Source organism: Rhinolophus sinicus, linkage group LG07, assembly GCF_036562045.2.
Source record: "Rhinolophus sinicus isolate RSC01 linkage group LG07, ASM3656204v1, whole genome shotgun sequence".
Taxonomy (NCBI): Eukaryota; Metazoa; Chordata; class Mammalia; order Chiroptera; family Rhinolophidae; genus Rhinolophus; species Rhinolophus sinicus.
In genome coordinates, this window is record NC_133757.1 from 95,495,215 (window position 1) to 95,705,585 (window position 210,371).

Consider the following 210,371-nt stretch of genomic DNA (forward strand, 5'->3'; position numbering starts at 1 on the left):
TAATTTTGTGATAATATATCACCACGCATTTGTAAGTGGTAGTAGTTCACAGTAAAATTTAAATGCTCCATGGTCGATATTTTTAGTGGGTACTTCCTTAATTTCACATGATAAATTAAAAATCCTATAGCAGAGAAAGAAAAGTAGTATCCTGGTCTCACCTGGCTGCAACTGAACAGTTTGACAAACAATTCATGAGATTAATGTCTTGGCTGAAACAGTGAGGAGCTCAAGTCTGATTACTTGTTAAGCCTAAAACGAGAATTAGGGCATTTTAGGACACTCATGAGAACATTTTACATATTACAGTGTAACAAAATAGCCTCAATCAAGTATAGATTTCTGCTTGTTACAAAACAACCTCATAGACCCTAATGATGATAGGAATGGTAATTGAGGAGGAAAGTGGGGAGAAGCATGTATTAAGGGGTGAAATAAAGGGACTAGTTGTCACTTCACACACCTTAATCTAAACAGCAGTAGGGGAAAAGGGTTAGCGATTATACCAGGTCAGAAGCAGCAACAAATAGGTCATACGTAGGTGAGGTTACATTGGGACCTTCAACATCTAGTTTGTCAGATAAGTGTTCAAGCACCCACAGTAATATAAACACAGTGTTACCAATCTACTTAAATAACAAACAAAATATCTCCCTAAAAATTAACGTTTTCATGTAAATGTTTGTGCACTTCCTGCTTTGAAATATTGGACTTCTTGTTCTAAAAAATAAAATGATAGATCAAAGCCTTTCACTGTACAGCAAACATCCCACATTTACTCGTTCTCAAGACTTATTCATCCCAAACTATGTCAACCCCCAGGAAAGTTTTGTTTCAAATTTCTTGGGGGAAAAAATATGACGGATTTGACCCGACCGTTGTCTGGATCCTCCTGATTGATGGGACTGAGTGACGTCAGCAGTCAGTGGTGTTTGTACAGAAGAGGAGGTTCCAACAGCCAAGCAGGTCACTGAGGAAATGAATTACCCAGCACAGGTGAAAGCAGCATAAACAAGAGAAAGAATCTCCAAAAGAGGGAATCCAAGTTGTTAAAGCAAGAATAACAAACACAGGTGTGTCAAGTTCAGGGGCTAAAAGTGAGATTTAAAAAAAAAAAAAAAGGGAAACGAGCCGGAAATAATGGGTAGAAACAGATGGTAAGGCAGCGTTTAAAACTAGCCAAAGTGAAGTCTTCACAATGTAGGTGGGGTGCTGGGTGCTGCATAAATGGGGTAAAGGTGCAAAACTGGACTGGATGATGTAAAACCTCATTAAACAAATTGCCTGTTAGCGTGCGTGCACTGAGTGGCTTTGGTGGGAGTTAATTTGCTGCAAACACTCCTCATCATTTTGTGTACTCCCAAAATGCCACTCAGGAATTCAAGGTCAGGTTTACATTTGCACTTGTCTTCCGTAAAGCAGATGGAAGGGCAAGATTGTCAGCAGCAGTCTGGAATGCAGCCTGTTCAGAAGTCCTGCTGTCATGCTTAAGGCAGCCCACTTTGTCAGGGGAGGCCAGCTGAGCAGGCGTTTGTCATGCAAAGAGCGGAGACAGAGCCACAGAAGGAGCATTCGCAGCACAAAATCAGGCCATGTGGCAAAAACCGTGACCCGCTGGGAAGCAATATTAGCACCTAGGAGAAAGTGAGTCATTGTAAATACAGGGGATGTGTGTCACAAGAAGAGAAAAAACAAACGAAAAAAACACATAGAACAATAGGTTTTGTGAACAGCGAGCACAGCAATCAAGCCCAGGCAATATTACAGCTGGACTCGGGAAAGGACTGCATGAAACACACACACACACACACACACACACACACACACACACACACGTTCACATATGCAAAGAGCTCAGCTCTAGACATCACAGAAAGGGAATCAAGGATAAAAAACATCTTTTAATAATTATGCTTTATAGCCACAAAGACATGATCTCCCTTTTAATGACCTTTATCTCTCTCTTCGAGAGTTCCCCAAAATTTGAATAAAAAAATTGTTAAGTATAAATCAGCTATTATCTAGAAATTAGGATAGGATTTTCAGATTATGATTCTACATTTCTAAGACTACTAACTGGACAGAGAAATAATGAACAAAAGATGCTTTCTACTTTTACATTCATTCATTCATTCATTCAACCAATATTTATCAAGAAAACCAGAATAAGCCAACACTGTTCAGGCCTCTGGAAGTACAGCGGTGAGCCATGCAGTTGTAGTTCCTGCCCTCTTGGAGCTAACATGCTGATGGAGAAGTCAGATATCAATCAAATAATCTCACGATTTCATAGCTACAAGTGGGATAACTATTAGGTTGGTGCAAAAGTAATTGCGGTTTTTGCAATTATTTTTAACCTTTTAAACTGCAATTACTTTACTTTTGCACCAGCCTAATATAAAGTAAAACTACAACATGCTATGAAAGCATTTAATGGAGCACCTGATCTAGTCTACAGACGCAGGAAAGGTTTTTTTCAAAGAAAACCATTTGAAGATACCATTTTATCTGAGTGCCAGAAGATGAGTGGGAAATTGTTTTTAGGGCTGCCAGTTTAGGTATGATTTTAATTTTTTTTTTAATAAAAGGTGATAGAAATATCAAGGCCTTAAGTGAGAGAGAACAGTGAAAAGGGTTTTGCTATCCTTTTATACCCTCTCAAACAAAAATAATATTACTCTCACTGCTTTCAGCTCTCTATCTGAAGGTGGGATACTTCCAACATTTTTAAGATTCTGGATATCACTGCAAAGTCCTGCACCTCTGCAGTGCTGGTGGATTATTGTACAAGGGGAGACATGGAAAAGGCATTTAATTCTGTTATTACCTTCTCTAATAAAAGGCAAGCTAGTATAAACTCTAAACAAAACAAAACAAGTACAGAAACAGAAGAATGTCTCTGGGCAAGACATTCTGCCAGGATTACATTTTCTCTTCTGCGGAAGGAAATCCAGATCTCAGCATATAACTTGCTGAAGAGCAATGGACAATGGACACTTTGTGTGCCATCTGTTTTTCATAAGAAGAAAACATTTTTTTGTACCATGTTTCCCCCAAAATAAGACCTAGCCAGACAATCAGCTCTAATACGTCTTTTGGAGCAAAACTTAATATAAGATCCGGTCTTATTTTACTGTAAGACCAGGTCTTTATATACTGGGACTTATATTAATTTTTGCTCCAAAAGACGCATTAGAGCTGATTGTCTGGTTAGGTCTTATTTTCGGGGAAGCAGTAGTAGAGAATGAAGGCCTTCAAGTCTGTAAAAGGGTTATTCTCAGACATTTCCCACAACAATGAGTTACTGGTGATGGAGGCTAGAATGAGGACTGGGGAACACTACCCAAGAATCAAGAAATAGACATGCAAAGGCCCTGAGGTAGAGGATTGTGGTGAATCTGAGGAGCTGAAGAAAAGTCACTGTGGCTGGAGCAGAGGGACTAAGAGGACAAGTGATAGAGATGAGCCTGGAGAAGGGCCAGATGCCAGTAGGGCTTTAACAATCATGTTAATGATTTTGATCGTGTTAATGATTTTTCCTTAAAGCAGTAGAGAGCCATTGAAGGATACTTAGTCGGAAAGTAATAACAATAAATGTGTGTTTTTAAAAGATCATTCCAACAGCTTGGCTGTTGGAACCTCCTCTTCTGTACAAACGCCACTGACTGCTGACGTCACTCAGTCCCATCAATCAGGAGGATCCAGACAACGGTCGGGTTAAATCCGTCGTATTTCTTTCCCCAAGAAATTTGAAGCAAAACTTTCCTGGGGGTTGACATAGTTTGGGATGAATAAGTTTTGAGAACGAGTAAATGTGGGATGTTTGCTGTACAGTGAAAGCCTTTGATCTATCATTTTATTTTTTCTGTAACTTGGAGAAGAGATTAGACAGGAGTAAAAGTAGATGTAGGGAAACTGTTAGGGAGCTGTCTTAATAGCTTAGAAGGGAGATCATGATAGCTTACATTTAGGACGGTGGCAGTAGAGATGGATGATAATAGACATGAAATTAACAGACTTCATCATAAATTGGGTTACAGGTGATAAAGGGGATGGAGGTGTCAAGCATGAGCTCTTCATTTTGAGCTTCTTTCTATAAATGGATGGATAGTGATGATATTCACTGAGAGGAAAAACCCAATGCCACTGGGCTTGGTGTGGCAGTAGAAGAAATGTGTTTAGCTTAGAAATGTTGAATCAGAGCCACTTTGGAGCTATCAGGTATATATATTGTTTGGGAAGTTGCATATTTATCCTATAGGTGAGAGATATGGAATAAAGATGTTGAATTGGAATATAAGTGGTGAAGACAAGAATGGATGAGATTCCCTAGGAAGATAATGTGGAGTGATGCTTTGGGGAGGAAGATAGGCAAGGGAGACAAAGAAGATAAATAAAAGGAAAATCAGAAGCGTGGCTTCCTAGAAGCCAGGTCTCACAGAGAACTAAAATATGTCTGCTGGGTTAGTGATATGAGGTTACTTTTGATGATAGTCACCTTTACAAAGTAACAGAAATTACTTCAAAGTGTGTTGATTAAGGAGTCAGGGGGTGAATAAATGGAGCATTTGTAGTCAACAAATCTTTCAAGTAGTTGTCTGTAAAGGAAAGATGAGAACTGGAGACAGAAGTGAAATTGGGTTAGGTTCATAAAAAATCTAAATGGACGAAACAAACATACCTCAGTGCTGAACATCCATTAAAGAAAGAAAGGTTGAAGATACAAAGGGGAGAATGGATTACAGAAGACATAGTCTTTTCTGAATCCGCAGAAGATGGGATCCTGACCACATATATAAGGATTGACCTTAGCAAGGAGGAAAGAGAGAAGGAAGTTGAGAATATTCCTTCTGATGGTTTCTGTTTTCTTTATAAAGTAAAGGCTAAGGTTACCCCAGAGCATGAGAAAAGAGATGGGGATTCAAGAATTGGAAGTTTGAGAAGAATACTGGTCTGAAATAGTCATTGCAAGGAGTGGATGAACAAATTAATCAGAATAGCGTTGATAGATTTCCAGATAATGTTGAAAGACCAATTGAAGTTGTCCAAACATGAATTTGTGGTGGTTAATATCTGCCCCACTGTACGATTTTCTCCAACCATTATTCAACTACCTGGGAATAAAAACAGAGAAAATGGACGTCCAGGGTTGAAGTTTTCTCTGATGAACATGACAAAGACAGAAGTATGGGGTACTTTGGAATCTTAGAAAGAGATACACTGAAATGATGGATCAGAGAATCCAAGTTAGATATGGAAGAAATTAAATATAAAATAGGGGAATGAGCAGAGAGAAGCCAGAGCTGTCAACAGAGCTGATGCCCACATGAGTTTGAAGTATAGTCATAGTACAAGTAATTGAACTAGAAATCTGGAAAGATAAGAGGCTTTAATCAAAGTGGATGTCAGATGTGTGATTCAGAAGTAGAGAACCGTTGGGTATTTTTAGCCCCAGGATGTGATCATGGAGTGGGTAGAGGTAAAGTAGAGGAGAAAGTCATTGGAGAAAGGAAGTCAAGAAAATTGGGGCCAAGGTATGAAGTGAGTCACATATTTATATATAGTAGCAAGAATTGGGGCGAGAGGATCACTTTAGACCAATGGACAATTCATTAATAAATGAGTGAAGAGTAATGGGGAGGTCACAATAATGAGAAAGAAAGGGGCTGGTAGAATCAAAAGACATGAGTTTCTATGAAATATTATTTTAAATAAGACTGTGGAAGTTATGCAAAAATAGCAATGAAAATCAAGGGAGACACCTACACTGTCTCGAATCCTCTAAAAAGGCACATGGGGTATAAAAAATAAACAACCTCCTCCTCCCCGCAAGAACCCCATCCCCAAGGCAACCCCAAAGCCTTAGCTTCTACCTCTCCAGACCACCTCCTCTAGTGCTTCTAAAAAAAAAAAAAAAAAATCTATCATTTCTCTCTGTCAAAAGCCTCTAAAATGACATAATCATGTCTTTAAAAAAATGTAAACTCAATTTACTGTTTGTTTAACTAGCTCAACTCTAAGATAGTTAAAACAGCTGTTACAGACCTAACAAGATAATCTCAGAAGCAGATTTGAACAACATTCCACTTTTTTGAAATGTCTACATCTGAGTTTAACTTTTAAAGTAAGACCTTCAAGGGAAATTCATCAGAGACTCGTATTCACAGTCTATTCAGTTGATATATTTGGATTTGATTCTTAATATGAATATGGTAGCATATATTCACACTTCCACATCTCCACAGTTACAAGGTCTTAATCGTGAATCATAATTAACTCTTCTTTGGGAAGTGGAATTAACATTCCCACATGAGCTCGAGACACTAAATTATTAATAGTCTCCTAAGGCTTTTGGTTTTTACTGTGATGCCTGCAATATTTTCATAAAATGTTTAAGATCATTAAAATAAAACATAGGCTCTAAATTTTTTTTTAAAGTTTTTAAAGCTATTCTTTCTACTGTGGTTTCAATATTCTTCAAGATAAAAAAAAAAAAAAGGCCATCATGAGCTTCTCTGGAAGTAAATATTTAGGGGATGAACTTAGTAGTATTATTTTAACGTCATTGCACCATAATGAAAAAGAATAAACTCTAAATATTTTGTTTTTTCTATGTGGCATTTATGGCTCATCAGTGTGACTTCCTTGACAGTCAGTCTGTATTAGCATTAAACATTCAGTGAAAAGCGAAAAATGGAAACAACTCTGAGATTGCCCCCAAAAGACATGTAGTTTTACTGGGGTTTGCCTATTTGTTTTCACTAGGTTCATTGGGGAAAATCGTGGAGCAAAATATTCATGAGAAACTTTGATCACAAAGAAGATATCTCTATGCAAAATGCTGAAGAATTTGTCATTAAAGAGGGAAGGGGAAAGGAAGATGGAGGGACTCAGGCATAATTATGTTACATGCAATGGTGAGAATGAAAATAAAAAGGGTCCAAGGAAAGAAGGCTCTAAGAAAGGATTTCCAGAAGATTCGTAAACTATTTACAATTATTAAATTGGACTTTAGGTAGTGAAAGGGTGAAAAGAAATAAAATAGGTAAGGATGAAGAAGCACTATATTTACCCAAGAAAAATAATCAAAACATATTTGCTTCAAAAGAAATAGCTTTGCAACTGCTAGCAGAGGAATGACATGAGGTGGAAACATTTGGAGAAGTTGTAGAGAAAAAAAGAAAAGAAGAATCCTAGGCCTGCAGTGGCTGAAACTAATCAAGAGGAGAAAGGAACGCCACAGGATGTAAATTATAAGATAGAAATAAGAATATCAGGTAAAATAAAAAGGTAGGGTCTAAGGAGTGACAGTGGGAAAGAGAAGGGGGAGTTCATAGGAAATCTAGGAGCTGTAACAATGTCATACAATCATGGAGAAAGCAAAACTTCTGCTAAGGCGACGTAAATAGAACTTAACTGTAGATAAATGGTGAGAGAAGACTACGAAGCTTAAGATACACTTTTTAAACTTTTTTTTTTTTAATTATAACACCAATTATGAAAAGATAAAGTGTGAAGTGACTGTATTAGGTTGCTTGGGCTGTCCTAACAAAGGACCACAGACCAAGTGGCTTAAACAATGGAAATGTATTGTTTCACAGTTGTGGAGGCTGGAAGTCTGAGATCCAGGTGTCAACAGGGTTGATTCCTTCTGAGGGCTGCAAGGGAAGGATGTGTTCCAGGCCTCTCTTCTTGGCTTCTCTCTGTTTCTCTTCATGTGGCGTTTTCCCTGTGTGTATGTCTATGTCCACATCTCCCCTTTTTATAAGGAAACCAGTCATATTGGATTAGGGGACCACCCTACTCCAGGATGACCAAATCCTACTTTAACCAATTTCATCTGCAATGACCCTGTTTCCAAATAAGGTCATTCTGAGGCACTGGGGGTTAGGACTTCAACATATGAATTTTAGGAGGACACAGTTCAGCCCATAAGTGTGGTCAACAGAGTTGCCACCAGAATGTAAAGCAACAATGGGATTTCTGTGTAACCCAAAAGTCATCTAGGGTCTCCTACCCCTTGAAATTTAAACATAATCATTTTGGACCCCATTCATGCCCAGCAGATATTCAATCCCTTCCCAGTACATCAGTGGTTTCCCTTGGGGCTTATGTTGTCAAGGTCAGCTCTGGTTTCTGGCTCCTGCTCTCAGGCATTGCCCATTCTGCACTGCAATGACCTAGAAGTACAATACACCCCTTACTTCCTTGATATCCACCAAAGTAATATAAAATAAATGATAGCCTCACTCATCAAGTATTTGTAAAGGCAATGGATCTAAGGGTCACTGGAAGGGAGAGAGGCGAGGCATATAGAAAGCACACAGTGAACAACTTGAAATCACATATTCTACTGTGAAGAGTTCTTCACCACCAGTTGGCCACCAGGCTTCCATGCCAACGTTGCTGCCTCCTGTTGCCTGGCAAATCTTCAAGCAAATCTTCAAACTGCTGAATCAACCTTGTATTGTCCTCCAGGAGGTGAACTGAGTTTCCTGAAGCAGAGAGAGCTCCTGCTTCCCACTAGCTTACATTTGTCACCTTGGCTCCAGAGCAGGGCCCTGGGTAGCTGTGGGTTTCAGTGGCCCTCTCGTGGTGACAGCTCTCTTAGCTTCACCCCTCTCTGTAAGATTCATCCATGGGTGGGTTCCTGTATCAAATCAAAGACACAAACCTTGCCATCCCCTTTATTCCTTTCCTCCCCTTCCAGAAGGCACAGGGCAAAATGCCTTTACCTCACTTCATGCAGATAAACTTTCTATAGACTGATCTATGGGTTCAGACTTGTCTGAATCCCAAAATACTATATTCAAGTGGGGGATTCTATTTCATTTCTTTATTAAACTTTCTGAAATGGGAGTTTCAGCAATGAAAAACAAGACAATTCCTGTCAGGACTGAAAGAAATCGAAAACATAAAAGAAATAATCTAAAGGAGTGAGGCTCTGTACTTTCAATGTGTCAGAAAACGGGGGAACCTATTAAAGTATGATATATAGAAATCTCTCAACAGAAAGCACAAAGCCAAAGATTTTAAAGAGTGAAATAAATATTCCCAATGGCTAGGATATTCATCAACTACAAGCTAGAAAAAACAAAGGTAAAATACTGGAGTAAAAAATCAAAAGATAACATCCAAGAGTTAATTCTGTCCACAGATTCAAGACTGATAAGAGAAGAAAAGAAATCAAGCAAGATTAAAGACATTTTCTGTGCACATTTTAAGTATGACAGAAGAGAATAAAGGGTGATAGTAGACTTGGGAACTAAAAATAGATTGAAATTTAGCCAGAAGAAAAGAAAAAAAAAAAGATCTTTAAAAGGAGCTCTGCATAGAATTGTTTCCAGAACAAAGTATTGAAAGAACTAATTCTCAAGGAGCTGTGGTGGATCCCATGATGCACTTCCCAGAACCCTGGCAACCAGTGAAGAAACTTTAGCTTCTGGGAGTGCTGTTGGCCTTCAGTGGACTGCTCCTTCAAGGCTGGAAAGAGAGCCTTACTCAAGGTCACACCTGTTCCCAGGACAGCCCATATCTAATGATAGTTCAATGAGGGGGTAGAAAGGCCCAACCACCTTGACATAACTCAGGACAACCCTGTAGGGCCATTCTAGTTCCAGAGCTTTTAATGGGATTGAATGAAGCTCTCATTAGGTCAGCATCACAGCTTGCTTCTCCATCTACCTGATTCTCCTTCCTCTCCTCCCTTTCTTATGGATTGATACTAAAAACATTCCTTAATTAATATCCGACCCACTAAACTCCATCTCAGAGTCTGCTTTCCTGGGATTCCAACTTGTAATGAGACCTTAAAAATGAGAGGTGTCTTAGTCTATTCAGGCTGCTGTAACAAAATACCGTGAACTGGAGCACCTCTAGAGAACAGAAACTTGTTTTTCATAGTTCTGGAGGCTGGAAAGTCCATTACCAAGGTGCCATGGATTTAGTGTCTGGTGAGGGGAACCAGCTTCCTCATAAATGGCGTCTTCTCACTGTAACCTCACATGGTGGAAGAGGCAGGGAAGCAAGCTCTCTTAGGCCTCTTTTATAAGGGCATTCATACATGCACAAGGGCTCTGCCCTCATGACCTAATTACGTACCAAAGACCCCACCTCAAAATAGCATCACATTGGAGAGTAGGTTTTCAATACATTAATTCTGGGGGAATACATTCAATATATAGCAAGTGTTATAATTAAGATGGGGAGGAACTCCTGTGTTTCTATCCTCACCGCTTTGTTCTTTGAAACTTCAAGGGTTACTTGAGAAAACTTTGGAGTTTTAATGTCCTATGCAAGAAAAGTCAATAGTTTAAAGAAACAAGTATATTATAGAGTGTTAAAGAGAGAGACGAAAGGCAATTAGCCCTTCAGACCACTAACACTGTTGATGAATCTCTTATATAAATCATATTATAAAGCCTGGTGTGTGTGGTAAAAAGATGATGCACAAAATGCAATGTTTTGCCCTTGAGAGATGAAGCTTAACTGCCTACTGACTTAAGAGAAATGCAGAAGCCATATAGGGAAGGGTTTGTGTTATATGCCAGGAGGATCTGTCAAACTTTACCTTGAGTTGTGAGCAGCCATGTTCCATCATGAGGAGCAAAGATGAGAGAAGAAGGGAAAGTCCTGGTGAAATTTAGATCCTTAGTTTAAGCCCGACAAAGAGGAAGGCTCTCCTGTGTTGGCCTGGGAGAAATAGGTTTTATAGAACAGCCTTGGTTTGAACACACTCTTAAAGAAGGGTAGATAATCTATAATTATTAGGTTGGTGCAAAAGTAATTGCGGTTTTTGCAATTATGCTTAACCTTTTAAACTGCAATTACTTTTGCACCAATCTAGTAGAAAATAGTTTTAAACTGAAGAAGCAATTTCTGGGGCTAACTTTCCCTTCCATGGTTGGCTCTGACTATCATTTAAAAAGTGTGTTGTATCAATCAATGGCAAGTTAAATTCAGGCATGAAAAGCATGCTCTAGTTATAGATATGAATATATAGTAACATGAAAACAAATATATGAATATATATCAACATGAAAAACAATGACGTAATGAAAGATTTCAAAACTGTAGTTAATGACCTTATTAACATAAAATACTATATCTCCATATATGGATTTATGTACCCAGATATCGTTGGATAATAGGATTTTGAAGGATATTTTATATATTTTTATACTGATTGAATTTTCTATGACATCATACATAACCCATATAATGGTTAATATTAAGTAAAAATGAAATCAAAGAAGAGCACAAAAAGGAATCAGTCTTGAGGTGAAGACTTTCCTGTATAATAGAAATATGAAAGCCTAGAAATGTAAAGAGAAGAATTTGTCCAAAATGATAAAACATAAAAAAATAGAAGTTAAGAAAAAGGCAACTTTTCTAAAAAGGTAAAAATTAAATTGAAGAGATTGAAACTGTTGGGAGATAATTCCCCATGGATTTCTTGCATTCTTGCATGACCTGAGCCTTTTGACTGAAGGACAAGTTCAAACAACGAAAAGCCTGGAAGCTATAGGTAGTGTAATCATTTGGAGAGATTTAGAGATGGATCTCACTAGAGACATCAGTTTTTCCACCCAGAGAGGGGGAATGAGATGTCCCAGCAGCTCCATTTAGAGTCTCCTAATTTGGGGATTCCTCTCCTGTAATATAGTCTCAGTGCAGGCACAAATAACATCTCACCCTCATCACATCACCATGTGGAAACTGACGTGTGGGAACCAATAGGTAATGCTGCTCTGGCTGCGTTTCTGCTGTAACGAATGGTCTTTTTCTCTGACCCAGGAGTCTTGTATCCTTCTGTCAGTATATACATATGTATACAAACCTGGGGCAGGTTAACTTGTTGTCTTTCAAGAAGAGTAAAGCTTAGACCCTTCACAGGTTGGGACTTAGCAAAAACAAGGTATAAATTGTGTTGTTTCACTTGGTGTTGGGAAAAGAAATGTAAACATTTTGAATCTAACAACCCTATGGTAATCAAATGTAAGTCCTTCAAGTTCAAAATCCTATGCAGGTAGAAGGAGACAGGCTTAGGAGGGCACAGTTGTCATCTTAAACTCAAATATGATGGACATTGGCAGCATCACATCCTTCAGATGTGACACTCCTTACTGATGTTTACGTGCAGAAATAGAAATTGCATATGCATGCGTCTATATTCATATTCATGAGCATTGTGTCTTTCTTCAGCCAGCCTGTCTTCTTTCCTCAGACATGCTTTATTTTATTTTGTCCCCACCCTTCCTACCCAGTGCTTGCTTACTCTCTTTACTGTGTTGTGATTGTTGCCTGAATATTTTTGGCACGTTCCCTAGCACTGAGTTTTGAGATGCTCTGTAGGCTTTATTTTTCTATGAGGTGTATTTTTTAGCCCCTGCAGTTTATTAGTTTTGTCCTGTTTCTCAGAAGAGCAAACAAATAGCAGCCAGTAGCCACCACTGACTAATAGGAGGGGCTGGCTGCCCTGGCTATCATCCAGTGACCAGTTTTCACTCTTCTTTAGTGACCTTATTCTAAAGACTATCTGGACTTTCAAGGCTTCTCTTAAGTAGCCCAAAAGATAGGGGCACATGTTCAGAACTTGAATTAAAAGTCAAGAATAGCTCTCCTGACAATGCTATTAAAATGTTCCAGATACTCTGGCAGTGACAGCAAACAATTGGAATTCTCTTTACCTTCTTCATATTTGGTCAAGCTGCTCCCTTTCAGTTGCTAGTGTCTTCAAGTTGCAGTCTGATTGTTCATTATCAGAACAAACATTTTTGATTGCTTTCTTGAAAAGGTCCACATCAAAATATGCTATGGAAATGTTTCCTGCAAAATTGACTATTGTTGCTTAAATGCACATTTATGAGGGAGCTCTAAAGAACTCCTAGTGAGTTTCTACATTTACATAAGATTAATTTACATCACCACTATTGAACTTTCAAAGGCTTTATTTTTTCTTTTTAAGTGTTATTTCTTAACCTTTTATTTTCACTGCAGTCTATAAAACCTCAGCACTCTCCCCTTGACAGCGATTACACTTGGGTGAAGTCTTCAGCAGATAATATTGCATTGTTTCTAGAACTAGGGTGGGTGCCCTTGTCTATCTAGGATGTCTTCCATTACTGAGTCTCATCCCACCCATACTAAATGTTCTATATAAAAAAGAGGTCCCCTCCCTTGTTCTGTTAGCCCTTTGCTGCATGGGAGAGAGGAGGAAGGCAGATGGGTGCAGAGTGGAGGTGAGTCACGAGATGCAGCAAAGAAACCTGGCTCGGAGTACAGTTGACCCTTGAACAACATGATTCTGAACCACACAGGTCCACTTATACGCAGATTTTTTTCAGTAAATGTATTTTCTCTTCCTTATGATTTTCTTAATAACATTTTCTTTTGTCTAGTTTCCTTTATTGTAAGAATACAGTACACAACATATGTAACATACAAAATATGTGCTAATAGATTGTATATGTTATCAGTAAGTCTTTTGGTCAACAGTAGGCTGTTAGAAAAGTTTCCGTGGAGTCAAAATTATACACGGATTTTCAACTGCATGGGGGGTCAGTGCCATTAACCCCCACATTGTTCAATGGTCAATTGGACAAGTGTTTGAAAATTATATTATCCATATCAGAATAATCCAGGGAACTTACTTTGAAATATCTACTCAAATTAGGCTAAGACAGGTTTTTCTGTGGTATACCTTGAGTTGCCCAATCACAATAATTCCTTCTTCTCTGATGTACCACAGAGAGAAAAGAAGTAGAGGGGAACAAGCATCTTAGGGGGGATATTCCAGGAATTGGCAAAGTACTGGAAACCTGAAATGAGATGTCAGTGCATCAGATCCTGGCTAAGAGTTAAATAGGACCTTCAAATTCATCTGGACTTTGTTTAAGGACCTGCAAAAGACAAGAAATAGTGAAGGGTGATGATGAAAGTGAAAGCCCTTTTTTGAGCCCTGGGTTGGGATAAGATCAAGTTGGATCCTGAAGTGGGAAGGGTGTGGCAAATAACACAAGTGCAGGGATGTGGGAATAACCAAAATGGTAAGGAGAAGAGATGCTGGTAGGCAGGAATCTTTATCCTGATTGGTGGCTATTACCATTCCTCTAATTTGTTTCTTTCCCTTTAACTTTTCTTCTCATATTTATTCCTTCAGTAAACAATCACAGAGCACGTAGGATGCACAGGACATTGTACCAGCAACATGCAGATTAGATAAAACAGTGTTTATACCTTAGTAATTACCCTATTACAGGAGATTATAGTCTATGCCTAATCTATGCATAAAAAATCATTACTGTTCACACAAACTGTGTTTTCTGACATTTTGTTTCTATAGTCAAGAGTTTGGAAAATTCCTCTCATACATCACTGTTGGATAATCCTTATATTTATCGACATAGGAAAAGTACTGACATATCCTGCAATACGGAAATTTTAAAACTCACTTTATCAATTTATTTGACATATTTTGTTTCTCATAATAATTTGTGATATCCTAAATGAAGGATATTCTTTGAACATACTTATAACGAGTGATTTAAGGTATTTGTATAGGAAGACCAACATCTGGACTTCCTCAGGGACAGTTTCTATTGAGTGCTTTTTAGCCTGTGAGCCATAGTTGCCTTGTGGGTAGGATTTGTCGTACAGAGAGAGCCCTGAGTCAGATCAAATAAAAACAAGCCTTGAGAATGGAGCTCTTTGTTGAGCTGCCAGACAAGCCAAGTAGTGACAATTCTTTGAGGATGGGGCCTTGGGGGAGCTCCGAAGCTGTTCTCTCCCTTCCAGTGGTTGCTAGGTTGCGGTTTTCACAGCTACCATAGTTGTGAAGCTGTTGGTTTTCAAGTCTATGTCAGATCTTGGAGATAGAGATGGGGTTAGGGCAAGTTAAGATGTCACAAACCTTGTTTTTGTTTTTTTTTTAAGATTCTGTCATTTTTTCTTGAATAAACACTCCTTGGATTATTACAAACTTTTAGTTAATTTCAAGAGTCCCGAAAAAGTTGATGGCAGTTTTTTATCAATGTTCTTACTACTTTTATGGACAAGCCGATTTTCAAAAGTCCTTACTCCACTATTACCTCCAGGCATTTTTGGGGGAGATGCCACTGTGCCTTTATTCTTGCTATTCCCTGCGCTAGTACTGTCCTTGTCCTCCGTTTGTCTGGTATCTGAATCCCAGATAAATGTCTCATCCCCAGAGTAGCCTTCACTGACCTCCTTTTCTTCTTCCCTTCCCAGGCAGAATTAATTATGCCCCACATGACTTGTTCCTACATTTCATAGCAGTAATCACGTAGCCTAACGTTTAGCTGTTTGAGCGCTCCACATATGGTTATGAATGGTGTGTGTTACATACCCCAGGGAGCTCTGTTCATAGTCATCGTGAATGAGCCTGTAGGAGTTACATGTTGAACAGTCTGCACGGCCATACCTGGGTGCTTTGTGTCTATCTCCACCAGTTAACATGAAATGTTCAAGATAGAAATACAGTCTAATTCAAATTTGTTTGCCCAGGATTCAGTCCAGAACTTCCCCAACATACATATTCAATCATTTCAAAGCTGAATGAATGGAATATGTTCTCCCTATCCTTGTGAGAGGTCACAGACAGGCTCTTCCTCAGAAAATCTTATAATGTAGAATATGAACGAGAAATCAAAATAACTGAACTAAACAGAGACCTATAACTGCCACGGGTTGAGAATAAAATTCCCATTATTTCCACAGCAAGGGAGGATGCTTAGCAAATTCATGAATTAACTTTGTGTTTATTATGGGATTTCTACTTAATTCATGCTTTAGGCCTTAATTATACGTGTTTCCATATGTCTTGTTAAGAAATCCTTAGGTTGCAAGAAACAGAAGCTGCCTAGAGATAGCTGAAGTAAAGAGGAATTTTTATAACAAATCAGAGGTATTTCATGGAATCCAATGCAAAGCTTGAGGAGGGCCTCTCAAGTGACTGAAAAGCAAAACTAGAAAGTCCATAGCCCAGGCGGCCCCTTCTATCTCTCTGAGACCACTCTCTCAGATCCTCATTTCTTCTCTCTGCACATCTGCCTATCTGCCTTATTCTTTTCTTTCTCCCAAGAAACCTAGATTCTCTAGGTCAGTATGCGCAAGGTCACCACAACCCAGGCCTTGAATACTTTCTCTGTTAAGGCATCTTGTCGAAATTAGTAAGAGTTTCTGAGTCCCTGTTTCAAATTCCAACAAGAGGGAATCTGTTGGACAAGCTTGGATCAAGCGAGAACAGCTGGGGTATGGCTGTGCTCAGTGGGCAGCGTTCCATGGCTCGCATGCTACCAGCTTACTCAGGATCTCATTTGCTAGAAGGAAAAGGGCCATGACGACAGGCTGTAGGTGATGGGGAGTTTAACTGGATGGACATCTGTATTAGTCTGTTAAGGGCTACCATAACAGAATATCACAGACTGGGTGGCTTAAACAACAAAATTTTATTTTCTCATAGTTCCAGAGCCTACAAGTCCAAGATCAAGGTGCAAGCAGGGTGGTTTCAAGTGAGACCTCTCTTCCTGGTTTGCAGACAAACACCTTCTTGCTAGGTCCTCACATGGCCTTTCCTCTGAGTGCCTTTGGAGAGAAATCTGTTGCCTCTTCCTCTTCTTATAAGGACACCAGTAGTATTGGATTAAGGCCCCACCCTGATGACCTCAGTTAACCTTAATTATTTCCTTAAAGGCCCTTTCTCCAAATATGGGGATTAGGGCTTCAACATATGAATTTTAGAGGGACACAATCCAGTCCATAACATCCCAAAACGTATGTAGTATGCTATATAAAATATCTGAGTATAAATTATGTACACTGTTTCACTTATTAATGGTCATTAATGGTCTAGAGTTGTTAAAGCCTTTAACAAGAATAATTAATGAATTAGTTTTTCTTCTTCACGACCAATATTCTCACGTGTGTGTGTATATATATGTGTGTGTGTGTGTGTGTGTGTGTGTGTGTGTGTGTGTGTGTGTGTAGAATCTTTGGTCACGTGTATTCAATTCTAACTTATCCGTACACTTGAAAATGTACAGTGGATATTCATATTACCTGGAAATAGAAAAGTATTGTTGCAACTGCTGTATTCTAGTAATCATGTATCCTACAGGAAGAAACAGTACAATTTAGAGGACCCAGAACATAACTTTGCCATGCCCTTCTGTATAGACACACATACTTTTAATTGAGTAGGAAGAGATGCTCTATTGGAGTCATGCAGATATCTGCATCCTATTTTATTTAGTAAGGGAGAGGATTGTGCAGCAAAATCATGAAAGGAAACAGGCCTTAAGGTAACAGAAGTGAGTAGACCAGGAAGAAAACTAAGGGGACTCTTTATAGTATGCAGAGGTCAATTTAAATACATCAAATTTAGCATACTACTCAGAGGATTATAACTAAGCTTTAATAGGGACCAAAAGCAATCTATCTCTAAACAAATGCAGCTCAACTCTGTTACTGAAATCCATTCACCCAGAGCCAATGATTTATTCAAATATTATTTGGGTGCCACTCTGAAAGCAAAAATTCTAATGTCATCTCAGGAGCTTAGGGATATTTTTCTGCTCCCAGCAAATACTTCTGAGCATTTTTGGTCCTCAGAAAGCTAATAATATGGAAACATAGTTAAATCTTGAATCATTCAAAGACTACCCTCTGGAATGCTACCTTAATTCTGCTGTGTCCATCTTGGCTACCAATACAAGGGAAGGAAACCAACACAGACAAAGCTGTACAAACATTATTGCACCTACTCAGAACAGTTTAATTTGATGTCAGGTTACTAATAGACAACTCCTTTAAATACAGAAAATAAGAAATAGACTAAAATCTACTATATTTGTCAATAAATTACTAACTATAATTTTTATGTTATAAAGCTACAGAGTATATGCAATGTAGAATGATGGTTAAGAATAAGGACACTGGAATTAGAATGTCAAAGTTCAAACTCCAGCTCTACCACTTACTAGCTGTGTAACCTTAGGCAAATCACTTAACCATTCTGTGCTTCAGTGTCCTCATTAAGAAAACAAGGGTAATAATAACTTCTACTTCATAAGATCGTTGGGAGAATTAATGAATAGCAAACGTAAATGCTTAGAGAAGTGTATGAAACATAGTGCTATGTGAATTTTTGCTATAATTATAATTTCTATTATTTCCATGTTAGCTACTATGGTAGGCCGACTCCAAGATGGTCTCCAAGGATCCCTACTTCCTGATATTCACAACTTGTGCAATCTTTTCCCCTTGAGTATAGCTGGGACCTGTGAGTTGCTTCTAACCCATAAAGTACAACAAAGGTGATAGATGTCAGTCCTATGACTAGGTTATATAAAACTGAGACTTCTGTCTTGCTAGCAGACTTTCTCTACTGCCTTGTTGGTTTGCATCTGTTCACAAAGCAAGCTGCTATATGGGAGAGGCCCAGGTGGCAAGGAATTGAAGGTAGTCCCAGCCAACAGCCACTGGGAACTGAGGTTCCCAGTCCAAAGACCCACAAGAAATTGAATTCTTCCACCATGTGAGCTTGGGGGTAAATCCTTCCCTAGTTGAGACTTCAGATGAAACCCCAGCCCAGGCCTACACCTTGATGGCAGCCTGTAAGAGACCCTGAAGCAGAGGATCCACCTAAGCTGTCCCAGATTCCTAGCCCATAGAAACTGTGAGGTGATAAGTGTGTTTTAAGCCACTGAGGTTTGTGGTACTTTGTTTTGCAGCAGTAGAGAGCAAATATACTTAGATAGTGCTTAACACAAAGTGATTGCTCAAATAAATATTCATCCTCTCTCCCTCCTCAATTATATTTATAAAGTGATTTTTGCCTAAAAATCATTCTTTAGAGCATTGTCTATTATAACACGCATACGGGATCAGCCCAGACTTGGCTTATACTCCTTTTGTGATCATTATTCTCCTGTTTTGATTCAGTTTCTTCAATAATACTGAACATTTTTTTATGAAGTACCTACATGTGGTATGCACGAGTGTGTGCTAAGCATCATACCTATATTATCTCAGACTTCACAAAAACCTGGAAAGGTATCATTGCCTTCACTTCACAGGTCAGGACACTGTGTTCTGAGAGATTGAACTCCTTTTCTAGGGCCACAGCTAAATGCTCTAAATTCTCCAAAGAAAACAACCCATCATTGTTTATGCTCACATCTGTTCTCAAGATAAATACTATTTTTATACAAATAGTTCACAAAGATCTCCAAGATGTTATTCCTTTTCTTTCTTTATTTCTTTCACCTAGGAAATTCTCATGCAGCAATGACCATGCAATCTGTCTTTCTCTGTATGTAGACTGCAGTAAGACAATGTTTATGCTGAAGGGCAGGTACATCTAGTTGGTGTCCTATGTCAGCGGACATTGTCATACACAGCTAACTGAAAAAAATTGCATGGCTCAGAGTCAGGCCAAATGTTGTCATTACAATATGCAAAGAAGCCTCCCAAACATTTTTTCTGTTTAACTTATGGCGGAAACAGAGCTGAGATTTAGGCTCACAAATATCAAGTTCAAAATTATGGTTCTTATGACAGTTACAACTTACCCCCAACTGCACAGGTAGTATTTTTAGTTTTTAGGTTACAGTAGGAAGTTTGCAGCCTTAAATATATGTGTGATATGTTCAGGTGACAGCTCATACAAGATTGGTTAATTTAGATTTCCTTTACTCTAAAGTTGTTTATATTTATATGTAAGCTGATTCACTTCAGTTTGATTGTTGCACTTAAAGAAATATGCATTTCAAATTGGAGGAGGTAATAATTACTTGCAGATTTAAATTAAAATAGAGCTTAAAATAGGCAGTGTTTGAGCTCAGCACTCAGTGACAGGTAGTGAGAATAAGATAACCTCAGAATATATTCAATATTTAAGTTAAGGAGACTCAGAGGAAGGAAGGCTGTCTTGCTCACAAGGTAAGAGAGAAGCCTCAAGGTTAAAATAAAGTTAATAGTGTGTTATATTTTTTTGTCCTAATGATCGAGATACATGCATACAAGTAATTCATCAAAATACATTCAAGCATTTAAAGTCATTCTCTAAAATCATAGTATGAAGTGGATATGAGCATTTAATATTGAAAACTAGCATGTACTCATGTCCCTGGGCCTGAAAATAAATTCCAAACAAGAAAGAAGAAACAGGATATGAGATGAAAGGAAGCAATATGTATTTAGCCTCCCACATCTGTTTGGGTTTCTCAGATACCGGTGGCTACTATGGGAAAACTGACTGGTTTGGCTTCAGACGATGATTCAGTCTCAGGCAATGAGGTAGAATGTGACGGATACACAGCATTTGGGGCCCTTTTACTCTTGTAGAAACATAGATTGCTAAAACGATGTTTAGCTATCCAAATTCTTCTGTATGTAAATACTACATATTTATATACACTAAGGTACCAAACTAGGCATCCCACCATCAGGGTGCATCCGGGTTGTCTTTCTTCACTCAAAATTTGAAGTATGTGAAAACTGCTTTGGAAGGCAACCAGGGGTATAAGATTACTCAAGAGTGACAGAAAGATTTGGAATAATTTTAAATGGATAGGAAGCATGGAGAGGGTTATTTAAAACTTTTTTGAAGCAGGACTGGGTCCCAGGTGGTTACCGATGGGAAAGATAAGTGGCCCACACCAAGGATATGTGGCTGCCTCTCTCCAGCAACATTTCACCTCTCCCCAGCAATCATTATTGACAAAAACAGCGTAATCTCTACAGGTAGGCAAACAGGGATTCAAACAATAATGGTAATCACTTGAAGAAAACTAACACCATGAGAGGAGCACCAAACGCAATAAGCAGAGAAACTAATAAAACTAATAAAAATAAGCTAATACAGCAATCAGAAGAATTGCTAATACTTTGGAAAGACCAATAAAAATAAGCGAACTTTTGACAAGAAAATAAAAGACACAAAATAAACAGCATTAGAAATCAGAATGTAGCATGCCTCGGATATAGACAAGATTTATTTTTTAATTATAAGAGAAGCTAACGTATAATATTACTCCAATAAATCTGAAAATCTAGATCACATATGATTTCTAAGGAGAGAAAAAACTAACTCAAAACCAGATAAAAACCTTAACATAGCAAAAACAATACGAGAATGTAGAAGATAAAACCAAAACATCCCTAAAAGTATACCAGGGCTGGGATATTTCTAAGGCAAGTCTACCAAATAAAGAACAGATCATTTCTTCACCACATTAAACCTAGAGTGTAGAAAAATATGAACCCCTTGGCAGTTAATTCTGAGACAAAAGCTAGAAAAACATAACACAAATAAAAATGTAGGCCAATATCTCTTGTAAATATCATAAATAAAAATCATAAATGAAATATTAGCATATAAAATCCATCCTTCTGTGCATACATACATGGGGTTTACGCAAAGAATGCAAGGATGATTTACTACCCTAAAGGGGAATTTGAGAGAAAAGAATCATTCAACTAGGAGCCAGAAGACCTGTGTTCTAATCCTAGATCATGCAGACCACTTAGCCTGTCAGTGCTGTGGTAATGTTAATTTTTTAAATCCTTTCCAACTTAAAAAAAAAATGATGAAAAATGACATTTTAGAGAACGGAGACAGCTATTTTTTTTTATAATGCTTTCATCAAGAATCATACAATTAAATGTTTTAAATATACATTGATATAAAGATGAAAATGTCTCCTAGTCTCCTGAGTCATACGTGTTGGACCATTCCTAACAATTGAATGAAACACCAAAATTTCTGAAGTAGAGAGAAAATAAGAATCAAACAGTACTTACAACATGATGATACTCATGAAGTATAGAAAGTAAGTAATTAGGGTGAACCTATCAGTTAGTAAGAGCTACTTAAGTACATCATTCTCCAGAGTGAATCTACAAAAGGCCAGATGAATCAGCGAACCATTTCAGTCAAACACTCTATTTTCTAGGCACAGAAAGTAATATCTTTTTTCTGACACCTTCTACTGTTCTAATACTTCCAAACTATTCCTCTGTAGTTGACCTCTATGAAATGTTGGGAATATGTAGTATTCTCGTGCGACTTTACAAAGCATCATGATATCTTGTGACATCCACCAGATGAAATATCATGCAACCAATAAAAGGAAAGTTTATAAAGGATAAAAATATATCTTTAGAGAGAATGCCTCTAAAATCATGTTAAGTTTTTAGGAAGTAGAATATAAAATTGTAAATATATCACGATACCACTTTATTAAAAATAAACACATGTATTTTATATATTGATAAGATACATGATATATATAAACTTTGGGTCTTCAATGTTCACAGTCATCAGGATTCACTCTTTCCTTCAAAGTAAAAATAATGTCTTCTTCAATTTCTCGAAATGTTGCACACTTTTCTTGATCATCCACTTTTGAATATATGCGTAGCTCCCTTCTTATTGGCACCACCTTCTTTAAAGATGGGCACCTTGAATCTCAAAATTCCTGAGAGAATCACATTTAAAGGCTGTTAATTGTGATGATTTTTATTGAAAGTTAAGACTTACAAAGGGGAATTATTATAGCACCTCTAAGATATTACCTACAACTAGCTAGAATAAGGGAAGATTTTCCTATTATGTATTGTCTATTGTAAAGCTACAAAAATTCAAAGCATTGGGGTACTGCATCCAGAGTAGATGGATGCAATAACTACTACATACAAAAATTAAATCCAATTTAATATTAAAACTGATATGAGAATTTAGTATGTAATTTTAAAAGTACTCTAAGACAATAGGAAGACAAAATTCTTTATTATTTTTAATTTTTTTTTATTTTTCAATTACAGTTGACATTCAATATGACATTAGTTTCAGCTGTTCCACATAGTGATTAGGCATTTATATAACTTATAAAGTAATCCTCCTCCATAAGTCTACCTGATACCATACATAATTATTATAATATTATTGATTATATTCCTATGCTGTACTTTACATCCTGTGACTGTTTTATAATTGGCAATTTGTACACCTTAATCTCTTTATCTTTTTCACCCAACCACCCAACCCCCCTCATATCTGTCAACCATCAGTTTGTTCTCTGATCTATGAGTTTGTTTCTGTTTTCTTTGTTTATTTATTTTGTTCTTTAGATGCCACATACAAGTGAAATCATATGGTATTTGCCTTTCTCTGTCTTGACTTATTTCACTCAGCATAATACCCTCTAGGTTCATACATCTTGTCAGAAATGGTAAGATTTCATTCTTTTTTATGGCCAAATAATATTCCATTTTATATATATACCACCTTTTCTTGATCCATTCGTCTATCAATGGCCTCTTAGGTTGCTTTCATATCTTGGCTATTGCAAATAATGCTGCAATGAACATAGGGCTGCGTATATCTTTTTGAATTAGTGTTTTGGACTTCTTTGGATAAATACCCAGAAGTGGAATTGCTGGGTCATGTAGTAATTCTATTTTTAATTTTTTATAAATCTCCATATTTTTCCCCACCAATTTGCAATCCCACCAACAGTGCACGAGGGTTCCCTTTTCTCCACATCCTCACCAACACTTGTTTGTTAATTTATTGATGTACCATTCTGACAGGTGTGAGGTGATATCTCATTGTGGTTTTAATTTGCATTTCTCTAATGATTCATGATGTTGAGCATCTTTTCATATATCTATTGGTCATTTGTATGTTCTCTTTGATGTCAATGCAGGTCCTCTGCCCATTTTTTAATTGGATTGTTTGTCTTTTTGGTGTTAAGTTGTATGAGTTACTTACATATTTTGTATGTTAACCCCTTATCAAAAGTATCATTGGTGAATATCTTCTCCCATTCAGTAGGTTGTTTTTTTGTTTTGTTGATGGTTTCCTTTGCTCTGCAAAGTTTTTCAGTTTGATCCAATCTCATTTGTTTACTTTTTGTTTTGTTTCCCTTGCCCAAGGAGACATATCCAAAAAAAAATTTTACTGAGAGCAATGTCAGAGAGTTTACTGCCTATGTTGTCTTCTAGGAGTTTTAAGATTTAAGTCTTTAATCCACTTTAAGTTTATTCTTGTATATGGTGTAAGAAAGTGGTCTAGTTTCATTTTTTGCATGTTATCTGCCCAGTTTTTCCAACACCATTTATTGAAGAGACTGTCTTTACCTCATAGTCTATTTATGCCTCCTTGGTCATAGATCATTGACCATGTAAGCATGGGTTTATTTCTGGGCTCTCTGTTCTGTTCCATTGATCTATGTGTCCATTTTTATGCCAGTACTGTACTGTTTTGATTAATATAGGCTTGCAGAATAATTTGATATCAGGTAGTATGATACCTCTGATTTTGTTCTTTTTTCTCAAGATGGCTTTGGCTATTTGGGGTCTTTTGTGATCCGTAAATTTTAGGATTATTTTTTCTAGTTCTATTAAAAATGCCATTGGAATTTTGATAGGAATGACATAGAATCTATAAATTGTTTTGGGTAGCATGGACATTTTAACAATGTTAATTCTTCTATCCACGAGCACAGTATATGTATCTTCTTCAATTTCCTTCTTCAATGTCTTATTATTTTCTGAGTATAGGTCTTTTACCTCCTTGGTTAAATTATTCCTAAGTATTTTTTTGATGTAATTCTAAATGGTATTGTTTTCTTAATTTCTCTTTCTGATAGTTCATTATTGGTGTATAAAAACACAACCAATTTCTGAATGTTCATTTTGTATCCTGCTCCTTTACTGAATTCATTTATCAGTTATAATGATTTTTTGGAAGAACAAATTTTCTAATAATCAGCAAGATAACTGGAAAACTATTTTTTAATTAAGTTAGATTCCCCACACATGTTGTGTTCCAAAATAAATTTAATATGATTTGAAGATTTATACAGATAAAATTAAAATATCCAACATTAAACATTAATAAAAAGGAACATTATTAAAATGTTGGAGTAGGGGAAGAAATTTCTGAAACATAAAAGAAAAACTAGAAACCTTATAAAGGAACTGGCAAAAAGCACAGTTCCAAAAAGGAGTGCAAAAGAAATAATTAGACCAGAAAACAAAGGTGTATTTAAAATGGTGCTTGTGGTAGTGTTATGTATAAATCTAAATATTTGAACTAATTTAAACATCCATCAATAGGATTTAGTTAAATAAATCATGGTTCTAAAACACATATTACAATTTAAAACAATATTTATTTCTATTTATTGATATGAAAAAGATGCTCACAAAATGTTAATACGTGGGGGAGGAGGAATTATTACAAACCAGTATATAATTTTTTTTAAATGGTCAAACATGTAAGTAAAATCGCATCACTTCCTTCATCACAAAGCTTCATATGGCCTCCTAATACTTACAGAACAACCAAGCTTTTTAGTTTAACAGTCAAAGCTCTTTACATCAAACACTCCTTTCCTCATTCAAGAGAATGAATGTGCTTCCTTCACACAAATCTATTATCCTGTCCCAAAAGGACTGAGTGCTATCTCATTTTCATGGAGTTCATGCTGTTCTCGCTTCCATGTTTGCTTCTCGAGGAAATTCTCCTTAGGCTTCAAGTATTTACTCCAATGTCACCTTTTGTGTGACACCATCACTAAGTCCATTGCCACTCCTTCCCTACATACATTCTTACATAGCACATTCCTACATTCTTCCCTACATAGCACAATATTTATGCCTCTTTGATGCATCACAATTTTTGACAGCTCCCCTTCACACACTATACTGAGTTTATGCTCATAATACATGCTCAAATGAGTGTTTGTTAAACACAATGCTTATAAGCTTTTAATTACTTTTAAAATGTCTCAAGCAAAATTAAAAATTAGATAAAGCTATCATTTTCTGGCATTTTATCATTTTACTAATTAAAAAAAGAATTCATAAAAATTAAACATAATAAACAAATGTGCTAATTCTACTCCCCAAGACAACCTCTATTAAGAATTTTACAATTTTACTCTGTCTTTAATTTTTCTATAAAAATGGCATCAAAACAGGAAATTTTTCATCAGAATAACAAGACTCCTCTCCCAAATTTCTCATCAGAAAAATTTAGAACATTGACTTTTTTTCAAAATTCTTCCTGCTTCTTTCCCAGATTATACCAGGCATTTGTTTTTAAATTTTATTCGACCACACCCTTAAGTCCTTGATTTGTCAGGTGCTTTCCTCATGAGAAGGAAATAATTCATGGTGACTCAGCTGGTCTGTCTGGGCCTGTCTGCCAGTCTGACTCAGGCCTCTCATCCTATGGGCTTTCTCATTACTGGGCTTAAGTGGTCTTAATTACATATTAAAGAGGTGCACCCAGAAATTGCCCAGTAACTATCTTTAAGGAGTATCTTAAGATTTACAGAAAGAGAACTTGGCTGGTGACCACATCCAGGGTCTTCTTGAGTGAGCTCTGTTTCCCACATTCTTTGTCAGTGATCTCTGGGTCTGTTTCTTGATCAGTGACTGATTGAGTGGACGACTTCAGGGATTTTCAACTGTGCTCCAAATACCATATTTCCCCAAAAATAAAACGTAGCCAGACAATCAGCTCTAATGCGCCTTTCAGAGCAAAAATTAATGTAAGACCCGTATTATATTATGTTATGTTATGATATGATATGATATGATATGATATTATATAGACCTGGTCTTATAGTATAGTAAAATGAGACCGGGTCTTATATTAATTTTTGCTCCAAAAGATGCATTAGAGCTGATTGTCAGCTAGGTCTTATTTTCGGGGAAACAGGGTAGTGTTAGTACCCCGAGAACGTGCATCAGAGGCTTTCATTAGAAGGGGAGAGAAAAATAATTAGTTAATAGATAATTAATAGAACATCACAGTTAATCAAATATCTCATCTTGGGAATTACTGAAAATGATGAGAAAATTAAAAGCAATATAATTATCTCTAATATCTAGCATATAAGAGAAACCAGGTATTTATTTCTCAAGAGATGAAACTTAGGTACCATCAAGCCTAGTCTCTAAACTGGAATCTTCATAGTTTAAAATACATCCTTTGGTTGTGGCTTTTTTTTTCACTTTATCTCTATTACCTGCTCCTCCAACCCCCGTAACCCCCATTCTATCCCCCACCTCCAATGTCTTTCAGAATAAGCTGTCACCCTAGCTCAGCCTCATGTGAGTATTCAGTTTCTAAGCTCAATACAAATAATGAAACAGAAAAGAGTACTGGATTCTACCAGGCAGGGAATCTAAATCTGGGTCTTAGATCCGCCCCTAATTTTTACCTTGACCAAGTCACGTACTTCTCTGGAACTGTTCCTTCGTGAAATCATTTATCAGTCAATTTTGGGCACCTGATACTAAACCAAATGTTGGGAATACAACAATTAATATGTCACAGCCGACTCTCCAGGAGCTCATATGGAGACAGTGAAAGGCAGAAAGAGAAATAACCACAGATATGTAAAAGTTAGTGGTAATGAAAGAAAAAAGACAGCCTTGAGAGAGTATGACCACAGGATTCCACAAGATTGCCAAATCCCTTTCAAACCTCCAAAGCATGCAGGTCCATGGAAAGAAAGTAGCTGATTCCTTCATGATCCTAAACACTGTATAAGTGTTCTCCTCAAACTACTGGAAAACTGTGATAAACTTACAAATATGTAGTGAGGGTTGACCAGTACCTTCTCTAATATCCCTTCTAAGCTGGTCTGAAACTACGCCAACAATCAGACAACAGAGGTGGGATCTCATCACCAGTGTCTGACACATGGGAGGGGTTCAATAAATATTTGTTGAATTAACTAATTAATTCCTACCTGCCAGAATAAGAAAGAGCAGAGGGAACCTATCTTTTTGCTATTGGTATGAATTTGGCAAAAGTTAAGACCATAGAAAATGCAACTCTGGGGATGAGAGTGGAGCGTGAAAGGCTTTCCTTGGGACATGAACCTGGGAAGTTGCTCATCCTGCTGTGTTTCCAAAGCTGATTTTCCAGCCAAATGAAAATAATGATGATGATGATGATGACACTGCAAGATAATTACCGATCCTCATAGATTTAGAAAGGAATGTTTTGGCCTATCACAAAGAAAAAATTTTCCAAACATGAATATGTCTTTACATGAAGCAGGCATATCTTATACCTCTGACTCAACAGAGACGTTCATATTTCAGCAAATCATTTACAGATGTCTGTGAGTTTCAGGTATGCATAGAAAAGAGCGATGACAGGCTCTTCTGCGGTATGCACCCCCTAGTTTGGCTCAGTCCAGTGACATTCTGGGCTTCCAGGTGTGGCAGTGAAACAGAACAGTGTTCGGCCAGGGCTGCTGCAGCACATAGCAGATGCCTGCTGAGCAGATTCAAAGCACAGCTGTTTGCCTCAGAGAGCAGCAGATCGGAAGAACACTTCTGCCTGCCACAGAAGTCAGCTGGGATATCAGCTATTCTTGCAAATTAGTCTATATTAAATACGTAATTCACAGGCTAAAATTAAAACTAAAATGAACTCACAATTTCTGGAACAGCCTTCAAACATTCCAGTGCTTCTTTTAATACAGCCAGCCATCTTCTGAGGCTCAGAAACAATTTCCTCCAAACAGAAAACTCAGAAGAGAGTTCTTCAAAAATCCTTGAGGAAAACTTATTCTGATAGCCGGAAAGGAAAGTTCAGGATGCCTCAGAGACAACATGTATGGAAAATACTTCAGACTGTCAAGGGGCGAGGAGGTCATCTTAGATGATACATGACAAAACAGTAATCGAGTTAGAAATCCTGCTCAAAACTAAAAGAGCGAAAGTACTAATAATGACATAACCTTATAAAGCAAGGACCCCAAGACACAAATACCTATACAGAATATACTACATGTGTGTGCATATATAGTAATGTAGGGGTGACGTCCAAAATATTTAACAACTTTTGTAGCAGCATAGGGTAACCACCTGTCCCAGTTTGTTTGGAACTAAAGGATTTCCTGGAATATAGGACATATAGTGCTGAAAGTGAGACAGTCCTGGGCAACTGGAATGTTTGATCACCCTATACAAGGGTACTAACGAACCAGAACAGATGTCAGCTGTACACAACCCATGTGGCCTGACTGACGCTATATCTGATCCCTCATACTTGGTGTCTGAGGATGTTTGAACTTCATAAACCCTGGGAATCATGCAGTCCTGCGTTCAGTTCCTCAAATTTCTTATGCTTTTTCCTGCCTCTGTGCCTTTGCACAAACTGTTCCGTCCACCTAGAATTCTCAGGCTAATACCTGTAACTTCCTTCAAGAAGACCTACTGATCCGCCAAAAACTGAATGAGGTATATCTCCGAAGGTCTTCCCTAGGACTCTATATTTACTCTTATATTCAGAATTTGGGGGACGGGGAGGGAGGTGAAGCAGAAAGACATTTCCAAAGAAGCACAATTGCTTATCTCAATTTACTGATGAATGAGGAAGAACTGGTGAGCATCTCTCTATATCCCCATCTCCAAACACTGAATCAAAATAATTCTATCACAGTTGGTAGCATTCTCCAGGGAGCCACTAAAAGCTCTTATAGGCTTCTGTTCGTGCTTCTGTTCTCAGCCCCAAGCAGAGTAGAAAAGAATCTGAATTTGATGATTTTAGGCATAAGAATGAAGACCCACTGTTTCTGCAGGTCTGGATCACAGTCCTGATAATAAGAGAACTATTTTTCTTCAGATTAGGTTAAGCCATGTTGTCTCTAAGAAAATAATTACTGTATGTCCTTGAAAGGTGTAATTAGTTAATAAGGCACCAGCAGGCCCCGAGCCTTCCCCGGTGGTGAGACTAAACTGGAACTGGAGCACCGTGTGGAGGACCAAGGCCCACTGCCCTCCCAAAGCCTACTCGTTGACACTGCAGGATTCAGGAAAGAGCCAGAGTTGAACATTCTCCTTCTGTGGAAGGGAGTTGAGTTTACCCAAGGGCCACGTGAGGTGGAGTGGGAACTGAAGGTAGAACCAGGTCAGGCATGGGGGAACGCCTAGAGGGACTGGATCGGTTAGGGTCTTAGCAGGAAACAAGTGACATACTCATAACAGGGAAATTCAGAGAGAGTTTTATAAAGGATCTATTTGCAAAGGTGTGGGCAGGGTGTAGAGAAACCACAAGGGATTAGTGCTGGTGCTGGTACAGCAGGTGTTACCACCCCTAAGTGAAAGGAAGGAATGGTTACCAGACCCCAGAGACAGAGAGTGCTGAGTGGAGAGAGCCGTTTGACAGGAGTAGTGGGACTGAGCCAGTGAGCGGTGATAAGGCAGAAGGGAGCTGACCACTGTCCCCTTTGTCCCTCCAATCCCCTGCTAATGCTCCCCTGGGGGCCAAAGGATAAGAGAGCCATTGAGAGCCAAGGTAAATTTCTGGATACCCAAAGCAGAGTGAAGAAACAGAGAGAAGGTCTAGAGGACAAACAGAAACTGTCTAGCAAGTGGATACTCACGTTGTGAAAGCCTCCTTCATATGGTCATTTCCCTCAAAGGTACAAAGAAAATTCCAAACTCCTTAGAACTTGAATCTTGGCAGTGGTTAAAAGCATTGCAGAGACTGCCTAGGTTAAAATCCTAGCTCTACCATTAACTAACTGTGTCACCTCTGGCAAGCGGCTTCACCTCTTAAAAACTTGTTTACTCACCTATAAAACAGGCACAATATTAGTACGTATTCACAGAGTTGTTGAGATTCAGTAAAGCACCCAGCATAGTGAATGATGACTAGCAAAGTGTTCAATAAATGTTAATATTAATTTTTCAGTTATTGCTATTACTGTGTTTTGATAAATATTAACTATGCCATGTCATGTGATGTTTTCCTATGGAGAAGATGAAAGGTCAAAGGAACAAGAAGAAAAGTAAAGGAGCCTTCCCATTCTCTCTGGCACTGGAAAAAAGAAGCATCGGGTCACTGGATGTGCTCAGGCATAGAGGCCATCATGGCAGAAACCCAGAATGTCAGAGAACTCAGAGAGGATATTTGCAAGAGAGGTAGTAAGGCCAAACTGCATAATTGACTCTTGTAGGTTAAAACATCCACCCTCCAGGAAAGGGTTGGGAAACTCACAATTCTTGTTATACTTAAAAGAGGAAACAGAGCAGAAAAAATGAAATTACATTTCTATAGAACAATCTCTGCATTACACAGAGAAATGAAAACGCTTCAGCAATGCATTGTGGTCTTAGCATATGTCTCAGAGTGCCAAGGAAACAAGATACCTCTGACAACAACAAAAGGTCACGGTCTGCAAAACTTTCTTTTATATAACTAACTGTTCGGCCACAACTTAAGTGCATTAGCAGAAATGGATGCCATTCAAGTGTGTCCTATAGTTGCCAAACTATAACTGTTTATAGTAAAACTTCCTGTTTTGACAACTTGACACAGCTAAGTTAAAAATGGAGAATTAGTATTGGCAAGTTAATAGCATTCTATGGATCCATGAGTCACTAAGTTCAGCATCAGATAAGAAGGCAGATGCAGAGAAGCAGAACACAATTTCTGCCAGGGGAATAAGAATGAATTGGGAGCAAACAAAGGACTAACACCAAAGACACACATAACACAATCCTAGGCTTAACATTTAGTCTTTGATTATCTTACCTGGTTTGATTCAAGAAAGTTGAAAAGGCAGACATTGGTAGGCTGTGGACTCCTCTTTTTTGGATGGTTGGTTTTGGAGGGTTTTTTTTGTTTGTTTGTTGTTGTTGTTTTAATAACAGCTTTATTGAAATAGAATCCATACACTGTACATCTCATCCATTTAAAGTATACAATTCAATGGGGTTTTTTTAGTATATTTACATTTATGTGCAACCATCACCATAGTCAATTGTAGAAATTTTTTTTTTTTTGGAATATTTTTATCACCTCAACAAGACACACCATACCCTTTACCTATCATTCCTTTGTCCCCTATCTTTCCCCTTTCCCAGCCCTACACAACCACCAACCTATTTTCTGTCTATATGGATTTAGCTATTCAGGCCATTCTATATAGATGGAATGATATAACATGAGATCTATCGTGACTGTCTTCTCTCACTTGGCATAATGTTTTCAAGGTTTATCTATGCTGTTGCATATATCAGAGCTTCACCCCTTCCATGGCAGAAAAATATTCTGTTGAAAGGATATACCACATTTTGTTTACCCATTCATCAGCTGATAGGCATTTGGGTTGTTTCCACATTTTGGCCAAGACGAATAATACTTCTCTAAACATTCATGTACGAGTTTTGTATTGACATATGTTGTCATTGCTCTTGGGTATATACCTGGGTCATATGGTAAAATCTATGCTTAACTATTTGAGAAACTACCAGTCTGTTTTCCAAAGTGGCTGCACCATTTTACATTCCCATGACTGCTTCATTTTTTCTACCACCCTTATAATTATGGTAATCAACTTACTATCTAAGTGAAAGTACAAAACACTGGGTTGGTCTCTATGCCAGTCACATCCACAAATAATTCTTCTCCAGAATAAAGATCCTGATCTCACTTCTCTACCCATTCCTAAATGCATACTGACCATCTATATAGCAAGTAACAGTGAATATTATAAGGATTCAAATAAGAACTCTCCTTTGTAGGATCTCTATGCGATGAATTCATCTTATTTATTTTATTCTCAAAAAACAAGTGAGATAGGCAGGGAGGGCATGACTATCTCCATTAAACTGATTAGGGAACAACCACAGGAAAATGTATAACTTACCTGAAGACACAACTAAGCGGTGATGCCAAAGATAGTATCATATATTCAATCTCTTTCCTCCAGTAGGAATGATAAGATATTAACAACATAAGCAATAACAATGTAAGATGTATGTGCTATGAATCAGATGGGTGATAAGAGCCAAATGTAATAAGAGCGTGTAAAAGATGAGAGCAGATAAGGATAGGGATATATTGGGGACCAATGAGGAAGATAGAAGGAAGACTTCTTAGAGAGGAAGGGAAGGGGGCACTGGAAGTAGGCCTTACAGGGTGCATAGGAGTTCAGTTTGACAGGTTGAGTTGAGAGATGACACTGATGGCATACAAAGCAGCAGAACCAACAGCTTGGTAAATATAAACAAAGCCAGGGAAGAATAGGTAGTTTAGTTCGAGTGGAGAACATTACCTTATGTTTAGCTGAGTAGAAATAGGTTATGGGTTTTAATGTAGATGTCAGATTAAGAATCTGGTCATTATTTAGTAGGCAGTAAAGAAAAACTGGCAGAAATTTTATTAAAGGATTTTTATAATTAATATGGTGCTTTAATAATACTATTGTGACAATACTATATGGAAACAAAAGTAAAAGGATAGATAATGGGAGTAGAAACACTAGTTAAAAGACTATCACAATAGTCCAAGTGTAATATAACTAATGTCTAAATCAAAAATTCTCAACCATAGGATATTTTGTCCCCCAGGAGACATTTGCAATGTCTACAGACATTTTTGGTTCTTACACATAGTGAGTGCTTCTGGGATCCATTGGGTAGAGACCAGGGATGCAGTAAATATATTACAATGTGCAGAAGAACACAGTACAACAAGAATCATCCAGCCCACATTGTCAATATGCCTCAGTTGAGAAAATCTGGTCTAAATAAGGTACTGGCAGTGAAAATAAAAGCAAATGACAGATAATAGAATTATTTTCAAGGAAGAAGTGATAGAATTTGATGATTGATTGGGTCTGGAGGCAAGAGATAAGAAGCAAGTGGTTTATAACTTTCATGATTATAATAGCAAAATTATAATAGCAAAACCAAAAATTGTTAAAGAAACTGGTAGTAGGAGAAAGGTAGAGTATAGTGAATGTATGTTTTTATCTTGTCAGTATCCCTATCTTTGGAAACACCTCCTCCTCTAACTGTAATGTGATTTGGGAAGGGAAGATCATACCCTCAACCCCACTCCAAGTGGTACTTTCTGACCTAGGTCTGGCCAATCAGAATCCACCATAGACTTAGCCTTAGTGAATGGTTTTCTAGGTGGGCATGTGATCCAAGCAGACCAATCAGAGTTCTTCCTGGAACTCTATGCATGTCACACATGAAGGATGTTAGAGGGAGAGAGAGAGAGAGAGATTGAGAAAGAGAGAGAGACAGACAAAATTTAAGTGATATCATTTAAACTCCTGGATCCAGCTGAAATACAAGATTTAGGTTTCCCAATTATATTAATCCAATACATTTCTTACTTTGCTTAAGCTAGTTTGAGTTGGATTCCCATTACTTTCAAATGAAAACGTGTCTGCTGCTAAGAAAAGAATGAGATTAGTTTTCGGTATGTGAACAGATGGAAAATGTATTAAATATATGTAAGTGGGAGAGCAGCTAGCATTTAGAGGACTAGGTTAAGCTAGGAGATACATTTTAGAATTTACTTTTCCAGAGGTGACAGATGCCAGAATAGTTGAAATCCTTTTAAAGCAGGCCAAAGTTCAAAAGAAGACTTGGCATTTATTTCATAATTTATAATAAAATCAAAGGAATTATAAATTATTATGTAAGAAGTCTAAAATATTAGGTTGGTGCAAAAGTAATTGCAGTTTAAAAGGTTAAAATAATTGCAAAAACCGCAATTACTTTTACACCAACCTAATGGTAAATTGTGATCATTCAGAAATTGTAGTCTTAGGAAAGATTTTGGAAACAAGTTACCTGTGAGCTATTTTGAGCTGTTTGTAGTTTCACCACACCAACAGCTTTAAATTTGATCAGTTGTGACTTATCAATGTATTACCATTGCCTGTTTGCTCTTAGATCTCTTTGATCTGCTTGCCCGCTCTGTTTTATACCACAGTGGGTTGGTTTCTGCAGGACACCTTGCCCAGGCTTTTTGCCAATTGGCTTCTGGTTCGTTTGGCCAGTAAGAGACACTGGAAGGAGTTTGCAGCGTGCGAGATGGGGAGAAGCCAGAGTATGCCCCTCGTTCTTTTCTTACTTTGGTCAGTATTTCTGGCAGTGGTCATGTCTCCTCCAGGGTCCCACGTTCCCCAGGGCAGCCCTACCCTTGGTGGCCCCAGCTCCTAAACGCTAGTGAAACCACCTTCTCCTTTTGTCCCTTCAGCCCCAGAGGTGCTGGCAACTTCTTGCTATTACTAATGTCTGACTTCACCATTTGCTATTTGCCCTTTTCACTCTTCCAACACCTTTGTAAACAGTTCCCCATTTGTAAACAGTTAAATCATTTCTATTAAACCGCCTGCTTTTGGTTCTCTGACTGTACTCTGATTCATTTGCTTAGTATCTTAGTCAGTTTGAGCTGTTATAACAAAAATACCGTGGATGGGATGGCTTAAACAACAGATATTTATTTCTCATACATCTGGAGGCGGGAAGTCTGAGGTCAGAGTGCCAGTGTGGTCAGGCTTCTGGTGGGAGGCCTCTTCCTGATTTATAGACAGCCGTCTTCGTGCTGTATCCTCTCCTGGTGGAGAGAAACATCATCTCTCTTGTATTTTTCACAAGAGCACTAATCCCATTCATGAGGGCTCCACCCTCATGACCCATTTACCTTCCATTTGAAGGTCCCACGTTCAAATACCGTCAACATTGGGGACTGAGGCTTCAACATGTGAATTTGAGGGCAGGCGGAGACAAACATTCAGTCCATAGCCCTTAGTCTCCGATTCAAATCACCAGAACTGGGGTGATAGACAGAGGAACAAAAGGAGTCCATTGACAATGTTTAACCCTTCAATTAAATAAGGGTCAAAATAAGGGTCAAACATTGACCCTTATTTAATTGAAGGGTCAAACATTGGGTGTGTGCTGCTGGTGGTGGATATAAAAGTATAAAATATGGTTCATAAGGAGCATGTAATGTAAAATCATGTACAAACAAATTAAAATATAAAATAGTATAGATATAAGTTTCAGAGTTCAGAGGAGTGAGCCATTGATGCTAGGTGAACTCTCAAGGAAGGAAAGCTGCAAGTGGGAAGCAGAATTTCAGACCCCTTTATGTGGTGCAAAGGGTGGAACCTAAGCAAAGACGCAGGAATAAGCACAGCATGCCATAGAAAGTTTGATGGAAGCAGAGGCATTTATGAGTAAATCAGTTCAAATAAGTGAGAAAAGGTCATATTGCAAAGGGCCTTCCATAGTAAGCAGAGAACTGTGAAGTCTGTCAGATCCATCCCAAAAAAGCTGAATGGAGAGACCATGTCTGTTAGAAGATAAAGGCTATCCCCCCTTTTGCATCTGGTTAATGAAGCACAGAACAAAGAGTCTGAAAGCTGGCTTTTATTCCCATTTCCTGATCCATTTTATAACCTTAAAATCTTCTCAGATTTTAGGTCTGAGTTGCCTAATTACAGAGGAGTTAGTAATAAATAAGATTCATCTAAGTAGACTTTTGTTGTTTTTCAGATGGCCAAGGATTTTTTTAGATATTTACTCTACACCTAATCTTGTGTTAAGCCTAAAATTATGAGGTCAGTTTTATTTTTTCTAATGACTAATGTACTCCTTCATAATAAAGAAAATGACTTGATATTGCATCAGAGTAACCAGAAAGAAGGGTATTTTTCCCAGCACTTGGATGTAAAACATACGGAATTGAGTGGTAACTCTGACCTTAAAAAACTAGACTGGGAGAAATGAAGCAATACTTTCACATAGCCTATTAATTGCTTTTTTTAAAGTGAAGGTTTACGGAAACCCAAGAAAGAGTGTGTCTTTTGAAATTTGATATGTTTTTTGAGAATGAAAATGGAAAGAAACAATGCAAAGATTAAAAATTATTTTAGTATTTATGAGTGGATTAGTTTGACAGGTGGCTGATGAAATAAAATTCTACGTCCTATTTTATATTAAGGTGAATTTGTTTTATCGTGTATATTATAATTCACATTAGAAAAGCTAGTAATCATTCTACTGTTACTTTCATTTTTATTATGGGACGAACCAGCAGAAGCAATATCTTAGCTCTTATCCAGTGCCAGGAATGAATTGCAATCGGAACAAACAAAAGACGTAATTATAACCTTTAAATGAAAGCAGGAATAGTACACGTGGAACTGAAATCATATCCAAGACAAACGTTTTAAGAGGTGGCAAGGAGAGAATAGAAGTGAACTGGAATTTTAGCTTTTGGAAGTAGTAGTAAAATTTAACTTCTCTTCCAAAAATTGGTATCGGTAAAAATTAGTTTGGCATCTTGAGTCTTTGAAAGAATTTTCAAATTAATTTTGAGTCTGTTTTGTTAATTTCTCCCAAAATAGTATTTCAGTGCTGAGGATTAAAAAGATTCCAGTAGATACAGTCAACATAAATAACTTCAACTATGTGATTTGAGCGTAGTTTACAAAAACGTGTAAATGCATTGATGCCTTAATCTGGGAACAAAGGGCGTTTAATAGAAAATAAAAGTAAACCTCTTAACAGAAGGCAAGTCAAAACTTACCAGAGTCACATAACCATGTCATTTGGTAAAATGAGCAGGCTGGGAATGAGGAGACATGAATTCAAAGGGTGTTTTCAGTTCTGGGCAAGGAGCTTAGTTGTTGCACTTTTGCATGGTGGTGATGCTGAGCAGTCTCCTGAGTTCAACAAGATGCTCAGCTAACCCTTAATTGTTAAGTCATTATAACAACTACTGATGTGTCATCCCTGCTCTAATTGCTTTAGGCTTTTTTTCAGCACCTGTTTTGCATTTATTGTTAGTATTAAAAGAGACTTAACACAAATGTAAAATGAGACTATTACTTCTGTCAACTGCATGTATACATTTGTTGCAAAACATTTTAAACACACACACAAACACACACACACCTCACAACGGGAATAATCTCTTAGTGCTGAACAGATGAGCCCAGCTCTGAGCTTTAAAGGTCAAAAATTGTAAAAACAAAACAAAAACAACAACAAAGAAACTCCTGCAGTCAATCCACAAGCAATTTCATTAAAGCCTTGAAAAGAGAAGAAAGCAACATTTTTCACATGTGCAATTTTCTGCTAGGGAAGAGGATTTGCCTCAGTAGCCACGACACCCTTTATGCCACCTAAAAAGCTGCTCCCCAACATTACTTATGTGCCCAAACCTGCTTCCAGCTCAAACCTCATGGCCCATGAAAAGACTGGAACATAAAGGCTGAGAAATCTTGGAAAATGGGGCCATGGCCCCAGAAACAAGCCACTTTCCTGCCCATGTCTGCTCATCTCATCCCACCCTCTATACCTGGCAGGCAGCTTATAAAAAGAAAGCCCTTGATAATCACTTTTTACATTCTGGTGCTTTCTTTGAAAATAACAGAGGTCCTTATCTGGACAGATTTAAACTGAACCTATGCAGAGAATTTGCAGAAACATTTTGATCTCTACTGATTGAAGTGGAGGTTCATGGGATCTAACCAGAGAGCCTCCGTTGTCAAAAGCCAAAATAGTCTTTGTCAGTAGCCCAGAGTAACTCATTCCCATCAGAGTATTAAATATATATATATACATATATATATATATATATATATATATATATATATATATATATATATATATATATATATATATATATATATGTCAGGATATATATATATATATATCAGGATGCAGCTGGGAGATCAGCATACACTCAACTTTTAGTTCTCTTCTCTTGTCTGCCTCTGGAGGAATAAAAGCAAGCCTCACTGACCACTGGGTCAATGTAAAGCCACAGACCTATGGGGCTTGTGACAGCCTTCCTGTGAGAACAAGTTATACTTTAGCCAGACTGATCCATAGGACCTGCAGAGTTGTATCAATCCCACGCTGATTATCACCTCACGTTGCTGTGCCAGCGTGGGCATATAACTGGTCATCCACAGAGGGAAGGTTTTGATGTCCTTCTGATATCAAAACTACACAGCGGCTGGCTGGGTTTCTCAGCCCTGGAGCTGAAGTGATCTTTTAGAGCTGTTTGAATTCTTTCTTTAACACGAAAGCACAGTGGATCAATAAGTATTTTGAAAATCTGTACGTAGGAAGATTTATCAACTCTAGTCCATTTTATCATCACTGGAGGAGATTTTAGAAAGTATGCTTTCCAATGTGAACAATTTAAAAAAGAAATTAAAATCAACTGTTTAAGAGAGATATTACATTAAAGGAAAACATAAAGACCTTCAGTGGCTCTTCAGGAACTATTCTTTTTTTTAATATGGTGACAAAAAATACTATGGAAAGATGTCAGTAACTGAAATCATGGATATGCAGGGACTGAAAAATGAAGCCACGACACAGCTGATATCTGAAAGTAAATAAACTTGTGATCTGATCCTTAAAAAAAAAGTTCTCATACAAAGAAACACTATGCTGATAAGTCTCAAAGATTTTCTTTTTCTATTCTTACTGTAATAGATAAAAGGTAGTGTATATTTTATAGAAAGAGAGATCAACTCATAGGACATCAAGAGAATAAGATAATTGTTAAAGATTACACAGCAAGACCTTCTTGATTTTCAGACTCCAAACACACCACTCTAACCACATTACTGTATAGTTGTTTTAGAGGTCATTTTACATGAAAGCATGTTTCTTTCATTGCCAAAGAAAAAGAAATAAAAGATTCTACTAGAAATACAGGAGTAGGTTTAGGTCTTAGAGGAAAAAGAATCACTTACTGTTTGTTATAGCTGACTTAATGCCAGAAGGTCTTACTTTCTTCATGCTGCAAGCTAGTAAAATGTATTCATTTGCACCGTCTTCGAAGCCAATTGAAAGTCAGCAGATGGTTTCTTTCACAACAGCCCTGATAGGCACTTTTTCTGATCTCTAACACTGTGATGGATGAGGTATAATTTTTAACACAAAAATTGTATGGCCAACTGTGAGGATAGAAGAAAAAAACAGGTGTTAGGTACTATAAAGACACATAAGATCAAGTTAGACGTGAAACACCATTTCCATTTTTTTTCTTACCTGAACACCAAGAAAGGGGCTTACTACCTACAAAGAGATTCTGAAGATGAAAATGCAAAGTTGGGTATTTTAGACTAAAACGTTCTCTCCATCATAGAAAAATGCATGTGTTTTATGGCTTTTGGAGAAGTTTAAGGGCGAGATGTGTCTTTGAGAAAGGCCTGTTAAGCATATGAATTGTTCCGATAGAATAGTGCAAGTGTGGCAAATTCTTCTACTCTCTGTGAACAGCATGGAAAGAAATATATAATTGTATCTGTGGACTTAAAAGGCACTTGAAAGATTTGTGACTTAAAATGAATGTAAAATATGCGTCTAGCAATGTCTGCCTTTTTGCTGCTACTGCAGGGTTTGATTTGCAAATGCGTTTGATTTGGAGAAATGGCACTTTGCAATTTATCCACTGGCATAATAGAGGATCCAACACTGATTTAGTCCTGTTCCCCATACTGCTAACAAAAAGTATTATGATTTAGGAAAATTACCTGATATTTGGAGCAGGGGACTATGAAGATGAGAGGCAAGAAAAGGTTATATTGCTGAATGATGTCTTGTGGGAAATAATATTGCCTGGGGGTGATACGAAATGAGCAACTGGTGAAGGCAGTTACAGAATATCTTATATTTGTTTTTTTCAGCTGAGTCCAGTAATACTTGATGGTTGGCATTATCAGTACACATACATAACTATATTGTATATCCCTTGGTTTTGTTCTTATCCTATTTAATATTCCTTTATAACTTTTCACTTAAAACACAGAATGGAGATGTAGGAAGAAAATCATATGGATCCATAAATAATGCATATGCACCTGAAGGCATAAAAATCATGCTAGACAAAAACAAGTAGCAAGGAAGTTGAACAAGAAGTTAAATTTAAACATTGTTTAAAAAAAAAAAAGAAAGAAAGAAAACACCCCCATAGAAATCTAACTGAGGAGTCTGAAAACTAATAAAAAATGATATCGCTCTCTCGATGAGAACATATATACCCTTGCTCTTCAGCCCACATCATGCTAATTGAGCTAATTCATCAGGGACTGTCTTGAACTTGAATAACTTTAGTGTGTGGAAGACTGTTAGTGTTAAGGTACTGAACCGTCAGCTCAATACAAAGAGATTTCCAACTCTATTTACATGGTGTTCTTCTTTACCTTCTAGGATAATATTCTGATCTCTGCCCAAGCTTCTTAGAAGCACTTGTCAACCATTTACAAACTTCAATGGCTTCATGTCTCCAGACTTCAGAACAGAGGTTCTAGTACTGAATAAAAGATAGTGACTGCACTTTCTAAAAATTACTTTAAGGGAGAAAAAAATTTAATAGTCTTCAACTTGATGATATTTTGCAAAGCATTGAACCATTTTGTATGTATTTCTGTACAGTTATAGTATTCATAATTCATTTTCCTATAAATATTGAAGCATATACAAATATAAAAAATAAGATATAGTCATCTAAAAATCTCAAAAAACAAACAAACCGTTTAGTTCAGAGATGGAAAAGGCAACCAAATTACCTTTATATTTATTAGTGTTATACTTCCCTGTGTATATATTTCCTTTTGTTTTATAGACTGATATATTAATGGCAATAATAATGGTTAATATTCATTTAATACTTACTATGTGTCAGGCACTATGCTAAGTGCTTTGCAAGATTTATCCCATTTAATCCTCCCAATAGTCCTATGAGTTATCCCCATTTGAAAGATGAGGGAAACTAGATTAAAAAAACTTGTTCAATGTGATAAAGCTGGTAAGTGATGGAACTGGAATCCAGCAGTCTGAATTCCGAATATATGTCCTTAAACATCATGTTATTTTCTGTGCTCATCAGAGAAGAAATTATCACTGGCCCTATTGCTATGAAGCAAAATTAAGTATATGTTGAGTCTGTCTTAGGTCTTTACCAATGGATCTACTTAACTGAAAGGATGTCAGTTTTAAGATGGTTTCACCTACCAAGCAGTTGTCTCAAAATGTGGATATCAAAGATTATGAAATTATAATGATCTGTACCATCATTGTCTCACAATCATACTATATCATTTTTTTCATTCAACAAGCCTTTATTGATCATCTATGTATCTGGCTTTTAAAAAATATTAGGAAGGATAGGACGGGAGATAAATTATGTAAATATTTTATCCAGGTAGACATCTTTCCACAATTTTTTTTTTATATTTATGTGCTCACCTTCGTTTAACAAATAATTAATGCTATTAATGACAAAATTACCTGGACTCCAGATCCACTAGACTGTCCTTCTGCCTTCAATCACTCTGCCTTCCTTATAATGAAAGGTACCTTTAGCCATGAAAAAGGGGGATCATTTGCAAGTGATAAAAAGATCACATCCCTATCTAGAATTTCCTTCCCTTGGATGGTTTAGGTTTATCTCTGAATCACCTTTGGTTTGGGTAAGGAAGAATAAAGGAGATAAGAGCTACAGTTCCAGAATTATCTCAGACTCCTCATAAAACTGGAGGTTCAATGGGGCATCAACTGCCCTTGCTGAAAGGAAGTGAAGAGTAGAAAGATAAGGGTCAGAGGCCAAGCGAATAATGGTGACATACAGCAGCAGGAATACTGCCTAGCTCTACAATTTCTCTATACTGCTCAGTGGCAAATGCTTTACTTTAGTGCTCATGTGCTCTCTCAAGGACAAAAATATTCTTGGGGAATGCTTGATTTATATGAGTAGTTGCTCATTCTAAAGCAGAAAAGGCAAGTGTGTTTATGAAAGAAATGGTGGGAAAATAAAAGGGATCTCATTCCCCCTAAAAAAAGCAGTAAACCAGAGGAAAAAATCTGAAAATAACTAGTGTTTTCTCTTACACATGCATACACCAACGAGATCACATTAAGAAATACTTAAGCCATTCCTCAAAGTAGGACAATATTGGATTCAAAGATTTCTTGTTAATTGATGTCCATTCACTTCTTTGGAAAGGATTAAGGAAAGTAATAAATCCTCTTTGTTCTGTTCCAGTCCTGCTGATGGTGGATGTTTGAGACTGTATTTTGATTTTTCAGAATGAACGTATTTCTGACCAGATCCTGAAAGCTCCAAAATAACAGGGCAATCTTCTAAGAAAGGCATTTGTAAACTCTTTGGAGAACTATTAAGCCTTCTCTCTTGGAAATGGGCTCTTCATCCACATGTAGTTAGTATAAAATACAAATCCCTTCTGAAAAATTTGTGTAAGGGAAACAGTATTTCTAACAGACTCTTCTCATGTTTTTTATATACCTTAACATCATCCTCTTGAAGTTGGAAGTAAACAGAGATCATTTGCGCAGGAGCCTCCTCTAAAATTCTCCAAGGAGTAATCACTTGCTAAGTACCATCTGGGGTAGGAAATTCTGCCTTCGTGAGATAATCATTTCTTCCTTATTCAAAAATAAAGTCTGTCTTCCTTCACAATTCCACTTATAGGTACTAGGCTGACCTCTTGGAGCATCAGAAATTTCCACTCTGTCTACCACATAAGGGTCCTTTAACATTTGAAGATATTTATACCAGTATACACATATGCCCTTCTTGTCTTCCTGTTCACAGAGAAAAGAACAAGGGATTTGGGCTCAGTTCTAGATTCAAAACCTGGCTCTGCCATACCACTTACATGGACCCAGATATAACATTAAATGTCTCTAAGCCCCAGTTTCCTTAATGAAAAAGTAGAAGAAATAACACCCATGCCATGTGGTTGGTTGTTAAATGGATTAAATTAGTTCAATATATGCAAAGTACCTGACATTGGAGGTCCTAAATTAATTGTGAGTAGGATAATTATTAATACTGTGGCTTTCAGTCCCCTCTTTCCATCCCAGTTGTTTTTCTCCTGACACAACAGAGCTTTGCAAACAGTTTGTTATAAGTGTGTCAAATTATTATCATTTTCTGTGGGTGTCATGGCCTTGGTGTGTATGTGAGAGAAAGCACCGCATTTGGTTTTATATTCTCTCCTGTGTACTGCAGCCGTCTTTTAGAGTTAAAAAACGTCTCTCTCCGTTGTTTCTTATTTCATGTTAGAAATAAAGGATTCTCTAAGAGAAACATTTTAGTTCTTGACAGCATTTTAGTCCCTCAGCCATAAGAGTGGCCCAGCAAGGCTTTTTTTTTTTTTTTTTTTTACCCACTTGTGTCCTACAAATATTATTTTCTGAGGTCACCATGGTGTAAAAAAGAGTTAGAGAAACACTGCAATAGAATTTATTACTGTCTGTCTTGCTATGTGGTACTATAATTAAATTAACATTACACTCCAGTAGGCTAAGAAGAGTAGAATGAATTATATTCTTCGTGTCCTAGATCTGATACTTCAATTGTTACAGTCTAAAATGCTATTGGGGTTTTGCAAGAGCCACATGAGACTGTTAACTAACATTGACCTTGCAGTTGATGAAAAACTTCTAACAAAAATATAGATTCATTCACTCAAAAAATATTTTTGGTCTACTTTACGTACTATTCTAAGTATGGGGGACATAGCTTTAAACAAGATCAAGAAGATTCCTTTCCTCATAAAATTAAAGTAATAATAAACTTGATATAAATCAATGATATCTACAATATAATTTAAATTTTAAAAATAAATAAATAAAAGGACTCCCAATTTGCTGCCCTGGCTCATTTCTGGTCAGAAAGATATAGATCAGAGTCGCAATGTAATGAGAATAAATTATTTTTATCAAATAACCCCCTTGTATTTTTCCTATTCATTTACTATAATAAAGGGAAAAGAATGCACGATTGGTTGTCTGACATGGCTGCCATTCTTCCAGCTATTGTGTGTTATAATATGCACCATCTAGCCCCCTACTTTACCAGCCACATCTTTATCATATTTATATAAAGTGACACAATTTGGGATATCTTTCTCCTAGCAACTCCTGGTGGTTCTTTTGATAAAACGAAACCAATTTGAGGCTGAAAATCTGTCTGTATTTCATTCTTGATGACGATGTCCAAAGATCTAGTCTTGTATACTTTTGTATATGGGATTGTGACAGAATAGGCTAAATTGTAACACAGTGACAAACCCCCAAATCTCAGTGACTGAAAGCACATATTTTACTTATTTCTTGCGTATGCTATATTTCTACTGAAGGTTGGAAGTAAGGGTCTACCTTTTAATAAACCCTCAGGGGATCCTAACTGACCGAGCAACTGCCATCTTAAATACTGTCAGTCACAGAGCCAGAGGGAAAATGGATGTGGTGAAGGAGACATCGATTCTTAGAGCTTTCACTTTCTCTAGCTGGAGAAATTACTTGCCACACCTAATTCCAAGCATACAGGGAAACACAATCCTGCCATGTATTGAGAAAGAGAAATAGCCTGGAATTTGTGAACCGCCATAATGATTACCGTGGGAACCCTATTTACCAATTATATTATCCTCACCCAAAGTAATATGACATTCAGGTGTTCAGACTCTTACTTTGACATTTACACTAATATGATCAATTGGTACAACTTATAGTAGTGCATTAAATTTAGGAAGTTCTTATATTATCTGTCAGGTGTCATCATAAATCTTGAACATATTCTCTAATTAGACATTTCACTTTTTTGGTGTCAAAGAAGTAAAATATTTTATGATTTTGTAATAGAGTGATATTGATATAAAATACTTAGGCCTCTGAGAGGTATGAATAAGCCTAGAATGATGTGGGCATGGGCTGGATTTTCTCAACTGCTAAAATGACATTAATTAACTGCAATAAGTGATTATTAAGCAATCTTTAGAATTTGTCTTGTATACCTTCATCCATAATCCACCTCATCCATATTGTTTTATGGGAAAAATCTGAGGCACTCATGCTTTTTCAATAAATTAGGTTTTAGGAATTTATTGACTGTGGATGATTTGGGTTGGCCTGAATGTGACAGTGGCAGAACATTTTTGGGAACTCTTCTGCTCAGTGTTGTACGTGCTACTCTTGGAGGCCTTATAAATTTAACCACTGTCTGGAACTCAGTCTGTGAAGAAGTATCTGGTTAATAGTCCATTCAGGTATGTTTTCCTTTCAGAAAAACTCTGTTGCAAATAACACTGTATTTTCTTTATACCGTTCATCTCTAAAGAACCTGATTTTGATCTTCCTTCCCTGGCTTCCGGCAGGCTTTCTGGCTTGTGCCTGTTTTGTTTGTCTTGGTGCTCTATGGCTCCCACCTTTGATAGAAGTGAATATTTTTCTCTTACTTCTTTGTTTAGTACAGAAGGTTGCACTGTGCTTTCTCCTCTATTACTTGAATGAATTTCAAACAGTCTTTCAGAACTCCCACATGGGGACGACAATGAAAGTAGTCAGTAATTGTTGATGAAAGCTTTTGTAACTTTGGCATCGTATAACAAAATTGAATTGCGAAGAACAAAAGCTAGTTCCTCATCCTCCTTTGTATTCTGAAAAAGCTTACAGGAAGCTCAGGTGAAGTCTGAGTAAGTTATTCTTCCAACTGAGCAAATGCGATATAAGACACAATCAGATAGAAATTAATAAAATAATTTGACAAATTGAATCCTTAGATGACTAGAAAATATTATCTCTCACTGATAGATTAGCTATTCTGTCTCTTCGATTGTAGGATGTTCAGATATTCCAGCACTGAGTTAGTTGGAGAAGATTAGCCCATCGTTGCATTCATTATTGCATGAAGTCTCCATAAATTATCCATTGTTTATTATCATATTTTCATAATTTTTTGAAGTCTTGGGTTACAACTGCTTATTTGTTGGGATTATAAACTGAATCTAAGGGTTTGTTCTATTTATTTCTTTATTATTTATTTCCTACTCTATTAGTTCCGATGTAACTTACAAAGATACTACAGTACAAAAAGAAAATAATTGAGAAAATTCAGAATATAAGAAAAATATGAATTAGAAAAATAAGCCTATGACAGCCATTAAAACCAAGAACCACACATACAAAAAATTGATTTTGGAGCCACATCTGATATTGTATTTCAAAGGAATGTACCAAATTAGCAAAAATAATGAAGCTTCTTAAATCACATTGCTTTCCCCAAAAAATATTTTTAGTAATATAATATTTGAGAAAGACAGAGTTCACGATGTAGTCAAATTTTCTAGTCCTTTGTGATCGGCAATTTTTGTGTTTTGACGAAGAAATTCTTTCAGGGTCATAAAGATAATCTCTACATTTGCATCTAAAATTCTTCAAGTTTTGCCTTTCATATGTACGCCCTTGACTCATCTAGGATTTTTTTTTTTAATGCTATAAACTGGAGATCCATTTTCATTATTTTTCTACATGGAAAAAATCAATTGTCCCTAGTCATTCTAGTTGAGGGAAAATGAGTGAGTAAATGAGATTACCATTATGGCCAAGATTGAAACACTTTGGTACCGAAAGCTGGATTCCAAACTCAGTAAAGCACAGAGAACACTGGTGGTGTGATTCTGCCAGGGCCATATACTGCTTGGAATTATTGCTTTGACTCATAGTTTGGGATTTTAGCCTTTCCAGTTCCCTTATACATAATAAACCTTCATTACTTGGGGCTTCACTAATTCAGAAATTGTTAGAATTCACACAGGTACTCTATTGAAGTTTAATTTTTATACCAAGAATAATAGCAGAGATTACAAACAATCTTAATAGAAAGGAGGATGTTCATAAGAAAAAAAAAGGAACTATCTTCAAGTACTGCAAAAGAATTTGTTTGTTTATAATATTATGCTTAAATATATCTTAAAATCAGTCATTCTCTTAGGAACTTCTACTAAGCAATTATTATATTATTACACGTTACTAGAAAGAAATGATAGTTTTCAGACTAATTTGAAGTAGCTTTTTTTCCCTAAGAGTCCAATATCATGTTTTTTAATAGAAACAAATACTGTAATACTGTTTAATGAGTTTAATAAAACAGAAAATAATGCTGTGGTTACACTTTAGTTCCCAAAGCTAATTGTTATTTTTTCCAATGTCCTGTTAGTCACCACTTTTAACTTATTTTACCTTAATTCCTTTTAAAAGGAATTAATTTTGAGGAAAACAATTAAGATGAAATAGAAGTGTCAAAACCTGTCAAGCCATCTCATTTACTAATCAGTGATCCATATTGCTTTTATTTATATGCTAAGTGTTTTAATTATCTATTATGTAACAAATTACCCCAAAGCTTAGCAGAGCAGCTTAAAACAACAAACATTTATTATCTCGCATGCTTTCTGAGATTTAGGACACTCGGAATGGCATAGCTGGGTGGTTCAGGCTCAGTTGTCATTTGAACTGCAGTCATCTGAAGGCTCAGCTGTGGAAAGGTCCACTTCTAGGCTCACTCACAGGGTTGTTGGCAGCTGACTCTCAGCTGGCATCCTCTCACATGATAGCTTGCTTCCCTAGAGCGAGTGATTCAAGAAAAAGTATGAGTGCCTAAGATGGAAACCACAGCCTTATAATCTAATGACAGACATACCATTACTTCTGTTGGGTTCTACTACTCACAACCCTGGTACAAAGTGGGAGGAGACTACACAGAGTATGAACTACTAGGAGGTGGGGAATATTGGGAGCCATTTTGGAGGCTTTGCTCTCACACTATGGCATTTAAAAAAAGAATATAGAAAAAAAGGGGAATAAAACACAATATAGGGAGCAGATAGATGTTCACTCAAATAGGAGGCTCAGAAATGTATCCACATATATATAAAAACATAGTATACAAAAGAGTGATATTTATATACACTGGAATATACTCCTGAATCTACTATTTCAATCCATCAATCTGTCTATTGTGGCATTATCCCTATTCTGGTTTTGAGTACCATGGCATTGTAACAGATTGCAGTATCTGGTAGGAAAAGAATCAGAAGGAAATGTTTATTTTTAACGATAACAAAATTATAATTTTTTTAAACCTGGCTTCTTTTCCTATGCTGAAATAATTGATTCACTCTTCCTCCCCTTGCAAATTCATTAATTTCAAAGACATGGTTATCAACAATTTATGAAAAACAAAACAATTTTAACATCTTGGAAAAGGAATGCAGGATAATGAAGTCTAGATAACCAAGGGGGAAATGTTGAGTGGAAGACATGAACAATTGTTTCCCAAGGGCCAGCCAGTAGCTATAAGTTTAGGGAAAGATATGCACACCTTGTCTGAAGAAGATTTGAATGACAGCATGATACTCAACTTTGAACCTTAACATATTGGTTTGGTAACTTTTTGTTATGTCCGGCACTTACATCATTTGGTTTTGCTGTTGTCGTATTCATACCACACAGAGTAATATGGCATTAGTGACAAACTATAAAGCAAGGATATTTGCTTTCTCATTCTCCTACCCACCATTTCCTATTACCGTCTGTAATATTCATTGTGTATTAATGGCTGCTGTGATAAACAACTCCAAAACTTAGGGGTGTAATACAATATAGGACTCAAGTCACAGCCCAATGCAAGTCAGTGGGAGGAAGAGAGGGAAAAATGCCTTCAGAGTATCTCTTCTGTTCCCTAAATCTGTCTTTCCCTAATTCTGTGCATCTGATGGTTAAAGGAAAAGATAGAAACTGGAGGCTTGGGCAAAATGATATTTAGGGGCCAGGCCTGCAAGTGGTATACATAATTTCCATTGGCCAGAACTCAGTCACATGACCCCAGTAAGAGACTCTGGGAAATGTACTAAAGCTGTGTGTCCAGGAAGAAAAAACAATGGAGTTTGGTGAACACACAGTGATCTCTACATTGCACCCCCACTAGTCTCCTTGGGAAATGTGAGTGTGGGATCTGATGAAACTCCTCCCACAAAACTCTAGTATTCAGTGCTTTGATTGATAATTTTCTTGCATTTTATGCTTTGAAACAGTTATTCTTTAAATTTATGGAAGTAAGAAGAGACTTTACTGACTTTTGGTTAAAGCTACCCCATAAGCTTTGAACTGGGTGATAGACAATAGACTCCAAATGGAAGCCAAAGACTAGTCTGGAGCTGCTGTGAGTTGTGATACTGACTGAGGTTGTGATATTATTAAAACTACTCATGTTCAAACTCTGGGTGATCAATACATGCAAGATGATGGAAATTCTAAATGGTCAAGTTCCTCTTTTAACTCACTGATCCTAAGGTATGAGAGTGCATACTTAAATGATGTATAGTATTTAAGAATGCCTACTTGTATGCAGGTGTGAATTCTTATTCATAGCACTTTCTACCTGTGCAATCACCATTAAAGAAAACCTAGAAAGTAAAACAATCTGCATTTAAAATTTTACATATATAATGCAATGAATTCAATAAACTTACAGAGGCTGAAGAAGAGAGAAATGTAATGAAAAATTCTGATTTCTAATGCTGAAATTTCAAAATGAGAGAAGCAAAAAAATCTAAAACCTCAAATTCAATAGATTTGAACATTTTTTCCCTTGACTGATTTGTTTTGTTATTAAGCAGTAAATGACTCATAAAATCAGACATTACATATTCCTTTGCAATCTTTTATTTAATTGCCCTGTTTCTCAGCAAAACATAGTTCTAGTCTAGGTAGACTTAACAAGGTCAATTGGTGGCAGAGATTTTATTTAATGCTGAATTAAGGAATTGCAATGTTACTTCCTCTTGATAGCATACCCAATTTAAGATTTTCTCAATCTTTAGTTTATGTAATTGAGGATGTTCCTTAGAATGCATTGATGGATTATTAATCTTCTGTTTTCCTGATTTTGGTTAAAAATAATTCTGATTTGTTGTACAATTCTATCTATATTTCACTTTTCCTTCTTTCTGTGCTCCTAAATTGCTGCTACTAAAACTTTTTGCTTTTTTCCTTTTCTTATTATACATTATTTATAAGGAATTTCATAGGTAGCTATGCTCATTAACATTTCCTTCCCTCCGTCCTTCCTTCCTTCCTTCCTTCCTTCCTTCCTTCCTTCCTTCCTTCCTTCCTTCCTCCTTCCCTCCCTCCCTCCCTTCTTCCCTCCTTTCCTCCCTCCCTTCCTTCTTCCCTCCCTCTCTTTCTTCTTTCTTTTTTTTAAACATAAGTAATTAACTAGGGTGAACCTTGGCATTATATCTCTTTGATAAGTCACAATGTGAGCCATTATGGCATAGCACTAAATGAAAGATACTCAGAAAAAGAATGTTTTCATACAATACCAATAGGCAAATGAAAGGGATATTTGAAAATATTTATAAAATGTAACCTTAAGTTTTTTTTTGTTTTTTTTTTTAATTAAAGGTAGTAGTGAGAATGGCCAAGCAAAAGAAATATTTTCTACTATCATTAACCATTCCATTCAGATTTCCCAGGCTATAAACTCCTTAAGAGAAAGACTTCGTCTCCTCAGTCTGGCACAATTAGTCACACAGTATTTGTTGAATGAGTACATCAATGAAATCATTTTTGAATGGTAGACTTAGGATACCTTTGCATGTTTCAAATACAACCAGAAAACTTTTTATGTTGAGATATAAAAACTAGTGTATAGCATGTAACAAGAAACCTATACAAATACTTTTAAAAGTAAGTAAGTTATTTAAAGAAAAGAAAGCAAACTGGACATTCTTATAAAGTTTTCCAGGGCCTTGTCCATTAGGTTATTTTCTTTCATCTGTGCTGGTAGAAAACTGTCTAATCACACTGAATATGTCTCCTTGTAATTAAAATAATTTCATTTTTGGAGCACAATTTGCTACGTATTCCTTTTTTGACTAACAAAAGATTAGGTCCCCCAAACGGGAAATGGTTGATCACTTTTATAATTTTATTAGACATCTTGTTCTGTTTAGAAAATTTTAGAAGAAAGCAGAAATGAATTGGATTTCAACCATTTTATTTCAAATTGTGTCAGTAGAAAAAAATGCAATGTGAAAACACAAATTAAGTGGGTTTACAAAGTTGCCCACATCACTTTAACTCCTTTTCTATAGCCCATCTAACGATAATGTATTTGTTCCTATGTCTATAGCTCCCACTGGTTTGTAAGCTCCTCAGATGCTAGAAACAGTGGCCTCAGTCTGTATCCCTGGAATAATGCCCGGCATATGACATGCACTCATATTTTTGAGCAAAAAGTAATTGGGTAAGCATAAAATTAAAATTTGTTCTGATTTTTTTTTTTTTTTAAAACATAAACCAAAAATTTTCCTATCCGTGGATATAATCCTGATACCAACTTGGTTGTTTATTGAAACATTAAACAGTCTGCATAATATGTGTGTGTAGACAGGCCCAGTTGTTTCATTTTGTTTTGTCCTATCTTCCCATCAGATTACTGTAGGAGAGGTCCTACGATAACCACAACTCTAATTTAATGAGTAAGCAGACGCTCATTACATATTTACTTGCTTGTTGAATATTCAATATTTAACACCTAGTCTAAGGTGTTATATGTTATTGAATACAGCAGCTATTTAACTGGTATATATTGACATAAATTGAAGGATAGCATCAAGTAGGAGAGCACTGGCTTCTTTTTCCTCCAACCTACTTTTAGGAAAATAAATATGTGTATTGTTAACCCTATTAGATAAGATGAGGTAAGGGACTCTAAGCTGAACCATGTATGTTCTACAGTGTTTAGCTAATGCTAAGGCTCTCTCTGCCTCTCAAATCCTACCCGTGGACAGTCTGTTTTCCCCCTTTCCCACTGTCCCTAGGATTACTTCGAAAATCCTTGGTTTAGCGATTGCCCACCCTGGAACACTCACCAACCAGCCAGAAGGACTTCCTGTTTTGCTTTGTCTCCTCTCAGGCATTCCACACAGTCTCCTTCCCCTCTCCCTCCCTGATTGGATAACACCTCTTTGTCTGTCAGTCTCCTCTTAAACACCACTTCTTTCAGGAGACCTTTGTTGATCAACTGGATTAGGTATCACTGGGTGTACTCCATAGCATCACGTACTGGATCTGAAGTATCTCTTATCATCATACACATTATATAACGTAATGTCTACTTCCCCTCTGGACCAATAAGCTTTGTGAAAGCAGAGGATTTTTTCTCTCTTGTCCACCACTGTGTCTCCAGCACCCATGCTCAGTTTACAACTACTTAATTACGTCAAACAAATGAATCATGTCTTCACCTTGAAATAGTTGCTTTCATTGAATAAAGGGAAACCCTCGACTAGGACTGTGCAGAAATGGGTTCAAATCCTCTTACCAGCACGCTGTGCATGCAGGCCAGTTACTTTGTCCTGGTTCCCCTTTTCCAACAGCACAAGCAAAATAGCTTAGTTGAGTTTGCTCATATTACAGTTTGTGAAGCTATGAGTCTTGCACTCTGATAAATTGAAGAGAGACACTTCAGGACCCCTGAAAATGACTGTTATTGATGCAAGGCAGCTGCAAAGACCAGCAAGCAAACCACAGTCTTTCCCACAGAGTAGTGTGAGGACTGTCCTTGGATGTGCAGCTGGAACTGTCACCATGTTAACAGGCCGGTCTGTGCTTCTGCCTCTTGGGGATGCACAGCCCAGTGATTTCTCCAGCTTACTGACCAGCGTGAGCCAACGGGAACATCTGCCTGTTGTTTTCCCTGGCAGTCCGTGCAAGATAGAATCATTTCTGTTACTTTATTTATGAACTGTAGCCACTATTCCTCGGTGCCAAAATAACTGAAATGTACATTTGTGGGTCTCTATGACTCCCATTTAAAGTCTCACAGGTCAGTCAAAACTGAGGCCAAGTTCACCATTTATTATTTATAGTTTATATCCAACTTCTGAAACAATGAGGCAATGTAGAGTAATGCATGAAACAGGCTGTTTAAATCATATATTAAAAAAAGATCAGATACTCTTAGAGGAGAGAAAGAACAGTATACCAGGATAATTGAGCACTGAAACTACATATAATAGGAGTTAGAATTCAAGTATAGGAAACATGGGGTCCATGGGACATTTACTATGGGCCCTCAATCCGGAGTATTTCATTCCTCTGTTTTCTTGCTTTTTCCCTTGATCCTGTAGCTGTACGCATATGTCTTTTTAGCTATCAAAAGGAAAAAAAGAAAACACAAAATAATTCATAGTTCCTCCCTAGTCAGACAATGCAGAAGGATTGGTATTTCTTCTTAGGTGTCTTCCTTTCCAATTATTCATTTCTTGGTTCAATAACTAAAATCCACCCAATGGTTGAATTACGTGATGGAATGAGTATATGTAATGGAAATTCAGTCACATCTAATTTGTAATAATAACAGCTAGCTCAGCTAATGTGCTTATGGTCATCAGTATTCAGGAAAGGGCTTATTCCAAAAGCCCGTGCTCCATGAGGAATGCTGATGTTCATCATCAGCTGTTGATCCACAGGACCCTCCAGAGTCTTTGTAGGTGGGATTTCTGCTGAAGATTTTTGTTTTCTTTTAAACACAGAGAAAAAGAAAATCTTGTAGGGTTTTTTTTTTTTTTTTTTTCCTCTAACCTACCTAATGTAAGCTGGTAATTCATTCTGCTAGGCTCTGGCTCTCCATTATTATTTTGCTGACTTCACCCTGTCTTGCCTTGTTTCCACCTCTTTCTTAACATTTGGCTTTAAAAAAAAAAGTAAGAGACTTAATAATCATAACCACAAAGCCAGAAATAACCAAGGAACCACACCCCCACTTTTAGACACCACAGATCATCCCAAACAGCTCTCTATCCTAAGGAGTTCCCTGTACGTAGATTCTACAATTCCCTCTGTAGGTTTTATTTGTCATAAAACCCAAAGTTTGTCTTTTCCTTGTCATTCAAAAAGAAACCTTCACCCAAAGTATAAAAGTAATGACCAGCTTCTTTTGTTGTTGTTGTTACTTAGCATCTCTGTGACTGTGTTCTTAAGAGTAGATACCTCTCTGTTTTACTCATTTGAGCTACGTGCGAACCAAAAAATTCAGGTCTTTAAAAAAAGTTTCATGTATTAACTAACTTATTATGTTTTGCCATAGAACCATTCCATGTCATTTTAGTGGGCTTTCATTGAATGAAAATGGGTGCAACTTGGGGGAAATAGAACATTTTTTGTTTAAAAAAAAATGTTAAAAAATAAGTTAATCTAGATTAACCTATTAAATATTCACTTTTTGGTACCTACATATGAACATAAATCACAAAACTAGATCATAAATTATAAAGCTAGGTATTTTGTCAGGTAGTCATAACGTATATAGTTCACAGTCCCCAAACATATAGAAAAGCTTGAACTTAAAACATTAAATAGGTAAATATGACATTTGATAGGCCAGTTACTTCTAAAGTGTAGTAAACTTGGCATTAAAAGAGATGATTAAGTACCACACAAGTATATTTAATTTTGATAATTACAAGTAGTATGTATTTGTTTTCGTGTGTAGAAAAATGGATAGCATAGTCCTGTGATTGTACCAGTATTATTGTTTAGTACAAAACTAAACTAAAGTTCATAAAAGTATGTAATTTTAATGAAAAATATTAAAGCAATAATATGGGTACTATTCTAGGTATGACTAAAAATGGTATAAATAGTACAAAGATGAAGAAAGTTCAGGAAACACTAACACAATTTACTAGTATTGGTATCACATCTACTATAGGATTTAAGTGTTTAAAATCAAGATATCATAGAAATAAAGTGTGGTAATTTGGCTTATTTAAATAGCATCACTATGAAAAGAACAGTTTAACATTTTGTTCTTAAGACTTTTTTCATTTGATTACTCTATTCAGTCATACAGGTGTAATCAATGAATATGTATTAAGTATCTATTATGTGCAAGGTCTCTGATCAGTCATTTCAAGGAATATAGAAATCTTTTAAAGACGCCATTTTCATGTAAAATTTTTTGATAACATTTATTTTTAAAAGTGACACTTTCATTAGTTATAATTTAGATAAGACAAATATATAGAGAAGATTCCCCAAAATTTCACTATTCAGATAGAGATCAAAATGCGAATGATTTGTGTACTTTATAGCCTTTTAAAAGTGAAAATATATTATTTTTATTTTTTATTTTAATTAAAATTTATTGGGGTGACCATGGTTAGTAAAATTACATAGTTGAGTTTCAAGTGTACAATTCTGTAATACATCATCTATACATGACATTGTGTGTTCACCACCCAGAGTCAGTTCTCCTTCCATCACCATATATTTGACCCCTTTTACCCTTTTTTCCCACCCACCTCCCTCCTTACCCTATTGTAACCACTAAACTGTTGTCTGTGTTTCTGAGTTTTTGTTTCTTTGTTTGCCTTGTTCCTTTGTTGCTTTCCGTTTTATATCCCCCAGAGTACATTTACATTTGCATCATGTTTTTTTCCCATTTAAGTCTATTATTTCTATTTTCACATTTTACTATTTTCTAAAATATAATTTGAAGGACCAAATATGCCATTTAACAATTCACCTACCAATAGACTTGTGGCTGAGTTCTGGTCAATAAAATTGTGCAGAAGGGATGTTCACTGGCTCTTAAAACACCTCCTGGGGATTCTACACAGTGCTTCCCTCCCCCACCCCTAAATTGCCAGCTAGGTGCAAAGAATCCGGTGGAAGGCTTGGATTCCTCAGAGGATGGTAGATCCACTGAATGGGAAGAGCCTGCATCCCCAAAGGGCTGTGCAGGGCAGAACCCCTTCCCCACCCCTCCACCAATCCACAAAGGAAGAGACCGTGACTCGAGCCCCTGGAATTTCGGAGTTGGTTGTTATAGCAATTAGCCTACCCTAATTCATTTATGTTCTTCCTCCAAGTCTTAAATCTTCCAAACTCTTGTTCCCTTGTTGTGTAGCACCTTTGGCCTTATTTTGACTTTTTCAGTTTACTTAATGTCAGATGGAGTCATTTACCCTTGTAGTCAACCAGTGTGTGAATGTGCTTGATTTCACTTACTGCCACTTCTCAAATCCAAAGCAGGAGAATAGGTTTGCGGTTCATGATTTTGTCCTATATGACAAATTTTCTTTCAAGGACTTGTCTAGTAAGATCCTGCAGGATCTTCTTCTTCTCCACCATCTATCTAATTTTCTAATGTTCTATATTGGAAAGTCCACGACACCTACAATCTGCAGGCTGGACTCCGACCAGGTCACTGATACTATGTTTTAATGCTTCATTTGAGGGGATTATACTTTTCCAGGATGCAATGCATTACCACCTTTAAAGGTGAACCACTAAAGGTTTTGCTCCGTGAGTGATATGATGGAACTTGTATTTTAGAAAAATAATTCTAGTAGTGGTAGGAGGAATGGTTTGAAAAAAACAAGAGATCAGAAGGTTGGAACATGATAAAGAAACTGCAAGGAAATACCAATGATAGAGTGGTCCTGACTTGTTAATAACTAAATGTGGAAGAAAAAAGTGAAAGAAATCATGGAAGATGCTGTAGAAATTTCTTCTGTAAGTGTCAATGGCTAAATCGGGAGCCTAGGAAGGACAGAAGATTTGGTGGGAAAAATAAATGAATTCCACTCTGGAAATGCTGACATTAAAGGACCAATAGAACATCCAAGTAGGAAATGTCTTGTGGTTTAATGCTCATAAAACAAGTCTGCACTGAAAGTTTGTGTGGCAATTATTAACTCAAAACCTTGCAAATGGGTCAATCCAGGCAAAGATTAAAAACTAAGGAAAAGAACTAGAACTGAATTCTAAATGATACTGTCCTTTTTACCATTATCCTACTTAGATGTAACTTAGGTCATGCCACCCCTCTGCACTGGCAATGGCTTCTCATCTCACTCCAAATTAAAGCCAGTCATTACTATGCTCTAATGCCCTCCCCTCATGTTCTCAGCTATAGCTCTCCGTATGTGCTTGCTTTTCCTAAAACAAGCAGGAACTGTTCTTCCTTAAATCCTGTGTCCTTGCTACACCTTCTGCTTGGAGCCACCTCCACTCAGGAATCCATTTGACTTTTTCCTTCATCCCTTCTGGTCCTGTTCAAATATTGTCTTCCCAATAAGACTTTCTCAGATTATTTAAAATTGAAACCTTCCCTTACTTCCATCCAGCACTCCATATCTCATGTCCCTGCTTTATTTCACTCCACAGCATTTATCTTCTTTTAGACTATTTAAATAAATAAGCTGATCTCTGTAGTCTTAGAACAATGATTGGCACACAAGTGACATACCTGTTTATTTGATCACAATAATTTATATATTGTTTCCCATCTGACCCCACGAGGACAGGGATTTCTGCTTTTTTAGTTTACTGCCATACTCCGTTATACAGAACAAAAGCTAGCACATGATACATGCTCAAAAATATGTTGAATACACACAAATATCTATATACAATAAAATATCATAGAAAATGATTTATTAAAATCATTATACATACTTTGAGAAATAGAAGCCATAAGACCAGGTCCTCAAAGAGCATTCTCCCACAAGAAATGCAATTAAAATAAGAATTTCAAAGCTCTTGCACTATGCCAACAGATACATCTATCTAAATGACAGCATTTTGAGCTACTCTGAAGATCAGCACTCTTGGCTGACATCTCCCTGGTGTAACGCTCCAAAGAGTCATTTAACATAGAGCCACACATTCAAATAAAGACAAAATGTGTTTGTTCATTGTTCAGCTGTTAGAAAATAACTAAAGAAAAGAGGAAATTTCCAAGCATCAGCAAGATGTCGTATGACATAGTTGGAAAATACAAAGTTTGAAATGATCAGATATCTACTCTCTGTCTAGCCTCTAACTCCCAGATTACTTAGAATCATCTCTCTGCCTATCTCTCTGAAATATACCTCAGTTTCTTTATTTGTATACAATTCTGCTTACATCTTTTGAAATGTCTGAAAGGGCTTCTAGGTATAATCCAATTCTAAAAATAACCTAATCTTATTTATGACTAATCAAAAGATATTCCGAAGCTGTGCCAACCAATTCTTTGTTGTTCCCATCATGTGCCTTTTAGGCTGTAGAGTTTGCTTTGGACATGCAGGAGAATGTCCCTCCTCTTTGGCTCCTTTCTCTGGGTCTACACATCTTCACATCCCTCCAGAGATCCTATCTATCCAGCAATGTCCATTGTGGTCATGTCAGAGATTCAGCAAAATATATCACATAGAATCTCACATTCGTAATGTGGTAACGTGATACCGTCAATACAAACCAGCCTGTTTTTGTAATACTGATAATCTCTTAGAGCATAACTTAGATATAACAGGGGTGCAATGGAAAGAAACTCCACAGCACGAGGGACAAAGACGCCAACTTGTCATAAGTAAAATGAGAATTCTGGCTAGACTCTAATTTCCCTTCAAGTGCTAAAATTTCATGAAATTTAAGGTATGAAATTCACCGAAGATAGTCTCAAGTTCTCAGCAGAGTGTGGCTAAATGACATGATAAAGTCTTCATAAATGAAATTTGTCAAGGTATTACTAAATCCTATTATAGTTTGTGCATATAAACCTCTGCTTCAGTGAGCAGATAGGTAGTTTCAAACAGCTATCGGTTTGTTATCTGGAAATTACAGTACTCATTTGGGTCAGATCAAAACGTAGAACAGTGTACCCTTCTTTCCTAGCCCCTAAATAAGGACAAAGCCACCTACCTATACAACACTTCTACAAAACATTTAGATGTGATCACCTTTTAAGAGCTGTTAATTCAAAATTATAAAGATGGGGAAGAAACAGTATCTCCACTTGTATACACATTATCAAGTTATATAAAGACACTGAAACTCATAAAGATTGGGGAAAACTAAAGTAAAGAATTTCATAGCTGGGGTGGAGTGGGGGCAAGTGTGTATAGCAAGAATGGAGCCCCAGTTCCTAAGATTTTCATTTTTTAGTGACAGGACAACCTGACATTTTTTGAATAGCTATAAAAAAAAAGATTGAATTATTTTTAGTAATAGACCATTCCTAGAAGCCTTTTCAGACATTTTAGAAGAGAAAAGAAGAATTACATTCAAAAAAAGAAATTGAGGTACAGACTATACAGAGACATGCACAGAGATATTCCTAAATAATCTAGGAAGTAGGGGCTGGACAGGGAGTAGCTATCTGGTAATTCCAAAACTGTTCTTTTCCAACTATGTCATACTACATCTTGCTGATGCCTGGAAATTTCATCCTTTCTTTAGTTATTTTCTAACAACTGAATAATGAACAAGTACATTTTCTGTTTATGTACAGATATGCAATATATCTTCTATTACACAATGTTTCCAGCTTGTCTATGCTTAAAACATGCAGCAGACACATGAAATACACTTTCGCTCATTCACTCTCACATATCGAGCAGGCTGTTAACACCTAGGGATACAATTCCAAATGAGAAGAACATGGTCCTTGCCCTTAAGAAACTTGGTCCAATGCGGGTGGCAAACATCGAACAAGCAATTATGAAGGAGAGCTCTACAGGCCATGATGGAAAGTATACAGGGTGCTCTGCGAGTGGGAAGCAGGGGCTTTTAGATTAGCAAGGGGTGGGATCTGAAGAGAAGCAGAGGTTTCTGAGAGAACTGATGTACAAACTGAAATCTGAAGGATGATCAGGAGTTGAGTGGGGAGTTGGTGCTGAAACTAAACAGAGTGTTCCAGGGAATACAGTCATGCACCACTTACCAGAGGCGGACATGCATCGTTAGGTGATATTGTCTTGGTGTGAACACCATAGAGTGCACTCGCACAAACCCAGAGGGTACAGCCTACTACACACTCTGCCTGTGTGCATACCACCTTCATACATGCAGTCCGTCATTGACTGAGATGTTGTTCTATAGCGTAATGTAATGTAGCGTTCAGGCACTGTAATGTGTGTGAAGACCTAGAAGTGAGAGAGAACTTGGCCTGTTCCTGAAATGGAGAGAAGGTCAATGTAGCTGTAGTTCAAGTTGGAAAAGGGGAGGCACCTGACCAGCCCTGAGGCTGTCGAGGTAACAGAGGCAAGCTCACAAAGGTCTTTGTAATACGCGGAGGTGTTTGAGCTTAATTTCAAGAGCCATGGGAAGCTGCTGAAGAGGTTCCAAACGAGTGGTAAGAGAGAAAGTTTGTTTCAATCACCTTTTAAACAAATAACTAAATCAGAAAAGAACTTCTGAATTATGGGAGCCTGAAAGCAGTACGGAATTATGAAGAGGGAGTGTTATTCAGTGTTAAATCTAATAGCGCTTTTAAATAAGCATTTTTGCCTTCAAAACACTGTAGGAGACCATTTCTCTCATCAAATGGAAGCCCTATTGACAACAGTCTTTTATTCCAGATGAGCACGATTCCGGATTTATCCATCTTTTAAGCTTATGATAGAAACAGTCATCCATGTCAGAAAAAAAACAGTACAAAGGCAGAATTTGACTTTGTTGTATTCCACACAAGAGTGCAAATTTAAAAGTCCCAACCATATATTAACATCATAGGACAATCTCAGAATTTCAGTATTGGAAGGGATGTTAAAGATCATTCAGTCCAACTCTTTCATTTTACAGATGAAGATGGTATAGAGAGTATTTTTTTTTTTTTTTTTTTTTTTTGCAAGATAATCAGAAATAAGCAAGTATTTAAGATCTGGATCCTTACTGAAAGACTTCAGCATATCATAATGGTAACCGAATTACCACGAATAATAATTGTATAAAACTAGCATTCTGATCCAGATTGATTCCCGCTGCTGTTCTTAAGCCTCCAAAATAGTCTCCAAAGAGTCCTGCCTCTTGTTATGCACATCCTTATGGAGTCCCCTCCCACACTGTACCAAACTGTGGCTTCAGTCTGGAGTTTTCTCGCCCTGCCTCTCTCGCCCTTCTTCCTTCGTTCATCCCTCCTGCCTCCCTCAGATCGTCCACTGTATCCTGAGCCAGAACCACCCAGCTAACCCACTTTTGGATTCCAGACCTCCAGAAACTGTGTGAAATAATAAAAGTTTGTTTGTTAATGTGCTAAATTTTGGGGTAGTTATGCAGTAAGAGGTAAGTGACAGACACTACACAAAATCAATATATTTTTAACAAACTTAAACTACCTACACTTTTTAAAATAGCTAAATAGGAACTCTTTGTAAACAATAAACTACATCCTTCACTTAAAAATACTACCACTAGTGTTCTTCTTTGAAAAGAGGTGATTAAACGGTTTACAGAATAGATAATAGGACATTTACCAGATAATTTATAGGTCAGTGATTCTAATTTAACCAGAGTTCTAGGCAATCAGACATAGTTAAAATTCAAATTTGGTTGCAGATATTAATTGCCCATAGCTACATGTTTCCATTTCAATACAATTTAAGTTCTTTCCTTTGAAATCTCAGTAAATACAAAATCTGAATTTAAATTAAAACTATCACTTTCTTCTTAGTCCTGAGTAGCCTTAGTAGGATGCAGAGTGAGGAGGAAACAATAGTCTACTAGCTAACAATGACTGAAGACATTTAAAATAATCACTTTTCTAATCAAATAAAACCTCCAGGTAAGGAGGAAGAGTAGTTGAAACAGCCATGTCTCCTCTTCTAAATTTCATCTTCCCTCTATTTTCTCAATCCAATTATTCACTGAACTTTTTATCAAAAAAATATTAAACCCTTTCTATACTCTAGACATAGGGATTACAGTGATTAACTGGATAAACAAGGCTCCACCCACCTGAACTTTTTTACCTGGGAGTGGAAAAATAAGCAATTAAGCAATTACAATATTATGAGAATTATTAGGGAAGGAGAAGGAAAGGGAACAATGGAAGCACCTAGCAGGGTACCTATCCCAGTATATTGGTGGGGATTAGGGACATGGGAGGGAGTGTGAGAAAAGCTTTTTGTTAAGACATAATTTCAGGCAAAAAGAACTCCCTGTACAAAGGCCTGCACGCAAGAAGAGTTCAACATACATTTAGAAACTCAAGTTCAGCTTGACTGCAGTATAAAGAAAGAGGAAGCGGTGAGATCCCCAGGGAGTACATTATACTTTTACATTGCAGCCCAAGAATAGGCACAGTTTCTTCTGGTGGGGTTTCCTTTAATGGAGCAGGCACGAGGAAGAATTAAAAAACAAATCTTTAGGCCCTAACATTTTGCATACTGTCTGAGAACTCTTATTTATACTCTAGGCCCAGAAGCTAGGTACTACAGCCTGGCAAAGAGTACACACATAGTAAAGAATTCTGAGGCTAGAAAGACCTGCTTTGAATCCTAGCTTGAAAACAGTAATACCACCAACCTAATTCAGATTGTGTAAAAATCAAATGAAATAACAAATGTGAAGCATCAAGCACATACTAAGCATTCAAATACCTCTCTTCTTTTACCTTGCTTCTGAGCCCCCAGCTGGCCTCCAGCTGAAGTTACCATGTCACCATCCACCACTTGTGACCCCATCACCTGGCAGAGGACAACACTCTCTTGGCCATCTCCTATGTTTCTCCAATTCACTTCTAGTCTCTACCCTATTCCTCTGTGAACCCTGGGTTAGACAAGTCAGAAGTATTCCAACATAACAATCCCTGTCATAAACACACTGCAGCATTCATTAAAAAAAATTATACCCACACACAACTGAGACTTGCTCATTACATTATCTGTACTTTATATTTGCCTATGTATTTGACCTGCATTATACCTTTTGACAATATTGTTAAGTGACTGACCCTGACCTAAGCTTTGAATGTAGCTCCTCATTTTCTAACCAGAGTTGTGTCAACTCTGCAGAGGCTACCTCTCAGCAAATGTTAAAATGGGTATATATTTTAAGTTATACTTTTAGTTTCTTTTAAATGTTGTTAGGACTTAAAACATAGGCTTTTACAAACTTTATACCCATTCCTCAATGTCTAACGTTGTGTCCTATCACACGTTTTAAACTCTGTAAGTGCAAAACCAAAGGGGGGAGTGGTGGCAGAATCTTCTCAAAATAGTGTCTGCCCAAGAACCATTCCAACTACTTTAGTGATAAGTACCACTTTCAATTTTCATACCTGCCCAACCATGCTCATAACAGTAAAAATAAAGCTTCCTATTTTCTTAGTCATAAAAATGTGTCTCCTTTGACTGTGAAAATGAGAGCACAAATGAGAGGGTTTAATTACTTCCGGTGGAGTTCAGCTGCTAATTTCAAATAGAATTATTCCCTCATATGCTCAGAGTAAGATCTCTTGAAGGTTTCTTGTTTCAAGCCCAGTCTCTGTCTAGGGAACTGTCTACTTTGCAAAGGAGTCCTCCACATCTCTTAACAGCTCAAGTGGGGTCCAAAAACGATCCTATTCCTGCCTTCCAAAATTATCTAACTAAATCTTTCCCTAAGCACCCCTTCCTTTCAGTGTTTCTCCGAAGGTGGTGACCAGATGACCTGGATCAGAATCACTGTACACATTAACAGGTGGGTGATTCCTGGGTCCCAACATTGACCTGGATTCTCACCCAGGAGCAGGGCATTAGCTTTCTACATTACCCAGCAGGTTCAACATTTTATCAGTTAAATATTCCACGTTTTTCACCAAAAAAAGGTCTTCAGTAAAGTCTCCCTTATACTAAAAGCAACTGGTTTTAACTTAAGTGGTTGATAAAAATGCTGAATCAGACAGTGATTTGTGTTAAGACACTTGAGCCCACCTCCTTCAGGCTGTGTGTATCTTAGGCTTTTATGAAATACTATGTACAGTTATTCAGCCAACCAAGAATATAGCTAACTATAGTGTTATCCATTCTACATTTCATCACGTTGTACACAAGGATGTCACTTCAAATATGTCGTGGAAATTCTGTAATTATGGCATTTACAGAATCCCCCAATATTTAAGGTATTGTAACCCAAACAGTGAAGCACATGATGTTAGTTTGGTACTATTCTTTATCTATCTTGATGATTCAAATTCTCTATTTCATTCTGAAACTTTAAATTAGGAAATAAGGATGTTTCACCATCCTAAAACTTAGGATATTAAAAATTCTGTTTAACTTAGACAGTTTAGGATATGGTACATTGATAACGTAGTTACGTACACTTGGCATACAGTAAAGTGACTGACATCCTCTGGGAGATAGGGGCACAAAAATCATTTCCTCAGGATGCATCATTTGCCTAAATATTTGTCAATATTCTTTCCTGTATAATTTGTCTCAGGCAGACAAGGTATTTGAAAAACAGAAATCAAGCAACCTCCATCAAGTGGCAAAAATCAGGGTCTTAGAATAGAAACTTAGCAACCCATGAACAAGGTTGATATTGCTTATTGGCGTAAGATTGGCTTTCTTCTGAGTAGCTCAAGAGAAAGTGAAATACTGGTTTATTTCTAAGTGAGCTCCTGCATCCTCCAGTCCAGTGATATTTGCACATCTCACCTGGGCCTTTCGGTTACAAATCCACCTCCCTAAGGAGCGGTGTGAAAAGGCAAGAACAATCAATAAGAAAAAAATCCTCCCAGCTATAAATCAGCCACGTGGAGCTGCAGCTGCGGCAGCGGTAGCCCTGACTTCCTGGTTTGCTTCCTGCAAGCCTAGCGGCGGGGGGCTCTGGCAGTGGGTGTAAGAAAAGAAGGGGCGGCCAGAGCCTCTCCAGGTCCGCGGGAAGGAGCTGCGGGCCGGTAGATCCTGGAGGGCAAGGGTGTTAAGGACAGAGTTATGGCCCGCAATTACAATAAAAGTTTGGGAATCTGGAAGCTTTAAGAGCTGAGCTGCGGGGCAAAGGCTAAGGCTAAGGACCAGACCTGGGGAAAGTGTAAGTTAGTTACAAGGTATTGCGAAGGAGGTTGGTGTGGACAGTGGGAGACAGAAGGGGACTGCGGATCTGGAGGGGGTCAGGTAGACAGGAAGCCTAGAGGAGCGAGGCACACGGGTAGGTTAGAGCTCTGCGGAGGCCGCCGGGGGCGGTGGGGGTGGCCGCGGACGCGGCACGCAGTCCGAGCCCTCGGGCCAGGGGAGGAGGCGGAGGGAAGAGCCCGGGGGAAGGTAGAGCCTAGGGGAGTTCCGGATCTGAAGCTGGAAAGGGCAGCCAGCGGAGAGGGCGGCAGCCGAAGCGGCAGGGGTGGGGGAGGAAGGAGGAGAGCCGGAGGAGGGGGAAGGAGGGAGGGGAGAGCTGTGGCGGCGGCTGCGCCCGGCGGTGTGTCTCTCGTCGCCGGAGGAAGATGAGGCTGAAGATCGGGTTCATCTTACGCAGTTTGCTGGTGGTGGGAAGCTTTCTGGGGCTAGTGGTCCTGTGGTCTTCCCTGTCCCCGCGGCTGGACGACCCAAGCCGGCAGAACAAGATGAGGGTGAGTGACACGCCCGCCCCCTCCGGCGGCTGCGACCTGCAACTTGTTTTGTTTGCGCGCGCTAGTGGCGGGAGCCGGGGGCGGCGGGGTCGGGAGCGGCGTTGGCACCGCAGCTCCGCAGGTGGTGCTGGTGCAGCGCGGGCCGATCCGGGGCAACGAGCCCCACGCACTCTGTCCCCGCCGCCGGCCCGCCCCTTCGCCGCCCCTTCCTCCTGCGCTTCCCCGCCCCGGGCTCCGCTCCCGCTACCCGCTCTGCGGCTGCGGGTCCCGGCGACCACTCACGCCGGGACTGCCGGGCGGAGCGGGAGGAGATCAGGGTCCCTGGTTAGGTGCGGGGGGAGCGCGGCCGCCCAGCCCCGGATTCCTCGGTGCTGGGACCGCCGCGGTCGCGGCCCGGGGACGCGGGGTGGGTCCAGGCTGCGGCCTGTGGCGCGGGCAGGCCTGAAGGAGGCGAGATGCCGCCGCTGCCATCACCGGTCTGGACAAGGCCCCTCGGTCCAGCCTTTCCTCCCTTCACCGCCGGTCCGGGGGTGCCCACAGCCCGGGGCTCCCCCAGCCCGCCTGCCCTCCCGCCCGGGTGTGGGAGGGAGATGGCGCCCCGCCTCCGGCTCTTAGGAAGAGCGCCGCCTCCCCCTCAACTCCGGTGGCCGCGAGATGGGGTGCGATGTGCGGCTAAGGCCTCGCCCTAGATCGGCCCTTCCTCGTGCTTCCCTGTCGAGGAGAGCGGCGGTTGGCCCCGGGGGGAGCTTGGGGGAGATGCCGCTCTGCTCTCGGGCCCGGTCCCTACCGCTCCGGCGGAAACCCCTTTTCCCCCAGTGGCATCGCTTGCCCGCCCGCTTCGGGCCGGCGCTGTCGGGGGGCGTGGAGCCGGTTCCCCATCCTGGGCTGCCGCAGGACTGCTCGGTCGGAAAACTAACTTGTGCGGGCGACCCACCGCTCTGCTGCCTGCTCTTTCAGCCCGACGCCGAGAGGCGCAGAACCCCCGATTGCTCCGCTGGGACGCATTTGTCTGCCGCCCAAGGCACGAGTGTTAGGTTTGACACTCCCTTACTTTGGAGGGTTTAGTCAGACGCCTCGGAACTTTAGTTACCCGGAGCCACGCCACGAGGGGTCCGCGGCAACTGCAGCTTCCCTGACCCTGCAGGTGGATGGTTTGCAGGCCTCGCTCTCCAGCCTGGCCCGCTCCCTCCAAATGAACCTATGCACCCCCCTACTTCCCAATCCTGGAGACCGGGCTATCCCCCTGGGCCCGCTGCTCTTGGGGGCAAGGGAGGGAATGAAAAGTTCAGGGGCTGTGTGGCAGGAGTTGTGCTCTGTTGTAAAGTGCCTTTTGCAAATATTATCGGCATTGCATCTGTATGATCCCCTTTATTAACTTCTGAGAAGTTAGCATCAGGAAGTTGAATGAGAAGATTCCTTTCTTGACTGCTAGGAAGAGATTTCCGTATCAGTTCCAGCCTATATGATATTAGGTTTACTTTCAAGTTTTAGTATTTGAGGTCTTTACTGCAGTGGAATCTCTATAATATCTCGGGGTGGATTCCCAGCCAAGTCATCCAAGTTAAAGATAATCAAAAGTACCAAATTTTCCTTTTCAAAGTGTTTGTGGTTTTAAGCCTCTCAAAACTTTCATGCAGTGGTGATGCATGATTTTATGATTTTACTTTCAAAATGATTTATTGACAAAAGATAACTGGATATTGCAATTGTTTGAGAATATTTGTTTTAAGCCAAATGACCTTTTACGAAGAGCTAGAAATGTTAAAACCCATTTCTAGGAGAGAAGTTGAGGAAAACTAACCGTGTTCAGAATGTCCTGCCCTTCAGATGACAAGTCTTCTAAAGAGGTGGAGGAACATCAGCACCAATACCTTACTCTTTTGGCATGTTTTATTCATGCTGATGTGTAAGTACCCAGCCACCAAGCTCATTTAATAGTTGTAGGAGGTGGTGATATCTTAATTTTTGGTCCAACTTACAGTCATGAGCTGCATAATGACATTTCAGTCAACCAGGGACCTCATATACAACAGTAGTCCTGTAAGATTATAATCAAGCTGAAAAATTCCTATCACCTAGTGATGTGGTAGCCACCTTAATGTCATAGTGCAAGGCATTGCTCACGTGTGTGTGGTGACGCTGGTATAAAGCTACTACTCTGCCAGTCATAAAAGAATAGCACATACAATTATGTACAGTACATATACTTGAGAATAATAATGGACTGTTACTGGTTTATGTGTTTACTATTCTTTTTATCATTATTTTTGAGTGTGCTCTTTCTACTTGTAGAAAGTTGATTGTAGAACTGTTGTGCCAGGCTGGCAGCAGCCTCTTACATCTCGTGTTTACCATGTCTCTTGATTGCATCGTGTTTCTTGTCCTTGATTTAATCTCATGTTGTTTTGTACAGTGACATGCTGTACAGGCTTGTAGCCTAGGAGCAACAGGCTATCTCATATAACCCAGGTATGTAGTAGGCTGTACCATCTAAGTTTGTGTAAGTGCCCTCTATGATGTTTGCACAATGACAAAATCGCCTAAGGACACGTTTCTCAGAAGGCATGCTCATTCATTAAGCGATGCAGGGCTATATTCGATCAAGTTTGTCAGTGGATCCAGTGTAATTTACATCATTTGCCAAAGACAGATGCTAACTTTAAGACTTTCAAACATAATTAACATTAAAAAGAATGATTATGGATCAGGAGAGCCAAACCCTTTTATTAACTTTGCAAGCATAGTAACTAAGGTATAGATTATACATCATAAGAGCATAAATAAAAGGACTATTGCCTCCCTTTAATGAAAACTAACCTAAGAGCTTCTGACATAAAGCACTAGAGAAACATCACCTTTAGGGAAGATTCTGACCAGTACTCAGATTCTGACCGCCAAGTTTCCCTTACCCTTGTGGTTCTTTTAGGTTTTTTTTGTTTGTTTGTTTTTTGTTTTTTTAAAATTTATTGGGGTGACAATTGTTAGACTAAAATTACATAGATTTCAGGTGTACAATTCTGTATTACATCATCTATAAATCCCATTGTGTGTTCACCACCCAGAGTCTGCTTCCATCACCATGTATTTGATCCTCCTTACCCCCATCTCCCACCCCCTACCCGTTCTTTTAGTTTATGATTGCAGACACCTCCACCCACTGTGAGACACCTGACTTCTTTAATGCTGATCCACATACGGACTGTTTTGGATTTCTGTAAATGGCCTGAGATAGGCTAGAACAATTCAATTTACCAAATATAGGTTCTCCGTCTACTCCAGTAAGCTTATACTCATATTTCCACCTGGTGCCACTTTTTGTCTTGTATTTTCAATGTTCCAGGCACTAAAGTGTGTTGCAACCTGGTCCTTTTTAAACTTGGACTACTTTGTGGCTTTAGATCAGCCCAGATACTATTGCAAAATGCCTTACCTGTGGTCAAGACAAGAGAAACACATTTCTTATCTCCCTTCTATCTCTGGGCCTCTTGCTGTTTCTCTGAGGTGAATGATGTGAAAAATGATTTTATTGTTCAAATCTTACTCTGTTGTATATGATTTGAATTATTGGGCAAACAGTTTTGAGTGCCTACTATGTACCAATGATAGTTGTTGAGGAAACACTCATTGCCTCTAACCCAGGGGTGTCCAAACTTTTTTCAACGGTTTTCACCCAGGGCCATATGCGGTAAAATACACAAACAGCCGGGCCACTCACTTGAGGTGAAGTACGTATTGTCTCACCTGGTTTATTTAAGTAAACTAAATATATTTTTGGAATTTGCTGTGGGCCAATTAACAATGGATCATGGGCCGCAGTTGGCCCTGAGCCACAGTTTGGACACCCCTGCTCTAACCTTATGGATCTTGCAATCTAGTGGGGGGAAAAGACATTAATCATGACTCCACAAGTCAATCAATAAAAATTGTCCTACATGCTGTGAAAAAAACCATAGGGGGTAATAAAATGGGAGAGCTTGGTCATAACCTTACCTGGAGACAGGACTTTTGAGTTGAAATCTGAAGATTAGAAGAAGAGTAGTTGTTGAAGTGGGGATTGGTGGGGGACACCCGAGAGGGAGAAGTATGTGCAAAGGTTCTGAAGTAGGACGCACCATGGTGAACTGGGGACCTGGAAGAAGATCTATATAGTTAGAAGTTGGAGAGTAAGAGAAGAGGTAGAGTGAGGATGCAAAGGTAAGTAGGGGTCTTGTGCACCATGCTAAGGATTAGGTCTTTAGAGCAGTGGGGATTAAAGGATTTTTAAGTAGGGGAGAGATGTGGTCAAAATTGTTTTGAAAAGAACACTCTGGCTGCCTACAGAAAGTATGAATTGGTTTAGAGAAAGAGCGGATAGTAGGAGTCCTGTTGGAGGTTATAATAGTTCAGGTGGGACATGATGTTGCTTGGATTGGCAGGGTGACAGTAGACGTGAAGGAAAGTAAATTGATTCTATAGCTATTAAAGATACAGAAGCATCAGGGCTAAGTGATTGGATGTGGGAGGGAAGGAGAAGAAGGTGTCGGGAGGCCTAGGATGATAAATTGTGTGTTCCATTACTGAAAGTTCTGAAGACAAAATTCATACATTCTTATGTTGTATTTTATGATTATGGGAAAACTTAATTTTTCAGGCTTTGTCCTCCGGGTATTTTAAGGTCAGCATTTATTAAAACCATCTGTTAAGCACTTGCAAAGTACAAAAAGTTCCTTTAAGTAAATTATAGTATCTCCCAGAGCATTTATTCCCAGGTTTTACCCCTGAGTGAATATTTAAAGTTGAATCATAAGCTTCTGAAAGTAAAAGTTTGTAATGGAAATATTGAAACATCTTTCAGTGGTTTGATTATAGCAGATTCAGTACTAGTGAGAAGCTGCCTGTAAACTGAAGATTCTCTGTGTGTGCAGTTGCTACTTTCGTCAAACCATTAGGTTCAGTGCATACATATTAGGACTAATTCAGGAACCATTCCTAGGCAGAGAAGTTTTATGTGATAAGCAAGCTAAGAGCAGTTGAAAAGAATATCTGTTAAATGAGGATGAGTGACTGAATTGATTACCTTGTTACAGTCAAGTTCCACTTTACCAAAGCCATTTTATTACGGTGATGATTGGTTGCAACCTGAAAAACTCGGCCCTTGACCATGAGATTTTATTTCAAATGGAAATGCCATTTATACTATTAGGGATGGAGCTATCACTTAGCAAAAGAGTATGTATAGTATCTTACGTCTTAAGTGGTCACTGTTGTCTCAGTTCCCCAGGTGAAATGCCTGGGGTTGGTTTTTGCTCTTATTTTGCTGTCCTTCCCCAACCCCGCAGTCCCGTTACCAAGTCTAAGAATCTGGGCTTTATAGATAGATCTCTTGAAATTAATGCAATTAATGCAGACTTTTGTGTACATGTGTATTCTTCTAGGTTGAGAATCAGAAATTTTCATGTTTCTCAAAGGTGCCTGTCAACCACTGACTGAGCCCTTTGGAGACACAATTCATGTTTCCTGCTCATGGAGTGTCTCCCCAACCTCCTAAGGTACTGAACCATTCAGTTATGACTCCCCCATAAATCAGGACACCCTGAAAATGCAAACGACTCATTGTATCTCTCCATGCTGTGAAAGTGTTTTCTACTTAGTGGTCAAAGGTCAGGCATAAGATACCTGTTACCACCATACCTTTCCCCCTCTGCCCCACCAGGACCCCACGGAGAATACCAAGAATACCTGAAGTAAAAGCCCCTGCTTGCAAGGGGTCACATCATAGTTGAAGAAAAAGATGCAATACTTCCATGACCTGGGTTTCTTCCCCTCTTCTTAATCCAAGCAATACAAGGAAACAACATGAGAGCTGTCACAAGGATAGCTTTCATTAATAGCCAAACCAGTTGTTGATGTAGAAAAGCCATTCAGAGAGAGCACAATTACTAGTAAGGAAAGAAGGAAAACTGTTGAACAGTTTAATTTGGATAACTGTTTTGTGAATTAGGCTAGCTGCATGGAATGGGAGATAAGTTGTAGATAACAATTTAGGTTCAGTATAAGCTGCATTAGATCATCAGTAAATTGGAGACAGAGGGAGAGAGAAAATAATGCATCATGAATGAAAATCAGAATTCTGAGCTTGGGCCATGTGTGAACAGAATATTTGTAAATTCTAACTTCAGAGTTTTAAAAAGAGTTGTTCAACAAGACGTGGATAGCTATTGGATAAATGGGAATGATTGTTGATCATTGAATATTTCAAATATTTATTGAGGGTTTATTTTGTGCCATCCATTGCTCTCAGCATTGGAGATACTACTATACTGCATAGTGGAGGAGGTGGAAAGTTTTGACATCATAGAGATGTTACTCAGGTCTTGACCTAATAACCATACAGTAGGTGTTGTGTCTATAATAATAGCAATTTTATTTTGATGTGTAAAGTCAGGTCTTTTTTTTTTTTTTCTTTAAGATTTTGTTGGGGAAGGGGAACAGGACTTTATTGGGAAACAGTGTGTATTTCCAGGACTTTTTCCAAGGCAAGTTGTCCTTTCAATCTTCATTGTGGAGGGTGCAGCTCAGCTCCAGGTCCAGTTGCCGTTGCTAGTTGCAGGGGGCACAACCCACCATCCCTTGTGGGAGTCAAACCGGCAACCTTGCGGATGAGATCCCATGCTCAACCAACTGATCCATCCGGGAGCTCAGTGGCAGCTCAGCTCAAGGGACAGCATTCAATCTTAGTTGCAGGGGGCAGAGCCCATGATCCCGTGCCAGAGTCGAGGAGTCGAACCGGCAGCCTTGTGGTTGAAAGCCCACTGGCCCATGTGGGAATTGAACCAGTAGCCTTCGGCATTAGGAGCGCGGAGCTCCAACTGCCTGAGCCACTGGGCCGGCCCAAGTCATGTCTTTTTACAGTACCTCCCAACCGACCTCCAGTCATTTGCTCAAAATAACGTATTGGGGGCTTTCTCCCTATAAAGAACTGGGCTGGGTGCTGGAGATGGCAGGAACACAGACTCTAAGCTTCTCTCATAAGGGAGGTAACCAGTATAAATATGTAACAGTCATAAAAGGAGATTCTTACTTGGCTATAGGAGATGGATGTTCAGAGGTGAGAGTGAAAAGCATGGCATTTGGTTAGACCTGGAGTGTCAGTGGGATTTGGACAGGTAGAGATGGAGGAAAAAACATTCTAGATGAGAGGAATGTGACCAGAAAGAAGTCTGGCTTACTGGTGAAAAGTGGTGGAATTTAAGGTTGGGAAAGAAGTTTGGGCCGTGTTTTGCAGGGAATTAAGTGGTAAGCTTGGGAACTGGGTTGGAGTTTTATTTAGTGAGTAGGAGAAGCTTTTTGGAAGTTTTGAAGAGGAATTGAGGGAGTGGTGACATTCATCTATTCATCTACTTTTGATTCACTAATTCACTCAACAGATATTGAGTGTCTTATAAGTACCATCTATTGCTCTAGGCATTGGAGTTTCCATAGACTAGTAAATAATAGCAACGATAATAGGTAACATACATTGAATCCTTACTTTGTGCCAGGTAAGCATTCTACATGTTCTATGTTGTTTAATTGCGACAATAACCCTCTAATGCAAGTCTGATGTAATCCCCACTTTATAAATGAGGCCGCTGAGTTACCGAAAGTTGAGCTCTTTGCCCAAACTCATTTACTTAGGAAGTGATGGAGCCAGGATTCAACCTCAGGTGTTCTGACTTCAGAACTTTGCTCTCAGACCCTACCCTATGGATTTTAACAACATAGATGAGACCTTGTGGACTACATTGAAAGGGGGACATAGAGATCATAGGTCACTTCCAATAGCAATAAACACTGTAAGACAATATAGGATAATGTGAAAGAGAAAGGGCAAAGGGGACCACTCAGGGAAGCTCAGGAAAGGTAATGGCTGAGCTGAGGCTTAAAGAGTTTACATCTGTAATGCAGTTCTGAGGAAAAGCATTCCAAGCAGAGGGAACAGGAAATGCAAAGCCTCTGAGGTTGGAATGAGGCTGGAATGTTTGAGGAATAGAAAGAAGGCCAGTATGCCTGGAGCATGGTGAGTTTGGGGGGAGTACAGGACTTGATAAGCTCGCAGATGTAGGCATGGCTTTTGGTTTGATGATAAATTATATGGTCATCTCACTTACAATGTGAGATAGTCCTAGATAAACAAAATGAACAACTTTTTGGGCCACAGGTTTGTGGGCCAGATGCACAAATAACAACTGTGATGGGTGAGACAAAAACTCTATTAGCTAAGTCCACTGGGTCTTGTGGGATCACCAACAAAGCAGCATTGAATCTGCGGGGCTGGGTGCTGTCAGAGAGCTTGTCTTTGAAAGGGAAGGTGGGAGGAACGAGTCCATGAGAATGGAGGAACAGTGTTCTTTCACACTGCATGAAAGATTGCAATGAATCCTGGGGACTGCATAGCTGGAAGATTGGATTGGGGGGTGGAGGAATGGAGGAGAGGACCTTAGAAAAATAGATAGAACGTGAACCCTGAAAGACTGAATGGTCAAAGCTAGGCTATAAGGATTAATCTGGAAGCAAGTGAAGGCTGGATTTCAGTGAGGAGAGAAATGTCTGTGGGACGTGATGAGACCTAAACTAGGAGAGAGACCAAGAACATGAATATGAAAAGAGAGAGAGTATGAAAGTGGAATTACCCAGTATAACTGGTGGGCAGAAGAATCATGCTGGATGGACTAGGAAATGAAAGATGCTGATGCCTTTGGAAGGACTAGAACTGTCGGAAGTGTGATTCTTAAACTTCAGCAGGCATCAGAATCACCTAGAGGGTATGCTAAAACACAGGTTACTCAGCCTCATGCCCAGAATTTCTGATTCACTAGGTCTGGGTTAGGGCAGAGAATTTACATGTCGAACTAGTTCATGGGTGATACTGGTGCTTGCTGTTGGTCCAGGGATCACACTTTGAGAAGCATTAATATGGAGAATGTGTAAATTTAGGAGCTATGAAACCAAAGAATTGTTTGGTTTGGACATACAGTATTTACAGACCACAGGTCAATTCCGTGAAGGTGTTTACCAAGTAGGTGGAGTGCAGGATAGAAATCAATACTGGATGCAGAGTGCAGTTCATTGGCAGAAACCTGAGGTCTGAAGCTCGGGCAAGTGGATTGATAGATTAGGAAGTGTGTGTGGATAGTGGAGAAAAATGTGGGTAGGAAAAAAGAAACATGGAAAATGCCTTAGTTTAAGTATTGGGAAGGGGAGAGATGCACGAAGGCACAGGCAGAAGTAAAATGCTTTAGAGAATATTGCCCTGTAGAAAACATAGGCAAAGATCATTTCTTTAAGGGCAGGACCATCAACAATTTCAAATGCTACAATATTTGAGCAAGATCAGATTAGAATTAAGGATGCAGCAAGTGGCTGTGAAAGCAAGTCTACCTGCCTGCTAAACTGACCAATGGTACTTGGGCCTAGCGAGGGACAATAGTTAGTTGTATTTTCAGTGTCATCTCAATAAGATGATCCAGGAAAACCAGCTCAGATAAAAAAGAAATTCAAGTGGTAACGTAAGGGTTTTATTAGAGAACCCATAACTACCAAAGAGGAACTTAACCCATTTGGAGTTATATCTGTTCTGCTTTCACCTCCCCCTTCCCATCGCTCTGTGTGTGTGTATGTAGACACATATGTGTATGTGTATATGTATTTTTAAGTTGAACCATAATCATGTAGTTGTGATATATAATATAGACTATATATAATATAGACATTATATTATAATGCACAGTAGGCATGTTTGTACTATTTTAGTCTAAAACCCAGTAACTTGTAAAGCTGTGACTAGAACATTTTAATATTTGAATTGGAAAAGAAAATTTCACCCTGAGAATATTAAACATTTCTTAGTTTTTAATACATTAACTGGATGGTGTGTATTTAAAAGAAAAAACAATAACAAAACTCTTTGCTCAGTGTTTCAGTAATGTTAATTTTTACAAATGAGGTCTACAGTTTACTTGTAGTTCAGCCTTGTGATCTTGAAAGCAACACTGAGACAACTGGAGCTGCGATTACCCAGGGCTTAAGACTTTTTTGGAGAAGGAAGAACTAACTTTCGCTTGCTAAGAATCCTGAATATTTCAAAATGAGAAATGTTCTCATTTCTGCTCCATTATAAATTCTCTTCTGGGCTTCCCAGTCTTCATTGCATTTTTAAGTGTTGCTCCTGAGAAGCTTTTAAATGTGCCAAGAGGGAGACCTGATTGAGTTCACTGAATATAAGAACGGGTACACTAAAACTTGAGGAAAAAATTAACTTTGCATTATCTAATTAGGTTTATAGACTTGCTGCAGAGCACTCTGGTTTCCCAAACCTAGAAGGTACAATTAACTGCAGTATTATATCAATACCAACTAGTTTGCTAATAGGCTTCCAAGCAAAGCAATTGGAATTTGTTATTACCAAGGATATTTTAAACTGGATGAATTAAAATTAAATCACACACTATTGGGAGTTCTATATGAGACTAGAATAGAATAGATGACCTAATCATTTTTTTTCATCTTTAATCTTTTATTGTGTCCCTGGGCTTAAAAATACATTTGGGCCGCAAGACTTATGCTACTCTCTTCAATGGTAAACTTACATGCTTAATGATTATTTGGCTTAAACATAATTTTAGCATTTGTAGTTCTTGCCTTTATAAAATATTTTGTGATATAATTTAGTGTGTTAGTATAGAGGTACTTACTATGAAACTATGTATTCACCAGTAATGCGTACATCTTATAAAGCAAGTTGATACTAATTAAAGAGTAAGTATGTTTTAAATAGGTATTAACTGAGAAACTGCCAAAACTTTTTTTTGTCACTTTTATGATGAGAAGATGGGTATGTCAGCATTTCTGTTTATTAAACTGTCTGTAATTATCCTTTGACCCTTTAATAAAAACACACACACACAAAAAAACCCCCACAAAAAACTGTGATAAGATACTCTTTTTAATGTGAGGAAGGTTTGCAAGTAGATTTTAAAACTGTACGAATGCCATCTGGAACTCTTGTTTTAAATTTAACTCACTGAGTCTAGCTATTGAAATGGAGCAGTCGTCTCAGGTTCTTAATGTAGTATGAGACACTTTTGAACAGCTCTACAGAATTTTAAGAATGAACACTTGTTAAGAAGTGATACTGTAACATCAGTGCACTACCTTTATGCTTCTGTGAGAATTTCTTTTTTGATAAATTCTTTAGAAAGGCTCAATAGAAAAAATAGGACAATAAGGTACAATTGTACTTTTATAAAAAATGAAGTCCCTAAGCCATGATATTTGAAGTGCTCTAAAGGTCTGTTACTTGTCAGCATTTACTATTGTACTTTAAATAATTTTATTGTTAAATTTGAAGTAAATATTACATATTTTATTAACATCTATTATTGGAAAAATGGTTGCCTTATAACCCTAGCAGAAAACAAAATGATTAGTATACTTAAGTAAGTCATTCAAGTTTCATTTTGCCAGCATATATTAAAGATATCTGGCTAAAGATTGTAGACCCAAGGTCGTTGGCACCAATTCAATGCCAACAGGAATCCCCAATTTGGAGTGCGGTGAAGAAGGAAACTTTATTCAGAGCCAACAGCTCAATTATGATACGACATGGCTGTGAAGTGCCCTGGGGCAAGGCCCCTCTCCTGTTAGACAGCTCTGCTCCACTCCACCCTGCCCTGCCCTGCACACTTTGCTCTAGTGAGATGTCTTAGGTGTTTCAGTTCCAGCCCCAGCTGGGGAAACAGTCTTAGGTGGAAAGAAAAGTGTGATGCATTCACTCTGCCCAGAGGGGAACTGACTTATGATGAGAAGTCCCCATCTCTAGTCCTTGATTGGTTCATTTCATGCAAATGAGATATAGCTGCATGGCTTTGATTGGACAGGGAAAGTCTCAGTCTTATTGGTTGAAATATAGTTCCAGGAACTCATTTATAAGGACTGTCTTACATATCAGAAACACAGTGTGCGCATCTTGTCCACCCTGAGGCAGGTCAGTTGGCAAGGCAGGCAGCTTAGTGCAGGCTTCTCCCTGAAGCTCAGTTTGCATGAGAGGTCCCTGTGTAGAAATGACTACTAGGCTCTGTTTTTAAATTTGACGTCAGTTAGCCACCAGGAGACCTTCTTGGTAGCTGTCTTCCTCAGGGCCGACAAGATGTTCAGATATAGAAAACTGGAAGGGAGGAGCATAATATGTAGACTCTATTTCTATGTAGATTTATAGTTTATTAGTCATTTGTATAAACATTTCAAAAATGACTCAGGAGCAATCTAGTGGGGTAAATCAATTAAGATATTTTTATTTGCTTGATTATTTAATGCTACCATGAAATATAGATATTTGTGATGGGAAATATTTGCCTAGAAAAATGTACCATGTAATATATTATACTGGAATTCTTGTCAATATCAGCCTGCGTACCTATGAAATCAAAGGTCCACTTTATATAGTCATTTCAAAACTTGTCTTAGACATTTTCTAAAGTGTTTGACTCATTAGGTATAGGTTTTACTTATGCTTACTTGGAATGATTTAAATCCAGCCCCCTTCCCCCAATATTTCTTCTGGCAATTATGATCAGACAATCGGATCATTATGTTTCTTAAAATTTAGCTAATTCGACAAAATTAGTCTTTTAATCTCTAATACAGCAAGGTGTCCCATATAAATCTTTATATTTGTTACCTTATAATCTGTTTGCAGGGTTTTACATCTTTTCTTCTGAAAGAAAGCGTTTAAAACCCCCTGTTCAAAAGTCTAACTCTTGCCAGGGTGATTTAAAATGAATAAAAAATCCATTAGGTTTTTGGCAAATAAGCTCTCAATTATGGTACAGAAGAAATGACTACAAAGTGCTTTTTAATGTAATGGACTGGAAATGACTGAAATCGTATTACTTTACACATGCAGATTTTTCTACTATGGTGGGGTATTTCATTTTTTAAGCTAAAAGATCACTGTCAAAATCAGAAATTTTGATCACTTAGATATATAATTACATTTAACATTTAAGCAAAGAATTTATAGATTTGGGAAATAAAGGCATGCAGTTTCATTAACTATTGCTCTCTGCATGATGGCCTCAGATGAAATTTGAAGTCTAGTATTTGTAAAAGAAGGTTGGAGGAGAGTGTTTTTATTGTGGTGGTCAATTAAACAAAATTTATTACAGTCCAAGGAGATCCTAGTGGGTGATAAAGAGAAAAATACTTTTAGCAAATAGTTTTCTAAAATTCTGTATTCTAAAAATGTGCTAAAAGAAGGTGGTTTCTAAATAGCTTGGTATTTTATAGAAACACATTTCTGTATGAAATTAAGATGACTCTTACTCTTCTTTTCATAGTTAACATGTAGACTCTAAAGCCATGGCATCTATTTTAAAATAAATGTAACATAGTTGTTAACTTTGAAAATTTGGAAGAGTGATATCAAACCTGCAAGATAATAGAGCCAAAAGTACTAGGTCCTGATCTTGAGGAAAAAACCATTGGCATCATCTGAAGTATGAATCAAAATACGTATGTGCTACAGAGGTATACTCAGATTATTTTCCCCAGCATCCTTTTGGAAATCTGAGGAAGGTTTTAATGAATATGGCTTCTTTTTACTTTCCATAATTTACTACCGCAGGAAGAGTGCCAGCCTCTCACTATTGTTTGAGCATCCTATACCTGTAACTAAATTGGAGACAATCGCAGCCAAAGACTCTAATAAATAGCTTCACAATGGTGCAGTCATGTTTCATAAGAGGTAGTTACCATCCTTGACCTCTTCTCAATTAACTGGTAACACTAAGAGAAAAGTAAATGTTAAAATCTTTGTTATATGTTGGCAAAAACCACTTCCTGACGATAACATGACCAGCGTGAAATATGTATTCTGATTTGCATGTACTTCTTTATCTTAAATGCCAGGTGCTTATGTTTAAAAGCAAACATGTCTTGTATGATGATTTATGACTTAGGAGGGCAGATAAAATGCAGAAAGAGTAGCTAAAAGGAAATTGTTGTAAGTGACAAGGAATAGATTTTTAATATTACAGAAAATCAGAAATTAAGGTAAATGCAAAGATAATATATAGATATTTGTTCAGTATTTTTTTCTAATGAATTGCAATACTTTTCCTACTATTCCTTCAGTTCTTTATGAAAATAACTGCAATCTATTTAACTTTTTTCCTCCCTTGGGACAGAGGATTTCTTTTTTGGGTTATGAGACATTTGTTGAGTGGTCAGTCAGTTTCTTTAAATCCCAGTGGATGCTAAATGTGAGACTAATTCCTTCAAGGTAAAAAATGTCAGTGACATATTTTATTGACTGCAAGGTAGCTAGGTAAACCAAGCCTGCCATTTGGTCACACTGCATGTGGCCTTTGAATGATGAGGCTAGCAGCTTACTCATAATTTTCTAACACACACACAGAGGTTGCACTTTCTGGATATACCCAATTCTTTTTAATTAAAGATAACTGAAGCTTCACAGTCTTCTGTCATACCCATAACTCTTGTGATGAGTCATTCCTAATGAAAAAATGTTTCATTTTTAAAATTAGAGATAATGAACTTTTTAAAAACTTTATGCTCTTTCAGTAATCTCTATGCACCCTGTCCCCACAACTCCTTTCACATGCCTTACTTTTTAAACAAAATGCTTTAAGAAGCTATTGCATCCTGTGAAATATTGACTAGGAATGGAGGAAAGATGAGATTTGGTTTTCTTGTAGGGGAATCCTTCCATCAAAAGACTGCAGACTTTCTTTCCTTGTTAGTATGGGCTTAATTTAAAATTGCCTCATATATGCAGTGATGAAAATCAAATCAAATTTAAATTACTAAGTGGAACATTTTTCTGATAATTTTTTTAAAATGAACAACAGATTTCGAACAGTGTGGTTACTTTGAAATGTTAATATTCTAACAGTTGAAGTTTCAGTCTCCTTCTTTCCATTTTTACCACTTCTTATCAGATGACTATAAGCATTAGTTCTCTTCTCAGAGTTAAGTGGTAAAAATGATGAGAAAATATAAAGTGCCTTATTAAGTCAGGCTTCTGATTTATTTCTAGTGCCTTCCATGTAGCTATATAGTTGATTTACTTATTTCCTAAATTCACGGGCCAGTACTGATACTCATAGCCATTTTTATTTAGGATATCGCAAGTGTACATTTAAAAATATAGTTGTAATAGGTGACTTACATCAAAAAAGTAAAACAACAAACAAAACAAAAGCCAACCACGCTTTAACTGGTGTGTGGGGAAGCAAAAAGCATGAGAAATTTGCTGCATTTCAATCTGTTCATTATCATTTAGAAATCAGCTTTTCCTTGCCCAGAGAAGACTTGGATTGGCTGAATGCTCTTCCTTGCTCCGTGAAAGCATGTAGCAGTGGGCATGACCTCATGAAATACGTTTAAGGAATAAATGGTGCCCTCAGTGGCACCTGGACTTTTGAACGGACAATGTCATTTAGATGCCTAACTTATTGCTAGGAGTGAAGATCAATAAATTGCAAGAAGAAAAGTGAAAAAATTCATTTGGGGGAGGGAAAGCTAGTATAATTTAGGACTTGGATTACTACAGTTACTTCACTGGGAGAATTCTCTGATCTTCTAAGAATACAAGTACTACATTTGTATGATTTTTATAATACTGGTTAAGTGCTTTCTGTCCCAGTCAGTGTCGTGAATTAAAAGGTTTGGAATATTTAGCACAAACTACAGTTCAGGAATACTAAACTTAGCATTTCGTACTGTACTGTAGGCTAGTTACCAGTAAGTAATGGAGGTCAAATCTGTGCAGCTGGGGAAATATTTTCTTTCCTTGTGGGAGTCTTAGAGCCTACCATCTCCTGTTCTGCTGTTGTTGTGTGAACGGTAAGTTTCTGTGGTTGTGTAATAAACTGTATGCTACTAGTCAAGTAAAAGACATAAACTCTGTTTAAGTTTGAGAGATTCAGCAATCTCATGGTTTTAGACTAATCTCATATTTGGTGTTTTCTTGTCACTGTCTCATTGAGATTTTGAAAAATCCAAATAAATCCATAATTAATAAAAAACATTCCTAGGGAAGGCACATTCAAGTTGATCATAGTATTCCTTACCAGTGTGCGTGTGTGTGTGTGTGTGTGTGTGTATGTGTGTGTAGGTAGACAAGAAGGTGTGCTATTTAAAAGGAGGAGAAGCTTTGCCATAGTACAACCGTTTGTGTTGGCAGTGAGGAGTAGGAGGGATGAGGACATCTAAACTACATGATGTTTCTTTTTAAAAATAATTGGGCTGAAACCTATGAATATTAATCCCCATGAATACTAAATATCCTGGGGAAATTATATTGATGTTTAATGTAGCGTACTGTGTAATCTATAGCTCCCCAAGGACAACCTGGTGGATTGAAACTAAAAGCTGACATCCGTGCATAGTAAAAGTTCACGTGGACCCTGACATGGGTTAAAATCCTCGTGTAAACACTGTTAATAGCTTTAGTGAGATTCTCCTGTTGACTTAAGGTCTCCTAGCCTCCTTTTCCTCATCTGTAAAGTAGACATAAGTCTACTTGGTAGCAATGTTCTTGTGCTTCCATTAGGTTAAGTTTATCAGAGCTCATCGGACAGTGTTTAACTTGCAATTATACACATGTGATTTTCCCTTTGTTCCCCTCCTTCTTCTTGGATGAGTGTAATAATTCATACATCATTTTAAGAGTGGTTTAAAGTGAAAATAAGTTATGCAAATTTATTACGAATTCATTATTTTGAATTATTAAGTGAAAAAGGGTTGAGTATTATCTTTTCTCCTGGATTTTGAGACTTTTGCCTTAAAAGGTATGTCTTTCAATGCACCAATATTCTAAAATGGGGAAAGAGGAAAATGCTATCATTTATTTAATTTAAAAATATGTTCTTTTTTCCTAAATGTAAATGTATGTCCATTGTTGAAAATATAAAAAAGTGAAAGCAAGTAAGAAACTAAAAATCATCTATAATCTATCTTATTCAAAGCTAATTATCATAATCTGTTGCATTCCTCGCCCAAATTGAAGTACCCTGTTTCCCCGAAAATAAGACCTAGTCGGACCATCAGCTCCCATGCGTCTTTTGGAGCAAAAATTAATATAAGACTGGATCTTATGTTATATAAGACCGGGTCTTATGTTACATAAGACCATAAGACCGGGTCTTATAATAATTTTTGCTCCAAAAGATGCACTAGAACTGATGGTCTGACTAGGTCTTATTTTCGGGGAAAAACGGTATATGTACTTGTAAACCACATACATATTGCTTTGTGGTTTGTCTTTTTTATTTTAGTGTAAAAATATTTTAATTTATATGTTGTTTCTAGGCTATATGCTGTTTTGTAAACTAATCTTTTAATAGCTGGTAATTTTAACATTGAGGTGGTTTAAACATTAGGAAAAAGAAATACCAGGATGCCGAGAATTACAGATCCTAAATCGTTGTGTACTCCACATTGGCAAAATTGTTTTTCATGTGAAACTGCTTAAAAAAAGTATAAGTATGATTCTGAGTTTTATAAGATGGTTATAAAAGTTGCTGTTTAAACAATTTGGGGTGCTTCCTGGCTAATCCAACAATTAAGGGGAAAAACAGAAGTGATCTGAGGGAGAAACACCTGCAAAGAGCAATTATTCTTTGCAGTTACTTATTTCACTATCTCTTCCTTATTTTTCCCCTTAGCATAGTCCACAATTTGAATTGTGGTTGCTGAATACTCTAAAGCTTTTAAACTTCTGCTTTGCCAGTAAGTACTAAGAAATCTTAGTCACTGCTGGGGGGGTAATTATGAGGCTCAGTAAATGCATTGTTAATTTTATTTATTAATCTTGTTCCTATTGTCTTTGTGTTACGAAGAATAATTTTTCGTCCTATCAGTTCAACTGAGCCACTTCTGGATTTTCTCCAATATTTTTCTTCATATAATAAACAATTGAAAATGAACATTATGCCCTTTCTTTTAGTCACTGTGTGGTTGGATGACGCCTCTTTCACTGTGCAGCGATAAGGCTCCTCTTTTCTATGTCCTTGAGTCTTATTTTAAGTTCACACACACATTTTGTTTGCATATTTATTTATACTTAAATGTAGTGATATAACAGGTCAGCCTCGTCTCTTCCTACCCATGAAAGAAGCTGAATTCCAGTGTGAAAGTTGATTGGTGAGCATCAAACACTAAGAAGGAACTTGTATTGAATTCTTAATGTAATTTCTGCTAGGCATGTTTACATTCTCAATCTAATCTTCTGACATTTTACGGGTGAGGAAATTTGCAGCTTAGAGAAGTTCAACGCTGTGCCTGAGGTCACTTGGCCTTGTAGGTAAATGGAACCAGAGATCAAACCCAGGCTGACTGCAGAGCCCACCCTCTCAGGCAGGATTCTGTACCCCCACTAATGCTTCCTGAACTATATTCTGTCGATGTAAGAACATCCAAACTTGTAGAGAAGTTTTATGAATTTATTTGAGGTAAACTGACAACAATTGCTGGAAAGCAAGATCTGAACAGATTGAGAAAATGTTTCCAAGAATGGCAGTTTTGCAGCTTATTTTTTTATACATTAAAATCAAAGGAAGAGATGTAAGGAGGGCTCTATAAAATCCACTGGTGGTAGATTAAGGCAGTGGGAGAAGGGATAGTGGGGAAATCTCTGGGAGTGGATAAAAAGTAAGATAGACACATACTTCTTTTACAATGGTGAGTATAGGATAGTTAATAATGAACATTTACATGGTATTTGGGAACAAGATAACAGTGAGGGGTTCTGTAGTCCTGAGCTCTAGTGCCCTGAGGGATCTGAAAAAAAAGGGGATAATACTGACATTCCAAGGGCATGTTATCCTAGATTCAAAAAGATAACAGAAAGGCTCACTTAGGTAAAGACTGACTTTTGTCAAGGAAGCTACAGGCCTAGGATGTGACTACCCCCTATGACCTGCTTTTACTTAGGAATTTTTATGTCAGGCCATCCTATGGTTAATTACAGTCTCTGAGTTTGTAGGGCCTGTCATGCTGGCCTCCTCTGAGCTTGTCAGGTTTAGTATGTGGCCCCTTTTTTCATCCACAGTTCTGTGAATCAAGATGTATTAGCAGGAGTTACTTTAAAAAGGGTTCTTAGACCAGCAACATTGAGAAATGTTGCATGTTGTGTCAACCCCTTGAAGATGCACAGTGCACAATGGTATGTTGAAAGCTCTGAAAATTCCTACAGAAAATAAAACTTTAAGATTTTAGCTCATCTTTCACAAACAGACCTGGTTACATATTCAGGCTTAAAAGAACTCTAGCGTCCTGAGCGAAGAGTTTGCTAATAGCTGATTCAAAGTAAGGGAGTTACCTGGGTCATGTTACTGGCCAATGCCCTGGATAGATGCTTGCACCTGTCTCCAGGGCAGGACTAACTGCCCTGGCTTGCCGAATTCTGCCTTTAGGCCATTACTTGCATGCTTATGTTTGGCATGTCATCATCCAGCTGTCTCAATCTTCTCATCTTTCAAGATCCATCCATGTTCCAACTTCTCCTCTGCAGCTTTCTTTTTTATAAAACTAAATGTATTGGGGTGACAATGATTAATAACGTTACATAAGTTTGACGTGCACAGTTCTGTAAGTACACCATCTGTGTATTGCAGAAGCTTCATTTAACCACTTTAGACCACTCTGATATCTCCAGCCTCAGAAAGGTTCCTCATTATGGTGTATAATTATAAATGACGATAATACTTTTTAGCGCATGACTGCTTCCCCAGTGGACCCCTAAGCTCCTTGAGGGTAGGTCCTATTTTATACCATTCCCTTGGTCTCCTGCTGATTCGCTTCTGGTCTTACAGACCTAGAGAGGAGAGGTCCAAGTTGTTCTCGTGGCTTTTATTCAGCTCACAAATCCTCACAGTCTCCTGGTCATGACCCCAGTGAAACCTGCGCTTCATTCTTAATCCGCAGACTTGAGGAACTCATGTAATCATTTTACGAAAAGCTGACATTGGCAGTCATGCTCCCTGTATTACTTTCCAGTGGGACACAATGCATCGATCTTGCTGTATTACTTATCAAAAATGATTTCAATTCTGTTGTACATTCTCAGGGTCTGTATTTCACATTTCTAGAAAAATCCTACTGGTCAATTAAAATAGGTTTCTTAGAACAGCCCCTGCTTGGCAGTCACCTACATCTTGCTCTGTTTCCTCAGCAGCCCAATGAATTGGCTAAATATTTATATTTAGGACTTTCTCTTATAGAAGTGTTAAACAAAACACTTTCCCTGCCGAAAGGTTCTCTGAAAGAAAGAGTTTATGGAGCCAAATGGTAGCCAGAAAAGGCCCAGGTCCTGGACCATAAAGTTTAAACCACTGGCAACAGCGCCAGATGGAGAAGGCAACATGTCTGCTGTCCTGGAGTTGGTGGGTGCTTTTATACGTTTTGTTTTGGGGAAGAAAGATGTAAGTCGTTCGGAAGGATTTACATTGGCTACAGATGAGAGGGGCAGGGAAATGTGGTGGGGGACAGTTCTAGGATAAGCACACAGCCCTTAAGGAAGAAATATTTACTACTTTTGATTGGCTGTGGGCAGCAGGCCTGAAAGTTCATGCCATAAGCAGGATGCCGTGGCATCTGGTGGTTGGTTACTGCCTGGAAGTTGATTCAAAGCTCCAACATGCATGCAGGAATGTAGCCGGCTATTGTTAGCTGGCCCACAGCAATTGACTGGTTAACTACTCTCGTCTCTTTTCTCATTCTCTGGCCTGCTGTAATTTAATTTAGGACATCTCAGAATTTTTCTCTTGTCACAGGGAATCCCAATAGAAGTCAGTCCTTGACTTTAGCTGTGTGACAAGTGGTTTTAATAGCTATTAGATTGCTGTTCATATAGAAATAGATGTCCAGTGTATAAATTATGTTTCAGTATTACAAACTCGTATCATATGATGAAAATATCAAAACAAGTCCCCCGAAACCAAATAAATGCTTTTACAAACATTTTGCAGACACGTAAAACCAAATCTATATTATGTATTTTTCTGCATCGGCAAGATTGAGCAAAGCTTTTTAAAATATGAGTCTAATAAAGTTTGCACTGAAAACACCACCTTTTCTTTTGGAAACTCCCTGCAGTAATCACGGATATTCTTCCTTATCTCCAAGGAACTTCTGTGTACAAAATTAACATCATCTGTCTTGACCAGTTTCACTCCATATTCAGTGTGCACAATGCCTCTGGAAGTCTTTGAATGTTATCTGCTGGGAAACAGATGATTTTCATCACTATCCCAACCTTCCCTGGGGAAATACAGGAAGAGCAGACCGAAGGTTCAAAGTTACTTGTTGGCTCTATTGGCTCTATGTGAATGTTAAGGGGTAGTAACTAGACATTTGGGGTTTAGATCCCTTAAAATGTGGATTTGACTACTACAACAGACATCCAAAAAGGGTTGTGTGTTTTTTCCTCTTACGTAAACATCCAAACTGATCTGGCAACTCTTCACAGCCCCAAATGATATCATCAGGGATCCATGCCCCTTCTCCACTGTTGTTTTGTCATTCCTAGGTAGTTGCTCTCATCTGTGTGGTCTGAGATTTCACCACCTTGGCCACACTCTAGCAATAGGAAGGAGGGGAACAAATTTAGGGTATTTGCTTCTTCCATCTGTACATACACCACATTCCATTGACCAAAATGTAGTCACTCCGAATGAAGTTGGAAATGTATCTTTACTGTGGGTTGTCATGTGCATAGCAGAAAATCAGAGGTTAGGAGGTGGTTAATTAATGAGAGAGAAGAAGGGAAAGGATGTTGGGAAGAATACAAGGTAATAGCATGCACGTTTTTTAATGATAAAGTTGTAAAAGCAAGGACAAAAGTCACTTATAGCTCCAGTTTTAGTTCTGCCTAACTTGACCTTTAGAAAGATCAGCATGGCTTTGGTATCTCTGGTAAGTTTGGTCTTCTTACCCCAACATAAAATATGTTTACTTTTGTATTAATTGATTAACTGTTGATTCCAAGGTTCTTTTCAGACTTGTCTGCTAAGTTTACGTCAGCAGGACCAGGTTTGAAGTTTCTGTTGTGTACCTGTTATCACCAAGCAATGCTTTGAAACAAGTGTTCAGTAAATTCATAGCACATGGAATTATGATGGATTATTAAAATTCTGCCTCTTTATTTGATTGTTAATAGAGTCAGTAGTTTCTTGTCTTTTTTTTTTTTTTTTTTTCCTGCCAACTGGAACAGTCCCTACTCCCTGCATCAGATGCTTTACCCACTCTCAGAAATATAGAGGAAATACGGAATTTTCAGGATTGGTGAAGATGTGTTACCACAAAGTCACTCTCAGGCCCCTTTGCTGTTGACAGGGTCCGTGGAAAGGGTTATGGGTCATTGGAGGAGGTAGCATAAGTCTGGATTTGCTTAGCAGTGAAGGTAGGTCTTAACAGTGGGCAGGATGTATTGAAGAATTGAAAAAGCAAAATGGGAATATCGAAGAGGCAGATAGTGATGGCAAGAAGAGCTACTACCCCTAGGGTGGCAGGAGTTGGGGTGGCGGTGGAATGAATTGGTTGGGACTATCAGGATTTAGAAGCTCACAGGAGGGGCCCTGCAAGTTGGGATTCAGATCTCGGGGGGTGGGGGGGGGTGGGGGGGGGGTTAGGAGGGCCCTGGCCAGTTGTCTGTTGTTGTATCTCTAGGGTGTAAAAAGGCTGTTTGGGGGATGGGATTGAGTTGGATAAATGCTAGAAACTAGAACCAGTCCTACTGCCATGAAGTGCCTAGACTTTGACAACAAGCAAAGAACCATGATCTCTTCTGCCAGCCTTTCTGCCCCCACCCCCTAGTGTCCCCTGTTGATGAAGCCTAACAGGGAGATAGTTAGCAAAGGAGAAACGTCTGCAGAGTTCCAGACGGCAGAGCAGAATACTGAAGGGTGGGTTTGGAGTTGAGAGAGAACAGTTTAATCCCCTACATAGTACTGGATATAAGATTTTCCTTTGGAAAGTTCATGTTGGAAGATTTAGAGTCAGTTCTGTGAGAGCAAAATGGTCAGCCCAGTCTTCCATTCTGTCTTATACCTGTACCACAGCTATTTTTATGCATTCATTGTTTCATCCTCATAGGTTAAGGATGCAGCTTGGATATTCCTGTCTTTCCTTTCAAACCCGTTCTGAAACTATCCTTCATAAATTTCCTCAAGCCTTTCTTAAATTTGCTTATTTCTAGTATCTGTGACTCATTAAAAAACTACTTAGTGAGCTTTTTTAGGTGTCTTATATTGTGTGGGGCCTTAAGGATACAAAGATGACTCAGATACAGTCTCTGTCCTCAGGGAAATTACAACCTAGTTTGTGATACAAGGTGCATGTGAAGAAACTAATATGTGAAATACTAAAATAGAATGAATTGTATCTGGAAAGTGGAAAAGAGCAGGCCCGGGGAGGAGAATTAACTTCAGGGCTCATCTTCAAAGGTCGGACTTTGCCAGGCTGAGGGAGGAATGTGTGTAGGTGTGTGTTATGGGAGAGGGCAGCAAGTAGAAACTGCAAATTTCAGGGGAAAGAAGGAAATAATTATTAAGATGGTATGTGCTCTATATTTACCAGTTGCTGTATGCAGAAGTGTTTTGCAATTACTGTAAAAAATCCCTTTCGGCTTCAAGGGAGTCTCCTTGTTTCAGAATTTTGAATTTGATAGGCATCCTCTCTTCCGTCCCAGTTTAGTATGATTTTCTGTACTTCAGCCATATGCTTGCTGAGATAATTCACCTTTATACGCAAAAAAGTACCATTATTTCTTACTTTATTTTCAAATTGAAGCTGTCTCATTCCCGTTTTTATATTAGTTGTCCCTCACTGAACAATTTCTGTTTTCTACGTGTGAGGCCTTCCTGCTTATGAAAAGCTGTCTTGAGAGGCATGAGAATCACCACACAATGAAAGATGCCACGGCTGCCATACCACCAGAAGGGGACATGTAATGTCACTTTTATATGTACAGTTAGTTGAATTCTTAAATTGTCATCATTGCCAGAATTAAATTGTAGGGAAAGAATCAAAATGCACCTGCCTAAGCCTTTCTCCCTTAATGTTCCTGTTGGTGCCAGTGGTGAATGTTATCCTTTGTGTAACATTACAATTCAAGGGACCTTGTGACATCTTCAGGCACATCCTGGTCTCACTTCTCTTTCCCTGTCTGTGGTTTGGAAGGATTAACCCTGTCCCATGGATACAGCTGGTTGGTACAGGGGTGTCTAAGCTAACTTGATTATATTTTTGTTCCTGGGATTTTTGAATCATGTTGTGCATTAGAGCTGGTGCAGAGTTGGTCTGAAGACACAGCAGCAGGGTCAACTCCTTAAGCATCAAAGTCACATACAACTTTAAGTTACGGGGGAGGGAAACCGAAAAATCTTGCCGAGGAATCCAGTCATCAGAGAAGGGAATGAAGTAGGCTTACTTTTTAGAGCAAAGATGAAAGATGTTATGGGGAGGGACCGACAAACCAAGAGTCTACTTCTGCCTTGGGGCCCCTTCTAATTTCCATGAGACCTACCTGTTCTTCCTACAGATTAGGTTCTGTGACATTTGCCTGAATCCTTATAATAAATGTCAATTTATTTAAGTTATCTTAAATAGATTTCTGTAACTTATACTCAAATTGTTCGAGAGTAACATATATCCCCATAGAGAAGTAATCTGCTTTAATTCCGTGTTTCCCCGAAAATAAGACGTAGCTGGACAATCAGCTCTAATGCAAAAATTAGTATAAGACCCAGTCTTATTTTACTATAAGACCGGGTCTTTATAATATCATATCATATCATACAATATAATATAATACCCGGTCTTATTTTACTATAATATAAGACTTGGTCTTATATAACATAAGGGTCTTATATTAATTTTTATATTAATAAAATATAAGATTAATATAAGACCGGGTCTTATATTAATTTTTGCTCCAAAAGACTCATTAGAGCTGATTGTCTGGCTAGGTCTTATTTGGGGGAAAAAATGGTGTAAAGGAATTGCTATCATGGAAATTTAGTATATAATCCAGAGAGGAAGGTTTTTGAGCAGGCCCCTCAAATCACGTACTGGAATTTGCTGCCCGGCCCCTTAATCGCTGCCTCTGCTTGTGTGCCCCCTGCCCCCACTTCAGCTTCGTTTTTATAGTAATCAGGAAGATGAAGCATGTTTTGTACAAGACTAAAATGTGTTTTCCTTTAATTTTTTTTAAGATACCTGGCTTTTTGTTGATCTTTTTTGACAATAAAGAATCATTAACTGTGATGTGTGATGACTTTATATAGTATATATAATACAAAATTTGTAGAAATTTCTGTTTAAATGAATAACACAGAAGGCAACAAAATAGAAAAAAGGAATTACTGACCTGCCAAGTGATTGGCATTTTGTTAATATTGCTAATGGGCAATGCATTTGCTTTAACCAAAAACTCAAAACTTAAAAACAAATTTTCTGGTTAAGGAAAAGTATCATTTTAATTTATTTAGACTTAGTTTTCAACGTTCCTGTTTGTAAATGGATTTAAGATCTTTTTGATAGTCTAGGAACCAATTAAATATTTCTTTAAAGGTTCAACTAATTACTTCATGACTTTATTATTTATTTTACTGTATTTACTTCGGGTACAGAGTGTTAAAAGCGTTGAGATAATATTATAGAATGTTAAAAAGACTAATGACATAAACTAATTGGAGTTCTTGTTCAATTTAATATAACGTTAATATATAGTATTTATGGATTGGATTGTTTAAAGGGACAATTTAAAGTAAGCAATTTATTTATCAACTTGGAAAGTCTGTCTTATTGCTAGAGGGTTAGTATACACCATATTGCAACTTTAACAAAATGTTTGGAAAGCTGTTGGGAACGTTTTTTGCCAGCACTTTCACAATCGCAGTAATATTCTGTGGATTTGAAAATAAATTTAAGAATTCATTATTTTCAGAAGCTAGGGAGAGATGATATCTGATGATAATAAAATGAAACTAATATCAGATTTTGAATCTAAGTACTTCTTTGGAAGTGGTTTCATATGAGTCTTTGATTAAGATTTTATCTTACAAGAGATAAATGTAATCTGGCTTTTAGCCATAGGAGCATCCAGACTGAGTCTTGAAAATGCCCTCTCTATCTTTTGTTGCTATTGAAGTGAACGGTTTTGGAAGCCTGAGAACTTCTTGCTTAGGTTTCCTTAGCTAAATTTCAACCTAGAACCAGTGGTTAAGTGGCAGATATTAATTTTCAGTGCTGGGTAAATAATAAAAACTCAATTTGTTCAGAACATTTGGTTTCATACACACAAAGTATTTTATAAAGCCATTTCTTTCCTTTAATTTCAAGACCAAAATACAAAGTCTGCCTTTTGGATTTGCCTCTTCTCTAAATATTTGTGACTAAATTTAGTTATTTCTTAAAAGGTACTAAAACAATCTATAAAGCAGATAGACAGACCAATTTTCCAAAGATTGAAGGGGATCTGAGTGACTGACTCTAGTTCTAGGCTAACTTTGAAGTGAGTTCCATATTTGGAATAGTTCTCTGAATCTAATGCCTTTCCATTCCAGAAGACCTTTAAGTGCTTGAGTTGGTTTTCCATCTTCTCTGCGGTAAACTTGATAACTTCCCCAGGATCTTAGGATCATTCTGCAAAGAAATAAAAGTGGCCTAAAAACACCCCTGCACTTCCTGGTGCCTTCAATATCTGAGTGTAACTCACAAACATTTTCTTCTCTAAGAACACTAGATCCTGAAGAAATTTCTCAGTGTATGAGCAGACGTGTCCTTACCCTTACAAATCTCTGCACAATCTATAATTACCGTTAAGAATTTCTGTTCTATTCCATGCTTACTATGAATGTTGTTCCTTTTCAACAACTATTCAAATAAGTTGATGACTTGGATGAGATAGAAAAAGGAACTTATGCTCCGATGTGTAGTTTCTTATACAGTAGACACGAGATCTGGCATGGAATCCAAAGAAGCTTTCAAAAATGTCATGTGGGTTTTAGTAATGAGGAAAAAGAATACACATCACCATGTGGCTTCTACTGACATTTTAATTTAAACCCTAAAATGTGCCTCTTATTGCTGTCATACATTCAAAAGTAGCTGCCTTCAAGTTAATATGGAAATTACTAGTAACCCCAACAGCTTACTTTACTAGCTTTCAGATGTGAATGAGATTCTTACAGCTATTTGATAATTCCCTAATTAATAGAAAAAAATTAACTCTTGGACAATGCATTACATTAAATTACACAAAACTACATTACAGTTCCCCAGTTCACCTTTTAATGATGGAGAGTCTGAAGTTGGAATGTATTTGAATTGTTTAAAATGAAAGCGTTGGATGTGTTCAACAAGACCGTCTAAAAAGAACTTGGAATTTGCAACAGGGATAGCCACTATTCGTTGGTAATATGAGGATTGTTGTTTGGTTGTCATGAAAACAAATGAGTTGGGCAATTATAGTGTATAATAATGGCTTACCTTCAGCGCCCTTTCCATGTTTGGACTTTGCTTTGCTTCCTGGCGTTATCTTCATTCATTCGTGATGTTTAAATATCAGGTTGATGCATATTAAAGTTGGGTTCTTTGCCCAGACATCCAGAGGTACATTTGAGAGGTATTTGTGTTTCAGAAAAGGTGAAATTTTAGAGCCTCTTTTTTTCATTTTTTTTTTGGGGGGGAAACAGAAGGAACTATATTATTCAAGATTGTCTGAGATATAGATAGGTAGCAGGGATCTAGTTTCATGAATGCCTTTTTTTTTCTTTGCAAACTCTGGAAAGTAACACCAGAGTTTTAGACTCTTATCACTGAAATTATATTCCTGTCTTAAACAAAATATTACTGGTAGTCAGGATTTCTGAAACCTAGGCTTTAATAAATTTATATTGCATCTAGAGCCTCTATAACATGATCTCTTAGAATAGCAAAGAAGTTTCATGCGTATAAGGGAAAAAGAAAGGATAGGGATGGCTTTGATAAATCCTGGAGCAGACACTTATGATGAAAATAATTCATTTCCTAATCAACTTAATTCAGAAATGTGAAAAAGACCTTTCTCTTTCTCAAATTTTTCCTGTAAAGGGATGAAAAATGATTGTACTACTAGACATTAGAGATATTCTTATTTTATTTTGAGCTTAGATTCCACAGTACCTAATGTTCTCAAATATTTAAAAAAAACCCTCTAACCACAGTTAGTTTTTTCTTGACTGGGAATTGTACCAGCAGGCGTGTGAGCACAAGCAGGGAACGGAGAGATGTGCTGTCCTTTGCTTCTGTTCCATCTTGGCTAGCCACACCTCATTCAGGGTCATCCCAAAGCCCAGACCTAGGGATATCCTGGCTCTGGTTGGAGAGAACATGGGAGATGAAGAGTTGGCGTGTACAGTAGTGGGAGGTAGATAGGCTTTATAGCCAGAAAGTTCTGAATTTGATCCCTGATTTACCCTCTTAGTTCCTAAATGAACTGGGGGATATTGCTTAATTTTCCGAAGCCTCACCCTACTGATCTGTAAAATGGAGATCGCCCCACCCTCACAGGGCTGCCAAGAGATTAAACGTAGCTTAATGCATGGTTTATGTGTTACAATTCCTGGCCTCCCTCACCCCTGTTGCATTCTGGGGAGTGGTTAGGGGAAGGAGGAAGCAGATGTCGTTTGGTGTAGCAGAAGCCCAGGACTCTGCATGTGAGACAGGAAAGGAGGAAAGTGAGAGATGGTCTCCAGGAATATAAAACCTAAGTTAAAAAACCCTGATTTCCATAACATCACAACTGTGGAAAATAATGCAATAAAGAGAAGTGGCATATATAAGGCAGTACTTTTAGTTGAGAGTAAAATACTCTTTTCTTGCATTTGGCTATTATTATTTGTTTTCCACATTCATAAAAATATCTAATGGAAAAGCACTCCTCTCTTTGGTTGGTTTTGAGTTTTTAGACTAATAAAAATGTGAAAAAGGGGAGGAGTCTTACTTAGTTGATCAAGGGAAAGTTTATCAAGTAGGAGACATGCAAATAAGTTAACTGAGTCCTCAGCTTTGTGGCCCTGAATTCTCTTCCTAACGCTGCTGTTGACTTATTCAATGATCTTACTGAACCTGTTTCTTCAGTGAAGAAAGGGTTGGGGAGAAGGCTACTTCTTAAATGAGTGTCCACAGAATCTCTCTTAGGGTAGGTACATCTTTATATGGCCCTTCTCAGAGTATCCTGTTAGGGGCTCTATTAAAAATACCAGAAAGTCCCACGGCCCGGTAAGATTGGCAAAACTGTTTATTATACCCCACCCCCCACCTTAAAGATTCACAAGTCTGGAAAGTCTTGAAGAAATTTGTCTTTCACCCTGTTAGTTCAGTAAATAATGTTTCAGAACATGCTATGTGCCATAGAGACTGTCATAGGCTACCTGAGGGAGGGCAGGGGAGGTGGTGAAAAGACTGAAATGATCATTTCAGATAATGATGAATACTTTGAATGTCATAAATGAGTGTGAATGGTGTGGATGAGAGGTGAGACCTATTTTAATTGGATAGTCATCAAAGGCATCTTAAAAAGGTGATATCTGAACTGGAATCTAAATAACTGGAATGATGCCAGTGAACTGGACTTGGAAAAATCTTGGAGGGTAGAACCTTCTAGGCAGAAAGAAGAACAAAAGAATTTGTGTTCTCTGGAGGACACTTTGAGGAAAATACGGGCAGAGAGCATATGTATAAGAAGTATTTTCCTAATCAAAATTTAGTATATATAATATATAGTTAATCTTTATTGAGCATTATATGCTAGGTTCTATGTGCTGCAGACCAGAGACACAGTTACATTTTAAAGAATAGAGTAATACAAAGGAGAAAGATTCAACATTTCAGGGACAGGTGGTAAGCCGTGTGATGGAGGTAGCATGCTGTAGTGGTTGAGGCTGGAGCCAGACTGCCTAAGTTCAGCTCTACCACGTGTTTGCTTTATAACTGTGGGTAAATTAATTGAAGTCCTGTGACTGAATATCGGGGACTCTGAGAGTGCCTCTTTCAGTGGATTGTCAGTATATGCAAAGTTCTTAAAACAGTGCTTGGGACACAGGTGCCACTTGCTAAAATAGATGATGATGGTGTGTTATACTATTATCACAATTGTCATCATGGTCATCTTCACCGTCATCAGGAGGTAAGGTGATGTCATTGTCATCTTCATCACAGAAGACTGCCTTGTGCCATGGCACAGCCCAGATGGCTGAATATCCTTCATCCCCTCCTAATGGGGCTCAGGCTTACCCGTGAGAATCCTATATGTAATCACCTACCATGTAGGCACTCTCCTTATCCAGTAAAGGAGATTAAACTTGCTTATCTGTTTCCTACCCAAATTAACTTTTTAAATCCGTCCCCCCCTCCAAAAAATAAAGTTCTAGAGGATTTATTAGTCTTAAATCTGGTTGTCTTCTATTGACTGCAAGGAGAGAGAGGTGGTAATAGGGTTGAGGATAGGATGGACCAAATCAAAATCTGCGGTCAGCCACTTGCTGGAAGGATTCAGTTAGATGAGAATCATCATTCCGTGATAATAATGGATTATCCTAAGTGACCTTAAGGCACTAAAAGATTTGCCATGTTCCTTCTGAATCAACAAAAGTTCGAAGTAATCTGGAACAGTTTTAGTATTTTATTGATTCCTAATTGTTAGAAAATTGGCAACCCATGTGTAGAATGGGAAAATCTCTGTTGCTGCAAACATTGAAAACCCAAAGAACTCATTTCCTAACCATTTAGATAAATGAGAGATTTTTTATAAAGCTGAAGACATTATTACAATTCTATTTGTACATGGAGGAAATCATTTAGCTAACCAATTATGTATCTAACTTACGTAGCAGCCCTTTGGAATTATCTAATTGTGCTCCATTGAAAGTCACTCACCTCTTGTAACATGACTGTTTTATGCCAAGTGAACAAAAATATCAGGTCTTTGCATTACAGAGAGCCAGATTTCCCCTTGATTATTCAAAGCAGAAAGAAAGCCACTCAGATTAATTTGTTTTAAAACTATTTTCAGTTATCTTTATATGTCAGACGTGTTACTGTGTTCTAAGACCACTTTGTTCTTGGCTACTGCTTTCCAAAATCTATAGATTTCTTCTCTTTAAAAAAATGAAAAAAATTAATATCTCACTTGACATATTTTATTCTGGAAAATCCTAATTAACACACTAATATCAAAGAGCTGACAACCTCCTACATACTATTTTAGGATTCCATGTGCAAGACTGTGTTATTCTAGTTATTTGAATAGCATATATTCTCCACAGCTTGCTCATAGCAGTTTTGTTATTTTTTATTTATTTATGCCTATCTGGTCTTTAGAGTATGCTAAGGAGTGGGAGGTGAGTGTGTTCTCATTAAGGATGTTGAAGCAAATTATTTTGCAGGATGTAGTTATTTCCTTTTTTTTAGTACAAAGATTCCATAATCCTGAAATTCTGTATTGTAGAGTGTGTTGAGTGTTACCTTTTATTTCAGTGAGACTAAAGTAATGTTCTAAATGAAAAAAAGATTAGAGTAGCATTTCTCAAATATCACTTTTGAGCCTCAGCTTAAAATAGATGTATCACAGAAAAGCTTAAGAAAAAGGAAAGAAAGAACATTTATGGGACAGCTACTATGTGCTAGGGATTATACTAGGTGTTTTCATAGAGGATTTAATTCTTTTAACAAACCTTCAAGATCTGTGATATTATCTCAAATAAACTTGTTCAGATCAAGTATGTTGCCTAATGGTTTTATAAATTATTGTTTTGACTTTGTTTTAATGTTTTAAAGTTCAGAGACAAATATTTGACTTATTTTTAGCAACTGTGTAATACCTTTTAGAATGACTTTTGTGTTTCTTTTTCCCCTGATTTTCCCGCTTTCATTTATCTTTTCTGCCTGATATTTTAATTTTTTTATTTTTATAATATGTTTTTAGATAGACCACCTCCTGTCCTTTTCAGTATTAGGTAGGATTATCCAATTAATGAATTCATTACAAACTTGGCCAAAGTCACACATATAGGAAATGTAAAAGCCAGATGTTAATACAAACCCAACTGTGATTAATTGCAAAGTACCTGCTGTCCCCAAAGCACCTCGCTGCCTTATGGAATCCAGATAAAAATAAAGAAAAAAATTTAAGTGCTTTCAATGAATTCACAGCTATTTTCATGAGTAGAATACAATCTATTTTGAGCAAAGAGAACTAGGTTATATTCTGTTTCTATATTGAGCCAAACTAGAAAGTCATTTTCAGAAAGTCAAGGATTCAGTTTAGCATTGTATTAACTTAATGAAATTGACAACTCCCGTGCAACGATTTGACCAAGTAATATAAGAGAGGAAATCTTAGAAAAAGCACTCTTTTTCTAGTAATTACTGATCGTGTCCTACAATCTTCCTTGTTAATTGGCTTAGAGGGCCTAGTAATGCTTCAGCCAGGTTTTCCAGAACCCCATAGACATCTTTTTATGAATTCCCGTTAGGATGCCATTTTGCAGCCTTTCCTTAATAGGAAGGTCAAGAACTTTCAGACTTCTGTGTCTCTTAGTGGTTTTGGAAGTTTGAGAAAAGTCTTATTGTAAGTGAATGCCTGATCTTATACTTCTAAAGAGAGGAAAATCTTTCTAAAAGAAAACACAGCAGGTCCTATCTTTACGAAGTATTTACTAGGAAGTCTAATTTTCAAGTTTATAATCATTGATTTTTTCTTCTTCTTTCTGATCGTGATTATTGCTATTTCAGAGCAACCTTGATATTGTATGATAGCGGTTGTTTTTATTTTGCCAAAGGGTAACATGTCTGTATTTCTGAAAACTTGATACGCAAACATTATTTTAAGTGCTTTTCCTGGTTCGTCCCCAATGTCAGGTATGTACATTACAGAAGTCAGACCACTGCCACCAACTTCTCTCTAAGCTTGGTGGACATTGGAGGGAGGAGAGCCTCTGCATTGATTCCCAGTTGTAGGTCTGCAGTGGCTGGAGCCTGAGAAGATACTTAAAGAGGGGCTGGGTCTGTCATCCTTCTTTTGATCATGCAATTGCCTTTTCTTGGATTACGCGCTTCACTTTTCTACCTACCTTTTCAATCCTTATCTAGCTATCAAAGTCTAGTTCCAATCCTCTCAGTTGGAAAAAAACTCTGGTTCAAATCCTCGCGTTCAAATGCCTGCTCATTCCAGGTCACAATGATTTCTTCTTTTCCTGGTCATTTACAGCATTTGTTTCAACATAATCTGGCCCTTGCTTGGATACTGTCTGGTATTTCCTCATAAAAGCTCTATGTGGAACTTGTTTTTATTTCCTAGCATCCCCTTGAGGGTAGGTACTATTATTATGCCAAATTTACAGAGGAAGAGACTGAGGTTCAGAAAGGTTCTATTTCTATCTCTTGCCAGTCACAAAGCTGTGAAGTCAAATAGAGCCGAGTTTCAAACCTGGGTCACTGTGTGGGTCTGAAATCCCAAACTGGACTTTAGGTTCTTCAGGAGTTTTCTCCCTCCCTTATGTTCTAAAATGGGAAATAGAAAGGAATTTTGAAGGATAAGGGGGAATTGTCCTCCTCACATCCACACAATGGCACTATCACCCGGATTTCTGTTGCTATTGGTGTGTGTGTGTGTGTGTGTGTGTGTGTGTGTGTGTGTGAGAGAGAGAGAGAGAGAGAGAGAGAGAGAGAGAGAGAGAGAGAGAAGCAGTGAAGAGAGCGTCCTTAGCGCCCAGCCCCAGGTCTTCCTCCCACTAGAGTGGTTCTGGATTTAGAAAACTCAGCTTGCAGCCAAGATGTGATACTGCGTGATACTGCCTCCGACCGCCATTGTCTTTGGAAACTGCTGTTGTTGCTACTTGGGGCCTCCGTGAAAGAGGACGCTTTGCCTTCTATCACTGTGGCCGACAGGCGCTTCTCCATTTACATCTCCTGTCTCTACCTGCTGGGGTTTGCCATCCAATAAGTGGACTCCGCATCAGCTGTCTATCGCGTTGACTCGCACGTTGACTTGTGTCTGCAGTGTGATAATTTGTCCCTTCCTCATTTCTTTCTCTTTACTGGCCCAATTATAACCGTTTTCAGTACCTGGGACTGTGTAGTGGGCCCTAGAACTATCTCCAAAGGGGACTTGTTGTTGCCCTTGTCACTGGGGCTATTCATGTGTGTGCTACCTAAAAATGTCAGTGGTCCTGCCATGACAGTGCCCCATCATAAATATATTTTCTTTTTCAAAAAGAATAAATTTTTGAAGACAATACAAAAATAAATAAGAATTACCACCCAAAGGTAACTTGCTAAATTTTGGTATATATTATTCCCCAAATTTTCCCACATCTGTGTATATATTTTTCATATAGACTATATAAATACTTTATTTTTTAAATGGAGGGCTCATTTTACACCTATAGTTTAGCAGTCTTTTTCTCTTAAAACTGTCTTACATATCATTAAATACTTTCTACATCATTTAGTAATAACAAAATTATGAAGCAAAACCTCTATTTAGGTTGTTTCACGCCTCCACTGTTGTAAACAGTTCTGTGATGAGATATAACTAATTCTTTGTGTACATTCTCAAATACTTTATTTTCTCTCTTTCTTCCTTGTTGCTTCTTAATTTTTAAAGTAATATATGTATATGTATAACTAAGTTGCCTCTCACACCCTCATCCATAGCCTCATGATTTACTTAGGATAAGTCTCTAGAATTTTAATTGTTGGGTCAAAGGGTATGTAAAATTCTAATAAATCATTTGCCTTTTGAAAAAGATTGTATAAGTTTACTCTCTTAACCAGTAACTCAAAACGTCACCAACACTGAATATTATCATTTTATCAGATTTTACCATTTTTCCAGATTTTATCAATTTTACAACTAAAACAAATCTCATTGTTTTTCATTTGTCTTTTTAAATTATTCGTAAAGTCGAGCATCTTTTTTATTTACTTATTGACTATTTGAATATTATTTTGTAAATTGACTGTTTTATGTCCCCCCCCTTTTTTTTGTAGATGTGTTTATTTTTTCCTATTGATTTATACGAGATTTGTGGGGAGGGGCTGGGGTTTAATAATATTAGCACTTGGGTTGCCATTTACATTACAAATTTTCCCCTCAGTTTTTTGTCTTTTGTGTTATTTTAAATTAAAATATTATTCATGGTTAAAGAAGATTTAAAAAGCTAAAAATGAAAGACTGCAGTCTATGCTATAGTTAGGAAATATGCAATTCTTCCTATTGATTTAACAATAGAAAATTTCTATTTACTCCTTGATATAAAAGATACAAATTTGGCTTACCCTTTCCTGTTTGCCTCTCATTCTACTAACAGTTGAGATTTTTAAAAAGTTCTCTTGTTTACCTTTATGAAATAATGCACCTAATATTTCATTACCATTCAATAACATCTCTTGACTCCCCACTTCATAAAATAAGAATATTAACACCTCTGCCCTTTCTGTCCGTCATTCTCTCGTTTCCCCGTCTACACCTGGGGACGCTGAGCCCGGAGCTTTTCCAAAAGCTTCCCTGTCTGTAGTCTACACTGCACTGGCATCCATCTCCACTGTTGCTCTTTCATCCTGGTTCATCTCCCCACCCGCCCTCATCTGCTTCCTGTCTTCCAGAAAGCCTCCTGTCTGCCCTCTGCCTTCCTCCTCTGTTTCAGGTTTTCCTCCTTGTGCCTCTGTCTTTTAAGTGGGTTCTCAGGAAGATGAAAGGCAAGTGTGCCTAGCCTGCCATCTGAAACTAACCTCATGGTGGCTTTGGATGTATAGAATTTAAAAAGTTTTTCTGTAGTCAAACCTACAGGTGATTTCTTTGGCTCTACCTTTGATGCCATGTTTAGAAAGTCCTTCTTCAACTTAAGATTTTCTTTGAGTACCTCTGTGAATTCTTTCTTACATTTAAATCTTTATTAATTTCCAGAATTTATTTTGGTGGATGAAATAGTTTAGAGATATTTTTGTCCAATTTTTGTCCAATTGCTCCAGTATCATTTTTTAAGTAATCCAAAATCATGAAGTACCACCTTTTATTAAATACTAAGTTCTTACCTACATTTGTTTCTGAACTTTGTTTCATTAATCTGTCTCTTATCTACACTGGTAGCAAGCTTTCAATTGTTCTGATTTCAGAATTTATTTTAATAATCTGGAGGGCAAGTCTCTCCCCTACCATTCATCATTGTTCGTTTTCAAAATACTCTTAGCTGGTTTTGTGTTCTCTTTTCCCTTTGGCAGAAAGAAAAGTTTTCTGTGTTATTATACATTTTGAATGAGGTTGCAGCGGGTAGCCCATCTCTTCTTCAGTATTTTTTTCAATCTGAGCAAGAGAAGTAGAACTTTTATGTTACACTAGTCCCCTCCCTGTCCCACCTAGATTTTGTTCTCACTCACTCCCAGGACTAGGATTGAGAAGTGCAGTGCATTGCCAATAACTCTTAACCCTCTCTGATTCTGTGAACATACACCTTCACTGACATTTTTATGTAGTAACTTGGAGCCAAAAGGAAAGTGGTCACTTAGCCAGATTGCACTATCAATACTGCAGGTGTGCTTCCACTACCTGGCACCTGCCAGTACCTTCCAGCACCTACTCCGCCCTCCCTATCTCTGGCAATCTCCCCCAGTCTCCATCACTACCTCCCTCAGGAATGTGTAGGTGACCTTGAGACCATTTCAGCGGTTCCTTTCCCACCCCATCTGCCAAACCCATCTTTGACCTTCTCTCCCAAGGTGTCAGCACAGAAAGTTCCTGACCTCTGTGCTCAGGCAGAGCTGGACACCTAGCAATTCAAGAAGTACTTACTTAGTTATACTTACACAGAAACACTGCAGAATAAACATGACTCATTTCAGCCAGAAGAATGAGTACTTGTTTCCTGGTAGGAGGGATGCCAGGAAACCTATGCTGTGGTCTCCATGGGCACAGAGCCTGTGTTTGAGGTAGATAGAATTTCAGCCGTCAGAAACTCACCTTCATTGACTATTTCGTAAACATACTTACAGCAAACTGAAAAATGGTCACTTTTGCACAAATCTTTATCAGAAGCCAAGGAGAGCAGAAAATCACTTATACTATTTATTTTTCCTTTTACATTTGCTGTATTAGTCCCATCCTTCTTTTTGATTTTTCAACAAAAAATTAAAATGTTAAAAATTAATGTTTTCTGTCGAAGATACCTTATTGAAACTCTATTCCAGTGCTATCCAACAGAAAAATAAATGCAAGTCACGTATATAATTTAAAATTTCTAATAGCCACATTAAAATGTTAAAAACCCAGGTGAAATTGATTTTAACATATTTAACCCAATATATCCAAAGTAATATTATATCAGCATGTAGTCAATATAAAAAAATCTTGAAATACTTTAAATTCTTTTCTTTCTTTGAAATTGGGTGTGTACTTTACACTTAACAGCACATCCCAATTCGCACTTGTCACATTTCATGTGCTCAATAGCCACGTGTAAGATCATCTTCCTTCTAAATTTTAGATTAACTTACTTTGTCCTTGTACTGAAAATAGCCATTTGTAGTTCTTAACTCTAGAGGTGCTTGTCTAGAACCACCTGAAGACTTTTTCAAAGTATGATTTCCTGTTTGAATCCCAACTAGATCTACGGAGGTAAAAATCTTGCATGTGAGAGCCTGGGCATGTGTGTTTTAGAAAAGGTACGTAGGTAATTCTGACAAGTGCCTTTAATTAAAAACCACTGAGCTAGTCCAGTTTGTTTGTTTGTTTGTTTGTTTGTTTGTTTTACCTATGACTAAACATATCCAATAATGGAGAGTAATAGAGACCTGAATCTTCCAATAACAAATCTGGCATCCTTGTTGCTGTACCACTTTCTCATCATTTCTAACATGCTGGATAAGAAGGCGTACTAATATTGTTTGTAGATTTTCAGTAACAACAAAGGGACTGGCAACAAAAGGGATTTTCAGGTTAATCTTTAGATTACCATAATAGTATGTGTGTAAGTGCCTGCACACACACATGAAATGCTCTTGTTAATTGAAGTTTCATTCTGATGGGCATGACTATGGATTTGTACTTCTATTCTCTTGATGTCTTTTAGACATTAGCATTAGTCTATAACTTTATGGACTGCTATTTTGGAACTGCCTTTAAAAATCTATATCAAAATCTGGTCTGTTGTAATTATTTTCATGTATTTCTAGACGTCACGACCTAATATAAAAGTTCTTCAGTCTGTCAGTTTTCAAAGTGTGAAAAACACATTCAACTCTTGAGTTTTTAAGTTAAAATTTCATATCTTTAGATTAATGACAACACTGCCAGTTATCAGCAGGCAGTATGGTTCACTATGCTGTAATTTTATGGGGATTCTTTATAAGGTGAGTCACAACAGCTTTCTTCTCTTTCACATGTAGCTGACAGAGACAGCACATGCACTGCACTGAAAGATAACAGATCTCAGAGAGGTCATCCAAAGGTAATGCCAGGATTATTTTAGAAAAGTTGAAGATAATGGAGAAAAACATTTGCTTTTTAGCACTAATTTTGTATAACGTGACTAAACTTAAAAGATTATCGAACAGTTTTATTTAAGGCAATGAATTTAACAATTATTTTCATAGTTCTTTAACTGTTATGCTTGCTTGTTAAAAAATCAGCTTAGGTCTATAGAAATTGCAGGTAATTAACAAGGCGTATTAAAGAAAATAACAGTATCCATAATGCCCTACAAATAACTACAAACCTTGGTTTTTTTAAATTTTTTATTGGGGAACAGTGTGTTTTTCCAGGACCCATCAGCTCCATGTGAAGTCGTTGTTTTCAATCTAGTTGTGGGGGGCGCAGCTCACTGGCCCATGTGGGAATCAAACCGGCGACCTTGGTGTTATGAGCAATGCTCTTTAACCACAGAGCCAACCAGCCACTCACCACTACTAAGCTTTTCAAAAGCATTTTAAAGTTCTAGACTGTTTAAACAGATTTTTAACAGTAATCGGGATGGTCATATGGCTCCCAGTTGAAAGTTTTGAGTTCATTATCTAGATTCTTTTTTTCCAAGATTTTTTTCAGAGTAGTTTTAGGTTCAGAGTAAAATTGAGAGGAAGGTACAGAGATTTCCCATACACCCCCTGCCCTCACACATGCATAGTTTCCTCATTATCAACACTCCCCACCAGAGTGGTACCTTTATTAAAATTAATGAACCTATGTTGACACATCATTATCACCCAAAGTCCATAGTTTACGTTAGGATTCACTCATGGGGTTGTACCTTCCATGGGTTTGGACGAACGTCTAATGATGTGCATCTGTCATTATAGTATCATACAGAGCAGTTTGACTGCCCTAAAAATCCTCTGTGTTCATTCCCTCCATTCCTGCCTGACAGTGATCTCTCTACGGTCTCCATGGTTTTGCCTCCCATTTTTCTTTTATAAATGAAAAATTCAGACTGAGATCCAGAGAGATCAAGAGATTAACTGAGATTCCTTTCGGTCTGCCACCGTCTTCTGACTCACTTCACTGACTTTTCTTTTTTACTGGCTCTGATGACTTTTTTGTTGTTAGAATGTAATAGCATATTAAGATGTGATTTGCTATAAGAAAACGATTAAAAATATTTTGAGATCTATCTATAAAATTTATGAAGACAATAGTATGCCTTCAGTGTTTCAAAGTTTCATCTGTATTTCCTCCTGTTTGTCTACCATTGGGCATTAAATAGAGAATGATTATTTCTTCAAAAATAGGTTTCTTATGACTGAATACAATATCCAAATTTTTAAAAACACTTTATATGGAAAATACTAAAATTTGGGACCACAACTCTGTTTTTTCCTTTTAACATACTTGATCACTTCAGGGAAAATTCACATATAATGCACTGGGAAGTACGGATGGCTCTTAATTGACTTTTAATATATTATTAATACATATCTAAGAAAAATATATATATTAATAATTTTAAATTGACCAATGTTAAACAGAAGACTCCTTATTTGGTATTCAAGATCCTTAATCTAACCAAGGAAAAATACGATTTCTTTTTTTTACATTCTCTTCGTATCCAGTGGCCTTTTTCCTTGTATGCTTTGCAGTGTTTTTATTGCAGAGTTAAAACTGATAAACCTGGTCCTCAACTCTGTGTGCTATTCAGGTTTCCCTAGTGAGGAACTGCTCCCCATAAACCTGGGAGTTAGTTAGAAGCTACGGTAAGCAATTGCCATTTGAGAATGTCAAGGACGACTAGGCTGAAAGCTGGCAGGAAAAAAAAGAGCTATGATTTCTATGGCAGTTTGTAGAACTGGTCAGGCAGTGAGTAGTAGTCTCTAATAGAATTGAACTGTGATGGACAAATATGAACTAATCATACATTGCCTTAGAAGAGTTCCAGATTAATATTTCTATTATGTACTGTACTTTGAAGTCAAAGAAGCCTGTTTGCACATATCCTGAAAAGTATAATTCGATAATTATGTGGTTGGTGATTATTTCTTAGTAATTTTTGAAAGTCTGCCAACCAAAGAAATTGTAATAAAATTCAGTCTTATGAAATTAAGAGTAAATTACAAAAATACAACTGTTTCAATAAAAAAAGCACTGATAAGCATATGATACATGAAATCCAGTTGTTTTTACCAACTTTAGCTTTAAAAGCCTTTTTTCTCCTCTAATGCATTATATGAACATCCTTTCCTATTATTACTAAAAAGGATTCTTCATAATTTTTTATAGCAACTTTGATTTTAGGCTGAGGGCGTTTAGCTAAGTTGAAAAGGAGTCTTCTGCGTTGTGTTTCTGAAATGTTGACCTCTGCACTTTACTAATGTTGTATAGTTGACTTTATAAAGTTAGCATAGGGGCGTTTCTATTGCTCCAGGTAAATTTAGTAAACCTCAAACAGTCTCTGGTTTGCAAAAAAACGATCAGGATACCTCTGCAAATAACACACAACCCAGTGTTACTTAATTTTTTTGTAAGACATAGCTAACATGTTTTACAGGACTATATCCTTTAATCTTAATGTTTTAATAGAAGCTCAAGTGTTGTTTCCTTTCAACAATAAAGTTCAGTTCAAAAGACCGAATAATTACAAAGCTCTCTAAAAACTCTTAAAAGAGTCCACGTGGTGATAAGTACTTCAGGGTTGGCATTTGATAACCTAAGAAGCTTTATTTTGAGAAGTCATTAGCTTGTGGTGTGACCCAGATCACTCTGTAAGGTCATAGTAGTTTAAGCCTTATCTATCTCTCGCTAGCCTGCCCCTTGGGACACAAAGTGTGTTCCAAGAGAAAGAGCAAGATCTCAGTGTGAACAAATCAGGTCTACCGGGGCTTGAGGGCACTGAGAAAACACCTCAAACAGAGAAGGGACAGCTAGACCCAGAGGAGCCCTCCAGAAAAGTGAAATGCGTGGTACCTGTACACATTAGGTACATTCTCAAGAGAGCGGTTCCAGCCAGGAATCCAAATCAGTTCTCAAGGACTGCTAGAGAGTCAGATTACTGGCTCTTGGCAGCTGAGAGTGTAGAATGCCTTGACAGAATCAAGTAGTAACCTGTCGCCGTTGCCTTTCATTGCTCCCAAACTTACAGCTTTATGGATTTCTTTTTTCATTGCAGTTCTTCCAGCCCCAGTAGTTGGACAGCATTTTCCAAAATGTTATTCAACACCTCTGTAATACCAGAGGCAGTACCAGCACATCCTGGCACCTAGCCCACAGTCGTACTTCAGGAATACACTGGCTGCCTCGATGATGGCCAGATGCCAGTTCATGTAGTCAAGTTGTGGTTTGGACACGTGGACGCATTCCTTTCTGTAACTCTATCACACTTGCCTGCTTGCTTTCTCCCCCACCAGAATCTAAGCTCCTAGAAGGCAGATGCTAGGACTTTTACCTCTGCTACTTCCAGAGCTGAGTCCACCGGGGACAGGGTAGGTGCACAAAGAAGGTTAGTTGAAGGAGGAGCAAATCCAACTATCTAAGAGGTTCGGAATTAGTCCCCTCAAATCTCTGTTTGTTTCTTTTTAATACCCTCGAGTCCTCGGCGAACTGGATATGGTAAGGATCAGAGCTGCTAGATGGGGGAGGGCCCATTGCTGACCTGACACCTGAGAAGTCCTGGATATGGAACCTCCTTGGGCTCAAGGTCCTTTCAGGGATCATTCTGATAATCCCATGGGCACTCAACTCTCGGGCTCCTAAAGCAAGTCTAGAGTTGGTTCTAGAACTGGGATTACAGTTACATGATATTAGTATCTTTCTCTAGCTGTAAAGATAGTAATCTTATATTTAAAACAAAAAACAAGACAAACAAACGAAAAAAAAAGTGTGAATCAATTTCTCTGGACAGTGTTACAAAGGCACAAAATTAAAAGATGCCTCAGTTATGAGAAGGAGAAAATTACATGAAAATGAAATAGATACATAGATAAAAATTCAGGAAACAAGGCCATTTATAGAAAATTTAATAGTGCTTTAGGTTTAATTGTCATTGATAGGGTGCCAATCTCAATACTTCTTCACGTATGTGATATAGTAAAACTTTACCTTTCTGAATTAACTAAGAAGTTCATTTCTAGTCAATGAAATGTTAGAATTACAGAACCACATAAAAACTACAATTCTTTTTTGACAATTGTTTTGAAATTATTGTGGTAATTAGGATTGGTCTAGACAATATCAGCTGCATTTTTACAAACATTCAGTTCTTTGAGACTGGCTTTAATGATTACTGAGAATGATGTCTATATGTTGTTTCTATGTAACATGGTTCAGTATGTTAACTTGCCCCTTCTGTAATATTTTTTCGACCACTGATTTACTTTAGCAAACACTTCATAAACAGTGCAAAGGTAAACTTAAACCTTATAACTAATCAACAAGTCCCAATCAGTAGAATCTAAATAAATGAAGTGTTTTATAATTCTACTTTAATAAAAAAATACTATTTTCATTTCCTGTGGCAACAGTCCATTAATTTGTGGCAATAGTCCATTAATAGTCCATTAATTTGTCCTAATAAATATCTGATACCTACAAGAATGTAAGGTTGAGGGGAAAAGCATGTGTTAGGTTGTGCATTTTAAAACAGTTTTCTACGAAAGAAAAAGAAAAACAATCACAGTTACCTTGCATAGCCTTCTCATTGGAATTGGATTTAACGTCTACATTGCCCAAAGATTCAGTTGTTAGTCTTCTATATTTCATTGTCTAAATAATAGGAGGAGGTGGTTTTGCCATTTGTATTTTTTCTTCAACCTTCATACCCATATTTATCCATATATACTTCAAGACCCACAGTGAGGGTGAAATTTAATACACATTGAACTTCTATGCATATTTGGTGAGGCACAGATATTTCTCAGCCTGACTTCATTCTGTCATTACGGATTTTGCTGGTAAACTTGCAACCTTGCTTATAAAAGATTGTCCCTACTGTTAGATGCTCTGTCTAAAAAGGGGGTGGGGGGGGAATGCTAAGGGTGGTGACAGTTGTTTATAAAATACCATCATAAAGCCATCAAGCTCCAGAAAGTTCTCTGATTAAATTTCATAATAACCTTAAAATCTCTGACTGAATCACTTCATTAAATTTTCTTCTGGCTTTTGGAGACAGGGTAGGAAGACAAATTAAATTCCAATACCTTATGCTGTTCATTGGGCTTGGCAGAGTTTCTTAAAAAGTTTAAATGATAATAAAGATAGATTACAGACTGGATTATCCTCAAATCTTAGCATAGATGTTTTCTGTAGATGAGAAGTCATTTCATTTGTGAATAAAATATGGCTTCTGATGTTTTTTTAAAAAATGAATCTTATTCAGCTGCTCCAGGCTTAGAAAAAGATTATTGGAATTTGGGAGTTGGGTAAGTAGTTTTATTCTTACTACTTCTCTAATTGAGTGATAGTGAGAAAGGTTTTTAGAAAGCTAAAAAGCTTTATCTTAAACTAAATTTGAGAGGATTTTTTTTGTTTTTAATGGAGAACAAGATAGTGCATACTTTTGTAAAATTCACCCTGCGTATTTTGTTTCCTTTGTTACAGAAACAACATCCAGCAGTGGCCATTGAGAAGTGTGTGTGCGTGTGTGTGCGTGTGTGTGTGTGTGTGTGTGTGTGTGCTCGTGTGCACCTGCGTTTTAACGGAGGGCTATTTGAAGGAAATTCTATACATATACTCTAAAAAGAACAACTTGGGCAAGTCTCTCAGCCACTTAGATTTCCTGTTTCTTTTCAGTTTGAGTATTGCTATTCACATTGTGTTGATTGTAGGATTGATAGTATGCACTACAAATAATAATAGTAAAATAAAATTTCTGCTGAGAGTTCATTGTAAATATTAAACTATTTTAGAGTGAAAAGCATATGTATACTTTTAAATTGTGGCAGTTGTCCAGTGCTCTCATTCATTCATTCATTCATTCATTCTATTCAACAAACATTTACTGATCCCCCTGCTGTTTCTAGCGTGGTGCTAGATGCTCAGTACTCAAAGATGAATGAATCATGGTCCCTCCCTTAAGGAGCTACCAGCTTCCAAATGTTTGGTCATTTTGGTTGTTTTATTTTTAATTATTTTCATCAACATCTGTCTTCAGATCTGCTAGGTACTGAGGATATAGCAAGAAAAGGACAGGAATAGTCTTTTCCTTATGGAGTGATTCTCCAGCCCAGTAATAAAAGTCAACATGGATAAAATAAAAAAGCAACCAATATTGAGCTGAACTTTTCAAATCGAGTAGAGCTCTCAATCATATGAGTATAGAGACCTAATCCTAATTAATAAATGGAATAAAATTACAGATTTTTTTTTTTTTAAAAACAGACTTTATTTATTTATCTTTTTTTAGAGCAGGTTTAAGTTCACAGCAAAGTGGAGCGAAAGATACAGAGATTTCCCATATATCCCATGACCTCTCCCATTATGAATACCCCTCAGCAGCGTGGTAAGTTGTTATAATGGATGAACCTATAGTGACACATTATTAGTACCCCAAATCTATAGTTTATATTATGGTCACTCTTGGTGTTGCAGAGATTCTATGGATGTGGACAAATGTATAATGACACCTATCTGCCATTATAATGTCATAATAAAATATTTTTCACTGCCCTAAAAATCCGCTGTGCTCCACTGGCAACCGCTCATCTTTTCACTGGCTCTATGGTTTTGCCTTTTCCAAAATGGCATATAGTTGGAATCATACAGCATGTGGCCTTTTCCCACTGGCTTCTTTCACTTAGTAATACCCATTTAAGATGCCTCTATGTCTTTTCATGGCTTGATAGCTCATTTCTTTTTAGAACTGAATAATATTCCATTGTCATTTTGTATTCCCACCAGCGGTGAGTGACAGTTCCTGTTGCTCCACATCCTAACCAGCTTTTGGTGTTGTCAGTGATTTGGATTCTGATCATTCTAATAGGTGTGTAGTGGTATCTCATTGTTTTAATTTACATTTCCCTGATGACATATAATGTGGAGCATCTTTTCATGTGCTTACTGGCCATCTATATATCATCTTTGGTGATGTGCCTGTTAAAGTCTTTAGCCCATTTTTTTAATTGGGGAGGGTTATTTTTTTAAGAGACTAATTGAAATTATGGAACCACCAACAGAGATAACAAAACTGCATTCTAAACTAGCAGCCAGCTACTAGACTCAGACTTGGGAAGTTCTTTACTTAACATTTGAGTTATTGAGAACTTTAATATTTTAATCATAATTTAATAGTATTAACTGTTAAATTGACTATTTTAACATTGTTTGCAGAACGTATAATAAAAGGCAGATGCCAGTTTTAAAATATAGCGCTGACTCAAATGTTGGCAAGTTTTGCTGTCACATCAGGCTTTATTATGTAGGTAAGGATATTAATTAAGTGCAGTTACCTCAATGGTGTGCCATTCAGATTTATTTCACTCCACCCACTCTTTAATTACTGCTGCTGAGATTGATCTATGGAGCGATATACTTAAATTTTAGTATGAGTCCTAAAAGGACCAGACACTTTGTTTTCATCCCCATATGCTTCATACACCTCTCCTCAAACTACCTGTGTTGAAGGACCACATTTTTTTTGGTTTAGTTTTTTGCTTCTATCCAGTCACAAATCAATACTTCTATACAATACAATATGAGTCAATTAGTAGAAGAATGAAAAATTTTGAAACAGACAAAATACAATCCCTACGTAGGTTCAGAAGGCATAAAATTAAGTTATCAGGTTGCTTTAAAGTTTCCAAATGCTGCCATTTAACTTCTGTACTTACCTGCTTATGGATCCATAACACAGTTCCCACAGAGTCTCTCTATTCTGCAGCATTAACACATGCTTAGCAGCCCCTCAATCACATTTGCAAATGGAGCGATTGTTTCACAGAGAAGGTCTTAACATTATTGTAACCATCTATATCCCATCCTTATGTTTGGTATTGATTTGTTCTAAAATCAGCTATTTTTTAAGTTCTGGATATGAAACAGTCAAAATGTTTACATGCTGAACACTTCTTTAGAAATTTTAAACTACCCTTACCCCTTCTTAATCTATTACGTTTAAACAGGACTTTTATGTAAAATGTCCCAGGCATTATCTCATTTGATCCTCTTGACAGCTCTGTGAGGTTGGACACTTGCTATTTTCTGCATTTTACCAGTGAGTTAATTGCAATTTACCAGAGATTCTATAGCTAACTAGTGGAAGACATGGGCTGGAAACTGAATTCCTGACTCCAGTTTTAGAGCTGAGATCAATCCCCTTCTATCATTGACCTGTATGATGTTTTAAATAAAATTGCTACTAAGGTCAAAGCGGCAGACTGCTAGTTTCTGGCTCTGTGTCTTTTTTGGCAATAGTAATATAACTTTTCTCACAGTGAGAATCATCCTTTATTTAAAAAGTAACCCATGCTAGCCTCAGCACTTCTCTAAATCAGTTCCAGAAACCACTAAACACTCTCTTTTGACACTCAACATCCATCCAGCCCATGCTTTTCTGATGAGGAAAGGTACTCGCTTTCTGAGCATGCTCCACATCTGCCCCAGCAGCCTGTCCTCTGTACAAAGTCAGAGGCAGAAGGGCTGCCTGCTTTGTTAACCCCTGGTTCACAGAGATCCACTTCCACCTGTTTGTTTGGACCTGCGGATGCAAGGGCTGAAACATGGTGTCACTGACAGCTGCCTGCCACATACCTCTTCCCCTTGTGTGTCTTCCCTTAGGTTGGGGAGTGAGTGAGTCCTCTCAGCAAAAGAAATGCCTGATTTTTTTTCATTTGAATTAGGTCAGGCTATATATAATTAATGTACTATTTGTGATTTTCTTGCTTTGGAGGTGTATCTCTGGTCTTCATTTTTATTGGAAGATCTCAAAATACTTTCAATATGTCTGTTTTGTGTTTTTTAAAACTTAATTATTTCTCAGTGCAGTGAATTTTGGCACCCAGCAACATAATTTCTTTGCTTTACAATATTTTCTAAACTAGAAATGAAATACTTTAAAATTATGCACATGTCAAATATACTTTAACGTGTGGTTAAAAGACAGTATAATAAAAAATGACCTCAAAATGAATGCTAAAATCCAGCTATTCCTTCTTTCTAATTTATCATGTATGTCTACTGCTTTGGAGAGAAATCAAGATAAGGACTTTTAATGTGACTTCTTTCATTTTAAAACTTTAATTAAATGCTTTTCAAATTTAACTCCTTTTAAAGAAGTATCTTGAAGATGAACTGGGAAGAGGTGTGAGTAGGAGAGATTAGTAGAGAATAAAGTGCCATAAAGGATTTGTTCTTTGTTTTGAAAAGACATATGCGTCTTCACATACAGCACTGTGCAGGGCAGGACTTGGGCCTCCACCTCAGGAATGTCTCATTTTAGATGATATCATGTGACATCATTTCTCTTCTTTGCTTTTAAGTGATTGATAATTGAATTCACTGCATCCTGTTTTTTGTGCTTTTTAAATAATTTACTAAATCTTGATTTTGTTTTGTTTTAATGTTATCTGAAGTTTGGTTATGTCCTCAAATGAAAAATATTCTTAGCTGTACCTTATATGTGAACTTTCAGCTTCATCCATTGTTAGTTACAGGTGTTATTTCTCTGAGCCATCTCGCAAACGTGCTTATTATGTATTCTCTCTTTGTTTTATCATTAAGTTATGTACAGTGACGTCTTTGGCAATCAACAAACTTAGAGCTCACTGTGATGTAGAACTTTAATGGAAAAAAGTTTTTTCAGTTACTATATAAACTGTTTTTAAATGGATCAATAAATCACTTTTTAAAACAAGTTTAAGAGGAAGCTTAAAGAATTTTAAAACTATACAAACGTGCACAATATAGGAAATAAGGAAAACCATGAGATAAGAAAAATTATCTAAAATCTCAACAGCAACTACTATTTTTAACTTTTTCCTTCTAGTCATTTCTATGCCTTTTTTTATGTTTGAGATCACATGATATAACCAGTATGTATAGCCAATGTATGTAACCTATGTTTTAAAAACTAATATTATATCATAAGGATTTTCCACAAGAATTATTTTTCTTAAACATTTTTATAGTTATGTACTATTCAGTTGTGTAAATACAGCATAATTTTCTTGACTGTTCTCTCACTACAGACATTCTGTTTGTTTCTAGCATATTTGCTGGTGTATACTGCAGTGAACATTTATGAAATTTTGTAATCAGAAGGAATAAATGCTTTTAAGGATTTTGATACATACAGCCAGATGGTTCGACAAAGAACTTGACCACATTATAACGTCTGTACTTTTTTTTTTTAGAAGATCCAAGATCTTTGTCACCCTGCAAAGGTTGATGTATGTTTATAGAATGAGATTTTATGTTTCTTGAGGTCATTTTGTCTTTTAGCTTCCTAGAAGCCTAGCAATACGCATAGCCTGAAGTAGATGTGTGAGGAATTGGTTGAAAATATGACCTTAATGAGACCTACATGTGCGCCCAACTCAGGGTGCCCTTCAGGAACACCACGGTATCTCGGGGGGTGCAAATGGTACCAACTCTTTCTTAGTGTCAACTTGAAAAACCTTGCATTATTTAGTTCATATTTGTCAGTGGCAGACAAATAGATTTCTGAAAACCATTCTGTGTTTCTGTGTAATCAAAATAGCAAGCAGAGAGGCTCAGTTTAATGTTCTTATGTGCCAAGTGACTAACTGAAAATAACTTCTTTCTGGTTTTCTCTGTAGAAATCAAATCACATGAGATGAGTATACCGTTCTAAGGTACATGGCATTTTCCTACATCCTGATACTCATCTAGGCTAGTGGGCCTCATAATAAGTTGTTACTACTTTTTGAGGTACTGATTGTAAGTTTAGAAGTTTCAGAAGTTTAGCCCTTTCTGAACTATTTTATTACTAGCCCTTTCTGAGCTATTTTATTACTAATTCTGGTTAATAGCATTGGATTGGTTTGAAACTAAAGGAAATTTTCATTGAAATGAGCTTACTGAATTTACCAGTGATGATAAGGAATACATTTAGGTTTTTGCATTTTAAAAATCCCAAGGATATTTATCAATTTATATAGGGAGCTAAAAGTTATGAAAAACTTGTGGAAGCCTCCCTGTCTGGAGAGAGTAAAGTGGTTAAAAACATGGGCTCTGGAGTCAGAGACCCTGGGTTTGAATCCTGCTCAGTGTATGACTTTCAGCAAGTTAATTAACTCTGTGCCTCACTTTTGTCATCTGCAGAATGAGATAATGATGGTACCCAGCTCAAAGGGTTATTGCAAGGATGAAAAGAGATACATGTAATGCACTTTTTTTTTTATCTAATGCACTTTGAATAGTGCTTGTTACATTTGAAAAGTTCTTCTACCTCCTCCTCACCCTATCATCATCATCATCATCGTCATCATTGTCATCATCTTGGAAATCAGCATTCAATAAAACACTGTCAGTGACCATTTTATTTATCTCTGGGTTTTTGCTTTATTTCAATAGGTCGGTCGGTTGGTCGATAGATAGATAGATAGATAGATAGATAGATAGATAGATAGATAGATAGATAGATAGATAGATAGATAGATTAGATAGATTAGATTAGATAGATTAGATAGATTAGATAGATAGATAGATAGATACTATCTTCCATTTTTCTTGCCAGGTCTTTGGGGATTCTGTGCTAACTTTGCTAAGTGTGCTAACGCTTTGACCGACCCCTCGGCAGGCTGTCTTCAGTGTGTGTGCCATAGTAACAGTGTGTGCCTCCTTTTCCCTTCATTCATAGATACCAAGATAACTGTGTTACTTACCTTCGTTGTACAAGGTAAAAGAAGGAAGGAAATGTTTTTGACAGAAAAACTTGGATGGCTTAACGGTCATCAGATTATGGCAAAATAAAACTGAGGTGTTTGGCTAAGATTTGATGGTGCCAAGTACTGTGCATAATATTTGCCAGAATTTCATCTTTAGTTACTAAGGCATATCAGATTTCAGTTGTACCACTTTGGCAGCTCTTGTGTGACCAACTGAGGTTGGTTGGAATGTGTCAGAGCAGCTAAACTTAGCATATCTGATTGACTGGCTTCTCTCAGCTAATGAATAGAGTTGCTTCCTGTTGCTCACCAGCTGCTGTGGTTCTTTCTCCCAAAGGGCCAAACATTTTTCTTGAAATGATCACTCCAATTGTTTATAAGGTGTTCTAGGAAGAAGCAAAGTATTATGAATGTACTATAGTTATGATACAATTAGAATATTGCTTCTAATTTCTAATTAGAAGCAGTATGGTTAGCAAAATTAAGAAATGGCACTGGAAAGAAATGGAAAGTTAATTTTAAGTTAACTGCATCATATTTTTAATGTTCTCATCTAAGTATATTCACTTTACTACATGCTAAATCAGAGAATAAATTAGGGAAACACCCTGCATTATTCTCTATGAAAGAAGTGTCTTGATAGGCTACTCCTAATCCTCCTTTGTATTTCAGAGTGAGCATCCTCATGTATCCTGAAAAACAGACTGTAGTATTTGTGGATACATACTCTGTGAAGGTTTTTTCCTCCCCTTTCCCTAAATGATACCTCTTACATCGTGGAAGGAAAAATGCAGAGCTCTGGTCTTGTATATGGGCTGCACAGAGGAACGTAGTAAGTTCCTCTGTGATGATGTAATTATCTTCGGCTATCTTCATGAAGTCGTTATTTGATAAGATTTTGGTTAGAGTAGAATATCAGTGAAGCTATAGCCATGGATTTGATGGTGAATAATTTGGTTTTATTCCATAGCCGCAGAGATACTTTTGGTCACAAACAGGCAAGAGTATTCTTTAGTGAGGGTTCGAACAGCTCAGAATTCACTACTACTCCAGAAGAGTCAGTTTAACATAGGACAAGAAACACACTTTAGTCCTTACTTATGAGAGAAACTGATTTAATTCTCTGTGTAAAATTAGTTCAAAATGTTTTCCCCTTATTTCACATGCCGTTGGGATATCATAACCTAATACATTGAAGGAGCAAAAGAAAACCTTTGACAAGATTACATCTCATTGTGTCAGAATTGACTGTTTCTTTGGTGTAAGTAGTTGTCAAAGATAGACTTTATAATGTGCTGAAGAAGCAGAATAAAAAGCCATTAAAGTGTATATAAATTGGACATTTTTAAAGCTCCTCGAGTTATTTTCTTATAAGTTTCTAGAAAGTAGAAGTCATCATCAAGCAGGCCTAAGTCAAGCGTGTTAGCACTGTGGCTACACGCTCAGGACGAGGAGTCACAGACGGGCTCAAGTCCCAGGTCAGTCATTTACTAATTGAGTGACATTGGAAATGCTATTTCATCTCTCGAATCTTTGACTTTCTCAACTACAAAATACGAGAATAAAATTACAGGACCTATCATAGGATTGTTGTGAGGACTGAGTATGTAAAGTGCTTACGTGTCCAGTTACTTAATTTTTTAAACCAAACTTTTCGTTGCTGTCCCCACTAAGACCCATCTAAAAGTATATATAAAGTAGACCCTGTTTTAGAAATATGGAGTCCAGGAGACATCATGTTTCCTATTAGATAGATATTATTTTTTTATACATGGGGTAGGAATAAGGGAAATTGAAATGTCAGACAACTTAGGAGAAAAGAAGGTACACAATAGGAATTCTTACTGTGCAAAAGGAGTAAAAGACTATATATATATAAGACTCTCCCCAGCTAGAGCTTTTAACCTGGTGGGGGAAGAAAAAACTAACACATAGGCTGCTAGTTAACGGATTATAAGAGTATTAAGGAGCAGAAATTCTTAAGAGGGAAAAATACCACTGAAACGAGAACAGATGGCAGGGGCTGAATCTTTATAAATGGAATTGGAATTGAACTTAGAAAGAAAGAAGAGGAGGAAACCAAGGCAGTGCTGTAGGCTAGGTTGATAGCATGAGCCAAACTCTTCAGGCAGGACTGAGAATACTTTTTTATTTTGTTTTGTTTTTTAATTTTTATTAAATTTATTGGGGTGACAAAGGTTTCAAGTATACATTTCTACAATGGTCTCCTGAAGGGTCCTGACTGACTAAAGTCCTGGGAACAGTTTGAGTGAGTAAAAATGGGTGATATTAGAAGGCCAGGCAAAGGATTTTGAAGTCTTAAAAAAAGATGCTGAGCCTTTCAGTTTTTCAAAAGAAATCCCTACCAGGCACTGTGAAAGCAGAGTTGAACACAGGTAAGTCTGAGCAGTATGTGGAGTAGATTCAATGGGGGAGACTTGAAGTAATTCAGATAGCAATAGTGAGTTTGGATATCAAGGACAAGAAAAATACCTGTGTCCGCACCGGGTCCATCCTTCCAGTTACAGGAGAGGGGCTGCCCTCCTCCTGACCAGGCCATGCCCCTGTTCTTTGGCTCCCACCCATCCCACATGCTCAGGAACTTTCTGCTTTTGATTACGCCTTCTCTCACATGCATTTTAATACCTCACCCTTGCCTTTCTTTAGAAATGATCAGGACTTTCCCATTGAAAACAAAACAACCAAACCAAAACCCCTCACTGCACCTCATTTCCTCCAGCTACCTCTCCATTTCTGAGCTTCCCCTAACATGCAAACGTTTCACAAATGCTGTATATTTTTGCTGGCACCGTTTCCGCACCTCCTAACTCCACACCTCAGCCCACTCCTGTTGGGTTCTTGACCCCTCAGGGCACCAGAACAGCTCTCACTAATGTTACCAGTCGACTTCCCAGATCCAGTCTTCACCTCAGGAGGCTTCTGAACAGCATTTAACACTATTGACCATTCCCTCTGTCTTGGACACACCATCTTCATTTTTCGGTTTTCTTCCTGCATATTGGGCCAGTCCTCTATCTCCCTGGTAGTCTTGTCCTCCTCCACTAGTCTTTTAAGGGTTGAATTCCCAAAGTTGGGGTCCAAGGTCCTTTCCTCTTCTCACTGTGTCATCTCTCCATAAATAGACTCCTCCAGGTTCTTACGTCTGTTTTTATCTCTGTAAAGATGTCTGTCAAATGCCTATTCTCCAGTCCCGATCTCTTCACCAAGATACATATTCTATGTTTCTACCTTCTCTTGAATGTTTCAGAAGCACTTCAAACTCAGCATATCTAAAAAGGAATTTGTCATCTTCAATTTTGGTCTTTTTCAGTGTTTCCTCTTTCTGTGACTAGCATCCAGTTATATAAGTTGGAAATCTTAAAGCCATCCCTGACACCTCCGTCTCCTTCACCAGACATATCCAGTCCATCATTAAATTTCTCCATTTCCTAACTAGCTCTCATCCACTCTGGCCTCCTTCCAGTCTATTTTCTTACTCTTCAGCTAGTGTCCCTTCCAGGAGCATTAAAACTATGAACTGGCTTTTCACTGCTCTCATAATGAGACCAAATTCATTACCATGGACGCCAGACCCTGCTTGGTCTGGCTGCTACCTCTCTTCATCTTCACCTGGCACCAGGGCCCCTGACTATTCCCACTCCAGCCACATTTATTCCTTTGTACATACCATAGACCTTCTGGCTGTAGGGACTTTGCACAAAATGTTCTCTACCTGGAATAATCTCCCCTCCTCTCTTTACCTACTTAGCTTCTCATCCTTCAGATCGCTACTCAGTAATCCTTCGTTCTCAAGGAAGCCTTCCCTAACTTCCTAGGTTAGATCAACACTCCTGAAATGCTCTTACAGCACCGTATTTGTATGATTACTTGATTCTATGTCTCCCCCACTGGACAGAGAGCTCCACGAGAGCAAGTTTGTATTTGCTCATCCTCGTATCCGTGTAGCCTGGTACAGAGTAGGTTGTCAGTACGTACTTGTCAATCCATCAGTTGGACATTACAAAGGAATGTCTGGGATAGAACAAGAGGATCACAGAAATACCTCTAGCACTCTAGGTGATAGAAAATCATCCCTCTGCAGCTGGATAGGGGCTAATTGTGAGCAGTCCTGAAGCCCCTCTAGATCCATGCTCCTGGGGTCTCTGCCAGTGTCGTGTACCCCAGAGCTGGTGAGTGAGTCACGCTGTAGAACCGACACTAAACTACTTCCCTTGTCTATACCCTCAAGTCTTGGAATTCTTATTAACAACTTGCCTGCAGTATTTAGCCCTGTTGACTCCTCCTTTCTTGAAATTCTCTCCGACATTGCTTTTTCCAGTATTTGATTTCTGAATGTTTTTCTTATCCCCCTGAAAACATCTCAGCTTCTCTTCCATCAGAGCATTCATTCCAGAATTCAGCTCCGATCTGGCATGCTCCCCTCTCATGGCTCCCATTTCTAAGAGGATAAAGTCTGAGCCTCTTGGCATTTCTTAAGAGGCACTCTGAGGCACTGGCGGTATCTTGAGTCTCATCTCCTGCCACCTCTCCATATGTCCTCTGCACTTGTTACACCAAACCATTTGGAGTTCCCTGAATATTCCATGTTCTTCTATGCTTTTGTGCCTTTGCCTCAGTCTAGAATGGCTGCCAACATCCTCCCCCCAGGGCACTTACCTACCAACTATTCCTACCATCTATGTGCTGGGGAGTGTCTGCTGGTTTTGAAACATACAAGTAGATCGTAGATGGTAGATCGCGTCACTGACAGCCTTCTCAAGCATCCCTTCCCCCAGGCTGTGACTCCCTCAGAGGTAGGGCCTTTTTCTATAACACAGTACATTAAGAGAGTGCCTGGCAGATATTAGACCTGTAATAAATATTTGGATAACTAAAAGGACAGTTCTTTTATCTTTTACTGATGCATATAAATACTAACCTGAATGCCAAATATCACTCATGACAGACTAGAGTATCACTGGCTAAGCTTTCCCTCCTGAGATAGGCCTGTTGATTAGGTGAACAGTAAAATGTCAAGTTTATTACATAAATAACTTTGATCTACTCCGAGTGTATTTTTTCTGTCTCGCATAGTTATGTTTCCTTGTTACACCCTCCTAAAATGGATTTCTAGTCATGACATGGTAGTAAAATGTTGCTCCCTACTTTAAATTGATATAGCTGCCCCAAGAACTTTGAGGAATTTTCTTTCTTGAGGTGATTTTTTTTTCTTTTCAGATTTGCAAGAGAAGATTCTTATACTAATCAAAATGTATGTGTTGTAAAGCCCCACATTGCAATGCTTTTCTATGAGCTGTTACAAAAGCCAAGCTTCGGGGCAAAGCAAAGAAGCACTCACTGGAGGAAAAGCTGTTTTATGCATTTCCAGCCGCAAAAAGTAGTAACATTTCATGTGGGAATGATGTATTCATTCTAGAATTTCTCCCCTAGAGGGATGATAGACATTACCTTTTCAGCTTTCAAAAGGGTACTACAAACATTCTCTCCTAACACAAATACCACATTTGACCTCATTCTGCTCTCACTCAGTACAATGTTTCTTCCTTACTATCCTAAGAAGTATTGATGATTCTGTTGGTGGTGTAATTTCTGATAAACTTTCCGGGACGATTTGGGAATCATGTGCTTTCCACTGGGATTGCCAGGTGTGAAGGAAATTAGAATTAAATTGTTTGACTTTGATATTAGATTATGAAGTTCTTTGTTATTGAAAACGAGAATCAAAGGATAGAACTCAATAAGCACTTTCCTGGTTAAAAAAAAGTAACAGTGTGGACCCAAGGACTAATACTGGGATCGCTCTTTTAAAATATGTTAAAGATGATCTAGAAGAGAGTGGAAAAAGATCCTGAGCTCTTCTAGGTAAGAAAGTAGGGTTGATTGGCACAAGCTGAAAGTTCTTCAATATTATGTGAGTGGGCAGAAGAGGAGATGGGATCTCATTTTCAATTCACTCAGCTTTTAAGTAGTTCTTTTCTCCACCTGAGGAAATGCTGTGATTGTTCCTGTGAAGGCCCTTATTCGGCAGGGTTAATTTCTTATTTCTTATCCTACTAAGCTATTTGGTTTTAAAGTGTGTATTTTTCTCTCTCTGTGCATACATAATGTATATGCATACATAAATTATTCATGTGTTTAAAAATCTTAATAGATTTTATTTTATAATCTTTCTCATTGCTTTGCTTTCATTTTTTTTCCTCTTCAATCATTCCCTAATACCATTCTTGTTTTTAGACAAGTCATTTTGTAGGAATAACAGGGTAGGATATTTATTAGAACATATTGACAATGTTATTAAAATATTTTGTGTAACTCATTATGCTTTTTTTTAACCAAAGAAAATACCACTGAGGAGCTTTCTTTTCAAAATTCAGTAATTCCTTAGTTTCCAGACAGAGAGAGTTAAAATCTTTTTAACTCTCCCACTATATCCTTTTATGATATATTTTTAAATATATATTTTAATTTATTTTAAGAGGTATTATAAAGGTATTATAATCTGCCTTTTACTACCTGTGGGAGAGGGGGCTTTTAAATGACATTGGTGTATCTTATATATATAGCCTTGTCTTGACATCGGTGCCCTTACCACTGAAATAATGGCATAAATTTGACAAATACAGCTTCATCACCTTTTGAAAGATACTACAAAATGATTTATTGATCATTTGTTTCATACTCATGTTTGATTCTTAAAATTTAGCTCAAATCAGCTAAAGATTTAATATTAAATATTTGCAATAAGAAAGACTTTTTTCAACCTGTAAAGTATATATATATATAATATATATATATATATATATATATATATATATATGATTTAGTTCATGAACTGAGGCATGAATTTTTGTTAAGATCTCTGAAAAATAAAAAAATTATTTGGATTTCATAAATATGTTTAAATTTCATGTATTTCATAGACTTCTTAGTTGTCTGTGATAATACTGTAACTTTGATCTGGGCCATTACACAGGCTTACAAATAAAAGCTTTTGTAAACAGATAATCAATTTGTTGGGTTTTTTTTCCCCTCTATTATAGACATTAACCTGTATTTTGATTCTTTAATTGCCCGTTTCTTCTTTTAATTTTTGAACCCCTTGAGTATTATCTGGTATTTTTCTGACTTGACTTAGAATTGCTATCCTGTTGTTGGTTTACAACAGGAACCAAATTTAACAGGAAACGATTTGCAGGATAAATTGGCCTAGAGGACTAAGACTAACACCCACAGATTTACTTTCTCATATTTAAATAAAGTACTCATTTTCCATAAAGTACCAAATTTCACTTGCAGACATGCATGATTTATCCAAATCTGAAGAAGAGAAGAAACTAAAAAAAGGATTATTCAAATTTTAGATTTGTAGGGAAACTAATTATAGTTATTTCATTTGGAGTCCCAAAATGGTAGTTTAAACCAACCCAAGAAGTGGCATAAAAGACAGTGAATCCAAAGTTAGTTTATATTCCAGCAAGGTAATAATAGGTGACCCCCAGCTAGGTGTTCTTCATTTCCTCAGTCCGTGAAGAAACGTGCACTGAGTACTTACTGTCTACTCCAGCGTGGGACACACACATAAATTATATACTCTCAAGATCCTCAAAGAGTCCTCAGTCTGATTGGGGAGAAATATGTAAACAGATAACGAAGGCAATGCCGAAAGAGCAGTGCTGGAAGCATTCACAGGACTGTGGGAGGAGGCAGGGAGGTTCCCTGGAGCCCATTCCTGAGTTTACAACTGCTGGCTTGCACCAGTTGGACGTAAGTGGTAATTTCACATTTATAAAATAGAACATTAGAGAGTATAGTGTTAATACAGATGAATTTTGTGTGAAATCTACCTTTTTCCAGTTGTGATTTTCATTTATATGTTGAAATTTTAGAGTTTTTGTTTTTAAGGAATTTGCAGTCTACCTCGATACTTGTAAAATATGCAGTGCATTGACATAGTTGTTGTTTTTTAATTTATTTTTTAAATTTATTGGGGTGACAATTGTTAGTAAAATTACATAGATTTCAGGTGTACAATTCTGTATTACATCATCTATAAATCCCATTGTGTGTTCACCACCCAGAGTCAGTTCTCCTTCCATCACCGTATATTTGATCCTCCTTACCCTCATCTCCCACCCCCCACCCCCCTTACCCTCTGGTAACCACTAAACTATTGTCTGTGTCTATGAGTTTCTGTTTCTCATTTGTTTGTCTTGTTCTTTTGTTGTTTTTGGTTTATAGACATACATAGACATAGTTTTTAAAAAGTAAATTTTGTCATAATTTTAAGCAATTTCATCACTTATTTAGTTTGGTTGAACTAAATTTTGTTTTAATATGGACTATTACTTCTGAGGAAATGGAATGGGTTTTATTACCCATGCTTACTAATAGCACCATCAAAACCACTTTGAAACCATACCTAGTCAGTGGAATAATCTAGAATATAAAAGATCAAACTTAAAATAAGAATAGTTTTATTCTTTAGAAGTTTTTCTTTTTAGTATAGCCTCTCATCTCTGAAACTTTTTAAATATATGTATATGAGTATGTTATGCAGAAATTCATGCTTGTTCATTAAGTTTGCAGTCTAGTGAAACAAAGGTAATATTTCTTGTCAGTTGAGAAGTGATTTTCCTAAACCCTGAATGAAGAGGTGCCTTCCCACAGAGATAAAAAAGAAAAGTGTACTCACATATAATGTCCAGTGACATGAGTGATATTAAATATCAAAACTTACTGAACTATCTATGTATTTCAAATAGGATGACCATGAAAATTGGACACTCACTAGTTTATAACTTGGGATACCACCAGTGCACAATTATTACGCAAAGAAGAAACATTTGAAACTGATATTTCAATATTTTCGTAAATACTAAATTGAAATAAGTTTAACCTTTGTTGGGTTTCTTAGATGATTTTAAATGCTTAGAAGGAGTCAGAGTTTTTCACTCTAAGCATCCAGATTTCACATTTCCCTGGAGGAAAAAGCCTTGAGTGGATTAGAAACCACTGGGATTAACAGTGCATGCCTTTGTCTTCTGCTCAAAAAAGGAATTCACAACATCCAGAGAGTGGACGCAAAAGGGTGCTTGGATCAGGATTAATGAATAACTGATTCCAGGCATCCATAGGTAATTTTAGATAACCTTCAGAAGGTTTTCAAAAATTCAAATAGTTGATTGCCCAAAAGTGACTGGTATTTTTCTACCGAAAATATGTTGTTTTCACTACTTTTAGTTTTCTTATTGTTTAATTCAGGCAAATTACAAACTCATCTTGCCTCATCCTAATGATGGGAGAGAAATTATGTTTGAATTAGGGGAAAAAAGCACAAGACTTAAAATTTGCCATATGTAAATATTCTGTAGTTGACCATGATTATTCTGCAAAATGCACGGAGATCTTAAAAAAATTAATGTGTCGGTGCAGGTAGATACTGCTTTAAGAATACGGTATGATATGCATGAAAATCCAAATTTGCAAATGCTGACTAACTAGTTATACATCTATGAAATTTACTGGGAGGCTCTTTTATGATAGAAATCTCTCTCTTATTAAGATGACAGAATGTTCTGAAATGTGATATAGCCAACTTTTTAGGAAGACACCTATTTCAGTATTCACAATAGTACAGGATAGATCTGTATCATATTCTGTATTTTATATTTTGCTTATTTGGTTAAGGAGGGGGTGTCAGTTAATTGACTCAAAGTGCCCTTTTATGAACCTGGTAAAAATCTTTCCAGTAGGTGGTTAAAACTGCAGCACTAACTTAGACATTTATAAACTGTGGTTGCCATAATGTATTGTAAGTTTTGAGAGAAAATAAAAGGAGTAATCATTAGCTATTATGTAATAGCAGCTCTCCATAGTCCAGAGTCGCAGTATTTCGGTCCCTAGAGTAAGTCCAGGTCAGATTGGCTTACTGTGTAGTACTTTGGACTAGTGGTTGCCCTGCCAAAGTCTAGTATATAGTACTAGAATTGCCGACCTGATTTCTTTTGGTGGTTACCATGATGTCAGCCATGCTGTTTGCTCCATTCTGTTACCTTTTGGTTTATATCCTGGCCTGGTACTTTGAAAAACAAATTAAAAAGCTAAGAAAAGGAATTTCTCCTAAATGAGTCTATTTCTTTCAGGAGACAATTCTTCTATCAGAATGTAATACTTTTTTCTTACTGGTAAGCGGCACTCCTCCATTTTCCGTTCTGTCCCAGTTGCCAACAGAGACATTACCACTGGCCATAAATCTCTTCCTAGTTTATGGGTCTTAAAATGTACTTAGAATAGGGTCCTCTTCCATAACGGGGCATGTCCTAAATACTCAAGGACTGGTGAGGTCTCCATTTAATCTTGGGTTTAGCCATGTTAAACTCTGCTTCGGCAAAGACAAATTACTTGACCCTGCTTCTCCTCCCATGCCCAGTGGGGCCACTGACTCCAGGTGCAGTCAACTCTCAGTCCTCTGAAAGGAGCAAGACTGGATTGTCTTCAGACAAAATGTCTGTAGGGGACAAATTAGCTTAGAATCCAGCTCGAGGTAACCAGAGGAAAACAAAGGTGCTGAGGCGGGGGCACCCCACACTCCCACTCACATCCTGCTACATGCTGGTGAGAGTCTGGGGAGGCCCAGCCCACAAGCACACCCTGTATCTTCTGCACTCCAGCATCTCTTTGTTTTCACCTCCCTCCCTGCTCTCTTTGCCTGTTTCTTCTGCTCCTTTAAGGTAAGTAGAGAAAGGATGCTGATTTTTCGAATTAATGGTATTTTTTATCAAGAGGGTTTTTAAATCATTGAATTAAATTTGACTTGTTCTGTTTTTAATTTGTGTGGCTCATGCAGAATGAAAACCAAATAGTGTTCATCTTGTTAGCAGTGGCCACTCCCTAAAGCTAAATTGTAATTTCTCAAGAGGTCATGTGACTGCAGAAGCTCATCATTAACAGTTTAGTTTTCCAGGGTTCACCTATAATTTCAAGTCCAAATGAATGTTACTTTCATTTGCTGTAAAGACCATTTTAATAAATCGCTTCGTATTCATATCATTTCTGCCAAAGCATGCCATCTTGGAAAAATGTCATACATAAGTAGGATTTGGGGTTGAGGGAGGAACATTGTAAATTGTAAGGTGTAAAGTGAATAGTCTGACCCAATTTCTGATAATTTTGATAATTTCTGATATTTCCATCTGGTGATGTGATTATATTTTTCAGTACAGTTCCACCTATATGAACTTACTGATGTTAGACAATTATCTACTGATCCTCTTGCATTTCTGGTCAACTATTATTCATTGATTTTGACTGTACGGTAAATCAGCTGGTGCTCCTGAAGGTATCATAGTACCAGTGAGTCACAAAGGCATCTGCTGATTCTCATTCACTCTCAGGAAGAAGGAGTATGTAGTTTTCCTTCTCATGGGAGTTTAGTGATGACACTGCTTTATAGCCATTCTTTGAATCATATAACATTAAGATTTGACACGATTATTCTTAATTGACTTGGGACTAGACAGACAATTCTCATATTTGGTTTTGCCTTTAGATTTAATGACATACAGGGTTTGAGAAGTGAGCAAATTCAATTTTTCTGGTGAGTTTTATGTAGCATTATCAAGAGTACAATACTGTGCAGAGAATATAAAGTTATGTCCCATTCTCTTGCTGAATTTATAAAGTATTGCCAGAAATGTTTCATCTGATCCAAGCTCCTCTTTCTCATTCCATAGTCTCCGTTCTTTCTCCCTTTTCTTCTCAGAGTCTCTCTCTCATATCCAAAGCAGAAATTTTAGTATTCATTTATTTATTCACTAAATATTTATTGAGGGATTACATGCCAGAATAAGCATTAGGAATGCAGTGATAATAGACATGGCCCCTACTCTTTCACAGAACTTACAGTCCAATGCAGGGGTTGAGGTGTGGGGGGGTATCAAATCCTCCCACTGCCTGTCTTTGTAAATAAAGTGTTATTGGAATACAACCATACCCATTCATTTGCATATTGTCTGTGGCTGCTTTTGCACTATGACAGCAGACTAAAATAATTGCAACAGAGACCCTGTGGTCTGCAAAGCTAAAAATGTTTGCTACTTGACCCTTTACAGAAAAAGTTAACCCCTGCTCTAGTGGGTATGGTGGAGAAATACGTGCAGACTGGAGCCTGAAAAGTCTTATCAATCTTGTTCAGGAGGAGAAATTCTCCTGAGGGAAGTGGGCCAACAGTGAGACGTTGTAATCAGGGAAGGTAACATGTTCATATTTGAATGTTAGGAAAGTCACTATGACTGCTATGTAAAAAAAAATAATGAAGAAAAACAGTAAGTGCGTGTCTTAGAATGAGAAGCATTAAAGCGTAATAGTCAAGAGTGTGAGCTCTTGAGCCAGGCCACCTGGATTCAAATTTTGGTCCTATCACATCCTGATTCTGACATTTGGTGACTTCTTGGTCAGATTTTCTCTCCATAACATAGGCATGGTAATCATAGAACCTAACTCTTGGGATGAAATAAGTTAATATTTGTGAAGCACATAGACCATAGTGTTTTTAATCATCACTATTATTGCTGTTGTAGTAATCCTGTTAAGAGGTGAGATTGGCCTGCACTAAGGCAGAGGCAGTGAGAGTAGTGGAGAGAAGTGATCAATTTCAGAAGCTACATAGGTGATACAACTGGCAGAAATTAGTGATAGGTTGGATATCTGTAGGGTAAATAAAAGAGAACTAGAAGTTGAGGATGAAATGCAGGTTTTGGATTTGATCAGTTGAGTGGATGGTGGTTTGAGTCCCCAAAGTAGGAAAGACAGTAATGGAAACAGGTTTGTGATGTGGGGTCAAGTTCAGTATGAGGTGTCTTAAATTTAGCTACCAGATTGATATAAGTAGAAATGTTCAGGAAGCAGTTGACTGTAAGGTCCGGAGATCAGAACTGTGATGTGGGCTGAGGAAATGGATGTAGGAATGGTCAGTATAAATCTCATCACGGACGTGGGTTGGAAGAGAATGAGATACCCAGAAGAATGAGGGTGGAATGACTGGTAGACTTGTAACAGACAGAACTGTAAAAACATCAACAGTTAAATTGTACACAAAGAACCCATAAGTCAAAGAACAGATCAAAACAACTTTTGAAGGAAGATAAGCTTGAAGTTTCAATCCATTAAATATTTTCTTGTTGACGTGGCTGAATTTGAGAAATATTTAAATTTGCAATTTTTACATTAGCATAGGCCAATCTACACCATACGATGTATTTCACAATTTGGCTATCTCGATTTCATGTACTATCATATTCTACATTCTTCCAATGCATGGTTTTATCCCTGTGGAATATTAAGCAACATAGTGGATGCTATGGTTATGGATGTTGACATCTGATGACCTGTTCAATCTACTTTTCTGAATTTATTGACATTTCCTTCCCCTCATTTTTTACTTCCCCTGTTACTGATTCACTGGAGCCTTGATGTAAAGAACTGAAGTGGGGGAGAATGTGTTTCCTTTTTGTGTGTTATATTTGGTTCAACATCATCAACTTGTGTCCAATATTTTAGAGTTTTATAATGATTTCTCTATTTTAATTTGTTTACAGCGTTGCCATAAGTGAGTATAATTGTGGAAAGAGCCAGAAGAAAAGTTGAAGAAATTTATATTTTTTCCATCATCAGAATCACTTCTCAGCATCGGTGCCTACCTCTTTGTTAGAGTCATGCTTGGCTTCCTGTCCTTAACGAGTTAATTCCTCAGTACTTCATAAATACAAGATTTCTGGCAGGACCGCCTCCTACCTATTCACCTCTGACCCTAACTTAGTAAGACTCATAGGCCAGGCTCCAGCTAAGTCCCTGCTTCTCAGGTGTGTGATGATCAGAAAAACCTGATCCAGAAGCCTTATCAACCTGTAACACATGCCCGAAGAAAAGCATCATATTTATAGAATCAGGCTGAGTGTTGCATTTTATATTTAGCTTTGTATTATAGGAGGAAAATTGTGGAACAACTTTGAAATGGGCCAAAAAGATTGCTGGGCATACTATCTGACTCAGCTTTCTAGTTCTCTTGCCCTTTCATTATCTATGAGCTATTTTACAATCCAGTAAATGATAGGAAACTGATAGTAATGTGAAAGGTTCTTGTCCATTGAAAAGGAAATTGTGTACTGTGGAATGCAATTGGTTATTACCCTCTGGATGTTGACATGTTTTACCAGTTTTGCATGTATTTGTAAATCTTTGCAGTATCCTTTTTTTTCAATTTATTTTTTAGGAGTTTATTTGAGCAACAATATTCCAACCAGGCAGCACCTAACCGGAAGTGGTTATGAGCATTCCCCTTTTGCAGGCTTGATGTTTATATACTTGTTTGTTCTTTGGATTTACCTTTGAACCAGTTTAACATCTTACAGGTTCCCTTTTTAATTAATGAGTTAATTAAAACATAGAGGCTGCCAAAAAATGTATATACATTGTATTTATCTTTTGTTATAAGTATATATTGAATATTACAATTTTAATACAGTTTTTTTCTTTCTTAAAATGTGTATACATTTTTTTGGCATCCCCGGTATATATCCCATGTTCCCCAAAATTCTCTTGTTGTATATACCCGTGGATATTTGTGCATGCATATAACATCTCTAGAAAGACACACGAAATGGCTAGCTATGATGGCCTCTACAGAGGAAAAGGCAGCAAACTTGCTTTTAACTATGTACCCATATGAATACTTTGAATTTTGTATCACATGCTTATATTATCTAAACAAATAGATAAATTTTTAAAATTCTTTTCTGAACTCTCTAAAATTAATCCTTAGCTAGTCCTTACCAAAACGTCAGCATCAGCGAAATTCACATTTGAATAAACTGACTTTCTAAAAAGAGGTCTTTGTCTCTATTAAACTACCAGTAGATAGCAACCTATACATCAGCATCCTGCCTAGAGCCTTACTTTGTGCTCTTTAAAGCGAAGTTTTTAACTTTAGTTTTGAAGACGGCTCTAACACGGTAGAAACATTTTGATCAGATGGTACTAATTCTATTTTGAACCCATTAAATTCGCCTTATCAAATTGTCGCTAGTGACTCTCCTTTAAGTTAGAGGTTCTCAAGCTTGGGTGCATGGTAAAATCACCTGGGGGGAGCTTTTCAAAATTTGAATGCCCAAACCAGTTAAACCAGAGAGTCCGGGGAATGGGACACAGACATCAGTATTTTTTTAAACCACTGAGGTGATGGTCAGGTTGGGAATGCTGCTTCATGCAAAGAATGGTACTGGTTTAGCAAATACTTCACGTATAGCACCCCAGGAGCAAAAGCGCTCAGGATCTTTAACTGAAAGATCTGTGTAAGGTGGTCTAAACAGAAAGGCTGGGGGTGTGGGGCAACCCTTACCTAGTATCCTTACATGCAAAAATCTCTTTACCTCTGGAATGGGGCAAATTAGGTATTGGGTGTGATTTAAAAGTCCAAACTGACTTGGTTACAGTTATTAGGGCTTTTTTGAAAAATAGTTCTCAATTCAGCTAAGGTTTCACTGAGTAGAAAATGCCAAATTGGGACCAAGTGCATATCCCTACCTTGTTCCTCTGCCATTAGCGGCACGAAGCCAGCCCAATGATGGATGCCATCTAACACCACTGCTGCCATGTGGTTATATTACTGACACAGAGTTCGAGTTATCATACACCGGTCAGCTGGGGAAACCCCATACTGTACAACATGTCTGTTTTTGTCGAAGGTTCTAGAACCTCATTGCTCTAACCCATAACAATTTGCTTTATGAAGAGGTATTTGAGAGAGAGTTAGATTTAGAAGTAGAGAAGTAAAAAAACGCATCCATTCATTTATTTTGGAATGGTAAGGCAAGGAGATAGTTTTTCTTGGCATTTTCTTCTCCCTACCCCAAACGATATCTTATAATGGGAAGTCCTCATTAATGGCCTGCGTCTGTTTCACACTTTAACCCATTTTATTGTTGCCTCAGCTTTTTTTAAACATGAAAATTGGTATCATAAACTCTGCTGTGGTTTGCCTTCATGTACTCATTGTATATCCCCCTCCCTTTTGTATAGGAAGACAGAGATGTCAACCCCATGCCTAACCGAGGAGGCAATGGATTAGTTCCTGGGGATGACAGATTCAAACCTGTGGTACCATGGCCTCATGTTGAAGGAGTAGAAGTGGACTTAGAGTCTATTAGAAGAAAAAACAAAGCCAAAAATGAACAAGAGCGCCATGCTGGAGGAGAGAACCAGAGAGACATAATGCAGAGGCAGTATCTCACTTTTAAGCCTCAGACATTCACCTACCGTGATCCTGTGCTACGCCCAGGGATCCTTGGTAACTTTGAACCCAAAGAACCTGAGCCTCATGGAGTGGTTGGTGGCCCTGGAGAGAAAGCCAAGCCATTGGTTTTGGGACCAGAATTCAAACATGCAGTTCAAGCCAGCATTAAAGAGTTTGGATTTAACATGGTGGCAAGTGACATGATCTCACTGGACCGCAGCGTGAATGACTTACGACAAGAAGAGTAAGCACACATCCTCTTCTTTCTAAAATTGGGGCAATTATTGTTTTGATATATATTTAGTTAGATGCTAGAATGGAGAAAGTAGTTATGCCTTTATGTCAAGGAAATAAGAGGATCTTTGCTCTACAAAATGGCCAGAAGGAGGAGATCTCTCCATTTATGCCATGATATTGAGGCTATGACATATACAATTCTGGAGTTTTCTATATCAATCCTACTCAATATCTGGTCCCCAGAGTGGCACCAGTCTGTGAATTTTTTGTTACCAGTCCACAGTGAGAAAATGAGCTTGCACCAGGATGTAAATCAACTATAAATACTTTGGTTAGTTCAACTGACAGTTTTTTAATAACAAAATTTATTGCCGTGTTGCTTTTCATCCTGGATCCATCTTGTTGAGGAACAATAACAAATAATAACACTGCCCTAGATGTCTCATATAATGAACTAAATATTTATGTTTCTTCTCATTCTTTCCTCAGTCTTGAAACTGAGTATGCAAAAGGAACACTCAGATAAAACTATGGCCTAAGCTTTCAAATACTTTTCATGTAGTTTAATGTAAAATAAAGGATTTCCAACTCTCAACTTTTGCTACATGGCGATTATTGAATGAACTCAAAGCTTTTCTCTTTCAGTTTATTCAATAACCAGTACTACTCCTATAGGATCTAAATAGCTGCCGTTAATGTGGATGCATATTTAATTCACTGCTACTAGAAACCTCTGAAAATGTATTCCTAATGATGCATTATTAATGTAATCGTCATTTTAAAAGGTTAACATAGCACATGCACACACACCCACAGCAGCATTCTTTATGACCAATTAGTAAAATTCTGTACCTAATATAGTGCTACTCAGTAGAATTTGCCTTCATGTGTTCATTGGTAAGAGTGAGAGGAGATGAATGAAGCTTGCAAAGAAGATAGGCGTAGAAGCATGGAACCATGATGGTGAGAGACATAACCTCTTGTACATGGAAGAGCTAGAACATCCCGAGACTGTGAAGGAAGCATCTTGGAGCAGTTTATCCCATAGTACAGTTGTGGGGCTTGAACAAACAAAAACAGAGGGCACTCAGTTCAATTTGAATTTCAGATGACAACAGAAAACATTTAGTATAATTATGTCCCAAATAATGTATGGGACATACTTACACTTTTAAAAAAATTATTTATCTTAAATCCAGATTTAACCGGTGTCCTGTATTTTATTTGGCAACCCTTCTAGTCAGGGGTTGAGGATAGTTATAGAGCTAGAACTGCCATGCAAGTACCCTTTATGGCTCATAACAGGATTTGCAATCCCTCGTCTGGAGTGTGTCTCAGTTATTAAAATATAGCACTCAATCATAGTGCTCATCTCTATTAGAGAAGGTTCTTTGAGAATCTATTGATGGCATTCTCATCACCGTAACTGGGAAGAGGGAAGGGAGGGGGGAGTCTAACATTTATTGACTTTCCACTACATGTCAGGACTTGACTATAAGTTACTTTATTTAATTCTTACAACCAAACTGTGAGAGAGCTCTCACCTGCGTATGGAAAGTCTGAGGCTTAGCGGTGTGTCATCTTTGTTTTTGCCCAGCAAGACGGTAAAGCTGTGATTCAACCCGAGGTGGTTTGGTGTGAAAGCCCCTTTTCTTTCCACCACACCACACCTCAAGGTACGTATCCCCTGGACAATCTGCCTCAGGGCAGTTACAATCTAAGGGTGAGCTTAGTGTAGGGACTGAGGTTTTAGCACCTCAGTGGTTTTAAGAGTTGCTAAAGATGTTTTAGCAACTCTTTATAAGAGATACGTCTTTTAAAATACCAATATAAATTGATCTCATTTTTCTATATCAGAAATATGCTAAGAAATCAAGTGACACACAAGACGGAGCAGGACACAGGATTAGAATCATCGTCTGTGCCTCCCTCTCTTTCACCCCTCATATCCATTCTATCTGCAAGGTCTCTTGTTTCTAGCACCAAACTGAGTGCTGTTCTTTCATCTCCACTACAACCACCCAAGGCCAAGCCACCATCTCTCTTGGAATCCTGCAAGAGCATCCTCCCTGGATCTCCATGTCTGCTCTTGCCTCTTATTCACACAGAAGCCAGTGTGGTGTTTGAACCCAAAAATCTGTCTTATCTAAAACCATTCTTTGCCTTTCCCGGTACACTTGAAAGAAAACCCTGACTCCTAACCAGCAGCAGCGCCCATGCCTCGCCACCCTTCTCTGCGGCTATGCTTCTTGCCCACAATGCACCAGCTGTGTCTACTTCTCGGTTCCTTTGCGCGTGCTCTTCCCTCCTCCCTCCTCCGGGAATGATTTTTTCACTTCTTACGGCTGACTCCTTCCCCTCCTTTAGGTCCCAGTCATACCTCTAACCATGCTGTCTAATTTGGCAGTGCCCTGCTTTATTTTGTGGTACTGCTCTCTGCCCATTTCTTTCATGGCATGTATCAAATTTTGTAGTTAGGGGTATTGGTTTATTTAGTTCTTACTGACTGTCTTTCCTACTAGATGATAAGCTCCTGAGAGCAAGGAATATATCTGTTTTCTTCATCAGCTACTTCCAGTAACTGACAACTAGGAGCTTGGTATCCAGTTGGTAAATATCTGTTGAGAGGAAGGAAGGGAGGGAGGGAGGGAGGGAGGGAAGAAGGAGAGAGAGAGAGAGAGAGAGAGAGAGAGATCTTCCAGGTTTTAACACCTTGGCTTCATTATCAGATATGAACTCTTAGACCAGTTACCCACTGTCTCCAACTCAGTTACCTAATCCTTAAAATAGACCTCCCCATGCCTGTCTCTCAGGATTGGCATTAGAATTAAATGACTATTATAATAGACTGAAAGTTTTTTATCATAAGCCTGGTGTGGTTAGAAACTTAAGTATTATTGGCTGTTTTCATTGCTATGGCACTTTCTTCAGGTCACATATCTTCTTGTCACTCTTCAATGTTTTCAGTTACTATTTAACTTGGATGTTCTCTGTTGCTTTTTGGAAAACAAACGTATCACACACTGCCTTATCTACATCATCTTTCTCCTTCTCCTTCCTGTACCTTCCACCATGGCAAAGCTTCATCTCTTCTTTGATAATTTCATACACAAATTGGCACCTGAATTTTCTACCTCTCAGAGTCTTACTTGCTGTCCTGCAGTTTCCTTCCTTCCTTTCTCTTCCTTCTTTCCTCATTGCATCCTTTCTTCTTTTATCTTTCTTATCTCTCCCATGCCTTGCCACTTATCCCTCATGTTCTTTTCTCTTGCACAGCTGGAGCAGTGCCTAGAAATAGGATTATTGCCTGTTTCTGGGTATCGTTCTTGTAAGTATTGTGTCTCCAATCAAATAAAAGGACCCAAGGCTACCTTAGCAAATGCTCCTAAAGCCCTCTTTAAAACTCTATGCTAGTGAGAAAAGTTCATAGATATAGATATAGATATAGATATAGGTATATGTATATATAGATATATGTATATCTATATATATATTTCAAAATACTCATACTAACCCCAGAAACTTTTTAAAAACTGAATCCAGATTGTTTTTTGAACTTGAAAAAAAAATGAGATAGGCTTCATTCCTCTTTGAACACTTAAAATTCAACATAGAGTAATAATTTCTAAGTAGAGTTATTCATAAATTAGAATGTGGACAGGCTTACGAATTTCCTCTAAAATACAAAGGCCAACAACAAATAAAACACCCCTAAGTGCTAATATGTATATTAGCACTTTTCTGCTTTTGCTGGCCACACACTGGAAACAAAATATAAATCCATGTCCGACACACACACCTTCCTCACGCTCATCCCTCATGGAGAATGTACTACAAGGAGCCCAGCCTGGCTCGGTGGTGTTGACTTTCTGCAGCTTTAGAATATAGGCTTCATCAGCCTTGTTCTCTCTTGCCTGTGGAGACATAGAAAGAAACGAGCCACCTGCCAAGCTTAGAAACCAAGTTTTGGGCAGTTTGTCCAGCTGTGCCATCTGACACTGGGGTTACCGTGTTCGTTTCTGTGGCTGTTCCATCGTCTTTTCAGATGAGCGTTCTCTACCTTGGAAGCAGGACAGAACTGCCCAGCTGCCAGCATGACTCATGCTTATGTATGTTACAGCTTTGAATTACATTCTCTGGCTGAGTAATTTGCTGGCTGTTGATTACTTGTTAAAAGAGTGAGTAACAGTATTTTGAGTGAACTGGAGCCCTACTTCTTTTTTAAAGACTTGAGCCAAGAATGACTTCACCTGCCTTCACACTTATTTTCTATAAAAAAAAATACCATACACAATTTTCTTCACAGTTCAACAGATATTGAGGATCGCCAATAAACAACATAACTGTGCTAGCCCATCAGGGGATGCAACAGTGAGAAAATACCGTTCCTGCTTTAAAGGGGCTTGCCATCTGCCCCTGGGGAGAAGGGAAAGAGGACCATGATATAAGAGCCATAGGAAAGGCATGAGCAAAATGGCCTGGTTCCGAGGAGTGGGAGGCCACATCAAGTTACAGGGGAGTCAGGAAGGGATTGATGGAGGGAGGGGGCACTAGGGACGGACCCTGAAGGATGAGCATGCAAGTGTTGACGACATGAAGATACAGCATTGACTGGGAGGAAAGCAAGTGGTGTCATGTACTGGGATCAGGAAGTGTGTGTAGAGAAACAAAGCTGAGAGTAGGGTCATCTTTAGAAGACCACAATGCCATTTACAAAGCCTATGGTGAATTTGGTAATCAGGAAAGACCACCGAAGGTTTCTAAAGGGAACTGTAGGAATATGAGACTGGTAGAGGTGTCTAGAGCACATTGGGAGGTAGGGACCTGTTAGAGGGTTAGTAGCATTAGAGTAGGAACTTCAGTGAAGGTTACAGAAGCAGAAAAAGGAGACTTAATGTAAGAGAACAGAAGAGTTAGAGTCAGTAGGCCTTGAAAGCTGATTAAGTGGAAGGAAGAATTAAACATAAATCCAAGACTCTGAAGCACAGTAACACAAAGAATGGTGCCATTAACAGAAATATGGTGGATGCAATGCTCTGGAATGCACCATGAATGCTCTTAACATGGTGCTCTGCCCAAAGCTTGGTTACCTAAATCAGTTTGATCCCTGGCTTTATGTGAATTTACACACAGCCAGTCAAGATGAGAGCCTATTTGTGGGCAGAGGTGGAAAGTTCTATTTGTGAATATATTAGATTTTCTTCCAAAACAGTTTGGGATTTTATTTTCTTTACTGTGAACTGTGAACTAACTGCTGATGCAAATACTACATGGAAATCACTCTTGCCCCTTTTCAGCCCAAGGCAGACAATCAGAGGTATACATTCCAAGTGATTTTGTTTCAAACAAATGAATTACATATTTTGACTTGTTGAACAAATTCATCTGCTTCTAATAGTTAACCTTTCCTCCTACCTACACACCTACTGCACTTCTATTTTGTAGAAAGCTCTCTTAGATGTGTTTACAAAGTGAATTAATAGATATTAAGGTGCTTCAAAAATTCTAAGAGCTATGCAGATATGAATATGATTGTTATAACTTTCTTAAGCTTGTCTGTGGGAAACTGAGCGTTTTTCTTAAATATATTTTACTTTTATAGTCATTTACACCAGATAATTCTCTTGTTACCTGATTCCAAAATGCTGATTTTTATACTCGAATTTTAAGATGAATTGTGATCATGAGCTTTTTTCTTTCTCTATCCGTGTTAAAGGCTTTCTTTGATACCTCTGTTTAGAATGTAGTGCTATAATTTATAGAATAGATGCTATTTTCAAAATGTTGATTTAATTGAAATGCTATAGATTCTTTTTTAATTTCAGTTTCTGCATATCATGTCCCATGGGTTTCAGTTAGAGCTAACTGAAGCTCTAAGGAGCTGCCCAAAGAGATTAAAACAAATTGTTAGAATAATCTATAAATCATATACACACATATATGTGAATTGCATGTATGCATATGGATTTCAGTACTTTGTCCCCGTTTCTGTGAGCAGTATATGTGGTGGTTCTATATGACCCGATCCAAACTATACTGGTCACAGTTACTAACATGTGATCCTTTTCTCTCTTAGGTTGCCCAAAACATGTCTCGTTTTTCAGACTACGACTTGGCAGCCTTGGATCTAATCTGTAGGAAGCACATTTGAAATTGATTTTAGATGACCCGTGATGAGCAGGTTGCTTCTTTAGGTCCAAAAATTATTATGTTCTAACTGGCCTGAACATTTTTACTCTTGGAAGCTACTTTCTGTGAGTTCAGAGGTTTCCCAGATTAACTTTAAAGGAAAATTATGTTCTGAGGCCTAGTTTTTTCTTTTTTCTAAACACATACACACTGCACTTTGGAGCTTTCTCAGTTATGAAGGCAGAGCTGATTTTTGTTTAAGGTTCTGGCTGACAACGGGAGATGTACTTAGCCAAGTTGGAATTATTATAGCAATCGGGGTAATTTATGTCACCTCAATTACCACAGCAGTTTAGAGGTGTACCACATTCATAGAGTGAGCCTACTGGAACTAGAGGTCATTTGTTGCTCTAAGCCACCATTAGCAGACTCGCGGCAATCTTGAATCCCCTTCTCTCCTTGATAGCATTCTGGGTGGCTCACTTCCCTTGGTGGAAACATTCTTCTACTGCCAAGACCTCGTGTGGTTCATAAGGTTCTACCCGCTCTCTAGTCATTTTCCAAGTTGTTCATTAAAAGGGACTTAGCATCATTTCCTCTCCCCTCATCCTGCCCCCACCCCAAACCCTCACCACCAGTATGTCAAAAGTATAAGGTAGGCCTGATAAAAAAAAAAAAAAACTACAAATTCAGGTTGCTTATTTTTGTTTTTTCACAGTCCTCCGCCCCCGACCAGGAATTGAGAATATGTTCCCTGGAGGCTAGTTAGAAAAATATTATGGAAGCACCACTAGATATTCCATAACATCCCACACCAATGGCAGGTAATTTCAGAAAGACCTTGACTTACTTTTTCTTTTCAGGCTGTTTGCCACCCATCAGGAGCAGTGACACAGGAGGTTAAGAGGTATTTTTCTACCCTCTCCTGTTGGAGTATCTCAGTTTGGGAGCTGACAGTCATTTCAAGGTGTCTAGTCATTATCCTCTGCTGAAAGGTTATTAATTCCTTCCCAGCAAGAGCCTCTGCCGGTAGACCCAGACATGCCACAGTGCAATGTGGAGGCCAGAACACAAGCCCCTCCCTCAGCCGGTTGGCATGACCTCCTCTGGTAACTTAGCAACTCAGACTAGTAGATGCAGGCAGTGCCATTAGATACAGCCTGTTGCTCTGATGTGTGTTTCCTTGATGCACGTTGGCTCTCCTGTGTTTGGTAAACAGGGAAATAGTATCGATTCAGTGTAGAAGTCCTCATGGTGCCTAGATTTCCTCCTGCAATATAATGTTTGGAAGTGATCAGGGCAAGGGTCTTACAGTTAGAGTGACCTCCATAACAAGATATTTGTTAAGACTAAGAATAAAGCTGACAATCCTGCAGAAGTATTTCTCTTTAGTGCAAGAGATGCGGGGGGGAGGGAGCAGGGGTGTCTAGTGACTTCAGGATGCATTACACTTGCTACTATGCTAAGCTGTCTGGGGAGCAGCCAGTGCATCCAACGAAGCCGAGAGGAAATTGATTGATGAAAAAGGCTCTCTCTGGATCATAGTCTTAATTTTGGTCAAGTTGCTTTGTATTAGGAATGAATTCCTCCAAGGACCTACGAAAAGGAAAGCACAAGCCCCTGGGTTTAAAGGCTGCAAAGAGTGGATGGTGATGTAAAATGCAAATGTCAGTGGTGATTTTTAACTGTGCTGATTGATTTCCCTTAGGGCTCTGGTCCCAAAGTTCCCTAAGTTTTGAGTGGTCTGGTCCTAGTCCTGTTTTTCCTTTAAGTCCTATTTCTTTCTTTCTTTTTTTTAAAAAAGCATGATTTTGCAAATCAGAAGGTTTACCAGGAACAAAAATATGTATGGCGTTGTAGCAGACGTGTCTGTATTGTACATAAAGGGTAGTCAAAGCCAAACTGCTGGGCATTGGACCACATACAGTGTGACTACAAAATCATACTGTGAGGTGTTTCCACATTTAAGTAAGTTCCATGAAACTGATTAGCTGCTTAGCTGTTAAGCCAGGCATAAATCAACATTTAAGAAAACCCCAACCTTGCCATTTATTCTAGAAGCACAGCAACCATTCTAAAAGATAGACAGAACTTAGTGAGGGAGGACTTAGTTACACTGAGCCATACATTTGGGAGAAACTGACCAATGTAGAGCCCCGTCTTGCTACTGTCACGATGGGCTGTAAAAACCCAAGGTGACAGCTTCACCCCTTTTACAAATAGACACATAGATCTTTACCTCTGGAATATCTGGTAAAAGGACCCGTTTTGGAGAGAAACAAAAAGTAGGATGGTGCAGGAGGCAGGGGAAAGAAGACTGTCTTTAAAAGTTGTCGAACCAGGTCAAAGCCTGCCTTCCTCTTAGACTGAGTTTCAAACCGATGTCCACTCCTCCATCTATGGGGCAATTGTGACAGCTCCCCTAAGGTAATGGCAAATCCTTGGAGAGAGCTGTAAAGCAGGGCCGTCAATACCAAGTTTTTTTTTGTTATGCACAGATTGTGGAAGTAGCGATATGCAAAATTTGTTGTGCAACTCCTTGAATTCACTTATAAGTTAGTTATCTTTGCTCATTTTAAGCCAAATATGTAAAAAAAAAATGCACTTAGTATATTATAAATAGAATTACTCTTTCATCATTCTTGCGACATAGAAGGTGAACCTGCTAAAAAGTAAAAAAGGCCAAGCTAATTATAGGAGTTAAAATTACATGAGAATACCGTTTAATTCAGTAATTCTTGTATTATCACTGGGAAGTGGCCCATAGTTTCGCTTTCCTCTTCACTGAATCTTGAGGGAGATTCCACTCTTCAAAACATAGTTCATGTGTAGGAGGAAAATCGTATTTTAAATAACTTAGTAACTTATTTTAGAATGAGCACTGCCATTGTAATGAAAAGAAAAATAACCACACATTCTCCGGAATAGCAAGTCCCAGCGAGCAAATCAAAAACCAGAATCAAGGACTCTGGAGAAAGATTTGAGAATCTAAACTACACGCCCCTAAGGGCCTGGAGACGCACAACTGTCACTTGAAAGGCAAGTTGTGAAGTGTTCAGGAAGAGAATGTGAACAAAGCAGCTGCGGTGTTTCATCCTTTGTGAGGCAGGGGCTCCCTCCAGAGCCGAACATGCTCAGTGCAGGCCTGCTGGCGTGGGTCCCATCTTAGCAAGGGTTTGAACACTGGTTTCTTCTCTGACAGAGAGAGTGGGAAAGAAACCCTTTCCTTTAAAAGCTTTTGTTGAAGTCTGTGTGAACCACACCTTATTAAGAAGGCAGCATCTGGTATTCTTATTTAAATCAAAGAAGAGTCTATTTTCTCAGCAGACAACGAAACAACCTAGATTAGGGTTTAACTGGTTCTTGACCTCATATTCTGTCATTATGGCACCAGTCTCTGTCTCCACTGGGGAGAGGAAGGGCTGGAATTAAGAGTGTGCTAGGGAACATACGTGCGCCATAAAAAGGCAGGTTCCGGCCCTTGGGCATTTTTTTACACTTGATTATATAGTTTTGGGGAACTATTTCTCACTCACTTTAGATGAGGTATAAGCTATGTCTTCCACTTCCATGTAATTAACTCTGTCACTGTCATGGCGCTTTGTTCCCTTAATACAGAGTCCTCAGTAAATGGTCATAAGGCTCAACGGCATCACTGTCCGTTTACTGAGCACCTACTGTATGTCTGACAGAGTGCTGCATCCTGTAATGCATTGTCTCCAATCCTTGTAACCATGCTGAAGCCATATGTATACTGTATGTACTGTATAATGTATATAAACTGTATAATGTATGTAACCATATTTTTAGATGGTGGAACTGAAGTTCAGAGAAGTAGGTAACGTGAAGGTCATATAACAAGAAGCTGGTGGCACTGGGGTTCAAATGAAGCTTCCGACCTCACTGCCTTAGTGATGCTAAACTAATGGCCAAGGGGGTACATAACAGTACAGTACAGCATGTTTAACTTTTTTAAAAAGAAAAAACAAGTTAGGAAAAGATAAAAGGCAAAAAGGCTTTATGTCTCATTATTGCAGAACGTTTTCCTGCCTCTGAGACTGGTTTGCTCAATCTCAACATTATTGACATTCTTTGTCCTGGGGACTTTCCTGTGGACTGTAGATGCCAATAGCGCACACACACACGCTCACACACCCTCCCAGGCCCTGGATGTGACAATGAAAATGTCTCCAGACTTTGCCACATGACCCCTGTAGGGCAAACTCGCCCCTGATGAAGAGTCACTGCTCTCAGTGGTCAATCAAGGTAATATTGGGGGTGGGCTTGTAACACAATATAAATAACAGAGGTGGGATTTATAGCATCGTGGGGGATAAAAGAGGGAGTTGTCCGTGTTTTTAACTTGTTTTAGCCACAGAATCCCCAGAATTCTTCAGATGACTCCTAGGCAACTCTACGCTTTGGTTCTTTCTACTTCCTTGAAACCCATGGGCTCCTCAGCCAGTTTGGAAACCACTAGACTAGATGTCTTCTAAGGTCTCTTCCATTTTCAAATTAGTTTTTACTGTGTTTCTACAGTCTCCCCCTGGGTTTTCCACCAGGTTTCTCTAGATACAAAAGCTGACTGGAACCAACCAGCAAGCAGCTGGTGTGTAGCTGTTATCCGTCCAGCTTAGCGGAGTGCTTTCTGTTTTGGTTTGGCCTTGTTCTGCTTCCTGGAAGGGCTGAGGGGTCTAAGCCAGGTGGGACAGCCCTACTTAGAAAGTAGCAGTAGATAAGGTGTCTGTTAAATTTGGCTGTGTAGTGCCCGCGTAGAGGCATGCAGGCCCTGCTTTGCTTCCCGCACTTGAGCAATATGCACTTTGGCAAAAGTTGGGCTTGGTGTTCAGTCCCTTAATCCTGGTCAGTGCCCGACCTGGCAGAGAGAAGCTCAGGCTGGCTGCCAGGATACCAAGCTCACCCTTCTTTGGTTTCTCCGAAGCAGGAAAGGGACCAGGATGAATTAGCTAGAAGACAGTGAGACTTTTTATATTGCCAAGCTCAACCCTGCTAACATCTCCAGGATATAATCCAGTTATGAGAATGTCTCCTCCCATTGACCTTTGTATGTGTCACCTTCGGGGGGTTGGAGGAAACCCATTTGGCTACGTTGCCCAAGGAGTGAAAGGCCCCTTTCTCCGTTTCCAGGGGCAGCTACTCTTTGGTGAATATTGGTCATGTGCTTTCCCCAAACATTTGTGCATATATATATATATATATATATATATAATATGCATGGTTTTTAGAACATAAAAATGTGTCTTATGTTCTGAAAGCTCTGTAAGGCTTGTGCCATGGTTAGCACTCTGCTGGCGCCCAGCAGGCACCCAGCACTCGCCACTACCCAGCTGTTGGTAGTGATGGTGCAGCCAGTTCTCTCATCTTTCCTTTCTCCTCCCGCTCCGCTCCCGCTTCCTCCCTCAAGCATTCCAAGATTGTCTTGAATTCCTTCCATACTCCCATTCCTAGTTTTTGCCTCTTCCATTGCTATCCTCTGAGTCCAGCTTTTTGCTTTTAAATGGTCAGAATAGATGGGAGCCGGGGGCATAAGATTGCACTTTTGGAGTTGCATGGCAGCTTTTAGTGAGAGTGGCTTAGACACCTCAAACCTTGCTCATAATATATTAAATAGTTCATAGACTCATTGAAGTTTAGAGCTAAAAGAAGCCAGAGAGGTCACTTGGTGTACTTATTCCTTTATTCTGCAGATTAGAGACCTGGAGTCCAAAGAGTAGTGACTATCCAGGATGATATATGACTGCCTCGAGTCAATCCATGTCTCTGGGGCCTTCCACCGTACCAGATAAAAGATCAGGAAAGTCTGTTTACCAGAGCAGTTGTTTTCAGTGTAATATTCACGGTACACATTCATGAAACAGTTTTATAGTAATAGAAATTTTACTTAGGAGCAAAAGAAGTATGTTTATCCATCCCAAAGTGACTCCTTTAAATGTGACCATTTATAATTCCAGCTAAGCAGTAGCGAGAGCCAGTGCTTAAATCTAAGTTGGAAGGAGTCATCCTAAGAAGAGAGCAAAAAGGCACCTAGGTGTGGCCCCAGAGCAGAGGATCAGTGTTCAGGGAATGGGCCCATTTTACCATTGTACAACGCCTGTCACTCAGGTCATAGTCCAGCCTGTCCCCGGAAGCTCTTTCCTAAATGCTAAGGAGAGGCTATGAAAGAGCTTTTCACTCAAATGTCTGTGGAACTCTGAGATAACAATTTTCCACACTTGAGGGTGTGTTAAAGCTTGGAGCAGATCACCATATCCAGTGGGTTCTGCGGCAACAGGTAACCTTGTCTTGGCACAGACTGGCAAGCATCTTTGGCAGTGACCTTGCCTTTCGCGTAGGCACAGCAGGAGGACCAGCTTCACAGGCTCTTTGCAGCAGGGTACCTCAGGATGCTAGCGGAAAAGGGGGGCACTGCAGAATACCTGAGGGTACCAAGTTTGTGAGTGCCATGAGTGTACCTTGGAGATCCCAAACAGAGTTGAAGAGAGAAGAATGATAACATTTAAAGAGCTGTCTTGCACTTTCTGGCAAATGTGGGTAAGAATATTTGGCTCATAAAGTTATTCTGAAGGTTAAATGTGACAAAGAGCATAAGAGGCATATAACACAGTAGGGAACTCGGGAGATCACAGTGGTTGGAAGCCCCCCTCATCCCAGGTGAGGCATAGAGAACCCTACAGAGGCTCTTTCTCCTACATACAGGGTCTGTCCTCATGCCAGGTGTGTGGCATTCAGCCTCATCTTTAGAGTATGTTACCTTCATCACAGCCTTTCATCCTGCCATCCTGCTGCATAACAGGAAAAGTAGTCAGTCCTAAAGACAGGGAGAAAACACAAAGCCATCCATCCTTAATGCCCACATATGCTAAAGAACTAACTTGCATGAAAATACTGGGTGATAGAGTCTATAATTGGTATCATTAAGACAAGTGAAGAAAAAATTAAGATACATCAGGGCTGTAGGGTTTAGTATGTAAATAAATACTTCATAATAATAAACATCTTTGTCATTTCTAAAAATGTTTTCCAATTTAACCCTATATTTCTTCTAACTGAGCATCTTTGTAGCCTAAACTGTTATCTAAGCAAGAGGCCACATGTCCTTTAAAGGGCAGATTTGTCGGTGAAACAGTCTCATTTCTCTGTGGCTGGCTCTTGGTTTCTACCGCTGCTCAGTGGCGAAGACTGATCTCTCTCTCTCTCTCTCTCTCTCTCTCATTCTTTTTTTTTTTTTTTTTTTGACAACTTTCTGTGGTTTTTCTGACACTTTTTTTTTAATGAAAGTTTATTGGGGTGACAATTGTTAGTAATGTTACATAGGTTTCAGGTGTACAATTGTGTAATACATTATCTATATATCACATTGTGTGTTTACCACCCAGGGTCAGTTTTTTTTCCATCACCATATATTAGACCCTGTACATTTACCCTCTTCTAGAGGACCCCTTCCCCCTTACCTTCCTAAACTATTGTCTATGTCTATGAGTTTTTGTTCCTTCATTTGTTTGTCTTGTTCTTTTGTTGTTTTCAGTTTTATATACTACATATCAATGAAAAAGTATGGTTCTCGACTTTCTGTCTGACTTATTTCGCTTAGCATTATAATTTCAAGATCCATCCATGTTGTCATAACTGACACATTTTTATGTAAGGCATTCCTGACTGTTTTACAGAACGTTTCTGACTTACCCTGACTTTTTATGACCTTACTGACTAAAGTTCTATTTTCTGGCATAATAATTGTTGTAGTTGAGAGAATGTGATTGTCTCTATCTCTTACATCTTGCAGGTTACTTTGGCCAGAAGCATTTGCCCATAGAATAGAAATTCATCCACCTAGCATGCTTCCTCTGTATATTGGGCGGACTAAAAGGGTGACAGACTTTATAGCTGACTTTTTGTAACTGTCCTTCCATTTTGATATGCAGTCAATTCTTGTTACCGAGGTATCTATGTTCTATAGAGTCACTGCGGACACCAGATTAGGGATACAGAAGCATTGCTCCTAGGGGAAACAGAGAGGTAGGTTCCCGTGAGTCTCTGGTCACAACATTGTCATCAACTGATCATTACATAACCTTGCTTTATGTGTGTTTCTATTGAAAACACCTTATTTAACGTACATTGTTGAATCACAACGTTGAACTTTGGCCAACAGCACGAGAACTCATGCCTGAAGGAAGCCTATCTACCATACGTATTTTCTCCGTAAGGCACATCACAACCTCTCATGCTTAGGAACCCTAGACAGCTCTTCAGCACTACTCTTGGGAGCCATTTAAACAACGAAATCACCAATAGGAAGCACAAAAATGAGAAAAACATGGCACTGAGTAGACTACAGTAAGGATATAGTTTACAGTATCAGAGAAGAAACAAGAAGGCTGGGCATTGTTCTGTACCTGCATGTAAGCAACGAAATTGCGGTTCGCATTTTTCACCACTCTGTACAGGTTCTCAAGTGACCGCAGAAGTGTCCTGAGTATTGATTTTAGGGTTGCAAATAAGTTTTAGGGAGCAGGCAAATTAACAAATACAGAATCCATGAATAATAGGGGTCCACTGCATTTTTATGTATTTGAATATGGAGTGTGGATTCATCACAGAAATATTCAGTATGTAGGTAATATAGTCTGAGTCTAGGCCAATACCCCATTACAGTAAATGCAGACCTCAGTAACAATGAAAATGATAATTCTAATAGACCAAATATGTTTTACCTCTTAATGTGGGCTGAAAAGAAAATCTGATAATGGCTTTTAGAAATGTCAAGACAAAAGCATAGAATATTAAAATTTTTCCATTCAAAGAACAGAAATAAACTGGCCTAGTTATTAGGTACATTATTCAATGTACCCCCATAATTCATCTTTCTTTTCTCTCTTTCCCACTCCTCCTCCCCCACCTTACACCCTCCCCCTCACCTCCTTTACTATATCTAACTGCTAAAATGGGCTTGAGAAGGATGTTGGAATCAGGCCAAGATATGCTCAGCAGGGGCCGTGGCCGCCAGTGGCATGACCAGTGATGCAACACAGGTTCTCTGCTCTGTTGGAATATTTATTAGACTTAGTGCTGACACAGTCTCTGCTGATTAGCGGACCTAATCTGAGTGTCAAAGGTACTGATGACCACGGAAATGTGACAGTGTCTTACTCTCAGGACCCACCCAACTCTGACCTAAACGGTTAGATGCTGTATTGATCTGTTTACTTTCTAAGTAACTGGCCTAGACTTTTATCAGAAATACTTACTAATTTTAGATTGTATCTTACCCCCCTCCTCAACCAAGATGTGATTTAAGTTCTTTCCAGGGAGCACATAAACAAAAGAATATTACACCTGTTTCTTATTTCAATCTTACAACAAAATCTAACCGACCATGGCCACAAAGTCCAATTGTATAAATAACACAGGAAGAGAAAAAATGGCGTTTGAAGATAAAAAGTTGCTGGTGGTTTCACATACTTTTGGGATCCAGTAAAACTAGAGATATATCTCACCCGCCAGCTGATGGTGGAGAAGTTGTTTACAAAAGTCCTGTGAAGACAAGAGCAAGCTAATACCAACATGTGCATATTTCTAGAACCTGAAAATATAAAATGCTAGTAAAATGTGCTTTGCAGTACAACCACAATTTTAACAATTCTGCAGAGGCACAGAGCTACTGTTATTGGCAATATGTAAGGATATGGTTAATTTCATAGAGAAATCTTTAAAACTAAGGTGGGAATAATTTGGAGATAACTTTAGGCAAACTGTTTTCCATTAAACCGTAACTGTAACACTTATCTGTGCTCCCCAGGATAAAGATTAAGCAGATTGGCTTCAGCTTCAGAAAACGAGACTTTAAGTAGCCAGGGGATTCAATTAAGTTGTTCCCAGGGTCTTGGAGTTTAGCAGTTTGATTTTTTAAAAATGCCTTTTTTGGTGACGAGTTTTTTTGTGAATAAAAATTAAAATTTGAGGGGCAAAAGTAGTGTTCTCCATTCTACTCTCTCAGCTAATGAGGAAGCTGCAGAAGCAGCTTCCTTTTTCTCCCTGAAGCCTTGAGTATAAAAGATCATCTTGGAGGTGGTTGTTGTGCCGCTAATCTGGGGCAGTCAGACACACCCACAGGCGAGCTGTCAGCACATGGCAGGGGGAATGAGAGGGGCCCCAGACAGCAGAGAACTGAAAGTCAGTTTACTGCATTACAGCCATACAGTTCTTCAGATTACCGCAAAATGATGTCCACGTACTATTTAAAGGAATTTCAACTTTTTTACTCTTGAGAAACGTAATTGAATATATCTTGATGACATCAGAATGTCTAGAATTGTCAAAAACTGCTTCAAAATATCTAGGATGTCTACAGCTTTTGGTCGATTTTGAAGAGATATAATTTTTCCACCACTTGAAATACTTTATTTCTCAAATGGTGATCGTGATTATTAAACATACTTAGTAATATTTGAAACATTATACTGGAACTCAGAAGACTGGCTTTTCTATTTGGATTTATAAACTTCCAAAATTTGGCGACTGGCCCTAGTGAAAGATTTCTTCCAGCAGAGCTCTTATATCTTTGTTTGTGTTTTCCTTTCCCACTTAAGCACGTTTATCTTTGCTTCTAGCTGTTCCAGCACTCTGTGAAACAGTAGTCTTCTTGGCAACTGTTCTGTGTAGACTTCCCCTCCATCAGTATGACACAATGGCAACTAGCTGGAAGGGTTACATAATTAGAGGGAATTAGATGGAATAACGAGCTAGTATCAGGAGGAAAAAACTGGCAGGAATGAAATGCAGAGGCACCTTAAGTATAATTTGCAAATCTGTCAAATATCCTGCTTATTGAATCAAAATGAGAATGGGTATAAATAGTAATGCTGTTTTAAAAATGCGCCCTCGCTTCTTAGATGCCTTCCAGCAAAGTCATCTACAAAGTAAATGCCAAAGTTTGGTCTAATTCTGTGTAGCAAGGTGGAACTCGAGTTCCGGGGAAAGCCTTACAGTGATAATTTTTATAGGAAAAGAATTATCAGGATAGACCCCTTGCCCAGGAGTTTGCTGATTATGAAGCTGCCAGGTTATGTTTTGTTCACTTGTAGAAGACTTGAGGACCATTTTGGTTTTACAATGTTTTGAAAAGGGAGAGTTTATGTATTTAACAGACCATTTTAAAGAAGAACATAAAAATCACCTACCACTCAGGTAGGATTTTATTTTTCCTTGATTTTTATTTATTTTCTTTTTTTTACAGAGATAGTCCACTACACAGATGACCACAATCGATTTCACCAGTCTTTTATTGTGGGCCATTTGAGTTGTTTCCAGTTCCTCACTATTGTAAACAATGCTATGATGAACAACCTTGTGGTTCAGTCTTTGTGCCACCATTGATTATTTCAGTCGGTCTGATTCCTCCTGGAATCGTTAGGTCAATGTAATATTAATAACTGTTTTCTTTTACTTGGTAATATTTTTACTGCTCTGGAGCCCCTCCTCCAGTCTGTCGATATTTTATCAGCTTCCACCTCGCACAGAACAGATTTGTTTTGCCTTTTTTCTTTTATCTTGCTTTCTTTTTTTTGTGTTAGTCTCCCTTGTGTATATTCTATCTGTAGACCTATTAGAAACGCAGGGACTCTTTTCTCTGTGGAGAAAAGGTTAACAAATTGATAATATACTGTCTCAAAATGACAGTTGACTATTACCTGACTTGTTATGTTCACATGTGTTCAGTTCTTGAGATCCTTGCCAGATTTTAATGAACCAAAATGTTTTCCAAAATGTGGTTTGAGATTTCCTGGCATCTGCTGCCTTCAGGGTAAGAATGAACATACTCTTTCAGTCCTTTCCTTATAATTCCACCCCATCTTTGAGCCATAAACCATTTTTTTTTTTTTAGGGAGGGCACAGCTCACAGTGGCCCATGCGGGGATCAAACTGTCAACCTCGGTGCAGCACCATGCTCTAACCAACTGAGCAAACCAGCCACCCCTGAGCCATAAAGCTTTTGATAAGTAACTTCAATTCACTTTTAGTGACTCGTTAGTCTCAAGAAGATTTGATTTTCTGAAAAATTACAATGAAGCAAAGATGTAAGAGAGAAGTAAAGATAATTCAATTAATGCAGGAAAAGAGGTAGACTACTTTAATGATTTCTTGAAATAGTATTACCAGATTTTCTCCTCCACTGCATTAAACATCTTATATGTATCAATTATAGTACATGCTAAATGAACAACCTGGCTTCCTAATACCTTTAACAAGATAAATTACTAAACAGAGTTAATATAGTCTCATTAGCCCGAGAAATTGCTTGTTCTATGAATTCATAAATGCTAACTATTATACATTTGTACTCTTTTCCACACCTATCTTCACAGTTTTATAGTTGACAGTTTTCAAAAAAAAAATGATCTAGTGCATCTCCTCATTTTGCTGTAGAAACATTAGTATCAATCAGTTTTTAAGACTGATTATGTTATATAGCTTATGTTGATAATGCCTTCAGTATCTAACAATTCTCTGTTGAGAAATTGTTCACTAACTCCAACCTAAAATTACTATGCCACCACTATAAACTTACACCTTTTCTTCAAAAGTCAAAATTTACTTTTGGAAGTCCAAGTCCTCCATATGCTCGATATGATTTCCTAATTATAATTACAGTACATTGAGAAGCCATATCACTCACTGAGTGATGAAACATGGAATAGGAGATGACTCAATAAACATTTTAGGGAATGTTTGCAAAGTGTGATTTTCAAATCTGTGTTGAACTTAAATTCCAAACTTGGTCTCTGCAGAACTGTTTTTACTGACTTACATTTTGATATAATGCCATTGGTCTCCATTGACAGCCTTCATGAAAACCAATCCAGTGAAACTCATTACTGCATTTGCCATAAGGGAGCCCTCTAGAAAAAAATCTGATCTGGTCTTTACACCAAGAATATTTTACTTGTGTTTTTTAAACACGGCCCTGATTTGGTTTCCCTGCTAGAAAATTCAAACCAAATTGTGGCCACCCCTAATAAATCTGGGGGCAGCGGGCACTCAAGGCCACCATGTTGCCCAATTCAAGGTGGTGCCATTCATAGTATATTCTTTGTGAATGGTGCCCCCAGAATTGTGCACACAGAGCCCTTGGCCCTCTGGTATGTACTTTTAATGCCTCATTCTTTTAAATATATATGTTGGAGAATATTGGGGACCAGTGTGTTTCTCCAAGGCCCACCAGCTCCAAGTCGTTGTCTTTCAATCTAGTTGTGGAAGGTGCAGCTCTGCTACAAGTCCAGTAGCCGTTTTCAATCTTTAGTTGCAGAGGGCACAGCCCACCATCCCATGTGGGAATGAACCAGCAACCTTGTGGTTGAGAGCTCGTGCTCTAAGCAACTGAGCCATCTGGCCGCCCCTAATGCCTCATTCTTGATTCCTCCTTTTTTTCCCTCAGTCTTTCTTTATCCGTCGTTTCCCCACTCCTATTTTTAATTTTTGTAATAATTGTTGCATTTTTGTGTGTCTTTGTAAACTGCCAGAAGTCCTCTGTGGAACAAGGTGCAGCATAAATTAATAACATAGACGCAAAACTGTATTAGTTCAGGCTCCTAGTGTCATGTCTATGCCGTGGTACCAGCCTTGATACTTATGCCTGTGAGTGCTTGTTTCAGCTCAAATATATCGTTTGATAAGCTGGTACTTGTGTTAAATCAGACTATGGAATGAAAGCTCATATTTTAAATGAGAATCCCTTGTAGCTATAAACATATGGCTCATACTATGAAATGTTCTTTTTCCTTTCCCAGGGAATTTCAAAAAAATATACAAGAACATATGTCCAGTGCTAGGATTCCCTGCCAGAATTTTTTCCTAAATTGTGTTTTGACATTTCAGTTCATTAAGTGGACACATCTGTCCGAGTATGTTTTCCTTTTCAAAAAAAGAATATTTGAAGACAGTTACCCAGCGATGTAGTTGATCATTCTTAGTTTGCCCCAAGGTATTTAGTATTCTCAACCCTTAAAAGCAGGCAGAAATCCACAGAGCTGTGTGCAGTCATTTTGTTAGTGGCCATGTAGTCCCCGGGTATTGAGTAAAAATAAGGAATTCACTTTCCTGTTTTCTTTAAGCACATATTTGTGAGTAATTCTTAGTCAATCAGTGGTTTAGGGAAAAGAACCTTAGAGTCAAAGGATTCATTTTCAAATCTCGCCTCTGGTTTTGAGCAAATCTTATAACTTAATGGAGCCTCAGTCTCCTTATGTATAAAATAAATAATACTAATACCTGTTCCACCTCCCTCACAGGGTTACCGTGAAACTCAGATGTGTGTGAAAGTGCTTTGGAAACTGTAAGAGTGATTAGAACTGCATTTCCCCAGTCTGGGATAAAATGAAATCATAATAACTAACAGCAAAACACCCTTTACTTGGCTCCACGGTGCTAGAATTCTAGCTGCCTCAGATTTTTCCCAGCTAGTTCTGGGAGTTAGCTGGGCTTGTTGACCACATGCTCGGGAATGAATCGTCTTGGATTCCTCATGGTGGCGTGGGTGTTCCTTCTCTGGGGCTCACTGCAGTGGGCTTTCAGTTGCTGCTCACGCAGTCAGTGCTCACGAAATCCTGGGCCTGATGCCAGTAAAGTCCTCGCTAAAGGGACATACGCCGTTCACACGTGGTTGGCTTGGCAGGACACTACATGAGGAACGTCCACAGGATGGATGAGGTAGAGGTGTTCTCTAAAGCTGTACTCGAAGCTTTCTGCCCCAGAGTTTGTGCACATTATTTAAGGTTGCTGCAGAGACCGCAGGCTAAGTGGCCTGGTGAGGATATAAAGTTTAGGAAGCCTCTGGCTGTTTCGGAGCTGTGAATTCTAACCATTCTGTGACTGTTGTTGGAGGATCATTGACAGCTGAGCTGTCATAGCTAACGACTGGACAGCTGTCTCCCACTAACTGTGGGGGTGCCAGGAAACTGGCTACCTCAGAGAAGATTAGAGAAAGTGGAAATAAATACAGATACAAGCTTTTCGGAGAGCCCGAGGTTACAGGAGAGCACACATGGTCTGAGCAGATAATGGTGCTATTCTTTGTTACATAAGCTACATGAAGCAATGGTTTTTACCAGCTCTTTTTGTAGTTTCTTGCCTTAGCAATCAGCCATAATAAGCTGGAGAGTTTCTGGTTCTGGCCATTCTTCTCTGCTAAGAATTTTTCCCTTTGATTGTTTGGGCATGAAATAAACCTGTAGGCTTCAAATCTCTGCCTCAAAAAATGAAATCCATCCTAGGAGAACTTTAGGTGCAACTACCTGGTGGGAACTGGGGTACTTGTCTTCAAACCTCGTACACATGGCAAGCATGTGATTTGTTTTTTATTTAGATTGAGCTGATTGGGAGAGTGGACATCCTACAGTTTATGGGCATGCAAGCTAAAGCCACCCATTGTTTCTACCCTCATATTCAATCTGCTGTCCTACCTTCCAATTATTATACCATCCAGTACACACCAAAACAAGTATGGCAAACAGCTGTACCTTCTCTAGCTTTATCCTGAAATGTGGTATATCTTAAAACTTTCGTAGATGCAATCATTAAGTCTGTGTTCATCAATTTTTGGCTTTTAATCCCAATAGAGCAGAAGTTAAAGGTTTATTATTTTTTTTCATTAATATTTAATTCATTACTGAAGAAAATAGATGGTATTTGGTGATATAGTCCTAGAAAAAAATTTATTTCATTAAATCAACCAAAATGTATTGAATATTAACATAACACATGAAAATGTTGTTCTGGCTAAGAGCAGAACTTCTGATGATTAGTTGTGCTGATGTTTTCATCTTGTAGGTGGTTAAGGAAGAATGAGTTCTGGTGTTACAGACTTAATTTTGACCTTCAAGAGAGGACTGATTGATAAGAATTGATAAGAACATTAAGGAAAAGTAACGATCATCTTAGCATTCCTAATAATCAAGGAAAGGAACGCAAACGCTTCAGGGCATCAGGGTAGTTTTGAGAAAGTGGTGAAATAAAAAATAAACTATAAATTCAATTTTATTGAGCCTAGTCAAAAGAAAGAATAATTATCAAGAAGGGAAGAGTCTGCATGGGGGTAAGAATAGAGAAGCCAAAAAGATGCGATCATCGTAGCCCCAGTTACCCATGGGAGAGACGGGGCCTGAGTCAGCAATCTGAATTTAGTCTGTTCAGCAAACCCTGTTGTGGAGGAGGATGAATGGAACTTTCAAAACCAGTAAGACAATCAGATTCTATGTTCACCAAGCAATCTTCTGATTGTTAACAGAATTTGCAGACAGATTTTCTAGTGATAACTAGGCTACAGGAAAATGTGTGATTTTTTTTTCTCATTTCAAATTAATGTTTTATATACCAACCTACTATTTGAGTAGCATATGTAATTCTCTTAAGCACAATCAATTTTTGTACATTCATAAAAATTATTTTTAGGACCTACCAAGTAATATCATCTCTAGCTTATCTTTCTACAACTTCAGCAATGACCTTAGAGGGAGATATCCAATAATTTCAAATTTTAAGAAATTGATTGATTAAAAGGTAGTGAAAAACTAAGTTTAATTCTATGATGACCTATACATAATGAAGTGAACTTTATAAAAATGTTAAGAGTAGCGTGTTATACATGGATTATTTGCCAGAATCAAATCTACTCAGCTAGCTTAAGCTATATTTAAAAAAAAAAAGTGTGGGGGGAGTGGTGGAAACAAGCAGCTAATTGAAAGGATACAGAAGTATCTTACAGAACAAGGTCAGGAAGTACTCCTCCCTGAACCAGAAAATAAAAAAGTGAGAACCAAAGTCATATGCTCTTTCTCTCTGAGGGTTCATGAACTCTCATCTCTGCTTCTCTCTTTCTCTGCTTTTCTATGAAAGTAGCTGTCCAGCCCTTGCCTCACAAGATCATTCAAGAGCTTGGTACACACCAACTAGAATCTCAGAAGCCAAACGTCCAGGGAGAGGGCCACCGATTGGCTCAACCTGTACAATTATTCAGTGTTACTCCATCCTGTGGACTACGTATGGATGACAACATGTAGTCTCTTCTACCCAGTAACTGCTGTTTAAGGAGACTCTTAAAGAAGGTGGCCTGGGTGGGACAGTGAGTGATAGCCAGCTTTCAGAGAAACAGGAGACGTTCCAGACATGCATCCCAAGTGGTGTCTGCCAAAGATAACCAATAATAATAATAATAGTAATAATTTTAAAAATCTATTTGGAGTAAAATAAAGAACAAGAGAAGAAGGCAGATTATCAGGACAGAATATAATTTTGACTGAGAGAACACAGATATATGTAATACTTTTGTTTTCTTTCTTAGCTATCTGCAGAAGTGATCTCAGTATTGAAAGTTTTATGGCCAACATGTTAAGAGGGAATTAAATTCAAATATAATCAGCATAGAATAAGAAAGCACCTGAGTACTTCAAATTTGTTGAGGCCTTTAAAGCCTCTTAGAGCACTAGGTATTGAGGAATGTACCAGATGAATTTGAGAGGAAGTGTTGTCAGTAATCCAGAAGTATTGTGGAGAAGATGAGAGCTTTTAGGAAACTGGAGGTGGGTATATATCGCCTTGTATTTTCAAAGCAGGAGAGAGAGTTTACATCTGGAAGCTTGACATTGATGCACTAAGATCCTAGGAGAGAGATCACTTATACATACTTAAAAAGTCACTAGGTGCCAGCATGGGTCTTTGAAAAGGAGTCAAACCAAGCTAGTAATAGTATCTTAAAAAAAAGACATGAGTTTACACTAGTGGATCAGGAGACTGTGTGATACTTAATGCATCTTGATTTAGCAGGATATTTGAGTAAAGTCTTCAGATCCCTGTGGACAGATAAAGAACTGTAGTCTGAATGGTAGTGTAGTTAGATGAAATTGATGAATGGAGTGATATTTGACCTTCTCATATTCGTCCGCATAAACAGTAGATACAGAGATAGCAATCTTACTAATCCAATTTTCAACACAGAAAACTAGGAGGGATGGTTATATACACCAGTTGACAAAATCATCAAAGAGCAGAACCTGCTGGAGCATGTACCTAAACCAACAATATACTATTCAGTAAATGTAAACGTGGTATTTTATGTTGAGTTCAACTGCAAAAATACAGAACGAGAAACATTGGGCTTAATAGTAATTTGGTGAGACAAGTTCTAGGGACGGGTGAGCTAGCAATATGATATGGTTGCAAAAATATACATATATACTGCCAATGTAATTTTAAATTACATATTTAAATGAATTATATCCAGACTAAGGATTTTAAATATTGCCCCTTTATGTTGGCTAGTCCACATCTGAATTATTGTAACAGTCTTTTCTGAGAAATACATTGACAAAATGGAACACATCCAGCTGATCGGGAAATTTAACTTATAAATTTATTTGATGCTTAGATTATTTTGCTATGTGTAAAGAACTGTAAGGAATAAAATCTACCATAACTTGTTCTAAAAGAGCTTACTTTGTATCATTCCAGTCAAAGTGCACAGAAACTGAATACTTGAGTAAAATCCACTCCCCCTAGTCTTTTGAGCTTGAGTGAATGGGTTTAACAGGGACAATTCTCCTTTCATTAAAAATGTATATTGTATATTGGTTTCTGAATGCTAAGTTGAATTATATATTCTGTATCACTAATTTCTTAATCCATTGGCTGTCAATACTATTTAATGTAAATTGTAAACGTTTTTCCACTTTCTTTCATCATGGGAATGGGTAAGAGGTTTTAGATGGAGACAGGAAAGATTCTTAAATTTATTTAAAACTAAAAGTGGATAGTTAAAAACAAAATGAGTGTTTTCCAAATTGGGGAATTGTTTGGATCTAAATCCTGTTGGATTTAGAGTGCTTGCAGAATTAAAGGAAGGAATCCAAAGTGACTATTATTGAGACTCAGGAAATGATCTAGAAGTAATATACAGCCTTTTAAAGGGCAAGGTGGGTAATTTCCATAAACAAATACACAGACGTGTACACACACACACACACACACACATACACACACACATACATTACTGTAGATTAATGATAATACATATGGATTGCAGGAACTTGCAGCCAAACAATGTTAAGGTTTTCATAGTCTGCTGAATTAGATATTATTTATTGATAAAGTCAAAATACAACAAGAATTTCTATCAAACTACAGATGTTAAAAACATAGCTGGTAGAGAGAGAATGCAAGTAAATTATTCATAGGCATTTCATTTTGGGTTTTGAAATCTACTTTTTTAAGTTATAGAAAATTCACAATGAAAATTCTTAATCCCATCTTTTTTCTGCTACCAAGCACCTCACCCACACAGCTGCCATGAAAATATTCTGTTAAATTACTTTAAGAATAACTCTATAGCTTTAATCACTTCAAGCCTGTAGTCTGAATATTAATATTTGCAGCCAGAGCAGTTCTGTCATAAAGCTAAGGCACTACTTACTATCCTTGATGATAGAGGACTTTTTAAGCTCTCTTGGAAAATGAGGTGCCAGAGAGCAGAAATTAGTCAAAAGCCTCTAACAAAACCCATCCATTTAAATGTGGCATTCTTGTTTCAGTTGGTCTTCCTTCTTATTAGAACATATTACAAATTCTATGCCAATAAAGTGAGAGAAATGATACAAAACAGGGGGTTTCACCTCAATACCATGGGTGCTTCTTTCAATACTATGACTTAATATCAATGTTTTGTATATTATAAGCTCTACTTCTGTGTGTTCTGCCAAAGGCCTCATCTCACAATGGGAAATCAGAAAACTGCCAAAGAGCTACACTTTCTCATGAACCTACGTTCAGGTTGATGGTGGCAAATGAAAACTAACCCAATTTGTGTTGGCATAAAGGTTTCCTTTGGGCTAGTGTCTACTCAGCATGAAGTTCTAACTCTGGGCCATTTCTGTGCTCCAGAGGGTCTCTTGTCTTCTCTTCCTTTCTTCTAGAGCATCCAGGTGACAGAAGGGTCAGATATCTTTGAGGTGGTGTGGGTGGTCCTGGCCTGCTTACCCTCCACCGATGCTGCCTCCTCCTGGCTCTGAGTGAGGTATACCCTGTCTCCTCAGGTGTCCTGACCTCTTTTCTTTGAAGGAACCCTGCTGTAGTAACTTCTGGTCAGTTCTGTTGTGCTTGGGACTGATGGTCCTTTCCCATGCATACTCCACTTTGGGGACTCATCTGTACTTAGCCTTTCACTGGTACTGTGGATCCTCTGAACCCCGAGGGCCAGTCCCTGGCTTCAGCCTTCTGCCCCATATTTCACTGCATGTCATCTTACCCTTTAACATGGTGACTCCTGGCAGGCCGCTGGATCTTAACTCTCAGCTACTTTCCATATTCCCACTGAAAGCATGTGGAAATTTCTAGTCTCTCAGGCTCCATCCTAGAAACAAGGGAGACTGCAAAGAAGAGGTAAGAAAAGGAATTGTCTTGCGCTCTCCCTGCCTAAATACACTTCAGCATTATTTCTGTTCTGCACTGCAGCCATCCCACATTGAATATGTTCTTCCTAAAGAGATGGAGGAAGAAACACAAGTCCCTTCCTCCATCTGCTTTTATGATGTTCTACGATCGTGTTTCCTCCAGATTTTCCTCTTCTCCTCACTAGAAGAGCTTCTACTTCCTCTTTCTTTTGGTCTTCCACCTACCATATGGACTTAATTATTCTAGCTATAAATACATGTAGCTAGTATTTTTTTCTTTTGTTTATGTTAAACAAGATGTCTTATCATCTTGAGATAGCCTAGGTTTATTACCTGGCTTCATTACTTACCGGCTGTGTGATCATAAACAAATCATTTATCTCTGAGCCTCAGTTCCCTCATCTATAAAATGGGGAGATTAATAGTACTAACTTTATAGTGGTGTTGGCAGGTTAAGTAAGTTAAGAAAAGTAAAGCAAGTAGAATAGTGCCTGGCACATAATAAGTATATGCTGTTATTTGCTATTATACTACAAAGGCCGTTCTTTGTAACTTTTCCTCTTTAACTCATGTTTTTTTTTCATAGTTTAATTATATTGCCCAAAGATATAGATCTTCCATCTATTCATTTTTGAAGTTCTCAAAATATCTGAATCATATGCACACAGTTCATTCTTGTGCTCTTATCTTTTCATACCTACTTCATTGGTCTCAGTACTTTTTTTTTATCATCCTTTTATTTTCATCCTCACATCATTGGCTCTAGGAGGCCTTCCTGACCACATGTCCTGAGACTAAGTGAGGTCCACTTGTCACATGCACCCTGCTTTTACAACCAACACAATCACAGATAATACAAATATTTGCTCCATGCCTCTCATCTCCTGTAGGACCTTGGGGCTTCATAAGGGCAGAAACCATGTGTGTCTTCCTCGACGCTGTAGCTGCAGTGCCTTGCTGACAGCTTGGGCATAGTAGGTACTGACTAGTTACTCATTTAATGAGAAAATGCAAATGTAAGAAATAAGGTTCAGTGGAATACCAGACCCAGTCTGCGTTTCTAGAAAAACAGCCTCTAAGAACACAGCCAATTTAGAACAATTTTGAAAACATAATAAACACCTGGAGAAAAGGTTGTTTCCCTCTATATTTGGCCAGGTCCTGTTTTGGATAACAGTTACTATTCTAAATGCTGGTCTAGGTTATCAAGCTGATAATGTTAATTATTGCTTTTATGGTTTTAAATTTAATCTTGGGAACAAGCTTATTTACTAGTTCATGAATAGCTATGGGGGGGAAAAAAAAAAAGCTTTCCCTTCCACTTACCGAGGAGAAGGTAATAGGCTCAAATGCTAGATCTGAAAATTAACTCGTGTAAAAAGAACATGGGTCTCAAATTGTTCTCATTAGCCTATTTTATTCTTTCTTGTTTTTCTTCCATAACCAAACAGGAATATATATATTTTTTTTGGGGGGGGTACACACACAGACACACACATACACATGCATATATATATATATCACATTTCTATGAAACTCAGTAAACCTTCCCTGGTTCCTTGAATCTTTTTATCAGGCTGTTTTGAGTTTCCTTCCAATTAGAAAAAGGCTTCTGGCAACTTTAATCTTGCTACAGTTTCAAATAGTTTTGTGTTAAATAGGTGAAGATCCTTCTTTAGCCAATCTAGTAACTCTAAACAATATTAGAACTTTACTCATTCAACAGTTAAGTTTTGAATGCATGCCACATGCCACAGTTCGGCCTTTAAATTTTTTTTCTTAATATTTGATCCATTATTAGAATAGGATTTCTTTCAAACACAGTTATATAGTGGTTTATTCACAGCAAGTAAAATAAATCCCTTGCACCAGAAGCTCAAGTTTTAAAAAGGAAAATAAACTGAGAGCTAAGTTACGGGGAACAAAAGCCTGAGAGCTGTAAATAATATCTTAAGCAACCCAACTGAGAAGAATAAATTTACAAATTATCTCTAGCACATAAAAAGTGGTAAAGCATAGGGAATAGAGTCAATGGAATTGTAACAGCTGTATACGATATCAGGGGGGTAGTAGTTTGGGGGAGGAGAGGTTTAACTTTGTGAGGGGTGTAAATGTCTATTACATTGTTTTGTACACCTGAAAATAAATAAATAAATAAATAAATAAATAAATAAATAAATAAATAAATAAATAAATAAATGCCGGTTCGTTAGGAAGTAGCTTTGTCTATGAGTATCTTCATCTCATAGCATCTTCTGTCTTCTATCTTGTGTTTCTGTTAAAATATAAAAGGTTGCATTTCATTCACTTACCTTAGGTAAGTCAATAATATTTAATCCAATCAGAAAACATAATCATAATAAGTTTGGAACTGAGTATTATAGATTACCTCTAAATAAATATGATGAAAATTTCCTTTTACAGATGCAAGTATTGGCATTACGATGAAAACTTGCTCACTTCCAGCGTTGTCATTGTCTTCCATAATGAAGGATGGTCAACCCTCATGAGAACAGTCCACAGTGTAATTAAAAGGACTCCAAGGAAATATTTAGCAGAAATTGTGTTAATTGATGATTTCAGTAATAAAGGTAATGGCTATGAAATTGACATTTTTGTCTATAAAACACATTAATTATGAGTAATTGTAAAAGTGTGATTTGAAAATAATTAGTCTTTAAAAATTAATAGTTAGCATCTATTATCAAGTTGGCATTGTGCCAAGCATTGTGTCTGAGTTATTTTGTTTAATCTCTACTATAATCCTTACGATGGGTAATATTATTAGATCTCCATTTTATACATGAGGCCCAGATATGTTAAGTAACTTGCCAACAGTCACAGAGGTAGTAATTAACAGCTGGAATCAAACCTACAGGCTCATAAGTCTGTATATTTAATCACTATCTTACATTATACCAATTCTTTGGGTGTTGAATTTTGCAAAAATTTAGTCATAGAGGTAATTTATTGAAAGACTGAAAAAAAATGCAATTGCGTGTATGTCATAATGCCATCTGATGTTCCATCCATAGTTGTCAAACTGAAATCCATATACCTATTTAATAGCCTATATTTTGCATTTTAATGAGGACACAATATTGAATTTGACCAGAATCCGTGGACTATTTTTTATTATAATAGAAAGTATCTACTAAAGATTATTTTGTTCTCCATTTGATTTAGTATATCGAACAAAAGGAAATTGTATTTTATTTTTAAATTCTTTTTAAGGAGCCAGCTATTATAGCATTTACAAAGGCATTAGTTAGTCTTGGTTCAACTTGGCAAAAGAGAGATTGAGCATTGATTTTTCCAGATAAGTGAGTTTAAGTTAACATTTTTTTAAAAGTAGATCCATTGTTGTAAGCTGAATATATCTTCTTAATGACGTAAATGTCAAAAGATAGATAATGCTATAGCCCAGACCCCAAATCAGCATGCTAAATTAAAAACGCAATTGTGCTGCTGAAACCCAGATCTGGGTATTTGTTTATTCTTCTTTGCTTGTCACAAAACTGAATTGAATCTTTTGAAACCTGACCAAAGAAATTGGACTACTCAATAACAGGTTATTTGCTTTTTGGCAAGTACGTTTTGCAGACAGTTTTTGTATACAAACAGTGATACCACTGACTATAAGGTCAGAAGTGAAGACAGAGCAATGGTAGTCTGAAAATACCGTTCAAAATGGCTTTACAAAAGCTTCCTCCAAAACTTAATTTAGAACTCTTGCAGTCTGGATAAACCTCTCCTGTTTATGCAAGGACGTGACCAGAATCTTGATCTTATACACATATATTAGCATGGAGAAGAAATAGAAGTATGGCCTGTTTCCTTTTCCCCTCCTCTTTGTGCAACTAACCACTTTTTTCAACTAGCCATTTTTAATTATAGTAGAGAATGTATAATTTCAGATTTTTTAATCATATCAAATGACTTCAGCTTACACATCTTATCTTGGTTGCAATTTTCTAGGACAGGAATGTTTTCATTAAAAATACTATTCCTGTCTCAATATAAATATTTGAAAATATGTTTTAAAGTTATATTGTTGGTACCAACAATATTTTAGATTTAGGAAAACCTAAATCTACAAAAATAACTTTGAGAAATCCCGTGTCTCTGATTGTGCTGATTTTAAGAAGCCCTATATTATTAATACAAGTAAAATCTCAGCATATCCTAAAAAAAAAAAAAAAAAAAAAAGTAAAGATATAGCAAAAGGTGTTTGCCACCCGAAATAACTGCTTGGCCCCAGAAAAAGGGAACAACCTTTTGGACTTAGATTTTTGTCCACTTTAAATTTTTTCAGATCAAGTGCTTCTGTTGTTATAAACTCTAATACACAGTCTCTTGTACCACATTTTAAAATCAATCACATACAGAGTTTGCTTAGCTTACAGCCTGTAGAGAGATGTTTGTTGGGGCTGCCCTTGAACAGAAGTACAGACATCTTTAATTAATTTTCCCAATTTCAGAACAACCTTAAAATCTGTCAGTCCTATCCTTGATAAAATTATATATTCTTTGGTAAATCTGACTTGAGTGAAAATTTGCTTTATTCCTTCTCCAGTAGATTCAGAAAGTGGAGCTTAGAGTTAAATAAGTTTTCTTTTAAAGACAAAATACTGTACTAATATAAAACCTCACAAAGAGCTGGCTGCTCATAACACTTGGGTTTCTGGAAATCACAGTATCCTCTCAAAACAAGATTATGAGCTTTTAAATAGAGCACACTCCTGTACACGTGTGTTTCAGCCAGCTGAGGCTGAGTCAGTTCGAGGTAAAAGGCAAGCCCCACACTCTCAGTGGCTTATAACAACAAAGGATTATAGTACTGTTCTCCCTCCCGTTCATACTGCATGTTTCCTGCAGGTCAGCCCTGCTTTGCTCCACGTGCAGGGCCCTGGCTGCCAGAGCAGCCTGATCTCAGACATTGCCTGCCTAAGGGCAGAGGGAAAGAAAAGACATGGGCAAAGCACTAGTGGGATTTTAACAATTGTTCTCACAAGTACCTCACATAATTTCCACCCCCATCGCATTGTCCACAGCAAGTCACATGGCCCAACCTGATATCTGTGGGTTGGGGAGGATAATCACCCCCCAAGGAGAGGCAGAGAATACTTCGAACCTTAATGCCATAATGCGAAATCCCCAAAAAAACAGAAGTCATTTGATTCACCAACTTCCCTTTTGGGACATTTTTACTAAGAATCTAAATTTGAATAATAGGCCATTGACTCATTTTGGCCTATAAATATTTATGTATTTTAGATTTATTTAGGTTGTATATCGAAAAAAAAGCACCTAATGCAATTCAGAAGGGGCTTTAAAAAACGGAAAAAAAGAAAAAAAGAAAAGAAAAAAAAAAGCTTAAGACTCTCCCAGGCTAAAAAAAAAAAAAAAATGTAAGGTAAGAGCTCTTTAAATTTTTTTTAAATTGAGGGAAAATTACCTAGATTTTCTGGGGAAAAAATATAATTCAGCATGAGAATTTTGTTTATAATTGTTATTAAATCTGGATTCCAAAACAGGAAAAGGGAAATTGTTTTCTTCTCAATTTTGAATATCCATGTGTGGGTGTCTTGGTAATTTATAAGCTTCCTAAAAATGAGTGAAGTATTATTAAGTACACACAGTCTGATTTGCCCATGTAACCATTAGCTCATCACTAAATACAGCTGTGTTTTTGTATGCATGGGCCAAAATTTTAAACAATTTAAAAATAATTTTTGTGTCCACAAGAAACATCTTTAAGGATTCAGGAGCTAGTTGTGGCTGTAATGAGCCAATTTCATGGACTCACAGTGATATGAACAAAAACTGTTCTCTTGCAACTGAGAGGCCAAGATGGAAACTTTGACAAATGTATCTTGTTTTTATAACACAAAATTTTCTCTACCAACTCATATATATATATGTATATGTATATGTATATATATATATATGTATGTATGTATGTATATACATAATTATATAAATGTAAATATTTATTTGTATATATATATATATATATATATATACACACACACACACATTTATACATTTATACATACAAACACTTGTTGATGCTTAAAATGCAGAGAAGATGGGATCTCTTGATTTCTATTTGCCAGCTTGATGGCAATTAGATTCATCATATGGAGATCACAACCTTGTATACTGATTATAGTTGGAGAAAGATGGCCCAGAAATAAATGTTTACCTATACACTGTGCGGATTCCAAAGAAATTGTACAATGTTATTTGTAGGTAGTGTATCTTCTGAAATCCTGAACCATTCTGCCAAAAGCAAATAAAATACTGTGCCTGAAAGCTTTTAGATATGACATTAATGTGTGAATTTTTTAAGTTTTTAATTTTTTTAATTTAAAAAATTTTTAAGTTTTCATGTCAATTGGTAGTCATCATTTATTTGATACTTAGAGAGATGTTTGATCATTCTCAGGCCAACCAGTTCTCTGAAGGCACATTAAGCATATCAAATAATACACTTCACCTTACTTCCTTATAGACTAAACATTCAATCTGGTCTGTGTAAAATTGACTGCCTAAAGTACCTTTTGCCTATCCCTGTTTCATGAGAAAAATGATAGTTTAATTGGTTTATATACATAAATTTAATTTATAATGTTGATTCAAATTTTTTTATTCACAGAACACTTAAAAGAAAAGCTAGATGACTATATTAAGCTGTGGAATGGCCTAGTGAAGGTATTTCGAAATGAGAGAAGAGAAGGCTTAATTCAAGCACGAAGTATTGGTGCCCAGAAGGCTAAACTTGGGCAGGTAGGAAACATTTTTATCGATACCTACAATGTCAACATTTTGGATTTGGTAACTAAAAGGTCATATGCATTTTTAAGTACCCTTTTAAAAAATGTTTCTCAATTATAGTTGACATGCAGGATTATTTTATATTAGTTTAAGGTGTACAGCATAGTGATTAGACATTTATATAATTTACAAAGTGATCCCCCGATAAGTCTAGTACCCACCTGGCACCAATAAACCTTTTTTTTCCATTGAAATGAGAATGGTGGTTTAAACAGATAAAACTTAAATGTTAAGATTGACTCTGGTGTTAACTTATATTAGCATCTAATTTTAAATTGTGTGTGATAATATGATGTACTATATATGAGTGTTCATTCACCCTGCCTCCTTTTTCTTTTTTTTAAGGTTTTGATATACCTTGATGCCCACTGTGAGGTGGCAGTTAACTGGTATGCACCACTTGTAGCTCCCATATCTAAGGACAGGTAACATTACCTTGCTTTTTTTCTTTTCTGGTTGAAAAGTAAACCTCGTCCTAGAAGGACAAATAATATTCTCATTCTTCTGAATCCAGTTCTGTTCAGTACATTGATTGAGTGTTCTGTTGTAAGCGTCATCACTCAGCTAGTTGTTTCCTGGGGTGAAGCTAGACTGATACATTGGGCTGATTCAAATGCAGGCATTGGGCATTTGGGATAAGCCTAGAGTGTCTGCTTCGAGAATCCTCTTGCGTTATAGTTCTTGAAAAGACTTCGTCTGGCTCCCAGACTTTTCTCTAAGAGTAATATTAATTGCTCCTTGTACACTGTGCTAACAGTTCTAAAGACTTGAAGGAGCAAGCCTTGAAATTACACCTACTGGATTTTTTTATGCGTTTTTAAATTCTTAAGATAGTAAGGAACTGCCGTTAGTTGTGTCAAGGCTTTAGGTTCCTATAGAAACCCTAAAGTTTAGAAATAGGCAACTATTCCATGGAAATGCAGTGATCACCATTAAACTTACAGAAAAGTTTGAAAACAATGGAAAGCAGCATCGACCTACTAGTTCCAAAAGCCTTCCCTACTTTTCATCCAGAATTCTATTTCAGAATCTAGGAAAATAAGACATGGCCCTGTGGTGAATGGCATGAGTTAAAGGAAGAACTTTGGAGGATTTAATCATCAGAGGATTTAATGTAAAAGCCTATTAGAAACATTTTTCACATGCTGTCTGATTTCATCCTCACAGCGACCCTGCAATATAGGTATTATTAGCTCCTTTGCACTGAAGAGGATACTGAGACTCAGAGAAGTAATTAATTTGCCCCAAATCAGACAGCTAATAAACTATCAAACCGAGATCTCTCTGGAACACTTTACACTGCACCATTTATTACGAAATCTGAGAATCATGTGAAGTGAGGAAAGAGAACAAACCTTCACCTCACTAGGCGAAAACTAGCAGCCCTCTGGGGTGGTAAGGAAGCAGTTTTCCACAGGGTCCTGTGGCAATCCCACATATCTCACAGTGACTCTCCACTGTCCCATGGGAATTATTCTAGAAGGAATAACACACCTTTCTCAAACTTACTTCCACCAAATTGAAATTCTAAGCTCTATAAGGTTTTTCATTCTCCTGGGTTTAACATCCTAAAAGCACCTTAACATAGTTATGAAAAGCTGTAATCTCCATGTTAGGAAAAGCGTGTTAAGATCCTTTCTGATAAAATGAGCACTAAAACAAGCAGGGTACCAAATTGTAGTTTACTCTGCACCTAATTAGTCATATAGTACTAGCATTTTCCTGAAGTCCAATACGAGGGATTTGTTTGCTCCAAATTCTCAGGCCGTTACTTAAGTTCTTCAGTGGGTTTTGCAGGATTTTTTTTCCCTCAGTTTTTTTTTTAAAAAGCAGAAATACAATACAGTACTTTTTTTGCTTTTGTTTTTTGTTTTTTTGCACTGAAAGCTGATTTTTGCAATAAAAAAGAGTAGGGAAAGGAAGATCAACGAAAAGCAGAGAAATAGATTTTCATAATAACTGCTTCCAAAGAAATAGAAAGCAACAAAGAATTGGGAGAACTGCTAAAAATGTAGCAGGTATTGTCTTTTTATACAGGTGTGTGTACGTGCATGCGCGCAAGCACACATAACACACAGACACACACACACACACACATTTTTTTAATGGAGGATGAAGGAGTCAAAATAACAGGCAGGAAAACATTGAAAATAATACAAAATTACGAAGAGAAAGTTTCCTGTAAGACCAAAGTGAAAATGAGAAAAACGCTATTAAGCTCAAAGACAGGGCTTTGTTCCTGACATTTATCTGTAAGCTGAGGGATAAATCTCTCTACTACCCGGATGAAAACAGGCTCCTTGACTTTTATAAGACATTCATTTACTTCTATTTCCCATTAGGTATTTGAGTCCCCAATGCAAATCACAAACAAACAAAAAACCCCAAAACTAAAGCAATGACAAAAAGAGATATTATAGTTAGGCATGCTAACCTAGTCAGTTTTGAGTTCTTAAATGCTTTTTCATTTTCTGTAAATGTTTCAGAACTACATGTACTGTGCCTCTAATAGATTACATAGATGGGAATGATTATTCCATTGAACCACAGCAAGGTGGGGATGAAGATGGTTTTGCCAGAGGGGCCTGGGACTGGAGTTTACTATGGAAACGTATTCCTCTAAGCCACAAGGAAAAGGCCAAAAGAAAACATAAAACTGAACCTTATCGGTAAAGATAACTACTTTATTTTCTTACGTGGAAATGTTTATCTAAGTACTTTTTTTTTTCCTTCCCCATGTACTCGTGTAAATATGTGGGTCCATACATACCCTTCCATTTCATCTTTGCTGCCATCAACACAATACAGAACCATTTGCACTGTGCCGATTATAGATGTCATAAATGGCAACACATATGCAATTGTACCCCAAGGGGGTGGTGACGAAGATGGGTATGCCCGAGGAGCATGGGATTGGAGTATGCTCTGGAAACGGGTGCCTCTGACCTCTCAAGAGAAGAGAATGAGAAAGACAAAAACTGAACCATATCGGTAATCACTAAATCACTTACATGTTTTTCTTTTCTCTAGTTTTTGCTAACCTATTAACCTCTTGCCAAGCTAAACCATTTGTTATTAAAACTGTAGATACTGTCTTAGATTCTGAAAGGGCTTCTTACCTCGCACTAGTTCAGAGGCTTAAATTCACAGTAGTTTCTTTGTAATTGCTTTTTCCCTAAAAGCAGGCTCCACTTGGGGGGTGGGGTGGTAGAAATGTTATATGGCATTAGTTCCAAAGACATGTGAAAAGAAGGAAATTTTTGCTATCCTGTCCTCGTAGACTAGACATCAAATTTTATTCTTTTGACATTCTGTAAATTTACAAATGCATAAATTACAGTCCAAGTTTTATGTCTACTTTGATTCGTTGGGTGTCTTGGGTGTAGTGTGACCAATGAAAGGCAATAGCAAGGATTTTTTGTTTTGTTTTGTTTTCTTTTCTTTTTGTTTTGTATGTTAACTCTTAGATACTAACTTTGTATCAGTTAAATCTGATGAATGAAAATACATGACTTTGGAAAATGTTACATAGAATCCTTTATATATCACTTCCTTCTCAGAAGAGCACTTGATTTAAAGGAAACTTTATTCCAGAATCAGCTTTTGTCCCTTTTTGTGGCTCTTCAAATAGAACACTTATGCTGCTCTATTCTTTTTGGGTCTTTTAACTGGAACATGTTACTGTCTTTTAAAAGAATGGCCCCAAATGAAATATTTGCCCAAATGTTAGTGTAGGCTTCTAAATATGTCTATTTTTATTTTTCTAATCTTTATGGTTCTGCTTTTGGTCTCTCTCTCCCTATTACACTACTGATAATATTAGAACGCTGTTTTGGGAAGGTGTTTCCAATATCATGCAAATGCTGGTGGGATTTGGTCATGTCATGATACCAAGACAACTGAAATGGCAAACATAAGGAAATTAGAGATTTAAGATTTATTTGACATTTTCCAAATTTCCCTTTGAAGTCCTTTTTCAAAATAATCCAGGAATTTACTGCTTACCCGCTTACCTGACTAACAATTCTAGGAGAAAAATATAAGGGGTAATGATTATATTTTTATTTCTGCCAATTCCATGGGTTAGTAAAGAAGTTTCTTAAACTGGGCTAGAAAAATTTAAGGGCAGTTTCCCTTTAAATAACGCATTGCTTTTCATATTAATATATACTGTCAAACTTACACTGAGATAAATGGGAATATATTTAAAGATCAAAGAGGCAGAGTTATAATAGAGTAATTTTAAATGACAATTAAATTAATGTGACATGAAAATATAACCAAAAAGGTAGTAGTACTCTTTAGTGAGTGAGGCAGTATACTTTCAGAAGAAAAGGCATAAGAGAAAAACTTTGCCATGATGGGATTTTTCTTTAATATTCAAAATAATGCTTGATGATCATTTATCCACTCAACCGTTATTTAATGATTGCTTACTATGTGCCAGAAACTATTTTCTGTGGATAAATTTTTGAAAGATATGTTCCCTCACAGTTCTTAATATAATGGGTGAGAGAGAAACTAAACAGAAAACTGCACAAATAACTCTGGATCAGCAACTGCGAAAAGTGGTATAAAGAAAAATCACAGGGTCCTTGGAGTTTATAGAAAGGAGAACCTAATCCAGCCTCGAGGATCCAGAATGGCCTCCCTGAAAAAGTGTCATGGAAGCTGTGGCCTGAAGGATGAGGAGTCAACCCCATGGAGAAAGAGGAACAACATTTCAGGAAAACGAGCAGCATAAGTGAAGGCCGTGAGATAGAAGAGAGTTTGGCGTGTTTGAGGCACGAGCAGAGCAGTGAAGGCCTCAAGACGAGGGAGCAAGCTAAGCCTGGAGAGGGGAGAGAGGCTGGAACCACGTGAGCCCATGTGGCGTCCGCTCTGCCTGCTGTGTAATTAGACTTGGATGGGGGCAGAATAGCATAGAGAACAGAAGTTAGGGAGTTACTGTAGCCGTCCAGGCAGTGGTGGCTTGGTCTAGGATGGTAGCAGTGAAGTTGGAAAGAGGTAGATTCAATATACATACGTATTTTCAAGGTACAATCAATAGGAATTAGTGATAGATTGAATATTATGATAGATTGTGATGATAAAGAAGGGTCTCTAATAGAGGAATCTATTTAAGAATCATGACACATTAATAATTATTATTATGCATTAATGTTCGGGGAGGTGCAGGGAACAGTATATAAACTATTCCTCTATCACTTCCAATGATGGGAATGGCCTGTTCCTAAAAAGCTACCAAATCTTTTTTCTCTTGTCCCTAAAAAGTACCCAGTTCAAGATCCCATTCAAGAAGCCCCACAGATCACCCTTTTGCAGCGCTACCTCCTGGCATAATAAATAGCTATGTCTGATTCTCCTATGTCATTTCTGTGCTACATTTGCAAACTCTGAATGAACTGTGACTGTTCTAAGATGATTTATACCCTTATTTGACAAGGCCCTGAACTATAAAATTAAAAAATGACAGACTACTTCCATGGTGTATGGTTTTGCTCATCCCAGAATGACTCATGAATCATTATGGGAGCAGTTAGCAGACCGGGGCTGTATGGCTCCAAATTTTTAGGAGTGAAAAATAAAGTTCTACTTTTACTAAATCTAAAGTCTTAATTTTTAAATTAACAAAGGAACCAAGGCTCCCTCTAATGGTGAAACGATGCAACGTTCTAATGTGTAATGAACTGTACAATTCGACTCAGTTAGAAATTGAGGTAAATTCATGAAAGAATTGGACAGATTGTTTTGCAAAGGCTTTATAATTTCTTAATGTTTGGCCATCAGGTTTGTCTCTTCTATGCATTATTTAGACTGTATTCCGAAAAGGCTTGTTGTGTATTGGTGAAGGGATAGTGGGGGATTGTCTTTAATAGTTATTGCAGTGTTTCTTTTTCTTAGGTCCCCAGCCATGGCTGGTGGATTATTTGCCATTGAACGAGAGTTCTTCTTTGAACTGGGTCTCTATGATCCAGGTCTCCAGATTTGGGGTGGTGAAAACTTTGAGATTTCGTACAAGGTAACATTCCATTTAAACAAATAGCATTTGTGTGCTTAAGTAGTGACTGACTTGTGTGACTTTCGGATTAAAAAAACTACTTAATGTATTTCTCAATTATAAGGAATGACTAACAAAAATGTATGCCTTTCGGCAAAATAAGGCAAAATATAAGCTACAAACTTACTACATATGCGTATGTAGTGGCTCAGCTAAACACTGAGGCCAGCAAACTTCAGAAATAAAAATCCCTCCTCCTCCCCCCACCCTGAGGCTTTCTGTACATTGGAGCTTTTTGTTATAGAAGCCCTTTGGAGAATCTGTATGTGTCAGGGCCACATTTGACCATCCACTGATGTAGTTACCCTTTATCACTATAAGACATGGTGATTCAGGACAGAAGCGGGTCCCAACTATGACTGCGTCCTCAAACTGACAGCACCGCCTGTCGCTGAGGTGGTTCTCCAGCAGTAATACCCTCCCCGCTCCAACACCAGTACCCGTTTCCCAGAAGAAAGAAAGAGAACTGTATCACAGTTTGAGTTAAACATATATGTATTACCTCTTGTCTTAAATGTCCCTGGCATGCTCAGCAGTGGGAGGGATGGAAGACAACACAGTTCTCGCTCTCTAGGAACTTACAGTTGATAAGAAGAGAAGAAAATTACACTTAAATTCATAATACAGTAAGAAGGTAGAATGCCATTTGGTTGGGGTGATTAAGAAACAACATCATGCTGGAGGTGGAATTCGAGGCAGAACTAGAAAGATGGGTGTGATATCACTAAGCAGAGATAAAGGGAAGTGGGCGACTTCTAAGCAAATATGATAAGGAAAGGTACAAAGGTGAGTCATGAAGAATGTATTCAGAAAACAGTTTAGGAGCGAGTTTGGCAGAATCTGACAGTGTGAATAAGATAGACATCCAAGAAGATAAAGTGGACAGTACATTAGCACTATATTGAAGAGAGCCTTTCATGCTGAGCTAAGAGATTTTTACCTAATTTGATAAGCGCTGGAAACCCATTGAAGGTAGTAAGCAAGGGAATAACATGACCCAGAGCTGCCCTTCAGCTTGAATAATCTCTTGCTATAAATAAGGATAACATTGAGGAGAGAGAAGCGGAGGTGAAGAAGCCATGCAGGAGGTTATTATAATAATCACCCAGATGGGAAATATATTAGCAATGGAAATGACAAATGATGTTAGGAATGGAGAATCTGCATGGTTTGGCAAGGTGACAGTGAGAAAAGGTTGCTTGGAGCTATAAGTACACAGGAATAGAGGCCCCTGAGTAGCACTATATTAATTGCATTCCCTATTGCCTTGTTTGTTATTATATGAGTTTGAAAAACAAGCAAATTATTTTAGGATTTTTTTAGTTTATGTATCCCCTGTGGACACTGTATCTAATTAAGATTTCAGATTTATAGTTATGAGACAAATTTTCAGCCTTAATTTATTTTAGCATTTGAAACAATTTCCATATGCATTTTTCCTTGATAGATATGGCAGTGTGGTGGCAAATTACTGTTTGTCCCTTGTTCTCGTGTCGGACACATCTACCGTCTTGAGGGCTGGCAAGGGAATCCTCCACCCATTTCTGTTGGGACTTCTCCGACTCTAAAGGTGAGTCTTTTGGTTGAAAATGGAGATGGCTAGGGAACTAACATTAATGTACCACGAGCTGCGGTAGTCACGCAAATAGCTCACTGAATGGGATAAATCTTGTAAGCAATCACACAGGTCCTCACTTTTACCTTAGGCTAGACTTATTCATTGTATCCCATTCGGATTAAGAGTTCTATATTGTATGTTCTCCATGAGGACATCCAAAAAAATTCAAAAAGGACTGACACACTGTAGGAAAGCAATGAAAAGGAAAATACCAGCTTCTGTTATTCACAAACGAGTGAAATATTATTTTTGTTTGGTTTTTGAAAATTACTCATATTAGGAGATTTTGTAGGAAACAAAACCAAATTTTGAACAGTGCTTACAAAGATTATTAATCTTTTGTCCCTCAAACCAGGGAAGCTTCACGCTGAGGTCAAATGTCCTTGACAACAACTTTGAAGTTTCTTTGATTGGCGGCTGTCATAAATTCTAAGAGCATCTAACTCTGATGCCCTTCCTTTTTGGAGCCTTTAACCAAGTCAACAGCTGAGGGAAGTTTATTCTTGGCTGCAGATTCAACTTGGGACAGTTCCCAAAAGGGCAATAGATAACAGAATCAGAGACAGCTAAGCTTTAAGAACCAACACAGAGCTTTCTAACTGGCCAAATTATCTTAGAAATGATGAAATGGAGCCCCCACTGCCACCGGGGGTGAGATTAAAATGTCCACGATAAAACAAAGATAGCATTAAATTAACACCAGGCCTGACTGCCCCTGCAGGAAAAGAACCTGCCCTTGGAGTCAGACCTACAATCACGAGGAAAATCAAATTGATTCAAGGTTTGGGCTGCAAGGAAAAGGAAAAGACATGAGTGGGAAATACCCACTCTAAAACTGAAATGTAGACCTCATAAAAACTACCCGATAAATGTCATGTTCAGTAGACTCTTAGTGAGTGCCTACAGTGTGCCAAGCACTTTTTTCTCCAATTTTAGCACCATCCACTTCAGCCACCAGTGGGCCAGTGGCCCATGTCAGTTTATCCAGCTTCAGACCTTTATAGTCAGTTGTTTTCTGGAATCATCCTAGATATTTCAAACTCAGCATAGTCAAAACTAGACTTTATAACTTTTCCTCAAAAGGGATACCTTTTCCTGTATTCGCTATTTGTCCATGAATGAAACTGAGGGAGCCTGCTAGGGCTGTCTTCCTCACGTCTCACCTTACCACGACCTCAGACATAACTGTTAAATCCATTCCTTTCTCTGCTTAGTGCAGGCCTTCAGATCTCTCCCGTGGATGTTAAAGAGCCTCCCACTTGGCTCTCTCTGCGATCAGATTCAACACCCTTCAATCCGTCCTCCACTCACCACCAGTGTCATTCACCTAAAAATTAAATCCGATGTCTGTCACCTGCTTCACACTTCTTGATGACTCTTGTTTAAAAGATAAAACTCAAAGTCTTTTAAAAAGATCAATAATAACAATAACTAACACTTTTTGAGTACTTACTAGGTATTACACACAAGTCTGAATGCTTTACATAGATTAACTTTTTTAATTTTCACAACCCTATAAGGTAAAGACGATAAATTATTCTCATCTTAAAATGAGGAAACCGAGGCAAGTTTTCTCTCAGTGAGTCCTGCATTCCAGTTACGGTAAACTCCTTGGAGGACTCCAAAGGCGTCATGATTTGTCCTACTTCATTTGCATATCTCTGCTCTCAATACCATTCCCTAATTAAGCACCCTTTCAAGGTTGCGCTATCCATTGCTCTCCTGCGTGGTGCCCCTGGCTCTCTCCATCCCAAACAATTGTTACGGATGTGTACTTAATTCTTCATAGTCATTAGTATCTAGAAAACATGCACTATGTCTAATTTTGGATAGATTGGCAAGGATTCAAAATACTTAGCAATAATATCACTTGCCCTTTTAGGATACGGCTGTTTAAAACTTGGTTTTTTAAGCATCAGTACTGGCTTTTGCAACAACGTGCCTACGGGAGCATGTGCATCCTTTGATATGTTACCTTGTGGCCTGGAAAAAAAATTCAACCTGAGTTCCAAGTGTTCCTACTCCTGGTGTAAAACAAGGGTCAATGACTGTCTCTGAAAGGCCAGAGCCAGCCCTGTTTAGTAGAGTTGTGTTGGAGCACAGCCCACACCCATTTGTTTGCGGGTTGTCTGTGACTACTTTCTCACTACAACAGCAGAGCTGAGTAGTTGCAACAGAAGCTATATAGCCCACTAAACCCAAAATACTAACTGTCTGGCTTTTCATGAAGTTTGCTGACACATGATATAAAAGAGCAAGGGACTAGATTATGTACTAAATCTGTCACATATATTCATGCCTGCATGCATCATTCAGTAAAACCTGAGAAGTTAGATCTTTGTCAGTTATCACAATGTCAACTTATTTTATTTTTCCTTAGTTGCTTTTCCTAGAAGTGTACCAACTGGGGGGAAAGACCCAGTTAATTCTGGGTGATAGACAAATGGTCCTGTTATAGTTGTAACAAGACCAGCAAAGCCACCTACAAAAAAAATGTGTTTTATTAAACAGAGCTATTGTTTTTCATAACGGTTTCTGAAATGAGATTTTCCCCTACACACACTAGTAGTAAATGGTACTAAAAGAGATTGTTCTGGGAGGAGTACCAGTATCTAGGGAGCCTCTCACAAACCTCTCTAGGTTTCCATTTCTTCCTTTAGAAACAGGATTGAATATATTATCTTAGAGTATATATGCTCTCGCATCTCAGAGTCTATGTCCATCCCTTTTTATTAGAACATGTGTGAACATGTTATCCTTGGCAATTGACATATTAGAGTCATTAGCTCAGTTGCATTTGTTGTTTAATTAAATGTTAGGTCCTATTGAAATAAGTTTGTTATATGTTGTTCCTATTTCACATGTGTAAGATAAGCTGCTTATGACATTACACATACTGTTATTTGTCATAATCACATTAATTTTCTTCTTCACAGAATTACGTTAGAGTTGTGGAGGTTTGGTGGGACGAGTATAAAGACTACTTCTATGCTAGTCGTCCTGAATCAAGGGCATTGCCATATGGAGATATCTCTGAGCTGAAAAAATTTCGAGAAGATCACAACTGCAAAAGTTTCAAATGGTTCATGGAAGAAATAGCTTATGATATCACCTTACACTACCCTTTGCCACCCAAAAATGTTGACTGGGGAGAAGTAAGTATCAGCCGATATTCCGATCTCAAAGTGTGTGTGTGTGTGTTTGGAAACTGAGGTTGGAAGAAAGCAGAGAGAGATGGAAATGTGTGCGTGAAAGAGAAGAATTCTTGGGGAAAAGTTTGGGTAAAAACTGCCTGGAAAGCTCTCCCCCTTTCCCCCAGTTACAACTACCCTCCCCCCACCCCCCACCCGACTTTGTGTTTCCTCCCCTCAGCCTTTGCATATATGGCTCTCTAGTCTGGAACACTGTCTACTCCCGTTGGCTCCTGCCACTTCCCAGTTCCTCACTCCAATTCTCTTTCTTGGCTAATTCCAGCTTATCCTACTGCTCTCAAAAAAGAGATCACCAATACTGAAAAGGCTTTCGTATTCTTTCACACTCCATCAAAAAGACTCAGTCCTGTGATCTGTCCATGGGTTTGCATAACACTTAAAATTGCCTCTTTCTCTCAGCAAGTCTATAAGTGCTTGTTCGCCATTGTGTCCCAGGAACTAACATAGAGACCCCCTACATAATACCCACTCAAATAATGCTTGTAAAGGAAACAAATTAATTAATGGTGACTGAAAATAATTAAAACTAAAGGCATTGATCTATGCTGTCATTTCTTTGTTCCTTCAAACTGGCCTTTGAAACCTTGTTTCTGATTGCACCCACCCATGAGGGTGCAGCCTCTTAGCTGTATTAAACATGCCACGAACTTTCAAGTCTACCTGCCTTTGCTTAATTATGTATCCTGGCTTCATTATAAATACTGGTTGAGGACCTACTATGTGTCCGTCACTCTTCTAGACAGAAAACAAGACAAGCAAGGTCCTTTTCCTCGGGGAACTTGTCTTGATGGATGAGAGACAAAAACAGGCAAAACAAAGAAGATAATGACAGATGGTGGGAAGGGCTAGAACGAAAGAAGCAGGTAATGTTCAAGTGGATTTAGGGACAGGGTAGGGAAGGCTTTTCTGAGGAGGTGACATTTCATCTGAGATCTGAATGATAAAGAGCCAGCAAATCAGAGCCAAGAAAACAGTGAGTTGGAAGGCTGTGAGGCAGGAAATGCTTTGTGTGTTTGGTATGCAGAAGAGAGATTAAATGAGGGGAGCTGTGGGCAGGTGAAGAGGGAGGCCTTTATCCTATGGGTGGCAGAAAGCTGTACGAGGGTTTTAAACAGAAAAGTAACATGATTTGATTTATGCTTTTGGTTTGAATCACCCTGCTGTGAGGATTTAGAGTAGAAACAAGAATGACAATTAGGAAACCAGAAGGGTAGTTGCAGTGAGCCGTGATGGTCATTTGGACTAGGGTTGTGAGAACGGAAATGGAGAGAAGCACAGAAAGTTAAGATCTGGAGGTAGGTCACTGATGGATTGGTGTGTGAAGGATATGGGCCAGGATGACATCCAGTTTTGTCTTTTATTTGAGTAGCAGACTCGGTGGTACCTGAGATTGGGAAGTTGGTAGTGGAGATGAATGAGAGGGGTCAGGGGATAGCAGTTCCCTGTTGGCATTCTAGATGTGTGAAGGGCCGATTAGATATCTAGGTGGAGCTGTCAGGTAGATCTTAAGCTGTGTGATCCTGACGCCCAGAACAGAGGCCAAATGGACATGTAAGGACGTGTGTTTGGAGCGACCAGCAGGTGTACTGTTTTATGGGACTGAATGAGGAAAAGACAGATGGAAAAAAATAGGACGGAATCCATTCCTAAGGAGCTCCCACATGTAGAGTTTGGGAATAGAAGCCAACAAAGGACACTGTGCTACCCTCTCTGCACCTCTTGTTTTAGTACCTTTTTTCTCTTGTACACTTATTTCACGTCTGGATTCTATTACAGCAAATTGTGTTTAACTCCCAACGAGGCCAATAGCCCCTGGCAGTCCAGCAACATTTTGGTTATCTTTTAATCTCTAAGAACACCTGATTAGTGTAATGTCTTCTGTGTAAAAGGAATGTATTCTCTTGGTGATCTTGTCCAGTCTCATGGCTTTATAACCATCTATCTGCGGATGACTCTTCAAGTTCTGTCTTCAACCTAAATCTCTCTCCCAGAGCCCCGACGAGCATATCCAACTGCCGACTTGACATCATCTCTGCTTGAATGTCTAATAGACGTTCCAAACTCAACGTACACACTCAACATTGAGCCCCCTTATCTCCGCTCCCCAGCCCCTCTTTGCTGATTACTCAAGCCAAAGCTTTGGAGTCTTCTTTGAATCCTCTCCTTTTGTCACACTTCACATCCAGTTCCGGAATCCGATTCTTAACTCTGGTCTAAGCCACCACATCTCTCACTGAGACTAACTTTGCCTTCCTATAGCCTGTTCGAAACACAGCAGTCAAAGTGATCTTTTTAAAATCTGAGGCAGGTCATGTCATTCCTCTGTTAGAAACCTGCAGTAACACCCCAGTTCCTTCGAAAGGAAGGCAAAGTCCTTTCTAGTGGCCTCCAGGGCCTGCGTACTGGGCCCATTCCTCTCTGGCCTCACTTGCTACTACTCTCCGCACTCACTCCAGCGCTGCTGTCCTGCTGGCTCACTGCAGGCACGCTCCTATCCTTTGCTTTTCTCTCTGGCTGGAATGTCTTCCCTCTGCATATGTGGCTGAGTCATATATGCGTATACCTCACATGTCACCTTGTCAGTGAGACTCACCCTGCTGTTCCCCAAACATGCCTCGCCATGTACCCCCACCCCCTTAACTTCTTTCCTCCTTCCCTCCCTCTTTTCTTCCCTCCCTCCCTCCCTTCCTTCCTTCCTTCCTTTTTCATGGAACCTATCACTTTCTAACTTGTCTGTTATGGTTTGGGCTTATATTCTGTCTTTCCCTCCCTAGAATGTAAGCTCACTGGGGCAAAAATCTTTATCTGTTTTGTTCACTGGTGTATCAGAGCCTACAACATGCCTGACACAGCCCTAACTTAGTATTTGATGAATAAGTAAATGCATGAGTGAATGAATGGGTGGAATTTCTCGTCCTCCTTTTACAATCCGACCCTGAATACATCCTCAGTTTCACCTGTCTCTGTTAGGGCCCCTCCACCTTACACTTCACTTCTCAGCACTCCCTGCCGATTCCAGGATAAACCAGCACCAGTTTCTTCAGAGTTCCTCCAGACAGCCTGAGCGGCTCCTTCCTCCACCCGCTCACAGATAGCAGGGTTCTGAGGACCAGGACTTGCTCCTCTGTGTCTTCTAAAGCGCTTACTAGCACACGTGCTCAGTCAGTATTTGCTGACTGACTGAATAAACAAAATATCCAAGTACTATGGTAATTTATAATTGGGATATAAGTGTGTAATATTTCCAGAAAGGAAAAAGGTTGGTTTTTGTACAAAATGTCCATTCCAAAGATGGAAGCCTGTGTTTGCGTCTCACTGACATCGTCCATAGTCAGAAAAGGTCTCACTGCCTGGCACAGTTGCTGTAACCTTGGCCCCATAGGTCCCTGGAGAAAGCTACCAAAAGTGCCACACATAGCCATTTGGGAGAGTGACTTTACAGATTCAGTTCTGGCATACACACCTCAGGCCAATGACTGTACCATGTGGTTAGGTAACTTTACCCAAATTGCTTCTCATTCACATAAATTACGAATCTGAAATTGTGCTTGGTAGTACCTTTTTTTTTCTTCTGTGGTATTTTATCAACATATATAGGCCAATGCCCTTTGTTAGAATGAGCCCATTCCAATGTTGACTTCAAGATCAGAAGTTATTTCAAAGATGACTGCTGTCCTCTCGCCTCAAGACTGACAATGACAACACAGTAACAACCTGGCATTACACATACCCAGATTTCCACTGCGAACTGCCATAATTAACATGAAACTCTTTTACTCTGATGCAAGTGCTTATTCAAAACTAAACAGTTGCCTGCCTTTTGGATCTTTGTTTTGTTTTTTTAGATCAGGGGCTTTGAAACTGTTTACTGCATTGATAGCATGGGAAAAACAAATGGAGGTTTTGTTGAATTAGGACCCTGCCACAGGATGGGAGGGAATCAGGTAAATAACCATCCTTTCTTATTTAAATTGATTCTTCAGTGAAAGCTGTCAGGCTTATTGATCACAGGGTTTCTTTTGGTTTTTAATTTGGTAATTTTGTTTCTTGGGTAAAGTGAAACAACTGACAATACTAAAACTTTTACTTAAATGAGGGGAATTGTAGTATTGGTTTTCAGATAAGCAATCAAAATCTAGAATTTATGTCTAATATGAGATTAGAATATATTCTTGTGTGAGTATGTAACAATGTAAGCCTATTTTATTTGCAAACATTATTATTCAGTATTCCATGTTTCCCCCAGTAAGCTGGGATATTACTGCCAATAATGTATATTTCACTAATATATTTTCTTACTTACGTGAGTATTTTTCTTGCCTCTACTTTAGATTGTAAAACATTATCAGGTCTATTTCCACTTTTTTTCATTTTCTCATATTGTTGGTACATGATAAATATGTGTTAATGACTCTGTCTAAGAGGCTAAAGAACATAATCCTTTAAGTGGTAATTGGGGCGTTCACTCACATCAAAATGAATATAATTCCTGTCTTTGGACTTATAGTTCTGAACATACAGAAAAATTATAGAAAAATAAGATAGTCATTGAGTTTAATTATAGGAATTGTTTGTTTAATATACATCAGCAGAGAAGGTGCTTTTCTTATTTTTTCTTTTTTTTAATAGCTTTTCCGAATCAATGAAGCTAATCAACTCATGCAGTATGACCAGTGTTTGACAAAGGGGCCTGATGGAGCAAAAATTATGATTACACACTGTAATCTAAATGAATTTAAGGAATGGCAGTACTTCAAGGTATTCTGCATTTCAACTTCTGAAATAACCATTATATGCTATTTCATTTTGATAACACCTACCATGTGAAATTTAGATGTATAAATCTTAAAACCTGCATTCATATTGACTTGCATTTCTCTCTCATTTAGTCATTTATTTTCCTTAGCACTGAGTGACTCACTGTTCTATAATGAAGCATCACTTTTATTCTCTACTGCAATATTGCCATGTATAAGGTCACAAGCTGTCCATGAAGACCCACTAATTTCAGTAACTCTGGAAAATCGGTGTTCTGTGTGGATAAATATATATGACACAAAAAATATTGTGTTTATATTTCATGTTGTCCAGCAGGTGGAGATAGAGACAGACAAATAACACTTGGAAATCTAGGACTTCACAACTTCCTTATTGTGGTTTGCTAAATACAACAGGATAAATGTTGCCTGTTTCTTGCTTTAAAAGTCATATTTAGTCATTCAGTTGACACCCTGGGAGGGAACAGTTTTTCCCTTCAGCTGTGAATATCAATGTTCTGTGCCAGTTTGAGGATTCCAACATATTAATGGATTGATGGATAATTTTCAATGTCTAGACTTGGCTAAAATAAATCAATTTATTATCAAACATAAAGTTGGGAAATCTGCCCCAAACTGAAAGAACCTGGCAACCCTCATTTTATGTACTCATTTAATATTCGTTATCATACCCTGTCTGTCATGCAAGCATTTGTTTGCTATGTAGGTATGTTATTATGACCCAGCTTAATATTCTCAGTTATCCTCATTCATAGATAATCACTATGAAGTCGTGAGTAAGTGTCAGTTGCTGATTTTTTTTCTTATAACACGTTAGGAAGGAGAAGATTAGCATAAGCCCTGAAGATCAGAGCATTTATTTCCATGAAGAAACAAATAATAGCAATAAATGATAGGGGTCAGTGAGAACAATGTTAGTAAAACAGTAAAAGAAGGCTTGCAGACCAGAAATTACATCAAAAGGTAATTTTAAAAAATGGAATGTACAGATTTTAGATATTTTAAAGGGCACAGCACTGAATATACATTTGTGCATCAGACATTACTAAATATTTACTGGGCCCCAGTGATGTGGTGACTTCAAAAACTAGCTAAAGCACATCATACTAAAATAGCAGAGAAGGAAAGAAATACAGAAATAAAAATAAGCAAAATGCCATAAAACAGCAGAAGAGAGATTAATATAGGAAGTATCATAAGACCAGGTCTTGAGGCTTTTCGTGGAGGATAAATAAGAAAACTGGATAAGCAAAACCTTGGCACAAAAGTGTAGAAAATTCTAGGAATTATGTTTAGTTTGGTATCCCTAAGTTGTCCTCCAGATGAAAGAACAGTGAATTTCATTTTGTAAGTTGGAGAGCAGCTGACATTATTTCAGGAATGCCATGATAGGAAGCAATGGATACTTTTAGGAAAATAATTCTGGAAACACTGTGAAGTGTGGACTCATAAGCAAGAAGATCAGCTTCATCAGGAGTTCTCAGACTTTCTGGTCTTTAGATTCCCTTTGCACTCTTAAAAATTACTGAGACTAACCTCAGACAGATTTTGTTTATGGAAGTTATAGCTAACAAATATATCCTAAATTAGAAATTAGACCTGAGAAATTTTGCAAGTATTTATGTATTAATTTATGTAAAATTAGTAATAACCCTATTACATGTTAATGGAAATAACACTTTTAGTCTACAGCCATACCACCCTAAACGTGCACTATCTCATCTGATCTCGGAAGCTAAGTAGGGTTGGGCCTGGTTAGTACTTGGATGGAAGAAATAACACATTTAATGCAAAGTACCAATATTTTTTAAAAGCGAGAAGAATGCCATTATTTTATAGTTTTGCATATCCCTTTAATATTTGGTTTAATAGAAGACAGCTGGATTCCCATACTGCTTCTGTATTCGATATGTTGTTTTAGATGAAGTAAATGGAGGAAAATCCAGCCTCACATAAACATGCAGTTAGAAAAGAGAGGGTAATTCAATAACCTTTTCAGATCATTGTGGCTATTCTTCTTTGAGGCTATACCACAACTCGATAAGTGGTAATTTGTTAAAAGTTATTTGCAACGTAGAATCTGAAACCATGTAAGTGAACATTTTGTCCTATGTTACATTAAGATCCATTGGTCTGTCTTACCCTTGGAATGGATCTTTTACCCATGTCAGCTTTTGTAACATCATGCATTGCTCATTTGAAAGATATCAGTTCACTAAGTTATGATGATCTTCTAAATGTTGACACGTTTCATTGTACAGTGTCAAAAAATATAACCACTGATTTCATCAGAAAAGTCTTTACTTAGGAAGCTGTCAAGTTCATGGTGGTGTATACAAGTTTTCTAAAATTCTTAATTTTTGCTTGGAAACTCAAATTTTATCTATAGCAACAAATACTGGCAGATTTGTGGATTTTTTTCTTTTTTCTTGAAGTAATAGGCTCACTTCATTTACAAGAAAATGTCTACAGAGTCCCAAATTTGAGTAATCATAGTTTGTCTATGGGTTGACTTTTCAAGTCAAAATGACATTCCATGAAAAATGTAGCTAGTCAAACTCAAGTCAAACAATTGCACGCATGCTTTTCGTCGTGGAGGTACTTTATGCATATTTTCCATTTCATCCTACAGAATATTTTTAAAAATATATTCAGGGTCAAGATTTAATAAAACTAAAGAGTTTTACCGCTTCATCAAGGACATTCTTAAGTGAAACTGACATTTTCTTTTTTAACTGTATGTGACTGTGAAGAATGTCAACTACCAGCCCTTGATTTATGCTGTGGTGCCAGTACTTTTACCCACCATTGCTTTTGCACCATCAGTATAAATGTCAATACAATGAAAAAGGCAAATGGGATCTTTGTATTATTATGAAAATGGTTTTGACCTTATAGACACAATCTTAGATAGTCTGAGGACTGCCCACTGAGAAGACCTGAGCTATAAACCTACAACAGATGATGAGGGCTAAACCAAGGCATGTGCAGTAAGGCTGGAAATACCACACCTCAATGACTGGTACAACATGAAGGGAGGAAGGGAGGGAAGGAAGAAGTAGCATGAAAAGCCTCTATCCTGAGGACTGGAAAGCTGGTATTGTCATTAATCAGAATAGGAACTAGAAAAATAGGTTTGGAGGGGAAGATAATGAATTTAGGTTTGGATTTGTATACATTGAATTTAAGGCACCAGCAGTACGTAATGACTTGTAAGTCATATATACTTACAGAAGAAATAAGAGGACTTAGAAGACTGACAGTCAAGAGAAATCAGAAGTCTGAGGTATGGTTGGTTTAAGCCTGTCCACTTTGCTTGAATTATCATCTTTTTTTCATTTCTATTTCTTTACTTTTCAATTACAATTAGCATTCAATATTAATTTCAGGCATACAGCATAGTGGTTAGACATTTATATAACTTACGAAGTGATCCTCCCAATAAGTCTAGTATCCACCTGTCACCATACATAGTAATTACAATATTATTGACTATATTCCCTATGCTGTACTTTACATCCCTGTGACTATTATTATTATGTAACTGGCAATTTGTAATGGAACAGAATAGAGAGCCTGGGAATAAACCCATGCCTATGTGGTCAGTTAATCTGTGACAAAGGAGGCAAGAATAGACAATGGGGTAAAGACAGTCTCTTCAATAAATTGTGTTGGGAAAAGTGGACAGATACATGCAAAAAAATGAAACTAAACCATTTTCTTACACCATATACAAGAATAAAATCTAGATGGACTAAACACTTAAATGTAAGACCCCAAACCGTAAAAGTCCAAGAAGAAAACATAGGTGGTGAACTCTCTGTCATTGCTCTTAGTGATATTTTTGGATATGTCTCCTCCTCTGGCAAGGGAAACAAAAGGAAAAATAAACAAATGGGATTACATCAAACTAAAAAAGTTTTTGCACAGCAAAGGAAACCATCAACAAAATGAAAAGATAACCTACTGATTTTAATTATCTTATGAAAGCCAAGCAACGACTTCTTCAAATGTCAGTGACATCAAAAAAGTACAAATTTAAAACTTCTTTTTCCTGTGTTTTCCAGAGCCTGCATAGATTTACTCACATTCCTTCAGGAAAGTGCTTAGACCGCTCCGAAGTCCTACATCAAGTGTTCCTCTCCCATTGTGACTCCAGTAAAATGACTCAAAAGTGGGAAATGAATAACATCCATAGTGTTTAGAAAGAAGAAAAGAAACCAATAACCTACCTACTGACACATAAATTTTCACAGGACTGAAAACCGCCTGAAACCTGCTGCAACTATTATTAACTCTGTACAGCTCCAAACCCAGAAACTCCTGATCAGTTTGAAGGACATTGATAAACTGTGATTTTACAATAACATTATCATCTGCAGTTACTGTTTACAAAACTGCTTTTACCTTAAACTTTGTAGATGTTTACATCTTTTTTTGTTTTGTTTTAAGATGATGTTGGTAATTTGTGCACTTAACTCTGTTTTATTTAGAACAGAGTTAAAAGCATCGTTGTCTTCTTTGGGATTACACTCAGGGGTCTGAAAGGCAGTTTGATTTTTTTTTTTTTTTAACACACTTGAAAAAAGGTTGGAGTAACCAGACTTTCATATAGAACTTGGTGATCATCAACCTGTTGTGTCTTTATTTAATTTTACATCTTTTTGAAGCACTGCCACAGGTTATTAGCCAACGTGGCCTTCCTTCACAGTCATGCTGCTTTTTTGAAAGGTGAATTTCAACACATTTAGTGCCTCTTTCATTTCTCAGTATATATTTCAAGAGCTTTCGATGAAATTTATAGGATGATAATGATGGAATTCTCACCTGTAGGAGAAATCTTTTACTACTTAGAAATGAACTTATGTACCATTTGCTCTGAAATTGAATGTTGTATGGCTTGAAAAAGAAATGACAATATGAAACATCCTGAGGCTCTTCCATATGGATTGAAGATTGTACGTCATTAATTCCCATGCTTGTTGGCATTCCCAGTGCCCACTGTTGATACCAACTCCTTAGAGAGCAAAGGGGTCTACCAACTAGAGAAAAAGTATCCACTGACATTTGGAATTTACTTTTCCCCAATACCTGTCACTATAGAAAACTGTAAATAGTTCTCAGTTTGAAATCTTGAAATGGGCGTAACAAAAGCAACAAAACACCACTGTAAACACATCAAAGGTTCATTCTAAGGTAAGAATTTCCAAGCCCTTGTTAGATTAAGCCTTACAAAACTCCTGTGCATTATAACCTAAGCTGTGCAACCATTCAAGCCACAAGTAAATGGATGTTTCATTTATATCTTCATCCAAATGTCATTCCTTGCACATTTTTTAAATAAAAAAGGCTATTTAAAAATACAGTTCATTAACAAATATGAACTCCTTTCTGTTAGATTAGGTATTAATTAGTTCCCTCGTATTTCTTAATTTTTTAGGAAGCATATTTCTATTAGTATTTTTCCAGTGAAAAGAAGACTTGTTTGGATTTAAACATTTATTAAGATGGTATAGGAAAACCAAATACTGCAAATGGTCAATTAGATTTTAATTTATAAATAAATAGTCTTTTATTACCCAAAAGATTAAAATACTATGTTGAATGGGGAGAAGAAAACCAAGGTAAGGTAGAAAATGGCAAGTAAAGTAAGCATTTTTGATCCTGTTATCATGATATCATTACAATAAAGGATTTCACAAAATACCGCAAGAGGGAAATATTTTTAATTAAAGCTTAAAAACAAACAAAAAAATCCCTACATTTGTTTAAAAGGAAAGCCTACAAAATTTGTTTCTTCCAAGCTTAGTTCTTAAATTTGGAGAGTTGGTTAACCATCCTAAAAAGTTTTATTTGTAATTTTGAATTTTCAATTTGTATTTTGCTACTGATCTAGGATCAACCATAACTTTCATTCATCTCTAAGGATGTTTAAAAAGGCATACATTTATATGCTTATATAATTGCAAAATAAATCAACTGTAAAAAAGAAACTAAGAAAATTGGTACTTTAATTACATGTGTGTTTGCAAATAGGCTCCATTTTCCTTGTTGAATAGATTTTAACCTTCTTAACTATGCACAGGCCTGAGAAAGGTGGCACATATAATATTGTGCGTGTAAATTTTAAATGGGTATTTTGTGCAATTCGTTAAGATACTCTGAAATGATTCTCTGTATTGAAATCAGAAATCTTACCAAACAAAAAACATCAGAAGCTGCTGCCATAATGACTATTTTCTACTGTAGGCTGCTTTGGAAATAATTCCCATATACTTGCTTTGTAAGTTGATAATATCACTATGCATTTCTACACATTTTATAAATTTGATTTGTGCAGATTTTGATACACTGTATGTTTCTGTAGAAATTGTATAAATACAAAATTTTATTAGGGATAAATTTGAGAAGTTTATGTATATCTTAATGCTGGGTTGCTTGTTTTTTAGGTGAGGAAAAAATAAAATACTGTATTTTAATCATGGGTTTTTTCAGTACTTGTAATCATTTCTAAATCTAAACACTGCACATTTAAAATAATTACTTGATTGTATTGTTTATAAGATACACTAGCATAATAGCTAAAATATCATAAACCATAGTTATATGTTGAGTATGTGCTTAAGTGTTGGTTAGAATTCTACTTAGAATGTGCTTAGAATACTCAAAGCTTACCTATCTGTAGGAAGGAGAAACATAAAGGTTTATTTTTACCTCGTTTCCTACAATGTTTCCTTGAAAATAAAACCTAGCCGGACCATCAGCTCTAATGCATCTTTTGAAGCAAAAATTAATATAAGACCTGGTCTTATTTTAATATAATATAAGACTGGGTGTTTAATATAATATAGTATAGTATAATATAATATAATATATAATATAATAGACTGGGTCTTATATTAATTTTTGCTCCAAAAGATGCATTAGAGCTGTTGGTCCGGCTAGGTCTGATTTTCGTGGAAACATGGTATGTATAGCAATTTTTAAGGCACTTATCCAATTATAAAAAAATGCCCAGCAACATACAGCTTTCTTTACAGTGTATTCTACAATTTAATTGCCTATTGAAAGCAAAAATTTCTTTAAGTCAAAATTCTTTACAACCTGACAAGTGAGTAGAAAGAAGGAAAGCCTACCAAAATGAAGTTAGAAATGGACCATAGGACCTTGTGGCCCAACATGTGGCATCTCACGAGAAGATATGGCTACTAACATTCCAGTAAGTGGCTGTGTTGATTTGGGAAACTTACTCTCATCTGACTTGGCTATTGTCATGTCTTCCAATTCTCAGCTGCTGTGTCTCAGAAATATAAAAAAGTGATATAGCTCCAGACTGGAGTAAACAGGGGTTCACTTAGAGATATAGTCTCTCATGAGGATCCTGGAATAAATTTCATTTCTGGACAGAATGTAATTGAAAAAAAATCCACTTGTAATGCAGTGAAAAACATGACAAATACCTGAACCTAAGCCAGATACCTAGTAGGCCAGTAGTTTGGGTATGTAAAAATTAATCCATGTGAAAGCACTTTTAAAAAGTATTGAGCACTATGAAAATGCATATTATCCTGGACAAAAGTCAGAATGATTTTGGGGGACCACTATCCCTGGAATTAGAGATTAAAGGGAGAACTGTCTAAATTCAATAACTGCTTTACAATTCTCATTTTTAAAATTATGAAATGCCCATAATTGAGGTTGGTGGATATCAGTGGATTTTCTAAGTGAATCAGGCCTGCGGTCCTCATCTGAGCAGAGGTAGGATGGAGGGGTCTAATTTTCATAATAGAATGATGTTACAGTCTGCTCATCTGAATAGTAGGGTAAGTATGGTGGAGTTGTCATTTATTGGAATCCCTGTTACACTATAAATTATTTGTGAGACGTTGGATAAGTTATTGAACCTCCGTGCCTCAGTTTTCCCTTTTGTAAAAGGGAGAAAATAATAGTGCCTACTTCATAGGATTGTTAATAGGGTTGAACGAGTTAACATACATAAAGTGCTTAGAGTAGTTGTTATATGTAGTCAGGGTAATATAAATGTTAGCTATTACTTGGTTTCAGTCTTAAAGTCCGTTGAGACAGCTACATGCAGACCTTCTCTAAAAGCTATGTATGTGTATGTACCTGTGTTTCATATATGATATCATTACCACCACTTTACAAGTGAAGAAATGAAGTTCAGAAGGTAAGCCTCTTAAACTGAGGGTGAAAGTCCCCCATAATGAAATAAATTGTTATCTACCTCACCCCATTCATAAAGCATGTATAGAATGTAGTTTTCAGTAGTGCAATTTAACCCTTGCATAAAACTAAGTACAGCTTGAATGTCTAAGATAGTGTATTCTTCAAATTATCTTTAAATGAAATTTCTCTTGGGCTTTTGATATGAGCGAACTTGAGCTGTTTTAATGATTGAATGCCCAAAACAAAACTAAAACTTTCAGTAGAAAATAGAGATGAATAGACTTCCACATCTGACCTTGACATAGTAATTAGTATTGGACTTACCTTGCTGTCCTAAACAACTATAAAACTGGACAAAATCTCTGGGGCAGCTGTTTTCAGGAGTTGTATAACAGGCAAAGCAGACTGATACTTAAGAGAAGGGAAACACATAAGGTGAACTCCAGGTTCACCATGTTTGTCTGCCTGGGAGTATTTTCCCAGTTGTGGTACAGGAAAGTGGATACCAAACTGGTGATACCGCTGAGAAGGCAGAGTGGGAACTTGGGGGCTGCTGAGACAGCTGGAATTTACAGGGCAGTTTTCTGGAGGGGACTGCACTTGAATACCAGGTACCTATACAGGAATATTTATAGCACTGCTGTTTCCACTAGTGAAAAACCCAGGAACAACCTAAATACTGATCAACAGCAGAATGGATAAATCGTTGTATAATCATACGATGGAATGTTACACAGCAATGAACACGAATGAACTAGTTGTAAACAAGTCAGTAGATACTGTTGAAGGACAAAGGCCATTCCCGAAAGACTTCATTCAACAAATACTTTCTGTAAAATCAAAAGCAACTAAAATGAAACATGCAGTAAGTCAAACACACTTATATGTAATAGAGAAGTTAAATAACATCCAAGTTCACAGATTTAGTACTGGAAATTAAGGTCATAAACAGCTCTAGTATTCAGTATCTCAGAACCCTGGGGGAGGAATTTCTACTCGTGTTTTCCATATACAACTGTAGTTTTCCTCTACACCTGACTCTCAAGAATCTCAGAACTAAATCTGATACTCTTATCATAGAAACTATATTAACCCATACATTAATATGTATACTTTTAACATACTTATTGGGTATTTACTATTTCTGGCCACCAGGATAAGTGTCTTAAATGCATTGCCTTATTTAATAAAAAAAAATTCTAATTTTACAGATAAGGAAACTGAAAGAAGACATGACTTGTCTGATGTTACTAAACCAGTAAGAAACAGCCCAACTCTGATGATTCCCAGGTATAAGCTGTTCATCATCTCACTCTTAATTTCTTTCGTAACCATGTTTTTTAATTTGTTCTTTGTATAAGCCACCTCATCTTTAGTAGGAAAAATGTGGAGAATCAAAGAATAACACATAAATGTGAATGTGTATGAGTTAATATTTTATTATCTCTTATCGCTGCGCTAGGACACTGTCCTAGTTGACCACCAGGTTTTCCCGAAGAAAGGAGACTGGTCCAATGAATATAAAGCTCATTTCCAGTTCTGAAATCTGATGCTACATGTTGCTTAAAAGTTATTCTTTCCTTTTAACATGACATTCTAATTGTGCTCCTGAACCAGTTCTATAGCTGTAACTTCTAAGCTGAGGCTCACCAAGAGAGAAATCTGCACTGTAAGCCTTGAAGAACAAAGGCCCAATAACACAATGAAATTCTATTACAATCTCAGAAACAATATCCACATTTACATTTACTACAGGATAAGAAGGTAGATGAGTTTCCAATCAGGACAAGAGGGATTTCTTAGACAAACTATAAAAACTGCTTAGCTGAAAGGTATATATAAACTTTTCTTAAAAGCCCTATCTCAAGTAAACTTTATTGTTATATTCATCTATACTACTTAATTTATAGAAGTGGCAAATTGGTGACCCTTGGGGAGAATATTACCTCTAGACAAATTTTCTGACTGGACATTTGAATTCATTGCCAATATTGACCATTCACATTTCATATTATTGTTAAAATCTAGATTTCTAGTTCCACTTGAAAATTTGGGAGATTTAGGAATCCTAGACCCGTGTTTCCATCAAAACTAACATGACTGAGCTAAATTGTGGCTGTCCCCTTTATCCTGGGCATTTATGTTTACAAATATTTTTAGAACACCTACTGTTTCTGGTACTAGGTATAGCATAATGCAGTAGTTCCCCCTTATACAGTTCAAACAATTAAGTTTGCGAATTTGTGGCAACGCTGTTGCTAATCTTTTTTGATGTCAGAGGGATTATTCATTGTGAATTTGTACCAACTGGACAAACAGTTCACCAAGTTTACTATTTGGAAGTGCTGAAAAGGCTGCATGAAAAAGTTAGACAACCTGAACTTTTCGCCAATTCATGCCTCTTACATCACGACAATGCACCCACAGCTTACACGGCACTGTCTGTGAGTTTTTATCCAGTAAACAACTGTATTGGGACACCCTCCCTACTCACCTGATCTGACCCCCAATGACTTCTTTCTTTACCTGAAGATAAAGGAAATATTGAAGACATTTTGATGACATTCAGGACATCAAGAGTAATAACGACAACAGCTCTGATGGCCATTCTAGAAAAAGAGTTCCAAAATTGTTTTGAAGGGTGGACTAGGCACTGGCATCAGTGCATAGCTTCCCAAGGAGAGTCCTTCGAAGGTGACCATAGTGATATTCAGCAATGAGGTATGTAGCACTTTTTCTAGGATTAGTTTGCAAACTTAATTGTCCGACCTTGTATTCCAAGACACCCCAGTGAATGTCTTAAACTGCAGATAGTACAGAACCATATACACGGTATATAGTTTTTTCCTATATTTACTTAACCTACGATGGAGTTTAATTTATATATGAAGCACAGCAAGAGATTAACAATAATAAAAGATTTTATTATACCATGTTTCCCTGAAAATAAGACCTGGCTGGACAATCAATTCTAATGCATCTTTTGGAGCAAAATAAGACTGGGTCTTATATAAGACCCCATCTTATAGTAAAGTAAGACCGGGTCTTATATTAATTTTTGCTCCAAAAGATGCATTAATAAAGCTGACTGTCTGGCTAGGCCTTATTTTAGGGGAAACAAGGTAACAATATACTGTAATAAAAGTTCTGTGAATGGGGTCTCTATTTGATAACCAAGATCTCTTTACTAAGTGACAGGCAGCATATACAGAGAGGATATCCTGGACAAAGGGATAATTCATGTCCAGGTGAGATTGGGCGGGAAGTAGATTTCATTGTTACTTAGAATGGCATACAATTTGAAACTTGGTTGTTTATTTCTGGAATTTTCTGTTTAATATTTGTGACCACTGGTAACTGAAATTTTGGAAAGTGAAACCACAGATAAGGAGGGAATACAGAATACAGAAATAAAAAATTAACTGCCCTCCTAAAGCTTACATTCTTGTATGCTCCACTTCATCACATCCAGCCCTTTTCCCTGTCTGACCGCTAAAGCTCTTTGAATTTCCTAAAAATTCAAAAATTTCCTGTCTCTAAAAATGTCAGTCTCCAATAGGAATGTCATGAGATCTAGTCAAAAACTGGCTTATTTCTAGAGATGCGTTTTATTTTGAAAGGACTAAATCTTATGCGGTGTCAAAACAGCTCCTTTAGCTTTCTCACTGTTTCCCAAGAAATGAAATCATGACTGCTTTGTGAAACATTTTCAGTGGCATATGTAGTTACAGAAAGTCACATTTAAGATAATGCTATATCTGTACTATTCTAAGACAAGATTATGATTTACGGCTTACAGTAAATAGTGCTGTTACAACTGAAATTCTTAAAAGGCATACTTTCATCTATTGAGCAAGTTTGCAAGTGACTGCTTTGATATGTAAGAGCCCTTAGGATCTCCTAATCTAGCACCCTGCTTTTATAGATTAAAAAGACCAAAAGTACTGGCTACTATGTAGAAATAAACTTGAGGCCCTACCTCAGTCCTTACACCAAAATTAATTCCAGAAATGTCAAATATTTAATTGAATAATACTTTTTAAAAGAAAGCACTTTTTAAAATAATTTTTGAGTGGAAAAAGCCTCTCAAAGCCACTAAAAAATAAATTTGCCTACATAAACTTTTGCATTACAAAACCATTACATTCAAAACACAAGGACAAAAATATTTACAATGCTTGTCACAAAGAGTTATTTTCCTTAATTTCCACAAATTACTAATAAAAAGGTCAATGAGACAGAAGACCCTGGGAAACACAAATGGCTGGTAAAACAAATTCGTAAGAGGAGGAATCATTTTTGTTATCAGAATAGCAAAGATTAAAAAGTTTGAGAACTCTTATGTTGCTGAGATGATGAAATAGGCACTCTGAAACATTCATTGTTGTGGAGTATCTATTAGTACAATTTCTACTCAAGAGAAATTTTGGCAGGCTTCACTAAGTTAAAGCACAAGAGCAGTTTCTAGCATATACCAAGTCCAGGTTTTAGGTATTATAATTAGCAAATTTTAAAATGTACAAACTTTTAAATGCTTTTTGTAGGATTTTTTGAAGTCACATCCAAGGATATTCACAGCAACATTGTTCTTAAAGTAAAAAAAATATAACCTATCTTTAGAGAATTGGTTCAATTATGTTCGATATATGCAGATACTATTTGAATGTGGCAGCTCTGATGCACTAAAAACAATCACTAAAATGATGACAATAAGGAGCAGTATGTATAGTAAGCTTCCATTTGTATTAATATATACACATACATGTGTAATTATGCTTGTTTCTCTTGAAGGATAAATTATTGCATTATTGGGGTTGCCTCCGAGGAGAACCAGGTAGCTGGAAAACAAGGACGTCAACTGTCTACTACACAGCCTTTTTACATTTTGTACCTTTATGACCTTTTTAAAAGAAACATATCATAAACATATCAAGCACTGGTTGGTCTGGGATAGAACCTAATTCTTACCCCTATTTCAGTGCTCTCCAACATAACCACTCCTTGAAGTCACAAAAACTCCCAAAAAGTGACAAGGAACCTGATAGGTCTGCTTCATTAGTCTATAGATTTAGAAATCCTTAAAGACTTTTACTCTGTTTCAAGTTTAAAAACTGTGTAACTTCTGTTCTCCACACTAGATGTTTTAACTACTTTACGTCTCATTCAATCATTAAACCACTATCAAGTAGGTATTAACCCTGTATTACAAATGGGGAGAAATAAGCTCAGAGGTAAAGTTCATGCAGCTAGGTATTTGGTAGATGGGGAACTGGGATCCAGACCTAAAAAATTACCCCTAACTTTTTAGTTAAATCACCTAACACCAAACAAAAAATTTTTTAATATAAGTTTTCATCTTATGACCAGCAAAAACCCCACATTTAAATCTGTAACCACTGGGGTGGTTAAATCCATTTGCTCTGGTAATTATTGCTAATACCTCACTTTCAATTAAAAACTTCGGTATTTCCTGTTTAAGTGAAATTATCATTATTTATTCTAAATACCACATAAGGTAGGCAAGCAAGGCTCCCATGGTTGGGTAACTTTTGGCTTCCATTTTAAAACTTAATAGGTAACCAACGTTGTCAGGGTTAACTATAAAACTATCAATAGGTTTCTTCTGTAATTTAGCCAACAGATGGTAAACTTTCTAATAGCCTCTGATAACTTCAAAATAGTTACCAAATTCAAATATATGCAACTGCTTCTTCAAATGATCATTTCTCAAGTTAACTGCTTTCCCGTGTATGAATATAAATCCTAGTGAAATTTAGCCTGTCATAGATCACAATAACCACTGTGAACCAATAAATGCTTTCTTAGGTTACCCAGAAGTCTAAAGGTTAAGATTTAACTCAAAATCTACTGTGGCAGTCTACGTTGAACTAGTCCATTATCAACAGAAAATTTAAACCTTGTTACTAACAATGTTTTTAAAAGTTTGTGTTTTTAGATAATGGCTTCATTCTACTAGTTCCTCTGCCTCAAAGAGAAAGTTTCCATTAAAGCAGTGTCAGTTTAAAAAACAAAAAACCTGAGGGCCAAGTTAGCTAATAAATGAACAGAAATGCCAATAAAACTTTTGTAAAACTTCATAAATTTTTGAAATTCAGTAAATTCCAGATCTGATTTTTAAATAACACTTTGAACAATTTGGCAGAAATACAAAAAAATTGACCCGGTCCCAGACCTGAAGTGTTTTGTAAAGTCAAAATTAACTTAGCATATTAAGACAAAGACAATAGAAATAATATACATAATTTTATTACAAAATCTTTTTAAAAAACAAAATGCAACATTCTAAAAAACCCAAAATTTACTATTGATACTAATTTCTATGTTTGCTGTGCTACCATACACAAGAAATTAAGAAACCATTAAATATTTAGAAACATTTAACATCAGAAGCCTTAAAATCTAACTGTATGTAGTAGCCCCTCAAAAAGCTACAACCTGCATTTTTAAAAAAGTATTTTCTCTACAAAGAATCTTAGCTATACAAAAATCTGTACAGTTTTTATACTGAAGCTAATATTGAGCTGCACTTGAATTCACATTCTTAGCAAAACAATTGCCTGAGCGCACACACACACACTCCACACATCATTACAGGACAGCCATTTATTCTTCATCTTCCTCCTCTTCCTCATCATCATCATCTTCGTCCTCTTCCTCCTCCTCATCTGGTTCATTCTTCTTCTTTGAGCCTGTTGGCCTGCCTGGGCCCTTCTTTCCCGCTTCACTTTTGCCCTTGGCGCGGTATGCAGCAATATCCTGAAATATTGTCAAGAAAATAAAATCAGCATCCGGTGTCATTTCTCAACTGTGAAAACCACTAAGTTGTAAACAATCTAAGATTATTGACCAATAACCCTGGTGACTGTCTAAAGTTATTCAGAGTCTAACTTAGTTTTGAGAGCCTTTGTTCCCTTTAGGCTTTAGAAAGCTAATGATGTAAAATGATGCACTGGTATATTAGATCAATGTCAGTACTTTCACTACCAACATTCATTTACTTCACATAGTTCCTCCTCTAACGTCACATTTTAGATATACCCACATAAAACAATACATTTGGCCCTCCATGTTTTTCAAACTTAGAGACCTATATAACCACAAATAAGAGTCAATATGCAGGAACCTACCAGTGTTACAAACACTGGTTTCAGTCAAAAGGAGGCCTCAATTAGCATGTTGCTTAAATATACAATTTTCATTAGGCCTTTTCAAAATATAGCTGACAACCATCAATACAAGATTATCCATACTTCCCAACTTCCCACAGTTTATATCTACATCTAACATACTTATTTTAAAAATATCTACCTAATTTCAACCCTGACTTTAAAAAGATAAAAACAGTATACCTTTTCATATTTCTCCTTTAGCTTAGCTGCTTTCTGTTCATATGGTTGCTTATCTTTGGCTGACTGTTCAGACCACATTTCACCCAATTTTTTTGCAGTATCCCCAATGGATAAGCCAGGGTGTTCACTTTTGATCTTTGGGCGATGTTCAGAGCAAAACAGGAAGAAGGCAGATCTGAAAGGAAACAACAGAGTTAATAAACTCAATGAAAAAAAAAAAATCAAGGGGCAACTTGAGTGATTTAAAAAAAGACTTACGGAGGCCTTTTAGGAGCATTGGGATCTTTTTTCTTTCCTTTCTTATCACCCTTGGGAGGAACATAATTTTTCATCTCCCTGTCATAGCGAGCTTTGTCACTTTTTGCCATATCTTCGAACTTTGACTTTTCCTTTGCAGACATGGTCTGTGGGCATTAAAGGACCAGTAAAAACACAGCAAAACTGTAAACTACGTATATATATCCAAAAAAAGACCTAGATCATCTTTAAGAGCCACATTTTCCTTAGTTAACAGCATTTTGCTTTAGTAGTCTTAAAACAGAAACCTGAAATAGTCTGACTAACATTAAATATTTGGGCGAGTCATCAGAGTACGCGAGTTGAAAGTTACAAGTCACCTGCCTGCTTCAGGCCTAGGCCCCAAAACACAACCTGAAAACCCTTCGCTCAGTCTTCATTCTTCTCACCTTCCATCTCTCCGAACATTTCTTGGAGAATTCGGCAAAATTGACGGAAGAATCTGGGTGTTTCTTCTTGTGCTCTTCCCGGCAAGTCTGCACGAAGAAGGCATACGAGGACATCTTGCCTCTCGGCTTGTTGGGGTCTCCTTTACCCATGGTGACAGACGGCGTCTACCTGGCGGGGCGAAAGCCGGTGGGTGGGCGCCGGCGGGGCTCGGCTTCCCGCCCAAATCCGCTCCCGCTCGTGCGCCCCCCTTCGCGAGGGCGGCTGCTAGAGCCCGGCTCCGCTGCCGGCCCGCCCGCCCATGGGCCCCGGCGACGCAGCCTCCGCGCACAAACTGCTCCGGGGTCCAAGTCGAGCAGTCCCAGCGGAGTCCCCTTACGCGCGATCACCACGTCCCTCCCGGAGGTCAAGAGACGCCGCCGCCGCCGCCTGCCCCCAACTCCGGGTGGTGGAAGGGAACGCCGCCGGCGCCCTCGAAACCCCTCTCCTGACAGAAACCTCCCCTGGCTTCCAAGCGGCGAGCCCCACTCAGTTGTCGCCTCGTGACCACATTCAAAAAATTACCGGAACCGGGCCCGGGCGAGCTTCCCGCGCTCCCCAGCCCCTGCCTCTCTCACCGGCCCGCACCCCAGATTCCGCTTGCCGTGGAGTACCCCGAGAACCACAGCGCCCACTTAAGCTAGAAGGCTAATGAAGGAAGGGGGAACAGCAGGCCCACGAACACGAGGGGGGCGAAGGGGATTCTTGCCTGGTGGTTTTCCTCTGTGTTCCGCAGAACGGCAGCACTCCACAGGCGCTGCCTTCGCTGGGCTCCGGTGTGAACTGGTTTATCACTAACGCAATCCTCAGCCTCTTGTTTTGCAGAGTTCTCCGCGCCACGGCAACTTGACGAGCCGACCCACAGGCCACACCCCTCTCTCTGATTGGTTCTGGTGATTATTCAAACTCGGATAGGTCCCGCCCCCTCTCCATGGAAGCTTCCGATTGGTCTGTGTCTCGCCTGGCCCGTCCCTCCACCCCCAACCTAGCAGGTTCGGTGGGTCGCCCAGGTCGTTAACTCCCAGACCCGTTAGAACCGGTCAAGAGAGGAATGTACTGCTCGATCCTGATTGGCGGCAGGAAAAGGGTTTGAAAAATGGCGGGCCTAACGCTGACTGGCTAGGCCACTAAACGGGGGGAGTGGTTGGCCCCAAAGGGAAAGCCCCGCCAGATTTAAAACTACCAAGTAACGAGACTGGGGGGTCGTTCCAAGGGATTGGCGGAGACGACTTGGTTTGCTGGCGCTGAGGTAACATAAGCAGCCTGCCCTGCCCCTGCTCCGACCACTGTCCAGGTCTTGTTTCTTCTTTGCCCCGTCCAAAGAATAATAAATGGGGAGAAACTGGGGAGCTTGTCCTGAGCACCGATTGTCTAGCTCCTCCCGTTGCTACAGAGGTTGGGGTGGAACCCGAGGAAGACACGAGGTGGCGGGGAACCTGGGAAAGGGCGCGGGGATCGCCGGAGGGCAGCTGTTCCCGCGTCTGGAGGGGCATTACAAACAGACCTTAAAGTAAGGCGCTTTCGGCCGGTGGAGTTTACTTTAAGAGGTCCCTCCCTCCCTGCCCCCTTTGTCTCGGGTATCGAAAGCAGAGAAATAAACAAGGGCGCCTTCGGCGTCCAGAATGGGCGGAGGTGAGCGGCCTCTTTCATGGCCACTCCCCCTCCATCCCTGTGGGGATTCCTGGCTCCTACCACTTGGCTGGTCTCCCCTCCACCCAAGCTATGCGCTGAGAGGTCGAAGCCCTGGCGACCTCCCCACCTTTGGCTGGCCTAGCTGTCACCTTGTTCCGTTTTGTCCTTCTAATATAATAGTCTTTTTAAAGTTTTCAATATCGAAGAACCATTTGATACTCATAAAAGCAATGTGGATGCTCCCTACCCTCAATTGCATATATTCACCAAACAGCATACTACGGTATTTTACAGACTTCTCCAAGCCAAGTTAACTCCGGTTTAGTATCTAGTGAGAGCGCACCAAAACTACCTTAACTTCTTAAAAGCGTCACAAGCTGCTTTTCCAAGGATAGGAGGACTTTCACTGACAGTATGCTGTTTCTGTGTTGTATTTGGTTTTGAAGGCTGTTTTTTCCTATTGGCCCATATGTTGCATTGCGAGATGATTTCAACAGATTTTAAATAGTCTGTCTTGTTTTCTCAGTAAGTTCACTAGCATTTGTTAGACTGTACTGTTTGGTTTGTATACAATAATCATAGAATCTCAAAACCAGCAGCTATTTGTCTAGGTTTTTAAATAAAAACTAGGTTATTAAAATGTATTTTCTTTGGAAATGGATATTAGTTGCACAATGCTATGCATTAAGTAATGCCACTGAATTTAAAAATTAATTTGAAAGGTGTGCATTAGTGATCTATTCATTGCTATTTGAATAATGTGGTATGATTTATTTTGTCAATTTGGATTTGATAGCACAGTTATAATTAACCTTATTTGAGAATAGGGTCTTTGCAGATGAAATTATTAATAGTTAAAATAAGTTCATTCAAGAGCTGTGTGAGACCCTAATCCAATGTGACTGGTGTCCTTGTAAAAAGGGAAAATTTGGACACAGAGACAGGCATGGAGGTAGATAATATGAGGACACATGGAGAAGGTGGTCATCTGCAAGATAAAGAGAAAGGCCTGGAATAAATCCTTCCCTTACAGCCTGCAGAAGGAGCCAACTCTGCCAATACCAATTTACATTTTTTACTCCATCACAGTAGAGAACAGGAAAACATTTCCATATTTTATTAATTTACTTTTACCATTGATGCCAAGACATCCTTCTCATGCTGTATGTACTTCCTGACCTAGAAGTGACATTGAGATGCACAGTGAAGTGATACAAGAAGTAAGGTTTAAGTGAGCAATTGACAGTTGTTGGTTACAGAACAATCACCCCTCCCCCCCATTTTCTTTTTCTTTTTTTTGTAAAAACTATATACAGAATCTGATAGCACACACAAAGAAATGTAGTCTCAAATGTAGTTCTGAAAAGATGGATTAAATACACAAAAGACCTAGTTCACTATTTTGAATTACTTGGCATACTATTATGACTATTGGAAAACTGAAATGTCCTATAAAGGTGTTTTTCATTGTGTTTCTAATCTTGTAATGGTTCTAAATGGGAAAATAAGATTGTATTTCTAAAACTCAACTTTAAAGCCATCTCTTTTCAGAAACACATCAATTTCATATATTCTAAAAATAATTTTCAAAATTTTATTTTTATTAGAATGATGCATCTTTCTAAAAGATGATAAAAAGGAAAGTTTATATTTTTCATTTTAAAAAAAGTATAAAGTAAAATCCAGCAAGGGCTTGTGATTTTGAACAACATACTTAATATTTCTAGGCTTTTGATTGACAAACTGGAAAATGACATTTGGGGGATAATCTCTAAGATACCATTCAGCTCTTAAGTTGTATGATTCTATAATTCTGTGAAAATGTGATCATAATGTGGGGAAATAAATATTTTATCCATTGCAATTGTTAGGTGGTCAAGAGATTATAGTTAAAATTTAAAAAGATAACTTGGGTTCTAGGAAATTCTTTGGTTATGATAACCAGTTACTGTGTTTCCCCGAAAATAAGACCTAGCCAATCAGTTCTAATGCATCTTTTGGAGCAAAAATTAATATAAGACTTGGTATATTATATTATTATATTATATCATATATCATATCATATTATATAAGACCCAGCCTTATATTATAGTAAAATAAGACCAGGTTTTATATTAATTTTTGCTCCAAAAAACGCATTAGAGCTGATTGTCTGGCTAGGTCTTATATTCGGGGAAACACAGTAGTTGTGAGCTCAGTTACTTCAAAAGAGTATTTAATGAAGCAAAAGTTTATAACTTCTCAAACGCAATAAACTATATAGACCAAACTTTAGATTACACAATATTGCTCAGTCATTGTAGTCCCCAGTAAAATGATCTTACCAGGGTTTTTGTTCCCTAGATGATACCAATATGCCATTTTACTTGCCAAACTTTGCCTGAGTTCAGCATCTTACACATTGTAACAACATAAATATTTAGCAGTAAGCTAATTATGAGTTAGGTTTGAAGCTGTTTTCAAAATTGGTCCCCTATCCAATCATCATAAATAGCTGTTCTGTAGGTAAACTGGAATTTATCAATAGCAGTGTCATCCTGGCATTATTGTGTAGAAATGATCTGGGTTGTGCTAGCTATTGAAACTCTTATAATTTATTCAGTGAGTTATCCTAAGAATTTGGACTTTACATAATCTGATCATCAGACCAGACTGCAAAATCCTGAGGGAAAGAGAATATCATACATTTTTTGTAAACCTCCACACACAGAGCAGTAAATAATAAGTTTTCAATAATTATTATTCATACAGTTAGCCTAAGTTACACAAGTTGCTTTACATAAGATTCGTTGCACATAAAATAATTATTCCCTCAAGTTGCATTATGTAAAAACCAAAGCCATTTACTCTACACACATATTAGTTTCTCAAAGATGAAATCTTATATTGGAGTTTAATATTTTCAAGTTATTTTAAAAGAAGTGGGAGGGGAAGGATAAGCATATTGAAGTATTACCAAACAGGCACACCCACTCATGGGAAGATCACTGGTTCTGAGGCCTAACTGTATATACTACTCAGTCATTCCAGAGATTTAATTTAGTGATGTAGTTAAACAATATGTTTTTGAAGAAATGAAAATACAAGAAAAAACAAAAACTTCTCATCCTTCTGCTAGCATTTTCAATGAAAAATTGTAAGAAAAATAAGATACCTTTTTCTTCAAAAAAAAAACACCTGTTAACTCTTTTTGTGAATCAGTATGAACTAAATATCCACCAAAAAGTTATCTACTTCCTAAAAAAAACTCCACTGCTACAATTAGGGGAAAAAAGGACAAATTGCTAAAATCATGTTTTTAAATATATTGGAGATCTGCTGAAGCAATCAGAAAATAGCTCAAACTAAAATTCCAGACAGGGAAGAGTTCTTCCTGGGTGTGCTGATGATTTGGGGGCATAATTTATAGATTTTTAGGAGTGGAACTGAGAATCAATCTGATTTGGCCCAGGTGTAAGGACTTTTACTAAGGGAATGAAAATCTAGCAAATTTGGGGCAGTTGTGTGGTGTTAACACAATCAGTTGGAAACTAGGGAACCCTAACTATATGTAATGATCTATATTCAACACAGATGGGCTAAATTATCAAGTAGTATGGTAAGCTAGAGAGTTGTGCCAGAAGCTTCTAAAAGACAGTGAAATCTATAGAGTTTCATGGTCCTTTTTGGACAGAAGTCTGGCTGGAGGGAAAGGGTCTCTTCCTGAAAGCATCTGCCATATTTTGAAGCTGTGTAGGGAGGAATGTGGACAGACAAGCTCAAAACCCCTAAAGAGCAGAAATGAATCTTTCATAGTCTTTCAAGGCTAAGGAGACAGAGACCGCCAAGACCTCAATCAAAAGCTTATGTGACAATGTCTGAGGAAGAGGAGTGAGCCAGAGGTGAATTGGGTTGTGGGGACAGAGCCCCAGAGAGCAGTTTCCAGGCTCTCAGCCTCATATAGAGGGGTGCTGGCTCGGGTGGTAGATGGCCGTCAGCTGTGGCTAGTTGGCCATCAGCTGTAACCATTGAACCATTGGCCACTAATATAACTGCCGTGGCTACGCTAGCAGAAAATGGGGGCTAGCAAGAAGATGGTGGCTGAGCCTGCAAGCGTGCAGTGAGGGTTGCCAGCAGTGTGGCTCCTGCTTCCTGTGTCTCCAACCCAGCAACCAGCGAGAATATAGTAGTATGACTCCCCTATCTATGGCTCCGTGGGTGTTCCCTTTTGGCCTCACCATGTCCTGCATTCTTATGTGGGGAGCGGGACCGGAGACCCCGCATGACACCCCGCATGACGGGTTTTACTGAAACTTTATACTCAGTCTGTATACACACAGCTCAATCCCTCACTGGATTTAGATAATCAACCCTTTATCATTCTACCTATTGTAAGAGTTGATTCTTCTCTCTAGTAGAAGAGATCATGTGGAGCACGGCATACTAAATAATTTGAAAACTAAAGACAGAGAAAATCTTAGGAACCAAAGGTAAAAGACACTGTAAACTTTAAAAAGCAACAATAAGTCTGAATGCTGACTCTTCAACGGAACTAGGAAATCCATAGACCATAAAATGACATCTTACTAAAGAAAAAGACTGCTAACCTCAGGTTCTGTATCCAGGGAAAAAGCTTTCAAGAATTAAGGCAAAATAAAGACGTTTTTTGACAAACAAAAGCTGAGAGATAATTAATTGGCAGCAGTCCTCCTTAAGGAAAATGGTTGTAAATCCTTTGGAGGAGAAAAAGAACACAGGCAATGGTAATTATGTAAATTTTAAGAATATTTGCTTAAAACAGTAATAATAATAATGTCCTGTGGGTTCTTATAACATGTGGAAATAGAATATATAATGATAGCAGAAAAGCTAAGAGGGTAAGTGGAGTTAAATTTGTTGTAAGGGTCTTTCATTGCTCACAAAGTGATAAAAGTAATCTGTATTAAGCTGTAATATACCCAGCATACTATAATTTGATTGGGGTGCTAGTTACATAGGTATGTGTGTATATATATATATATAGATGTGTGCATGTGTAAAAATTCATCTTCCTGTACCATAGGCTATCAGGTCTTAAATTAGTCTACGCTAAAAAGCCAATGAATAATGGCTAGTAAACATATGAAAATATGTTTAACATCACCATCATTAGAGAAATGCAAATTAACTACAATAAGATACCACTTTTTAGCCACCAGGATGGCTATATTGAAAAAGATAAAATAGCAAGTTTTGGTGAAGATGTGGTAAAATTAGAACACTCATGTATCACTGGTGGGAATATAAAATGTACAGTTACTATAGAAAACAGTTTGGTAGTTTCTCAAAATTTAAACATACATTTACCTAGCAATTATACTCCTAGGCATCTACCTAAGAAAAATGAAAACCTATGTTCACTCCTGTCCCCCCAAAAAAGCAATGACTTCTCCACTTGCAGAGCACTGCATTCAAGAACAATTTAGACCTTAACAGTGAGAGGCATAGAATACTATATGAAAAAGGAATCATTTGAAAGGAAGTGAATACAACAAATCTGTTTTACAAAATAGTAGTTAAGGGTGTCAGCAGCTCTTAAATTGTAATAGCATTGTTAATTTAGCCCATATTTAGCTTAATATCTATGGCTTTCGTACAATAGGAAAATAATTCTTTTGTAAATTTTTTGAAAATAATTTATTTGTATATGTTTCCAATTAAAGGAAATTTGTGATATATGAATACTATGCTGATCTTATATCTAGCCAAGGAAAGTTTTAAGTTTGTATAAACACTCATAAATATAAAGGTGACATGTTTACAACTTTGTCCCCTAAATAATTTTTGTTACTATGCTTAGTAGTGTGTATTTAAAAATATATTCACAAACAATATGAGATTTTCAGATGTACTTAAAAAAAAAATCCATTTAAATGTAAAGTCTAGAATTCTATTAAGTTAAAAAATACACTTACGCAGAGTTGAAGATTGGACTAATTAACAAAGAAAAAATATTTATACCTTGTAGGACAAGCTGAAAGATTAAAGGACAGTAAAAATTGAAGTAGTGATGTTATTTTGTTGAAAACTTCCAACAGAAATTCTGTAATCAGAATGTGGACAGTGATTCAAACCTTGTAAAGACAGCAGAATTCTGTCTGTTCAGTAAGCTGTAGGCCTACCTCATTCTAGTTTGTTTGTGGGGGAGTAATGAAGTATTAGGTTGGTGCAAAAGTAATTGCGGTATTGCAAAAACCGCAATTACTTTTGCACCAACCTAATAAATGTAACCCTAGAATCTGAGTCTGCTTTATTTGCTGATCAAAAACAAGTCTATTTTGAATATCCCAAAACAGAAGTCAATGAAATAGCTACATATAAATACAAGATAGTCTTAATGTGGACAGGATTAAACCAAAAGAATCTGTATTTCTCAAGCCTTTCTCCTACATATGGTCCCTGACATCCCACTTTGAAGATTCTGGATTCATCTTCAGGTTTTAATGTAACTTGTTTGTCTTCCATTTCCAGTGCTGCTTCCATCCCTGCATACCCCTCTCACCATTGCAGCATCCTAAAATATAGTTATTAATCATTTCATTAAAACATTTAGTCCTAAAGACCTCCAACATGTCTATTATGTCCAAAGCAAGTGAAAGGAAGACACTGTGAAAAACATACATGCTGTTTTATGACAGAAGAGATGAGCAAAGGAGAAGACAAGCATGAGAGGTAAAGAAGTGACAGTGATAAGCAGTAATGACAAAGGAGGATCATGGGGCAGGTTGCACAAAGGGATAGGTATGTAGAGCAGGACATTAGATTTTATAAACTGTATGACTAATGCCATATGTATTTAACAATCGAGTATGAAACGCAGTACCACTGATTTAACAAACTGTCTGCTTTATGCCAGGCACTGTTCTAAGTACTCTAAAAATATTAAATCATTAATCCTAATAATGCCAATGAAATAGATACACTATTTTCATTTTATAGAGGAAGTCACTGAGGCAAAAAGAGTAAGTTACTTGTCCACTGTCACAGTATCAGTATTCAGTTAGGAAAAGAAAAACCACTGGGTATTTCAGAGGGAATGTTATTACCTCTGTTACTGAGGAAATCCTTACAGAAGGGCTGGAGGAGCAAAAGGGGGTGGGGGAGGAATTGTCATCCAGAGGTAACCATAGAAGAGCTACTATCCTAGCATTGGGAGAACAAAAGAAAAGGTGTTATTCAAAACCCACAAATGCTGTGTTTCTGAGGCTTTGGGAACATAACTGTTGCACGGTTAGAACTATCTCTGCCTTCCTATTCCTGCTTTGCAAGAAGCCAGCAGACTGCAGCGGAAGCCCCCCTCCCCCCGCCCCCGAGCCCCAGTAGAGAAGCACCGTGCTGCTGAGGCTGCTGGAGCCCGAAGAAGAAAAAATGCCTTCCATCCTCTTGCATTTTAATCTCCCATCAGCAGAACCTGAGTGGAGACCAACTGACAAGTGAGTCTGGGAAATATTTTTTTAAGATTTCAGTACTCTTGCAATACTCTAGAGTTGAGAGAGAGAGAGAGAAGGAGGAGCTGAGACAACAGACAAATAACCAGCACAGTCTTAACTGGAAGTGACAGAGTTTAAATCTCAAGCATTCTGGCTCCTGAGTCCGTGCTCTTTACTCCAGACAATGCTATGACACTGATACACTGTAACAAGAGTATTCCATACATTTTACAATTAATATCTGATCATAATGTGGGATGGCATAAAAAATTATAGGAATTGCATTCATTGAATATTCTACAAATATTTAGCAAATTCCTACTTTGTGGTAGGCACTGTTCTACCGGAGATACAATGATGCGGAAGAAAAAATTTTTCTTAAAAATGAGGGACTAGGGCTCTTTTCTCCCTGTTTCAGATTGAGCAAAATTGCCTGGGAAGGATTCCAACTGGCTTACCCTGAGTCATGTGCCCACCCACTGAACCAACACTAGCTGAGTGAGGGACAGGTATTGGGGAAATAACCTAGTGGAAATGCCCACTATAATCCTGAGACAAGGATCTGAGAGCAGGTAGTTTATCAGGAGGATTCAGGAAACACTTGTAGGAGGTGGGGAAGTGAGACAAAGAAGGGAAGGCAGTAAATAAAGGGTGCCTTATCACGCCAGCTACCACTAGTAATGACTGAAGCGTAATCCTACAGGAAAACTCAGGGAAATAGTATGAAATACATGACTCAAAATTATCCCAGGTGAGGGGCAAAAGAGCTGGGGTATCTATAACATCATGTAAGAGTTACTGAGGTGGAAATTGATAATTCTCAAGCATTTCCAAATTGCCTTGACTACACAGGGATAGGACTTCCTTCCATGCTTGAGAGAAAGCCCTCGGGGAAAGAGATACAGATACTGGCAGCTGGAAATCTGGTTGAGAACAGTGAAATGGTAAAAGCCAGAGAGGTATGGGCAAGGATCTAAGCCACCCACTATTTATTCATCAGATAAAAATTTCCTTTGCACAGTTATGATTTCCAAAGAAATAATGCCTGTGAAAGTTTTATAAAGTAGAAAGTAAAATACAAAGAATTATTGTTTAGAAGTTTCTTGAAGGCAGGGAATGTGTATCATGTTTTATAGTTCTCATAGGACCTTACACAGTGCTACACATGTCATAGGCTCAAATATTTACTGAGTGAATTTGTCAATTTAATTAATACCCGAACATATTATTTTCTTGGTTTACAAAGGTGGAATTCTTTTTAAACTTCCATTAAAACTCATTTCTGCTAACTTCTGAATTTTTTATCTGTTTCAAGAATTTTAAATAGCATGGCCTTGTCCTATTCCTTCTTTGATCGTATTTCTTTAATCTAGACCATTGTAGATAACTGTTAATTGCTTACCCAATGACCATTCTCTCCTTCTTACTTTAAAAAATACCTTGATTATAAATAGGGTATTGATAGATTTTTGCTGATTCAAACCAATCATGAGAATGCTACTCGGAGTAGCATGAGGGAAAAGCAAAATCATAGATGCCAACCCTGACATTGTTGAACTACAGTATACCAGGGGCCATTTTCCCTCAGCCTTCTTATTGTCAGAAAAATAAACTCCTAACAATACTGTTCAACAGATATTCTGTTCTATGCAACTGGTGATTCATAACTTTTTAAGTAGCATATTTTTTTCCTTTTGCATAGCAACCCCAAGACAAGTCATTACAAAATTGGAGTAAATTATTTAAGATAGTAACTCATCAGAAAACTAAGACAAATAGTATTTGGCCACACTGGTTTTAATCCTTTTGGGTTTTCCTCTAAGGAAAGATCACAGTATTCCCCGCAGCTCTCTACCTGTGCTCTCCCCTTCAATATTCACTTTGATATTTTAGAACATCTAAAGAAGTTCAGTAGGGCTCTATCACCAAGAAAGTTGTAGTGAGATGATGACCTTTCAGATACAAGTTATTTGAAACTCCCTACTATCCCCTAGCCTCTCTTGAGAGATAAGCACAAACCCTGAAGTTGGAGTGTACCCATCCTGTCCATGTTTTCATTTTTACCATTTAAAAAAATATACCCATAAACAATAGGTAGTATTATTGTTTTAATACTTTAAGCCAGCATTACCTAATACTAATTTGTCAGCCTTGTGTGGTTTTTTTTTAAAAAACAGGTAAAATTTATTTTAATGTTATATTTTATTTAACCCAATATATCAAAAAATTAATGAGCTATTCAGTATTTTTAAAAAATTTCCAGTACTAAGTCTTTGAAACCCCACTAATAGTTTATACTTAGAGCTTATCTCAATTTCAATGCTGAATTTAGATTTCATAAAATTTGAGTTGAAAAAATAAGATTCAAATACCCAGGTTGTTCCAAACATATTTAAAAGTTTTCCAATAACTGCAATAAGTTTTTAAAATTTAAATTAAGATTAAATGAACATTCCATTTTTCAGTCACAATAACCACATTTCAAGTGCTCAATAGCCACATATGGATAGGGGACACCCTACTGGACAGTGCAGGTTGAAAAGATACCACAAAGCATTTACCATCCAACATTCTTTTGACTACTCAATTTATGTAATATTTTAATTCTTTTGTTTTCCTATGTCATATCCTAGAATGGGAGTGAACAGATGGAATGGTTGGATTTGAATTTCAGGGCAGATGACATGTTTACAGTTTTTTAAAAAAATCATCGATCATTCAATTTTCTCAGGAAGTCTAAAATAACTTTTTAAAAAACCTACTGCTTTCTATTTTTTGGTTTAAACAATGGGATTGTTAAACAGGGCATAGCTACTGATAATGACATGCTGTAACTAGCAAAAAGGCGCAGCTTTCATATGATCGCTCCTGTCCTTCTATACCCCGCCCTCCACTAGAACGCGCCCGCACGCACGCACAACCAAGCAAACGCACATGCATCCATGTGTTCTCTCTCTCTCTCTCTCTCTCCGCCCTTCTCCAGGT

General features: G+C 37.8%; 2 protein-coding genes and 1 long non-coding RNA gene across 7 annotated transcripts; 1 reads left to right on the forward strand and 2 right to left on the reverse strand.

Annotated features, from left to right (window-relative positions):
• Positions 1–22,328: 22,328 nt before the first annotated feature.
• Positions 22,329–30,549, reverse strand: LOC141572822 (uncharacterized). The gene is made up of 3 exons (XR_012498312.1): positions 30,447–30,549; positions 28,495–28,715; positions 22,329–22,502 (listed from the first exon to the last, which is right to left on the reverse strand). It is a non-coding gene; the product is annotated as an uncharacterized LOC141572822 (long non-coding RNA).
• A 33,890-nt stretch (positions 30,550–64,439) lies between these two features.
• On the forward strand, positions 64,440–188,510 carry GALNT7 (polypeptide N-acetylgalactosaminyltransferase 7). Of its 4 annotated transcripts, XM_074338319.1 has the most exons (13): positions 64,440–66,040; positions 132,482–132,939; positions 161,942–162,108; positions 166,179–166,309; positions 166,703–166,782; positions 168,844–169,026; positions 169,166–169,348; positions 172,262–172,379; positions 173,866–173,988; positions 176,973–177,191; positions 181,094–181,192; positions 181,878–182,006; positions 186,094–188,510. In XM_074338319.1, the coding sequence occupies exons 1-13, from the start codon at positions 65,915–65,917 to the stop codon at positions 186,229–186,231; spliced, it is 2,154 nt and encodes a 717-aa protein (XP_074194420.1). In that variant the 5' UTR covers positions 64,440–65,914; the 3' UTR covers positions 186,232–188,510. The 4 variants fall into 4 exon arrangements, with proteins under 4 accessions (XP_074194420.1, XP_019588807.2, XP_019588808.2 ...); XM_019733248.2 differs by lacking the exon at positions 168,844–169,026 and having other exon boundaries at positions 64,809–66,040; XM_019733249.2 differs by lacking the exon at positions 169,166–169,348 and having other exon boundaries at positions 64,810–66,040.
• Positions 188,511–196,464: 7,954 nt separating this feature from the next.
• On the reverse strand, positions 196,465–199,168 carry HMGB2 (high mobility group box 2). 2 transcript variants are annotated; one of them, XM_019733067.2, is made up of 5 exons: positions 199,016–199,168; positions 198,270–198,434; positions 197,842–197,987; positions 197,584–197,758; positions 196,465–196,990 (listed from the first exon to the last, which is right to left on the reverse strand). In XM_019733067.2, exons 2-5 carry the CDS (start codon positions 198,417–198,419, stop codon positions 196,838–196,840), a joined length of 624 nt encoding a protein of 207 aa, XP_019588626.1. In that variant the 5' UTR covers positions 198,420–198,434; positions 199,016–199,168; the 3' UTR covers positions 196,465–196,837. The 2 variants fall into 2 exon arrangements, with proteins under 2 accessions (XP_019588626.1, XP_019588625.1); XM_019733066.2 differs by having other exon boundaries at positions 198,270–198,438; positions 199,016–199,156.
• Between the last annotated feature and the right edge of the window lie 11,203 nt (positions 199,169–210,371).

Coding starts and splice junctions, on each gene's coding strand:
- HMGB2 (XM_019733067.2), bottom strand. CDS start 198,419: ATGGGTAAAGGAGACCCCAACAAGCCGAGAGGCAAGATGTCCTCGTAT. Junction 197,759..197,841: donor AATGCTCCTAAAAGGCCTCC/GTAAGTCTTTTT, acceptor GTTTCCTTTCAG/ATCTGCCTTCTTCCTGTTTT. Junction 196,991..197,583: donor TAAAGGAGAAATATGAAAAG/GTATACTGTTTT, acceptor ACAATATTTCAG/GATATTGCTGCATACCGCGC.
- GALNT7 (XM_074338319.1), top strand. CDS start 65,915: ATGAGGCTGAAGATCGGGTTCATCTTACGCAGTTTGCTGGTGGTGGGA. Junction 172,380..173,865: donor ACTTTGAGATTTCGTACAAG/GTAACATTCCAT, acceptor TTTCCTTGATAG/ATATGGCAGTGTGGTGGCAA. Junction 182,007..186,093: donor AGGAATGGCAGTACTTCAAG/GTATTCTGCATT, acceptor TGTGTTTTCCAG/AGCCTGCATAGATTTACTCA.